The sequence below is a fragment of the Pelmatolapia mariae genome, linkage group LG5 (assembly GCF_036321145.2).
Source record: "Pelmatolapia mariae isolate MD_Pm_ZW linkage group LG5, Pm_UMD_F_2, whole genome shotgun sequence".
Classification (NCBI taxonomy): Eukaryota; Metazoa; Chordata; class Actinopteri; order Cichliformes; family Cichlidae; genus Pelmatolapia; species Pelmatolapia mariae.
Window position 1 is genome coordinate 33,130,048 of NC_086231.1, and position 288,358 is coordinate 33,418,405.

At 41.3% G+C, this 288,358-nt stretch overlaps 5 protein-coding genes and 1 non-coding gene across 14 annotated transcripts in view; 3 read left to right on the plus strand and 3 right to left on the minus strand.

The window, feature by feature from the left end:
• Positions 1 to 12,912, plus strand: part of LOC134628132 (transcription factor SOX-13-like) — a 45,979-nt gene extending 33,067 nt beyond the window's left edge. Inside the window, exons 5-14 of one of the 2 annotated variants that reach the window (XM_063474816.1) lie at positions 791 to 963; positions 1,359 to 1,427; positions 1,558 to 1,672; positions 4,062 to 4,138; positions 4,709 to 4,874; positions 5,384 to 5,508; positions 7,291 to 7,396; positions 8,746 to 8,916; positions 10,956 to 11,172; positions 12,595 to 12,912. In XM_063474816.1, coding sequence (XP_063330886.1) covers positions 791 to 963; positions 1,359 to 1,427; positions 1,558 to 1,672; positions 4,062 to 4,138; positions 4,709 to 4,874; positions 5,384 to 5,508; positions 7,291 to 7,396; positions 8,746 to 8,916; positions 10,956 to 11,172; positions 12,595 to 12,880 — 1,505 coding nt within the window. In that variant the 3' untranslated portion in view covers positions 12,881 to 12,912. The remainder of the gene's footprint in view (positions 1 to 790; positions 964 to 1,358; positions 1,428 to 1,557; positions 1,673 to 4,061; positions 4,139 to 4,708; positions 4,875 to 5,383; positions 5,509 to 7,290; positions 7,397 to 8,745; positions 8,917 to 10,955; positions 11,173 to 12,594) is intronic. The other variant, XM_063474817.1, reaches the window with a different exon arrangement.
• Positions 12,913 to 19,301: 6,389 nt separating this feature from the next.
• Positions 19,302 to 35,655, minus strand: etnk2 (ethanolamine kinase 2). The gene is made up of 9 exons (XM_063474818.1): positions 35,224 to 35,655; positions 28,890 to 29,027; positions 28,678 to 28,799; positions 28,072 to 28,212; positions 25,801 to 25,943; positions 23,926 to 24,009; positions 23,673 to 23,833; positions 23,502 to 23,575; positions 19,302 to 23,208 (listed from the first exon to the last, which is right to left on the minus strand). Exons 1-9 carry the CDS (start codon positions 35,368 to 35,370, stop codon positions 23,136 to 23,138), a joined length of 1,083 nt encoding a protein of 360 aa, XP_063330888.1. The 5' UTR covers positions 35,371 to 35,655; the 3' UTR covers positions 19,302 to 23,135.
• A 25,111-nt stretch (positions 35,656 to 60,766) lies between these two features.
• si:ch211-112f3.4 (EF-hand and coiled-coil domain-containing protein 1) lies at positions 60,767 to 67,320 on the plus strand. The gene is made up of 9 exons (XM_063475028.1): positions 60,767 to 61,373; positions 62,881 to 63,334; positions 63,438 to 63,572; positions 63,965 to 64,035; positions 64,332 to 64,473; positions 65,799 to 65,943; positions 66,391 to 66,504; positions 66,945 to 67,014; positions 67,128 to 67,320. Exons 1-9 carry the CDS (start codon positions 60,767 to 60,769, stop codon positions 67,142 to 67,144), a joined length of 1,755 nt encoding a protein of 584 aa, XP_063331098.1. The 3' UTR covers positions 67,145 to 67,320.
• Positions 67,321 to 68,919: 1,599 nt separating this feature from the next.
• On the minus strand, positions 68,920 to 96,433 carry slc41a1 (solute carrier family 41 member 1). 3 transcript variants are annotated; one of them, XM_063474820.1, is made up of 12 exons: positions 96,181 to 96,433; positions 95,696 to 96,004; positions 93,614 to 94,744; positions 86,791 to 86,898; positions 82,119 to 82,190; positions 79,449 to 79,593; positions 77,528 to 77,674; positions 76,234 to 76,381; positions 75,558 to 75,637; positions 75,127 to 75,261; positions 73,738 to 73,886; positions 68,920 to 73,590 (listed from the first exon to the last, which is right to left on the minus strand). In XM_063474820.1, the coding sequence occupies exons 3-12, from the start codon at positions 94,097 to 94,099 to the stop codon at positions 73,405 to 73,407; spliced, it is 1,656 nt and encodes a 551-aa protein (XP_063330890.1). In that variant the 5' UTR covers positions 94,100 to 94,744; positions 95,696 to 96,004; positions 96,181 to 96,433; the 3' UTR covers positions 68,920 to 73,404. The 3 variants fall into 3 exon arrangements, with proteins under 3 accessions (XP_063330890.1, XP_063330889.1, XP_063330891.1); XM_063474819.1 differs by lacking the exon at positions 95,696 to 96,004; XM_063474821.1 differs by lacking the exons at positions 95,696 to 96,004; positions 96,181 to 96,433 and adding an exon at positions 94,902 to 94,977.
• A 16,569-nt stretch (positions 96,434 to 113,002) lies between these two features.
• Positions 113,003 to 194,182, minus strand: klhdc8a (kelch domain containing 8A). Of its 6 annotated transcripts, XM_063473222.1 has the most exons (11): positions 169,690 to 170,044; positions 163,157 to 163,207; positions 149,430 to 149,474; positions 137,440 to 137,470; positions 137,147 to 137,345; positions 136,650 to 136,860; positions 132,401 to 132,565; positions 132,104 to 132,322; positions 119,435 to 119,536; positions 118,676 to 118,824; positions 113,003 to 114,585 (listed from the first exon to the last, which is right to left on the minus strand). In XM_063473222.1, the coding sequence occupies exons 3-11, from the start codon at positions 149,443 to 149,445 to the stop codon at positions 114,532 to 114,534; spliced, it is 1,146 nt and encodes a 381-aa protein (XP_063329292.1). In that variant the 5' UTR covers positions 149,446 to 149,474; positions 163,157 to 163,207; positions 169,690 to 170,044; the 3' UTR covers positions 113,003 to 114,531. The 6 variants fall into 6 exon arrangements, with proteins under 6 accessions (XP_063329292.1, XP_063329296.1, XP_063329295.1 ...); XM_063473226.1 differs by lacking the exons at positions 149,430 to 149,474; positions 163,157 to 163,207; positions 169,690 to 170,044 and adding exons at positions 177,630 to 177,765; positions 194,101 to 194,182; XM_063473225.1 differs by lacking the exon at positions 149,430 to 149,474.
• Positions 194,183 to 262,010: 67,828 nt separating this feature from the next.
• On the plus strand, positions 262,011 to 262,082 carry trnaq-cug (transfer RNA glutamine (anticodon CUG)). Its single transcript has one exon. It is a non-coding gene; the product is annotated as a tRNA-Gln (tRNA).
• Positions 262,083 to 288,358: the final 26,276 nt, after the last annotated feature.

The window sequence follows — 288,358 nt, forward strand, 5'->3', positions numbered from 1 at the left end:
CTAAGCAGTTTGGTATAACAGCTTGTTTCTGCCAAATGGGGAAAAAAGATGCTTATCAGTTTCAACCCTTTCAACATCCTTTTCTAGCAGTTATGAGATTACAAGATAGCAATTGATTTTGAAATATAGGAAACATAAAGCAACATGTTACGAAGAAGCGTCAGGTTTTTTTCTTTGAGATGTTGGTTTTTCTGAATGTGTGAAATTTGACCCACGGAGGGTGTGAGGAGATAAAAGACAAGATATTACATTTGAAAATGATCCTGTGAAAGTTAGAAAGGTTTTTGTGAGATTGAGAAGTTTGTTATTATAACAAGATTTTTTTAAAAGAGGGAAAGTTTAACATTAAAAACTTTGCTGAAAAATTGTTTTGTGGAGGAAAAAAGAATATTTTTAGGTAATTACAAGAAATTGTTCTCAGTCTCATAAAAATGACAAAAGTTTTGTATTTTGTGAAATTTTCTGATAAAACTTTCATCTACAAACGAGCAAAAATATTTATTTGTAAAACTGAGAAATATTATTCACCATAAAAATATGATTTTTTTTTTATAAAGAGAAGAAAAGCTTCTTGTTTTGAGAACTTTTGTGGGAAAAATGGGAAAACATGAGAGGTTATATAACAAAACTGTAAGAACAAGAAGAGAATAGTATTTTTTTTATCCCTCCGGTATAATAATGATGATAGTTGGAGACATTACTAAAGCAAAAACAGAATCAAAAGGAATAAAAAAAAAAACCACGGCCTTATCCCGCATAAAAACACAAAGCCTCCCACTCCTCCCACCAGGTACCCCCGAATCTCTGGCAGAGAAGGAGCTCCAGCTGTTGATGATGATCAACCAGCTGAGTGGTCTGAGGGAGCAGCTCCTGGGAGCCCACTCTGAGCAGAGAAACATGGCCGCCCTGTTGCTGGAGAAACAGCAGCAGCAGATGGAGCTGGCTCGGCAACAGCAAGAACAGGTATCTCTACCAGATCTTTGCATCTGTCACCCAGTTCAACAGAACATGCAAACATGTGGACATCTCAAAACAAATTTCTGTCTCTCTGCTGTGTATTATCTTGATGAAGAATATAAAGGGCCTTTCTGACCAAACAGACGAAAAGCCCCTGTGTGCACTGGTGCTCGTGTTCTCGCTCCATACAAACACTAGGCAAATTAGATGGCCAAAATTGAAAAAGATCTTTGTTTAATGTGCCTTTTTTCACACAAGTCCACAGAAGGAGAACACCGCATGCACTCGCCAGCTTTTTTCTGGGAATAAATGAACCGCCGCACGCGTGCGTCATGGTTGATCGTTAGAATTTAGACAGGCTAGCGCTCACTTGTTGTGTGTCTCGTTTTTCTGTGTCTCAGATCGCCAAGCAGCAGCAGCAGCTCATCCAGCAGCAGCACAAGATCAACCTGCTTCAGCAGCAGATCCAGGTCAGCTCCTCTCACGACCTTTTGCACATCTTCCTGAATCACTTCAAGGAGCAGAATGGGAGATTAATAAATGAATGTGTGAGACAGATGGGGCTTGTCTGTAACATGCACGTGTCCTGCTCTGTCCCAGCAGGTGAACATGCCCTATGTGATGATTCCAGCTTTCCACCCCACCACCCAACCCCTCCAGGTCAACTCTGACCCCCAGATGACCTTGCCACTGCAACCGATCCCCTGCAAGCCGAGTGAGTAATCAAGTGGAAAGGTTTCAGTTTTATTATTATTTATTTTTTCATATGCAGGCTGACAACAGTGCAGCATTAAAAGAAAGCTCGGAGCTGCTTTGTTGGGGCAGGGTTGTTGACTCAGGCTGTTGGATCTAGCAACACCGCTCTGATTAATGTATCCGTAATTTTAAGGAATATCAGGCAAACACTGCAGACATTTCTAGCAATGGCAGGCAGGCTTTTGCAACATTGGAACGTTATGACAGCAACAACAAGGTAATATTCTTCCTAACGTTATGTAATCTGTAATCCATCACTCATATTAAAACATGTTTGCAACCACATAAAGTAACTTTGAGAGAAGTGTCCTTTAACAACATCTCGACTGACCTGTGTGAAGGGCATTCTGCCGCCATAGAGTAATGCATTACTTTATTACTTTTAAAAAAAGTAATGAATCATGTGTAATACGTTACTTTTACTGAGTAATAAACACAACACTGACACTGATGGTCCATTTTAGGCAGAGAAACTCCCAGCAAATCAAAGTATTTCTGGAGGGCTCAATAAGGTCATGCTGTATACTACATTCTTCTTCAAATACTGCTGTGACCTGCTAATAATCCTCCAAGGTTTCCCTTGCTTTAGTGAACACTGTGTCTTGTCAATTCATTCAAAGCCTTTTCTTATGCACCCTGTTGTGTGGGAAGAATGAACACTCTACTTACCAATGACTGCAAGCTTTGAAGGCCATCAGTACAGCTCCATAAGTTGCCATCCCTGAGTGTTTTAAAGAAAAGCTTAAGTATGTTTATGTGCTTCAACTCAGGGACTATTTTATAGGAACTAGAAAGGCATCTGTGAGACTCCAGTGCAACAATGTGGTTGAATGTACCTTTCAAACACGTATGCTTGTACAGTTAGCAGGCTATAGAGGCCACGGCTTCGAACGCCACAGCTTTGTAGAGGCTTGCTTTCACCAGCCTTAAAAGCTGCGCTTGTGGGTCTTTTCAAACTTAAAGACACAAGGCCAGTCTTTAAAACAGTGTAGGCGGAATTTAAGGATAGCCATTATATCGAGAAGCGCACGTGTGCGTGAGCGGCTCTGATTGTTTTGACACATGAATGTAAAATGTGTCGGAGTGCTGGGCTGTGTAGAAGAGGTCAGCAGTAACCAGAGCATTTAAAAACAATATGCATGGAGTGAAACTTTGAGCCCTTTGCTTTCATTTTGTTCAGATCTTTCATTTGTTTGGACATTTGCATATAACCTCACGTATCAACTGGACATTGTATTTTGGGGACATTCCCTGCAACTCCCACTTGGCCATGCGCAAATTATGTTAATTCTCAAACTGTAACAAAACATCTTCTGTTTCAGAATGACTGTATCACTTACTCACGTCATTATTCAACCTTAGCTGAATAAATGCTATATCACAAATTTATCTTAGCAAATCTCAAACTATTGACATTGGAGAGGTGATATTGCCTTATCCGTTTGCTCTGCATTTGATATTCTGTATAAACAAACTGCCTCCATATTATGGTGGAATCATGGCTAATGATGCTGGAAGTGAACATTTAAATGCTAAAATGAATGTAAGGCTGTAGGACAGGGATGTCCAACAAAGACAAAGAAACCACTTTAATTACTTTGGTGTAGCGTGTGTGGCAGTGTTGGGATGGGGTGGGTCTTCTTCAATAGGAAAAGCTGTAAAACTTATGAAAATACAGTTAAAAGCCCAGAGTCTATGTCTTCCTTCACACTTTCAAAAGCCGTCCACTGGGCCAGATTTGCATTTCAGCCTAGATAGTCCTCAGTGAGTGCAAGTTAATGGAGGTGAATAGCTGAAATAAACACCGGCGCTACATAAAAAGGCCACATAACATTTTAGTTTTTACAAGTACGCTATTGATCATGTGTCTGAGCTGAACAAAATTAGGCTAATGTCCTTTTTTCTTAAGCTCTGGGTATACTCTCCACGTCTGCTGTGGTCCGCTTGGGTCTGATGGGTCCACGTGACATAAATTTGGTCATCAAGGGCGAGGGTCTGTGCATATGTTTTGATGACTGCGTGGATTTTACCACTAAGCCTTTACAGTGCAATACACCAGCTGAGCATGAGTCCCAGTCATGGAATGGCTGCTTGGCTGTTGTGGCTCCAGCTGTCCGTGTCTGCAACAGACTTTACAGTGAAGCTAATTTTACCCATAAAATGCTAGCATGTTGCTTGGTCCGTTAGGATGGTAACTAAACAATTTGTTTAACAGGCTAATGCTAATAGTAATGCTAATAGTTTTACTTTTAAACTTGGTTCTGTCTAAAACTGCTGTTCGTTCTTAACGCTTAAATCTATGCATTAAGAATTGTCATTTATTTATTTTTGTTTTTAACCTTTCACAGCTATGGACTACTCCATGCAGCTACTGTCAAACACTCACCCCACCCCCGTGAAGAGAAGCAGTGGTTCCCTCCGACAGGTACAGTATCACTTTATCGTGCATACCTTGTCCAACTCACTTCTTTATATGAGCACATTACTGAGACGTCAGGGAATTATGGCTCTGTTTGCTTGCTGTATGGTGTGCGTACCTTCTGCATGTGTGTGGTTTTAGGAAGCTTAAAGAAAGTGAAGTCTTCTGGAGCGAACAAATAATATCCTTTTCTGGTATTTGGGAGGCTGAAAAGCTTTAGGAATACACCACACCCTCTGCTGAAGGTTTAATGTGTGTGGCCATAGGTGTGTGTTTCCTCGACGTGCGTGTGTGCTTGTGTGTGTGTGTGTAAATGTAGTGCGAGTCGTGTTTGCACGGCAGGTTCTCAAGCAGGGATAGATCAACATAGCTTAAATAAACAAAAGGGAAGAGAGGATGAGGATAACTTGAAGACAAAAGACTAAAACAATACTACAAAGGTGTGACAGATCTGCTCCGACATGCCAAATGTGCCGTGCATAGCTGGAATACACGCACACCCTTGGCCTTTGCGGTTACACCTGAATATGTCGAAGTAGCCCCACCCCTGCTCATCTGCTCTTGCTGTGTGTTTAGGAAGCTAGTCAGCCCTTGAACCTGACCTCCAAGCCCAAGGGTCTGGAGCTGGGGAAGACACCCAGTCCACAGAGCCTGGAGCTGGGATCACTGGCGCTGCAGGGGGCATACAGACCCAGAGATCTCCAGAGAGAGATCTCCCACAGTCCACCTCGATCTGCGCTCAGTGAGTTGCACACAGTCACACTGCTTTGCATGGTAAAGCATTAAAGCATTTGACATAAACCTGCAGCACATCATATTTCCTGTAGATCTATTCACTGTTGATTTAAGGAGACTGAGCACTTGGCAACAACGAACATAACGTTTTTGACTTTAGTACGACAAACTAAGCATTAATAAAGGGCGCTCAGATACTCATAAACAGTTAATCTCTATTTTGTATAAAATACAGTAAATACAGAGCAAGTGGCTGAAATGAATTAAAACTTTGTGCAGTCGTCTTTTCCCACAAGAGAATGACTTCAACTTTCTGTCATTTCCAGCAGCAGGATATGAAACTAATCATCATCTGTAGGTGACTGTTCATAAGATCCGTGATGTGTTTCTAGAGGAGGTCTTCTGATGAGAACTGACACTTTACCTTCCTCTGTCTCATTTTCTTTTCCTTCATCATCATAATTATCTTGTTCCTCATTTTGCGCTCTCTTCTTCGTGCTTTGTTTTTGTCTGCAGGTTTCCTGGGAGACGGCGACGTGGTCACCCAGGCTATCCACGATGCCCAGCAGCTCCTGAGGAGCCACGGCAGTGCGGGGCGGGAGAGGGACAGGGACCGGGAGAGAGAAGTTGGTGGAAAGGCGGTGAGCTAATGTTTAAACTCCAGTTAGAGCGGTGTGTGTTCGAGCCACTTTAAGACACGGACTTCGTTCTGGAAATTGCCATTGTACATACTGTGCCATTTTTAGGTTAGGTTTCACTGTAGGCTATCTCTAGTAACACTGTGGCAAATAGCCTACAAATGCACAAAACATACACAAAGAAACTTAATACGTGTTTTGTGTCGTAGCATTATCTCAGTCTCTTACCTGAGAATTCTTCACATCACTTTACAGTGTTTCCCACACATAGACTTTACTTAGAAGGCCCACCCAGGTATCCTGAAGGCCACCCAAGTATATTTTGCAATTTGTTTTCATTTTTTCGTCTGTCCGAGGCCACATGAATTTGTACTGGGCAGCCGACTCAATATTATTTTTTAAATTCTGTCACTGCAAGCTGGCTACCAAAGTCCTTCCATCCCAGTGTTTTCCTATGGATGGGTTGCCTTTGTGCAGTCTAGATCAGCGGGCCCCAACCCCCGGGCCACGGACCAGTCCGTGAGTCGTTTGGTACCAGGCCGCGAGAGGTGTGAGGCTTGGGTGTGAAATTTATGGTTTTCAGGGATTTTAGCGGGGGGGGGGAATGTTGCTGAGTGGTTAGCTATATTGGATATTCTTTTTTTCTTTTAAATCCACACTTATAAGCCAGTCAGACTGAAGCGTTAGGAAACATTTTCCTTCTGAATTTGTGATTTCAGACCCTAGTTTTATTTATTAGATGTTTATTTTGTGTGCTTAATCACACCACTCAGTTTAGGTTAGCTGTATTAAAATAAATATATAGACTCCTGATGTAAACAGTGTATTGCTCTTTCTCTGGTCGACATCTAAAGGTTGATTTAGGGTTACATGGTGCTGCGCTCCTCCTGAGGATCCAACAGATCCGCACCCACATGCAGAAGCACATTATTACAGCTTAGTAAGTCAGCTGAGTAAACTGTAAACTGCTGTTCGTAAGTGCTACTAGACTATCTCAAAATTGCATATTTTGTTGGAGAACCTGCTATTTATTTTGTTTTGCTTCTTGTGAAAATGGTCTTCTATTGGGGTCTTAGGTTTTTGTTCTTTAAGGTGGCTAAAGCTTTGGTCTCTGCTTCGTCCTAAGCAACAGCTGTTGCAGCCTTACAATACCACAAAGGCCTCAGTGTGGCATTGACTGAGCCACCTGCCCTGTCTCTTTGTCCACAGTAATACTGTAATCTGTGGCTCTCCTCCTTCTCCTCCTCCTCCTCCTCCTCTCCTCCATTATCCTGCTCCATCTCGCCTTGGCGGCTGTGTTAACACCAATACTGTTGACTGACCTATTTTGGTATTGCACTTCACACCGCTGCATGTGGATGAATAGCGTTTTACAGCACGGGGAATGGTCGACAGATAATACGTTGATGGTGTGGTAGTTTTGCAAATTCAGAGTTGCCACATTCCCATCCCTGCCTTGTCTTCTTTACCTTTCCTCCCTCCAACAATAAACACCATTCTTCCTCCTCCATAGTGTTGTCATTTCCTGTCTTTGCATTTACAGCTCTGCATTTAAGCAGCAGCTGATATGGCGAGCGTGCCACGTCTTTACCTTAAATAGCACTCCAGTGTAACACGTGTGCCATGAACACTCCTCCTCGACATTAGGTCACCTTTTTTTTTTTTTTTTACTGCAGTGCAAATTTAAATCGTCTCTTTGTGCTGTTGTGTGAATATTTGTGTGACTTTAGACCATTTCTGAGTTCATATGTCTTTGTTTTTTTTTTGTTTTTTTAATGTCTGCAGGAGTTTAAGGTTTCTCCTCGCAATGAGAGGATGTCTCAGAGTGAGAGAGGTGAGGACAGACATGGCCTGCCGTCCACTGAGGACCACCTCAGCAGTGATTCTGAGGGTAGGCATCCCTGAAAAAGCCTGTTTAATGCCTATCTGTATTTTGCCAAGTTGTTGTTGTAATGAGACCAACATTTGTTAGGTTGCGCTGATAGCTTATCCTATTATTATGGTACCCATCCATTTATCTTTATCATTATATTCAAATATTTTATTTTAATTGATTGAATCATATAATTTTATTAAAATTAGCATTTTTTTCTCCATGGAAGTAGCATGCAGTATAACCTGTTTAGATTGACCTAGATTAGATTGGGGTGGCTTTAGCTCAGACGGTAAAACAGGTCATTTGCTAATCGGAAAGTTGGAGTTTTGCTCCAGTCTGCAAGACACTGGACCCTAAGTTGCTTTTTGATGCGTTCATCAGAGTGTGAAAGTGTGTGAATGCTATATAGAAGGTGTTTAGGTTGAAAAAGCATAGAAAAAAGTGCTTGTATAAATGTGTATGGATGTGTGAATGAGGTATGTTGTATGAAGTGGTTTGAGTGCTTAAGTAGAGTAGAAAAGTGTTATATAAGAACCAGTCCATTTACCATTTAACAGATTGCTAGCAGGCATGAGAAAGCTAGAGAAGCCACAAAGTGAACACTGAGGAAGTTTCTTTGAAGTCAATTCAGGTTTTTTACATAGCACCAAAACACCTCAAGGCACTTTGTGCTTATTTGCAAGGAGTCACCACAAGAGATATTAGATTTGGCAGATTTTTGCACCAATGTACCCCCTGACGCAAACTCTAAAAGATTAATGTCTCCTTCTGAACTTTAATCAGGAACCTTTCACATGTTAGGCAAATGCCTATATCATTACACTATAGAGCTAATCCACACAGCAAGCGCTAACTTTAATTTTAGCACTAAAAGGTGCTAATTACCTAGTGTGACTTTAACTTGAATTTCGGCTTCCTTTTGTCCAAGCTAATAGTCTGCAATACTGCCCATTAAATTACCTCATTTATCGCTCCCCTAAGCGCCACTGTCAAAATCTAGCTAGCTAAATGCTCATCTGCATTGCCTAGCAGCAACCAGGAAAGCTCACGTATGCAAGCTAATATTAGCTTACTTCCATATTGGAAAAATGCTAATCAAAGGCATTACTGTCACTCAGATGTTGGTCTCAGTAAAGCAACCACTTGGCTAAATCAGGAGAGCCTGTTTAATGTTGTTTGTTTCTGGGAAATAGCACAATCAGCAGAAATGTTTTCTTCCAAACATGCTTTATTAATGTGCCATCAGAATATGTTGCAAGAAAAAAAGGTTAATATTCAGACATGCACCACTTACAGCAAGAAACAAATAGCTATTCCTCTATATATTTGTAACATATTTAAAAGCCAGCCCTTATTTACTGTAGGTACCCTGAACGTTTCGGTCCCAGGCGGCTACGCTGAGGCACGGCCGCCTCCCTCCTCAGGCCACATAAAGAGACCCATGAATGCCTTTATGGTGTGGGCCAAGGACGAGCGCAGGAGGATCCTGCAAGCTTTCCCCGACATGCACAACTCCTCCATCAGCAAGATCCTGGGTGAGAGCAGCACTGGTTAGGGGTGGGTTTATGTCTCTATTCTGAGACCCTGCCTGGCACATGTGAGGCAGTAAAGACCCACCTGCTTCTTCAACCACACACACACACACACACACACACACACACACACACACACACACACACACACACACACGGGCATGAATCCCTTTCCCTCAAACAAACATTTACATTCCTTTGTATTGTAGAGAGTTTGTGTGTCTATCTCCTATCTTTCACACAGACACACATGTAAACCACTAATTTGCTTAAATACATAGTACTGATTACTTGCCTAATACTTATCTTTCAATGCAAAAAACATAGTTTTGACCACAACCCTAAACATGTTGCTTTTTGACCTTGAATTATTTCAAAGTGTTTGCTTTTGAATAACCTTTATAGAAGCATCAGGTAGTTTGTGGCACAGAACCATATGGAAAGCTAATAGGTAATTCTGCCTATCACCATGTACTATGAGCTAGCTTTAACCAGTCAGATCAGTGAATGTGAGAGAGCGTGATCAAGATAGTTAGTTAAAAATGAAAGGGGAAAGAAAACACGAAGAAATGAGGCTTTGCATATCATGAGATTTAGATGTGTGGATCTTTTTGTGGGCAGCATCAGTGCAGTCTCCATTCACTACAATTTGATTTATGTTCTCTGTAAAGAGAGACTCAGAGTATTTTAACGGGAACTTTCAGTGTTAAAAATTAGGGGCATGACTAAGTCAAGTCTGAACACAAACGCATATTTTTAGAAATGAAGTGAAAGAATGGTTAGAAAGGAAAGACGAGATTCTTTGAAACTTGCCGGGGAATCAGCAGCTTTTTAGGTTTTCTTCAGTCTTGAGGTAATCCTTTGAGAGTTACCAGTAAATGCAGTGATAAAGAAACTTTCCAAAATGTAAAGGAGCACGTGTATGACGTCTGAGTCTAGGTCATCAGCATAGACTAACCCTTTATTTTGGGTGATGGCCCAAAAATGTGAACGTGTCAGTTAGAGTAAATTTCTTTTTCACCTTATTGCCAATTATTGGGAGAATAAAGTAATAAAGGCAAAAATGACACATTCTGGTTGTCTGATGTTCGTGTTGGGCTCATCACCAGTGATGAATTAGACTGCAGAGGTACCAGAATTAACGGCCCGAATCTTTCGCCAATTTTACTTTTTCTTCTTAAGAAAGACTTAAAAATAGTGGCACGAATGTCCCCCGCTGTGACGAACCAAAAAAGAAAATTGCTGTATTTAGGTAGGACTGTAAAACCCCCGATAACTAAGCCTCATAATTAAGAGATATTTTTGCTAATATCCAGGAGGGCTACTGCAGCCTCTTTTTGGTTATATTTTGATGTTAACACCGTAGCAGCGTCCTTGGGAAGACTCAAATAGAAAACAGCTAGCATCTAAGATAAGTGAATGTTTATGTGAGTTTAAAGGGACATAAATAACGAATAAAATCTGCTTGAAACTTTTCATCGAAATCTGAATGAGTGAGAACAAAAATGAAACCACGTAGGCCCGACGAACATTTTAAGCTTCCTCTCTTGCATAACCATACTGTTAATGGATTAACAAAAGGAGGATCCGAATGCAGGACAATGCAAACAGGATACCAAACAAAAGGGCAAGCTTTCAGCAGCTTACTTAAACTTACAGCAGAGAACAATGAGGGGGAAAAAAACTCCAAGGTTGGGTTAATCGAGAAACGGGAATCCAGGAGAGTAAACAGATGGAAAAACTGAAAGAGTGACAAAAAGACTGAAGGAGAGACGGGATAAATAAACAGGGATCTAATTGGGAACAGGTGGGACAATGAGGGCAAAGGAGGGGAGACAAAAAGGAAGTAAAATAACAAAAGGTGTGCAAGGACAGATAATTACCAAAGTAAGACAACATGTAGATGCAGGCAGAGTAGCACATAAAACACGGGACAAATGCTTCAAAAACCCCACAAGAAATGAAACATGGCGAGCCATGACAGCTTCTGCTGCTGGAGAACATGAACTCACTCCTTTGTGTTGGTGCGTCTTTGTCTGTAGGCTCGCGGTGGAAAGCCATGTCTAACCAGGAGAAGCAGCCTTACTACGAAGAGCAGGCGAGGCTGAGCAGGCAGCATCTGGAGCGCTACCCCGACTACAAATACAAACCCCGACCCAAACGGACCTGCATAGTGGAGGGACGACGGCTGCGGGTGGGCGAGTACAAGGCCATGATGAAGAGCCGCCGGCAGGAACAGAGAGGGACCTACGGGCACAGGTAGAGTCTGAGCGGCTTTGAGAAACAACTTGCGAAAGAATTTGTCCCTGGCAGAAAAACACTGACAATTCAATCCCCTGACAAGAGTTAGTGCTGCACCTCCACACACTGGAGACAATGCTTGCAGCTCTCAAAGCCCCCCCCCCCTTTTTATCCTCCTTTATTCTTGAAGACACAAACAAAAGTGGAGTACTGAAACTGCAGCTGGGCTGTTCACTGTGTCCTCGACAATGAATAGAATCCCTCTCTATTGGTCCCTCTAACTCCTTCTAGTTAAGCTGGAGGAGTTGGAGGCTGGAAATGTTAACAGTGGTTGTTTTGGAGTGCTTTTCTGTTTCACTCTTGTTTGTCTTTGCTTTACCACATGTACCCTCTATCAGGCTCTTTATAGAAACAAAACATCAATATCAGGGTGTCACACTGGCCTAAAGCTTCAATCCTGTTTCTTTCATATTGAAGACACTGACAGACTGACTGGCTCGTATACTTATGAAGGAGAACAATATTAGCACCGGCCTAATGTGCCATTGGGTTTTACCATTGTAGCGTTAAAACAGCTCTAACCTGTTGAGGCCTGGGCTCCAACAGGACCTTTAAAGCTGCTCTGCGGTGTCACGCACCAAGATACCAGCAACAGATCCCTTAACTCCTGTAAACGGAGAGGTGGAGTTGCTGCGGATCAGACTTGTTCGAGCACTTACCCTTAGACTCGGTTGCCGGTTTAGGATCTGTTGACAAGTATTCGCCATGGCCGAACGGGAGCACTCCGGGAGCCTTGCCCGCTCGGAGATGATCCAAAACAATGATCTGGTATTTGTCAAACCATTAAAGGTGGTTTATTAAAACATAGATTATAAAAAACAACTTACCGCCATGAAGCGTGACTACAGACGCGTCACCCAATCAGCGCTTGTGATGTCGAAACAGATCAGCTGCCATGGCAGCAAAACATACACACGCATACAAACAGCACAGACGTGAAAATTTAAAGACCAGTTTTAAAATATACGTATTATTTTACACTCTGGTGTTACAGCTCTCATGATATTGTAATCTGTGTTTATATATGCTGCCTGCTTAGCACTACCTAAAAAACCAAAGCTAAGCTAACTCTTAGCTAAACAACACTAAACATATTTGGTTTAGAGGGGGATTAGCAAAAATATCTAGCTTTAGCTAAAAAATTAAACACTCTATTTTTTGATGTTTAGCTGGTTGGTGAATGGTTGCTGCCAATCACTATCTAATTGATTGCCAAGCCCCATTCAGACAGGACTAGAGACCTGCCACTAACACCAGTAGCCACCGTTTCCTAAGGGATACTGTGTCAACATCAGCATTTTAAAGCCTTTGATTAGCTTTTTCATTGACAATAAATGCCTCAGAATATCTGAATATACGTGTCACTTCCTGTCTTTGCAGTCAAACGGAGCCACAGCAGATCCATTACCCCCACAGCGATGGCCAGTACCCGGGGGGTAGCAGCTCGGTCTCTGTCGCTACCATGCCTTTTCACCCCGCGCTACTGGAGCATTACCTGCCGCAAGTCCCGCCTGTTCCTCGCAGAGCTGAGGGACAGGCCACGCCCACCTCTCTGCCTAGGGAGAGAGAGAGGGAACGCGAGAGGGAGCGACCGCCATACAGCGAAGGAGAGGAAAGTGATGGGGGAGAGAGGAGTGAGGGGGAACTGGTGCTCCTTACGGACTAAAAAAAGGCAACTGGGAGAGGACCCAGGAAAACGAAAATTAAAGATGAGGGATAGGACGAGAGGGGAGGGTAGCTGAGGTGGGCGGGTTGCTCTTTGATGAATGGCAGTCAGAGAGGAGGAATGGAGGATGAACTAAAGAAATGGTGAGGGAGTGTGTGAATGGGGGAATAAAAAAGGAAACGTCATACTCACCCCGTTGTAAATTAGCCTATTCTCCAGTAAAACCTCGCCTACACAAACGCATAAAGGCAAGCTTTTATCATTTCCCTTTACACGTATCATGTCATCACATGCTTTGTGTCAAAACTTTGGCGTTATATTTTTGAAGGTTTATCGTTTAATCCCTTCGGCTTCTTGTTTTCTCCCCATGTTGACTTATGTCAAACAAAATGCCCCCACAGGGACTGGAATTAAAGCAGATTGATTAAAAGTTCAGCAGAGTACCTGTTTCCTCCTGTCAGACAGCTGAGGAACAGCCGCTCTGGGGTTCAGTATGTCAGCTTTGCCACCTGCTGGAGAAGAGTGGTTATTACTACTGTTGCCACACATCATATTTAAGTTACACCACAAATCAAACTGGAGGGATAAAATAATTGGGTGATTAAAGGTGCATTTCAGCAGTTTTGGTACTGTGTGCTTTACTAGATTAAAAAATAATGGTCATATTCAGTAACAGTTGCCTCAGGCCATAGGATGGTTCAAGACGGAAAAAAATATATCCTATATGCACACTGCCACTTAAATGTGTGTGCGTTTGTAACTCAGGCTTTAAACAGCTCTACAAAGCCTGCAGGAGGCTGAAACAGCAGGTAGGGCAGCAGCAGTATTAACATGTCAGGGGGAGAGATTCAATCATCTGGCCAACAGACGCTGCTGCTACCTTCCCTGAGTCTGTGCAGTGAGCGTTGAGAGTACTAACTCTCTTTCTCTGACTTTGCTTAGTCTAGCTAACGACAAAAAGCACAGATTGTGTTTGGTACACTCTTATTCTGCATTTGCACCAGTTGGAGAGTTAGCATGAAAGGTTTATCTCAACAAACCTTCTCCCAAAATTTGCATGATCCATGTTCGATCTGAGCTATCAGCCTTTCTACACATCCAATTGGCAGTTGTTGCAGATCTGCAAGTCACTTTGCAACTCACCTTTCAACAGGATTCTCCTTATATACTGAATCTGAACTAATCCATTGTCATATCTGCCGCTCTGTTGTGCACAGGGCCCTCCCATTTCTGGCTTTCTATGTATGGAGTGGAAGGGCGTCCCAGAATAGTAACATGCCATATATAAATATATATACGACAGTCTTTTACGTGTATAGATTTATGTAGCAGCAGCCAAAGGCAAAGCTAGCTTTGAGCTGATAAAGCAGGACTTCATTCAGTGTAGTTCAGGATGTGCTTTTTTCAAATGTCTTTTTCTGGTCGGACAGGCCTTGTTGCCCAAAAGTAACATACAATTAATCAACATTGAAACCTCACCATCATCCTCCCACATCTCACTGTTAGTTTGAGCCATGCTGCTGTCATCGTGTGTCCATCAGTGCCCTCTCCACAGCATGGTGGGTTAACTTCAGCCTAGCCTATTTTTTTATACCTCTGTTTGCTTCTTTGCATGTTTACTGGATGTCGTGTTGAACACCTCGTATCTGTGTATCCAAATGTCTGCTGTGTTTTTCTTCTGAGATGCAGCCTCTCGCAGCACTGGAGAAGATATTCACATACAATATGTTTTTATTATTATTATTATCATTATTATCACTATGCTTTTTTTTATCTTTAAAAATGTTTGTCAATTTCATCTAAAAAGGCTAAAGTATTTCCTTTCATCGTCTTTTACGTTCCTGTTCCTGTAACAGAGAGGCAGATCATCCCCAAAACTGTGAGGCTGTGTCCCTAATCACTGCTTCTCTCCTGCCTTAGATCTGTTATACACAGCAGTCAGCAGCAGGTTTTTGGACAACTGACCTTCATTTTGCATTGTTGAGTAGTGCAATGCAATTTAACACACACTCATACACATATGTGTGTGTGAGTGTGTATGACGTAAACTGAGAGTGCAGTATAGAGTAATTAGGGAGTGGTTTTGGACACAGCCTGTGCCTCAGATTGGAGAGAGAGCTGTTGTTTATTGGTACAAAACCCCCATTTCCTTATGATGGGAACAAATGTTTAACTATAAAAATTTATATATAATATTACCCAAAGCAGAAGGAAGGTCGATTAGCAATGAGAACTCAAGACACCATAATCATCCCTGCGTCCTTAGTAACATTTACTCCTCATAAGCACTTACTAGTGTGTATTCTTTAACAAGTTTAACATGCTGAAAAAGCAAAACTAGGTTTTTTGCAGTTAGCCTGCATGTAAAAGATGGACTGGGACTTTACCCATTTGTTTTGCACTTGTGATTGATGCCATGTTATTTTTTTAAATTAGTAATTAGCTAATGCTGGCAAGCTTGGCTAGCAAGTTACAAATATGTACAGGTGTAACAGACTGCTTAACACTGCCAATTAGGTTTTTTTAGCCCCCCCCCCAAACAATGCCAATTCGTGCAGAAGACAAAAAAATACTAGAACACTCACCAAAATGGAAGGACAGACTTCCATATGTCAGGCTTTACCATAGATCACATCTATGGTATACCATTTGTTTTATACTTAAGTTAAAAGGATAAAAGAAACAAACATGGTGGCTCGAATTAAGTAGCGTTCCTAAGCAGCCATCAACTACAGCTTCGTGTCAGTCAGTGTGGCCACACCCCAAACTTATTTCCTTTGTAATGCTAGTAATCTGGGTCTTTTAATGTGAAAGCATGTGGACTGACTTGCTTTTGGAGAAATATGCTAACAGTAGCAGCTTTGCATACTCCCTCTATTCCTAAATCAACAGAATCAAATATAGTGAAGACAAATCTGTCTTTTTTTTAAATACCTTAAACCCTTTACTTTTTAAGTAGCAGTAGTAAAGGTTAGTAAATGATTTTTTAATAGATGCGTAGAATAGAATGCGTCACAAATGTAGCAGCTCTATTCTTTGATCCACTGAATAAACTAAAGCTTGAAATAGACTTGCTACTTCCTGGCATGTTGTGTTATCCTCTAAAAAGCTCAGGCTAACACTTTTAGACCCAAGGATAATTTTGGTGCCTTTGTTCTCATCACTCAGTGACCCTGTTGACTGAACATAAAGTTTGTGTGACTGGCTCAATCCTTCATTGGCTGACTGCAAAGTTGACAAATCAAAGTGGCAGACCTCCTTGGGGTTGGGGCTCGTTGTAAGGATGCTGGCTTTTGTGTACAGAGATGGATATCAATGACATGTTTAAAATGTTTATCCTATTTTAGTGAGACGTGATGAGGAGTCACCTGTCGTTAACCCCTGCTGATGTAAATATAGAAAGAGACTTTATTTTGTTTATAAGAGCTTGTGTAATTTAAAGGTGTACATTTCTCTATGTTTTCACAGTTTTGTGCTTTTTTGTTGTTGTTTTTTTCAAAAGATATTAAAATTGCTTGTGTTAATTGTGTCTGGTGTGACTTTTTTAAACATATGTATGTGTGTGTGTGTGTGTGTGTGTGTGTGTGTGTGTGTGTGTGTGTGTGTGTGTGTGTATAGATAGAAAGCTCGTCTGATTGTTGGGGTTCTGGGATTTACACTGCTTATCTCATCATCATCACATCTGTTAGTGAATTCCCGGTCTGCAGTGGTCCGTATCTATCAAAAGTACTCCAAAGAAGGAGCAGTGGTGAAACAGTGACAGGGTCACAGCTATATCACACTTCTTCAGAAACATTTTGCTCTTAGTCTGTCTGAAAGAAATTTCAACCAATCAAAAGTTATCACATGTATTTCTGGGGTTCTGAGTAAGCGAAGGTCAGGATGAGTGGCTGTCATATTTTAGTAGACTCCTGCTTGCTCCAGTCTGTGTGTAGGTGGACATATACACACACAGAAACAGACTGGCATGATTTTTTGTTTGTTTGTTTTTATTATCTTTGAGAGGACATTTACTGAATTAATACAAATTCCCAAACTTGTACCCCTTTAACCAGCTCCATCATATTCTGATGGATTCCAGTATAACCACGTGAAAGTCAACATAAATGCCAATTTATAGAAAATTATAACAGTTGAAGCCAATAATTAATGTTCGGTGGTGACTGCTCCTTTAGTGTGCCAGTGTCGCCATCTGCTGGACAGGACCAGTGTGGCTGCCAGCTAAATACAGTTGCAGCTTGTTATCAACTGCGCTTGCTGAGAACACAAGAAAGCCCCTTTTGGGCTCTCACATTGTTTCCTCTGATTTTCCTGTTGCTGTGTCTGTCTCTTTCTTGCCAGTGTCAATGCTCACTCATGAGTTCCAGCCTCAGTGTTCAGTCAGCCTGCATGCCTGACATTCATCCAGACACCAACAGCTATGAAATCAGTGTCTACTGTTCAGTATGTTGGAAAACAGCATCACTATTCCTGCAAGATCCTTCAGACGTCTCAAGTCTTCAATTCAATTCAGTTTTATTTATACAGCACCAAATCCCAACATCAGTTGCCTCAAGGCGCTTTATATTTTCAAAAAAGATTTTCTTTTCACAATGTCACAAATGGAAATCAGATTATTATTTTCCTTTCTTTAAAAAAAAAGTTAAATTGTTACTTAAAAAGTATAAGTTTTATATAAAAGCCGATCTGGGGGGATTTTTTTGTATACAAGTAAATTTGCAGGCTTAAACTGTAACTTTTCCTCTTTTAGTGGAAGTGGGCCAAAATTCCTTCATAACGAACGCCCTGTCTTTATAAATAAATAAAGACAGGTCTTTATAAATAAATAACCTGTCTTTATAAATAAATAAAGACAGGACATAATATATAATGAGTTGCTGTTGTTCACCTCAGACTGTGTTTACCGACTTTTATGACCTGGTACAGACTAGATCTTTTTTATTATGTCCTGATGACAAGCAAAACCTTTTAGGTGGTACAGGGTGTGCGCTCTTTTTACTCTGGCTGTATTTTAATGACAAAACTTGTGGACCTACTGTTGTTAAGCACGACTAGACTAAGCATCTTATATCATTTTCTATTTATATACAATCTTTTCGGTTAAATTAGGCCTGTGTGTCATCATACTATACTATTCAAAGTGTATCTATGTTCTTCATTTCGGCCTGGACGAGCAGATGAAACTTTGCATAAACATCGCGTAGAGTAGCGGTCCCAAACCTTTTTTGCGCCACGGACCGGTTTATGTCTGACAATAATTTCACGGACCGACATTTAAGGTGTCGCGGTAAAATACAACAAAATAAAACCAGTACCAAAAAAACCATCACACGGAAAAAGACCCAGGGAAACCGAGTTAACGCTAAAAACCGATAAAACCATACATTTCACACCCGAGCCGCCGTGGCCCGGGGGTTGGGGACCGCTGATCTGAAGGACACGTGAAGTTTGGAGATCTGTAGCGATTAACTCTGCAGAAAGTTAGTGACCTCTGCACTTTTACACCTCAACATCTGGTGACCCCGCTCTGTGATTTCACATGGCCTACTACTTTTTGGCTGAGTTGCTTTCATCCCCAGTCGCTTCCACTTTGTTTACAACAGTTGTCTGTGGAATATTTAGTAACGAGGAAATTTCACAATTGGAATCGTTGCACAGGTGGCATCCTATCACGTACCACACTGGAATTCACTGAGCTTCTGAGAGCGACCAGTTCTTTCACAAATGTTTGTTGAAGCAGTCCGAATGCCGAGCTGCTTGATTTTATCCTGCGGCCACAGAAATGACTGGAACGCCTGAATTCAGTGGTTTGGATGGCTGAGTGACTTTTGGCAGTTCCTCGGAGAATGGCACAGTCTGAATTTGGAGTTAAATTGCTGGGATGTCCAATTCTGGGAAGATTGTGGTTTTTCTTTGGCACAAAAACTGCCCTCAGTTAAGGTTTTACTAAGGTGATCACAGCAGGCTACTTCTTGGCCTCTTCATTCCCACAGAAGCAGTAAGGTTGAACTTTTCTCAAACACTACTCCTGGATTTTGGCTTGTTTTTTCTTAAATCACTAATAACAGTGTTAAATGTTATATATTATTCATCCAAAGTTGTTTACACTTATTTTTCAGACCCGCTAAGGACCATAAGATTTTTAATATGTCCTGATACATAAAACCTTAGGTGGATGCATTTTCTTTCTCATGTGGGTAAAATAAAAAAGGTGTGAAAGGCTCCACTCCTAGGGAAGTTAGGGATCATTAACATAGTCTGTGTGTTTTGGCAGGATGTCCCCCAGCACAAGTTTTGTAGTTCCTTCCTCCCATCAGGGCCAAATTCACAGGGTCAGCTGAGGCAACCGACAAATCAACAAGTCACATGCTAGTACATAACAGGACAAATCAAAAGCCAAACAAGGTCTTTTAATACCATTTCATTCTTTTTAATGGAAATATTTACTAACAACAGTTAAATAATCTTGCCACTCCTACAGAGGTGTGAAGGATCACTGTACAGTAAGCTTTTCACAGTATTTCTTACAATATTTACATCCCCCATCATCATCTCCTTTAGCAGTGGATGAGTACATTTACAAAGTCACATCTGCAAACCAAGCGCTGCGTCCTTTTACACAGCGCTCTACCTTTCAAGTTAAAGCACTTACAAAAAGTATATGTCAGCATACAAAGAAAAAAAAGTCCGTTTTCTGTACAGTATTTTGTATAATTAAGTTAGTACATTCACGCACACAAACATAGTTAATCTCAAATTAAATGCAATGCAAACTGAAGCTAACTGTTTTGGTATGACTGGACTGCAACAAACTAAGAAAGTGTGGAATGCAACCTTAGAATCAATAATAAACAAACTGATTTTAAAACAACCGTATAAAGTGACGACATGGTGACAGTGAACCGTTTCAATAGCCAGCGTGGAACAGCAAATTCAGACAGCCGGTCTCAGCAGTCGACACAAAAACACATGAAATGGATGCATTTGTCTGGAAATGGGGATCAGAGTCAAGCTCATTTTCTGTTTGCTGTCACCTTACCCAGCGCCCAGTCTAAAGAGAAAAAGTTGTTGCAGCATTGTGAATACGGATGCAATATTGTGTCAATATCATGGATCAAATATCAGGTTTCGCTTTCTTGTCACATTCGTTTTAACACTGGTTGGATGGATTTATCACAGTTGAGATGATGTGTTGACAGCTCAGTTAATGGTGTCTTATCTCACGTTAGCCATCTCTGTCTCCACTCCCTGTTTGAGGAAGTGCACTCACAGACAGAGCAGTGAAAGACTTGTGCAAATAAATAAAGTCAAACATTTTTTTATTTGGTCTATTTGTCCGGGCTAGTTGTTTTTTGTTTTTTTTTGTTTTGTTTTTTTTAAATTTGTTCTATTTGGCCACATGAAATCTGAACACTGCATCTTTAATGGATGATACTACAGTAGTGGGTAAGGTGACCAAAGATCCAAACAGCTGCTAAATAAATGCAAAGATTTGTTGGAATGTGTCTTCAGTTCATCTCCCACACACTGAGCTTCATCTTCTGTTAGCATATAAGATACAATGTTACAGGAACCTAAAATGCCTTCCCTTCAAAAAGCTGTCAGCAGCCTGTACCAGTGTCCTCTGAAGGGAATGGAGATATTCACTCGGTGCTCATGGAGAGCCAATGCCCTCTTTATCCCGGCTGATGTCCTACCTGGGTATTAGAATTGTGTGTTCAAGCAGCAAATTCACCAATTTGGCCTTTGCAAATGCACCAAGCTGATTACTTCACTGTTAGTGGCATAAAATAAGTCTTTTGATAACATTTAAATAATAAAATTCACTAAGTGAAGTAAAAGACTCCTGAATATGTGCCAGAGTATGCATCAATAACTTTTAAACCCAGTGAGTTTTGTACTGTTACAATCAGTTCTTATTCACACTGAGGAGAAGAGAATTATTTTACCTAAAGTTAAGAACGATTAAAGACTTCAGATATTAACAGCACCCCTCAGAAAATCCCTCTCGGGTTAACTGTTCTGAATGAAAGCCATTAACATGCTTTGGTCCCTCTCTCCTGCAGCTCAGCTGGTGAATTATTAAGCCTTCCAGTTACACGACACCAGCAGTGGAGGACAAAGGTCAGAGCTCCCTCTTTGGTGCCAAGGAGGAGTAACACCCCATGACTTCTTTAGAAAGCTGCCAGTTCTGCTCCGCTTTTAGCCAAGTTTGGCCAACGGTGATGGAAACGAGAGGTTCCACCCCACCAGCTCCACCCTCTAGTTTTGCACTGGGATGCCCTGCAGTGACTGGGATGTCCAGCGGGGAGGTCGCAAAAAGACATCCAACTGCTTAGAAGCCTCTGGAAAAACTTAGTTTGTGAACTCTGTAAACATATCATTGATGACTTTATTGTCTGAATAGTTACTAGTTTCAAGTCTTACACTTTCCAATATGTAATTTTTGTACGTTATTATTATTATATTAATTATTGACTAATTATTAGTTATTATTGAGTCAGAAGTTAACTACAGTACTGTATGATTTTGCATATGACTGACAAAAATCTGTGAGCCACATCTCAGAAAGAACTCGAGACTTCAAAATGAGACTCTGCTCACCAATGGCTGACATCACAGTGCATTACATCACATTACATCCATCGTTTCTATACAGTCTATGTTTCAAATTACACTCAATCTGCCTGAACCGGTCTTTTGAAAAAGGTGACAGCCTTGAACAGATACATTTCTGCTTGGTTTCGTGTTCAGTCAAAAGTTAAGCTGAAAAAAAATAATAAATAACAAACAGACTAGCTAGAATTCAAAGAAGCCTGCTTTCTAAGCTGTAAGTACTTTTGTGCGTTAATGATTTCTCCGTCTTTCAGAGTCAGATCTTTTTCCCAGGAAAATAGTAGCTGATCTCGTGACAGACACACACCCCCAGCTAACCCACTCCAGAATCTTTTTGAAAGCTCCACTTGATTTGACCCCAGATAAAACTTATGCAATATGTAATTATGTAAGAAGTTTTGACTCTGAATCTGAGATGAATAGAGTGGATTACAGCATGGGCCTGAGACTGGGCTATGATTTCAGGACGGTTTGAAAAACAGATGCATAAACCTCCGCAGAGTAAAGGGAGAAGCAACCAAAGACCAAAACTGGGAACTGGTGGGCAATCAAAGATAAAAGGGTATAAAGGGAGAGAAGGACATGGCACAGGGAGGGTGACAGAGGTGGTGACTTTCCAAAATGTCTGGAAACCTTAAATGGAAAATTTAACAGAGCGATGCGCTGTAACCATAAAAGTCAAAAAGGTGGAAATAATGCTCGAGGACAAGAACACACACAGAGGTCTCGTCTTTGTAGCCATCCCCTCCACCTCCTTCAGTACCACTTTCCAAAGAGTTGTTAACCTGAGATGTTAAATACAAATAAATAAATGCACATTTAGCTTTAACAGTGAGTCAACCTAAAGCTTTCCATTTGCTGTTCCAAACACGTGGCGTTTGGCATGAAACACCGACTAACACGCAGACAAGTCTTACAATTCTAGCAGCATAAGCAGCAGCAGTTTGCTGTGAATAACTGGAAGATGTGGTGAAAGAAGCTGAAAGTGCTTCAACAGGAAAAACAGGGGGCACAGGAAAGGACACCCCGAGGAAAGCTCAGTGCAGAAAGCTACGGGCACTTAGCACCAAAGATGATGGGAAAAAAAAAACATGAGAAAAGGTCACAATGTGTTAAAATATGTAGAGACAGAGGAAGGAACACACACGAGACACACACACATACAATGTGACTAACACCAGGCTGCACCTGTAGTCAGTTTCAGAAAACAAACCATCATCCTGACACTCCTCAACTCTCTCCTTCCTCTTGTGACATCATTACCAGCGTTGTGGAACATTTTGGTGTCCTATCCCAAACACAGACCTCTCTACGCCTGGTTCAGCTGCTCTAAGAGGAAAAGCGTGACGGTTTTTCAACATATATTAGAAACGCAGACGAATGCACTTGCACACATACACACGTGGAAGTTTTGTCTTTCTCGGGCTACAGCGGTGACGTACGTGGAGCTAAAGTTTGGAGGAATCAAAGAGTAATTGCGCTTGTTGCAGGAAAAGGATGCCAGGCTGACCGAGGAGTGGTCCATCAACAGTTGGCTCACAGAAGCGTCCTCATGGGAGAGGAAGTCGCAGCATTTAACCTTCAAACACACCTCCTTCTGGGCTCCTCTCCTCGTCCTTCTGGCTTCCTTCGCCTCCTCTCACTCTGGGATCTGCAGGGCCATCACTGCAGGTTTAGTCTTGAAGTACTGGTTGAAACGTAGCACGGCGTACCTGCAGACGGAGAGACAGAAAAGACTGATTTTTGACTTTGTCGCTTGCACAGAGATGTCTCTTCTCTAAGATTTCTTCTTGGAATGTTACATATTGTGTTCTGTAGATAAGATAAAAAAAGTTTGTGGACACAATTTTTGGCAGATTGGTGAACCTTTGCCACATTCCCAAACACATTCAACCATGACTTGCATAACTCATCTGCACGGATGTGGTGGTGTGTGCGCCTCTGTGTATGTGTGCGTGTACAGTCATGATGCTAAGTGCTAACCTTTTCACACACGCACACTTACCCCAGGAAGTCAAAATCGATGGAGGAGTATTTGGCTTGGATGAGAGCCCAGAAACCCCAAAAGAAGTGAGAAGCCTTGAGAAAAAACAAATGAGATATCAGATGTGTACCATGAAACAGCAGGGTTGAGCTTGCAAGAGATACTGTGTGCATCTGTCAACATCTGTCTCACCAGAGCAAACTTGTTGACCTGAACGTAGAGCGTCCCTAGCTCTCGCTGGCTGACCTCCTCTGTGTTCTTGGTGAAGAGTTTGTAAGCCTGCAGATACACCTTGAGCCACTCCATTTGCATCTCCCGACTAGGATAGAGTCCATAGTCCGGCTCAGTCATGCCTGAACAAACACATGGACGTGCAGTTGAAGGATAAGCTGTGCACCACCAACACATAACTAACTCATGTAAATCACACTGTGCTTTTGCTGACCTGCAAATTCATTGAAGTGGTTGCCGATGTCAAAGGCCTGGTAGTTGTAGCTGGAGTACTCATAGTCGATGAAGCGCACATGACCTTAAGGAGACCAGAGAGCGCATAACACGTACGGTACATTATTATGCACGTGGTCATTTACAGCAAAGCTGAAGGGAAGCAATATGGAGCACTCTTCAGGTACTGCTGCCACATGCAGTGCACGGTCACATGACAGACAAAGTCAGAGACAGTTAAAAAGCCTGCTAGCTCTGCTGCCTCTTCACTCAAGTGCTACTGACTGAACCTGAAGAGCCTCTTTACATGGAACCGCTGTGTGCTTCAGTTAATGTTCCTTTGTTGGGCCAGGGATTGTTTTTGATGGTCAGCTTGAGACAGCAGGAAGAAGAGGGATTATGTGACTATTAGACGCACTGGAGGAACTTGTTGGTCAAACTGTACACCAGTCATCTACACCTGGATGACCGGAACAAGAGCCAGTGAACAACGCCTGTGCAACATTCATGGAAATTTACATGAATGCACTGAAAAACTGCAAATCTTTGATCTTTGTCTATAGTAACAACAGTCTGTCGTTACTATAGACAAGGAGCAGATATACTAAAGCCAGATAGACAGCCTTAGCTGGGCAAATTAGCATGAATCCACAAAAACTGAATAATGCTTGTGGCTCCACAGGTGATTTAGTAACAATACACCCATGTATGACAGTAAATGCTGCCACCAATAACTTACTAACAACATATGCACAGCTTGTTGCTTATAATCTAGGCAAATGTTTTTTTATTTTTCAAACTGATGGGGACGAGTAGTCCTTTATATGAATCCTGAACTGAGTCTTTAGATAAAGTCTGTTTTATTACAAGCAGTTGCACGATATAAACCCAACATATATATCAGCAGACCTGACCAAGCAGCATTTTGGAGGATCCCGATGAATGCAATGTTAATGAAACCACTGAAACTGGTGCACAAGCATAAATACACAGATCACACTTATTCATTTTTTTCTGTTTTGCTTCTTGTTTCATGCCGCATGTGTTTCTTGATCCTACAATAGAGAACTTTTTGAATTGTAGTACAAGAGATGCTGTTGCAAAGATCATGTTTCTGTTTTCCTTAAAACCTAGTAACCGCCAGATGAATCCTAGTTATTGTGAATGCTAACATTATGGCTGAATTACAGGCAAATGCTTTTTCCCCCAGAAACCAAATTAACATATATAATATTTGTTTATGGGTGTTTCTTCTTCATTTGTAGAGCACACAAATCCTTTTCCAGTCATTGATGGTTATCAGCATGCTGCACTGTGCATCATGGCTAATGCTAACGTAGTCAGCTATTGTGGATTCATGCTAATTTGTCCAGCTGTTCGCATTAGCCAAGCTGTGGTACAAAATACTAGAATTCTTAGTATTTTGTACCACAGCTTGGCGAACGCATGTGACAACTATCTGTCTGTTTTGAAGCTCCTCAAAGCCCAAGGCCATTTCTATAAATGTTAGCACAGACTGCCTAAAGAATAAAAGGGAACGACTGTAAAAGTCAGCATATGATATTGGAGAGCTGTATGTGTGCATGCTGGTTGTTATAGATGCACAAACAGAAAGTTATACTAAAAGGGAAATATTTTGCAAATAAAGCATTACTTTAGTAACTCCCAGCCTTTGCATGTTAACACCAAAAGATGGTTTTGTGCTGGTGCAGGCAGTTAGTAAAACATGCCTCACTTCTAGTGATCCAGCTGTCAATGATGCACTGGAGTGGGGGCAGTGTGGGGAGTGAAGTTAGAAGTGCTGCTGATCATTCTGGTTGTAAAATAGAATCACAGCCGTGAGACGAGAAGCTCAGATTAAGGCTCAGACACTTACCCTCTTTGCTGTTGTGGATGATGTTCTTGCAGAGCAGGTCATTGTGACAGAGCACCACAGGTGAGCCCAGTGTGGAAAGATGCTCCTTCATCCAAACCATCTCCTGCTCCAGCACCACCTTGCTGGGAACTTCCTGCTGTATTCTGGACAGGGAAGGAAATGGAGAGAAGGTCAGTGTAGTCGCGCACATTGTTGTGTTGTGACAACCATTCAGAATAGCTGCACACACAACACTGTGTCCACCTGTTAAGTAAGTATGACAGGAATACTTTCACTGGCTGTTTTTCACCTAAATAAAACGCCTTTCATTGTTTTGGTATCATTGCCACGTGGGAACATATGTGAAATGAAAACAACTGAGGGCGACATGCACAGGCAGCACACGAGCTCAGTGGGGCTCTGGCCTGCTGACTCCTGGGAACACAGTTGCAGAGAAACAAGTTCTCAGTGGACCCTGCTGGTGCTGGAGTCACTGTTATTACGGCTACATTACACCTCATTTCCTGAGTTTTCAGACCCGACTACCAACATCTGATCTGCGATTTATTCCACACTGTACTTGAAATCAACATTCATGCATATCCTGCACCAGTATTTATATAAATCATTGCTCTTTTCATCTGTGTGCACATGACACAAACCTACTGAGGATTCACGCATCATAGAGGGTTCAGCCCAGCTAAGATTGTGTAGTCTGATCTAATCGGACGACCAGCAGATTTGGCTTGATGGTAGTCCAAAGGTGGTCTTACTAGATAGCAGAGAAAGAGCTAAGGTAGTCTCACCCAAGCAAAAGCTAAGAGTGCTGAGTAGAAACCCCTTTGTTAAATGTAATGGGCTTATGTGGATTACTCCAGTATCAGCCTGAAGACAGTCTGAGCTCAGAGAAAACCAGTGTGCACACAGGACACACCCTCTCCTCTCAGATTTCCATCTAGCTAGCTCTCTCTCTGAGACTCACTCAAACTGAACTCATCCAACATGTCATCCACAGAGGAAATGTTACTGAAATGATTCTGATTTAGACTAAATGCTACAAATAACACCGGCCTATTAAAATGAAGCGCAACATGAGGGCTTCTCAGATAGCAGTGCAACAAGTGTCTGCTGTCCAGGACCAGGGACTCTAGCTGTCTGTGTTACCAAGGACGGGATAAAGTGATCTGATAAACTGGGCTAAGCAAACATCTGCTGGCCCACTGAATGCCAAACACTCCCTAATCCAGTCTGCTATTATTGTTACAGTTATATAAGCCACATGCTGGACTTAATCTAACAGGGAAGAGAACAAAGATATTAGCTGGGACTGGGCAGCTGGCCAGGTTATAAAATGGTATACTTTATCTGCTCCACATGTCTCTGCCATGCTATCCTCCTTATTATACAGAGATGAATTTACATTTTCATTAAACACACTTCTAGGTAACGGTGGGAAATTACATCTCTATTACATCTCATCTTTTGGCTGACAAATATCTTGGTGTTTTCTATGCTGCAAGCCAAGTGTTCAGGTTTATGCTAAAGCTACAAGTCAACAATATTTCATTCATATAAAACACAAAGATAAGATTAAAAAGTTTACTGTCTCCATGCTGCTTTGACATATTTCAGTAGAAATATAAAGATTGCTCCATTGTTGTAATGAGCTAATTAGCATAGCAATAACATTACTGTGTCATTTGTTAATTCTGCCCAATGACCTTAGCACATGTTTACTTCTCTCTACAGACTTCTGATTTGGGCTATATCCCATATGCAGTCAAATCATGTGACTTTGCAGTATGTGTACTTGCAATGGAACAGGACACCTTGTATTTGCTAAGGTGTATTGCTTATTTAGTCCTACGTGCTTTTTAAACAAAACTGGAAAAAATAAAGAGAACTTGAGTCGGTGCCGAGTATTTCAGCTGCGTGACAATCTTAATTGCTAATGCATTCTCAAATGGACAGTGCTGTGCCAACAGGAACATCTGTTAGCCTTCAAACCCAGGAAATAATGTTAAAGTTTATATTTGGACATCAATACATGAACTGCACAGGATACAGTCGTACGCTTTTTGCAGTTATCGCTGTCATTTTTTATGCAAACAAAGCCCAACTACCCCACTGCTTCATCACAGAGAACTTGCAGAATATTTCAGGCTCTATGCAAACAGCTTATGTCCTCATTTAACAGGAAACTCATGCTGGGCTTTATGGACTATTTGCATCATTATCACGGCGATAATGATAACCTTAACTTTGAGCTATGAAAGCTAAGCAGGAGCTCACCTGATGTTGGAGGCTTGCTCTGTGAATTCTGTGGCTACAAGCGAGAAATATTTCCGCATCTTGATCCAGAGGTTGGGTTTGGGGATGCAGCCGTTGTGTGCATGGATGGCGTGGATACGAGCCATTTCCCTGGCTATCAGCCTGAGAGGAGACAGACAGAACAAGGTTACAGTCGTGGCAAGATTTCAACTACAGACCATTAGTATCTAGTTATACAGAATCCCCACAGTACAATGGCAGAGTGTCCTACTTCATTTATCTACAAGGACAAACTTTGGTTACAGAGTTCCTGGAGATAGTTGTATTAAAGCAAGCAAATACATAATGTCCACTACACAGAGCTGACTTCCACAATGGGAAGACTGTTTCACAGTCAAAACATTGTGTTACCAGATAAAGCATTCCCTCTAAATGTTGCGTTTCAGCTCAGAACCTTGTGGAATTGTCCGTTTTCTTCATTATACAGTTCTTTTTTGTGTGTCCTGTGCATTTCTCCATGTGTCTAATCTTTGTTGTTTGAGGCAGAAAAGCACTGATGTTAAAATTTTCACCATCTTTGAGTAAACTCAAAAAACCCATTCAAACATTGCTGTGACAAATTCACACCTGAGCAGAGTAGGATCTCTGACATCCTGCGTTCCAAGTGCATCTCCCTGCATGAACTCATAGCAGATGCCATTTAGAAAGGTGCAGTAGAGGCGAGGAGCACAACCATTAGCATGCAGCACCTAGGAGACACACAAACAGATGAGAATGAGGTAGGAGCAAACAACTGCTTACGTTAATTAATTTAGGACTCTGAAACGCGGCAACACTACCTGAAAGCTCTTAAGCTCATTGTCTCGGTCCACAATCAGCTCTGTTTTGTTTCCATATACTCGGACCAGGACTACGTCATCTGGACTGTCGTCCACGTAGCAGCCCACTAGCTTGTTGGTGGTTCCATCGGTGAAGAGCTGGAAAAAGATGAAACCACATCTCGTCTCACACAGAGCCTCTGATTGTACAGCGACATGGTGCTTCAGGACTGTTTTCCTTACAGCTATTAGTTACCTCTAAGTCAACATCAACACTGAAGACACCATACAGCTTTGACCTACATGAGATGAATGTGTCAGAACGCCGCAGCAGGGTTCACAGAAGACTTGAGCTAAATGCTGAAGCGGTTTTTAAGTCATCTTACTAAGATTTTGTTTGAATAATAGTTGTACAAGAACATGAGAACAGGACATGGTCAGTCTGTGTTAGCAAGAGCCGTGTATGGACAGTGACATGGAGAGGGATATTACAGTAGGGCATAAAACTCTCATCAAAAATGAATGCACACCACAGAGTGTAGTGGTTCAACAGCCCTCTGCAGCGGTCTACACAGATATAGTCCTCAGATAGAGTCATCCGCCACCATGTTCTCGACAAGTGGTTGTGTGTTTGTGTGGCATCCACCAAGCCCACTTGTCCCCTTACGCTGATGTCAATGATGACATATCAACATTATACTGAGTTACTCCCTTTAGTCTAAGAGGAAACATTTCTATCTTGATCATACCATCCTGGGCGGTACGGTGGTTCAGTAGTTATAACTGTCACGTCACAGCAAGAAGGTCCAGGGTTCAAATCCATCAACTGTGTGGATCTTGCATATTCTGCTAGTGCCTGCGTGGGTGCTCTCCATGTATTCTGACTTCCTCCCACAGTCCAAAGGTTAACTGGTGATTTTATCTATCTGGCTACAGGATGTTTTTTAAGTTCAAACTTGTAATGTACACCCGGTATTTGTTTCATATCGGCTCACGTTCACACTGTAAACGAACCTCTTTGGAATTCGTTTGGACTTTGGTCTGTTGGGTCTTGGTGTGGTTGTTTTGGTCCACATATGAGTGCAGTTACTATGTTCACATCTACACAAACAAACCGCACCAGTTGGGAAAACGAACCAGAGTTCAATTAAAACGGACTAAACAGCGTAGGTGTAAAAACACCTTGAGTGTTCCTTCACATCACTGGTTTCTCATGAAGACTTCTTGCACATCGCCTGATAAGTTTTAAAAGCTGTGTCCCAAAACGTCGGCTGCATCCTCCAGAGGCCACATTTGAAGGCCGATTACGTCACAGCCAGGCGACGAACGCTGTCCCAATTTGTCGACTCCTTCAAATGCGGCCGACAAATGCGTCCTTCATTTCCCCGAATTTGAAGGATGGGTCAGGTGTGTCCTTCATGGCCCACCATATCCCAGGATTCATAGCGCGGCCCAGCCAATTCCAGTTTCCAACAATGGCAGCCGCTACTAAGTTTTAATATTACTCTTATTAATCTTTCTGGGTCACAAAATAAACTTTTTACATATTTTCAGGAGAGAAAGTAGTCGTGTAAACTTTAAATATCTGCTTGGTTTATCAAGACATCGCATATTTGCACTGGTTATCTGCTACCCACCAGCTTGATAGCTAGCCGGGGGTTTCAATGGTCACTCGACCCGGCGAGAGCAACGGACTCCCAGCTTCATCGTTTTCAGACCCCTGCTGTCTTTCGCTACTCAGGTTAAACGTGATATATAAGTCACTCGGATAACTTAAAAATGTAACTGTTTGGCTTTTTTTTGGCGTTTTATTTGTTCCGGAGTAAATCGGTTTGGCTGAGATCAAAGTTATTAGATTAGATTAGACTAAATAAAGCTTTATTAATCCATCGGGTGGGTTCCTCCGGGATTTGAGTTTATTAAACTCCACCGAGACAGCGGTGACGCAAATCTGAAGGCTAGACTGTCCCATTTCACAGCCTCGCACTTCCGGCCTTCTCGGTCTTCGAAGGACCCGGCCCACATAGACCGTGAAGGCCGGGTCCTCCGAAGGATGCAGCCTACGTTTTGGGACACAGCTAAAGAGTGAAGCTGTCAACAAGCTGAGTCAAATGCTTTTTCTAAAATGAAGAGTTTTCTAAAATGAAAAGTTAGCAAAAAACCTTGTGTGTCTGAAACTTGGCCTTAAAAAAAAAATCGGAGTGACAGCGTGGCTCCAGTGGACAGTGGTGGGCCGGTCCCTCCCGCTGCAGCGGACACAATAACAACATACACACTGCCTGCATCTCCCCCCAAGGACCAGACGCTCACTCACGCATATCTGGCATTCCGCACGTGGCTCACCACAAAGATGGGCGACAGGCATCCCTGTTATGACCATTCATACACAAGCATACACGCCTTTGCCAAAACGTGACTGATCCCTTCTGCCCGCCACACAATACGCTGCTAAGACCTACAATCAATACATCGACAGACAGCGATAAGCTTGGACCCAGACAGAGGTAAACATTCTGCCATATACTGCTTGCATGGGACATTGATGGTGGCACCCCCACCCCCCAACCACCCCACTATCAATAACCAGGTCCCTGTAGGGTGACCTCACTGTACAGGCTGGAATAGGTTTCCTTTGACTGACATGAATCTTTGAGTCTTCATTATGTGAAACTTGTAAGAGGAGACCATTTCTCTGTCGCTGCCATTTTCAGGAGGTGTGGGGATGTTTGGCAATGGACAATAAAAATCTCCCTGTCCAGGTGGCAGGGCCGGTCAGGTCTTCCCGTCAGCAGTGCAGGTGTATAAATCTACTGTCAGAGTGGTAGTCGTTGAGAGAAGTTTTGGCAGTCTGGCCTGGAAAAGTCGAGGTAAACACGGTCACATCCTCAGCTGCAGGTGGCTGTTGTGCGAGGCCCAGGGAGAGGAGTAACCAGGATGTAAATACAGGGCTGAAGCAGCTGGGCTTAGACTGTGCCACTGGGGACTTTTAACAGTTCTGTAGTGCTCACTGCTCCAAAAACTTTGACCCAGCTATGACACATCAGTTACTAGATCCTTTTACCTGGAATCAATTATGCATTTTCCTTTCCCTGACGAGTCAAGTCTCTGTGGACTACCTAACACCACCACACTTCTAGGGAAGCCATTGTCTACATACCCAATTGTACAGTATGTCATGACGTTGTTATAGGGGTGAATGTTTAGCTCTTGGCCTGTATTATTAAAGCACATTGTTATTATCGTCCCACATCAAAGCATAAGCAAAAGCACAAACCTGAGGTAGGCCTATAACGATGAATTCCATATAAGAGTTTCCTTTAACTTTGTAAATCAACATCAAGGCTTTATTTCCAACCTTTTAATCCCCTGTTCAATGCAAAGTTAATTTGCAAATATTAGATATAGATTTTAATCCCACAGTAGGGAAATTCACTTGTTACAGGAGCATGAAGGTGCAAAAAAAAAAAAAAAAAAAAAAAAAAAGGTAAACCTGCTAAAAATTAAGATCAATACAATTCATACAATTTTTCTCCTGTTGACTCTAAGGCCTGATCACTCCATCAAGACAAAATGATTTCCACTGTTTGAAAATTCATTACAGCTACTCAATAAAAGTTCAGCTCTAACATAAGGAATGAATAAATCGTCCAGTATCTGATAGTGGGATGCAGGGGCACCAGGCTAAGCAGGGAGCCCAGATCTCCCTCTCACCAACCAGCGAGCCCTCTGGTTTATCCGGGGACTTATTGGGGTGTTTCCAGGCCAGCCGAGAGACAGAATCTCTCCAGCGTGTCCTTGGTCTGCCCCATGCCTCCTCCAGGTAGGACATACCCAACTGAAACACCTTACCCAGGAGGCAATGCCTCAACTGACTCCTTTCAATGTGGAGGAACAGCGGCTCTACTCTGAACCCCTCACAAATGACTCAATTCCTCTTCCTATGCTAATGGAGAGCTTATCACAGTTCGGAGAAAGCTCATTTGCAAAGCATGTATTAGGGCTGTTCGAAATAACGAGATATATATCGGATGACGATATAAAAACGTCTATCGTTTCCTATTACGCTATCGTTTGTTTCGTGGTGTCGTAAAATAAACTGTTGACAGCAATATTTTTTAATTGTTTTGATGGTCACTGTAGTGGATATATTAATTTCTTAAAGTTCTCTCTTTCTCTTATATTCAATATAACCACACTATGGACGGACAAGCGCATGTTTTTACGTGTTGTCGTTAACAGCAATGACGGTAAAACCATCGCGTGGCTCCGCTGTCCGCTTGTTTGTTTTCCATGCAAACTTTTCACAATAAAGCTCAAGATCCTGTTGAGACTTTTCAAAATAAACTGAATCACGGGAAAGAGTATGCAGAGAGTTTACGGATGAGAAGCAAAAAAGAGCCGTCAGGTGCTAAAAAATAAACCTTAGACTCAAACTTTGAAAGAAAACGGTGGCCGTTACAACTTATGTCTAAAAATGTATAGTTTCATGCATCGGTTAAAACACTCGACTCCCGGTAAAGGACGCCCAGCTGGAAACACTTCACGCAAGGTGAGTTGCCTGAGATTCACAGAATTTACAGAAAATGTTACATTTTTGTGATTTATATCGTTGTCAGGACGATAAATGTCTTATATCGGGATATAGCCGAGGATACAGTCCTAGCATGTATCTGCGATCTCATTCTTTCCCCTTTAAAAGAACCAACAATGTCCTATCTGCCTGCATCTGAATTTGTATTCTCAGATGGCTGGCATCACCATCAGCCCACATACCATAACAGTAGATGGCTTTTGTATGGATAAAAGGATAAAAGTTTTCAAGGGCCGACAGCTACATGTATTTTCGATCTGGATGAGTAAATATGCCGTCTTGTGAGAGATGGAGAACATGAAATTATTTATTGTCAAAGCAAAGGTAAGTGCTACATGGCTAACTTAAACTACCACATGTAAATCTTACAGTTTGCTGACTTAGACTTTTACAGTGCAGGGTTCCAGTGCTAATAATTCGTGACATTGATGTTATAACATAACAGTAAAGCTCACCAAGTATTTTTCCATTGTCAGGTAAATCATTCTTACAGTTTAAATGAGCTGCCACTAACAGCCTGGGCTGCTGGTGAGAAGCAAAGATTGGTGGGATTTGACCTGTAAGGCAGGGTTGGCAGAGGTGTGCTCACGTGTTGGTGCCCGATCTACAGCAGCTATAAATAAATGTTGATTAGTGCATCCAGTAGCACAGTAACTATTACGCTAAATTAAACTCAAAGAAGTTCAAATGATTGCTGGAGGCAAGCAGTACTGTTTTTGCCATTCAGGTGGGCGTGTCCCAGTGATCTGACATCACCTGAAAGCTAGAGAGACATGTTGGCTTGCTAATGCCCATCAGTGATAAGATACATATGACTGGGGCTGATGTTTAATCTCTGCTTTTGTAGCTGAGGAAATGTTCGAAGAAGAGATGAAAGACTTTAAAACACTTAAAAAAAAAAAAGTTTTTTATTTTACTTGTATGAAATGGGAACAACAACAATATTATCCTGAGACTCAGCCTATTTGCTATATCCTCTGTAGTGGACATAGTAAAACTGGAAGATGTTTTTTCCCAACGGTTCTTTGTTTATTAAAAACACACACACACACACACACACACACACACACACACTTCTTTAGTACTATTTTTTAAGAAAACATTTAAACGGTTTAAAAGAAGAGACTGTATATCTTGGCCTCCAACATGTACACTCCATTGAAGTCCAAGAGCAAGTGTGTCTAATATCATTAGGATTCACACACATGTATTTGGGAAGAAACGAGACACAACAATCAGCTGCAGGCTATAAATGAACACAAAGTTCAGGGACCTGCTGTAACACAGTCTGTCCCTTTGAACTAGTAATTATTACCAATCACCGTGTTCCTTTATCAAACTGACCATCGCGCCACCATCAGCTGCCCTCCGACACCAAGATGACAGCGCGACTTATACCAGCTTTCACACAGTCTTTAAGTGCCCTACGTGATGTGCACTTTGGGCATACACTACAGATAAGAACCGTACTAAGTTCTGGGACATCCTATGTTCTAGTGCAAGTTTGCTAATTAATTAGAACACCTTGATAGCTACGGTAACCTATAAAGTGTAAATTTTCTCTAAAGCAAAACAAATTTAAACGTCTTCGTTGGTAAAGAAAATAGAAATAGTCAACTATATGCGGTGCAATAAAATAAATTCAGCTAGGCGACATGTCAGGTTGCCACGGCCCTCCTACTAGCTTGCCGGTGATGCTGCAAAGCTGTCAATCCTTTCCTAGCCTAGCATAATCAGTACAGCTAGCTTTGCGGCTAACGTTACCTTGGTCTTGACGTTGCTCGAGTCCCACGCCGGTCTCAGCTCTTTAATGAGCTTCATCGCTCCCTCCGTTACGTTGCGCTCGTCCACGAAAACTGGGATTTTTCTAATTACCGGCGAGCCCACGGGTACATGTATTTGCGTCTCCATCCTGCAGCAATTTCTCTGAAACGTTAATCTCCAAGCCCTTGGCGTATATTTCTAAAAAATTGCACCATACAAGTGTCGCTTGGTTTAGAAGTAAGTGTTGGTGTGGTTTTTGTGAGTGACCTAAGACTGGCTCAAGAGATTTAACACGCTGCTGTAACGTTGAGTTGAAAGCGGTACAGATGTACGATGAAACTGCCGGGTACTGATGCTTGTCGCCGGTTTTCTTAGGAGGAGTCAGCCAACTGTACCATTTCCTCCTAATTGGCTCCGCCCGCCCGGGATCATCCGATTGTACCGCCGGTTGAGACGCACTGCATTCGAGCACGCCCATTACTTCCGAGGATGCTCGAGCAGTGCCGGGTTCAGCCGAATGATAGCTGATAAAATGGAAAAATTCATTTTGAAAGTGAAGCCTGGAATTAGTGATGGGACGCGCTGCGCCGAGGCTTCGGAGTGTCGAGAAATCCAGGAAGGCTTTTCTCAAGCGCGTGCCGAGGCTTACTTCTTTAAGGGCGAGTGACGTCACTAATGACGTCTGAAGCCTCGCTGTTTTAGCAGGTGGTTCGAGTGTTGGTGTGATTTATGATTTATAGATATTTATAAAGCGCAAAATTTGGTTGTCAGTGTTCCTGTTGGAGTTTCACATCTGACATAGACGAGCTTGTTACTTGGAGCATGCTGAAAGGAGAAGGGTTTCCTCCTATATGGCAACACTTTCTCCCAGTAAATGAGTACACATAAGTCGCAAGTCGTTTTTTTTGTTGTTTTGGGTTTTTTCCATTCCAAGGTGAAGCATTTGTTGTATGCCAAGCAACCGGGGTACAACAACAGCACCTGTTCTATAGTATCATCTAGGCTGAGATGCAAATATACAAACCGGGCTTGCTGTGGGATGCTTGTACACTTGGGATGCTTGTTGGAGAGGTTATTACCAAAAAGAGAAACTGGCTGAGTCAAGCACAGTGGAAAAACTATGATTTCTTAATAAAATTAAATAAAGTCACCCTCACTGCAGTATTCATATTCACACTACAAAGGTTTTAAAATAAACATCTCATCTGTTTAAACACTGACTGAAAGCATACTGGCAATTATTTGACATTGATATCCTTCTTTTACTATTGCCTCAACATTATTAAAAAAAAACAAATTAGATGAACAAAAGAATAAACCACAAAAATTCAGATTAAGGTGTTTTAATTTCTTGCTAGCTATTACTCCCACGCTGACACTGTTGTAAGGCAGCCAAGCGGAATGATAAATAGATGAAATGGCAATAAAGGTTTTGACCACCAGGGGGTGGTGAGGCTTCATCTGGCCAACACTACCTGCATTTTCTAATGAAAGAAAAATAAACTGTGAAGAAGTCGCCCACATTAAGACAGTAGCCAATGTAAACAGACTAGACTCTACTTCAGTTACTGATTTTGTTTTTTCAGAAATGATCAAATTTTTATAAATGTTCTAGATATTTCATCGACAGTCTAAAATGTATATACAGTTAAGTACTAGACCACAGGATAAGTGTATCCCTATATATAAGATTAATGCACGTGTGTAAAATAATAATAATAATAATAATAATACATTTTATTTGAAAGCGCCTTTAAGAACACTCAAGGACACTGTACACAGCAGAATAATAAAAACAACATAAAAGCAAGCAATTTACACAATCATAAAAGCATAAGACAAAACAAATTTAAAATAGCAGAGTGGAGAGATTATGTGGGATAAGCTGTTTTGAACAAATGATTTTTGAGTTGGGACTTAAAGAGAGAGAACGAGGTGATATTTCTTAAATCAGGAGGTTGGGAATTCCAGAGTCGAGGAACAGAGCAGCTGAAAGCCCTGCTCCCCATGGTGGAAGGACAGGGGGAGGGGACAGAGAGAGAAAGAGAAGAAGAAGATCTGAGACACCGAGATGGGATGGTGATCTGAGCCAGATCAGAGAGATATGGAGGGGAGAGATGATGAATAGCCTTAAATGTGTACAAGAATATTTTGAAATTGATGCGATATTTGACCGGGAGCCAATGAAGCTGCTGCAGGACAGGAGTGATGTGATGGATAGAAGGGGTCCTGGTGATAATACGGGCAGCAGAGTTCTGGACACGTTGAAGCTTGTGGATTGATTTGTGCCAACAGGACTATTGAAAATGGTCCTTTATAACTGGAATACAAAGAGCCGGAGTTCAGCGATGCTTGTATAATCATGTGCTTCCTGTCCAGTGCACCTACACAATTGGGAATTTCACTGTTCCTCAAAGCTCCTGGCAGTTTTCTGTCATGTCTCCTCTGTATTGCATGGCATATGACTGCCTTTCATGGTTTCCCTGATGCGGTTGCAAGTTCCTTTGACTATTTGGGCCACAGTGGAAATCCCAGGTGTAAACTGCTAACCGTGGTGGTGAAAGGATCACGAGTGCTATGAAATCTGCAAAAACATAAGATGATTTGAGTCCTAACAATTTTAAATGTGTAAAATACTGAAAACAAAAGATTTGACAGAAAATCTCAATTTTCAAACTGTATTTGCATGTTTTTATTTACTCAGTTCACCCATGTTTTTTATAGTAGTTTTTACATTTACAGTTTAAAATATTAACCTTAAAAATCCTATAGCAGTTTTTACTATATAAACAATATGATGCTAGGCACTGCATTAACAAGTGTGCTTGTAGCTCCAAACGCACACTCAATATACAATAATATGGAAATAGCAAAACAATACAGTTTTACGTCAGACACACAACTAGACGCTTCTCTGAGTCAGTCCGCTCTGTGAAATTATTACTCTGCCTCCTCAGATGTGGTCCCAACTGTCACAATAAGAGTTTAACCTGCCCCACTGACAGCCATGACACAGCTCCATGAAAAAAAGCCATGAAATACTCTCTGCTGCTGCCTTCTCTTGGAAATTGGACGAACCCAGAATTTCACAGTTTTGATGTCAGAATTGTCTCTAAACTGTCAAGAACTCAGTGACGGCTATAATAATGAAAGGGGTGTGAAACCACAAATAAAAAAAAAAAAAATAGAAATCCCAAAATTTTTAACAATCCAAACATTTATTACAGTTATGAATAACTTAATTTTCATGTCAATGGCGCTTTAAAAAAAATAAATAAATTGGTGACGTGTTCAATACGTTTTACCCACTGTACACCTGTAATATACCTATTTTTGCATTCTTACTATCATTTAAATGTGTCACTGAAATTTCTGAGTACCCCTGAATCTCTCATCTCATTTTCAATGTCTCACAGGTAGAAAGAAACAAAAAAACTAGACCCATCTTTTGGTAACTCACACTTGACTCTGCTTCATTTTTAACACTAAAATGACGGCTTGAGCTGAGACATCACTTTAAACTCAAATGGAAGTCACATAAAAGAAGGAGAGTAAACTATTTCCCTTTAAATCATACTAAAACCTGTAAGGTCACCTAAGAATAAGTATTAGCATAGCTGCTAATGCTCATTAGAGCCATGATAACAGTGGGAAAAAAAACTTCTATCGCAGGCAGAGAGGCATTATATAGAGCTAATGATAGTTTCTGGGTCAATTAAAAACAAATAATTTTTAAAACAAATTTAAGAAAATGTAAAGTAATTTCAGGTGTTGAACAGTAGGCTGTGTTTTAGAAAAATATTTCACATTCAAATGTATATTGCACCGAATAAATTGGATGCTCTGTGCTTTGTAGTTAGTCCTTATGTTGTTTTTGCCATCAGTCATCTGCTCTGCTGCGTCTCTCTGTGACCTGGATGTTGACAGTCTCTTATAATAATGTGATTAGACTTTTACCTAACAGCCATTTACCGGTATATATCCAGTTTTGTTTTTTCCTGTAAAGTATCTCACCTGTTTCTTCAGCACTCTGGACAGGAGGAACACAGAAGAGATGACATTCTGTGGGATTTTGCCATTACTAAGAGCCTAAGAGCCCTTTGAATATCTCAGAGGAAGAAGCAGATGACAACATAATGAACACTGGTGCTCCACAGGGGTGTGTACTGAGCCCTCTCCTGTACTCACTCTACACCTACGACTGCACGGCCACTAGCAACTCCAACATCATTGTGAAGTACGCGGACGACACTACAGTGGTGGGTCTCATCACCAAAGGTGATGAGACGGCTTACAGGGAGGAGGTCAGCGCCCTGACCCACTGGTGCTGAGACAACCATCTTACCCTCAACGTCACAAAGACAAAGGAGCTGATAGTGGACTTCCGGAGGTGCAGAGAAGCACAAACCCCCATCACCATCAACGGAGCTGCTGTGGCGAGAGTGAGCAGCTTCCATTTCCTTGGTGTACACCTGGCGGAGGATCTCACATGGTCAGTACACATAAACAAAACAGTGAAGAAGGCGCAGCAGCGCCTCTTCTTCCTCAGGAGACTGAGAAGATTCTGCATGAGCCCCCGCATCCTCAGGACCTTCTATCGCTGTGCCATTGAGAGCATCCTCACTGGTTGCATCACCACCTGGTATGGCAACAGCACCGCTTACAACCGCAAAGCTCTCCAGAGAGTGGTGCAGTGTGGATAATTGGAGGTGAGCTTCCCTTCCTCCAGGACATCTACAGGAAGCGGTGCCTGAGGAAAGTGGGGAGGATCATCAAAGACTCCAGTCTTTGATGAAACTGTTCATCAAAGACTGTTCAGACTACTTCCATCAGGCAGGAAGTACTGCAGTATCCGGTCCCGAACCAGCAGACTGAGAGACAGCTTTTTCCATCAGGCCATCAGACTGCTGAACACTTCATATACACCTCACCTTCACTTACCAGAACTTCAACATTATGCACTCCAGAAAGTACATAAATGCCACTTGTTTTGAACATTTCCAACTGCCGACCTCTGTATATTTTATTTTTATTTAATTTTATATATATGTATACACATGCACACAAGCACGCACACACACACACACACACGTAGATATACATATTTAGTATATATATTCAGTAATGCACATACACTCTTATATTTGTACATATATTTATTGTTATAATCCTCAGATTTACCCATTCTTATATTTTGCTTGTTCTTCTTTTATTGTATTTTGCACACCTCTGTTGCTTGTGAAGCTCGCACACAAGAATTTCACTCGCATGTACTGTACCAGTGTACCTGCACATGTGATTTGACAATAAAAGTGATTTGATTTAATTCATGGCTAGCAAGTCCACAGTTCCTAATGGTGAAACTAAAAGGAAGAAAAAGAAAAACTGCATTCCAAAAATGTTTAAAGCAATTTAAAAAAAAGTTAGCATCAGGGGTCCTTCTGATGTTCCTGCTTGCAAATGATGTGACGAAATGCATTGAAGAAAATAAGAACAACCCTAAGTTTTTCTTCAGCACTGTAGCCAGGCTGACAAAAAGTCTGAGCTCTGTTGAGCCAACTATTCCTTCAACATTAACTAGTAATGACTTCATGAATTTCTTTACAAATAAAATTTTAACCATTAGAGTAAAAATGACTCAAAATAATCTCACAGATGTAATATTATCTACAGCTACTTTCAGTATCATTGATATTCATTTAGACTCTTTTTCTCCAATTGATCTTTCTGAGTTAACTTCAATAGTTACTTCCTCCAAACCATCAGCGTGTTTTTTAGACCCCATTCCTACGAAACGGCTCAAAGAAGTCCTGCCATTAATTAATGCTTCGATCTTAAATCTGATCAACTCATCTCTAATAATCGGCTATGTACCACAGGTCTTCAAGCTGGCTGTAGTTAAACCTTTACTTAAAAAGCCATCTCTAGACCCAGCTGTCTTAGCTAATTACAGGCCAATCTCCAACCTTCCTTTCATATCAAAAATCCTTGAAAGAGTAGTTGTCAAACAGCTAACAGATCATCTGCAGAGGAATGGCTTATTTGAAGAGTTTCAGTCAGGTTTCAGAGCTCATCACAGCACAGAAACAGCTTTAGTGAAGGTTACAAATGATCTTCTTATGGCCTCTGACAGTGGACTCATCTCTGTGGTTGTCCTGCTAGACCTCAGTGCAGCGTTTGATACTGTTGACCATAATATTCTATTAGAGCGATTAGAGCACGCTGTAGGTATTACAGGTACTGCGCTGCAGTGGTTTGTATCATATCTATCTAATAGACTCCAATTTGTGCATGTAAATAGAGAGTCCTCTTCACACACTAAGGTCAATTATGGTGTTCCACAGGGTTCAGTGCTAGGACCAATTCTGTTTACATTATACATGCTTCCCTTAGGCAGTATCATTAGAAGACATAGCATACATTTTCACTGCTTTGCTGATGACACCCAGCTCTGTCTATCCATGAGCCAGATAACACACACCAATTAGTTAAACTGCAGGAATGTCTTAAAGACATAAAGACCTGGATGGCCGCTAACTTTCTGCTTCTTAATTCAAATCAAACTGAAGTTATTCTACTCGGCCCTGAAAATCTTAGAAATATGGTATCTAACCAGATTCTTACTCTGGATGGCATTACCTTGGCCTCCAGTAACGCTGTGAGGAACCTTGGAGTCATTTTTGACCAGGATATGTCCTTCAATGCACATATTAAACAAATATGTAGGACTGCTTTCTTCCATTTGCGCAACATCTCTAAAATTAGAAATATCCTGTCTCAGAGTGATGCTGAAAAACTAGTTCATGCATTTATTACTTCCAGGCTGGACTACTGTAATTCATTATTATCAGGATGTCCTAAAAACTCCCTGAAAAGCCTTCAGTTAATCCAAAATGCTGCAGCAAGAGTCCTGACTGGGACTAGAAAGAGAGAGCAGATTTCTCCTGTATTGGCTTCCCTTCATTGGCTTCCTGTTAAATCCAGAATTCAAAATCCTGCTCCTCACATCCAAGGTCTTAAATAATCGGGCCCCATCTTATCTTAATGACCTTGTAGTACCATATCACCCTATTAGAGCACTTCGCTCTCGCACTGCAGGCTTACTTGTTGTTCCTAGAGTATTTAAAAGTAGAATGGGAGGCAGAGCCTTCAGTTTTCAGGCCCCTCTTCTGTGGAACCAGCTTCCAGTTTGGATTCGGGAGACAGACACTATCTCTACTTTTAAGATTAGGCTTCAAACTTTCCTTTTTGCTAAAGCATATAGTTAGGGCTGGACCAGGGGACCTTGAATCCTCCCTTAGTTGTGCTGCAATAGTTGTGCTGGGGGATTCCCATGATGCATTGAGGATTTCCTTTTCAGTCACCTTTCTCACTCAACATGTGTTAATAGACCTCTCTGCTGAGTCACACTTGTTATTAATCTCTGTCTCTCTTCCACAGCATGTCTTTCATCCTGTCTTCCTTCTCTCACCCCAACCGGTCATAGCAGATGGCCCCACCCCTCCCCGAGCCTGGTTCTGCTGGAGGTTTCTTCCTGTTAAAAGGGAGTTTTTCCTTCCCACTGTCGCAAAAGTGCTTGCTCATAGGGGGTCATATGATTGTTGGGTTTTCTCTCTATGTATTATTGTAGGGTCTACCTTACAATATAAAGCACCTTGTTGTGATTTGGTGCTATTTAAATAAAATTGAATTGAATTAAATTGAAAATCAACTTAGTATTTCTCTGCAATTACAAACTGTAATTGGTGGATATCACAGCAACCTGTTGAGTATGTTCTGCCCTTCTACGCGAGCAATTTTTGTCTCTCCACATCACCTCTGTTGGCAAGAAAATGCATTTTTCCCCATTTACACTTTCTGGCTGATCTTTTGTATCAGTCCCTTAATTAAAATTAATTAATTATTAATTAGCAATTAAAATTTGGTGATCTTTATTTTTATTTTGTGTTAAAGGGACTGACCTTTTCATTACAGGTGTGTATGAAGTATTAATAAATAATGTACTACTGCACTACTACAGGACTACTTCATACTAATGAAGGATGCAAAGGTTGGCAATATTCCAAGATTCTTTTAGGGTTTTTGCAGAGCAATTCCTTGATTTATTTTGTGATCATTAGCCACAGGGCATCTCACAGATTATATCCGATGCAGTTGGTGCAGTTTCACATTTTAGGACACAAAATAAATATTAATAATTTTCTCTGTAGAGCTTCATTCATTATACCTTAGGACAAAATAATGATATGAAAATATCATTATTTTGTCATTATTTTAAATGTCTTACACTGTAGGCTATTTTCTTTGCCATCAGAATCAGAATGAGAATACTGAAACATGCAACCACACCTGAATTAAAAATGCACAATTCATTATCCAAACATTTATAATATAATCTTAGTAATGAAAATAATAAAACAATGCACCTTTGGGTCATATAGTCTGGAAAGGAAAGTGATACCAACCCATTTCTACAGTTTCTACATAACTTTAAAGAGAACTTTAATTCAAAAAACACCTCATTTACATTCAGATATTTGATGTAGGGATTATGTCAGTGTTGCCCTGTTTGCATTAGCAATGTTACAGAGTTGTTGCCAACTAATCTAATTAGTTGCCAAATGTTTCTCGATCTGTTTCTTTTTAGTACCACTTACTTTTTAGCCTTTTTTGCCAATGATCTTTTTTTTCCCTCCTGACAAAAACAAGATAATAACTAAATAAAAACAAAGGCATGTGTCAGGATATGTGCTGTGACAGGCAGGATGAAAGACCCAAATGCAGGATTCGTACACAGAATGAAAACTTAAAGCAGCAGCTTTATTGCTGGGAAGACTTTCCACAAAAATATCCCGAACCTCAAACATGAAAACTAGAACTAAACTGGAAACTAGAAATGGAAAAAAAAACAAAAAACAAAAAACAGGAACTGAGAACGAGAACCAGCCACAAACACAAAGGGAGAAACACAGCACGGTGAGGGTACGACATGGTAAAGGAAAACACAGGGTTTAAATGCACAGGCAAGACAACAAGAGGATGGGGAACAGCTGGGAGGACAGCTGGGATATATCAGGCATAACAAGACAAAAAAAGAAAATCAGAATACACTGACATAAGACAAGGACTTTCAAAATAAAACAGGAAGCATGACATCACGACTTGACATGGAAACATGACAGACTCTGGAACAGAAGAAATACAAAACCACTAGATGTGGCACACAGGGATAAAAAGAACAGGGAAAACACGGGAACAGAGACTAACTGCAGGCTGAGATAAACGGTAAGGAAGAGAGAACTAAGATCACTGAGAAATAAAGAAACTCAAAAACATGAACATCAGTAATGAAAGAATATAATTCCAGATGTTGAAACACAAATACTGGGTCACAGCATGAAGACAAAACCTGATGCTGAAATGGACCGACACTTTCATCAATACATAAAAATGGCTTGAAAATTTTCTGGAGAATGAGCTCCAGGTAGCATGTGTGATGGACCACTGTGCGGTAGGCAGAGAGTCGACCCAAATGCAGAAGTCAGGAGGCAGAAATAAATGGAAAAAAAGCTTTATCTGCAGTCACGGCGTATGGGAGGAGTAAACAGACTGAAACCTTGACTCCAGGAGAACACACAGCATCAAAATGAATAAGATGTCCTAACTTAACTATTGTAAGTAAGCTTTACTTTGTTTTTTTAGCCGATGAGTCTGTATAAGTTCTATCAGCTAATTTGATTTTACAGTGCATGAAAGAGGATCGGACAAGGAACACACGCAAACTGAGAGTTTAACGTGATACACAGACACACAAATGAACCTAATGCAGGTGACTAAACATGACGATAAACACTGAGTGAGGAATTAACTCTAAAGCAGAGAGAAACAAGGAATAGAACCAAATATGCTAAAATGTGAACCCTATAAACCAGAAACCAAATCAATAATTCAAATAAACAGAATTTAAAATTGAAAAAATTCAGAATACTGGGTCCAACACCAAGGACCATGGCAGTAAGACACGCCCAGGAAATTGTATCATTTTAGATTTAGTCAAAAATAATTTTATGATATTTAGTAATCACTTGAATTCAGATGTCTAAATTCTGACAACTAAATGACATTTCAGTCAAAAGATATGGCTAAAACTAAATTAAAATTTGCTCTCAAAACTAACACTTTTCACTCTCAGCCATAAAAGGCTGATGGGGTATTGTCAGGACCCTGCCGGACGGGCAGGCCAGCGACACCTGGGTTTCAAACTCTATCTACTAAAAATCTTGGATGACATCACATCTCAGTGACCTCGGCCTCAAGATCAAGGTCAGAGGTGAAGTGTTTTTAAAAATCTTCTGAATGCGATAAGTTGAAGAACAAGGTGATGTAGGATTTTGAAATTCATACCATTGCAGCATCTGTCTATTTTTAAAGATATCTTTCTGCATTCACATTCAAAATGAACTCACAGTTTTTAATGAAATAATAAAATGACTCTCTTTAAACATTTAATATATTTTCTGTATTATACTGTGAATAAAATACAGGTTTATGATACTTTGGTTTTGATGTGATTATTCTGCAGCTAAATTCAAAATACCACAACCACACTGAGAACATTATTTTTATTATTATTATATTAGGAGTAATAATTTGTACTAAATGTAAGACTGAAGAAGTGCATGTTAGACTGACATATCAAAACAGAACAGGGTGAACAACACAGTAAAAAATACATTAAATAAGTTCTATAAAGTGTAACTACATAAATGTGAAATATAAAAGCAGCCATGTATGAAAATCACACAAAAAATTTAATTTTGTTGGTGTAAAAATGTAATATTCTTGTTAAATATCCAGATAAGTCCAACAAAGTTGTTTAAAATGTATGCATAATAATTTTTAAATAACAAATTATTATCACTCAGTTACGTTTTCAAATCTACTTGTGCCTTACAAAACATGCAGAACTCTCAGATCAGCAGTGATAGGTGTTCTCTGTGTACCCAGAATTAAAACAAAGCAAAGTGAAGGTACTTTTATTTTACCATATAAACATGGACATCTGTGAGCACGAGAAACAGCTTGTCACTTCTTATGTCTGTGTTTATATTTCTATTATCTGTTTTAAATCGCTCCTTCTATCTCTCTGTAAAACACTGTGAATTTCCTTGTGCCTGAGTTGTACTGTACAGTTTGACTGAATAAATGCACAAACAGCGTCCCACCAAAATGAAGAGAGCACAAAAGCCTCCACTCTGACACTGCCATTTCTCAGCCACATGGTGGCAGTATAGTGATAAATATAAGCAGGGGAAACAGTATCCAAAGAATGAAAACTTTGATCTCCTGGGTACACTGCTGCATCAGAAGAGTTTCCAAAGCCCTTCATAAGGAGTGCAGATCCACTTCAGACCAAAGCTCCTCTTACTTGATGGATTATAGGTCTCAGTCTCCTTCTGTTACAAGCTTCGCTGTCAGGTAACATTGATCTTATGGTGAGACTTCTAAACAACTGTCTTAGCCATTCCTGTGTGCTTAGAGCAAAATAAAAAGAACTAAAAAAAAAAACCTTCCCCAGTGAAGACCACCACTTGTAATTTTGGAATTACAGAATTTCATCATTCTTTTTCTTGGTATGTAGTTAGTATGTCAAGTCTTTAGTATTCAGTATACCCCAGACTTACTGTATGCAGATCTCATTAACGTCCGTATACATCCAGTTTCATAAAGTGCCAACAAGAGCCACAGCACAGTGAGATAAACAGCCAGTGTTGGGAAGGTTACTTTTAAAATGTATTCCACTACAGATTACAGAATACATGCCCCAAAATGTATTTTGTAACGTATTCCGTTACGTTACTCAATGAGAGTAACGTATTCTGAATACTTTGGATTACTTAATATATTATCATGCTTTTTACAACTACATGAATGTATTGCTGTGTGATTTATTACTAATACAGAAGGTCCGCGGCTCCGAACAGTAGTAAAGGGACATCTGACTAATACGTCGGGTTCCGTGTTGGGCTCGTAGCCGAAAAATAGCTTTACTTTGTTGTCTGGGTCAAGTTTGAGACAGAGAGAGGCGTTGAAAGGCTGCTCCAACGGAACTTATTGTTTCGGAGGAAAACACGAACACAGTGTACAGTCGAGTCTTAATAGCTTACTTACAACTGGGCTTGTCAGGCACTCTTCTTGGCTGCAGTGGTTATTATTATATTTACATGCTTCCAGCTCCCGTTGACAACTCTACTTTTCCACTCTCCTTTTTCTCCCTCCTCGCGCTCACAGACATAACGGGTATGGCAGTCCATTCGCCCTGCAGCACGGACTACACTGCCCATGAGGCTACGTTCTTTAGAGCTATGCCTGTAGCATTCTGCCTTTATATTAAATAAAACTTAGCACAACAACAACAACAACAAAAAGGCGCTCTCTCACCCAGGAAACACACAGTCACAGAGAGAGAGCGTCACCCTGTAACCATGGCAACCGTAACGCTGCCGCCTGGAACAACAGAACGTAGCTGTCAAACAAAACCCAAACGGTCCTGACCCGCAATATGAAACAGGAAAGTACCGCCGTGTAATCCATTTATTTCAACAAAGTAACTGTATTCTAAATACCACCTTTTTAAACGGTAGCTGTAACGGAATACAGTTACTCATATTTTGTATTTGAAATACGTAACGGCGGTACATGTATTCCGTTACTCCCCAACACTGTAAACAGCCAAGATTAAATTTGCCAGACTTGCTACATACATAGCTGAAGTTTGGCCTCTTAGTTCTTTTAACCAGAAAGCATAAACAAGTCCACAGGAAGTTTGTGGATTCTCATTTGTATTATTTGATGTTTCGAGGCAGAATATGGACCAAGACGAAACATTTTTTAAAGCTTTTATTTACTTCACTAACCTTCAAGAGGTTTTTTGTGTGTCTGAGACAAAGATGCAAATGTAAGTTCTGTTTATTTTATGTTGATATTTGCTATGTAAAATTGTCCTGCCTACAGAACTATTTAATGTGCGTTTTCCCCTTATGTCTACTATTGTATTTATCTAGCTCTTTAGTGTCAAAGGTTCCTCAATAAAGACGCTGTTATGGGTTGTTTGAGATGTTTAAAGTTAACGTTACATCACAGGAGTATTAGGTATTAACAGATATAGTGCAGCGATGGGAACCTTAACAGAGAGTCACACTCCCTCTATTCGTAATCCAGCAGCAACCTCGGAGGCTGCTAAATGAAGCTAATACTGAAGTGCCAATGCAGTGCACTTCCTCTTTGCCACAATCCCATCAAATGGACCGAATCCAACGTGTTAATCCTTTTTGCTCCTACCTTGTGTTTCTGCCTAATAGAAACACCATTCAAACTCCCCAATAACTGACTCAGTTGTTTTTTTTGCTCTGGTCTATGTGCTGGTCATAACAAAACTGAATTTTATAAATCATTGTGGAAACTTTTATCATTTCAACCAGTCTCATAAAGCTTTCAGTACTTTAAACATTTTACAGTAAGAAACTGTAAACTGGATGATTCTATTCAAGGATTCATGGAAGCTTTACTGTCATTCGCATCACATGTTTACATGAGGTGGACAAAATACGTACACACGGTCCGGGAGCGAAAAGAACCAGAGTAAAAAACAAAAAAAACACCAAACAAAAATAACCAGAAAAACAGAATAACAAGTGATACAATAATACAAATAAATAGAGTGCAACAACCTGAGTACCAGTATGGGGTGTAGATATAGAAATGTAAGTATAAATACTTTAGTAGCAAAAGGGCATGATGACCAGCACTGATAAAGTGACGGTGTCAGCAAGTGTCAGTAGTGATTAAGGTGCTACAATAACAGTTCATGCCCATTGTGTATTGAGAAGTCTCACAGCTTCTGGAATGAAGCTGTTTCTCAGCTGGGGTGAGATATTGGGGTGACTGGTGATTAATAAGGAACACATCTGACAGTAGTATACTGTAAATCTTTTATTTTGTGGAGTACAGCCTTTTTTGCACCGTCGAACACTAGTTTGAAGAAGAATTATGGTGATCAGTTTGATGGTTGGTTCTGATGAAAACTGTGAAGTGAATGGGGTGGACGAGGAGTACACTGAAGTGACAGCTAACAGCCACACAGGAAACAACACTTCTATTATTTGATTTGCTCACAGTGGTAATTTTAACTCCAGGTCTGCTGTCCACAGTTTTCTGGTTTGAGCTTGGGTTTTAGAAACAGATTTTGACAAGATTAAAATTCTCAAGTTAAGGACTGACCTAGTTGACATCTCTGTCAAAAGCACTTTCTTAAATTTCATATACCTAAATAATGGTGAGTAAACCTGACTTAATTGGGAATGTCAGATCAAGCAAGAATGTGCAATCGAAAAGGAATGCATGTAAAAATGTGTTAACACCCACAATTATGAGCAAACTTTATGTTTACAAATGACTAAGCCTTAGAGTTGTACAAGACAGTGGGATGATTTGCAGTCACACCCAGACTGTGGGAATGTAGAAGCTCAGAGCAGCAGCTCTACCTGTAGCCACATGCCTTATCTGCTCCCTCTAAACTTCACCCAGACTCATCACGGGCACTTAGGAATGTGGTTGGTAAATTGTGTGCCTGAGTGTGTGTGTGTTCTATATCTGCCATGACCTTGCACACAGGTGGGACAGCTTAAAGGTATAGACCGCCACTCCTTTGATATCTCAAGAATGGGGAAATGTTTGCACACTGCTGTTTACAAAGTAACACAGAGACACAAGATAAATCCCATCATCGCTGAGAGAGTAAACTCCAGGCCTCCTTCTTGTCGAACCCAATTTCTCATGTCGAGGCTCTTGTTGACATTGTCCTCATCTATCACGGACTGCATGGTCACAATGAAAGGGGGCTGTTTGGGAAGAGGGGCCAGTCCACATGAGGGGTGTTTTAAAGCTAATCCACATCCTTCTACAATCATCTTCATAACCTTTGTTCACACCCACAAAGGAAGTGGATTGGCTTCAAAACTGACAGATGTCTTTGAATGGAAGAAAAATGCCAGCACTTTATGATCTGTGACAAATTATGTGCAAAGTTGTTCAAGGGTGTCTGACCATGTGGACAGTTTGACAGTTACTGGACTGAAAAAAAAGGATTTTTTTGTATCTCTCGATGTTCACTATAAATGTTTATATGAACAGTGACACTTTGGTGAGTATTGTGCTCATTTTAACTGTTAAAATAGCTTGTTTGCTTAAGGTTTAAAAACACTGTACACATATAAACACAACCGACTGCATTTAAAGCATGAATTTTATTTATAACTATTAATAACTGTTTACTATATTCTAAAAATGATGCTTGCTAGCTCAAAGGCAGAAAACTTACAACAATTCCAGGACACGTTACAGCATTTAAAGTTGCCACATGTTGGGTGTAACACATTCCAGCATAACATGTTACTGTAATCACATTCCATTTTTCAGTGATGCAGTAATGTAGCAGCATACTTGACTAAATTCAGTAATTACATTACAGTTACAATAATGTCATTACTTGCATTACAAATGGTCTTCAGTTATTTGTATGCTAGGTGGAGAGGAAAGAGGGAAAAAACATCAAACACGTGCTTTTTTCCTTCCTGTTCCACTTGTGCTGCAACCAGCTGATTTCACTTTGTGTGATGTTGGAGAAATGGTGGCGTTGTCTTCAGCTTTTGAGGACACTAAATTTATTCTAATTACACAAAAGCACAAGTGCATGATGATAAACTGCAGACTGCTTCCAGGACAGAAAGAACTGCACTATCCCGCTAACACAACTTTAGTTCTTTGCAAGCATCTGCACAGACAGTATGCTAACACAAAGCTAGCCAAGAACCCAGAGTGACGTTAAAATCAAATAGACACCAACCCCAACCTGATCTTCAACAGAGTCAGTGATGAGTAGTCAGGATTGCAGCCTCCACTTCTACCTGTTGATGTTTCCACAGTAGAGTCACTGTAGTGATCTCTTTGGTCTCTTTGGGCTGCTTTTCAACTTTGTTTTCACGTGCAAACACTAAGAAAGATCATGTGTGTCCTCATTAGGATGGGGATTTGTGTTAGTGTGTGTAGTAGCCTCAGGTTTATATTGTTAACTGGTAATTATGTGAAAATGTGTTTCAGGCCATTTATGGAGTAATGCAAAAGTAGAGTATAGAGCATGTTCCATGTGCTTTAATAGAAAACCAGCTAGCTTAAATAAGATAGGAAGCTCACATGTTTGTCTCTGTGAAAGACACTTCTTGCATTATTCCCACCTATTTATTTTAGTAAAAATCTGAAACTATTTTAAAACTTAGTTAAAAAAAACAACTTTTGTTGTCAGAGATTGAAGCCGTACAGCTGTTTGAATCAGTTCTTTTTGAGTCTCTTGTATTGATACACTATAAACTTTTCGCCCATTCTTTCTTTAGCCATTTTGTCCTTTTCTGTCTATACTTTTACCCATTTTGCTCATTCCTCCCTTTTAATCTCTTTGATCTCTGAAAATCATGTCAGCTGCCTCATATAAAGCCTCCTTGACTGTCTAGAGTTGATTATTTTGATTTAGGTCAGCAATTGTCCCACTCTGCATCCTTTAAATGGCCACACCTGAGCACACACAGTCGAGATCATCAAAGCATTCAGAGCCGACAAAAGCTTGTTTGTTCTGTCGTAAATTAAAGTTACCTGTTTTGTCTCACACAATATGGCTGTTCAAGTACACATGTACAAAGATTCAAATCCAGTGTAGTCATCGTTGATAGAAGATCATTGATCATATACAAGCAGTCAGACTGCATAGGCCGTATTTATTTTTAAAAGCATGTGGCTATCAAATTAACACCCACAGAGACATCGTGAGACTTTGCATACTGCAGAGAATACGTAAAAACTGTGCTGAGAAATCAAGCAGCTCATTTATCAAAGTGAGCTGAGTGAGTTCTGATCCTTCAGCTCTACTCGACATTTGGTTGTTTTCCATTACAGTTGAGTATCACCTCAGTGTGCGTGGGCTTTTTATAGCAAAGTGTCTCAAAGTCTGTGACATCGTATGCATGTGACACAAACACAACACAACACAACAATGGAGGACGACGAGGCGACGGTACACCTGCTGCTCGGTCTTGGTTTGGCAGATTTGAGTGGCAGTTTTGATTTTTGTGAAGGAGTCGTTCTCATGGCTCATCGACTGCCATCTTTATTTGGTCAACTTGTGTCATGTAGTCTGTTGACGTCACATTTTTGGATCTACTCAGCTCCTTTGGAACCCTGGATGAGTATGTACTAAAAAAGTACTCCAGGTAGTACCACCTAGTGAAAACTGTAAAAAGCTGAGCTGAGAAGGTACTAGTGGAGAAGAGGCAGATGTTATACGCCTGCGAAGCTAAGTCATGGACATGAAGTGAATAAGAGTGCCGTGTTTTGTTGAATAACTTCAGGTCCTTGGTTTTACACCTTAACATTGCTGGAGACCAAACACCCACCTTCCATGAAAAATGTTGCAGAATGGTTAAATTCTAATGAAGAACTCAAAATGTTTACATAATCCATTTGAGCATCCACGTGACATCCCCGATTCAGGTGGGCCTTACTCTCTAAACCACAGGATCGAAACTCAGCTTCATGATGTCAGAACAGAGGGGCGGGAATGCCAACACACAATATTAGGCACATCATTCTTATGTTGCTGATATCTTTTTCATGCATCTGTCAGGTTGATATTCTTTTATTATAAAAATGCCCGACAATGGAATCAGGAAGTTCAAACAACAGGAAAGCTAAATTCCAGATTCTTTTCAAAGGTTTTTTTTTGTTGCATTTTTCACTTACAAACTGAGAAAGGGATTTTCCCTCTTGTGTAGAGGTTTTGCTACAGGAGGTCTGCTTTGGATGGGTTAGGGTTTAGTCAGTTTTACGGTTGAAGTCTTTATTTGCTTTGCCACATTATCTATTTCCTTTATCCAGCATCTGAACCTGCACTTTTTACAGCCAAAGGTGACACTGTGGTAACATTGTGCGACCCACATTTTAGTCCCTGACATGTGTCACAGTCCTGAAACACAGAAGCTGTGCATCATCAGTAAAAAAGTGAGTGGACAAACAATAGCTCCCCCCGCATTCAGAGACCTCAGCACAACTGCAGGGCAAAACCAGGGCGAGTCCCTCAGTGAATCTGGCATAAAATATCTGTCAGTGTCACTACTTCAAAAAGGTGGTGTGTGTGTGTGTGTGTGTGAGAGAGAGAGTGTTAGGAGTCTGTGGTTCTATTTGGCTTTTAGTTGACCCTTGGGGGAACATATGGGAGTGCAACACTAAGCCTTAACCCAACTGCAATCAATACTGATAGTGCCTCACTCCTCCTCTCCAAGGTGAACAACAGGACACTTGGGTTTGCATGCATGAGCGCACGAGCACACACACACACACACACACACACACACACACACACACACACACACACACACACACACGCACACACACACACACACACACACACACACACACACACACACGCACACACGATTTTAGATCTCCACCTCCCCTTTATTTATAGCCTCTTGTTGTTTCTTCCCATCCTTTCATTTTCAGATCAGGTCCTTTCACCCCGAGCAGGCAGCAGCTGGAGGACTGTCTGTCAGAGGGGGGCAGGATGACAGCAGGACTCAAGGGGGGGTCCTGCTGTCTCATATTAACTACTAATTACCCCACACAAACACACATGTGGCATTTAGCTCTATCAAAACACCTATTATGCAATTTATTTAAGCTTCTTCTCATATTTTTTTTGAAGCATCTTTGATGGAGAAACACGAGATTTAATTAAACAAAAAAAAAATGCGTGAGTTTCTCACACAACACAAGTTGAGTTGTCTCTGTGAAAATCCTCATGACAAGTTGTCTTTTTTTTCTCGTTGGATGCGTGGCCACAGGTTTGAGCTGACAGCTAACAATTAAATGTAATACTAGCACCAAAGGACACTTTCACACTCTGTGTGTGGGCTTTTTGTTTGTAGCATAGTGCAATATGAGCTCACTTTAACATATACTTTTCATGAGAGAAGAGCATTCACGCATTTACATTTAAATAGTGTTTACTCAGGGTTAAGGCCCACCCTTAAAACCCCCCTTTTATGGTCCCCTTTAAGCTGATTATTAAACACCCATAAAAAGTCATTTCTGCATATAGTGTTCTTTTTTCCTTTCAGTTGAACAAAGTAGTGTAACTAGTGTAGCTAATAACCAGAATGGGTTATTAGCAACCAGGTTACTAATAACCAATTCATTTATTTCTATTCCATAAATAAAATCGGTGCTGTTTAACGTTTGCCTCAATTTGTTACCATTATGCATCGCATGTGCATCACTGTGCAAAATGAATTATAATGTGTTTCAAGTTTTGTGAAAAACAGGTTGACTGAGATCCACAAAGTTTGTTTGAGTCACTGAAAACTTTAAAAACTTCCATCAACGAGGCTTTTTGGCCCACAGATCTGGCACTTGGCGGATATTTTTTTTCTTTTTTATACAATTCGCAGCAAGCCCTAGAAAAGCATGTGTGGATAAAATGCCAGACTGCCTGGCATCAACAACCACTTCATGTTTAAAGCCCCTTTCTTACCCATCCTTAACTTAATTCCAGCAAGTTATCTTGACTATATCTACATCACCAAATGCAGTGAGCTGCCATGTGATTAGCTGACATTTGTTTTAATGAGCACTTGAAGACATGTTCCTAATAAAGTATCCTCTAAATCTGTGACACTTGATTTGAATGCAACATTGTCTAGTTTCTGAAAATCTGCTTATTTAGAATTATTATAACCCTAGACAGTTAGGTTATCAGAAAACAACAACTTTAGTTGTATTATTATTTATTGTTTCTAGCTTTTGATTAAACATATGACAAACTGTTACTATTTAGCAACAGCAATAAAATACATTATTTACAGTTTAATACATTTAACTCTGTGATGGAGGTCTGCCTGCCAACAAAAAGATTATAGCTGCCGGTCTGCTAAACCAGCTAAGGGCCTTTAGCTTGTTGTGAAAATTTCATAAACTTCACATTTTAGGTTTATAGATATAAAACTAGTGAAAAATAAGAAGATGAAGTTTTTTATTTTTGTTTTTTATTTTTTTATTTAGTCTTTGGCTCAGTAGGGGTATCTTGCTCCAGTGCTAACTTTAGTGACTAGTTGTTTTCTGTATCTGAAGCTGTGCTGTTAGTTACTATCAGTGATGGGAATAACAAGTAACGGCGTTACTAACGGCGTTACTTTTTTCAGTAATGAGTAATCTAACTAATTACTATTCCTATCGTTACAACGCCGTTACAGTTACTAACAAGAAAACGCGGTCCGTTACTATTTTTCAATAAACAGACGGTTGAAGCTGTGTTCAGCTTACCGCATCTTATATCAGTTGCACGGAAGTAGCTGACTATGTAAGTACAGCTTTAAGCAGCTGCGCGCTCCCGCGGACGGTAATCACGATCACTGTCTAGCACAACACCTGGAGCTAAGAGGGCAAAACAATCGCATGAGTGCTGCTGTTTGACTGAAGCAGAAGAATAAAGTAGTCGTGGTAAGCCAATCACATGACCACTTAAAGACAAAGCAACAAGGTGATATATACCAGTTTTTAAATTGTGTTGATAGGCCACGTAAAACCAGAGTCATGATAAACAATATATACGCGGCGTTTTTTCCTCAATAGTTTCGTCACGTTAGCGCTAGCACTGACACATCGATTGCAGCTCTCTCACTCTAGATCGTCTGTTAGGTCGATCTAGAGCAGGGGTGTCAAACTCAAATACACAGTGGGCCAAAATTCAAAACTGGAACAAAGTCGCGGGCTAACATTAATATTTATTGAAAAAAAAAATCTTCCTCCAGATATAAGAATGAATCTTTTCTTATGGACTCAAACAAGTTTTGCTGAAAAACTGAATATGGAACAAGCAAAGCTTAATACTAAACAATATATATATTAGCTGTATAATACCAGTAGGCCAGCTCTAATAGTAATTTGGTATGGCTTTGCGGGCCAAATGTAATTAGGCTGCGGGCCAAATTTGGCCCGCGGGCCAGAGTTTGACACCTATGATCTAGAGTGACCTAAAAAAAAACGGGAAGTTGAGAGAGAGCAGAAAAAGAGAGAGAGAGAGTTTTGAGATGTGGGAGATTTGTGACATTTAGCGTGTTTGGGGTGTGTAGTTAATGTGTTGTCTTGTGTAGTTAGTGTGTAGTGTTGTGGATAGTTTTGTGTTGTGTGTCAGAACAATGAGGCGACTGCTGGCAGAAACAGGAGTGATACACCTGCTGCTGTCAGACCTGCAGGTATCAGGCTGTGATGTTCTCCTTTATAGTGGACAGAAATTATTTTTTTGGAGTGGCACAAATAATTTGTGTGGCATCTTATTGAATGCAGAACAGCTGATTGTTCTGTAACTAGTTTGAAATGGTTATTTTAAAAAAGGGTAAAAGGTAAATGGCTGCAAAAAACATTTTTTGTTTGCAAAACTTGTGCATAGGATTTTAAAATTGACAATTTATATTTGCATTTAAAGTTATGAAATATGATTCATTAAACATGTTTGTGGTTGTTACAGTAAAAAAAATTAACTTTTTCTACTCTGATTTTATGGTTTTTGTCTGATTTTAGATCAATTGTGTTAATACAGTATGTCAAAATGAAAACATAACTGTAAATTCAGACACGTGAGGTTGTGCTGAAAAGGATGATACCAAACAAGGCAAAGTAAATAGTTTTTAAAGGTGAAATGTAGAGGCAACATCAAAAGTAGTAAAAAATTGCCAATAATACCCTGGGCCCCAGAGGGTTAAACGTTTTTTTTTAAAGTAACGCAATAGTTACTTTTCAAGTAATTAATTACTTTTAGAATATTGTAACTCAGTTACTAACTCAGTTACTTTTTTGAAGAAGTAACTAGTAACTATAATTGAATTAGTTTTTCAAAGTAACTTGCCCAACACTGGTTACTATCTACAGCAAAGCTTTGCATCTATAGTTCAGGCTTGGAGTTACAATTTGGGGTTTACCTAACGAGATATGGTATATAGTACCTTTAACTGACTTTGCTTTTTCCACTGTAAAAGTACGTGTGTGGTGTGTAAAAGTAATGTGCATTAAACTTGACATTCTTCTTTCAGCTGCTTTAGGGGTCACCACAGCAGATCATCTCACCTGTCTGTCACACCAACCCTCTTCATGTTGTCCTTCAGTCCTCTTACCCTTCAGTTTCTACCTGGCAACTCCATGTTCAGCATCCTTTGTCTAACATCACTATCCGTCATCTGTACGTGCCCAAACTATCTCAGCCTTGTTTCTCCAACTTTGTCTCCCAAATAAAAATAATATGTGCCTGTTTCCATATCAGTAGTGCGTGCCCCAACCTTGACTGCCTTGGAAGGAAAAACAATGTTTCTGGGACACAATCAGAGGACTTAAACTGGCTTCTATTATCCTGCATGCCTCCACATGTTTGTGCCTGTGGCCTCAGGGGATAATTGTCTTTTATATTTTCTGGACACTTTTTATTTCTGCCTTTAAGTAGCACTGACTGAAACAGAACACCTTTCTAGGGTAAAAGCCTCCGATGAGTCACTGCTGAGCGCTGTCAGTCAAGCATTTTCAGATTACAGCTGGAAACCAAAACAGACTAAACAATATCTGGGGTTTTCTTGTGTGAGCTTTTGTAAGTTCTATTAACACACAAACTAGCCCGTACGTTAGTGTGTGATTTGCAAATGAGAAAAAGTACTGGTCTTTATCTTAAATGGTCTAGGTGCAGTGTTGGGGAGTAACGGAATACATGTACCGCCGTTACGTATTTAAAATACAAAATATGAGTAACTGTATTCCATTACAGTTACCGTTTAAAAAGGTGGTATTCAGAATACAGTTACTTTGTTGAAATAAATGGATTACACGGCGGTATTTTCCTGTTTCATATTGTCGCGGGTCAGGACTTTTTGGGTTTTGTTTGACAGCTACGTTCTGTTATTCCAGGCGGCAGCGTTACGGTTGCCATGGTTACAGGGTGACGCTCTCTCTCTGCGACTGTGTTTCCTGGGTGAGAGAGCGCCTTTTTGTTGTTGTTGTTGTGCTAAGCTAAAAGGCAGAATGCTACAGGCATAGCCCTAAAGAACGTAGCCTCATGGGCAGTGTAGTCCGTGCTGCAGGGAGAATGGACTGCCATACCCGTTTTGTGTCTGTGAGCGCGAGGAGGGAGAAAAGGGAGAGTGGAAAAGTAGAGTTGTCATCGAGCAAAAACGGGAGCTGGAAGCATGTAAATATAATAATAACCACTGCAGCCAAGAAGAGTGCCTGACGAGCCCAGTTGTAAGTAAGCTATTAAGACTCGACTGTACGCTGTGTTCGTGTTTTCCTCCGAAACAATAAGTTCCGTTGGAGCAGCCTTTCAACGCCTCTCTCTGTCTCAAACTTGACCCAGACAACAGCCCGACACGGAACCCACCGTATTAGCCAGAGGTCCCTTTACTACGGTTCGGAGCCGCGGACCTTCAGTAATAGTAATAAATCACACAGCAATAGTACATTCATGTTGTAAAAAGCATGATAATATATTAAGTAATCCAAAGTATTCAGAATACGCTACTCTCATTGAGTAACGTAACGGAATACGTTACAAAATACATTTTGGGGCATGTATTCTGTAATCTGTAGTGGAATACATTTTAAAAGTAACCTTCCCAACACTGTCTAGGTGTGATGATTCATTTAGAAATATCCTTCTTTAAGTATCCGAGTATTCCTCGTTCCTGTTATGCATAAAAGGTATTTGCGTTCATGAATCTCAATCCTCTCCTGCAAAGTCAACAAAACTCATTTTTGTTGGTTTTGACTTTAACAGTATACTTATTTACTTTCTTGTTGAGAGTTAGAGAATAGATTAAAATCACTGTTATGTCTGAAAGCCAAAGGTAGAGATGAGGTGATAGCCAAAATGCAGGACGTATTTGCATCGCATTGCTAAGCGGCTGAAAACAGTTTCAGTTAAAAGCGGCTCATAATGTTCTCGTTTGGTCACATTGCCAGATTGTGTGTGAAACATGAAATGCACTCCAGTACAGCCCAACCTTTAGTGTTAAACCATAAGCAAAAATATCTGTTATAAAAGTACCACAACTTGGCATTATGAGTTTCCTAATGACAGATGCTATGGCAGGCCTGTTATGTTAGATTGCATAACATGGCAAATGTGTCTCTACACCAGTGACTCCTGAATATCTATGTAAGGATTAAATGTACTGAGAACATGACAACAGCTTCCATCCTGAATGGATCATATTGTAGTTTGAAGAGGTAAAAGGGGAAGGGCTTCTGTTCAGTCAATAAAATGTTCACAAACACAAAGTCGGCTCCATTGGAAGTCTTTTAACACAGCTTTATCGGTGTCTTTGTCGAACAGCAAAGAGTACTGAGTACAACGTATGTTGCAATAATGTCTGTCCGACTGTTCTTGCATGGAAACGCACTGCTTTTGTCTTTGCTTTAATTGTGTAAACAAAGGGCAACATTTATTGGGAAAAGCCTTCAGAGCCAAACAGGACATCTTTAGATGAGTCTTTGTGAGTAACTAACCAAACACAGAACTCAGTGACCACAGCTGAGAAGCTTTTTTGCTTTTCTGACTGATAAACTTCCTAAATGTCAAATGCATTAATGTTGGTTTACAAATTGTTTTGGCACTAGTTCTGAAGAACTGATTTCTTCTCTGTGTGCCATGTAAGTGCAGCAGAGGAGTGTGATTAATGTGGAATCCGCGCTTTGTGGTGTAGTCATGCCCAGGTAAGTAAACTCAAGAAGCCCTCTTTGTTTTGGCTGTCAGGTGGGTGATAAGTGGTGAGGTCAGGGTGTGGGAAGGTGTTTCCGGTTGATGTTGCTCAGCTTCCCAGAAACAAATTCACATTTGACTTCTAAAGGAAGGTATGTTTGTGAGATCAGTGGGCAGAAGATCCAAAAGGAGTCAGGTTACTCTTCTTCAACTGTTTCCATACAGGCAGCCCAGTGAGACGGATGCAGAAGAGAAACCCGCCATGACTCATTCTGGACGCGTTGTTGTCACAAAATACCCTGCAGATCACAATTTAACTGAAAACAGATTCATATGTGGAAATCTTTTGCTCTTTGTTGAGATTTCTTCTACCTGACATTTGATCCACTTTCACGACAGTCATCAAACACCCGGAATGCTTCGCCGTAAGCGGTTAAAAACACGTATTAATGCACTCACACGCACACTCATGCGGTCACAGTATGCACACAGAAGGGTGGAGCCCTCCCTTAGTACTTTTTTCCCCTTACCGGCGGGGATCAGATCTTGACTTGATGCGCCGCTGTGAGGAATGTAAAGTGAGGGTTTTCAGGGAAATCCGCAGGGGCACACCAACCCGTAAATCGTCTTAGCCTCACTCGTTTTTAGATCTCATCCAGTGCTAATTTCTCCAGTCTGCTTCCGTTTGATACTATCTTTTAATTTATGTGCACTTCACCGGCCATGCAGCGCGTACAGCCCTCACCGCGTGCAGCGCGTAAAAGCGAGTGGCTCCGGAGCGCCCTGGCACACCACCACTGCTCCGATCCTGGAGTGGAGAACGAAATCGTTGTCTTGGCCACTGGAATAGACCAATATCTGCAAGAAGTCTTCCACCACCTGGCCTTCCCTAGCCGGGACGATACTGTGTCGGCGAAAGATTTCACTGCGCTCTGTGCCGTTCTGGGACTGAACAGAGCTGAGGTGGGAAAGAGAACTGCGAACGTAACGGAAACAGCGGGAGCTGGAGAACGAGAAGAGGAAGATGAAGAGTTTAGAGATATATGCTCTGGGCTTCCCAGCCAGCTCTCTTTCAAAGAATTTCACTCACGGCTCTGTGGGTATTTCCGTGTGCGCAGTGCGCGTAGAGGTACCGGGGAGTGTGCCTTGCGTCTGCCCGTTAGCGAGGATACAGAGCTGGTAGAGAGGCAGATCCGGCTTCGGTGGCCGCGAGTTAGGCGGCGAAAGTGTGTCAGTTTTGATCTGACAAAGGACCAGAATGGACCAGTCAACACATCTGTGAAAGGTCGGACCTCAGAGCACCGTGAACCAGGTACTGGAGAAGGAGGTCTGTCTTATATGTGCATTTTAATACCCCCGTTGATCGATGATGGAAGCCAGAACATTTCAAATCCCTGTTTAGAGTGTGCTCTGCTGTCTCACCTTTATTAAATTGTGCAGGATGACCTTATAATTATATACAACCAAACACTATAATATCACTACTTCATATACCAATTGTTAGTGCTGCATAATCCCAGGCTAATACAAAATGTATTATTACACTATCAAAGACTCTTATTTAGAATTGACATCTAGAACAGCCCGGTAACAGCTGTCATGGCGGGGGGCAAACTGGGCTTTTGGGCACCAGCGTTAAAATTGTTATCTTTTTATATGTTTTCCTAAAGAAAGTTTAATTTGCAGCTTCATTCAGGGTTTCCTCCACTGATCTTAATTGTCACCTTGCACACAAAAACTCTGTAACATTATTACAATGTTCATATTATAAATCAGACTTTAGTTAGCAGTGGCTTAAGGAGACATGGTTTATAGTTTCATGTTCTGTAATAAGTAATCTGTTTTTAACCTGAGGTACTGGCTCCACAAGACAGAAGAATGTCATTACTGTTGTAGATAAGAAAAAAGTATTTATCCATTGTGATGGTTTTTTTTTTTCATTTTTCTCTTTATGTTTTTGATAAAGTTTTGGAACATTCGGCTTCTTTGTGTCTCAAACTGTTATAAAAATGAAATAATGAGAGAAGTTTAGATTAGATTAGATGAAACTTTATTAATCCCTCGGGTGGGTTTCTCCGGGAAATTCAGTAGTAGTTTACTGGAACTGTCATCCACTTATCGGCATATAAAACATGACAAGCAGCTCAAACTAGATGCTGAGTATCAAAAAGGATGAAGAGAATCTGCCTTAATAGTTATCATGTTTATATCTTTATTTAAAATCTTCTACATATTTAGCGTTTTTGCCAGACAGGTATAGTGGAGTAAAAAGTAAAATCATTTCCACTGAAATATAATGAAAAGAAATATGCAGCAGAATAAAATGAAAATACACACATTTCACTTTTAAAGTTCACCTATAAAGGTTATTAATATAAAAATATGGACATATTATTATGCACATATTAGTAAAAATGTTGCACTACATTAGCACTACATCATATGTGTTACCTCAGTGTAAAAAAAGTCCCACTTAGATTATCAGTAAAATGCTGGTAACAAGGATATTAGTGCGTTACTGTTTTTACGGTTCTCTTTTTCACATTGTGTTACTTCACATTGTGTTACCTGTCACACTACACTGTTGTATTGTCTTACAGTAGACTATTGGCAGAACAGTAAGGCTGCAGACTCTCATTTATCTTTTCCTTTCTGTCTTCTTTTTTAAATTAACAGTTTTCTACAGTTTTACATAAACAAAAAACTAAATGTAACATTAAGTAAGTACATTAGGTTCATTTTATGGAATCAGTGAAGAAATCAGTGATTGCACACTTAAGATGAGCAATGATCTGGTTTCACTTCACATGTTCCTCTTTCTTCTACTCCAGATGAGGTGGCAGCTCTAAGGGAGCTGGTGGAGGACCTCCGCTCAGCGCTGCAGGGGAGCGATGCCCGCTGCCTGGCTCTGGAGGTGGCGCTCCGACAGGAGAGGAGCAGCACCCTCCCTTCTGCATCCTGCTACAACCCTACGGTTTCAAAGCCTAAGACTTCCATCACATTTATCCAGGGAAAACTAGTTCCAACTCAAAGAATTAAAGGACAGCTAAGCAGTGCTGCAGGAGACTCAGCAAGGAGAGTGGCAAGGAAACGAGATATCAGAGACCCACTTCTAAGGGAGCTGAAGCTGATCCGCTCCTCACGTGATGGGCAGCTGGAGGAGGCCATCAGATTCAATAAGCATCTGGAGGAGGAGCTGCAGTGGGCGTACCAGGAGGTGCGCAAGTTGCAGGGGGTGGAGGCTGCACTGAGGAAGGAGAACACTCAGATCAGGTTGGAGTTACTTTTCATCAGTGGAAGGTTTTTAAAAGCTTGCTGGATGATATTTGAGTGGATGTAGGAGACTAGTGAGATGATCTTTGGTGATCTCCATCAGGAAGCGGGCAGAGGAGGCCAGGGAGGCTCTGAGCTCAGGGCTGCAGCAGGTTCGGCTGATCCAGGAACAGGCCCGGTCTGTGCCCCAACTCCAGTCCAGGATCACCCAGCTTGAGACTGAGCTGCACAGATACAGGTACCATGTGTGGTCATGAGCAGGTGAAGGAATTCAGTACATGGGTGTGTTTGTGCATCTATTTACACATCATTTGCTTGTGTACTCTGCTGATTTGAAACTTGATGCCACAGGATGCCCAGGTTAAGCTGCACACAAGTTTGTGTCTAGGAGACCTTACGCAACCCCTAGAAAATAACATTTAGTAAGCAACTTAACTTAGTTATGCAAAACCTGAGCATAGCAATAAAATGTACATTTCTGATTATTATGGTACATGCATCACTTAGTTAAGGTTTGGAGGAAGAGGATGCTATTAAATTTGAAATGTAATTGGTAAAAAAACAAAACAAAACAAACATTTACCTTAAAAATACATTTAAGGTATGGCCTCTGCCTTTTACCACCCTCAGAACCAGCTGCACGTGTGTCCCCAGCCCTGCAAGTCAACAGAACCACCCTGAAGACATTTGCAGCAAAACAGGTGAGTAACTGAAAAAAACAGATCAGTATGAGAGTGTTAGTGTGTTCTTACTGAGGCTCCAGTTACACAGGCCCAGAGACTACTCAGTAACTCTATGGAAATCACTGGTTGCTAAGGAAAAGTATGTATTCTGTAATTGTGGGAGGTTGTTTGCTGTCACTAGGTGAAACTGGTCACAAAGAAAACAAAACCTTATTCCTTTAACAGTTGCCACAGAAGAGAAATCGTCAGTATTCTGGAGTCTTGGACCCTAAGCTGTCTTTGATGACTGAAATATGCAGTTGCTCTGTCCGCAGATGCTGAGTGTCTACAGAGGGCAGTGGAGGGAAGAGCTGCATCTGATGAAGAGGAGGAGGACAGTAGGATGAGAGAGGAAGAACAGCGCTGCCTGATGGAGGTGAAGAGGCACATTGGACGAATGCATGGCTGTAGCAAAGGGTTAGCTAACATCTTGTGTTCATACTTGGCATTTTCTCTAATGTTAATCTGACAATTTGATAGCAAAAACAAAATACAGCTGGCTTTCTCACATCCGTTCTACTGTTGAAGAATTCAAAAAACAGTTTTCACGACACAAAAATGATTGGTTTATGTTTAGGGTTAGGCGACCTAAGTCACCAAAGATGTTTACTTCGCTCCAATAAGCTCAAACACATATCTTAACATTCACTCTCTACACAGACAACACTAATGGTAAATGGACTGGTTCACACAAGCACTTTTTTCTATGCAAGTGCTTTTTATCTAACATGCACACACATTCATGCTCTGATGCTCATCGGAGAGCAACCTGGGGGTAGTAACTTGCCAAAAGATAGTTAACATGCAGACTGGAGCAGATAGGGATTGAACCACGAACATTCCCATAAGTAGGTGAGCTGCTCCTTCACAGCCTGTTTCTTTGGCTGGATTAAACTTTGGATATCTCAGTGTGGCGTGCATTGGGTCCTTAAAAAACTGAGAAAACTGGAGAAGTAGAGGGCAAAAGAAGAGGTGGGAAGCCTACAAACCTACAGCAGATGAACAGTATCTGAACATATTCATGAGGAATAGGAAAAAATCCATCCATGTATGCAGCTGGTCCTTCAGCTCATCCATCTGCTTTTTGCTGAAGCATCTTCAGTGGTCTAAGTGGTAGGGTGGGTTTCAAGAAGCCATTCTTAAGGAGAGAAAGAGGGAGAAAAGGCTGAAGTATGCCAGGTTACACAAGAACTGGACTTAAAATTATTGTAAACAAGTCTTATTAAATGATGAATCAAAATTTGAAATTGTTTGGTGCAAATTTTAATAACATCAGTCGTCATTCAGAGCAGGTCTGGAGAGAAGTCCAATAGTGAGTGTTGATGGGCATCTGTAAAACGTAGTGGAAGCTCTGCTCTACGGGGGATCTTTTTAAAATTCATGGATAAATGAAAAATGAATGCAAAAAAGTACAGTCAGCTTCTGATTCAGCGCACAACACCATCTGGAAAGAGTTTGATTGACAACAAATTCATTCTTCAGCATGACGGTGAGCCCAAACTCACTGCCAATGCAGAAGACGCACACCTGAATATCCAAACAAAAGAATCGCACAATACAAATACAAGAATTGTACAAATACACATGATTGTATTTCCACCAGTGTTCGCACATTCCAATAAATCACCTGACCTTTTTCCCATTTTCTATGACAACTAGCGCCACCAAGTCCGCAGACACACAAACCATCACATGTAAAGAAGCATTAACTCTGCCGTTGTGTGTCGTGTGTCTTCCTTCAGATGTCAGGACCATGTGGTCCATCACCTTCTCTCTCAGAGTCAAATGTATGACAGAAACCTCAGCAGCACTTCTAAAGACAACAGGGGGCACTTCTGTCGGAAAGGACCAAACCAAGAGCAGCCGCAGGGAGGCTTTAAACAAACGGTGAGGAAAAGATGCTCTTGCTTTTTGTCAGTTTGACATACAAATTCTCAGAAATGTATTAACAAAAGATCATCTTTTCCATCATTTTTTCTTATAAATCATAATTTTTTACATTTGCATTTCTAGAAAAAAAATTGTTTTTTTTTGTTGCCATAAATACACTTTAATGTTGGAGAATATCTTCCTATCAATATAAGTCTTGAATCTCCAGAAACATCCTTTTCAGCTGGCTCATACTCATCTAGCTCCTCGAGCCTAGATGTCTCTTCCTCTTAAAAGGGAGTTTTTAATTCCCACTGTTGCCAAGTGCCGCTCATAGAGGATCCTCTGACTTTGAGGTCTTTACCTTAGAAAAAAATGTACCTGGAAGCACTGAGTTTTTTTTGTTTTTAAACCCACCCAGTTTGAACAGGATTGTAATGGGGGCTTGTATTTCGTGTTCACTAGAGTCCTGAGGAAGAGGAGGAAAGGACACAAGAGGAAAATGAGAAAACACGTCTGTCTTTGTTGGAGGGCAAACTCACTGATTCACTGGCATTGCTGCTGCAGCTACGTAACAAGGTATTCGTGCATTGTTACACCTCATCAGCGCCATCTAGTGGTTCCTCCATTTCATTTTCTGTTGCCTACCCAGATCATTTATATGTGTATTTTTGAGGCGTTAAAAAGCCTCTGCTGACAGAGGTGCTGCTCATAAAAATGTATTTTATATATAAATATTATATTCACTGTATAATTAAGTTCATTTGAAGTCGGATTTTGGACCTCATATATAACATTAATACGCTTCCAACAAAATGAGCCTGTCATTAACTCGTGTATTATTCTGTTTGAAATTACACTAAAAAAATCAGGAATCTATGATTACTTAATATTTAAGTGATTCAGACCAGGGTGTAATCAATGTCCCAGTATACTGTGCTAAGCACTGGTATGACATCATGCTGTTTTGGCTTAGCAGTAGTCTTACAATGAGTGAAAACGTCTGTTTTTTCTTCTAGAACATGTCCAGCAGGGGGCTGGGGAAGATGGTGATGGATACTTTGGATGTGTGCAGCAGGGGTGGAGCTGGTGCGTCTGCTCTGAGCTATCCAGTTTTATCCAAATGCTCTTATTTCATCATTTTTGTTCATTTCTTTACTTTTTCAATAGCTTTTATTCCCCTTTCTCCGGGACCGTCACAGATCCTGCAGGTCGCTGATTCTGTCTCCGTACACTGATCCTTAACTGCTCAAAGATGGAGGAGAAAGGATGACGGAGGAGGAGGAGAGAGCAGAGAGCAGAGAGCAGAGAGAAACTCCTGCTTCTACCCTCAGGATATCAAACTAGCAGTGTCAACCCACTGCTCATCTCCTGCTGAGTCAGCTGTAACACATGTGCTGTATTGCATGATTAGCTTGTTTGCACCATGTAATTTTTAAAGTATTTAATAATGAAATAATTTATGTAATTTAGTCTGCTAGTGTTTTATTTTGCATCTGTTTAGGTTGAATGGTTAGTTGTTTTTACTGGACTTTTCTTCCATTTCTGTGAAGATAGAAATTCCAAGGCCATCTAATCTGAAACACACTCAAGCTGAATAAGCAAAGCACATCCAAGGGACTCTCCAAAGAGACCAATTCATCCAGCTTTCATTTACTAGTATAGCAAACTTCTACTAGACACATGTTTGGTGGAGTATACTGTACTTCAGTGATTCTTGTGTAATTATTGTCTCATTAAGTTGTGTTAAAATATATCCAAATACCTTTATTTTTTGAAAAGCTAATGTTTTCCAGGTTTCATTCTAATCAGACAACACTGAAAATCCCCATTAAACTGCACTGCTATCCTTGTGTCTCTTCTAATGTATCCGCTTTGAGTCTAAGCTTTATTTGGATGATTTGAGGATAGTCAGAGAATATCAGGTCACGTCTCAGGTCGTGTCAGCACACACGAGGTGTTATTCAAAGAACATCCCTCTATTTGGCAGTATTCTTTCACCGTTTACATCTGATCAGCCTCCTTGTATGTGCTGCTAGGAAGTACCATCATCACGTGATGCCATGCGTCATTGTTCAGATGTTTTAGGCAGCGGCTGGACAGAAATAATGGTTGAAGTTATGGCTAAAGAGTTTATGCACCAACAGACTTTCAGATGTTTTAAACGCGTCTTGCCAAACTACCAGAGAGCTGTCAGGCAGCCTCTTACCTTACGGTAAAGGTCAAAGCAGTGTAGTGCAGCTGAGATGGCATGTTCTCCGGACACTGCAGAGAACTTCTAAATGCCTGTTAGAGTCATCTTAACTCTCTGTGGTCACTTCCCTACTTGCTTAGTTATGTTTCAGGCAAAGAGTGAGTACTGTTGGTTTAAACACAATTACTGTTCACAATTATTGATGAACTGTGCTTCCTGGGACGCTGAAAGCTTTAGAAACATTTTAGAGCCTGGTCTGATGATTTGTCACAGTTTTATGGATAGTACCTGCAGACATCATTGGCCTTTATAGCTTAGGTTTTGTAAATTCTTCTTCTTCTATATAAAAGAGCTCCTTTCTACACTCTCCAATCAGTCCAGTTCTAATAACAGATCAAGAGTAATTATAGCACCACAATTTAGAACACTGCAGCAAAGAGTCTAAATGTTTTTGTTAAGGAGAACTGTGTAACATTATCATTGTAGGTAGTGTAGTTTGGATTAATGTGGAAAAATGTCAGTTTTAGCCGTTTCAAATCAAATGTGTGCAAAAATTGGAGAGATGTAGGAGGTCTGAATACCTCCTGAAGCAAGTATAAAATAAATGCATGTTCCTTGATGGCTAAAAATGTAAAGATACACATCAGTGTGTAAAATAAAATTATGCAATTTAAATAGATCTTCGGCCAAGTTTAGCAACCATTATATTTACAGTGAATCGGGCAAAAACATGCACACACACACACACACACACACACACACACACACACACACACACACACACACACAAGACATAGGGATGGTATGAAATAATATAGTTTATTTATTTCCAGCAATTTACAAAGTCCTGCAGGAAGAAAGCCTTCCTCCTGCCTCATAGAGGGAGGCTTTTACAAAAGGAACACACAGAGAACACAAAGACCTCAGACTCAGTAAGACTGTACATGTGTTTAAAATAATTTTGACATTAAGAGTCAAAAGCTGATATTTAAAGTCAGTGATGGCAGTCTGGGGGTCAGCGTGGTTCCCTGTGAGTTCAGGGGTTCAACGATTCGAAGCACTGAGGTTAACAAGGCAGCAGGTGGGTGGGGGCTTTTAAAGGCTGGATATGTAAGATAGAGGGAAGGATACATCTGGATTCATAAGAAGAAAAAGAACCAGAGAACTCTGTGTTTTCTTTAGGTGTTGCCGGTGTGTTGGACTCTTTATTTCTAATCCCAGACTTCCCAGATGCCGTGTAAAGCAACTTGCTGGGGGGTCTACCAGCTTCCGAACTGAACAAGAACCGATCTCCACTGCAGCGTCATATAAAATCATTATTACATTACACATAATCAACATATTGTACAGTTGTTTTTTTGTTTTTGTTTTTTTAAATCAGAGCTAAATAAACAGACACTACTCTGTGGCGAACCTAGTTCCTGATTAGTTATTCTGAATAGAGCTTGGCTCTGATAGGTTAAGGCCATTCTATGTCTCATAAGTATGCTTTCCCTGTGCGAGATAGGGCGCGCGAGCGTGTGTGTGCGGTGTGTAAGGACAGGTATTAGGCACTGTGCTAGTCATTAGCCTCACTGCAATTCTATCGCAGAGAGTGCAAAAAAGCTCTACTGGCCTTCAGCAAAGAATAGAACGAAGACATGGTGACCATGATACTGAGCCAAAATTAAAAATAAACAACCTTATATATAGAATAAATATAGTATGTACAATTTGCTTTGTGTGCTTCTAAAAATAAATAAAGCATTACATGCCCCATTTTTGAAGTATTCACAACTTTCCATTGACGTCGAGGCAGAATGCTGGCACCTGGTCAGTAAGAGAGTGGAGGGTACAGACTGAGAGTGGAGGGGTGCAACTCTTACAAGTTAAACACTGTAGAAAAGCAGACAAAACCAATGACGTCACTCCAGCTGTGGATGTGAATCCAGAGGACACACACAGGAGATGTACAGTTAGGAGAATCCCTGCAGTGCCCTCTGGAGGCGGTTTTGCAAATTACAGTACAACGTTGCATTTGACCAGCCTGGAGACAGTGTTTACAGTGGTTGTTTGATCAAATTCATGACAAAAAACAATAATCGTGAAGCGTTAAGAAGAAAGGAGGCAAAGAATTAAAGGAAAACAAAGAAGAAAAAAAATCACAATTTTAACATAATTGACACTTTAAAAAACATCATGAGATCAAAGATTTTAAACAGATAAAATAATCAAGTTTTGCACATTCACACCATGTTCCCTGCACATGCATTCTGCTGGCCCCCTTTGGAAACAGTTAAGTCAAGCATCACATGCAGGTTTCTCCTGGACTGACATCGGCACTCGATACAGTCTGTCAACATGGCTCACCACTTCCCGTTTCATTCTCCTCCTCACCTGCGAGCCCTTGAATACAGAGTTAGCTGATGGCAGATCAGTTGTGTGGATGTGGGGCACACGCTACAGTTATCTCATTATGTCAATGACGATTAATATTTGGTTAAATAGTATTCAGTTACTCCTATGAAACACTTTCCTCCCTTATTATCAGACATCATTTCAAAAACAAAAGGGAAAATACACACTTTGGCATAACTGGGGAAAAGTAACAACTAATAATGAATTCTGCCTCAATGCTCAATCACACCAAGCAGTAGAATGGCAACATTAGTCTGTACTCGAGAAAAAAAAGGTGGAAGTGTTTGGCATCTTGCAAACCAATGCAGTCAAATCAAAAGAAACAGAGCTACTATGTTACAAAGGAGTTAGTCAGTGCAAATATACTGTTTACAAGGCTGGAGAAACCTGCAGTCAGCTGAGGCTGAAGAAGTCACCGTTGATCTGAAAACGCTACGTCCAGATCAACAGAATCAACCTTCTGGGATTTGTTAAAAAGCAGTTTCCTATCGGCAATGTGATTTTACACCCAAATCCTATATTTGTAGGAAAGCTACAAGCTATATTTAGTTTCATAAAACAGCTATCTGCTTTGTGATTCTGTCCTATATACCGTGCCTTGCACTGAGTAATAAACATAACTTCCGACAGTAAGTAAACAGGTTCTTGGAAGGGGTAAAAGTTCTCAGAGATGGGGTTAAGGTTAGTGTACATACATGCAGCCTTATGACCTCACATGTCATCCCACAGTCTCTTTCCATCATTTCCTGTCACTTATTACTGTCATAGGAAGCTTTTGAGAGTCTGAAAGAATCTGAATTTTCTTTCTTTTAAACTAAGCTAACAATTGCTAACTGACAGCTTAGATAGCTTAGTGAACTGTTAGCATCATGACAATAAGTTAATTAATTAACTTATTGTAGTGTTAAACTCTTTTTTTGTCTTGAATTACTCATTTTTTCTCGGGGGGTATTAACCTAACTTAGCATGTATTTCAATGGAAGGACAAAACCGGATCTCCTGTTGAAATTTGCCCAAGAACAAGGAGCAAAGGAAACTCCACAATGGCCGTATCCGTGCACAAAACCAGTTCTACTGTTACTATTCTATACTACAGAAATCTCCAAACCACATTTTTATTCAGCAATTTATAGTAGCAGAGGGCTTATTGCTGGTTAGTGAGCTATGACTCTATCTGGGTCAAGGGTTAGAACTAAAATTTGCTGCACCTGATTATTGCAATTCTGCAGGAGATTTAACTGCTACATGTGGGACTTCATTGTGCTAGTCTCACTGGGTTTTCCGGCAGAAGAATTTAGAATTACGAAGAATTTGGAAAATTATGTTGACATTTGCATGAATCTGAATTGACTAAAATTCTTCCCCATATCCTCCTATGACCTGACGCAGTTCCTTGAGCTGTCCCTTAATTCACTACTCTAACGTGGCCTAATTGCTCTGTGGGAACCAAACATTTAGTACGGCCAAATATCCACACAAAAGATCTGCCATCATTACCTTTCATCTGGTGCCAGACTGAATACGAGAAAGCATAACCTGGCGGCCTGGCTAAGACAACTTAACACACTTTCAGACTCTGTCCCAACTCTGCAGGCTTGTTCCAGTGCACTACAGCGTGTTGAGCCTCTTGTCACTTACTGAAAACCTGGCTTGGGAAACACAGCAACAAACGTTTTGTTTGTTCAGTAGAAAGTTGGCAGATGCTTACATACAGGGGCACTGGTGCTGTTCTCACCTGGAACCACTCAGGGTACAGTTCGACCTTTGCTGACTTCTTGGCACCACAAGTGGAGCTCCAGCTCAGAGGGAGTTGAGTTTTGATACACTCCTGACTGACAGTCACACAGCCATGACACACATATTTCTTTTTTCTAAAGTGTATTTGCTTGTTTTTTCTGTGAATAAGGATGTTTTATGAGCACAGTTGGCCAACAATGGAAGCAGTGTAACCTGTGAGGACAACACGGCTAAATAAACTAATTATGTGATTTCCAACTCATCATGTTAAAACCAAGAGACGAGTCCATTGTTATAGTGACTGTCTGAAGTGCTGGACTTCCCTCAGTTCTGGTAGTCCTTATTTGAAATGCCAGAAATGGGTGTGAACAGCTACGGAAAACAAAGCCTAACATCTTCATTTTCACACCCTGACTCAAATGAAGCCATCCACCCATGGAAACAATGTTAAAAAGGGATTTAGCTAGTTGGTGGTCTAGTCTCCTATAGTGAAACCCCCTAAAACAGTTCCCTACTATCACGAGGACAGTCCTATAGGTTCTAGTAAATCAGATTTTCCATTAGATCTCATATAATTATCATTCTATATACGTGAAGTAGCACTTGGTGATTATGCATTCTAGGCTTGTTTGGATGTTTTTTCTTTTTGCTGTCTTTTTCTGTCAAGGTTTTTAAAAACAAGACGGCGAATGTTCCCATTGAAAATAATGAGGACTGGCCGTGCACATAGAACAAATATCCATTCATATATCAGCTATCAAATGCATCTTTTTGAACAATAACAATCATTGTCAATGGTATGATAACAAAAGTGGCAGGACTTATTTATTAAGTAAAATAACGGTGGAGTAATGAGTCCATCACGGGTGGGGTTTTGTTGCGTGGTTGACGTGAAGACATTCCATTTTCTCTAAGGTGGATTTCTGGGCTGCTGCTGAGCAACAGTGTCCTGATATCCTGAAGATGAAATGCTACGTGCACTACGTGCACCGTCAGTCAGAGCCTGACAGGAGTTTAGCCCTTTCGTTGTAGATGTCCAGTTTCAGTGTTCAATGCGAGTGATGTTCGTCACTGCTCGAGCGTGCAAGGATACAGTAAGGATTTAAGTTGTTTTTATGTGTGTGTGTGAGCGCGTGTATCTGTGCATGCATTCAGTTGCCCACGTTAGTGTCTCTGTCTCCGATGAACCAGCGCAAGTGGAAGCACAGGGCTAGAAAGCCAGTCCCCAGCAGGTCACCCAGCGCGGTCAGGTACGGGATGGAAAAGTTGTCAGGGTCCATGCCCCGACCCCACATCCAGTGGACCATCCAGTCTGCCAGGTAGAGGAGGATCATGACCTGAAGAAAGCATAGCCAAATTTAGTGAACAATGATTTTTACATAATTTTTGTATGTCATAATCAAGACGCAAGTATCACAGTATTTCGTGATTCCTCAATGACAGCCTTACAATGTTGTAAAAATGATGTACAAACATATCTGTACCTGGAGTAGTGCAGCAAACAGGTAGAAGGTAATGAAGATGGGTGTGAGGGTGGTGTGCCCCCCCCTCAGGGAGTTGATGGTGTAGAGGAAGACGAGGTGCCCTGGGGCAACCAGGAGGAAAAGTACACGGGCTGAACGGGAGTTCACAGCTGGAATGGAGAGAGACGAACATGAGTTACATACGAGGAGATAGCATGACGGAAAACGCTGGACAACACTGGAAAAGACTCGCCCACTCCTGTGAAGCAGGAACAGGACATGCCAACAAGGCTGTGTCATTAAGGTTATTTTTGTATTTGTTTTCTTTGAAATTCTTTAAAATAGTTTTGTTTTTCATAGTTGGTTTGTCTTTTAATAGTTACAACTGCTGTTGTGGTTGTTTTGTCTCTGTTGTTGTTTTCTGTCTCTGTTGTCAATTTGTGACTTCGTGGTTGTTTTCCCTTTGTTGAGGCTTTGCCGTTTTCTTTGTTTGTTAAATGTTTGTAGTTATTTTGTCTCGCTGTCCGTGCTTTTTCACTTTGTCTGTTGTTGCTTTGTGGGTTTTTTCGACCTTTCCTCTGTTTTGCCTCTTTGTTGTCATTATTTTGACTTTAAGTTACTTACAATTTTTAAGTAAAATCTATGAAGAATATAAAAAATATAACACTGTGTCAAATAAGACAGGAAGTCATTGCTGCAGATAAATGTTAAACTGATGATTTAGTGCAAGTCAATTGTTTTATGGTTAACTGCACTGTCTGTGCTGCTGTTTATTTCTGAGAGGATAGACCTGTGAAACTTTTAGCTGGACCCATTTAAAAATAACTGTCCCACAGCCGAACAAAGGAAATCGCTTTAGTGTGTGAGCAGATGAAAGTGAAATAACGTTACTGATTGAGCAGGTATTCCTGGTGTGTGTTTTCTATTTTAGTAGCTGCAATTCCAGCGGTGTAAATAAGACTTAACCGCACATTAGAATAAAATATAAAAACATTTTATATATTTTCTCTATAACCAAATGAATACATGCACATTCCTGTGACAATGCAACAAACGGTTTGCACTTCATTCAGTGATTTTTACTAAGGCAGGGCTTAACAACTTCTACACTTCCCCAACAAAGAATCAGTATTGCTCTTAAAATATGCTGCAAATAAAAGAATCAGTGAAATTGCAGCACTTCCACCTGACTTTAAACTAAACTCTGCGTATAGCCTGCTCCTGCCCAGGTTACATTGTCAGCGTAATGTAAAAAAGAGCGACTTTTATCACACAGAAAACACTTTAAGCTCAATATAGCCAATAATCTCACTTGTAATACACCCTCTGTATGGAAAAAAACTGTTTGTATGAGATAAAGAGTGGACGGGGACAGTGGAACATTTATTCCACTGCTGCCTGATAACTTACTGGAACCAAAGAAGGAGGTGCAGGGTGTGGGACACTTCCTGGGGGCTGGGTTGGGATCCCCCATGGGTATACCGTTCATGTGTAGATAGGTGGAGATTCGACTTGCCTGAACTGCTACCAGATTACCTCCCACACCTGGCACATGAAAACATGACAAATCAACCTCAGTACTAACAAAAACATATTTCTCCAATCGAGTATTGTGGAGCTGGCATCGGTTAGTATTATCACAGTGCACATATGCTTCCTCTGGCAGGCATTAGTCAGTGTGTCACTGTTACGTGACACAGATGGGTGAGCACAGCAACAGCTCTAAATACACATTTTAATTGGTTTGAACAGATTTCTCTGCATTTGTTGTTTTACTAATTGGCATATTGAGGGTTGTTATTTCCACCTCTTTTGTACACTTTTGTTCTCTGACTGCTCACCGTTGATGACTGGAGTGAAGACAGCCATGCCAGCAAAGTTTGGGTTGGTGACAGTTTTGTCGAGGATCAGACCACCGACACTGAAAGACACACACAAGCAAAAAAAGTGAACAAAAAGTGCCATTTACCATACGAAAACATGGGTAAACTGAGAAGAGAGAACAACAATCAGACATGCATTTAAAACATTTAAGGACCCATCTGTAATCTCGTATACATTGTAATCTGTTATCCTGTGGAACACATTGGAGAGTCTTTACCTTACAATATAAAGCATTTTGAGGAAACCCTTGTTGTGATTTAGCACTGTATAAATAAAACTGAATTGAATTATATAGACTGTAAATGTACTCAAAAACATATTTAAAGTTTTATTTATTAATTTAATATATTCTGCCCGAGGATGGATTCAGCCCTGAGCCTGAAAAGAAAACCTAAGCACCCTAACCCTAGATTCTTCCTCATGGCCAGCAGGGGGAGACTACTGCGTGTGCAAAAAGATGGCTCGTGGGGTTTTCTCCTGTTCTGAGGATCGGGGTCTGGGATGGTGTGGAGCCTAGGTTGTTGGTAGGCTCTGTGACATCATCAGTGAATACAGCAATAGTAACCAAGAAAAACAAAGGCAGTACTGTGAGTTAAAAATCCACATAAGCAAGCAAATCCACATGAGTCCTACCTGCTGATGGCCATGGCGATGATGACTGGCTCCCAGCCGGAGTAAAGGACCTCTCTGGTGGATGGGATCTTCCTGGCTATCAGCACCCATAGTGGGCACATCGCCACAAATACTGCACACACTAGAGGGTTGGCATAATCATTGTACTCTGAATGGGGGGAAAAAAGATATTGATGCTTTAGTAGAAACATCTTTGTCATATTTTGACATAATAAATGTTTAATTTTTTAATTTTCTGAGAATTATATAAAAAACCACCTTGGACGTGACTGAAATGCAACATAAATCACAGGGTGATCGAAGGGTATATATGTATATATACACACACACACACATATATGCTGGTATATATATATATATATATATGTATATATACACACACACACACATATATGCTGGTATATATATATATATATATATATATATATATATATATATATATATATATATATATATATATATATATATATATATATATATATATATATATATATATATATATATGTGTACTGGTGGCTGAACAGGACTGTTTTCATCTGGATTGGCGTTAAATCATGGCCTTTCCTGCAGAAGGCAGTACTGCAGCTTGACTAACAGTGCAGGAGATTACAAAGCACCACAAACACCACATTTAAGTACACAGACTGCTTACAACACCCAGACACGAGCCATGTTTGTGAGCCAAAATATCCCAAATAAGCTCAACAAGCAGCAGTGAGTAAGACTATAAAGTCTGTAGATTCTCTGACAGAGGAAAGAGCTACAGGATTACTCCACACTCTGCGTGTCACTGTTTGTCACTGTCTGTGGTGTGCAAATGATGGAACAGCAGGGAGCTCGATGGAGCTGGGTGTGCTGCTGGTGAAGATGCTATCACAGCGCTAACAATACAGCCACACAGCTGTGGAGTTTCTTGCCCCGGAACACAGCGAGAGTAGGTGTGGGCGGCTTTCATCCTTATTTACCAAAAGCAGAGCAACATTTCATACATTCTACTCATGCCGCTCCCTTTTCTTTAATAACTTCAAAGGTAAAGAAGACTCTGGACGCTGTTTGATGGATCTACCAACTATCATAATAATGTTGAAATGATTCTGTCGGAATTTGGGAGTTACCTTCAGTTGCAAATCAGAGGCTCAGTTTAAGACTGACGCACATGCGAGAATTTGAGACGGCAAGTATCCACTATTCAAACCACCTAATTCAGCGCATTCAGGTAAAATAATGGACCGCACACCTGTTTTCAAATGGAAAAAGCAATTAGATCTGTGGGTATGCTCGTCATTTCCGTTACCTAGCTCTTTGTAGAGTCCTGTTGAGATGCCTGCCAGCAGGGACAGGGTGATCAGATCTCCTAGGCTAGCAGCTATGGGCGTGGCCACATTGTCAGGGTTGATGCCGACTTTTCTGGATGCAACAATCACGCCGATCATGATGATACCTGTGAGATTTTAGATCAGAGGCATCACAACACAGAAGACAAGCAATGCTCTTAACTGTCCAACAGTACTCCCTTAAAAAAACAAAAAGAGTTATTTTGATTCTTGATTGCTCAATTGGGATTCTTTTATTTTCCCTTAAAGGAACTGACTTTGGCAAATACAAAGCCTGGTTACAAACAGCATGTGGGAGTAAAAGCCAGCATAATGTTTCCGCATATCTAAAATGTTTAAGGTTCTTTCCTACAGCAACCACAGACAGCTCATGTTGGTTTATAGCAAAAACAAAACAGCAACAAAAAATGGTTTTGTCTGAAGAACAGTTTCGAAAACAGCTTCACTCAAACGTAGTTGTTGAGCTGATGAAAGCCAGTAAAAACATGACGACTGCACCTATAAAGCAATCTGATGTTGTCAGCGTGGTTCCAGGAATGTGTGATCAGTCCACCACTGTGGTTCAGACTGAAAGTTCTCAACAACAACTGACATCCGCTGTCCCCAGAGTAAGAAACCTACCGACTCTGCTCACCACCCAACTTTTCAGCTGGTGCTACTTTAAAGTTTGTGGGTTAACTGAATGGCTCTTATATTTACTAGATGGAGATTTGTGGTGCACACAGAATGAACCCTGATGACTTATGAGGTTGGACATATTAAAGGTTTTTGTTCAGATATAACAAATAAGCACCTGGATATGACTTCCATGTACCTGGGTATAGATACCTCAGGATGAACTGTCATGTTAGTCACTTAAATGTTGATCTGACCAAAATTTTCAAATATTTGCCATTTCACACTTTGTGTTTAGTACTAATCTGCATATAGCACGCTAACACACTGAGCTATGATAGCATGTTGGGACTATTATAGCAGCTACATCCAAATATTACACATTTAATCCTACATAGGCCAGCAAAACATTGACCAGTTCAATCTACTACAATCATCCAGATAACTAATACTTTAGTTTTATTTTAGTTTAAGGCATTTCATTGATAATTCTTATTTCTTCTGTGGATGCTGGTATGCTTATTTACACACAATTTATTTGCAAAGCATGTTTTCATTGCACTTTATTAATGCATGTACCATATTATACACCTTAGCCAAAGGCAATAATTTTTTGTGAACTTTTGGCACATCATATTAAAGAAAATAACATAAAAAGTACCATAAACTACTACTAAAGGGGCTACCACTAAAGATGTCTTATCTAACTGATAGCAAATGAGGTTAACTTATTTGTCAACTCTTTTTTGTGTAGATAACTATGGTATATGGACTGATTCTCATATAGTGCTTTTCTATTCTCCCGGAGTACTCAAAGCGCTGTATACAACATGCCACATTCACCCAATCACACCAGCACTGTCTTCTAAGTTTCTTAGTGCTTCCTAACCACCATTCATACTCCGATGAATGTGTATCGGAGAGCAATTTGGGGTTAGTATCGTGCCCAAAGATACTTAGCATGCAAACTGGAGGAGCCACGGATCAAACCGCCAACCTTCTGATCAGTAGATGACCTGCTCTACCTCCTGAGCTACAGCCACCCTATAGAGTGGTTCACACATTTGCCTATCAAATAAAGAGCTGAGGTTCAAGAAGGAGGCACATGTGCCTTACGGTAACTTGTAACTATCAAGAGCTTAAACAGCACTTGGGTGAAAAAGACTTGCTAATGATGGCAAATTAGCAGTGAGAGTTACATAAAAACCTGATGTGACTGATGAGTAGCACTGTGAACACCCCTCACTTCCCAACTGGTGACCATACCTAGCAGCAGAGAAGCGATGAAGGCGGTGGCCACACTAGATGCACACAACAGCACTGCATGGCCCAGCCTGAAGTGTCCCTCTGGGATCCAGCCAAAGATCACAGCAGCTATGGAGGCCAGGAACCCCACCACTGTGGCTTGGACCTGGGTGAAAACACACATATACAGATTTGCCATAAGATAGTTCCTGTTGTTATGACTTACAGCTAACATGTAAACTCCTTCTCACAGTCAAGGAGAGATTCTTAGCATCATCATCATCATCAAATACTGTTGAAGGGCTGGTCCATTATCTACCATCTTTCTAATTCTACCAAGGACTGAGTGGGAAGGAAGGTGTGTATTATTACTATTCTTACAGAATAATAAGTACAGTCGTGAAAAAAAGAAAGTTTTCACAGACTACACAGGACTGTGTAGTCCTGTGAAAATCTAAGATCACTCTTCCATAGGAATTAAGAGAGTAACCAAATACTGCCAATAGAATGGACTTGATTAACTGACCATCAGCAAATGTGAAATGTACCTCCATATAAACAGAATCTCTGGCTGTTTGCTGGCCTGGGGCATTCACATGTATGTTAACACAATGTTACAACCTTCCCAGGAGTGGACGTTCCTGCAAATTCATCCCAAGGTCAGACCGTGCAGGGCTCGAAGAAACCAGGAGAAGCTCTAGAAGCCCTCAGTTTGCATGTTTAATGTTACAGTTCATGACAGTACAATTGAAAAAAAACTAAATAAGTATGGCTTGTCTGGGAAAGTTGCCAGGACAAAGCATCTTCTCTCTAAAAAGAAAATGGCAGCATGGCTTAGAGTTGCAAAGTTGCATCCAAACAAACCACACAACTTCTGGAGCAATGTGCTTTGGACAGAGCAGACAAAGGACATATTTAGCAACAATACACATCGCTATATCTGGGAAATCTATCTGTCCGTCCACCAGATAAAACTTGGTCAAAAACCGGGTCTTGCAACAGGAAAATCATCCCAAGCAAGCCAACATATCTTCAAGAGAACGGCTGAAAAGAACCCAGTCAGAGCTCAACCTGACTGGATGCTGTGGTGGGACCTTAAGAGAAAGGTGACAAAGACTGTAAGGAAGAATGGTTTAAAATTCCTCCACAACAATGTGACAGACTGTTAAATTTACACAGAAAACAGTTACCTGAAGTTATTGCTGCTAAAGGTGGTATCTTCACCATAACACTAATGCTAGTAATAATGTTAGCGTAGCATGCCTCCCTCTTGTCTAAATATGGTCACTTCTGGCTCCAAAAAAAAAAAAAAAAAAAAAGATAGTGACTGCTATAAAGGTAAAGTGGAGGCTTGAGTGTGGAGTTCACAAATCAATGAGTAATGTCACCGCGGCTATGGTGCACACTCGCTATCTGTTTCAGTGTGAGTTCTCAGAATCATATGAAGCAGTTTCCAGTGTAACCGCCTTCGGAGAGCACCACTGTGACCCAATGTGAGTGCAAGATAACCCTAGATAGAAAGTTGTGACAGCACCGGCCAACACTGGCTTAGTGTTCCAGGAACTATGGACTCACCGGGTATTATATAACCATAAGCTCACATCAGTGCAAACTACTAGGGTCGGGGTCCGTTTCACGAGAGACCAAACAAAGACTTTAAGCAATAAAGAGAGTTTGTTCATGTCCTTGTTTGTGTGCAATAAATAAAACACACTGCAAACTAATATAAAGAACCGAGTACATGCTGCTTGGCTGCAGTGAGAGCAAGTAAATCAAGCACAAAATAGACCATACTCGACTGACATGTCTGTTCTGTCTCGATCCTTTTGAACGTGAGGTCAACCCCTAACTCTTTTACAAATGTTACTGTGCTCTGGAGTGACTGGTCAGTGTGTTTACTGTGTGCAATAACTCGTGCAACAAGCTTTTCCAGACATGGCGGTAACTGGCTTCCTGAAATGTGACATAAATGTGAAACAGAGTACATTCGGGTTAAAGGACAGACTGTATAATGGGGACCACAATTTACAAAATGATCATCTTGCTTTATACAGTAAGGCTTTAAATCAGTGATAGGGAACCATAAACACATCAGAAAAGGGTTTACTGAGGTAGCAGAGCAAAGTACCCAGGAGCCTTTTTCCTCTGAACTCCCAAATAATTTGACTTTCAAGCAGAGAAATCTACCCCCTGGTGGCCATCAGAAACACTGCAAGCTTAACCTGTTAACATCTACCAGTCACCTGTGACCTGTTCTCATCTAGACGCTTATATAGATTTTTTTTCCTGCATGGCATTAGTCAGTGGTAATCCTACAACCTAGTTTAGGTGCATGCAAGAGGGTTGATTTGAAAAGTTACAGCTAGTTTTGGTGCTTGTTTAGCATGTAGCTAAAAATGCAAGCTAATCCTAGTCCTACCGCTAAGTGGTTCAGCAGTGACCTGATGAATGTTAAGCTGTTAAGGCATTGCACTGACCTCGTTTTAAACCCATCTTTTATATTTAGTGTCAAAATATTTTGATTTCAGTTTGAGATTTTTTAAAACTGGGCTGCTGCTTTGAGTATTACTACATGATTCCTCTAGTACTATAATGCATTTCAGTGGTCTCATTATGTGACTGGTCTGTTTAATGGATGTAAACATGGTTGAAGATGCTCCGTGACAGCAGACTTCATTGTGTTTCCTGTACCTGGATGAGGGCCAAGTTCCCCATGATCATCTTCCACATGTCCTTGGCTGTGTCCATGTGCCCAATATTAGCCTGAAAAACACATAAGAACGAAAACGTTATCATGACCGTGTGTAAGTAGCTGTGTGTGTTTGTGGGCGCGTGGAGGGATACAGCGTGTTCACAGTCTGTTGCCTCTCGGTCCCATCAGAACAATAGGGCGTCAGTTCTCTGGACAAAGACACTCTGATCTGATCCCCCACCCTGCGGCCGACTCCACTTATCTCATCTCTCCTCTTTCACATACACACCCTTAAACACACACACACACACACACTGATGGTATTGAGCATCAAGTGGCTACAGTGGCTACAGTGGGCTACTGTGAACCCAGATCAATGATCCTAATGCCCATCCACAGTGAGAGGACACAAACAGACAATCTCCTCTTCCTCTTTGTCCTCGCTCGTTTGCATATGCAGAAGGAAGGGAGACAGCTGGATACATGAAAATCGCTTGTGAGGATATCACTTCATCCTTTGTTCTTCATTGAAAAGTGTATGAACTGCATGATCCCACTGCATGACTCAAGATACCTTCCAGAGCTTTAAATATTTTGTGTTACCTAATCTGTGAATTTAGTGTAATGCCACGTGAGATGTAGCTTTCACCTTTAATTTTGTCTCTAACATTTATCCTCTGCCAGAGTGTTTGTCAATCACTTGTAAAGCGATTTTCCCTGAACTTGTACTAACGTTTCTACATGAATAAAGTTTAAATGATTGGTGAAGATCCACAGCCGAACCCATAGAGATGCTTTCACCAGTAGGCGTGTGTGTGTGGTTGGTGTTGCGGTGGTTTGATTCAGACAACATAGCTTCACAAAGCGCCTGTGTATCCTCTTCTAACTGACTGATTAACTTTTAGGGTTGTTAGAGTTGTCAGGTATTTCCTTTATAAGTGCAATCTGTTCTACTTTCTTTGTGTCCCGAGTGCCAAGAATTGTGAGAACAAATCAGAGCTCAGAGATTTAAATAGACGCTAGCTGTAATAAATCTAAAAAAAGAACATTTGCGAAGAGCTACTCAAAATGGTTTAACAGAAAATAGCATTGTCCAGTGGCTGGTGGTGTTATTCTGGTGTTGCAGACAACAAAGCACTGTTTTATCAAAAGCATTTGCGCGATTCGTGTCTGTCTTTGGCTAATGATCCACAAAATCCTAAAGAACAGATACACCTCACAAGTTTTGGTTGAGATCAGACAACTAAAAGTTCCAAACACCGGAACAACTCATGTGTTTGTGGCTGCTAGCTTATTTGAGCTAACAATATACAGACTGGAATTCACCCACTCTGCCTATTAAAGGCAAACCCACATACCAAAGTATTTAAATAAAAAAAAACAAAAAACAGCATTGAGAAACAGCAGGATGGTCTCTATGACTCAGTGTGTACGTGTGAAGCATTACTCATCCTCTTACATTTCACGTAGTCTAGCAGCATCCAGTTAATCTGGCACTGTGACAACTGGACTTACATGACAATCAAGTGTGCAGCCATGTACGTCAATATAACTCGTGCATCTGCCAGATACACAGCATTAGAGTCACAAACACATGCACCATGCCCATCGGTGCCATGTAAGTATGTGCGTGCACGCCTGCTGCTACGACAGTCGTGCTGTCACTCAGAGTGGGAAGATGGCCACGAATGCTGATAAGAAGGTTTAAGGCAAACAGATAAAACTGAGCCAAACAGCTGTGCAACTCCACATATGACTTTCCTTAAACCCTTGGAGCATAATATAAGAGCCTCAGTTTCAAACAATATATCTCGATGCAATAAAAGCTGCGAGGCTTTTGAATTTCCTAACCACATTTCCCTTTAGAACAACATGTAAACTGACAGAGTACACAGACGACACACAGAAATTCTCAGAAACATAGCCTGGCGTTATGTGATGATGTGTGATAATGATGCCAAATCCTTAGCTTTGTGTGTGTGTGTGTGTACGTGTGTGTGTGTGTGTGTGTGTAGGAAGCTGGATTAATGGTGTTGGGATCATCAGAGAGATGTTGTTAAAGTGATTCATAGATGACATAACATGGATATCCTAAAATTCAAAAGCAGCACCATGTTTTTCAGCTGCTGGCATTCACTCTTATTTAATAAATACAGAGCAAGTCTGCAGTTTCCAGCTCTGAATCCTGAACATACATGAGTTGAGTATACAGGGAAACAGCGACTGTTGTTGCCATTGTAATCTCTGATAACACTTTGCAATTTTTCCCAACTTTCTTTGCAATGCAGGTGGTGCTGGCAATCCATCAACGATCATAAATAATCAATTAGGCCCAATTATATTCAACAGAACTGAGAAAACAGCTGCTTATTTCCTCATTCCTTAATCGCCTCAGTAAATAGGTTAAAAAAGTCCAAAGGGAAAAAAATCAAAAAGGAAACACAGTCATGTGAACTGAAAACTCCGACAGCCAGCCAGTACTGGGGATTACATGATTTTTTTCAGTTATAAGCGCATTAGGAAACTTACAGTGGTCTTAATCTGCTCATAATTAGCGGCGGCGTGGAAAGAAACGTGGTCCTGCTGAGGCCAGCCAGCAGAGAGCTAACAGTAATGTCTCAGGACAAGCACCAGGGTCGGACCTACTTTGTGAAGATGGATGTGAGAAAAGTGAAAACTTTGCAGACTAAAGAAAGAATCGATGCAAAAGTCTGTTTTATTTATTTCCATATTTCCACGTAGATGCATGTAACGTTATTATGACTAATGCATTTTGTGTTTTCATTACTTTGAATACAGCACAACGTTGGTTCAATCAGTGCTGAAGCTCTGACAAATCATTACTACTTCCACTTCCCAATCTCACAGTTATTAACCATTATACACTGGGCTCTGAATTAAAACAGAAATAAAATAGAAAGTAAAGCAAATCATTACAAAAATCTGTTGAAGTTTGAACCTTAAATCAGCATCAACGGTGTTTCCTCAAATATTCAACTTTTCCTGTTTGTTTTCCTCTATCGTTGGGCTCTTACTGAGAAAATATGGAAATTATAAATATATAAAACCTCTGCAAAGTGCAGTTTTAAGTAGTGCACCTGCAAATCATATTCAACATCCAATTCTGCATCTGAAACCTTTGCTGTAGCCACCAATTCACAGGTTAAACCAACTGGTATATTTAGGAGGTGATGACATAAACAAGATTTAAAGATTTAGGTTTAGCTTGGAGCAGAATGAGCTAGTACACTGGAGCAATTTTCCAGAACAAATTTGCAAACATATGACTTTTTTTTTGCAGCGTGGATGAGGAGTCACTGGTTTCACACAGGCTAGTGGAAAGAATGTGAGGATTGGTGCAATTAAGAGCACTACTGGACTAATTTAAAAAATGTAAGTTTTGTTGCTAACCCCTGGTTACCTGTGCTGTCAGGTCATCAAACCTGCTAGCTATGTACAATGTGAAATGGTATTGTTAGCTCACAGATAGCAAAGCAGTAAGAATTGCCTTTAGTATCAAACTGCAGTCATAGAATCACTGCACCTTCACAAACAAAAGCATGTAACTGTATACATTTGGCTATGAATGGCTAAATGGGTAACTAGCTGAAATTAGAGCTACTAAGAACTTTGGTATCTGTGAAACACTATAAGCAGCTAATAGTTAACCAAATGTTATATGACAATATGTTATTAAGGTTTCACGTTATGTGACTCCTAACCATGTGACGTTAACTTATTTTTATTGTGGGTGTGTGACAACGTAGGGTCGAGCAAATAAAGTAGCAGTCACACAGGCCTAGAGAGCAGCCCATCACCCTCCGGCAACTGCTGGTTACAAGGAGCAAATAAGTGTTCTGCAACCAGTTGGAAAGTGGTTGCAGAACAATCAGTGTGTATTCCTGACCGGTTGGTGAAAACTTCCTTGAGGTTGCTATCGATTTCCGTGGTACTGACTCTGTGAAAATTGCGACACAAACAGGAAATGAAGACCATTTGCCTTCAGCTTAATTTCACCTAGCGAAAGGCAGCAACCTCCAGCAATAACTCCTCAGACAATGGGAAATACTAATTTTTCCCTCACAACTGGTGGTTTTATGAAGTCCAATATGACAGAAAGTTCATGTCGCATTATGCAAGAAAGCTCTTAAATTATCTCCCAGCTCCAACAGTGATGTGACACTGGGTTGAGCTATACCAGCATATTCTGAGAATTCAATCAATTTTTAGCTACTAGATCAAAGGAAAACACTTTTAGTTCAAAGTACTTGATACTTGGAGTTCACATCTTCAGGCAGAGGTAAAAAACTTCCATTAACCTTTAAACAACCTGCTAACCCAGGTGAACAAGCTAGGTGGGGTCAGTGGAAATGTTTAGTGATGAATGCAGCTATCAGTTTGTCTGAAACCTATGTCACATAGGCAATATGACCTCTGAACCTACGCACAATCTGCTTTGAGGGGTCTGACAGTGACCATAGGTCTGGGAATAGATTGAACAACTATTAAAGAAAATGCAATGGAACTTAAAGTAAACAAATCCTAAATTTATACCTCAGTTACTCATCACTGCTAGGACAGCCTTTTAATATAAGATAAAAGGTCATGGAAGACGTGCAACCTGTAACAGGCTAGTAGTCTGAGGTGGAAACAAACAAACAAGTTTCTTACCGCTGTAGAAAGTCTGGAGGCCAGCGTCATCTCCAAGTTGCCTTTAAGCCCCAGCAGTGCAGGAACTAGGATGAACACCTCAGACACATCGGTGAACACCGTCCAGTGCTGCAATGACATAGCAAAACATTATTATCAGCACCACAACATTAACACAGCGCACACTCTGCCATACTGAAACAGGTTCACAGCCACACAAAATGCTGTCACCTGCATAGATAGAGGTTAGCTGCAGTTCGGAGCAGACTGTCTCTGGGTCTGTGCAACCTTTAATATTGATTTAGAGGTGAAACAACTCCTGCATTAAAGAGCAGAAAGTCTGCCTCTATAGACCTTTCACACTATGTATCATGCCAGCTCCCTCTTAACAAGAACAAGGGCAGTAAAACCTGAAGCTGAAATGATTGATCACTCTCCTACTTTAGCTTGCATTCTGTTTTCCTTACAATTCCTCTCTATCACCTTTACCCACCATCTCCTGCAGCATAAACACAGGGACTGTCTCATGTCTCTGTGTAATCATAATACTATACAAATTTATATTTATATCAAAATCTGTACTGTACAAGATATTCCAGAATAAAAGCAGACTGCAATCTCGGTATTCTTTCACCCCAACCGGTCGCAGCAGATGGCCCCGCCCCTCCCTGAGCCTGGTTCTGTCGGAGGTTTCTTCCTGTTAAAAGGGAGTTTTTCCTTCCCACTGTCGCCAAAGTGCTTACTCATAGGGGGTCATATAATTGTTGGGTTTTTCTCTGTATCTATTATTGTACGATCTACTGTGCAATATAAAGCCTTGAGGCAACTGTTGTTGTGATTTGGCGCTATATAAGTAAAATTGAATTGAACTGAATATTTTTTGATGGGTGGAACCAGATCTTGTTCTCCAGACAGCTGTTTCCCCATCCAGAGCAACACAAATGGAAACACGGCGCAGCTAAACAGCATCAGTAAGATAGATGGGACTGAATATTTAGAAGCCAAGTGAACTAGATGATTAGCAACTCTTAAAGGCAAAGCATTATGGGAATTTCCAGTTCAATCAATGTCTGAAACAAGTCGTTTTAGCTCCCTCACACCTAAGCCAACTCTCTTCTCATTGGTTAAAGATACCCAATCTCATTGATATCATCAAGCAAATGCTAAACCTGAACACTGTTATGGCTTATAGGATTACTTGTACATACGGTACTCTGATTATCTGAAACTTTGCCCATGTTTAATATGAGCATCCACCACTGTAATCTATTATATAGTATGCATAAGATAGAAAATAAGGAAAAGCAAAATATTTCTCAGTGCTCTGTCCTCCTCATGGGGACCCTCTGTGACACATAACACAGCATGAGTGTACAAAACATCCAACTGAATTAATAGAGTAAAGCCAAAGCCCAGTGCATCATGTACCATAGTAAAAATAGTTTGATATTACTCATGCCTACTTTAGTGCTTCAGCATCTGGTCATTCATTGCCAGGGGTGCGCTTGCTTGCTCAGCTCTTACCGCAGCATAAAAAAAGCTACATTTTGCTGTACACACTACTCCGAGAAAGTCAGCCAGCAGCTCATCCAGCTAAATCAGCTTTGAAGGTAGTGGACTAGCTGGACAGAGCCACAAATAAGGGAACGAGTAAGGGAACAAGACTGCTCAGCTGTGTATCCAGTAGATGGTCTGAAATTACATTTACAGCTAGTATTATTAGGCCTGACCTTCGATAACCTGCTCCCTGGCTGCTGGCCAGTCCTCGAGAGGTGGGTTCCCTGTAACTCCCTCTGTGAACTTCTCCCTCCATTAGACTTCATGCAGCGATAGCAGATTTGCGGTCTACTGTGGCCAGAAACAAAGCTATTGCTGAAGCTAAGGCCATCGATTTATCTCCAGTCAAAGTGCTTATCATAGGTGCCGGTCCCACTGGCCCCCAGCACTTACAGTCCAGTCTAACCCGAGCGGAATCAATATTCACTGAGGCTGACACCGAGCAGAAAAGAAAGAGAAGGGAAAACAGATGCTGAAGCTACAAGACAACACTGCTGGCCTGCATTTCTCACACAGAGGTCTAATGTGTGTGCTCGCTAGGTTGCTCCCACCAGATGTACAGCACTGATAAGGAGTGTCGCCTACACTCGTACGCTCGTGTTGTCTTTTGAGGTGGTGGTTGAACTCCTTCTGCCTATCCCTTTAGCTGTCGTTAAGCCAAGCAGAGCTCGTTTCCAACAGCCAGCCTCTCAGCTTGGCTCACTGCCCTCTGCCAACCCGACAGCCTTGTGAGCACTTCTCTCTTCTTTCATAGCTGTATGTTTTCAAGCTTTCCTTCTGTCTCACTGGCCTATCTTCGTCTTTGCCTCCCCTGTGGTGATATATGTTGTTGTCTCCATGGAACGCTGGCTCGGAGCCAAACAAACCCTCCCTCCTCGCTTCTAAGAACTCGACTGGAGAACTGCAGTACCTCTGTGTACAGACCTATAGGAGCTCTGGTATGCAAGCCCCGCAAGGGTCAGGATGCCCAGTTGAGAAACGTGACCTTTTATTTTATTTGTGATAATTGTACTTGCTGTGTTGAGCGGGACGCCGAACCCCGATGGCATGCAATGTCAATGCAACTCCAGCAGCGTCACAGACACTACAGCAGGTGGTGTCTGTTTCATTTTTCTGTTGCTGCAGCATGGATGGTACAGTCAGGGTCTAGTTTATCTGTATAAACTAATATCTGCATTTAGATAAGAAGAATATGTAGGGCAAGCTACCAGAAGAATCTGTAGTCTATATGTAGTTTTACCGAGCAGGTTTTGGCTGCATGAATAAAAAGAGTCCAAGTGGGGAGCAAAAGAAAGTCAAAACTCCATCTCAAAACCATCAGCTATCATCACATGGTAATTTACCTCTTTTTAGATTTCTATGAATTTTGAAAGGAAAATCAAACACTGTCCCCACAGTTCAAGTCGGCAACCTAGATAATGCTTTCGGACTTTTGTGCAAACGCATATCATTCAGGGTCAAGTAGCACGCCTGTGGTTTAAACTAAGGTGTGCACTGGAGATAAATGGTAGCAGAAAACCTTATTTCTTCAGGTAAAAGGATTAACACAGGATTAACATAAAAACCACTTGTGTACATAAAAATAGTGACCAAGTTTTAAGAAACCAGGCCTAGGCTTCCCATGGTGCACTTTGTGTTTCTTTATGACTCATCTCTTTATACAACACTCTGCATTTAATCATTAGTTAATATTAATCTCTGGCTTTCTTCCACTGCATGCCTTTATCCTGTCTTCCTCCCCTCACCCCCAACCTGTCTAAGCAGATAGCTTCCCCTTCACCTCCAGCAGAACCAGGCTCAGGCCTGGTTCTGCTGGAGGTTTCTTCCTGTTATGAAGGGAGTTTGCTGCTCATACAGGCTTGTATGATTGCTGGGGTTTTCTATCTATTATTGTGGAGTCTTTGCGGCTGCTAATGTTGGGATATGGTGCCATATCAATAAAACTGAACTGAACTGAATTGTTTGGGACCAGATAAGAAGGGCTGGGGTGGAAAGCCTGAACTTTGTGATGAGGGGGGGAGCAAATAAGCAGCCTAGGATCAAAGGTTCCTCAGGATCTTTCACACTGTGAAAAATTAATCAGAGCATGGGGCAACACAAAAGCACTCTAACCCACTAATCCTCTCCATCCCTATCACTCACATCCTAACCAAGCAGCTGTCTGGGATATGGTCACGTTTTAAGAGCTGCGAGGTGATAACATTGTTAATGACCGTCACGGCATCAACGTGACAAGCAGAAGTCACCAAAATAAAACAACTACTCATAACAAGCAGTCAGTCACTGCAATAGGGAGGGCAGAAGTTTAGAAACATATGCTTACATGGGGTTATTAAATTGTGATTTTTAAGATTTTGGTGATTTTGTTCAGACAAATTCTGGAAAAAATAGAAAAATAGCATACTGTGGTGTGAATTTAAGTAGTGTCTGATTAAGCTATGTAAACCAAAGTCTGGGTATGAAGCTAGAAGCTGAAGAGACGATTCAGTTTGAGGGAATTAAGCCCACGTTCTGGTTTGAAAGTGACTCCTGTGTGAAAACCAAGCAAGTGGATGTGGTTGGACCAAAATGGTATCTGGTGGGTAGTGAAGGCTTGGCCAGAGTTAAACCTTTGTGTGGACTATGATTTCCTGTTTACTGGTTGCTGTATTTTTAGACTGTGTGTCTTTGAGGCTGAAGCTGTGTTCTATTCTTTTTCCTCTTTTTTGGTGTTTCAGTCTACAGACACCGCACACCAGGCCAGACGGCTAACTCTGAGGCAGACAAACACACGCGGATGATTATCATAACATACAACACCGGACACGCATATTTGCTTTTGTCTTTTTTCAGCTTTTTGTTTGTAGATTGATTGCTCAAATGATGAAATCTTATGTGACTGTGAGTATGTGTGCGTGTGTTTCAAAATAACAAAAACCACCCATTTGGCCTTGGACTCCGACATCCCCAAGAAAACTAGCACTGCGTGACCTTTACAAACCGCACGTAACCTTCAGTCCAACTGAGCAGGTCAGTCCTGGGTTCCCGGCCCTGCCAATGAGAGACTGACAGTTTTAGGTCATTTGCCTGCCAAGTCACTAAGCACAACTATGCAGACGTCTCACTCCTCTATACCAGTTGGACAATCCTTTCTGGGCCAACCTTGTGAGGGAAAAAGGCCAGAAAACTCTGTGCGTGTGTGGTAGATGGTCAAAGTGACCAGGATTTAAGAGGTCAAAGAGCCAATATAGAAAGTGACGCAGAAAGTCGAGTATACAAGTGTCCAAACCACAGCTTTTAAACTAAGGCCAGGCAGACACATTAACTAAAGGTTCAGGCATCCCAGAAGAAAAGCTTGCTACTGGCTATAGTGTTTTCTTTGTCTCATAACCAATATATCATCTTTGGAACTGGAGATTACTGAGTCCTGACCTTTTTATTCTAACCTTCAGGAGAAATAAGGGGTAAACAAATGAACCAAAAGAACAAACAAATAATACTGTCTAATTTGAGAACAATCCAAGAAACACAAGAACAGCAAGACCCAAATGACTTTGAATTTTATCCATAGAGGTTTCTCTTCTGAACTCAGGCGAGCTAGTTAAGTTCTCCTGGATCACTTTATCTCATCTGATAATTAAATAAAGATCTGTGCTTTACTTGTCTGCATAAATTAGCTCCTTATTTAGCGAGACAAATAAAGATCAGTGCAGCAAGAAAACAGACCTGCCTCGTGTTTTAGCATCAAGTTAAAACTTGTTCTATTCATGTTTTGGCAATCAGGAGACAAAAAAAAAGAGTTTTCTAACACGAGAAACTACATCTACTTTTTCATCAGCTTCATATACATTAGGGATTGGAGCTCGACCTAACCCTAAGCATGTGACCTCAGAAAGTTATGCTCACTTATAGCCGAGGATCAACTGCAGTCCCAACGAGAGAGAGAGAGAGAGAGAGAGTGAGATAGAGTTAGACAACTACCTTCCTGCAAGGACAGGGGGGATTAGCTGAGTTAGCGTTTCATGGTGTCATGGGGGGAATTAGGCAGCCAGACGACCTGCTGGATGCTCAGCCGACCTCAATGGAACTGCAGTAAGAAGCCTCGCATCTTACTGCAGCCATTTCTTTCAGCTATTTATTCTCAGGTACAAGAGTGCTAGACCAGCAGGGAGGGATACGGCCCTCTACCTTCTGTGTGAGCTTGTTTCCAGTCACACCTCTGAAAGAATGGTGCACTGAGTGTTTTGGAAATTAAAGAGAACGCAGCAGCATGGTGCCTAAGTTGAGGCAGCATGAAAACTTTTTTGACCTCAAACCTCTGCATTCCTGGTTTAGCGAGGATACCTAACCACATGGTAATAGAGGCCTTGGCGCTGAATTGTATTTTGTTTTTACTCCGACTCTAGCTCAGCTGTAGTACGCTGCCATTTCAGGTGCTCAAAGAAAGTAAACTTATTCCCCCGCCTCCCCCCTCCTGTCTGTTCTGAGTTTCTGGGGTCCACCATGTTGGCATCAGCGTGTGTGCACACAGTTTGCCCAGACCTGGCAGACTGACACGGCCGGCTTTATCTGCATTCCAAGCTGACTTCAAATAAATATATGACCTGTCAAAATGACTTGCATTTTTACAGAGCACACTTGGATCCTCTCAGAGCAAAGGCAGTGACTCATCAGGAAATCAAGTCCTATTCTCCTTTAAAGGCCAAGTGGATCATATAGCTCCCTGGTTATGCACTGCTATGCAAATGCCGTCTATTGTTTCTTGTACTTTATGTGAGATTTTGAAAAGAGGTGTGTGTGTGTGTGATGACTCGTTAGAAGACACACCAGTGTGTACCAGTATGCGCCAGCCACAGGGACAGTCAGCCCAGCCGCTGAGGAGAAAATGTTATGTAAATACCCCCATGGTGTCTGATAACTGCCCCATACACACATCCCCAAAGACAGGCAACCAGATAGGCCACCAGCACGATGACTGACACACGCCAAGGCAAACCGGCCTCGGTGCACTAGTTCATTCAAATGTTTCACGGGCGAGCCTATCCCATAAGTGTGACTACACATGGCCTGCCGGGTGCAGTGGATCTGCTTAGAAAAACAGCTGTGAAATGAAATGTAAATGCCTGCGAGGAAAAGTTGGGGTTGTGCATTGACACCAGACTTTTTGCAAGTTCCAACAGCCAAACCTCTGTCAATGCAAAAAACAAAACAAAACAAAAACTTTTTAAAGAGTAGACAACACAGGATTAACCAGCCTGGGTTCTTTATTCTGAGTTGCCAATTACGTTGTGTAAGAAATCTCACTCACCTGGACGATGTCTAGCACCATCCCTGCTGCCACCGTCCCGAACCCGGCCAGCAAGAAGGGGAAGACCACCTGCAGTCCGATGGAAAAGGAGGTCTCCTTGAGGGGTGCTGTTGGTTCGGGGCTCTGATCGGTGCTGGTGTCATCACTCTCGTTGCTCTGGCTTGCATTCTCCAGGAGAGCATCCTCCTCTCGCTGACCTTTGGCATTGGCCCGACAGTCCATGGCCACCACAATCTCCGACCTCTCGTCGTTCTCCCCAGTCTCATTCACTCGCTCGGGGAAAGATGTGACCTCGGTGAGCTCAAACTCATCTCCGGTCACCGGGCTCACTTCTTCAGGGCCCTTGGTCAGGATCACCGGGTGGACGGTGGAGTTGGAGTTGAGGAAGGCCGAAGTGAGGGGGCCTCCCTCCTTCTTCATCTCAATGGCCCCAGAGGACATGTCGATGTCGGGGAGCTTTTCTTGTTCTTTCGACCAAAGTACCATGCGGAAGCCTTTGAAGACAGTGGGCTTGATAAGAAAAGGTCAGCGTGCCTCAGCCTAACGGTTTTGTGGGAAAGTCAGAATTGACCACCGGATCTGGTTTTGAACCTGATCAGTCCAACTGATTTATCCCATTAAAGAGGCCGACAAGGTGTGGAGGTCGGTCATAAAGACTGGGAGAAAAACACTCTGCCAGAAAAAACCTGCAGCGAGGCACATGCAGCCGTGCGTCTGCAAAGCCTGTGTTCCTGTCGGTGCTTCGGGAGCAGAACCAGTATGTTCTCCATTCACTGCAAGGTGCTCAGGTTAGGCCGGCAAAAAACAGAAGGCATACTGGTTCAACACAGAAAAGGATAGAAAACAACAGGGAGGGGACTCACCACAGAAATCCCCTGCAGTCAGCTGCAAAAAGTCCTTTGCAGTTCAGTACAAGCTGGACAAATATGTAAATCAGAGACCTGCAGTGGCACCGGTCATGCTGTCAGTCTGCTGTCCATGTGAGACTGGTCGCTGCACAGGGCTCCAAACGTCTCACCTTACAACACGTGGCCGCTGGACAGTTTTCAAATGTGATATTTAAAGGTCTCAGTATGAGGATTGAATTACCAACTGTGAAAAAGTATCTCTCCAACCAGAGTGGACCGTCACCTGGGGAAAGAATGAATATCATTAATTATTCAGTCTTAAATAAAATCATTTTCCAGCAGTACTCCACGTCTATTTCCAAAAATCTCTAAGTAGCAGGGCAGCTTTTACTGCTCTGATCAAAATATTCATAAATCAAAAATTCCAAAAAGTTACAAACCAACATTCAGATCTAACTGGTGAGAGGACAGAGACACTGTGCGGTGGTGTTTAGGCTTGGATGTTGCAGCTCGTCATATTCAGATGTTAAAATAAATAAAGAGGGCAGAACAAATGCCCCGTCAGCCCTACTAATAGATTAGTATAGCCCCAAACAATTGTTTGCTCTCCCCTCCATTACAGCAGTGCTGAGCAGAGCCCAACAGTGAGTTTAAAAACAGTTTCATCCAGCGCCAAATTTCCTCCCGGTGGCTAAAAATATTCCACCATTAACAGAGGCGCTGCGCACATCCTCTGCAAGCACAGCTTCCAACCACAGCAGCGCAACAACAACCACTGTCACGATTTTCAAAGTAAAAAACACCCCTCACTTTACCCGTGAGCCCAGAGTGCCGTCAGCTTAAACCCCCCAACCCTTAAATTCACTGCAGCAGACAGGAGTGTAACAAACAGTAACACAACAGAGATCCCCTTCACACATCAGAAACACAACCTCACTGCAGTCAAGTACCGAGCGTGAACACACATGGTAAGTCATTCAGACCGACATGAACTACTTGTATCAACAGAAGTAAGCAGCAGATAAAGCAAAGCATCCAGTGCTGCTTTAATTAAAACAATAATGTCAGCTAGTGACATAAACTGCTGTATTATTCAACTCAGTGTGGTGATGAAGCCTGTTGAAAAAATACCATCACCAATCTATGACGCGATCCTTACTGCGATCAGGTCACGGTCCAACCGTTTTTACTTCATATAATAAAGCAGCTTTTACTCTGAAGGCCTTTCTTTTACCTTCCAGTGTTGCTGCTGCTGACTTGAAGCAGCTTTCCTCTGACTGCAAGTTGCGACATCCGCACGGACTTTCCCGGCTCAAACAATCCTCTGCTTAGTAGTCAGGACCAACACCACCCGAACCCAACATGGCAAAGGCGTAAATTAGTGCTCCCCTGGTCAGGGCTGAATAGACGAGCCCTGCTATTCTGTTCTGCTGCTCATTTAAACGAGGGCAGAGGGCTCTCTGTTCCATCGCCGGGCTGGAGCCCATGTCACTGCCACTGTAACCACGAGTGTTAAACTCGTGAAAAATTGTGTCCCCCCCCCCTAAAAAAGAGAAAAAAGTAATCATTCTTCACCATCACCATAGCTGAGGTACAAGTTGCGGCTTTGCAGTTTGAGTCTCGAATGACACATTCCGGTAGATAACCGGTAGAAATGTGCACATTAAAATAAGTAATGTAAAAATAAATACATACATAAAAAAGCTCACGGGTGCTTACCTCTGAGTGCCAGCGGTCCTCGGTGTGAGGGGCGGACAGACCGGAGTGATGATCTGTATGAGTACCGGGACTCCGTGTGCCCGGCTGAATTTATCCTCCACCTCTTGTTAACGCGCTCAGGCTTGTGAGGCGTGGAAGACGGTACGCACGCCTTATGTGCGGTACCGGCTCTGCACAGCTGATTTAATGGTTAATGTTAGTTAATGGTTAAGCCCTGCCCTCTGTGCGGCTCCAGTCTGCCCGTTACATTGTACCCATGCAGTGCCCCACGCCGCCCGGCTGCCTGGATGCGCATCTATAATACACCCGCACGGTGCAGGGGGCCAGGAAGCCACTAGGCGGGCCCACCCTCCACAATCTGGATAGTCGATATAGACCCCCGCCCCACCTTTACCTCCCTCCCCTCCATTAATGACCTTCCACCCCTCTGGTTTCCATTGCGCACAAGCCCCCCCACAACCTCTACCCCGTGTGTGCCCATGCCGTGCCAGTCTCTTCCACAAGCCACTAATTTACTACCACCGCGCGGAGACTGCAGTTTTAGTTTAACAGTAGAGCTTGATTTCTCAATGAATGGGCTGGCAGGGGTATGAGTACGGTCTGTATGAGTCTGACCAGTCTGGGGCAAATTTAGTCACTGATCCACCACCATGGAAAGGACAGCTTGCATAAGTGAAAGTTTTGAAATGTCACCAATGTGACCTAAAGCAGGAACGGTTAGAACTGATATGGTTGTAAAATGTGTAAAGATGACACAAAACCCCACATTATTTTAAAATATATAGAGTACTGCATCATTATTATGATACTACTACAATATTTATTTTAAAACCTGTAATGAGTAAAAAAAAAAAAAAAAAAAAAAAAAGGTAGACAACTCATTTTATTTGTGGGCCAATTTCATTTCAAGTGGGCTTCATTTCAGTTATATTAATGTATCACTTCACAACAACAGTGTAACATTAGAGAGAGAACCCCAATAATTTCACTGTTATCAGCAAGCACTTGGTGATGGTGAGGAGGATGAATGTACATTCTGAAAAGATTCACATGTAATGAACTATCTACATACATGACTGATAGCCTAATAAAAAAAAAAAATCAAGATCTTAGGTCTCAAGAAAAACAAGTGTCCTTTCAAGATTTATGCCTTTGGTCCACAGCCCTGAAACAGAGATGTGTTGAACAAAGTTTCTAAGCTCACCTGCGGAGTTCCGCAAGGCTCCATCTTTGGGCCTCTTTTATGTAACACTAATCCCCATTAGAAGAAGCCAACCTGCTCTAATAGGCTATTATAAGTGATCTGAAATGTAAATTTATATCAGATAACCTTTTTGGTCTCTTGTCATTACACAGACCTGTCAGTTCAACAAAGTTAACATGTTAAGAAAGAATGTTTAATGGTTCTGCTTTCCTCCTGTGATTCAGCAGGTAGTGTACAGCAGGCTTGTTGTTGAAGGCAGCAGCTGCTGTTTATAAGTGTTGCAACACAGAAAGGAAACATAAAGCTGTAGCTCCTCAACACCAAAACAATAAACTGAAAGCTGCTATTGTACTAACAGGATTACACTAGTCTACAAGTTTAAACTACACTCACTTTGGAGGCATTTTTGTCTACTTATAAGGGTTAATTGCACTGTTTTGCTACTGTTATTAGTTTTTGTTAGTTTTTGAAATGCTACGTACTACAGAAATACCAATACTCTTTAAGAAAAAAACAAAAAACAAAACAAGTGCTTGTACAGTATGTGTGCATGTGTGTTTATGTTATCTGCCTCCTCCTGATGTTCCTGTAGAACAACATCTCTAATAACGTCCCCGGAGAAGCAGCAGCTTTGTTGTGCTGTTTGCCTGTTGCTTTACAGCAGGAGTTCAGCTCAGCAGCACCAGGATCACCCAGCAGGCAAAAGCTGCAATCCATCCACACCCTGCCCCTCTGAGCTGAGCCTGTTTGCACACAGCAGAAACATCCAGTGAAGGCAGGTGAACAGGAAGCTGCACTTTCACTCTGTGGTCAGATTACTCATGCTACAATTTGGCATTTACAATTTTATTCATTCATACGTACTGAATGCATATTGTTTTCCATGAGCGTCAGGATGTGTGATTAGTTTTGGACTTAGTGCACAAATACATGAGCGACATTAGTCTTACAGGAATTCTTTCTTAAACTTAAAGATGATATTAAGATTTTATTAAGTCATTTGTTGTTGCTTTGTTTTATTTTTGTTCTGGATATGAAAGATAAAAAACTGACTGAAATTACTGAGCATTTTTTATCTTTAGATGTCTAAAGGCGGGGGGGGGGGGGGGGGGTTTCCAGAAAGCAAGTCAGTGCTACCAGGAACAGTTCTGTGATCTAGATATGAGGGGTTTTCAGATAACTTGGCAGAGCGGCTTCCTGGAACAGATCACTTTTTACAGTTTGCACCACAATATTGTGCCAGTGTAAATAAGGCAGCTGCAGAAATTGCATTTAAGCACAATTCACATTACTATTTTCTGCATTTTTCATCTATTCATTGCTAGTGCTTTAATGTGTACATGCAACATACACACTGACATTTTTTGATGTCTCTGCTATGACTGGTGCACGTGTTGCAATCTGTGTTGTAGGTGGACCCCCTCCTCTGTTGTTGTTACTGAGTTTTTCCAGCATTTATGTTTTTATCTGAAATTAACTTAAACTTAAAGGCGTTAGTTTCAGTTTACATGAATTCCATGGAGAATACAGTTTATTTTAGAGAAGCACATTAATGCAGATTCCACAGGTCACCTGCACTTCTGTGTAGGCACCATTAATGCTGACTGGTTTCGGAGCGATGTACGCTGCCATCCTGAGGAGGTTGGGTTTTTTTTAAGGGAAGGCCAGTCCATGAAAATACTGCAGTTACTCAGTAGATTTCATAAAACTGGAAGGTCCTTCACGATCATTTCCCTCGATTACCAGTATTATATACCATCGCCATTGTCCACAATCTGGTGATGAAAACAGGATGACAGAATGATGAAAATTAGTATATCAAACAATTCTTTTGACATACAGGACCTTTCGTATGCTTCTGGTCACGGTTTCACAAAAATGCTCCTTTTTTTCTCCTCAGAATCATCAGAAAACAGATAAGACAACCAGTGTCCCAGTTCTTGTTTCTGTTATATTAACCTAGCGCAGTTTTACTGAGGCTGATGCTCAGTGTTTGTCATAGGGAAAAAAAAATCCTTCTCAATAAAACCAGCATTTTAGCTTAAAAGTGATTCTGTTGCACTTTTTTACCAGAGTTCAATTTCATCTTTCAGCCCTGAAAACCTCCTGTGGAGTTGTCCTGTTCTTAAGAACTTATGAAAGATACTGCAAACAACAAATAAGGTGAATTAAAAGGTGCCAAAATTCTGACCCACACCTATGTAGGCTACATAGAAGGCCTATAACAGAAAAAAAACCCAGCTGATTCTGAAGGCACCTGAACCTTTTTGTTCAGATTCAACTGAACTTGTATGGAATGACCCAGCAGGACGGGCCAGTAGTACAAAAGTCCAGATGTTAAACTGGCCTGCCTGCAGTCCAAAACATTTGGCATCGATTCATCCTCTTATCCAGTTCAGGGTTGCAGGGGTGCTGTGGAACCTGTTCCAAGAGGCAGGATATAACTGGTCACCAGACTAACACAGACAGCCACCCATAGTTACATTCATACCTACGGGCAATTTAGAATCACCTGGTTCTGCCGCAGGTTTCTTCCAGTTAAAAGGGAGTTTTTCCTTCCCACTGTCACCAAAGTGCTTGCTCATAGGGGGTCATATGATTGTTGGGTTTTTCTCTGTATGTATTATTGTAGGGTCTACCTTACAATATAAAGCACCTTGAGGCAACTGATGTTGTGATTTGGTGCTGTTTAAATTGAATTGAACTGAACCTAATCCCAGTACCCAGGGAGAACACCCAAACTCCAGACAGATTCAAACCCAGGACCTTCTTTCTGTGAGGCAACAGTGCTAACCACAACATAACCATACCGACCAAGATTTGGAACAAACTAACAATGCAACAAAAGACAGTTCAAAAAAGCAAACAAGAATATGGAAATGTCTGATTTCTAAAATACAGAAATTGGTCTCTGTAAGCCCCAAACAGGAGATACTGTTGATAGAAGTCATAGCTTCTATATTTAAAGAAGCTCTAAACCTCCCATCACTAATTGAACTGCTGTTATATACATACATGTAGTTTATATGCATATAGTATGCTATACAATCTATCACAAAAAGGTAGCTAGACTATGGTTTTTGTACTTAACTGTTTCTAAAAAGTGGCAAACATCAACATGATGAAGTTGCTGCTGAACAGATTATAAGCATTAAAAGCATTAATGCTGCTATTAAAAGCATTAATACCAGCACAGACACACACACACACACACACACACACACACACACACACACACACACACACACACACACACACACACACACGTATATATATATATATGTGTGTGTGTGTGTGTGTGTGTGTGCGTGTGTGTGTGCGTGTGTGTGTATACATATAGATATGTATATATAGATATGGATAGATAGATAGATAGATAGATAGATAGATAGATAGATAGATAAGTCCATGTCTTCATACTGCTGCATCATCACCATCTCTGTTGCAGTGAAATTTATCTGTCCCTGCTTAAAAGCTGAATGATAATAGGTACTAAAGAGTCCTTGACCATCAGTAGTGATTCATACACAGTTAATGGGATACAGCAGAAACAGCTGCACCCATAATGATACAGAGATGCTAAGGATGGCTCTGCAGAAAATGCTTATTCACTGCTTACTCCACATGCACACACACACGCATCGTGATTAGATTTTGAAGATCAAATTCTGCTCACACACAAACATAGATACACACAATTTAGACATGATCCAGTCTAAAATTGGCACATTGTACTAAAATGAGACTTGCTGCTTGTTTGGAACAGTCATTCCTCTCTGTGCTTTTTCAACATTAGCTCAGTCAAAGCGATTGCTCTGGCAAAGCAGCAGAGACACATCGATTGGTAGTTATTAGGCTGAAATAGTGCCTCAGGTACAGGGAGGAATAACAGTACACGACATGCACGACATAGATTAAAAGAAGAATCACTCAACTTTGAAGCAGTGGCAGCAGAGAAAGGTGAACATAGACTATTTTAATAAATCTGTGCTTACAGTCAGTTTCTGTCATTAGCACTGTTATTTGAGCTGATACATGTGAACGAAAACATTTCATGCTATTTAATAAAAACCACCATCATTAGCTAGTAAGTGTTATTCCTTGTTATGTTTGTACAAGTCTGGCCACCAGTTGATGGCTTTGTGTCTATTTTTTGTATTTTCTGTTTCTGCAGATCCTCTTCAGTCACCCCGACCATGTAAACATTTCTATACTGCAGCAATAAATTGCAACAGCTCTGTGGGGTGACCCTCTAGTCTGTGGGTCATATTTGATGTGAGCAAAAGGTTTCCAGACCTGTTGCATAATTTATGGAAACAACTTTATTTGCGCAGTACAGAAAAGTCCCTGTTGTGGGTATATGTGTGTGTGTGTGTATATATGTGTGTGTGAGTGTGTGTGTGTGTTTCTCAGAAGATGGTAGTGGGCATGAGAGCAGTGAAGTCAAGTGCAAGCTGAATGAGGTTATGTTAATTGTCATTACCCTCGCATAACTTTATACATCTACTGCTATTAGAATACAGACCTTAGCTACACATGTTTTGTACTTTGGCACTTTAACTATGACACACATTAAGTGTGAAAACTGAGCTTTAATTTCCAACAGTGTAAAGAGAACGAACATGGAAGCTGTAACCCTCTTACCACACAGTGTACTAAAAGCCAAACAGATGCATTTGCCATCCTGTATAACGCTACATTCTTTCTTTTATCAGCAGTGAAATCTTTATTAATTTCCACTGTGTCATTTTCAGTGCTGTCGTTTTTGGGACTTCAGCGGCAGCTTAGTTTGCCACTTGGTATTCTGGTCCTGCAAACCATACAACACCTTATCAGCTAGCAAGTGATAATTAGCTAGGTTAGCAAGCTTCTTGGTTAGCAAGTGCATGTGTCAGTCAGTGTAATGTTATTAGGAATGTAAAATCCCCCCTCAAAACAAAATTTTAAAACAGGAATAATCATCCGGAGCAGGTACAAACATGACAATGACTAATGCTGTCCTCCAGCCTTTCATCAACTGCTGTTACGTTTGTAGATATTTACAATGTCATTTTGTTGAATTAATAAATGCTAAACATAAAAACTGCCAATCAAATTAGTCTTATGTAAAAAAAAATGCAGAAGCTTTAAATCTCTGCAATGCGATGAAAAAACTGGCATAAGAAGAGGAAGGACTCGCGTTCTACAGATCTTTTGATCTGACATGAACTATTTTTGTCAGCGATTTCCAGTTTTCTGTCTCTCCATGATGTGATTTCTGTTTTCTTTAATGTTAACCAAGTGCTGCCTGCAGGAGGTTACTCTTTACACACCCATAAGTCCACACATGTTCACAGGACAAGACAGTTAATGGGTATGGCTGTTTGTTACTGTTTGTTCTTCCACTTATAGCAAGTCTTGTTGTTGTTCAGATTTTGTCTGTCTAACTTTTTAATCATTACACTGCTTCTTTTAACACTGGTTTCATCCTGCACTTCTCTGTTGGATCAATCATTTGAATGTTCGGAACTCATTTAGTACAAGAGTTGGTGATCATACATCAAGACACACGCTTTCCCTTTACACTTTGATCCCAAATTAATCCAAGAAAAGTCAAATCAAGCCTTTACATTCAGCCGAATGACAACAGCTTTGTTGATCCCAATAAATTTGTGTGTGATGTTTCAGTGGGCCATACCTTTTTCAGTTTTATCATTGTGTTGATAAGTTTTCTCTCATGTGATGAACAGGATCACATAGCTAAACATCAGTCCTTATCCAGAGGAAGGTTCAAAGATGAACCTGGTATAGTTCACCTAAGCGATATACCATGAAGCAAGTTCAGCATAGCCAGGCTTTCTTTGCATTAATTTCCCTGACAAACCCTAAAACCCCAGTTGGAGATACTGATTTATTACTGATTTATTACTTATTATGACAGTCGTTATAGACTTTCCTAACTCAAGATTTCTGCTCCAGGCTCTGTGTGCATATGCATGAAAGGGGTTATTTGACATGCCTTTTGACTCTTCTTCTACACAAAATGGATTAACTGAGTACTGCCTACTCCAGTCAGAGACTTTGTTAGTAGAACAGGTGACAGAGATCCATAAAGAATACAAAAAATATAACCATAAATCGCAAAACTCTTGCTGCAAATATAAGTCAATATTTCTCCAAATGATCGCTAATTTGGTAACTTCATCACCACAAGCACACAGAGCAGTAAAAGAAAAATCATATATTTCTTTTACTGCTCAGCACACTCTCCATCCTTCTGTTTATATCCAAAGTGAGAACTGTGTCTAAGAGTTGTGACTTTATAGATTTAAAGCTGGTCTCCTCCCCAGTTGGACCAATAGTGACACACTTAGCTACATGTTCTCCTTAAACTGCTGTCTTTCCGAGTGTCCAATAATGGGCTTGACAGATAACTGGAATATTTTATGGGAAAAACCAGATGGCATCCATCTCCCTTTAAGTAGAAGATCTTAGAACATCTCACATTTCCAAAACCTGCCCACATTTATTAAAAACCACAAAGTGGTGGCCTCAGAATCACATCTCTCCCTTTTGCAGATGATTTGACTTCATCAGATGGTGGCTTCCAGCACGCACTGGAGAGGTTTGCAGCTGACTGTGAAGCTGTGGGAATGAGAATTAGCACCTCAAAATCTGAGGCCATGGTCCTCATCCAGAAAAGGCTGGATCAGGGATGAGTTGCTGCCCCTACAGGAGGAGTTTAAATATCTCAGGTTCTTGTCCATGAGTAAGGGGAGAAGGGTGGGAAGATTGACAGACAGTTTGGGGTGGCATCTGCAGTGATTCGGGGACTATATTGGTCTGTCATGGTGAAAAGAGAGCTGATCACAAAAGCGAAGCTCTCGATTTTCTGGTTGATCTACGTCCCTACCCTCACCTATGGTCGTAGACTCGGGGTAGTGACCAAAAAGGGACAGAACGACTAAGCGACTATAGAACGTCTGGGAGTCTGTTCTTAGGCTGCTGCCGCTGAGACCTAGACCCAGATAAGCAAAAGAAAATCAATGGAAGGATGGGTCTTACTTGGGTTGGCTGTAACTCAGGAGGTAGCATAGCTCATCTATTAGGTGGAAGGTTGGTGTTTAAATTCCTGGTTGTTCCGGTCTGCGTACCAAGCTTCCTTGGGCAAAATATTAACTCCAAGTTGCTCTGATGCATCCATTGGATAGAAAGTACCCAAGCCCACTAATCCTGTGAAGTAATTTGTATTGGCAATATTTATTTTACAAATATAAGAGATCAGTTTTATAACTAATCCAGATTTGTGTGATGATAACCTAAATATGTGCATTTCTCACACGTTCTGTCATCTTTTAGGGCATCTAGTTTTACTCCAGATGCCAGAAATGAACTTTCTGAGTGCAGTGTTACTATTACAAAGAGGAATAATGATGAAAACCTAAAAATGAGTCACAAGTAGTGACTGTGTCCTTCAGGAGAAATACTTTGATGGAATGAAATGATTGGATGATGGTAGTGATAGAGCCCTCACCATTGGATGTAGTGAGGAGAAGAAGGCAGCACTCCAACTGAAGCCTGCCACAGTTTTCTGCTTCTCCCCTCAGAGTAGAGGAGGAAGGTTGAAGGGGATGGGAGAGAATGTGGGGGACAGCCATTCATCCTGAACTGAGGGAAGCTTTCCAAATCTCCCCCCTGACATTCTTCTGGGCTCAAAGAAGCCCAGGGACAGAAGTGGGCTAAAACTGGCACAGACCGCCTTGGTGTTGCCAAGGGCAGCCACTTTGCCGAGACGTTGCTGGGGCCCAGTGCTGTTTTGTCTTCCCTTCTCACCTCACTTCCTGGTTTGGAAGTAGGCTGGAGGATCATTAACCGCCAGAGGCACCACATACTATACTGTATGTCCAGACCAACACAACTTCATTCTGTTAGCTCTTTTATTCTTCACTGGCAAACAGCGGTGTGGCTTTTCTTATTTCACTAGAGACAATATCTATTCAGGTTTGTTCTCAGGTTGTAACCTGAAGCAAAGAATGTTCATAGCTGATGTAGTTACACACACCCGTCAGTTAATAAACAGGGTCACACTGTTCCATGTGTGCTCTCCATCGCTACAGTTTGCAGAATACCTTTGCGATTAAAATTGTTACATTTTATCTAGTCACTGAATCAGTGGTGTGTTTTTATGTATGAAAGGTGCAAAGTGCAAAAAGTGTTACCCATCAGATTTTATATACAGTTATTGGGAGACCTGTGTAAAAATCAAAAAATTTATTACCGTAAAATCAAAGTTTTACCGTAATCCTCGGTCTATCTCTGCATCATGCTTCCAAGATCAAGTAAACTAACACCTTTTAAGACTTTTTGACTTTTTTAGTTATCGTCAACTGTCTATACCATGAGTAGGCATTTGCAGAATGAATTATTTAATTATACTGATATCTGAAACTTTTTAGAGTACAGGGTATGAAGGATCAACAGAGCTGGAAGAAAAGAATCAGACACTATCACAGCCAACTGTCTAACATACCACTGGGATCAGTTTGTCAAAGACTATTGGCTCAAATGTGTTGCTAATTGAGTCTGATACTGAGATTATAAAGCTAGTGTCTGCGTGGCTGTTTAAAATCTGAGCCTAGATCTTATTCATTCATACAAAGTCTTCACAGTTGACCACCATGCACCATTCATTTTACACTTACACATTACACAAAGGTATCTTATTCATAGTATAGCTCTAAGTTATATATTTACACGGTTCTTACACAGCATTTAAACACTTGCCAGATATTGTGTAGGTCTGCCTTACAGTTTCAGTTGCTTTCCTGAGAACATGGATATAGCACATCTAAACACGTGCTGTGGTTTCCTGTATTGGGACTTTAGCAGAGGTGCCTTTGGGTCCTCTCTTCAGGTTCCCGTCACAGTGTAGTAAGGTTGGTACCAAAACTACAGGGTATGGTTCAAGAAAAGTTTATCCTCCATTCTACAACATTAACCATATCTCAGTACGTGTCTTTGATTGATGAGAGATAGATCAATAAAGTCATCTACAACTAAACTAAGAACTACAGGAAAAATGAAAAGAAGGCAGTAACAAGCGTCAGAAAATAACAAAACTCACAAGCACAAAGATACAAAATAACACCCCAAAGAAACCTATAAATAATACAGAACATGAATCTTAATTACTTCTCAAAACCTAAAAAGAATTGATGAGCTAAGAGAAAACCAGAAATCCAAGGGCCCCAGACTCAGGGACCATGACAGTTGCTCTGTGTAAATCTATGCATATTTTAGGTGGAGATAATCAGTGACGGTCAACACAAGTTTCTGAAATCTGCTTTTCCCTCACAGAAACATCTGAAGCTGCTGCACCAACACAAATGAACTTTAATGCCTTTCATCATTTTGTTCTTAGACTGCACTATGGCAACACTGACAATATAAAGTACACAGTTACTACAGTTTAACAGATAATAGGCTGCATAGCACGTTCTATTAGGATACATTTATGTTTGTTTTTTATTTTTCAGATTTGTAGACATTTGTTCTGACAAATCTCTGTCTGAGCAGTTTCAGGTGTTGAATAACTGTTGTTACATGATTCTTTGTCAGTTTCTCTTCAAATACCAAGGCAGAGTCATCGAACATGACTCAGTGTGTTGGCCTACACATCTTCACTGTAATCATATCACTGTAGTCACATAAATATACAGTCTGCCATTCTTTAGAACACATCTTTAGAGTCACTGTATGAACTCAATGCACTGAATTCACAAGTTTTTTTGCAACGTTAATGATGACTGCAATAAGATTCACGTCTAGTGAATACTGCATCATGTGAACTAAATCTAAGAATGAATCCTCTTAGCTCTAGAATCCTCTTAAGAAGTTTCCATTCTCTCTGCCTGCCTGAGCAGCACCAGACCATTGCAGTGTCAACTCCACTATAAGCGATAAGAGTTCAGTATCAATTTCAGAAACCTTCAGTAGGTTAATAGGAAAGGAATTAAGGAATCAATTTGACAGAAAACCAAATTTACATTTAAGAAACATTTCCCAGTACCACAGTCTGAACTGTCAGTCCTACAAGAATAACTGCCTTCTGTATGGATCCAACTTGAATTGGTTTGTTTCTAGTATGAAATTATTTTTCAGATTGTTGCTGTGTTAAAATGCCTGTGATAATGCATTCTGAAGTCTCCTATAGTCCAATTCTATTTTATTTATATAGTGCCAAATCACAAGAACAGTTGCCTAGAGGTGTTTTACATTGTAAGGTAATAACACAGAGAAAACCTTAACATTCAAATGATGCCCTGTGAGCAAGCTCTTGGTGAAGTGAAGGGATTTAAACAGGGAGAAATGTCTATAAGTCATCAGAGCATTTTGTAAAAGGAAACAAACGAAGCCTAAACTCTGATTATCAACTCTCACGAGTTTTCTGCTTTGGAGAAAATTTCTACTGTTTCTCTGGCAGTTTGACGTGCTGAATCAAAACTGAATTCTAATAGAAAATAACTGATTTTCTACTTTTTGTTGGGCACTGAACACAAAGGTTACATGTATTTCACTAGTGTTACTTCAATGAGACACATTCGTTCAACAACTTATTGTGTCAGAAAAGAAAAAATATCACTTTCTTTAATCACGAACTGGAATATTTTAATACGCCTCTTTAAAATAAAAAAAAGTGTCACTTTCCTTTGCTGCATCAGTATAGAGTTTGAAAATGTAAAAAAAGTGCTGGGATAGGCTCCAGCCCGCCTGTGACCCTGACTGATGGAGTGATAGAATTTAAAACACAGCAATGAAGCATGACATTGAACCACTAAAGGTAAAATTTCTGTAATTTGAAATAAAATAACTGTAATTGTAAGATTCTTGGTTTTAGTAATTATCAATGCTGTGCACTAAACCTTATATTAAGCAGCGGTCTAATACATTTTTTAAGCACTCTAATGTGCCACTTTTTAAAATGCAATACTCGTGAGTGCAAAAAGCTGACTGACTTTATTAAACTCTAAGTGCAACTGCAGTGCTGAGTGATAATTCTGTGAGGTCTGATTATTGTTAAATTTAAAAAAAATTATGCAAGAAATGTGTCAGACAGTAGTTAGACAGAGCCTGTCTGTTTTAGTGTTATATTAATTTAACAGTGTGTTAAAAAAAAACGGAAATGTAGTTAAACTTTAAATCACTTTTTTGTAAAACAACAAATTTTCATTGGTAGCCTGCCACCACAACATCCTGTTAGATCAATGAATAGATAGATGCTCAACAAAAACTTGGCTTGACAGAGAGAACGTGTGTGTGTGTGTGTGTGTGTGTGTGTATCCAGTCTTGAAATGGTAAATCTGGTGATTTGTATTGTTTTCACTATAAATAACGTAGTTGCCAGAATCAGATACAGATTATTCTATAGAGCGCTGCTGTTGTCTGACTATTAAAAGCACACTAGTGAGTTACACAGTTGTACAGAGTAACATGTACATTCATTAAAAGTGTAAGTGCATTCCCAGGCCTGAGCCTGATTCCACCCACTGCAAAGTCCTGTGAAACGAGCACCAGTGTGGTGGTGGGCCATGGTGGAGGACTGGTAGAAGCATGGATTTCAGCTGTTTGCTCCATTTTATTGGCTAAAAAGGATGGGAACATTAAAGCAGCATTAGTTAAAAGGTTCATGTTAGTGTGTTCAAACTACCTTTTATTATTAAAGTATTAGATATTAAATTCATGACATAGTTCCAGTAAATCCCAAGGAGACCAGGTGAACCGATAGTAGGAAGTAGCTTAGGCTTCATGGTGTAAACTGCTGAGTAGCTGTAGCTTAGGAGGTGGAGCAAGTCATCTACTGATTGGAAGGTTGGTGATCCAATTACTGGGTGCTCCCGTCTCCATTCAAGATACTAACCCCATATTGGTCTCAGATGCATCTGTTGCAATGTGAATGTTACATAAAAAATACTCATGTACAAAAAGTATAGAAAAGATATCCTTTGAGTTCTTAAATAGAATATAAAAGTCCTATTTACTGTTATTTTATGATATTCTATTGGAAAACCACATGTAATACCCACATAAAATGTTACAGACCAAAAACATGGTAAGGACACCCCCCAACAGCAGTGGTCTCCCCAAGCAGGATAATACTGCTCATGACAGTGTACGAAGGCAACTGCTCAAGAACATCTTGGACGCACAACAAAGAAGCTAAGGCACTATGCTGACATTCAGACTTGTAATATTCTGCTGTGACTTTGCATCTGCTGAATAGGAACATGTCTGATTCACAGAGGCCCGGCCCCAAACCTAAACAAACAAAAGGTTCCACAAAGTCATGGTGTTGAATAACACCGGATACCTATCAAATCTTTTTCCATGCCCCTATGGGTCTGAGCTGCTGACATGTATATAAAGCAAGGGTGTGATTTAATAGTGTGGCTAAACAGTGTGTCTTTATACTGCATAACTATACTATAAGTAATATATCATTTGTTAAAGAGCTGTCTACAACATGTTTAACAGTGTAAATCAGTAAAATGACTCTTTTGAACTATTAGTCTGCATCCTTAATAGTTACTCACCCTCACTCAAGCTTCTATTATGACATCATATTGTTTTTAACACAAATTCAACTCAACCAAATGATGCGTGAGCATTTGAAGGTAATGGCTACAATAAAAAATTGTGTCCCTCATGGGTTAAATGCTATAAACCAACAGCTGCTTCATGAAAATGGAAATTAAATGTATGCATCATTGCTGACAGAGGGACAAACACAGGGTTGTGATTTCATTTTTCAGATTTTTTAACATCTGAAAAATGAAATCAGATCTGAGTTCTGGACTTTTGGTAGAGGAAAATTGTCCCATTTATGTTTTGATCCAGGCTACAGTTTAACACTTCTGCGTCTTGTTTGTCATATTTTTCTTTTCATGAGGCTCCAAATGTTTTCAGTTGGTGAAAGGCGTGAACTACAGGCAGGCCAGTTCAGAACCTCAACTCTTTTACCTACAAAGCCACACTGTTGTAACAGATGCAGTATGCAGTTTAGGATTGTCTTGCTGGAATATACAAGGCCTTACCTGAAAAAGCATCATCTGGATGGATCATATGTTGCTCTAAAAACCTGTCAGCAGTGATCCTGTCAATTCTATAGACATTAATGGATTCTTATACTATCAGAGATAGAAGATTTAGAACTGAGCGCTGATAACAAGCTGGATGATCTCTCTGGTCTCTATCATATTGACACTATCTCTGCAGTCTGTTACATTTTCATATGTATGGGGAATGACCCCCCCCCCAAGGTCATGTCGCGTGGATATTTCTCCTCCTAGGACATGGCGTCCACATATGGGGACATCACATTTTGGGTTGTCAAGATAACAATACTCAGTTTTGCTCTTTCAAATATCTTTCAATTGAGCCATATTGCTCAAAGGGACACAACTGTTGTTTCTCATTTTGTTTTTGTACTCAGGAAAAATGCTGCTGTGTTCAGACACCACATAAAAGGTTTTGCACATGATTACTCAACCGAAATAGCAAAGAGAAATTAAAAATGCATGCCATGAAAGAGTTTGGGTCTTAGGAGGCTAAGACACTTGATCTCCACTTGTTCCAGTGTGTGTTTGTGTACTTTGTGCGGTACAGGGTTTGGTACAGTATAAGGTTTAGTGTGTGGTGACAGTGTGTGTGGTTGGGAGCCTGTTTCAACAGTCTCGCAGGATTTCTTTTACCCCTGGCAGGTTCTGGAGACCCCAGCAATATAGGCAATCTGCAGCCGCCTCCACTCACCTGGCTTCCCTCACGAAGGAGCCTGCTATCGCTACAAGTAGCGCCTTGGCCTCTTTGTGGGTGTTGTGGCGCCATCTTTGGCTCTCAGTCCCAGCTCCAGCTGGACGACCAGGACTTTCTGATGAGACTGCCTGTCGACTCTGCAGTCATGTTTGGCCCAGGCACAGCCCAACTCCTGCAACAGGCTCGAGACAGCCACGGTGTTGCACAAGAGATAACAAGTGGGCTGCTCAGGCGCTCTGCAATTAGAAGGGAGCCCTGGTCTTCCACGCACCAGGTGGCTTCTAAGGTTCCAGCATAGGGCCCTGGGGACCTCAAAGGTGGAGACCTTTTATAGACATACCACCTGCATGCACCAGAAATGGGGAGGCATGTGCAGCTGAGGCTCGGCTTTCCTCTGGCCGTTCCCTCTCGGCCGGGCAGCACAGGGTGGCTTGGTCTGCTCTGGGGGTGTACCTCGCGTCGTGCTCATGACCCAGGGCATCCACCTGCAGTTTCCCTCTGCTGGGAGGCCAGGCCTATCCTCCAGCGGCCCCTACCTTGCCCCTGACCTTGGGCAGGAGACAGTAGGGTGGATATCAGGAGGAGGATGCTGACTCTGGTCTCCACTTCCCTGACATGCCTAGGGCAAAAACGGGAAAAGTGGGTGCCTCACAGGCAATGGTGGATCAGCAGGATGGCTGTAGGACCCTATCTATTCAGTGGCCCCCCTCTGGCTCCACATACTCTGCTGCTTTTGGCCGGGACATTGTGGGAGCTCCCAGTTCGGAAGGACATATTTGTCCCAGGTGAGCGGATCTCTGTCCTATCCCTTCCCCACAGGGCTCTGGCAGCTGCGTAGCCCCTGAGAGGGTGAAATTCCATACCCAGGGCTGCCAGCCCATGTGCTAAAGCTGCAGGAGCCCCATGCAGATCCACCAGGGCTGCCTACTCCCTCGCTCAGGACTGTTATATTCAGGTGCGCGGCCCACAAGTGGACCCCCAAGAGACTACAGCGGATGCCATCCTGCAGTTCCTGCAGTCCCAGCCAGAGGTGGGCCGTGGCCTCGGTTTCCCCGTGGGACCTAGGCTAGGTCCTTGACGCCCTTCAGCACCCTCCTTTGAGCTGCTGGGGGGCACTGACCTGAAGTCGCTGTCCCTGGTAACAACCTTCTGCTGGCCATACTGTCTACCAGATGGATTAGGATTGCTGCAGGTGGTTTCCAGGCACCTGGTCTCCCAGCTCATATTCCACCTGTCCCAGTCAGTGAGCTTTGCTCGGCTCCCTTCACCAGGGCACAGCTCGGTGCTAGGCTTATGTCAGGCACCATACAGTGTTTATTTAGTCACATTGTCCCCACACTAAGATAAGGGTTTTTTGTTGTTTTTTTGTTTCCTGTGAAAACAGTCAAGATATAAGGTTTACCTTTTACTTTAACCTGAGTTCTAAATCTAAAACCTAACTGTATTTGAAGACAGGCAAAACAGACTCAACCAGACTTAATCTTGTTTGTCTGTGAGTTTTTAATTACTGATTATTTCCTTTGTTCCCTGATTACCAAGACTTGGGAGAAATATTGGCAATCAACCAAAATGACATCCTCTGATTGGTCGGGGATAAAGCTAGGGTCGACACCTTACACTTCATATGCTAAAGATCTTGTTCACCATGAATCACCGTATCAGACTGTCTACTTCTTGACTGCTGCTGTCATTGTTAGTCCAATGGTGCAAAAAACTTGACCTGAGTCTTATTAAATATAGTAAACAATATAATATATAACTGTATTTCATTATTTTAGTTACATAATCACAATTACCTATTTTATTACTTTTCACACAAACACATGGAAATATTCAAAGAGGCTCAACAGTAATTGGAATCATCATACAATAATAATAATAATAAAAAAAACGCAGCTCCACCAAAACACAATGAATTTCAAGGCATTTCAATAAGGGTTAAGGATATCTGCACTGTGGCTGTGCAGCAAACATATGCATGTCCACGTTATCAACAGTGTTTCTGGTCATTTTAACTGAAATAAAGTGAAATAGATTTCTTAACAGCAATTAAATATTTTTTTAAATGTCAAGAGGCTATTAACGTGTCTCTATGAACAAATGGACCTCGACCGCCTGTGATGCAGCTGTAATGTGTTGTGTAGGCAGAGTGAAAAAGCGTAACGACTCAGAATGATGTGTCACCGCTGCCATCTTGTGGGGAAAAAAGTGTAATACAAACTTTTATTTCACTGAATATAACAATATGACATGTTTACACTATGGTGTGGCATGATCGGGTGTAGGAACGATGACTGATCATAATCACGGTGCAGACTGAGATAACATTTTGCAAAGGCTGAACTGTCATCACAATTAATATAAAACTCCATAGATTAATCATCTGTCACAGAACATAAACCAAAGAGATGATTTTGTTGTTAGCTACAAGAACAGAAAAACAAAAGTCAACCTAGAACATAACCTGAGTGAGACGACTACAATATCACTGCACTACACAACATTATAAAACGCAGAGAAAGTGTATTGCTGCAGGAATAAAACGTCTACAATCAGCCTGTAAGTCCCACAGGATTCCTTCTTTTGCTTAGAACAGCAATTCAGTAACTAGTTTAACCACAAAAAACACGGTTATTTAACACAAGTCTCATTTCATGGATGCAAAGTGTTACATTTGGCCACAAATGTGCACTATTACAGCACAGAGGAGTTTTATTACAGCATTCTAAGTGTAATTACTACAACACATTACACTAGAAATAATTGAAGGCAAAGCTCCCACTCAGTGTTGACTGATTCAGTGCAAATGTTGTTACTGAATATTTTATTAACCAAACACTCAACTGTTTCTAGATCATATTAAATTAGAGATAAGGATTGCAGTTGTGTCATTTAGCTAAATTAAAATCTACCCTTGCTCAATAGTCGGCAAGCTACACGTAAATAAAATGAATGCAGATATGAAACCGCTATATATGCAATATAAATACATCTTCCACGTATCTTCTGTCCACAGGAATAGACACGATAGCTACAAAATAGTTCCTTCCTCAAGTATGCACTACAGTGTACAATGTAGAAGTGTTGCATACATAAAGGTATCAAGGATCAGCTCGGTAAAAAGAAAGAGCCAGCTCCTCCATTGTGCATCTATGTGCTGACATGTGGGGCTCAGTGCCAGTTACGCCCAGCAGGGGGCAGTCTTATCCGATACATTACATCAGGCAGCCAGACTTGCACTCATTTCTCAGTGTTTGTGATGCTTCTTAAATATTGCACTACAGTCACAACGGGTGTTCGGGAAGGAGGAAGTGGAATCACGGATCATCTGCGATCATCTGGGCGTCAGTCACTACAGGCTACAGATACTCTTCTTCTTTAATGTAGAGGATCTCGTGTGCCGAGCTGGGAACCTGAAAGAAAAGACCGGCCGTCAAAGGCTGAAGAGATGTCTCCATAGAAACTAAATCCAGATATATGAAATAAATTAAAATACACATTTGGTCCCTGACTTAAATGTAATAATTTACTTTTCTTCCCATTCTTAGTAAATATGTACAGCATTTTAATGTAATATGATCTTTTTGGATGTGTCACAATTTCTAAAATGTCCAATATTGTCTGTCACATGGATGAACCATTTGCACTTTCAGGTAATTGGTAGCTAAACAGAAACAATGTTTAGCTAAGGCTCAGCTTGCACTTACAAAACTGGTAAAGAGACATTTTATACAAAAAACCTCTCCTACAGTTTTACACAGTGCTCCATTTTTCTATGTACAGGCTGACTTTCTTAAACCACTCGAATCTGTCATCAATGACTGACAGCATCTGGAAATGTGTGAATGAATTCATCTCTAGACTGGTCCAAAATTTCAACACAGCAATAAAACCCTCAGTTTTTAGTGCTAGTAGCTAAAAAAACACATAAAATGAAGAAAAATAAATAAAAACTAGCTAAGATATGTGCTGCTGCTTTAGTTTTAGTGAGTTGAGTCAGCCAGTCTAAGGAGTATTTATTGCTTATTTCTGTGACTGTGCATGAAGCACTTGTGCTGTTGTGTTGTTTCATTGTCAATCTCTTCATCTATTAACTGAATTGGAAGCATACATTTCAATCTAAACCTTCAGTACGTAGAAGCGGGCAGGACTTTACATTGCCCCTTGGGGATAAATAAAGTCTCTTTGACTTTGACTGAAGCTCCTCATCAGATTTGGTGATACATGGACTGTTGAAACAGTTGAAAGCATATATGATGCTGGCTTGAACTTTGTCTATGTGCTGCAACTGAAGCACCGCTCGTTCTGGCCAGCAGATGGTGCAGCTTGGACTGCAGGTATGAAACTGCTGATGATGTGGCTCTGCTGTTGTCGGCCTGCCTTCACTGACATAATGTGCCGCTTTTTCCATTTAGTGATGCTATGTTTATTAAATGTACTCTTTCCAGATCCTATCTCCTCAATCCAGGATTTAACCAAATGGTCAAAACTGATCAATGTCTGTAACTACCATGCCATTCTGAGTTTAACCTTTTCCAAGCATAACCTGGAAACTGGGCATACTTACCGTCATAGAAATAGATACGACTGTGTTGACTATAAATTTGTTATTGACTGCTACCTGACCCTCCTCCTCCCTCACCTGAAATAAACTTACTACCTTCAGCTAGCCTGCTGGTAGCACGGTCCACTTCAGTGTTGACAGGCTATCACTCGTGAATTGGAGGTGCTTTTACAGAGCAGGTTACTGCTCAGGACCACAGACTAGTGACAAAGCAAGAGATGGATTTATTTTAAAGGTAAATAGTTAGAAGTAATACTCTGGCCTTTTTCCAGATCGGACTCAGCCTTCCGATGGGGCTGGCGGGAGCGTGACTGCACATGCAAATCAGTCATTTTGCGTCGATCAGTGAGTGTATTACTTTATTTAACAGTTATCTATGTGTCTCGCTGTCTTTTATACTTGAATACATCAAAAATACGATTAAAAAAACTGGTTATCAAAAAGACAGTGTTGGTGGTTTTTGTTCTGCTAAAACATCTTTTAGGTCTTTCTCTACGCAGGAAAAACACTGCACTGCTGTTTAATTGGAAATAATTGCAAAAATGCTGAATACTGAATCTCACAGTCTGCTCCACTGACAAATGGTTCCCATTAATGTGCAGTGTACATTTGCTTATTATCAGCTAATACTGTTTTCTTACTCATATTAACAGAGGTTGACTGATTTGGAGTCTACATATATTCTCAGAGAGATAATTTAAAAGTCAAATAAATACTAGTGGAGTACGTGATGTAATATAACACCACTAAACTACATTCAAATGCATGCTGCGCTTAATAGATTTGTGGTGTTTGCAAACTAAACCTTTTCCTTGTTAAATACAGAGTTAGGCCCCGGTCACACAGGCCTAGAGGTGGGTCAGCCTTTTCACTACCGAGGATCCCAACCCCAAATGTGGATGACAAATCCTCCAATACCTCTGAGATGGTGACATCAGAGAAGAGGGGGAGGGAGGATGGAGCAGTGAAACAAAAATAAATGGACATTAATTAATAGATGCATCATTTGAAGTAGAGTGTTTGGAGTGCAGCCCAGCTCCTGAAATTCAGATAAATGATCTGCAGTGAAAAATGTCGGTTTTGCTTTGTTACTTTTACAGTGAAGTTCTACATGCTCTGTTTCTGTCATGTGTCAAACATCTTCAAGTTCCAATACAGCTTGAAGAGTAAAAGGTGAGTCCGGTCTGCATCTTTCATGCAAACTACAAGTTAACACCGTAGTCTTATAACAACCAAAGCAATCAGATGAGGGATTTTATTTCACCTTGTCACAGCCAGCAACCACTTAACAAAAGGTTGCCAGGGGGATGCTGGCTGGTCTCTAGGCCTCTAAGGCAGTGAGCTCATTCACTATGAACCTGATATTAAATAGTGAAATTCTGCTTTCACTATTTAAGCAGTGGAGCTCCTGCCAGGGGAGCTTTTGCTGCTGTTTGTGGATTTGAATTCAGAACCTGACACACAACAGAGATCTGCTTGTTTTTCTGTTCACATTACTTCAAAAAAGGCTTTTTATAAAGTGCGCTCGAAGGGAAACTCCAGAGCTTTTACACATCAAAGTCTGTTTACAGGTAACAAGGAGTACTACTGCATGTGTGGAAAAACTTTGTAAAAAGTCATTTGAGGTCCCAGAGGGAGTTGCGTGAAGTCTGACAAATGTCCTCAGGTGATGCCACTGGAGAAGGAAAAGCAAAAAAATATGGCTGCATTGTGGGTAATGTAGTCACCAAGTTTTGACAAGAAGAAGAATGCATGGAAATGCAAATAAAGATCTTTTTAACTGGATAGGGAATCTGCTAATAATACCAGTGTGAGCGGGGATGTTATTTTCAGCCCACTTACAGCTATTGTGTGTAAAGCAGGCTCAGATCAGCAGAGGCTCGATCTCAATGGGACAGATGTGCAGTGAGCAGGTAGTCAGACTGTTAAGGTCCTTTTCAGAACGTATTACTCCTCACAAGTCCTTCACCACAGAGTGCCGCTCGGCATGAAATCACAGCTGCTCGCTGAGGTTTAGAAACAAATAAACAGGTGAACTGTGGGTTGCTTATGAGAGACAGCATCTGTCACCATGGATACCAACAGCTGTCCTGATTGTTCAGCGGTGAGGTAATGCAACTATTCTCTGGTTTACTCTACAGACTATACATAACCCTTCCACTTATACTAAGTCCATGGCCGTTTCTCAATTCTCAAGTACGCGAGTACGTACTCGCGTTCTCGGCGAGTATGTACTGGCCGAGAACGCACGGGAGTACGGACTCGCCGAGAACGCGAGCACGGACTCGCGATTTGTACAATTGGAACACCAGCGTACGTGATGATGTCACAGGTCCGGAGTTTCTACTGCCGTCCCCTCTTAATTTAACTGTGAGTAACATGTTATGAAGCTCAACTTTAATCACAGCCAAACCGGTTTACTCAGGGACAAATAAAACACTGAAATAAACCAAACATTAACATTTAGAAGTGATCTAAGTGACTTATATATCATTTTTAACCTCAGTAGTGAAACCTCTATTAATAAAAATAGTGTACATGTACATACGTGTACATACCTTAATAAAAACAAGCAGGTGAGATGTTAGAAGGCTTTTATTTTTATTTTAGTGGACATTTAATACAATAGACAGCTGCTGGGGTTTCTTTAACCTGAGTAGCGAAAAGACCGCGGGCGGGGGGGGGTTTGAAAACGATGTGCCGGGAGTCCGCTGTTCTGGACGAAATGCATTCTGGGATATTTAGCTGTACCAAGTCCACACCGATGCATGCTCGATAAAACGGGCAGAGCGAGAACACATCCGGGACTTTTTCGCGTTCTCGGCTTGATGTGTACTTCGAATTGGAACAGTACTTGGTCTCCGACTGATGACGTATCACGAGTACACGAGAACGCAAGTACGCACAAGTACGCATATTGAGAAACGCCCAGTGTGTACCTGGTTGACTCCTCCCACTACCAGGAGGCGGTCTCTGATGACGATAGAAGAAGCGGAACATCTGGGGAAGTTCATTGGAGCTAACCTTTCCCACTTCTTCTTCTGAGGATGAAAGGCCTCCACAGTGTCTAGTGCTGAAGGCTCATGACCTAAAGAATGGAGAAGAACAGCTCAGCTAATAATCTCTATGCTTTATTCTAGTCCTCTATACATCCAGTTTACAAACCTAAGACTAAAATGTATTTAGTCTGCAACCCACGTCTATCCCAACATGTCCTTTCATTGTGTTTCTGACTGAATGTCTTATCTGTGTCACTGATGGCTGCTCTGTACTGTGTTGGGATCTTCTTACTGCTGTCCTGGTATTTGGCTTTTCATGTATGCATGTGGAAGGGCATGGAGGTCCCACAAGAGAGCCATGCCAGTATAAATTACAGTATACATTACTGCAAATGGAGATAATAATCTTCTCTTGATTGTTACAATAAAAAGTATCAAATGTTTGAACTTGCTTGTGAGACCTTGTTATATTTGTTGGTGTGCAGGAGATTTCTCAGGGGGAAGCTCATGTTTACAGAGAAGTTTCAGGATTTTGCTTAGTTAACAAAACTGCCACTGATAATTTATTCAGACTATCTAAAGCCCAGCAATCCAAAGTGTTCAGGCAGTAAAAAGTGATTACAAATCATCAAGTCCTTGTGTGTAGGTTTTTCAATCAAGCTGATCAGCAGAAATTAGTTTGCAGTTCATCTCTCTTACCAAGTCCTCCTGCGACCACCATCCTTCCACGCAGGAAGGCAGCAGCAAAGTCAGCTCTCTTTGTTTTCATCGCCACTGTCTCCTCTGACTTCAGCCAGGTGCCTGAAAAAAGGGAAAGGATAACAAGCGACAGCTGGGGTGAGCATGTTTGTGTGTGTGCACAAGCTCATAAAGTAGATGAGGTGAAGTCTGGTGGCACCGTAATCCACCTTCAGCGAGATAGGATGCTGCTGAGTTTTCAGAGGATGACCTACCCAAACAGGTCACCCACAAGGCAGCTGCAGCCAGGACAAGGATCGCACACACACAGGCAACAAGGACAGAAAAAGGTTATAACGAATTCAAAGTACAGGGAGGGAGAAAAGGAGGGTCAAAATAATGTTGGGAGGGAATCTAGTTGAATGTGTGTTAGGACACTGAAAAAGTCAAAAAGAAAAAACATTTATCATTTGGGCTGACGCTGCCGGAGACATTGTCTCAGATTTTGAGAATACTCCTTTAGGGAACCACATGCAGTAATTCAAAGCTCCAACATCCACTCGACAGCAACCTGGCAAACCAGCAGGTATCATCATATTTCAGAGTTGGTAAGGTACTTTGCCAAGCTTTCAAGTTGCTGGGAGACTTTGTTCTGCTTCAGTCCTCAATGCATCTAGGAGGCCTTATCAGGCTGTAGCTCAGGAGGTTGGTGGAGCAGGTCATCTGCTGATTGGAACATTGGTGGGTCCATCCCTAGCTCCCTGCCTGTATGCCAAATATCCTTGGGCAAGATACTAACCCCAAGTTGCTCTCCAATGCTTCCATTGGAGTATGAATGTTAGTTGGAAAGCACTGAAAACAGTGATATGGCATGCAGTATAAAACGCTTTGAGTGCTCCAGGAGAGTAGAAAAGCGCTATATAAGAATCAGTCCATTTACCATCTACACATATATTTTTAATTGTGGTTGGTATGGTCTGAATGTATACCAACCATTTCGACCATTTAACCAGATCCTTTTTAAATTTAACACTTATTACTTATGTAACAAAATTACATGTAATCAAATGACTTAAAGTCAGCATTTTGGACAGACACATTTTTTTGATTGTGTCAATAACACCACTGCATTCAAAACTGAAGCCTCACTGCTGGGAATTGAACGCAGGTGCAGGGTTAATTGAGCGCTAATTCTTATCCACCATCAAACAGCTATTGGCAGCTTTAATCCTAAAATATTGGTAACAACATTAAAATCATCAGACAGGTCACAGGTGGGAAAGACTTTATAATTTAATCTCCTTAATCACCAAAACTTAAGACGGACAGTGTTTTCTTCAGTGCTGCCCGATGTGGTTGGCACGTGGAAGTGACTTCTGAGGCACTCACGATGATAAAATGTGTAGTTGATAGTAACAGGAAATGGAAATTCAGCCATGAAAACAATGTTTCTCTTTCCCCGACAGATTCTGCAAAAACTTCTCATTTTACTTTCAGGCTTTGTTGCTGCCAAGCTTTGTTTATCTGAAGAAAACCCAGACAGGAGAAAACAGTGACAGAGGAAGACAGATAACTTCATTAGGGAGTGAAGGAAAGCGAGGGAGAATTAAAAAGATAGAGACAGAACAGGAGAGAAAAGGAATGTCTTACACTTTATCTTTGTCTATCTCACCTTTCTTCTCTCTCTGCTTTTTCTTTGCACTTGTTTTTTCCCATTCTCCTTCTTTACCTTCTCTTCCGCATTGCCTTGTTCCTACCATTTTTCTTTCTCCTTTCTCTCTCTCTCCCTTTCTTCCTACTCAATCTTTTTAAGAGGTAGAGACAAGGTCGAGAGCGACAAACAGAGGTAGAGAATGAAAACGAGATAAGAAGCCAGATGGTGAGTCTTGCTGTGTGTTGCAGCAGTGTGTAATGAAGAGCCGTGCTTCTCTTTCCAGCCTGGTTAAGTTAAACTAAAGGGAACAGAGCAGAGATCACAGCTGGCCGTCCACTCTGTTCTGTTTTCTCCACAGCAAAAAAATCATGTCTTGGTGTTGAACATCATCTGTGCAATTCAAAAAATCCCAGAAGTTATTTATAGTCAGGAATCAGGTTAGACCACCAAAACATGGTTGTAATGTTGAATAATGTGATGCATAATAAGCAGACAAGCAATGTTACTTTAGCTTCTTTATGTCGCTTATTATCAAATTGCTTGTTAAAAAATGTTCAGACACAATCACAGCTTTAAGGCTGTATGTGAGTCATTTCATAACACAAATGTCCAACAGACTTGGATCAGATGTTAATGGAGCTTTAGTGTTCCAGCTCTACAGTACAAAGTCAGTGCAAATTTCAATAGTGTAACTGTGCTTTCTTGCTGAAACCATTGATACTCAGGTACTAATCACGACTAAAAACAGCTACTGGATTAAATACTTATTTGCAACAGTATTGATATCAAGAGTGGCGCCTCTGCCTCCTCCAGCTGACATACAAACACATAAACAGTAGCCAGCAATTACTGACAGTCACACTAGCAATCTATTATCAAAGTAGTACGATTAATAGACAGTGCTCATTAAACAGGATAATACAGTTATATGTGTCTACAGTGTTATGTTTCTCTTTAAGTACCAGATTGAGGCAGGAAAAACTCTCCCAGCCACTAACGACAGCCTTACCAACTCTATTTGATCAGCAATGAGACATGATGAGCACGGGACAACCTCTGACAACCTCACAATATTGTTTTTTCAGGTTGTTGTTATTTTATTTTATTCTTTTGGGCTGTACTTATGTTACTGTATTTTTTGGCACTATGTCAGACAACTTAAGTACAGTCCTGTGACTGACATTCTTGTTATTGGTGGTTTGGCTGTATTCAGGAGGTCGAGCAGGTCATCCAGTGATTGGAAAGTTGGTGGTTTGATTCCTGGCTGCTCTGTGGCTGCATGCCAGAGAATCCTCAGGCAAGAAACTAACCCAAAGTTGCTCTTCGATCATTGAAGTGTGAACGTTAGATCGACAACACTTAGGCATAAAAAAAGTGCTTGTATGAACGGATGAACGAGGCATGGTGTAAAAAGTGCTTTGAGTCCTCCATGAAAGTAGAAAAATGCCATATAATATCCAGACCAGTTACTATTTTTATCTTTGTATTAAGAAAAAAACATTCTTCCCCTGTGGTGTCAAAATGGCATCAAGTAGTCTTCTAAGTGTCGGTACTGGGTTTGATATTCTAGTACTGTACCAACCCTACCAGTGCAAAGACATCTGAAGCAGATTATTTCCTGCTGTTTGCTGCATGTGAGAAAGGACAGTTGTGGAAAATATCCTGACCTGATTCACCAGAAATAGTCCAAAGCAATATCTAAAAACTGCTTGATTTTTGCATTGTGAAAGATACTGGATGTATGCTCTGAATCATCAACATTTAAGCTGCAGCAACAGAATCTTTTGATTAAACTAAACCTTAAGAAGTCCAGTAATACTGGGTCATTTTTGTAGGATGTATTTTGAAATATTATATAACAAAAGTGCTGTATGACAGCAAAACAATCTCATGTAGTGATATGTAAATCTTCTTTACAAAACTTGGGCTCATTTCAATTAATGGCCAAATGAAAAGAAAACGAGCCACTACAGAGCACAGTGCATTTCCCGTGTCTGCTTTTTATTTTTAGCGGTTGGATTAAAATATCTCTCGTCACTGCACTACATCGTCTGTTAAAGACTTCATTACAAAAGGGCAGTTCTATAACCTCGTCTTTGATGTTTTCTTCTATATTTGTATTCATAAAAACAGGCATCAATCTAGAAAGAATTCAGACAGTAATAGCTGATTTTCAAAGAGTGCTTACAGTGGTGCAGGCTGGGTTTTTGTCTTTAAATTACAGCTGTGTCAACACATCCGTCTACAGACTTGTGGTTCGATCCTTTGAGACTGAGCTGCAACTGCAGGCCTCGTTCCTATTTGCTTTGGAGGGATTACACAAGTCTTCACGCCAAGATTTTCTTTGTAGGATGTGGGGAAAACACCAGCATGCATTATTCTCCTCTGGTGGGAGACTGCAGAGGAGAATAAAGAGGCGAGAACGAGAGAGAAAACACAGAGAGAGGATTTCAGATAGAGAGAGAGCGAGACAATGGAATGAAGGAGATGAAGCGATTCTCTGAAGACTGGGCTTTGTAGTCTGTGTGGTGGTAATTTCGTCTGTGGCTCTCCTCTGTAATTGTCCCTCATGATTAAAACTAGAAAGGGATGGTGATTGGTTCTCGCCTTTGATAGATTGCGTGTGTCACGTGTGAAATCTTACAGACTGCTGACCGCAGAGATGATCCTTTTGGACAGAATGTATCTCACTATGATGTTCTGTCATTTCTAATAATTACAAGCTGGTCTAAGAAGGCAGTCCACTTTTGCTCTATTCTCATTTCTGCTTCATTCCATCTGCTTTGTTATGTTTTAGTCCCTTCTTTTTTTAAATTATCTCAAGCGGGACATAAATCACATTCACAACATGGGAGTTCGTTTGTTATAAGTAGGTCTCGGGGGGACTGCATCATTTGTGGTTATTGTTCATGTTGCCTGAGCTGTACGAGCTTTAGCAGAACAAAGGAAAGTGCTGCTTTGTTAGATGCAGTAAAAGCAGCAGAATTCATTATTCCAGCTGAAGGTTTGTAACAGAAAAGCAACTGAATTTGAAATTTTCAATCACACTGAAACACCAGCTGAGGTTTATCTGTAGCTCACAGCTTTTGTGCTTACTGAAGATTTAAACTTTTACCATTGGTGAAGACTCAAGCACAAATCTCGACTTATTATTTGGTTAATTTAGGAAGAATCAAGAGGTTTATTGTCATGTACGCCGCACAGCAGTGGTGCTTAGCAATGACATTTTTACTTTATGAGTTCCCCACACACAAATAAATGAAAATAAATAACTAAACTAAACAAAAAATAAAATTCAATACAAAGTACACACAAGCCTAGAGTGTAGTCAGAATATAAATTGCAATTAGTATGCAAACTACTTTAATTCAAAGACATTCAGAATGTTTTAGCGTTGTTATATAAACTGTATTATTTAATAACATTTTATAAGTGACAGTAGGAATCAAACAAACATAGAAAAAGGTGTAGGCCACACCTACTACTACTAGAAATATTAATCTCATTTCAGTGCTCTTTTTATGTCCTCTTTTCTGTCTCCTTCCACCGTCTCTCCTCACCGTTCTTCTGGCCCATGGCAGATGGCTGAGCCTCCCTGACCTTGGTTCAGTTCCTTTTAAATGAGAGTTCTTCCTCCCCACCATTGCCAAGTGAACAGTCACCTTACAAAGTTGTTGTCAACTGATGTGATATAAATAAAGCTGAAGCTGAAAAGCTGATTGGATGGTTCATATGCAGGCTGAGAAGCCCACAGATGTTGTTTTTCCACCCAAAGTAACTCTTTCCCTTCAGGTTTTTGTATGTCTGCATTTCTACTGCAGTGAAGATCCGTAAAGATTAGACAAATTAGTCAACTGACGTAGTGACAGCTGTGTTTACTAGCAGGATTATAAAAACATAACAACCACATTAAATCTCGGCTGTCTGCATCTCTCTTTCTGTTCTCCGATTTCATCACTTTGTTTTTGTTAACATCACTCTCTCTCTCTGTTCACTTTCTAGCTTGCTTAACCACTGCCACTCATCTCTCTCTTTTATTTTCACTCACTCGCTTTCTCTAAAGCTAAATCTCTCGGGATTTCACCAAAGTCACATTAAGCAAAAAAACAAAAAAGATGACTTGAGTCATCCAGCACAACAACACTATTGATTTACCACCGGGCAACAAACTGTTTTGAAAGCTCAGTCGCTGCTAACCAGCTAGTTCTACATTGTCCAAAGTAGGGAGACATGAGATTCAGGTTGGTACTGTTAATGTTCCTTGTGTTGAACTGATGTCATTCTTTTCCTTTGGAGAGCCACTGTTAATAGGGGACCAACGCTGGTGCTCAATGGGAATGCACAGCAGGAGAAGCACTACTACAACCTGCTGCAGTTCTAGATTGTAACGTTGGGGTCCATCTATAGTATGGAGAATGTACTGGAGAGGCATCTGCTCATCATTCTGTTACATACTGTAAAAATGTATTGCTTATTAATAGGTTTTAAAAAGCATGTTAGCCTCACTGGGTTGCACAGTGGTTAAGACTGTTGCCTGACAGCAAGAGACCCTAAAGGCAAAATGGGGTCCAGGTTTGTATTAGAAGTGTGTAGCTGATGACAGGAGGGTGGCTGGAATTCTTTGGGAAATTGTTGTGTTTCTGTAAGGTATCTGGAGTTTTTTTAATTGCATCTTGGAATGGATGTTTAACCAATCATCCTCAAGAGTTAGTCTCAGAGTTTGTCACCTTTAGTTTAGCGTATCTTTGCACAAATCATTTATTTGAACAATTCTGTTTCATAGAGCTGCTGTTAAACGATCTCCGATACCTCGCCATCATCAGCTGCACCTCACCTCAGCGCATCTCTGCTGAAGTTCAAACACCAGCAGTTCTGCAGCCAAGTATGACCTCACAAGCAGGGATTGTAAGAATGCTACATAAACTTAAGTTAGAGGATATTTTTCAAGTTGAATTCCATGAAAAATTGCTCCAGTAGCTCCAGGACCCTTACAAAATATTTAAACAGCTTTTTGTCCAGTTTCTAAGACATGAGCCTGGGCCTTTAACCTTAACAACACTGTTAAAGTGAGATGAATGGAATTTTCTTTGTGTGGTGCACGGCACTGAAATCAACTACTTTGGAAACTAAACAAAAAAACATGAAAAAACCTAAACTTCGAAAAATAAACTGTCCATATCAGGAGTTACCACTTGAAGAAAGTGGGAAAAATATTTCCTGAGTAATTTGGGTGCAAAATTACTCAGGCAGCATGGTTGCCTCACAGCAAGAAGGTCCTGAGTTCAACTCCACCATCAGGATGGGGTCTTTCTGTGTGGAGTTTGCATGTTCTCCCCATATTTGCATGGATTCTCTCCGGGTGTTCCGGCTTCCTCCCACAGTCCAAAGACATGCAGTTAGTGGGGTTAGGTTAATTGGAAACTCTAAATTGCCCATAGGTGTGAATGTGAGTGCAAATGGTTGTCTGTGTCTATGTGTCAGACTGGTGACCTGTCCAGGGTGTACCCTCCCTCTCGCCCCAAGACAGCTGGGATAGGCTCCAGCCACCCCCGCGACCCTGAAAAGGATAAGCGGAAGAGAATGCATGGGTGGAATTTGGGTGAACTGACACCTTAAATATTTTTTCTAAGACCAAAATGTGTCATTTTCAGGCAATTTTCTTGCCACAGCTTCGTTCTTTGCATTTCCTTTGTACTTGTTGCGTCTTGCCCACATTGCGACATCCGCTAACAGGCGTGTGTCTTAATACCGGCAATATGAAATGGAACAGTAATACAATATCACTGTGTGACAGCAGATTGCATGGTGTGTGTGCATGTGTGGAGAGATACTGCTGCAGATGGATAATAAAGCAATCTGTTTCTGGATCTTGTAATTTAAAGTGCTTCTCATCCCCAACCCTCCCTCAGCAGCTCATCTCCCATCTCATCTCCACCAAAATTAGATTGGAGAAACGGGGTATGGCTGTATGTGTGTGTGTGTGTGTGTGTGTGTGCGCGTGCACGCATGTCTGCCTGTATCAGTATCAAGCGTTTGTGTGTGTTGGAAGTTATTTTATTTTCATCTTTCCTCCTCTATCTGTCACACATAAGGCAAACTTTCTCCCCATTATCATACATTAACATTATCAAGCCCATGTTCTGCTTTATTTGGCTTTCATTCGACCGATCCCAAAGTGTGACCACTTTTCCAGCTGTCTAAAATGACTTATTGATTTTTCTTCTCCCTTTTCTCCTTCCGGTCTCTTCTCAATTTGTTCACCAGTTACTCTGGGGTGCCTTTGCTGGATAGAGGGATAAGTCATGTCACTGTGTTTAGGGACACGGAGTGTGCACAGAATTAAGCAAGGAAAGAAACCAGCTATCTGCACGGTGAGGTTGATGTTAATCACTGCTTTGTAAGAGAGCAGGGTCTAATTGAAGAGGGACGCAATTGTAAAAACGAGATAATGATTTTTATTTTTGGGTAGAAGACTTGATGAAACCTCTGAGTGCTATGAAAACATCCCTCATGTATCAAGGTGAAGTCAAGCGGTGCTCAGTCCTCCAGTCTTCATTCTGCTCTGTAGGAATTAGCATTTCTTTCTTTTTTGAAAAGTAAAATAAAGACAGGAAATGAGAGTAGAAGGATGGATGGAAGGTAATGTTTGAACGCATTACTTTAATCCCATTACATTTTTCAGTAATGCAGTAATGTAACAAGTTACCGTATTGAAGTAACTGAATTACATTACAGCTACCATTATTTTAATTGTGACACAGAGGTCCTCCAGAAATTAGCTGCAATCAGCTGATTTCAGTTTGTGTGCAGGGAGGACAAACAGCATGATAACACAAAGCTAACAAAGATCCCAGAAGAATGTTAAAGCTGAGCGTATACTAAATTGAGCCTAGGAGCCGGAACCTTCAAAGTCTGTGTGTTCTGCCTTCAACGGCTTTCAATGGCTTTCTGTAGACACTATAAAATATCCTATGTGTCCTCATTAGGATAGGGATTTGTGCTAGCTTTTGGGACTGTAGCGTTGGGTTTATATTATTAACTCTTCATTATATGAGACTGCATTGCAGAGCATGTTATGGAGTAATGTGGAAATAATGTAAAGTGAGTAGTGTAATGAATTACTTTAATAGACAGGTACAGCCAATCAGAGGTCAGCCGCCTGACTGTTAGTTGTCAGCTAGCAGTCAGCCACTGGGAGTCTGTCCTCTTATCTACTTTCCACTTTAAATACGTCATTTCACTCAGTTGCAGAGTGTCACCAAGAGATGGCGCTTTCTTCTTCAAAAAGATTTTGACTAGAATAGTTAGCTATAGATGATTTACTCAGTATAATTCTAGAATCTTTACCTAATATATATATAAAGCGCATTAAGGCCACTGTTTTGATTTGGAGCGATATAAATAAAACTGAATTGAATTTCATATTCTTTTGCTAGGTTTTGTTGTAAACCTCTTCACCGATTAAAATATAAAAACTTTGATTCAAGTTTTGAAAATGTAAAATAAATGGATAAAATCATCATTTGCAGATCATCAAAACTATTTCCAGTAAACAGTTCTTCATTCATCCATTTCAATCTAATCTAATAAACAGGTTAATAAATTCTGAGACGGGCTTTATGAAGGTGTTTCTTTGGACATTGGCTGCTTTGTAAAGGATTTTCAGTCCCGTCCTTGTATCTTAAATGTTTTTTTCAAGCTCTGTTTTAACCAACCATACAAATTAAAGTGTATTCAACCAGCGTTATCGTGATAGATATGCATAGGACAGCTTTTTGGGCAGAGTTTGAGTGAGCAAATAGAAACAACCTCATGGTGCCTTTGCGAAAACAGGACTACCAAAAAATGCCATCCATACTACTATGTGAATTCTATAAATTTATGGTTTTCCTACTTGATATTCAGTTTTTGTTGTTTCAGCTGAAACCGTCAATTTCTTTCAAGGAGGAGATTACACGCTCTCACAGTTACCACAAGATAAAAGAAAAAGAATGATATTCTTTTCAGCTGTGCGCTGAAAAAGGTTTCTCTGACTGAGCGACCTAAATAAACTAACCAGGCATGCTCTGGTTTGTCAGATCATTGCACCAAGTAAAAATTACTTCTATATATTTTTAAGTTACACTCTGTTAGAAATTCAAAATGATGTCACAAAGTTTGCAGATGTATTACCACAGTTTTAGTACATACTCCGGACTGTATACTTTTAAAAACAGGATTTTAACAAAAATGTGAAAATCAAAAATCTTTTGTGATTAATTTTATTAAAGGACAAAACACATCAATGGCATTCACTAAGAAAGTTTCACAGACAGGCAGAGATGGGTCTTGCTGCTTGTCTGTAGAAGGCTATTTGATCATTAAGAGGTGCCAATAATTCCAGTGCAAGAAGAGCGGCAGCTGAACAACAAGCAGTATAATAAGAAAAACAACAATCTCTCATTTAAAGTTTGTATAAAAAGTTTGTGAACATAGACTGAAAACGATGTAACTTTCTGTCAGTGATTCCTGGAATACCGCTTACATGTGTTAAAATCACGGCTGGCACAGAGAGGGTTATTTGGTCTGGAGGTTGTTGTCCTTCTGTGGGGAGAGCTGTTTGACTGATCACCTAACGTGTGACAAAGGAATCCACTGTGACGCTAACGATGGTCTGCACTCTCTTACCTGTCTGTAAAAGTTGGTTTGGGCATTAAAATCACTGCAGCGACTTATGAGAGATGTGCAGAGCACGAAAGGAGAGTTAAGAAAAAATCCAAAGAAATTATATAGAAACTGTATATAAAAGGATCAGCTGTGGAGTTTTTCCACCTATAACTAAATAAATAAATAAATACTGCAGGTTGGATCTATTTGCTGGACATATACTCGTTGTTGGATTTGAAGTGTCCCTTTCACAGCGCAGTATTTTTGAACCAGAGCATGCAGGCATTACTGCATGCGTTTAAATTTCGATTTCGCATTTTATATAAGTACATTTGCAGTGCAATGAAATCATTGTTTTATGCTTTCATGTTCAAAAACACAAGCCATCAATAATCACAGAATGCAAGAAACGACAGTGTGAAGATGAGAGTGCACGCAGGGTCATGTAAATAGAGACGAGTGTGGTCAAAAATATGAATTATGACACGTTTATATTTTCCAAGAGGAGAGGGACCGTCCGGCTTTTCCGGCTCTGTTCAAAAGTCCAGCAGATACTCTCCTCAGGTCACTGACATTCACAGACTGATGTTACTTTTGTGTGTGATATATATAAGTCTGGTGACAGTTTGGCAGTCAGAGTAACTGACGGAATAATTTATAGCATTGGGATAAAACAAAGCAAAAATGCCTGATTGACAGAACTTTATTTCTATACTTTGTGTTTTAATAGAACCACCACAATTTGTTAAGCTAAAAAAACGAAACTACAGTTTCAGCTCTAAAACAGTTGTGTTTTAGAGCTGTCCATGGTGCTGAAATTCAAATAGTTTGAGTGCAATAAAAGTTTATGAAGGAAAAATGTGTTATTTCACGCTCCTGCCTGGACTTTTACGTGCCTTGAAATTGATGTATGTCTGTGTGTGTGCGTGCGTGTGTGTGTTTGGGTCTTTTTTAGAACCAGAAATTGGAATGGCACTATACTTAGGGGGCCCAACAGTCACTTGTGGGGATCAAATACCAGTTCTCATGAATTTGAAGGCACTTTTGAGGCCTAAAATATGGTTTTAGGGTTAGGTTACAAATAGGTTAGGGTTAGGGTTAGGCATTCATTTCTGATGGTTAGGGTTAGGGTTAGGCTATGGAGCTGAGGAAAGCATTTTGTCAATTCTTTGTCCTCACTAAGACATGAAAATCTCTGCTGCATGTGGGGAGGACAGTAAAGAGTGGAGCAGATAAAGAGGAGATATTTTAAACACACACGAAAAGACTGGATGAGTTAGTAGAACTGTAGGTGTGAGCTAAAAGGGTAAAGACCGAAAATGTGTGACTTAACACTGTTTCAACTGTTCAGCTGATATCCATCCACTTATGCTAACTAATTACAGTTAAGGTAAATCATTAATTTTTTTGTGTGTTGCTCCTTCACCTGCACACTACTGAGTCTTTTAGCTTTTGAGCCCAATTGTGTGCAGTATGGAGGGTTGATAGCACTACCCTGGTGGGCGTACATTAACCTCTGGAGCCCTGGTGGCAATTCTATCAGTCAGTCAAAATAGCAGGATGACTGGACTATAGTGCAAATCGCCCAATCCTACTGTGTGTGTGTGTGTCTGTGTGTGTGTGTTTGTCTGAGACGCCAGATGCAGCTGACAGAACAGTAGTAAATGATGCTCTGGGATGACAACATATTGGTTTAAACATGACTATAGGAAGTAGCATGCTGGAAGTATTTCTTGGCAAACATTAGCCCGACACAGTGACTGCATGCAGGAGTCTTGCTGTCAAGCTGGAGTTAACAGATTTCTGATATAATGTTGTTCATTAAGAAATATTTCCCCCAGTCATAGTCATTTTGACATTAGGTTCAATCAAACGTGAGATTTCACACATTAAGCTGTCAAATGTTTTTAGGTTAGAATATTCTTTTATCCTTTCTATGCACGCATAAGGGAAATGATAACGGAGGGAATGAAGGGACTTGAGGACAGATTGGAATTGCTATTTCAACACTGAACTTTTCATCAGGCTCTCAGAAGGAAAGCAAATATGTATAATTTGCAGAATGTTGAATTATTCTTTCACAACCTGATAAGTTTTGGATACAGAGCTGCATGTAAAAGAGTATGACGCATACTTGCCTTTGAACGCCTCAGATCTGTTTCATGTTTTGCTCTCTGTTCAGCTCCTAACTGAAGTTGAGCCCCGCTTAAGTTTAGTGAAAGATTCAAACTTGAGCTGGTGTGTTCTGGATGTGCAGTTCGAACAGGATTATCTGTCCTGATATGCAATGAATCCTGATATGCATATGGCAAGAATTCTTTCTGCTTTTACTACATGTGAAAAACCAAATTAAAAACTAGCATACAGGTTAAAATCATTAAGCGCTGTACCTTGGTTGGTGTCAAAAATATTGACGTTCTTGGTGAACTTGGAGCTTTGGTGTCCCCCGCCCTGCCGCAGTCCTCCTAACAGGCACAGCCTACCAGCTGGGTCCCATATCACACCCCCATAGGAACGTTTGCATGGCATCATGGGTAGCGTAGTCCAAGATCGCGTCTCTGTGTCGTACACCTCAAAGGCCTTTAACGGTCGCTTACACTGACGGCCACCTTAAGAGTAAAAAAAAAGTTGTCTACTAGAGTGACAAATAAAGTGCAGACATACTAGCTATGCTTGTCTGTTAGTACCTGCCACATAGAGCTTATTGCCAAGCAGATGTGTGTTAGCATCGTAGCGTGGGGTCGGCATCGGAGGAAGTAGCGCCCACACGTCTTTTCGAAGGTCATACTGCTGCAGGATACTACGGGGAAGCAGGTCTGCACACATTCCCCCTAGAGCCAGAGCACGGCCATCTAGACACATGCACAGAGACAGGACATTTCAGACATTATATCACGATGATTACAAAAGTGAAGCTACACTTCTCCTCCGCATCCTAGCTGATGGAAACAACTTGTGGGCACTTCATGAAGTGCTAAAAAATCTGCTCATCCACAGGCAGACACGGATGAGAAGTTAGCTTGTGACAAGGCAAGAAAATCTGACAGACGAAGGACAGAAAGTACAGCAGTAGAATAAAAATGCAAGAGTCCACGTCTGGCACTTTGGCATGACACCCCAAGCATAAGAATCAAAAGCGAAGGCGAGTGTCGAAGCGTGAGAGAAAGCAGCATTAATCGTCAAAATGAAGAGGAAAAGCGCTGCAGGGAAGCAATCTGCATTTTTATTGTGTGTTTACTTTAGTCAAGTGTTTCTATAAAAAGCCACTTGACTTCAGATTCTAACCTCAATGCATCTACATTAGTGATAAGAGGGGAAGAAAGTTTGCAAAAACACTTTATATTCATTTGGGGAAAAGAATGTCTCATTACCACAAGTTCATTATTAAATATCCAGAAAATAACGATCCCACAAACGTCAATAAAAATGGCATCATTTAGTCAATGTGGTGGCTGACGCTCCATTCAGAAATACCAGATTTGTTTTAATTTGCTATTATTGATTATTTTGTCAGACGATCTGTCTCTTTTTCAGCTGCTCGGGATGAGCTGGGGGATGAAAGTGCGAGCAAAGGGCAGAGGATCGAAAAGTGGTCAGGGAGATAGAGGGAGCAGCACAATGGAGCCCATACACAGCCAATAAGTCTATGTGTATACAGCATCTATCTGCGTTCCCTCGGACACTGACAGATGCACCGGAGTCATAGAGAAGCTCCCTGAGAAGACCGCTCATACTAGCTGCAAAATGTAGGAATAAATCAGAGCCCCCCAAATATCGCTCCAATGACTTCAGACAGCAAAACAGAGTCGACTTTTTGGTAAAAATTAAAGTGTACCCAAGTGTTGATCTGAAGTTCACAGTGGAGAGCAGCTACTCTGATTATCTTCTTCACACTTTGCACACAGTTAATTCTTGATGGATGCATCTTGTTTGTTTTTATTGCTCTCATTTTTAGGCACATAAAATTAGCCAAAACTCTTTTATATCCTATGAAATTTCAGAGTTTGAACTACACATGGGCACAGAAAATGTTTGGTTTTAATTTTAATTAAAGTTATTCTCCACTGATGACAATAGATAACGTGAAAATTGGGAGATTAACAAGGTGACAGATAGCTATCGTTTAACTGAGCTCAGGGTGGCAATCATACATATGGACCTGGCATATGTGTGACTCACTCAACACCAGAAATAATACCAAGCAAGCACCACACATTGATGGAAATAGTTTTTCTGTCCTTTATTTACCCCAAATTACTCATTGAAAACTGGGTTGTTTAGTCTGAATAACGCTATAAATAACGGCCTACATTAGACATCAGTTTAGACCATACGTAACCCAAATACAGCCATAAAACAATCACCTCCAGCCAAAACCTATTCAAAAGATAACTTCCCAAAACTGTGACTGATTCCCATTCATGCACTTAGCAACTTTGATATGTTTCCTTGATTAGAGGCTGATGATGACCAGTGCACATTACAAAGGCTAAAATTGGGTTAAATTTGTCTTAAATGGAACGTTGAGTGGTTATTTTAGCCATTGTTTCAAAAATATAACTGTATCTTTCTTTGTTTTATTTAACATGATTAATTTTTTGCCCACATGCTAATGCATTCATATTTTCTGTGACTGTGAAACAGCTGTGATCAGACAGCCACATGTGAGTGATGTTTCTCACGGGTTTGTGTTTCACTATATGTTTCAGGGAGAGCGTATTTGTACTGAGCTGAGCCTCTGGACATCCATCATCCAAACACTGATGATATTCATTCAGACCTGCAGTCGACTTAAAATTACCAGTTAACCTAACGTGCATATCTTTGGACATGCATGTGCGAGGAAGCCATAGTACCCGCAGAGAACTCGTGCAAACTGTGAAGCCCCAGCAGGCTTTGCTGTTAAGCAAAAGTTCTAATTACTGTGGTGTCCAGCCTGTGGGTAATAAAACTGTACCCACGTGCTACCGGAGTCAGATTTGAGTAGTCTGCAGAGTTTCTGGAGGTGTCAATGTGAGTGTGAATGGTTATCTGTCTCCCTCTGTGTACACTCTGAAGGAACAGTCTCATGTCCCCCTGGGATTAGCTGGGCTGAAACCCTCCAGCTATCACGAATGTCTTAAACAAACACAGCTGAAAGCAAGACAAATGAGCAGCCCGCTGATCAATGAGGTCCATCAGCAATTTGACCTATTAATGTATGTTTATATACAAGCTGTCAGAAAAAGTTTTAAATGGCTCTTTGGCACACACACACTTATATACCCCAACTAAGGATGAGGAGTATGTCTATGTCTGTAACAGATCTTATTAATGTTCCCTACTTCACTGTTAATGCTCACTACTTGTTTTTTTCTTTATTTCTTTTACAGTGTAGGGATATACTAAGAAGATCAAAAGAGAATACAGAACAGTGAAAGCAGAGAGAAGAGTAAACAAACCTAAAAGCTATTTTATATATTTCAGATTCTTCAAAGCAGACGACTTTTGCTTTGAAAACATCTTTGCACACTCTTCAGTCTCATGAGGTCATCATGTGGAGCCTTTCCAACAGTCTCCAAGTTTTCTACATATGCTGAGCACTTACTGGTTGCTTTTCCTTCACTCTGGACTCATTAAACATTCTGAAATGTGTCGTTAGGGTTTCGAACACTTGTTTGTGGCAGCCAGGTGAGCTAAAGCTGCTGTTCATCACTATCCTACCTGTCCAAATGGCCCTGAGAGTATTTTGGTGATGATGTTTTGGTTATTGAAATGTTAAACCACATTGCAACCTGGAATGCTGAATAAATCACCAGATGTGTCACCAGTAAAGGGCTATTTGCTGTACAATAACACTACCTAAGCAGAACACAACACATGAACACAGAAACATTAAGAAGCTTCCAGGAGTTACTGTTAGCTTATCTGTCTAATGGTAGATCCGTAAGATAGCTTACCTGTTAACTGAAAACTATTAGGTGATAACCTGATGAAACTGGTAAACATAAGGCCAGCTAGGGCTAAACTGTCATCAAAGCTAACAGTGGCCACTTTGAAAAACAGCAGCTAATCAAAAATATAATGTACGCTTTTACTTTCAGTATTTGGTTTGACTCTTTGTGCAGCAAAAGTTACAACTAAATTTTTCCAAGAACGCAGTGTGGCCTGGCAGCTTGGAGGAAATTTAAATGTGTTAAATGTGTTCTGAATTCTGTGTTCAGAACACATTTAACTCCAGGATGGTGTTTGGTGGTATTCTTCACATGTCTGCTCTGCAGCTGAAATCAACAACACTTACAGATTTTCTGAGTGGGATGGTTTAGTATTCAAATGGCATCATTGTGTTATTACAGTTCTACAATATCAACAATTTCCATGGAGTGTACATATTCTCACAAAGAGATATAACAGTACAATCCCAACGTATGAATCTTGATTTTTTTTTAATTGTTTGTTGTTTTTCCCTCAAAACTGCTGATTTCATTTCATTTCACAATCAGTCCTGATCAATAATACAACCTCTACTGCCAGTATGTAGTCACAACGTAGCTATGAGATGTTTACCAGCCACCATTAAACAGAATACACAGAAGAACATGTTGGGTACTACGACACAAAATGACAAACAAGCAAAGCCAAAGACCTTTACAGAAGTCAAAATCTCTTAAAAGTATATGAAACTGAGGCCAAGTGCAAACTCTGGAGTAAAAGCTAGCATGTTGCAAGTCTACCATAACTATGAATAGTTGTTTGGAAGGGGGCAATTAAGGAGGAATATTCTAATTATTTTCAGTAACCATTACAAAGTAATTTTGCTTAAAATGCATAATAATAATAATGTTTTGATCAGTCACCTATTTTTAATCTCATTATTGTCCCCTTGCTATAGAAACAGAAACAGATGCATATTTGTAATAGTATTAGTGGTGCATACAGTTTATGTATAATCCATACCTTTCACTGTAATGGATACACCCATCAGTGCCTCCCGTAGAGCACTTCTCTTCCTCCACCTCCCCTCCTCTGTGTTATACATCTCCACCACCTTCAGAGGGCTCTGGTCCTCTCCCACCCCTCCCACCACCAGGATCTGCTTTCCCATAACTGCCACAGCTGCCCCAGCACGAGGAGTGGGCATATGGGGCAAGCTTATCCATCGGTCCCCCTGAAAATTGCGAGGAGGAAGACATGTCAGCTGTCAAAGAACTGGGTTGTATTTAACTATTTAAATTAGAGTTCTGTGTTCAGATAAAGTCCATGGCTCCTTTAGTTCAGGGTACATACACATCAAACAGATTCAATGCTTGCATGTTTCTTATAAATTCATATCTGTTTTATTTCTAGCTTAAAAAAGTGTATTTGTGTCTCTAACGGACTGAAAGATTTTTTATGTTTATTAATTCCTGCTCAGAAAAAAGTAAACTATCAGCTCCGCTGTCCACATTGTTTACCTCTGGGGAGTAGAGCTCCAGGGATGGACATGGCCTTCCTGCAGCGTCACAGCCCCCCAGCATGTACATCTGCCCCCCCACTTCAGACAGAGTGTGATAGACACGGCCGCTGGGCAGTCGAGCCAGGCTCTGCCAGTGAAACTCTTGGGCACTGGGCACCGCCATGACATCGGCACCCTGTCGGAGACTCTCTGGGGAGCTGGGGAACAGGTAGGTGGAGTACAGATCCAGAGAAGAGTTAAGGGCAGGATTATTCAGGGAACGCTGAGAAGATGAAAGGTGTGTTTCCTCACCTCTGGATGGTCTTCCACCTCACACTGGGCCCTGGAGCGGAGACAGCATCAAGCAAAAATGGATTTAGTAATGCAACATAGCACAGCATAAAGATGGGAATCAGTGGCAGTGTTTAATGGTAGTGTACATGTAGCTTTCAGTTGAGTTACCAGAATGAATGTTTACAACAACATGTTAATTTTAGTGTCTAACATGTTAGACGCTATCTAAAATAAGTTAAGACTTTCATGCAGATTGTCACCAAATCAGAGTCAGATGTCATTGATCTGTCATTGATGAACTGTACTTATCGTGTTTTCATTTTTCTCACCCCAGTGGGGGAGTATGTAATCGATTCAGTTTGTTTGTCTCTCTGTCTCTGTTAGTGTCAGCAGTGCAGTCGTCCACAGTTTTCAAGATAAAATTTTTAAATTTTGTGAGAAAATAGATGCCAATAACAGCTTGAGTTTATTTAATTTTGCTAAAAAACGGGTCAGGTTCAAGGTCACACCAACTGTGAAAATCAGTAAAACTTTATATTACTCACAGTTCGTTATGGACCGTCATCAAACTTCACAGCAATACACAAGACCTTGGGGGACATGAATACCTCTGTTGGCTAAGCATCTGATCTTGTAATATATTATATGAAAGGGCATTGACAAAGATGTACAACACACTTAATATTTTTTTTAAATGACAACCTATGATGTCATACGATGTCACAACGACACCATAAAGTTTTTTTATTTGATAAAACAAAGTTTAGTGAATGGAAAAAGAAAAAGATTGTTGTTTACATTAGATTAGTGACAAGAAGTTAAAGTCAAGACACACAATTTAAGCTAATGTCATGAGTTAAATTCATTCAGGGATATTTCTTGCAATAGAATTTTGACATTTTTCATAGATTTATTCTTCCTTCTGCGCCTCGGTTTGTGTGCACTGTGTTATACTTAGGCTGCAACAAAGAACGAAGTCACACTGCCAACTGAATAAAGATTTACAAAGATTTATTAAACGTTAATTATGATGTGAGGAAAAATGGATCACTTGCGCAAAGAAGTCCATGGATAAATTGGCAAATGTATTGCATGTGACATATGTGCAAAAATCAAATTAAGATAATTAGATCAGGAAGAACAAAACAGTCGTGCTATCATGTAGAGACGCTGCAAGCACCTTCACAAGGAGGAGTAGACTTGCAGCAGGAGAGGAGATGGGGCCACGGCCTTAAAAGGAAGAATTTAAATAGCCATGCATCACCTGCATCACACATGAAACTCTTGTAAGACAAAGCGCACACACATAGAAAACCCTGCATTAAGGTCTGAAGCCGTAATAACTGACATAGTTTAGAGCAGGGGTGTCAAACTCAAGTCCTTGAGGGCCGGTGTCCTGAAACTTTTCCATGTGTCCCTGCTGCAAGACACCTGAATAAAAGTAGGTCAATTCCAAGTCTCTACAGAACTTGACTGCATGCTGAGGTGGCAACCCCTAACCCTGCTCAAGTACATTTAAATAAATGTAAGTGTTTGAAAAATGTACTTTTATTGCACCATGTTCATTCACTCATGAGCTGCTGTAACATGAATCAAATGGCTGAATCTTGCTAATGACCTAATAATTTTATTCAGCTGTGTTGCAGCAGGGACTCACGTAAAAGTTTCAGGACACCGACTCTCGAGGACTGGAGTTTGACACCCATGCACTAAAGAAAGTCCGTTGATGGGAAGCAGAATTTGTGACCTGGAGTCACTTTAATGTGTCTTGTTTTTGTTTCAGTGTACTTTTGTCATTTGCCTTTCAATTATCCTTTCCACTGAGATGGACCCAGCAGTAGGTGGAAGAGTTTGGTTCACCTCAGATGGACTCTAATGGATATAGGCGGTATGCCACGAATCCCTCCGTTTAATGTTGTGGTCAATATTCAAATAGGAAGATTGTAACCTTCATTTAACTTTCTTTTTTAACCTATTGATGCTTTTTAAGGTTTTGCTGTTTTCACTGATACTTCCAAGTGCTTCCAAACACGTTATGATAAATACCTAAAAAGCACACTTTGCTGATAATATGCTCATCATAGGCTATTGTGAATAGAATTTTGAGTTGAAAAATTAATTTAATCCATTTTGCAACAAGGTTTAACATGACTAAATGTGGAACAAGCTGTAAATACCTTCCATATGCACTATAACAAGGTGATGATAATCAACTTAACTTGATTAATTAATGATGACCTCTGAGAGCCTATATAAAAGCACAAGTTTTAATAGTTTGCTGATGTCTTTCCTTCTTGGCACTGTGCTCACACAGGCCTGAATGCTATGGACTAACAATGAGAAGCAATTGCTGCTGCTCATTAATCTAGGAAGGGTTACAGGGCCATGACCAAACTATCTGAAGTCCATGATTGTATAGTGAAAAGGATTATTATCTGAGGAAAACAACATTCCAAATAGTTGCCAGTCTGCCCTGGAGCCAATGTCCCAACAAATTCATCCTAAGGTCAGACCACTGAATGCTCAGAGAAACTGTCAAAAACTGGAAGATTGTCAGGTAGTGGTCAGGTGACCACGGGGTTTGCATTTAATAGGGAGACTGACCCACCTGTTCTCCACTCAGACATTGGTTCCCTCATGTCAGGAGCTCTAGAACCCTTGCCACTGTCAGCCAGCGCACGCCTCAGGTGCCATAAGTGTTATCCAGCTTTGTTCATTCTTCCATCCTGGTTCCACCACTTCCAAAGCCATGATCAGCGCACCAGGAGTTAGCCTTTGCCGCGGTTGAGTATAGCCAGTATGCTACACGGGCGCGCCGATTTATTAAGAATAATCCGTACGCGTCCTCCTGATTGTGACAGGTGTGTGAGCCTCATATAGACCCAGCCGAATTCAAACAATTAAAGGCCAAAGTGTCGTATCTTTGCGGTGTGAAAGATCGGCAGAGCAGTAAGCTGGAATCCCTCGCTGAGGTGATCTTCCAGCTTTCTCCTTCTGTCACTACGTTGAAGCATCAGTCCACAGCAGTGAAAAAGGAACCCCAGATCGGACTTCCAGATAAGTAGTATGGAGTCAACGGCCGGCCCGATGTGTGACTTGCCACTCTGGATATGCTGTTCGAATGTCAGCCTTTTAAATATGCCACCTCCCGCACTAAGGTCACAAAACTAACTTCCCTCTTGTCTGCCTGTGCCCAGGAATGGGCAGCGGCCCTTTACAATGCCAAGTCCCCAGCCTGCAATGATTATGCCCTGTTTGCGGAGGAGTTAAAGAAGACCTTCGATCCCCCTTGTAGTGAAGTGGAGGTGGAGTCGCAACTATATCATTTACGTCAGGGTAAGCAATCCATGTGTCACTTTTTCTCAGAGTTCCATATTCTGGCCACTACGTTAAACTGGGGCAATGCTGCTCTCCTTTCAATATTTATGGAGAGTTTGACCGATGACATCTTGGATAAGATGGCAGGACATGAGGCTTACAAGACTCTTGATGAGCTTTGAAGATAGACCAAACGAGTTATGTCACGACCTCGTACTTCTCTGGAACTCTTCCAGTTCCAGAGAGGTACAGCTCAGCCGGTTCACGTCTGGTTGACCATTTCATTCTGGCCACTTCAGTAGACGGCCATCTTCTCCAGCCCTACCCTATCCAGTTCCAGACCCAGCCAATTCGCATGTCCATCAGGGACCACCAGGAGGAGTCAGATCCTGGGCTGGGGTACTCAGTGTCTACAGCAAAATGGATTCCACAGAACTCCCGCTTCCGGAGTCCATTGATTTTTCTACCACAATCTCTCTGAGGTCGGGTGTAAAAAGGGACCCTCTAATCTACCCCCACATCACTCCTACAACATGCCCATCGAGCTCCTCCCTGGAGCGGTGAATCTCCACGTCTCTCTGCTCTTCATTCTCCGTGTCATCTTCGCTCATCATCCCTTGTGTAGCCCTCTTGTGTTTTTCTCTGCGTGTCATTCTGTGAGTATTGGTTTCAGGTTTTGTTTGTTACTAGTTTTCCCAGTTTAGGTCTATGTTTAGTTCTGTCCTCGCCACTCTCACATTTGTTTGTTATCCTCCACTGTAAATAAATGCTCACTCATACCATCAGCCTTTGCCTGCATTTTGGGTCTTCCTTCACTAACACAACACGGCTTGCCCCGCAAACCGTGACACACATTGGACCAGGAACTAATCCTACGCGCCCCCATTGGTTTTCAGCACCCTTTCGCTGGCCCCTGGTGAAATCCATTTGTGCTGCCCTGTCTGCCGAACCAGCACCTCCACACACCTCTGCAGGTTGGCTTTACATTCCCTCCAAGTGTCGTCAGGAGGGCATGGTCTCGGCACACTCCTCCCTGCTTTTGGGCCATCTGGAACCCAACACGACCCTCCAACTTCTTTGATATGCCTTCTGGTGGATCTCTATGGGTTGGGCCGTCCGTGAGTTCGTTTCTGCTTGTGACATCTGCGCCTGGGTCAGATCCTCCACCCGACATTTTGCTGGTGACCTTCAGCACCTCCCTGTTCCCAGACATCCGTGGTCCCACGTTAATGATTTTGTCACTTCTATCTGTCTGTTAACCATCTCAACACTATCCTTACCCTTGTGGATTGATTCTCCAAGGCGGTACATCTGGTCGCGTTATCCGCTCTCCCTTCTACGAAATGGATGGTCAAACTCTTTCTAGAACACGTCGTCTGGCTACATGGGTTCCCCAAGGACATCATCTCCGATACGGGGCCCCAATTCACCGCCAGGTTCTGGAAGGCCTCTTCCAGTCTCACATCTGGCTATCACCCTCAGAATAACGGACAGGCAGAATGGGCCAACCAACAATTGGGACGCTTTTGTGATGCTTCATCTCCACCTAATTGTCTCTTTGGCCCAGCGGAACCGGCTGTTCAAACCCCCACAAGGCTGCCCGCTGGGATTGAAACGATGGGACGAGGCGTGAGTTCTCAAAATGGGCTCATTGAGTGCAGCACGGATAAGATCTTGGAGAAGCTTGCGACTGCCGTGAACACTCAAAATAAGACCTCTGAGCGCAAATTGGATTACATCTTGGAGAAGCTCACTGCGGTCGTGAGCTCTCAGAATCTGCTCTTTGAACACAAGAATGACAACATCACGGAGCGTAAGGTTGATAACATCATGGAGAAGCTCAAGGCTCTCCAACGGGAGATTGAGAGACCAGTGTCGGACTGTTAGAACAGCTTTGAAATTCTCATGAGTTGTTCGCACTAAAGTAAAAATCACCATCACTTCATGCGGCTATCCCTTCTGCGCCAGCTGTGGTTTCAAGGCTGGAGCTGAACAAAAACACCCTGATAACAGACTGTGCTTAGACTGTTCTTCCCATTCTATGCAAGGCCACCTGGGTTGGCTGGAAGACTGTTTACTTAGCCTGGCAGGGCGAAGGACATTGTCTCAGCTGAACTCTGGACACGCACACACATACACATACACTGATACGCACTCACTCATCCCTCCTCCCTTTCCAAACGCCTTCAACGCTTATTCCCTTCCGATGCTGACGGTGGATCAAGGAGACCAGCGCATAGGCTGCAGGCCCGGATGTACTGTCTACATCGGCTGTCTCTCACCCTTTACCCACTCCTGTTGCTTGTCATGTGTTCCTTTGGTGTATGAAGAGTTTTTTCATGTGCTATGTGCAGAGGTGTTTTTTTTCTGTTCTCAAACTGATCTCCCTATTGGAGCTCAGTCTGGGGGGAGTTATTTTTTTCTCCTTATCTTTCCTCATGTGGTGTATTTTCCATTGTTATGCCTCTCTGACCTGTCTTCCCCATGTGATGTTTTTGTGTAATGTATGTATGGTCGGAGGGTAAGATGGCGCCGCCATTGCGTGCAATAGGTCGGCAGCCTTAACATGAAATTTCTCACTCGTGGGACTAATAAAGGTATCTTATTATTATTATATTATTATATACTTTCAGTGCTCACTATACCAAACAACATCATTGTCAACATCTCCTGGACCATTCATTTCAACCACAGGACCGGGTCTGGCTCTCCACAAGACACCTGAATAGACATACCGAATCCAAGAAGCTCAATCCAATGTTTATTGGCCCATACGAGATCGCAGCCAGAATCAGTCCGGTCATTTATCGGTTACATTTTTTATGAAGGTCCACCCTGTTTTCCACGTGTCACAGCTTAAAGAACACATTATGTCCCTGCTGGCACTACGGTCTCCAGTCCCCACCCATCCAGAATCATCAATTGGGGTTAAACTGTCCGTGGAATTCTGGACTCTTGTCGCCGGGGCCGGGTGGTACAGTACTTGGATACTGAACCACCCGGATTGGGCTGGCTATGGCCAGGAGAAATCCTTGTCTGATGCCTGAACCCTCAACTGGCTCCTTTTGATGTGAAGGAGCAGCAGATATACTATGAGCCTCTCCCGGATGGCTGAACTCCTCACCCTATCTAAGGGAAAAGCCAGCCACCCTTCGGAGGAAGCCCATTTCCGCCTCTTGAATCCACGATCTCGTTCTTTGGGTCACTACACACAGTTTGTGACCATAGGTGTGGGTAAGGATGTAAATTGAGAGCTTCGCTTTTACACTCAGCTGTCTCTTCACCACAACGGACCGGTACAGCATCCACTTCACTGCAGCCACAGCGCCAATCCGTCTATCAATCTCCTGTCACTCGTGAACAATACTCCAAGATACTTAAACTCCTCCACTTGTTCCTAACCCAGAGTGCCCACTACCCTTTTCCACCCTTTTCATCTTAAGTTGTATTTATTAAAAAGAACCATCCCCCTGTTCTTATCTTCTTACATAGTAAAAAATATTAATTGCTTGCTTGAGTCATCTTGTCATATAATGTACAAGCCAATGACAAAAAATACCTTGCTTCCCATGACAGACTTTTGCAGAACGGGGATAACTGACTACAAGTCACACACCTTTCCCTGCATCACTTTGCTCGTGTGTAACTGTGAATTTAAATATCCGCATCTTACAGGTATCCTCAGATGAGCAGCAGCTGTAGTCTGGACTGAAGTGAGTCAGCATCTCTCATGTTTAACTTTCCTTCCTTGTCGTTGTGAAGCCAGGCGCTGCTGTTGTTTTTTCCTGTGTCATCCCTCAGGAGCTTTCTCTTTCCTGCGTGTAACCCACTTCTCCTGCCTACACACAGTTTCCAGCGAGGAAAGGGGGAGGAAGTCTGTGACAGACGTGGGAGGAAGCTTTCCAGAATAAGCCCACGATGCACTGCAAGGCTAATTTTGACTACATCACAGAGTACATCACCTTAAATGCACTCTGTCTCACAGACCACAGATGGTTATTGCTCCCAAACTCAGGTGTTTTGAGGTCACACAAAGGCAACTTAAGTTGTGACTGCTGTTAAATTATCCAGCTGTGATTAAACACACTCTCTAAGCAGTTTATCCTTTAAAGCTTTACATCTCCTTTTAAAAACATGCCCCCTCACCTTGGAAAGGTACACTCTCCTCCTCTCTGTCCATTTTACTGGCAAGCTTTATCTACCTGTCACACCTTTGATCACCCCACAGACAGAGACGATAAAGGACAAAGGGTGAAAATAAAGAGGACCATCCTTCAAAATAAAATCTCCCACATTTTATTGTGCAGGGATATGTTGCCATAGCAACAGTTAGGCTTTTCTCAAGAGGTGCTGCTTTTGTTTTTTTGGGTTTGTTTTTTTAACGTCGTTTGCCTGTGATTGCTTATCGCTTGGTTTGCTGTTAATAATAGCTTATGAAAACGGATGAAAAACAAATAAAAGCAGTTGCGTTCCTATAGTCTGACCCCAGCGGGGGGGGGGGATTTGCTAACAAGGCTGGGTAGTTTTCATCCAGCCCAGCTCACAGAGTGCATTAATTGCAATCTGTAACCAATTTGGTTTGCCATATCGGTTTTTTTTTTCTTTCTTTTTTTTTCAATTAACTGCTTGAACAGCTTGAGATCAACAGTAAGCCTACCAGCATCATCTGAAGTCATTTACAATCAGCATGCCTCCAACTTGAAACTTTTAATTAGGTTGCCTTCCTACTCTCCCTCTGCTGTCACTGTGCAGGGACTCTAATCTGAATGTAAAGCTAGTGAAACCTTCATTCGTTAAATGAAACATACTGAAACGCATTTTAATGAATAATTGTGTCTTACGAGTCATTATTGTCTTATCAACCATCCATCCAAGTTTGAATGACAATGAACATAATTTGTGGCAAACAGGTTGTCATGAAGGAGAAACATCTGAAGTCTCTCCGCTGGTCGTTCTGCTCATAGACCTCAGAAAAATGAATATGCAAATACTGAGATTGCAAAAGCTAACCTGAAGCCAAGGCATGGATCCAACCGCTAATAACATTTGATACAACAAATTAGAATACTTGAGATGACTAAACTGGATCCAACTGTGCCGCTATGTGAGTTAATCCCTTCTTAATCAAACTTGCAAGGAAGAAATCCAGCATTACTTTTCTTCAGGGACTCTACTCACTTTACTTACACATTTATTTTCACATTATTTATTTATTTCATTTTTGCTTTAAAAGATTATGTAAATCATTGATTTAATTATGTCCTGTCATTGAACACTGGGGCGAGCTCTTTATTCTCTTGAGGACAACCAAGGCTACGTGGGACCCTGCCCAAACATGTTCACATGTGTTTTGTAGACTTGGAGAGAGCATTCATGTCCTGTGGGTAAAGTTATCTTGTGAGGGGTATTGACAGGATATGCGGTATCAGGCCTGTTCATGAAGGCTATTTTTTCACTGTAAAACTGTAGCAAGAGCTTGGTTTGTATTGCAGGCAGTAAGTTAGATTCATTCAGTATCCAGGGCTTCCCTTTTTGACAGATGATGTTTTAACTTTTATGGACAGCTGGTGTCCATTTTGGTGGTCTCAGGATATTTGCAGATGATGTGGTTCTGTTAGCTTCATCAAATGTTGACCTCCAGCCTGCACTGGGGTAGACTGCAGCTGAGTTTGAAATGGCTGGAGTGAGAATCAGCACCTCTGATTCAAGAGTGGCAGCTTGGAGTTGCTGGAATACAAGTGGCAGAAATGAACTTCCTCTGAAAGGTAACACAGCATAGTATGTCTTGAAATTGCCTTGTAAATTCCCCGTGCAGAGTGTCTAGGATGGATGAGAACCTGTGGAGGTGGTCAGAAGGTTGAATGTGTGGCTTCCTTCACCTTCACCAAGCTGTACATTTCAAGCACAAAAAGGCTCCTGCACTGCAGTTTAGTTGATTCATTAGACCACTCACATCAACAGAAAAACTAAGGTCTGACAACATGGTTAACTTTTTGCACTGACTTACACACTTTTGGATGTATAATACAGTGCAAGAATACCAGTTTCTGTTCAGGACCTATTTTATAACTATATCCTACATTTTCTTCAAAAGTTAATATTTTTCCCCATTTGGACAACCATCTGTTGTCACACCTGCAAGCTTGTCCCATGTGAGTTCCAAGTTGTCCAAACATGCATGGCATGGCTGTGATTTCCCCCATAATTCTGAAGTCACATACAAAACGCATACAAACATAAGTAGCTGAGCAGTGTCACAGCTCAGTGACAGCTCTCATCCAAAACTAAGAAAAAAAAGTTGACCACTTTGGTGCAGCTGAAGTTTCCCGCAATGTCCTCAATTCTTCTTGTTATAGTGAGGTGGGAGAGAGGAACGTTCTTACGTGAGTGACTGAATGCAGGCTGGACAGGAAGGGTCAAGGGGCCAGATGTGGCCCGCGGGCTGTAAAATGCCCAAGTTTGATGTAGAAGGTGATTTAGCAGGAGGCTATCCACTGTCAGGGGTGTGCAACACTAATGTGATCCCTTACATCTCTGAATAGCAATCTAATTTGGAAGACAATAGAGAAGATTCACATATGTAATAAAGGAAGGGATGTGTAGGGCAGCGGTCCCCAACCCCCGGGCCACAGACCGGTACCGGTCCATGAGTCGTTTGGCACTGCGCCGCTAGAGTTGAGGCTCGGGTGTGAAATGTATTGTTTTCAGGGTTTTCATCATTAACTCGGTCTTTTCCTGTGTTGCAGTTGTGTGTCTTATTTTGAAAGAAATATTTACGTGTTACCGTAGCAACCAGAGAGCATTAAGGGGCAGAGAGGAGGATGTTATGCTCAATGTTGTTGGCGCATTTCCGGAGGACACTGCTAATAAAGTTACACAATTACACAGTGAATTCGCCTTTATTATTATATTTACAACATAGCACAGTTTTTGTCTTGGTCGTATCATTTTATTTTGTTGGATTTATCCGCAACACCCTAAAGGCTGGTCTGTGAAAATATTGTCTGACATTAAACCGGTACGTGGCGCAAAAAAGGCTGGGGACAGCTGGTGTCTCTCTCTTCATCGCTCTCGCTCTCTAAACTCTCACAGTTTTCAGCTATTTTAGGGCCAATACATCAGGACAGTCATTGGGAGTTTATAGAAGTGTACCTACTTACTTACTTATGTAACACTCTCATTTTAACATTTATACAGACTGTTCAGAGCTTACACTTCACAAACCATTTTTCCTTTAAAGCTTTTAATATTCACTTCTCATGAATCTTCACAGTAAAGACAGTAGTTCATGCAGAACTGATAGAGGGAGTGAAAGAACAGTGTATATGAATGAATGTCAAAAAATAAGGTTTAAATATGTTACAAGCACAACTCTTAGTGATGGAGGAGGTAGTCAGTTGTAGAAGTAGTAATAAAGGAGTCAAGTTTCAAAGATGAAAGCGCCTACTGAGCAGCAAATGTTTCCTAGGGGAATTTTACTTTTATGTTTTTGGATTACTGTAACTACTGCATTAATATGTGTACTGCATTTGACTGCTGCAGTTGTTAAAGGTTCAGTTCAATTTTTTATTCCTCTCACATATCTGTTACGTAACATTTTTAAAAACTGTCTTATCTGTCAAATTACACCTATTAGTATGACTTAGGCAGATGTGAAACATCTGGGTCTAAATCTTACAATGACACGTTTCAGGCATCAGTAAAGTTTTTTTTAGGATTTTGCATTAGACGGACTGATTTCCTCTTATTACTTATGGTGAGTAGTGTGTCAGCTTCTTTAGACTACATATTTGCAGCAGCATCCAGCAAGCAGGAAAAGTGACAGTGGAACAGCAGAAGTAACTACATAAATGTTGTATTTGTCAGGATGGAAAATAATGTTCAAAGTTCTTTTACACATTTGACACAGGCTTCACATTTATATGGTGGACTTACTCGTAGTAAAGCAGCCCTCCATTGGATGAATCCTGTGCTCCATCTTCGCTGTCAGGATTCATCCACGCTGCCCTCACACACTGACGGGAAACAGGTAGGATAAAAATTTCATCTCAGTGTCTGACTGAAGTTTTTGCTCGTGTATCAGAACATATCAGTTCTTTTTGGCTGCCCTCTTCGTCTGAGTGGGAAAACAAAATACCCTTAGTCTGTATGATGTTTGCCAGATTAAGCAACAAGCTCTGTCTGTGTTTGTCGATTATTCGCACTCTGCTTGTTTGCAGCCCACATATTTGTACTGTCTTGGTGGACGGTGTTGGTGATTTCTGATCTAGCTCTGTCTATGTTCATATACTGGTGACCACACACAAAGTCTTTCACACATACACATATTAGTGCTTGGTCTTTTTCTTAGGCTAAACTAACCACATGAGTTTCAAGCTTTGACGGTCTCTCTACTCATTCACTTGATTTGGTGTGACACTTGCTGCCAACCTGAAATCTGCATGTAAAAGGCTTAACCTTTCAATCACCACCACAGGCACCAGCTGATACAATCCACATCAGATCATTCAAATACTCCAGCTTGGTCGCTTGATGAACAAAACATTCTCTAAGAGAGAGGGTTGCTTCTGTAAGCTGTCATTTGACATCAAAACAAATAACAAGTTGATCAAAAGAGTGATCAGCCTGCTTCATATGGTCAAGGACAGCTACATTAATGTTAGCCACTAATTGAAGCTTTGTTAGCTTACCTCTGACTCTCCACATGTTGCTGCCATTGTCTGTATCTCCAGCACCTGTGGTACCGTTAAAAAAACAAACAAGCGCTGTCACACTTTCAGAACTTCGTCATCAGCTTGGTACCAAAGAAGCAGTTCCCTTATCTCTTATCCGTGTTATCAAAAAATCCCGTGTTCGACCATATGTCTTTCACCCAACAATCAAACCACACATTTTAACTGAACCTAATGGTTGTAAACACACCCATGGAAACGCTGGCATCCAGAATCCAATAAGCTCAGAATAACAACTGCCTAAACACAGCTGAATTCAACACGTCTGTCACAGAGACACTCCTTCACCATGACAAGGTGCCGCTAGGACAGACTGACAGGACACATTATCACTATAGACAGCGGCATGTTGTTTCATGCTGTGCTGGGAAATCACAGCAGTTAGCATGCACACATACTATCTAGGTTGTTACCACAGTAACCAATGAAAATAGTTACACGATGCCTGAACAATTGAATCTGACGTGATCGCACGCTGTAATGTGGCACGGCAGCTCCTTTACGTCACCACCACTCGATCAAACTATGCTCATGCGCAATCACATACAGTACATTCACAGCTAAATGTATGTGGGTGTGACATGCAAATTAGATTAGAAACTGGTGTTGGGGAGTTTGTGTTTACCAGGGAGAAAGGGTCTAATAAAAGAAATGCATTGAAGGAAATACAGGATGCAACAATCTGGTGTCTAAAAGTCAGGGATCTTGTGGATCCTGACGTTACATAAATGCCATGCTGAATTACTGGAGTACCATGTTAAATGTATGTGAAAATGTATGTGAAAAAGCCAAATGGATGCCAAAACAAATGCCAACATCAAGCAGCTCCTGTGCCTGATCTGCATCAATATGTTTGCTTCAGCTTGTTTTTACAGGATAATCTGCTGGGAAGAAATCCTGCAAATAGACTAAAACATCTATATTCATCACCATCATGGTCCTGCAGATTACAAATGGGTTGTACATTTAGAATGAAAGAGACTGTCATCTTGGCTACTGCACCAACAACATTACAAGTGAAATGCAGCAGCAATCTTTGAATGTTCTGAAAAAACACATCATGTGATTTCTGCTTTAATCCTCCTTTCAAGTCTGTCTTAGAGGTTGGGCTAAAATCTGGGAAAAGGCTTCAGTAACCTCCTACACCAGGTTGTTTTTCAGTGGAGTAACCTATTTTTCATTATTTAGAGGTGAGATCAAACACATGGTGTGTTTATTCTGCTCTACAACTGACCCTGTGTGTACCCTCCCTCTCTCTCTGTGGGTGCACATAGGCATTTAAGCAAGGCATTGTTTATTGGCCAACAGCTCTCCCAGCACAGTCTGAATCAATCACTATCAGGGTTTGGCTCAAACAAGCCTTATCTGGTAAAATCCTCTTCTATTGATATGCATGTTTGAGTTCAGAGAAGAAAAGACAAAGAAAAAAGAGACCTTCTCAGGAGAGTACCAGCTATTAGCAGGAGAGCTAACTTAACCTGGAGGAAGCTAACAGCAAATAGTCAGCAGTTTATAAGTATTTCACCCGCTGCATAAACAGCTTTTTCTTCTATCCTCTCAATACTTTTTGAAGGATGCACAAACTGGACTCAAGTGAGATGATGCAGCTGAAAAGGGTGGATTCAGTCGCTGCCCTCTGGAATGCCCTCATGCTAATGTTAAGTCTAATACTTTCATTACACTTATAGTGCCTTAATTTGCTGTCAACTCAATTAATATTATTTCATTTCATCTCTCTTGTTAGCTCCGCTGAGTACGAGGACTACACTCACAGTGAGACTGAGAACAGGGAAAAAGTGTGGCTATGCTCTGAAACCCATTCTTCTATATAACTCGGGCCACACAATAACAGTTTAGTGCAGCGTTGAGCGCAATGCAGTGCAAGCACGCTTTTGAGGAGCACTCATACATACTGTGAACTTAATGACACCAGTTCACATGCTTATAGGGACAGCAGTACTGGCGAAACATTTTCCAGTAAATTGTGCGGGTTTGTTTAAACAGAGATGTAGCGTGTTGTATCGTAGGCTAGTATGTGTAGTTTAGGTTTGTGAACTCAACTGACACTTAAATACTTTGGTTGATATTTGAAATAATATAAATGTTACAATGTTATAATGAACACACTTTTTTCAGCTATAATAATATGATTTTAACATACAACATTTTATTATTACAAAAGACACTTATTTAGAGGATGAGCATAAAAGACAATGGGAAATCTCAGGGGCAGCAACATTAAGGAGAAAGAAGGTAGAAGAAGCGTGGTGCAGAAGACAGCAAAGAGATGTAGTAGTTCTTCAAAGCCTCCCACACAGCAATGTTCTCTTGAGTGGAGTTGTTGGTTCCCACTCCACTTGCATGCTGAAGCAGTGGTTTGTCCTCAGGAGGTTCTACTGAAGAGTTCCATCTCTGAAAGTTGGGCAGAGCTACTGCTGCCTGAACAACAGCATCAGCGTGTTCAGGGCTGGCTCACAGCATCCCAGCATCTCTCCTGGCACTGGGTGAGGCCACGACAGGGTCAAAGCACGTTCTTTGTTGTAATGAAATGATAAGAAAAAGGACATATACAGATTAAAACTGCAATAACACAATAAAGTAAATGAAATGAAAAAGTTTTGTGAAAGTGCTGTGAAAAATATTACAAAAAATTACATATTTGCATTTTTTATGTGGTACAGGAAAAAAAAAAGTAGTATTCTTATTTACAGTAAAAGTTTGAGAACCAATTCTAACACTTACCTCAGAGGAAAAGTCTCATCCCGCAAAAAGACATGTCAAGAAGGCCCCAGACATTCAGCATCATTCAGTGGTTCCAAATTCCACCACCAGGAAAAGGTAGCTTGAATTCATAACAGCCAGAAGCACTATCGAGTATATTGCCTTGTAATTAAAATACTGGGAAACCTGGGTTATGTGGTGCTTGGATCACTGCATGTTTCATATCTATTGCCCCATCACAGTTGGGGAGATTCCACTTCTCTCAAAGCCCCGTGCAATCTCCTTCCAATCAGGAGCTTTTGGCACAGGCAGACATTTGTCCGCCAGTGTCACAATGTTTGAAACAGACTCAGGCGCAGACCAGAAATCCTTGGCAAAAGAGAGTGCGTTTATTTACAGTGAGACACCAGGTGCAAATATATATACAGTGTGGCAGGGAAAGGGATCCGGGGCTCCAGGGTCCAGGGGAAACAGGGATTAATCTTATACAAGCTCCTCTCCTCGGCAGATTCCAAAAACACACACGCTCTCTCGGGTCCAGGGCAGATCTATACATACACACACACACACACACAGAAAGACGTCCAGGTTAGATACTATCTCAAACTCACAGATTCAGATTTACCAGATTCAGAGAGACTGACGCTGATGGCTCAACGATCCAGAGAAGAATGACACAGGTCCGCCATCATAAATAGTGCTTCAATCAGCTGGGATTGGCTGCAGGTGTGCCGGTGAGCACAGGTGCGTGGGCCAGGGGCGGGAGCCCGTAATGAGCACCGCCCCGGGCTCCCGCCCCTGGCAGAGGAGAGAGAGAGAGAGCAAAACAAACAAACAAAACATGTTGCCTATCACAGAGTCAGCCAGCGAGGCACGGGGACCATGACAGCCAGGCTTTCCCATATCGCCTTGGTGACATCTGGCACAATGTATATCACAGTGGAGATGCCCACCCCGTAACTGGAGCCAATCATGTTGAAGGAGTCACCAGACTAACAACATCATTCAAGTTCAAGTTTAAAAGCTTAGAAAATTGTTACTTTGTTATACCTGGAATCACCAGTATTATTACCTTAATAGTATCAATGAATCTGACTCCTACTAACCAAAGTCATTTAGTAGTGTTTTTATATGGGCTATTTTATTTCAGTCTATAAAAAAAATAAAATCACAAACAAGTGTAACTGCTATTAAAACAGAGCCAAAAAGTCTTGGTAAACAATTTCAATTCATGAATAGCTTCTCAGTCACCTAATGCTAAATGCATTGCTTTATGCTAAACAGACTTAACAGGAGTGTTCGCTTTTCACATTTTATTTTTACATAAATTACCCACCTCAGACAAATTGCTGAACGTTTCTTTGGAGAAATTGCCTCTCAGAAATTTGACCGATCCCGACAAATCCCAGTCCAACTCTCACCAGCAGAGTGTTTACTGAATTGCTCATTGCTAAGTCGAGAGTACACTCGGAACCTGTCGGAGCTCCTGAGTGGCTCATGCAGGAGCTGCAACCTGTTTCTTGTAATTCACCTTCTTCTTTATAGATGACAGGTTCGTGTTGAAAGTAGTGGAGTAGGTGCAAGTCTGTGAGCAATGGAAAAAAACACAGTCAAAGTGCTTTAGGAGGTCCTGCTGCTGAACTTAGTGGCTCACTGGGATACCTCGCTTAATGCAACTGAGCCATTGCTCAGGTCATTAATTCTACTCGCCTCATTCTTTATGCAAACATCAGCCAAAATTGCACTTCACAAATAAAAAAAAGTTCTCTTCAATACTTCAAACTTCCACTTTATGTCCTGGTAACAGATGTTTTTTTGACTGTACTTAAAAACCATCAGTTTATTGCTTTAAGCTTCAAACTGTCGTCCCTCACCGTGAGTGTCAGCATCACAGCTGCTCTCTGTTTCTTTTACCTGATGTTGTCATGACTATTATTTCACATTTAGCTCAGCAGCTTGGTATGCCTGCTGATCAACATGCCAGGTATAAGTAACAATCAAACTTCTATTTTTTGTCTATCATCTGACAACCGAAACGGTAAAATATGTTATGAGAGCAACATCACCGTGAATCGGACTCCATTAAATGATTGCGTAAATGATCACAGAGCTTTGGGACATCTTTCTCCTTCACTTTTCTGTTCGTTCTTATTTATTCTGCTGTGTATGTACAAAGACATAGTCCCACACTAATGAGTAGAATCATTAAGATCCAAATATTTCCTCAACCATACTTTAATTTTAAATCCAATGCCTACAAAAGGGAGACAGTCGTCATGGCCCAGGTTGGCACACACTGGCTAGAATGGCAGTGCTTATTTCCTGTAGTGCTGATTGAGTCTGCAGATATACACAGTATCCAAGATGTAAATACAGCTGAGCATTTTGCCATATCCATCTTGGTGTTTTGAAACTGGATATCAACAGACAAGGTCTGACAAACCCACAGACACTGCACACTCAAATGCAAGCAAGTAGATAGAGTCACCCCAAAGCACAGCCTGCTTCAGCCTCCTTTTTGACTCTAATGGGACCATCAAAACATTGTGCTGTATTAAATAAGCCTTGCGATTGATACCATTAACTCATCAGAAAAGGCTTCACGTACATAAGGGTTGTGCTCTCACACACTTCTTGACAAAGACTAAAAATAAATAAATACATTCAATGTTTAATTTCAATATCCAGCTAATATTCATTCACTGTTCCTTGATTATGCTAGGCTAATCATTAACCACTCTCCCTCTCTACATGCAGTAAGAGCTGCACAGGTGGATACAGGTGGATGGTGCTACGTTAGCCTTACAGCAGTGCTGGCTACTACAACTTTTCTGGTGGGAATCCAGCTGATTACAGCTGAACAGTTTTTAAAATATTCAACTTTACAATTGAATTTTGAGTATCAGTTGAAAGCACTATTCACCACACCTAAAGAATAATCTGTGCATAAATTATTTGCTACTGTAGTTTATACATAAGATTCCTTCTTTTCTTGCATTGTACAAATGAATAGCACCTTCCTTAAAATTTCACTAAAATAGTTGTATCAGTAAGTAAAAGTCAAATATCTCACATGCAAATCCTGAATAATAAAGAGTTCAACTAAAATTGTAGTTAGTCTCTGCTGCCTTTACAAAGCAAGCAGCACAAACTGTGACAAGATGGATAACTAACCTGTGATTGGGTTTGAAAAGCAAGAAGTGTACCTAATAATGGTTAACAAACTCTTTCTATCCATTCATAATGCAGCTGGTGACATCCTTCCTGTCTTCTTACACCTATCGTCTAACTCAAAAGCACTCTGTGTGCTCACTGGATGAAACTGAACATTTAAACGCAGCAACACACAGTTCTCACTGTGACATTTTAATAAAACCAGTGCTGTTCCATATTCAACTGCTAAACTTGAGCAGCACACTACCTAAAAGCCTCTTTTAGCACTTTAAGCAATATTCTGAGGATCTGGTTTCAGAAGCTGATAATGGGTTTTATGTTTGTGGCTCCTTGTGGGATGATTAGAAGGACTGGCAGTAAGAGCTGCCATAGCTGAACTGACACTGACAAAGAAAGCCAAAGAAGCTCAGACTTCACATGAAGAAAACGCTAACACAAAATGTGAAACACACTGACAGGTAATGTCTGGGGAGAGCCATGCAAAACTGCCATAATGAAGAGAGGTGCGCACTTTGGAAGGAGTTAGTTAAAGAAAGTTAAAGAGGAACTTCCTTTGGATAGGAGTTTCCGGACAGCAGGGCCTTTGTCTGCTTTACTTCAAGCCAGCCACAGTATACTCTACCTGACATTTACACAGCCTCTTAGCTGTAATAGCTTGAGGTGCAATAGCTCTTCTCAAGAGAACATGTGGCAAATTCCAGTCTTACTATATTCAGCCTCTCCGGCTGACAGATCCACAGCTCAGCTCCTCGCAGCCGGCTGAATCACCTTGTTGTTCCCAGCCGAAACCCTGCCACTGATCAGCCTGAAGATTAGATGAGGCTCTGGCATTCCTGGCTGCCCAGCTCCATCTGATTTAGTGCTCCAGACAATAACAGGCAAATGTGCTTCTGCACAAAGCAGGGAAAAATGAACATGTCTGATGGTTTATGGGTTGCACTCTTTTGTGTGAATCTGAGCTGACCTCTAGATCAATAGGCCAGGAGGAGGAGAGACTACATCCCTCAGCCTCCAGAGATGCAAAGGCTGCTCTCTTCACTAATCTTATCTCCGCTGTATGCAAACAAACACACCATGAGCTATCATTATTAAAATGCTTTCAGCAGACAGAGACTCTGTGGTATGAAATCACAATGAGGTGTAATTATCTTGCTGCTGTCACCAGAGCTTCTTTAAACTATGCTGCTGCTTGCCATCATGCTATGCTATATTAGCATTTACATATTTTACACAAGACTGAAATTACAAAATGCTCCAGCCCAGCTGTTCCTGTGTCTGTGCTCGCACCCATGAAGTCAACTGGCAGCCTAAATCTGCCAGCACAGGGTCCAGGTCCTGTAATGAGCGAGCAGAGACTAAATCAGTTGTGGCTGATTGTTGGCCGAGGCTGTTGGGGAGCAGTTGGCGTCTCTCTTATCTGTATTTAAAAGGCAAACAGATCGCTGTGTTCCCCTCCCTCTGGCTGTCCTTATGGTTTTTGTGTGTCATTTATTCGAGTGTGTTTGGGCGTGTCTGTGTGTTCAGCTGGCAGATGCAGTAAAAGTGAGAACACTGCCGCTTTTAAGGAGGAGAAAATAGAGCACCTATTTCTTTCTCCTGCTCTGGCTTTCACAACACTCCACCGGTCCATTAAAACCCAAACACTGACCACCTATCAAGCAGGAAAAAGCTGCTCCATTGTGATGAAGGGAGAAGTCACCTAACGTCAGGTTGCCTGCCAATTTAACCTGTTTAACGACAAAACTAATCCTTAGTGTCAAAGCTGACGTAAATCCTTATGTGTGGTCGACAACATGACAAGATGCTCTTATATCAGGATGCAGCCATTCACAGCATTTTCCAGTATAGTATAACAGCTGGTTATAGCCAGTATAGTCACAGGATTGCATGAATTTTGTCATTTCTTCTTATTTTGTGGTCTGCTTCCTTAAGAATTCTACTAGGTGGTGTCCAAAAGGTGGTGGATTTTCTGTTAAGCTGTGTTGAGCAACAGTCAGAGCTGAACACAACCATCTGGACACTGCTCTGACACAGAGCATCATATATGACTAGCAAGTGTAGCGTCATGTAGATGTAGTATCACAGAAAAAGGACATTCCTGTGTTGGACAAAAGGTTGAGCTAACTTAGCTAGCTGACTGTGTTTGCTAGCTCTTTACCAACACCAATACCATCACTTAAACTGACACATTACAGAATGGAAACCGTGCTTATTAGCATATTTTACCCTCACTTTTTGTTCAATTTAAAACAAAACGGACTGTTGGACTGACAGTGGCTGGTTCAAAACTGTGAACATAGTCTCCAGTTTCCAGTCTCATTGCTACAGGTATATAAAATTAAGCACCTAGTGATGCAACAGGTTCTCATCCCAACACGTAAAATAGCTACGATTGTGACAAATCGTCACTATTTCACGGGTTGGGAATGAGAGTAGGTGGGAATGAATCTATACATGAGAAATAAAAATAATAATAATAACAAAGCACTATTACCTTAATCTGTTCACTTTCAGATCCTGAATCAGCTTGGAATACACTTTGTAACGGCCACAACATGAAGCTATTTTATTGTTGATTTATCAGTGATGCTTTCATGTGTTTGTGTTGGAATGGACGGCTTGAGCCTCTGCTATATTGGAGTATAGTGAGAACCCAGAGCGCTTTATAAGGACGTGGAAGGATACCTTTTGCGTTACTATGAGACGCCTTGGGTGTGACAAATCGTCGGTATGTTACACATTGGGAATGATAATGCCCTGAGTCATGAAGTCTAAAAACTGTGAAAGAATGAAACTGCTTATGAAATGATTGAGGGTGAAAGACTACTGAATATCAGTAAGTTGCAGTGAAGTAGAAATTCAGGGATAATTAAAATGTAAAAAAATCCAAATGAAAACAAAAAAACAAAACAAATGAAAACAAAAAAACAAAACAAATGAAAACAAACACAACCCTAGAAATCGGTACACATTTCCTGCTTTTTCCATTTTTAGGGTGGTTTTTTCCAGTTACAGAGATACAGCTACACAGTCCTTAGAAAAGAATACTTTTCATCATCATCATAGGTCAACTAATAAAGGTGTTCGTTTTTAACCGAGCTATCAAGACTCAAATACAACAAGGAACTGTTCAAAAGCCACCAATAAGGAAACAGCGGACTATGGAGCCAACAAAGAACAGGACACAGATCCCAGGGGACGTTCATCACACACAGTTGTGCCTTGATGCTCAGATGCACAAACGTCTTAATGTGTTTTCAGCTGAGAGCTGGAGTACGCTGAAGCTGTGGATCAGCTCATCTGAAGATGCAACTGCATTTTGTATGTGGCTGCGACAGGAGCCATGGAGACGAGACGGAAATAGACGCAGGCACTTAGGAAACAGCAAACATGATCAGAGCTGAGAAAATGAAGCACGATGTATGCTTGGACATGATGTGCCTGCACCGAGAAACGTGGCTGATTACGTAAGGCCAATGCATATTGAATTATCTCTGTACTGTATTGTGTCAGTGAAGACGCACCTCCCACCCCGAACCCCCACTCCCCCAGCTCAAACACGGGTATATTCAGGGCATTGTGGTTCTGCTTCCTTTCACTGCTGTGTAGGAGTAGAATTAGACCAAGCTGATGCAGTGTGGCAGTGGTGTGAAGGCTTGAGTGAAGAAAAGAGCAGGAGGGAGAAGCACAAAAACAAGACAGGAAAGCTGAAGGAGAAGCGAGAGGGGGGAGGGGTTAGTAATGGTGAGGAGTGGGTGAAGTGGGCTAAGTTAATGGTTGGAGGATATTACATACAGCGATAATGAGAGGGAGGGACAGCTTAATTAGGGGGATGATAGACACTGGGAAGCAAAGCTAAAGGGTTATATGGAGCAAGAGCTCTATTACAGAGGGGAGTTGGGGACATCATAATCCCTGTGGCCTTATAAGTAATTACTATGTGATAGTGAGAGAGAATGGTAAAACCTATCTACTGTCAGCAGAATTGGAATTAACTCCCTAACGGTTCCTTTACTGCAGCATGGTTTAATATGTGTGTGAGTGTGTGTATGTGTGTGTCCGTGCGCGTGTGTTAGCTGCACTTCTAGCCTTTAAAGATTTAAGTGGGTGACTTTCAGAGTGAGCGCATTTGTGCATATTGAGGGCATTTTTTTTCACGCTGCACTTTTATAAAGAGTGAAACGGTTTAGGTGTAGGAGATGCGTTTAAGGGTGCAGGACTGTGTAACACCCCTCCTCTGGGTGTATGGATATAAAATCAGCAGGAGGTAAGGTTAGTGTACTTGAAAATTTTAACCCAGCAAGCAGGCTGGCATGTTTTTTCCCCCTGTCCCACACACAGATGCGCAGTAACACGCCGCTCACCTGCTGTGGTACAGCAACATTCACCTTGTTAGGCAGAAGAAGACTTAGACTAACATTACAGGTCCCTGAGGATCACTAGCTCCAGTGCTGCACACAGTAATTTAGCAAGCTGTGTACTGTGAGTTCAAGCAGACCATTTTTACTCACCAAAGTAAGTCTCTGACCTGACCTGAAGAAATTCAAATTTCTTCCACTTCGTGTTGCTGTGGCTGAACCAGGTCAGATGTAATTACAGACCTGCTGAGCGGCAAAAGATTTATCAGCCACCAACTTTCAGTGCAACACCCTCCACTGAAACGCTCGGAAAAGAAGTGAGCAACACAAAAATAACGTGAGACTGTGTGTGTGTGTAACCGCTTTATCAGGTGTGTTGGGTGTGGCACTGTACAAAGTGTTGCATTTAGAGTACTATATCCTTTCTCAATGAGCTGTCACGCTGAGAGTATGGGTTTCACACCATAGGGTGAAAGACTCTGAACAAACTACACTACAAAGTACTCTAACAAGTTACCTGTGGTAAAGTAACTACCACTGCTGTGGTTGAATAAATATCAATTTTTGAAAGCAGTAACACAAGCTGAGCACACCAAGCTTAGAACTACTGGCATCAGCTGCAGTCCACAACTGCTGATTATTGCTCTGTAAGTAATCTAAATATCTATTATTTTACTTCATAATTCATTAAAGAAAGTACGCGGTGTACTTCAAGGGTTATTCCTGGCTTACTACCACGCTCAGTCACCACCGAAACACTCAGAATTACAATCCAACAGCAATGAGTCTATGTTGAGTAAATAGACAGAAATTTGCATCGTTCTGCTATTTGTGACTATTACTGAATAGAATAGATTATACACAAACTGCACATCATCAAACACAGGAAGCTGTGGTACAACTTTGGTAACGATAAAAAAGCATCATTGTCAGTCGAATAAACAGCTGTGAAAATGTATTTATAACTAGAAAAGTTACATTTTAGAGTTTTGAACACACTTGTGTCTTTATACTGTACATTGCTGCAGGACCTTCGTTCAGCCTCTGTCTGAAACTCTCCATTTTAAACTGTTACTCAGACAGTTCATGACCGATGTAGAAACCTAAAGAACTGTTGACTACAAATCGTCAGTACAGCCGCTAACAAGAAGTTTTATCCTGATAGGACTTCACACTGTGTCTCTGAGTGAAGATTCAACATGTGAATACTGCTGAAATCACAGAATCACCAAGACTTTAAAGTGTGGCCGGAGATTTTGTCAGTGAACCTCTTTTTGTTATAAAATCAGGATTTAGCAGTGAAAAAAAGAAGCCTGGAAAACGGTGTGAAACTAGAGTCTGGTTTACATTACTCTTCAGTTCAACATTTACGATGTTACGCTGGTGCTGAAACATGAAGTTTGACATGAGTGAGTGTTGGCCACCTTGTAATATAATACTGCTAAACCCACTGGGAGAAGCTGGGCTCTAGTGTTTCTAATGAAGCACTCAGGTCACTATCAGTGTAAAAGTGGGACCCTGTCAAAACCAGATCACTACATCTTTGCTTGCTGATCCACCAGCTGTGGGATAAAGAAGAGCTGGCCTCTAAGAAGACCAACACACCAAGTATGTGCTGCTTGTTGAATGATGTAATTAAACACATCCACACACCGCTTGATTTTTGTTTGTTTTTTTCATTCTAAAACGTTATCACTTTGCTGCTTGTGAGTTTTCTTTGGTGCTGGTTAAAATGCCTTTGGCAAGCAAAATTATTTCTCTACAAAGAAAAAACCTTGACCTCTTTTTGGGCACACACACTCCACACTCCACGCATGGACATGCACCACAACAAAACCACCAACAGAGCCTAACTGTGGGAAATATAGACTCAACTGTGACCCCAAGACATTATTTTAAGTGAATACAATACTGTTTCCAGCCATGTATTCAACAAACTAGATAACTACCATAGGTGGAGACACTACTTGTTTCCATATCACAGCTAACTCAGCTGCCATGCTACTCAGTATGAAGACAGTGCTGAGAGTACAGTAATCAGATATACTGACTTGTATACTGGCTGACGGGTATACAGTTCGGCTTGAAATGTACTCGGGCACAGATAATGAGGACAGCAACAATGAGCCAAAAACAGAAGCAGCGCAGGTGCATGTGAGGCTGCAGCAGAAAAACAGAGTCATGTAAGCCAGGCTACACTCTGGTTTCAGTAAACTGCATACATAACAGAGCAGAACGAGGCTACAGGCCAATATTACAAAAAGAAAAAAGCAAAAACTCAAAAAAAGCAACCAATTTGTGTCATCAGCAGGAAAGATCTAACCTGGGGACTTTCGTGCAAACACACACACACACACACACACACACACACACACACACACACACACACACACACACACACACACACACACACACAGTTCATTACCTAGTGTTCGCTAATCCTGCTCCCAATGCTTCAACTGTTTAGTTAAGATAAGAACCTTTTGTTAAAACATGTGCAACCCTGCAGTTTTTCCCCTGCTTATTTTCTGATTTACTAAAGAGATTTGAAAGAATCCTGCAGTTTCACTTTATATTTCAGAAAATCATTCACAAGATGAGTGAACGCGACATGAAAATGTTTCTCCCAGACACAGTTTGTGAGGCATTCAAGGCACTACAGGACTACAGTGTCTTTACTGTTACTATCAAGTTAAAGAAATGTTACCTGCAAATGAATTTTTGTTTACTTCACAGCAAAAATGACAAAAAAGACTGACTCTGTGCTGAAGTGCATAAAAAAATAAACTATTGTGACTATTCACTGTTACATTGATTTTAGGCAAAATGTTATTATCAGTTGTTTATTTGGTGAGTTTCTTCATACAGCTGGTGAACAATGTAAAATAGTTCACTCTGCATAGACATACATTTTTTTGTTTACTGTGTGTTCTGTAACACAACCATATCACCCAAAGCATGTGCTACCAGCTGTCAAACAAAACTGTGACTTTGGAGACCTACTGCCAGACTGATATTTTTAAGTGCCATTTGCCTTGTCAGGAGATGGCTCATCATCCCAACAGCACTCACTGACTGACACACACACTGACGCACACATGTGTGCACACACAGTATTATCAGTTGTAAATTTCTTGCTAACATCAATAGGAAGGAGCTCTGTCCTTAGTTTGTCTTACGAATAATGGGTGTGCTGGTGTTACAGCGAGGCAGGCATTGATTTAACATAATGCACCACTGCGAGCTATGCACAACAATTGGCTGAAATGCTATTTATGTGTGTGTCTGAGCATGTGGGTGTGCGCACACAAGGAACCAATCAATGCATGTGTAGACAGGATAAGATGCGAGCAGGAAGAAGAGGTGTAGTGAAAGAAAAGCAGAGGTGTTGGAGGGGAGGCCTTCCAACTAGAAGAAAACTAATGGCACTACCTTCAGTTTGGAATCCCACAGAGGAAGCTCTGGGTAATCTCTCAGCCTCACCTGTGAAGTCAAGAAGTTGGCACTTTAAAACTCTGCACCTCACTGTCTTATACATGTGTAGAATCCTCAGATTTCATGACCTGTTCAAAGATTGCACCAACTCAAACTCGTTTGTCTGTTTAGTAGGGACAATGGTAGGGCTGCTCGATTATGGCAAAAATGATAATCACGATTATTTTCACTGAAATTGAGATCTCGATTATTTGACGATATTTATTTAACAATAACAATGTATTGAATAATGGCTTTAAAGATGTCAAAAAATAATATAAAATAGTGTGCAAATACTGATAACAGTGCAAATGTTTGCAATATAAAAAATAAATGAAAAATGTAAACATCTATGTTTAGTGAACTTCAAAATACTGCATAATACTGGTTGTTCACTGTGTTAATTGAGCAGTGGTCTTTGGCGAGGAAAACGTTACCGCGTTTGTTATCTCCTTGTGTCTCTGGGAGCTGGTGGGATATTTAGTCGCGTTGTACAGGGTAACGTGAATGGAAGTCTGTGAGGATGAAGCAGGTGTTGTCAAGAGTTTTTTCTCTATGTTCCTTCATTGTTTGATTGTATGTCACTTTGTGAGCGGTCTTCAAATGATTGAATAAATTTGTAGTGTTGCTCTGTGGTGCAGCTACGACACCGTAGCAAAGTTTCCACACTATGTCTACTTGATCCACGTCTGACTCCGCGAACCCATAATGTTTCCACACCACTGAAGTCGTTTTACCTCTCTTTTCAACCAACGGCATTCTTTCTTCAGCAGCCATTATCCTCTCCTCACCAAATAACTTCTGCTTAGCTTTCCTAGCTTTCCGAGCTTCCCTCGGGTCCTCTTAATTGTTGTGACGCGTGTTCGAAATGCAGAGAGGTGCGCTCGATTTGCCACACGGAGCAGCGCGAGAGGAGGAGCTAATAATCGGCTCAGTCATTTTTAATGATCGTTGGAAGCCCAGATCGTAATCACGATTAAAATTCGATTAATTGAGCAGCCCTAGACCATGGGACCATTAAAATAGCATGTTAGGCAAGTGGACTGACCATTTGCAGGCCATTTGGGCATGTAATGGGCTTTCCATTGATTAAGTTCACTGGCCCCTGGCTGGCTACAATGGACACTTACAGATGAGTTGTCAAAAAAATCTATGCTCAAATGTGAATCAATGCTAAAATTAATATCAAATTACTATTTTCATTTGCAACAATATTGATGCTATCAGTGCCATCTTTGCCTCCTCCAGCTGACACATAACTTTACAGCACTGCTGCACACAGACAGACACAGAGTAGTTAACATTCATAACACTGAACAACACAGTAGCATTAATTTAAAGAGGTCAGTAAAGCTCCGGTTTCAACAACATTGAAGTATTAAACAGTAATCAGAAATGTTAACCTGGCTGATGCACACATTTAAGTTAGTTTTTTAACTATTAGCAATTATCCGATAGTAAAATTAGCCATCAGTTATCACTAACGTAGTAGCTAGTGGACTGCAGGTCACAGATGGAACATTGAGCCGTGACAGAGCAGATTAAAGACACACGAAGGACCGGGTGTGTTTCTGGCTCTGTGGAGCAGCAAGGAAAACATAGCTGAGTGTGGAGAATTGATCTGAGCAAATAAAGAGTAAAATGCAGAGCAGAAATCAGATGGGTTTCAGGCCTGAAGAGCAGAGCTGAGGAAGGGAAGAGCTGCAGATTCAGGGAGACGCATGACAGATGGATAAGAAAGAGGCTGCAGGCAGATGTTAATAAGATGATAAACCTTAAATTTTCAGTTTTACAATGCAGTAAACTTGTTTATTTTAGTGTAACTAAAACTCAATTTTAGTCAAGTTTTTCCATAATGTTCTTCTTCGACAGTATCTTGATGCATGCTCTATCATCCAGGTGAGTTAATCCCAAAAGGTTTATTCTGTTCATGTGGATGTAGCGTTTTCAGTGGGAGAAACGTTTCATCACTCATCCAAGTGACTTCTTCAGTCTCAGCTGACTGCAGGTTTCCCCAACCTTATAGACAGTACAAGGCTCGCAAAATCGCTAGCCCGACGTCCCGGGGCTAGCGATTTTTCCAGTCGGGCTACCAAAATCCATTTCCGCCCTGCCCGTCGGGCTATCATAGGAAGGAAAGATATGTCAATGCTTTTGCATTCTTTCGCAAATGTAGCTGAGTAATTATGTCATCGGCATCGATGAGCCACTGTCAATATGTGACACATTGAAATCGCGTTTGAATTTGCGCTTGTTTTTTGCTTTCACTTTCACTTTGCGATCGCGCGAACTGTGTATAGAGAGCAGCAGCACTGATTGGTAAGTCACAGATTAATTGCGCACCAATTCCTCTGGCATCGTCTTATCAATCGTTAGCTTACTATCAAACATGACAAGTGAAATCTCCTGCAGCAAGCTTAAACATGTGATAGAGGTTGATTGCGCAGAGAATTGCTGATCGTTATGTAAGTACGTGTGTAAAAGCAGATGGATTTACGCAGGTATTTTAGTTCTGCAGAGTCAAACAAGACAGGTCAGGGTGAAGAAGGGGCAGCCAAAGAAAAGCCTACCACAAAACGGAAAAGTTATGACAAATCAGACTATGAGGCAAAAGGAAAGCGCAGCTTTTTTGGTTTCATGGACAAAAGAATTTATGTGGCTGGAATATGACGAGCTAAATAACATAATGTTCTGCCGGGTGTGTTGTGAGTTTCCCTCAATTTCTGAGTCGACAAGCGCCTTTGTTACTGGGACCAGTAATTTTAAGAAAGACCCCATCAGAACCCATGAGAAATGCAAGAAATGCATTATTGCTCAGTCTGCAGTATCTTTCCCAGAACAAACACCAATTGCAAAAAACATACTAAAAATAAACCAAGCATAACAAGAAGTCCTGAAAAAGCTGTTTAGAACAGCGTGCTATGTTGCAAAGAGTGAACTACCATTGGCAAAATTTAGCAGTCTTTGCAAACTTTAAAAAGCAAATGTCCTAGATCTTGGTTCCACTTGCCTCTTACCCGTGATTTCAGTGGAAATTTCAAATTCAGGATCTGACACAGACTGATTCATGTTCTACACAGTTCTTGCAAGCTCATAGAAATTTCTGTTCAATTAGAACCAAGTATTTGAGTTGATGATTGTAATTTGTTGTTGTAATTTGTGTTTTAAATATTTTTAGACTGATGTTTTGTTTCCTTTACAACATTATACATTAAAGTATAATATTGTAAAGGAAACAAAACATCAATCAAAAAATTGTCCTCTTTTTTTTAATTCGGGCTACTTAAATTTATTTTGGGCTACCAAAAACTGACGAGTGCCTGCCCGAAGGGCTACCAGGGATTTTGAAATTTTGCGAGCCCTGCAGTACATTTGCACAATGACTAAAACCAGCCCCCTGAATCAACAATGGGTTGTCATGACCACTGACCAACAAACACTGATCAAAGATCACTGATCATTTCCATGGGGAAATCAGGTTTCCCCAAACTGTTTATAAGGTTGATGAAACCTGCAGTCAGCTGAGACTGAAGAAGTCACTTGGATGAGTGATGAAACGTTTCTCCCACTGAAAACGCTACGTCTAGATGAACAGAATCAACCTTTTGGGGTTCTTCTACAATAATTAAATATTTAAATGTATTGTGTTGTTTGCTATACCCTTAGTTTATTAGTAGATTCTAAAATATATTTTACCTTAAGGATGTGTAATGAAACGTTCTATTTTCTTTCTTATTTTTTTAAATCTAACTTATAATTGGAAAAATTAGTTGAAAATTATGTTAATTTTGCAAGAAATTATCTCTTTACTATAGTTTCTCTTGTTACAGGATGGGGTCAAAGTCTTACTGTGGGATTGAAAATGATATTGTAACAAAATAATGGCCTAACCTTTAATAAGCTGTAGCTAAGTGAAGGGCAACTGGTTGGCAAGTGGTTGCAGGATGTTGCTGGCAGTTGATAGCTGAAATTGGTCATGAAAAGGTATAAGGTCCTGCAACAAAAACCACCTTGCAATTGCTTTGGTCATTGACTGGAGTGGTTGCGCAAACCGGAAACTGAGAATGCTTCCCTTCAAACTAAAAGCTGTAAGTTGAAATGTGCTGATTTCTTTAGTAAGGCATATTTGTACTGTGACGAGGAACAGTCTCTGTTTCAGGTTTGCAATACAATACACAATACAAGATTCACTACACCTCTGTGGTTAGTTTTTGAGTGTTTGCAGACAAGTTGGCATCTTCTACGCAAACTATGGGCAACCACTGTAATCTGCTCGCAACCAAAGCAATTACAAGACGGTCTTTGGTGCAGCACCTTTCTTGCAACAGATTTTACCTGGCAGCAACCAGTAACCTCCAGCAACTACTTCCCAACCAGTCGAGGAACACACATTTTTCCCTAGTGTCTGGGTTGGCAGGGTTAGTCAGCTAGTCTCTGGGCCCATGTGACCTGCGTGACCAAGCCTAAACTTGCAGTCTCTTCAATGGCCACCAAGGGTTGATCACTCTTTAAATAAATTGTCTTCTACCAATTGACATGGTAGTTGTTAGACTTGAAACAGTAGTTAACACTGAGCAAAGGGACCAATGTTTCTCCTGGGGTTTTTCGACATATTTTATGTAAGTGTAAGTTGAGCTGAGAATTTCCAACTTTGGAGCAAAGAGTGAAAGCAGAAGAGTGACAATCTCCCTGGGGGAGAAGGGAAGAGAAAGAAATGTCATTCTTCCTCCTTTACATCTGTGCTGAGCCTGAACCTAGACAGACTGAAGACAGACAAGTGTGGTGAATATTGAGTAAGTGACCTTTTGAGATAAGGCCTGGAAGGTCTTTATATTCACTGTCATCACTGTCATGAGGACTGTAACAATGGATCCATCATCATCAATCATTATTTCGCAGACTGTGGAAAAAGTTTTGGAAAAGAGAACTAGTGAACTTTGAAAAAACAGGTAAACAGTCCAAGTCACTTACAACTTTATGGGAACCTAATAATACCTCAACATTAACCATACCTTGATGGAGGTTTGAGTGTACAGCTTTAGGTTAAAACTAATTAGAGAAGTGCAAGAGAAGTGTGCTACTAGTATAGTAACATTTCATCCACTAGTTATAGCCATCTATAAGAATCCCCAGTCCATACCTTCATAACCTTTAGCTTGGCAGGCCTGTGTGTGTACGGCACACTGAGTAGGTATTTGTCTATGGAGAGGGGTTTTCAAATGATGCAAACCTGCTCCTGTACAGTTCTTCAAAATCCCCAAATAACTCCCAGTTTTTTATCTAGCGTGTTTATCTTGTACTTGATGTTACTTCATGCATTATGCATATTATTATGTGTCATATGAGAACTGTTTGTTATGTTTACATGTGTTTATTTATTTTACTGCAGCAAATAGGAGCAGAAGTTCAAATTTCATTGTACTCCTAAATACAGGGACAGTAAGGGCTTTCTGATTTTTGCACTTTGCTAAACATGGATGATGCTGTGCAGCTGTCGAACCCTGACTGGTTGACAAGTGGGCCACAACAGGGAAGGGAACAGCAGAGTTCACCAGGAATGGGAGAAGCACACAAAACAACACATCAAAGATTTAAAAAATACAGTTCGAACACACTGTGACTTTTCATTGTTTTTAACACTTTGTTTCTCTTCACCCCTTTGTAGGTTATAACTTTGCTCTTCTCTCCGACTGGCTGATGGGTCAACAGCAGCACAAGCAACAGTAGCCCACAGACTGCTTGTACCACATATTTTTGACACTGGCCCCATTTGACAACAAGTAAACAGGCTGTTCATAAATGCTAAAGGAATCCCAACAGACGGCCCAGGCACCACCACCTCTGAACCACCGCTTCTTCTTTAGCCGGCATCAGTTCTACCCAAGTTTATCCAATAAATTGGCAACTTGGGGTATATTGTTTTATGAATGTGCACCTTACAGCACAGGTTTGCTGCTGCCCATGGCTTCACTACATTACTTTTTAAATAATATTGGACTCTCATTCACTGTTACTCTGTGCTATTCTTTAGTGCTATATCACCAATATCTCCCCTTTCTTCAAATCTCTGAACAACCATTAGACAAGTGCTGTTTTTTAGCTTAAGGATGTACAAGAAACTATATTTCAATGTGTAAAGTCAGGGTTTGGAAGAAGTAATAAGTTTGGTATAAGACATAAAAGCACTTCAGTTAACACAACAGTTACTCTCAAGGGACAATGAATGTGTGAGGTTCTCTTAAAATAGTTTTTATGTTAGCCTACCGAACACTATGGAGCCGCTAGCCTACTTATAACCAAGTCACAGCCACTAGCTGAAGTTAAGAGCAGGTAACTTTCTCGAGGTTTCCATCGTGTCGCCTGAATAATGGAACGAGTCCTGAAACGGCGCTAGCTAAAGTACCAGCATTACTTCCCAACTGAGCCGGGAGTCACGTCTATCAGGGAGAGCGATAACGTTTCCATTCATTTCCCCCTCCGGAGCTACTTACTTTTCCCGTTTCCGTCGCCCCTTTTCCCGGCGTGTGTCGCCTCAGTGTTTCCCTCCTCTCCTCCCTCTGGTACCGAGATGGAAAGAGGGAGAGAGGAAGAGAGGATGGAAGAGGAGAGTCAGGTCCAGGCGGAGGAAGATGAGAGACGAGGCGCGCCGCTAAAAGCTCCCACCGCACCGGGAGCTCACAGCGGAGGAGCAGGCGGTAACACGGCTCAGATCCGTTTACCCAGCCTGATATATCGCCATTATGTGGGTCAGAGATGAAGCATTCATCTCCAGTTTTCATCGCACAAGTTCATATTCATTCCGTGTGACGGTATAATCCGAAAGGGGGGGCATGTGTGTTAACCTATATTTGGTACAGGAGAGCCCACTGACACACTTGAAGTGTTTGAAGTGGAAGAGACAGACATTGCGTCTCTTAGAGAGGAGCAGAAGATTACTGGTCTTTGAGCTGAGATGAGGAGATGGTCTGAATACTTTATGGATGTGGCGCTGTTATGAATTAGGTAATGCAGTTTCCAGTTTCACTGATATCTATTTGATCTCCTTAAAACATGCTTAGATCTTATTTTGGCGCTCTAGAGCAGACATAGCCCTGCACAGACGGACTAACATTAGCTGATCTTTTTTCTTATTATATTTTACATCAAAGCAGGAAATGCAGAGCTGGAATCAAAATAATGAATGATGGCTGCATTCTGTTTAGGTGTACTGGGCTTCTGCTCAACTCAGATAGGCTTAGAAGCAACGCGCTACACTTTTGTGTTGCTTATTGATGTTATAATAAAAGAAATGCAACACAAGATTGTAGGTTAGGTCACAATATCTTATTGCGCCAAATGTATTGACATTGATCACACTAATACTTAGCTCATACTGAGTTAGTGTCAGTTTTCACACCTGTAGTTCGTTTAGTCAGGTCTGATTCGGTTTTTACTGTGATTTGGTTTCTTTTCACAGCGAGAACTCCAAGCAAACCAAAATGCATCACTTAAAACTACATTAGAAATTCAGTCTGGTTTTTGGGACAGATGTGTCTGGGGCAGGAGGAGTAAAAGTGAAAACAGGAAAAAGGTGTTGTGTTCTGAACTATCAGAGAACATGGAGAGTTTAAGTTCATTTCATGGCTTTTTGCTAGCCCAACAGATCTTTTCATGTATATAGTACTTTGCTGCATCCCAGAATACAAAGCATGCACATGGGAGTTTGAGGTCTGCAACTGTTTGAATCAGTTGCCAACTTCAAAGTAACCTTGCTGCATCGAGATGGCGAAAGAACAGCAATACAAATGACTCAGTCGCCTTTCGGTCTGCGATCAGTTTGTGATTGAATGGGGTCAAGTTGGCAGTTACATTAAATCTGTTTGTGATATTACAGTGATTAACCAATATATATACAAAAATCACAAATCTGTTACACAGACATTCACGTTAACTGCTTACATTCAGAGTCCAGCCAGAACCTCAGAGATCTGAAATATAAATTCCTTTTTACAAACAGTACAGTCAAAGACCTGATGCTGTGACAAACACTGTGGTTGCAAAAGCTTTTTGTTTTTCCTGTAGTTGAATAGAAAAAACAGTTTCTGTCTCTATCTCTATAAAAACACTTTCCTGATGAATTTATGGGCTCCGTAATTTGTTTTGGGTCAAGTTGAATAAAAAATAAATAAATAAATGTTTAAATCTTGGTCATATTATGTTTCAAGAATTGTCTGAGAATTGTCTGTGGTATGAAACCACATGCTCTTTGACTGATGACTTGCCAATCACAAGTCATTAGTCAATAAATATGCAATTTCACAGTTAGACCCACTCCTCATCGTCACGTCTGTGTTATCTGCTACTAAGATGGGGACAGCACATCCGGAGAATTTAATACTGTCTATGGTTGCCTCCTACCAGAGGGTTGACAGTGTTGCATGCTCAACATCTGGTCTCTGTAAATGCTTGTAATTAGTGAAAAAAATCAAAGCAGTCACCAGGCAACCACCAATTTTTCCTAGTCACAAGCAGGTTACCATTCTATTTTTACTCTAGTGTCACAGGAACTAGTGAAGCCCTGTTGAGAAGCCTTGAGCTGAGAGTTTTCACTGTTGCCATCTTGCATCTTGGTCAAATGGATATTACAGGTGACGTGTTTAGTTGGATGTCCAGGATGTGGTGCAGGGGTTGGTCAGCATCAGTTAGCTATCCACAGATTTCACTTAGAGCTACAGACAAAACCTTTTCATCAGATGATGGAGGAATCTGAGAGAGTGCAAAAATGAATTTTTTTAAATTAAAAACGGTGACTCTCCAGTCACCATACCCTGATTTAGCCTTCTCCTTGACTATAAACAAGATTTTATATAAAAGAACATCATATTGTGCTTAATAAGACTTAAAACTACTGACTGAAATCCGTAAGAAAAGTGTTTCTTCAGATTAACTATCCAGGGTGTCGAGGGTCATGTTCTCATAAATTTCTGTACACCCGCAGGTCTTTTATAAAATGAAGAAGTCGTGTGTTGCTGGTGTAATCCGATTACTTTTTTCAAGTAACGAGTAAAGTGAGGTATTACTATTGCAAAACAAGTAATTAGATTACTGTTACTTTCCCGTAAGCGTGCTGCGTTACTGTGTTACTAAACCATAATTTTGTTTGTGAGAGTGTCTCGTGACAATGATGTACGAGCGTGCGACGTCCGTGGTAACAGACGTGTGCAGATCAACAATGGATAATATGGTGTGCAGGAGAGAGTATGACCATGCAGCGTTCAAAGCTTGGAAGTACTGACATTACTTTGAGTTTGACTCTGTAAAAAGTGACAAAAACATCAGCGTCCGCTGTTCACTCAGGGTGGGAAGAAAACTTTTTTCTACAGCGAAAAATTAAACTTCAAATCTGAGCGAGCACCGAGCACGCTGCCACGGGAATGTGACATTCACAGAGAAACCCCCGGATCCTCCCACTGACATGACCACTGTGGCACCGGGCAAACCTCCACCCGCCCCACTCCTGCTAAACAGGTGACAATAGATTTAAGAGACAGGACTTAGTGCTGCTAAATCTTTGATTTTATTTATTTTTTGCTGTATTTTACTTGCATCTATTTGAAAGAGTGAGCATAAACATAAAACATAATTTTAGTTTATAATCTGGAATATGCAGAAAATAAGTTTAACAATGTTCAACAATTTCTTCAAGTCAGAGAATGTTGCATAAAATTAAATTTTTACTTAATGCAATGTGCATAAAGTTAAAAGATTCAAACTAATAAAAACAATTTCATATGATGGATTATGCAGAAAAATAGAATTGGGCTGAAAGGTCTGTTGCTTTATTATGTATTCAGGTTATGTATCATGTTTTAAAAAGTAATAAAGTAAGTAACTAATTACTTTTGAAAATAAGAAATCAGTAAAGTAATGGGATTACTTTCTTTGAGAGTTAATCAGTAATTAGTAACTAATTACTTTTTTCAAGTAACTTGACCAACACTGGTCATCACACAGAATGAAAGTTTAAGGTTTTGTGGCTTCACTCTCTGGACCCGGATGCTACATGCATCTTTTATATACAGTCTATTCTGTGAGAGTGTGTTTGTACAGTTGGAGCCAGTGCACACATACCTGCTGATGCTCCCAGGAAAATAAATTATTAAAGTTGTTTGTTTTGATCTGTTGTACAAATATGTACAGTAGCCCTGACCAAACTCATTTCCCTGTAGACATGTGCCAATTTTTGTGATTTTCAACAATATACCTTTTTAAGGTATGTTACAGGAAATCAAATTTAAAATGAGATGAATTACGAATGTTTGAACTTCCTGTTTTTTCTATAATTAATATAGTGTCTTCAAAAATTATGTTATCACTAAAAATTGCAGACATGTAACTAGAAAACATTTGGAAAAAGCAGTGAGCATGCAGCAGTGTTATCCTTTGTGAACAGACCTCCTGTCCTGATGCATTATGATCAGCAGCTTCACCAAAACAATATGGAGGCTGTGTACATGTGGGCTCACTAAAAATACTTTCACGGAAGAGCGCTATCGTTAATGCTTTATTTATGCTGTGGTACAGCCTAATGTCTAATAAAAAAGGTCTGTTTCTAACTTTGCCTTCTATTTCTTGCTTTTCCTTTTTTCATGCTCCTGTTTTAATTTATGTTTGTTTTATAAGATAAGATAAGATAAGATGACCTTTATTAGTCCCACACGTGGGAAATTTGTTTTGTCACAGCAGGAAGTGGACAGTGCAAAAGTTATGAAGGACAATTAGAATAAAATAAAATAAGAATAAATACAGTACACAACTGTACAGAATAGAATAAAAATAGAATACTATATACAGTAGAATAAAATAGAATAAAATATACAATAGGATAAAAATAGAATACAAATGCTATATACAACAGAGTGAAAAATACATACATTCATATCCATGTGACATAGAAACCTGCTTAGTCCCTTTGATTCATGCCCAGCTGCGTGAGCAAATGAACCAAGACCACAATGGATCAAAAGATAGGTGAGCAGCCAGCAGTTTCATTTATATGACAATGAGCAGTAGCCCTTAGTACAGAGTGGCCTCACGGGGCCTGTCAGGGGGACTCCTCACAGCATCAGCTGCACTGTCCAGTACAAGCTGCGGATTTGAAATTGGTCCACACTGTGAAAGACATTTCAAGTAGACAGGAGACTTAAAACTGATTACAAAAACCATCACTGCTTGCTGCTCCTCCACCTGGTGGCCTCTTAAAGGCAGCTGCATAGCTTTCATGGGCTGAAACGCTAAACAACAGCAAGAGCACGATCAGAACATGGAGAAAAAGTTTGAAATGTGCTGTTAGCAAGCAGTTTTATCTAAAACACAATAAGTACACAGCATGCATTCACAACAGCCAGAGGAATTAAAGGTTACTGTCTACACTGCTAGAAGTCAAACTAATTATGTGATGGCAGTATACCTTTTTGAAAGCTAAAAAGTGTGTATGCATTCCCAAGTGGTAAAAGGGAGATAAATGGACACATTTCTGGTAGTCCGTGTTCAAAGAAATGAGTCTGTAATGAAAATAAATAGCTTTTAATGTATTTTGTCTTGTGTGAGCCACAGTGGTGCAAAGGTTAGCACTGACAGACAAAGATGGTACAAACAAAAAGGAGCCAAGGAAGGAAGGAGGGAAAAAGATAAGACAAAGACCAAAAACGTCACAGTTTATACGAAACAGCTTTCCTGTCTGATTTTAAGATAGAGCCACATCCACCACAGTGTTTAAAAAGAATTCTGAAACCTTTTCAAACAACCTCGTTTGTCCTTCAAAACATGTTGTTCTTTGTTTGACATCATGTGCTCTATGCAGTGGCTTATTCAGTGCAAAAACATAAAAAAATTTACTGCTGCTTGTTCTTTACAAACCACACTGAGCAGAAGCAGCTCTGGTTCTGGCTTTTATACATAATCTTCTCACATAGTGTTTGAATGTTTCTAGGCTATAATTCAATTCAATTCAAATCGATTCAATTCAATTTTATTTATATAGAGCCAAATCACAACAACAGTCGCCTCAGGGCGCTTTATATTGTAAGGTAGACCCTACAATAATACATATAGAGAAAAAAAACCCAACAATCATGATCCCCTATGAGCAAGCACTTTGGCGACAGTGGGAAGGAAAAACTCCCTTTTAACAGGAAGAAACCTCCAGCAGAACCAGGCTCAGGGAGGGGCGGGGCCATCTGCTGCGACCGGTTGGGGTGAGAGAAGGAAGACAGGATAAAAGACATGCTGTGGAATAACAAGTGTGATTCAGTAGAGAGGTCTATTAACACATGTTGAGTGAGAAAGGTGACTGAAAAGGAAATACTCAATGCATCATGGGAGTCCCCCAGCAGTCTACACCTATTGCAGCATAACTAAGGGAGGATTCATGGTCACCTGATCCAGCCCTAACTATATGCTTTATCAAAAACGAAAGTTTTAAGCCCAATCTTAAAAGTAGAGATAGTGTCTGTCTCCTGAATCCAAACTGGAAGCTGGTTCCACAGAAGAGGGGCCTGAAAACTGAAGGCTCTGCCTCCCATTCTATTTTTAAATACTCTAGGAACAACAAGTAAGCCTGCAGTGCGAGAGCGAAGTGCTCTAATAGGTGAGCACTAACCCTATAACACAATTAAACAGTAATCCTTTAGCCTCTGTGCCTTTAGCAGATTCCCTATATGTACTAAAACACTGGGCTGCACACACAGCACTTCACAGCTGCCATGAAGCTCCTGGTGTGCAGTTTTTCTGCTGATGTTAATCCCAGAGGACGATTGAAACTGTGCATTTACTGCATTTACAACTTATATCTGACACTATATGTTATCTCATATTGTTTCCTCACCTGCCATAACCATGTTACTACAAATATGTCCAACAGTTGACAGATGTTATAAAAGCCTTTCATGTGTCCAGAGGCAGAGCTTCTGGTCTAAGTCATCATACTGTAGGTGGTAACACTAAAAGTCATCCTATATTTTGGGAAGCACCAAAATAGATTTTAGGTTTAGGGTTGGTGGTATTCACTAATCATGTATCACTAATGATTCACTAATGATGACTTAAAACTTGGAGGGTTAAATGAAAGCTTCCACGAGATGATGATGAGATGATGCCTCGTCTGTCTGCCCACACGTGACTACAGAAGCGTGTGTGACTGGTGATTACTGTTTGGTTTGTGGTTTTGTAGTTGCAGCGTGACAGGGTTGCAACCTGATGTGCATATTAGTCTGCGCTGAGTTATTAATAAATGTAATTAAAACTTGTGTTTGCATTTTTTTATATCCATGTGTGACCACTGTTTTAAATACTGTGCTCTAAAAAGGCAACAGGCAGCATGCTTGTAGTATGTGTGGCATAATCACTGGGATATCATCGTTTCAGACAAACTGCCCATGCGTTGATAATTAACTTAAAAGGTACGACTCTTCCAACTCTTTTTGTGTTACAGTATTTCTTTAGTTGCTGCTCTCTGGGCAGTGAAGGCCACAATTATCTTCATTCATCAGTCTACAATCTACATTCTGTCCGTCAGGCTGTGACAGAAAGATGGACAGTCCGGCTTTTGTTACTGTCAGTGCCTCTTGAAAATGAAGCACCGCTTATTTTATCTCCTCTCCACCACCCCCCCCCCCCCCCCCCCCCCCCCACCCTTTAAAAAAAAAAAAAAGGCCAGACAGAAAGACCATGCCCCAGAAATTCAGCATTGAAGATGGGTACCAATTCGCTGTCAGCACTGCTGCCTGTCCTCCAGGGACCTAGCCTGAATACAGCACCATCATTTTCTTTCTTTTAGGTCTGGACACACACACACACACACACACACACACACACACACACACACACACACACACACACACACTATACATACATACACACACACACAGTTGCGGCTGTGTAGTTTGCAGCTCATTTACCATGCCTTTTCAACTGCATTATTATTGTCTAAGAGCCTTGGATTTGTGTGGTCCTCTGTCAGTGCGCTGCATTTTCAGGCTCTCTGAAGCCTCAGTGAGTGAGACAGAGATGACTTTGGAGATGCTGTTGCTGATGACAGCTGGCCAGTCACATAATTGGCTTGTCGACATGTCACTCCCCATCACTGATGTTTCCATTGGAGCAGAACACTGGTCTTGGGGAAAGGAATCCGCTGCTACATCTATAATTCAACTGGGAGTCAAACTGTCTACAGCCAGCAGTTTTTACTTGGCAAAACTTGCAGCTTATAGTATTTGGCACATGTATGAGTTATACTGTTGCTGCGGGGTTTGTTTCATACCAGGTCAGCAGGAGCAGTAATTGGGGGGCTAAATTGCTTTTTTTTCAGACTGTGAAAAACAATTGTGTACTTATAAAAGAAAACTCTGTTTTGTAGCAGAATCTCTACTGCACAGTGTAGTGCTCAACTTACTGCTCAGAAGATGAAGCCTCAGTCAGCAAAATGATCCATCTGTCCATTACTGTCAGTGCCTGTCTGCATCACAATTTTCCAGTTTCATCCTATTACTGGATTAAATCTCTTCCCATGAACAAACTGATGGGTTCACCTGGACAGGAGAAAAAGAATTCAAATGATATGTTTAGAATAACTTGCTAACACAGGATCCACCAGTATACCTATAGGTAAAAGCTCAGTCAGAAGTGACGTATGCACATGCAACAACATGTACAGCTGTGGTCAGAAATGTATATCATCATGGCAATGAATATCATAATAATTTTGGGCTAAGTGATTTCTTTGAACTTTTCCTTTTTCCAGAGTGGAATGACTGTACAGCATGCATTGTTAACAAAAAAGTATACATACAAGCTCAAATATATCAAACCACTCACTAAGTTGTTTAAATAATTGCTGCTCAAAGTTCTACAGTCTCTTTTAACTTGACAGCACAAAGGCCTGTTTCACTTGGTGACCATGACCGACTACATCTGGCATCACTCCTTGGATTGACCAATGCTCAGAATAATAGGAAAGTCCAAGAAACTCAGTGATGATCTAAGAAGCAGATCTGTAGATGGGGGTTGATTAGAGAAGGTCAACACACACTTTGGGCAACACACTCCTCTGAACACCTTGGTGCCAGATATCACAGCACACCTTCAGGGATGGAGTGAAGTAAGTGGTCCATTGGGTCAGGACTATTTTGCTCTCAACAAGGGCAGGTGGTCATAATGTTATACCTGATTGGTGTATATGTCTGGAACACAGGTGTCGAACTCTAGGCCTCGAGGGCCGGTGTCCTGCAGGTTTTAGATGTGTCCTTGATCCAGCACAGCTGATTCAAATGGCTAAATTACCTCCTCAACATGTCTTGAAGTTCTCCAGAAGCCAGAAGTCAAACTAATCATTTGATTCAGGTGTGTTGACCCAGGGTGAGATCTAAAACCCGCAGGACACCGGCCCTTTAGGCCTGGAGTTCCACACCCCTGGTCTAGAACCTACAGCATGTTAACATGTCAAAATAATGAATTAAAGATGTAGATTATAAGCTTTTCTGTGTTATTTTATACCCAAACATGTGTTTCTTATCATTCATATTGTTTTTGTTTTGTTTTGTTTTGTTTCTTTAATTTAGTGCTTTATATATTTGCCTAGCAAGTGATGCGGAGATGCTGAACTTCATACTGATGCAACCATCAAACTACAAGAGAATATGATTTCATCACTGGTTCAAATAAACACACACTACCAAAGTCACTGATCCACAGCACAGTGTTTCACCAGAAATCCCATTTGTTAATTCTCACAGTGGTTAAGCACACCCTGCTGGTAATACATTGTTATACCACCTGTTGAATCATTAAAAATAATTTTAAAAGAAATTTTTAACAAAACGAAAACATCTTAGTAATGAATTCAGAAAGAGATCAAGTGCCAAAAGCTCAGGCTCAGACTGTCCAGTAAGGACCAGTGGCATAAAAATATGGATTATTTGGAATTTTGAATGTAGGCAACTCTGTCAGAAAACCGAACAGAAAAAGAAACAGAGACCTGGAAGTGAGAGAAAATGTGTGCTGTGAGCTTTACAATATGATGTAGTTAACATAATATTGCTTTGAACACTCCTGAATAGAAACACGTTGGCGTGCAGAGTGTGCAAAACCAACTGATGGAGTCTGGATAATTAGGCTGATGCTGCAACAAGAGTGCAGACCACTGGTTGCTTAGAACCAGTTTTATCATCTGTCAGGTCCACATTTCTAAAATTGACCAGATCAAACACATGAGGTACAAGGTGTTGTTGATTACTGTAGCACAACTTTGAAGAGGGCAAAAGTGCTTTCTGTTTTTATACTTACAAAGGCTTATCAGTACAGACATGAGTAATGCTTATGAGAGTAAGTTAACAGGTGTATTTTGCAATACTAGCAAAACCCCTTGCTTTGTTTGAGAGATAGGGACCATACAAACATACACTACCATCATTATGATATGCTATCATTTGTTGTATTGTACACACCATTCTAATCTGACACTGCATTCAGTGCTCAATTGAACTGCCAAATGTACAGTTATATATAGATGTGGCATTTATATAAAATATTTGTGTATGCCATATAGATGTTGGCCCTTGACCGTGTTTGTGCAAAGTTGGTCAGATGAAGATTGGTCCACAGCGAACATACATACATACATATAGTCATTATGGATGATACTCTTAATTGTCTCTTATGTCCTAATTCAAGTACTTTAGCATGCAAATTGTAGAAATGTGATGAACTGTGTGTCAGAAGTTTTGGGAAAGTCTCTCTTCTAATTCAACATGATGATACACACATATACAACACCAGGTCATATTGGTGTAGAAGAAGACGACTGGTTGGCTCAGAGACTTTGGGTTAACTCTAGCCAAACCCTGTGTGAGAAGCTAACACCAAAAGCAAGCCAGGCCTTATTGTACAACACCAGCACTGAACATTATGACTTAAGTCCCGACAGCCCGCTTCCAAAAGGTAACAGGCTTTTTGCATGCCTTTTACAGTAATACAGCTACATCGCTTAGTTGGAGTCTAGTGGAGTGTAGTGTAAGAAAGAAAAGTTTGTAAAGGTTTTGCACTGCTTTAAATAAAAGGCTAAAATGATGTAAAAAGTTACAGAAGCCTTTATCAGGCTATAAAATGCTAAAAGACATTACAGTTATATTTTATGTTTCAGATGGGATCACAGTTGAACTCTTACGACTACTACTTCCTACATTATTCATTGACATTTATTAAATTTATAGAAACATACACCACATAAGATTAAAATGCTAATAAAAGTTTGGCTGTGCTTAAAACTCCAACTAGTAAAAGTAAGTGGAGAATCCTAAGCCCTGCATGAGCTAGACAATGCTTATTCTGCAGAGCAGACGGTACGAGGCAGAGAACTGTTTCTCCATGCAAAGACCAGAGTGAGCCCCAGGCAGAGCTTCACTTCTGGGGCCGTCTTGCTAACCGCCTGCCTTCATCCACTTTGATCACGGAAGCGAGCTGAGGAAATTCAGGGGAGCTCGACTTCAATCATCCAGCGGAGCTCTGTCTGTGAAGAGAGTCAGTGTAGTGTAGCATCATGTGCTGGGAGACTTTTGTATGGTAATTTGTTATGGAGGTGGTTGGGGAGGAAGAGGAAGGGTGTTTTTCAAAGAAACCCTTTGAAGTTTGCCAGAAGTGTACATGGATGCATAGCGAGATTAGAATATACAGGAGTAATTGCTCTGGCCCAGGCAGAGATGAAACAATGAATAAATTCCTCAGTTATGACCTTCAAGTTTGAGTCAAACTGCTTTTGTTCCAATCTGACTTGAAAAAGTAATTTGACAGTTGAGACTCTTTTGCCTTTCCCTGTGAGGACTGATAGACAGCAGCCTGGGATCTGACGTCCTCCATTGCACAGCAGCTGCCTGATTGTAGACACTTAGTCCTGACTTTGTGTGGAAAGATTCCTTACAAAGCAGCATGAGACCCTGACAGCAACTGTAGAATTACATATAAACACGTAGTTTGTAGTGTATGTTCAAATACTAAATGCTGCAACCGATTTTTGTGGCCACTTGTGGAAATTTTGTTAGCTCACATTTACTTACTTACAGATCCAGCGGACACTGAGCCAAGCTGTCATTCATGTCAGTTGTGCTTATAAGGTGATAAGTCGTGTTTTTTTTTTTTATCTTTATAGAAATCCCTGAGTGATGCATACACGTCTTTAGCAGAAAAACGTTCCACTCTGCACAACAGTTCGCTGCTAACTTTGTTGATCAAAAACCATCATGATCATGTGTTCAGAGTACATCATAACTGGGTAATAGTAAAACAATATGGGCTACATCCTGAACTGGTCAGAACCAGTAAGCTAGAGCAAATGCAGAGACCGACATTCACTCGGTTATGACTATCTTGGTTGTATCGTAGCACATCCAGCTCAGCAGCACACATGTATTCTCTTGGATGTAGAGTGAGCCAAACATCAAAAAGCTGAGCGCTTACTTCCTCCCTTTTGCATTTCCTTTTAGTAGTAGCTCTTAATCATATGGTTACACAATATATCAATCCTGTGAATCATGTGGTGACCACATGAATGTAGCGGATAACTTACAACAGAAAGGGATGTTACAGAAGAGGGACATACATCAGAACACAGACAACATAAAATATGAAAGGCACCGTTTGTTCTTCCACTTTTTTACAGTAAGCATTATATTTTTTGAGCCACTTGATGTAGATCTAATGGAAAAAGAAATCGTTTAGAAGCTTAAAAGCTAATAGTCACAATAACTTTGTTGGCTGTGCACCAGAACGATTTAGCATGCCATAGAGAAAACACTTGAGAGTGTGGGGAGAACACCCCAACTCCCCAGAGAAAAGCCCGGCCAGCTGCTGGATTCAAACCCAGAAGCTTCTGTGTACCACCTTATCCACTAAATATAGAAGAGCAACAAAATAGCAACAGTGGAATGATCTGTTATATAATGGCTATATCGTTTATTCTGGATTGTACTATTTTTATTACTTATCATACTGCTGTAACACATCTATCTATCTATCTTATAGGATATGCATTTTCTAGCAAGTTATGGTATTGTATTATGTATGTATGTAACTTTACTGTAATTTGACAGTACAGTTACACAGGTTATGTAATTCACGCCTCTCTATTGGGGGCTCTGGTGTTATTGTCTATTGTCATTATAAAATTCAATTCAATTTTATTTTATATTGCAGCATAACTAAGGGAGGACTTAGCGTCACCTGAGCCAACCATATCAAAAAGAAGAGTTAAGTTTAGCGAGAGTTTGTCTCCAAAATCCAAACTGGGAGCTGGTTCCATAGAAGAGGGACCTGAAAGCTGAAGCCTCTGCCTCCCATTCTTATTTTACATATCCTGAGAACCAGCAGTAGTAAAGACGTAAACCAGCAGTCTGAGAGTGAAGTGCTCTATTAAAGTGACATGGTACTATGAGGTCGTTAAGATAAGATGGGGGCTGATTACTCAAGACCTTTAGACTTTGGTGGTAACATAGAGTCGTAGTCATAGTTGAGTATTTAAAAGCTGAACGGCCACATGTCTTCTTATCGATACTGGATGTGACCCAAGTGGCCTAAAAACAGGTATTTTACTTATTTTTAAAAAAATAAATAAAAATCTTGCCCTAAATGGACAGTTGAATCCATTCAGCAGATAATACACAGCAATAATCTCACTTGGCGTGTATACCAGTGTCAATCAGAAGTATCTCTGAAAAGCTCACATATGTTCCCAGCATGCAGAAATGATCACGGGTACCGTAAAATAACCAAGATGCTTCATCAGGCATCCTAATCAGCCCTGCAGCCATCTGTAAGTACACTCCACACTGGAATAGCTTGATGATGTGTTGTGTTGATGATTGCTTAGCATCTCTTGTTGTGTCCTGGTCTCTGTTTCCTAGAAATTGACAGTGGTAGTCAATATTCTACATTTCATGGTTTCATTTAATATGCATGGTGTAATCACATTCTCTGCTAATGCTGGGAAAGACAGGATAATTATGTAAAATATATTGGCCCGCTTCTGAAAGAGGTCCTCCAGCAGAGAAGAGTACCTCACTGCAGCTGAATGAGATGCTATAAATTCACTGTGGTTGCCCAATTCAAATTTTAGGTCCCCTATCTGCCCACAAGAAGCGATGAATCACAAGTAAATCGCAAAATAGAAAGTGAACAGTGAAGTATCAGTGAGTGCTCTGCAGACTGGACACGGTGTACAGCTTGTCAACATTTTCTAGCCTGAAAACATTTTTTAACTGACATGTTTTTGTGGCAAGAGCTCTGAAGTGAAGTATGCTGAAAGTTTGGTGCTTTGTCTCGATTCTACCAAGATCAGACCTTTTGTAACATTTCTGAAAAACTGTGAAATTAAATAAGAATAAATGATTTGTTGTATTGAATACCAACAAAAAAAAACACAGTTGTCCCATAGCCTGAAGTATAATAGACCTTTTTCACATCAAATAGTTTCACATGAGGTGGCATTAAAGGCACAGCCATCATTACTGATGTCAATATTGAAGGCAGCATTCCAGTTAGATGAGCCCTTTCCAGTCTTCTGTTGTATATTGTGCATGCTCGGTGACTGACACAGATTAATGGGACACTTAATGGAAGCCAGTCACTGTTAAGGTGATCCATTACACCTGAGCCTTTCCTGCTGTGACAAGTTCTATTGAGTGGAACTTGAGTCAGGATTATGCTGTCAGACTGTATTTCTGTTGTTTCAGTACAAATTTGCCCTGCAGCGTTCACAATTGAAACTGCTACGCTCTCCGTTCTTCCACATATGCATTTAATAAAACTAGGGGCAGGTTGGCAGAGTAGAAATCCTTCAACATGCTCTAATACTAACCTGAGGATAAAGTAATTTCTTGCCTGATTATGATCCACGTTTATTGACAGGGTAGTGCAAGAAGCTTTGCTTCATGGCTCAGTTACCAGAACAAAAACAGGCAGTGACAGTGACCTTGCAGCAAGGAAAAAGATCACTGGTCATCAGGTGTAGGCATTGTATTTTTTTGCATTCAGCAAACAACTGCAAATAGTTAAGGTCTAACTGATTACCCAGAAGTTGAGCATGGAACAATCGTGCAAGGCGATTGCAGAAGTTGTCTAGGCTATTTGGAGGTAATCTGTCCCCCAAACAGTTACGATCTGACTTGCACTGACTGTAATCCCTCTCAGACAGACTGGTGAAGGTTTGCAAGTTGGCTGCCAAGCGCCAATGTCATTTTGCAATTAAATTGCTGACATGCAGCAACTACATCACTATTGTGGAGTAATTCATAACTGTATGAAACAACATGTATCTGTTTCAGAGTCATGAGATTCTGGTTGAATTGTGAATGTAAATACTTAATATGAATTTCTGTGTAACAAACAACAGATGGCAACATGTTTGCAATTTTCACTAAGTTGTCACAGTTAATTGTTGCATTATCACTAGCAGATTGCATTTAATTGCCAACCTGACCCCATTCAATCATAGTCTGATAGCAGACTGATAGCAGATTGAATCTGTCCTATTGCCTTTTTACCTCTGTGTAGATGCACCAAAGTTGCTTTGAACACAACTAAAAACGATCTCCAGGCAGTCCTTCATTTCTGTCATGGAGTTTTTCCTTAGTAATATTGGTAGTCCTGCTAATATTCTTTGTTACCTCTTCAGTGGCCCTTGTATATATTTAAGTTGACTGAGGGGGTAGGGACAAATAAGTATATACTTCTGCCTACTCCTTTTCAAACAAATAATGGAATGATATTTTGTAATGATTGTGAAGGCACATGTTTGAAATGTTTGGAATAAAAATGAACTGAACTGAACTGAAAGTTTGCCACTTTTGCTTTGCTTTTAAGGTATCTTTTGTATTGAGTTAGTCCTTAGTTTTCTATTGGTGGAGTTGTTGCTTTAATTTAAAAGTACAGAAACTTTGTTTATTTTGTTATGATTTATTTCCTAGTTTTGTTTGTCAGATTTCCTTCTGTATTGATTTTTATCCAGTCCGTAGTTTTCTGATGACTTTGAGGTTTTATCTCATTAGTTCCCTTTGCATTTTCATTTTGTTCCTTCAGTCTCGTCTCTGTGTTTATCTCTCGTCTTTGCCGACCTCTGTCCTCCCCGGGTTAAGCCAATCTTGTTTATTCCTTCGTATTTCCTGTTATATTTTATTTGTTTGTTCTGTATCTTGACTTCCCCCTGCTCCTTATCTAGATTGTTTTTAGCTGCGTGTAGTCCCCCAACTGTTTCTTCTCTCTCATCAACTCATATGCAGATATACTGTCTCAGTCTTCTGTTCCCTAGTTCTGTTTTCCCTGTGATTCCTGGACATGTATTCCTAGTCTTCTCTTGATATTTGCATTCCCTAATATTCCTGGACATCTCAGCAATAAATGCTCGCCTTGAGTTTGACTTTGTTCTTCTGTGTCCTCTTGGATATGCAAAATAAAAATCTCCACTTTTCTCCAACTGTCTTTGAAACAACTGTTTCTAAGACAATGACTGCATGTTGTATGAGGTTCCAATAATTTTGGTTGTGCCATGGTCTTCAAGCTACATTTTTCCTAGCATGATTGTAACATAAATGTCAACATAAAACTGCCCTGGTCCTTTCATTTGATTACTAACATTCTTTTGAAACACCTTATCCCTGAGACAAATCAAGGACTGCAAGCTAGCCTTTGTTAAAACAGCCAGATGATTGAGCAAAAACCAACTGAGGCCATGAGGAAGCTAACCAAATGCGGACCCCTCTCAGATTTAACCATGATCTTTATAATTAGGAAAAAACCCCAATTAATCTGCTTAACATGAGGAAGAAGAGACGTCTGAATGGGTTAAAGTGATCGGGACCTTCAGTTAATGAGTATTTAAAACTGACTGACAGATTATTACTTAATAGGGCGTGAGTAAATCCTCCATGAGCTGCAACCTGACATCACTTCTAGCGATAGCATGGAGATACCTCATCTGAAATAAAAAAAATTACATCCCATACCTCGCTCACATGCTCAACTCATTTATTTTTGTCTTCTCATTTCTTGAGCCATTCATGGTTCATGTGTTGCATTCATTGAACTTCAGCATTGAGCTAGCAATACTAAAGAGGAGCAAGCATAAACAGTGTAAAACAGAGACATGGGCCGTAAGTTCAAATGCAACTTTTCAATCAGCTCATCAAATATCACCAAACACAAAGAGTTACTGTGGTTTGTGTCTTAGCAGCTAAATGTACAGCTGCTGTGTTTCTCAGAGACACAAAAACTGTTAGAGTGTGATACCCTTGGAGATGGAGAAAGATGTAGAGATTACAGGAGAGGAAGATGAGATATTATTTTCAAAGGTAAGAACTTCGTGGAAAGTGAAATCTTCTGAACTGGAAATGTTTATTTTATCTTCAAATTAGATATTGGATGCTGATTACATTCACTCACTGAGTGTTAGATTATAAATTAGCTGAATAAGTCATGTAACATTTGTTTATATCTTGTTGAATTCAGTTGATTTGGTCCACAAATATCAGTGAATCTCAGAGCAGAGCTCTGACATAAGCCAGAGGATTATAGTTTGTATAGAAAAGTCTGCTGGATTTATTTCTGAGTGAGTCCTTTGCCCTTTTTTCAACATTATATATGATCTTGAGATCCCCCACTTCCCAAATCCTACTTTAACTTACTTTAACCAGGCTACATGTATCTATAAAGGCATGAGTGAAACAAGTGATGACCTTGCTTGGTATTTTTTTGTATTTCTTTTGAAATTTCCTCCATTGTGGAGCTAATAAAGGATTACCTTTTCTCTTGTTAGTTTGCAATGTTAGAGTAGTTGTAATGAGGTGGACTGCTTGCCAATACATTTGTTGATCAACAAAGATACATAGGGTCATGGATACAAAAAAAATACATTAAATTAAAAAACAAAAAATGGCATGTCGTCTATCATTCACACACGTCCATAATCAGGATGAACATATGCTTTGGAGAGCGACTTGGGGTTACTATCTCGCTGAAGGACTTTTGGCACACCAACGATTGAACCACCAACCTTCCTGTTTAGCAGATGACCTGCTCTACCTCCACAGCCACCCCCCAGACCCAGTGACATACCTGACAAACCACTACATAATCAATGGCATGTGTTCAAAAGCAGAAGTGTACCACAACAGAATCAGCCATGTCAATGGAGTGTAAACCTTCCTGAATCAATTACTGAGCTGGACAATGATTAATTCATCTAAACCTATAGTAACACCACGAAAAAGGTTGTCATGTAACTGAAAGAAATGCTGGGTAAACTTCCAAATGAAGGTAGTTTGGCACTAAGCTATGGCTGGACAATTTCTTTTTTAGAGGTTTTCTTTAGGGGCATCGAGTCAATGCATATTGGCTACCATAATGTTTTAATTATTTGTTTTGTTCTGGTGGATGTGTCTGAATACGACATTAGCCATGACCTGTAAATCAGGAGAAGAAGCTGTCAGAGGAAATCAGTATAACACCCATGCTGCCATGGCTGCTTCATTCTTTCAAACTTGATGCAAAAACAGAAGTGACTGAAGCTATAGAAGGTGATTAGAGTTTTAACAACAGCTAACCTTGACTGTGTTTTCAAGTGCTTCTCAGATTGTCCCCTTTGAGAAATTTGAAGTCAGTCTTTCAACTCTGTTGTGTTCATGCACTGTTGAGTTAAAATTGTAAATGGATGGATGGTAGCTTTTCTACTTAAGCATTCAGACTGCTTTGATGTGGAAATGTGGAAACAAAAAGGATTCTACAGAGAAGATGTATCCTAATTTATTGCTCAGAGGCTTTAAATTGTTGAGAGCAGAATGCATTAAAGATTGGCATCACCCGGGGTTTATCAGGGTTACCTTTCTGGTTGTCTCTGTAGACAACAATGAGTAGGTTCAACCCAATACCATTACAAATTAAAGGCTGGCAAAATGCAAAATGCTGGCAAATCAGTGTTCATTTGCATCATTAATCAACAATAAAGCAAAACATTTTTTTGGTATAATGTGTTCTTATGTCCACAACATGGCAAATTTGACAGACTTTCTAAGATTTTTTTTAATCCACTGTCAATGTTTGTGTTTCTCATGACAGAATTGACACTGTTTTATTGGATTTAACTACACAAGCTGTGAATATCCAAATTACATTAAAAATGGCAGCTTTTCGCAAAACAGATGTTAAACATCTAGAGTGAGGTTTTAACTCGCAGATTTCTTTAGTTGGATATAAAAGTGCTTCAATATTGACTTCTTGATGGAAGAAATCATTTTGAGATTTTTAGGTTTTACAATAAGAATGAGGGCATCCATGTTCACAACTCTCAATTTAAAATCATCCATCCATCCATTCGCTTATCCTTTTCAGGGTCGTGGGGGGTGCTGGAGCCTATCCCAGCTGTCATAGGGCGAGAGGCAGGGTACACCCTGGACAGGTCGCCAGTCTGTTGCAGGGCTAACACACAGAGACAGACAACCATTCGCGCTCACATTCACACCTATGGGCAATTTAGATTAATCAGTTAACCTATCCCCACAAACTGCATGTCTTTGGACGGTGGGAGGAAGCCGGAGTACCCGGAGAGAACTCACGCAAACACGGGGAGAACATGCGAACTCCACACAGAAAGACCCCTGTGGCCTGATGGTGGAATTGAACTCAGGACCTTCTTGCTGTGCGGCAACAGTGCTAACCACCGTGCAACCGTGCTGCCAATTTAAAATCAATGTAAAACAAAACCCTTCTAAAACATTCAAAATGTCAGATTTAGATGCATCACATTAGCCCAGTTATGGCCTGACACAGACAATGCGGGATATCACTTTGAGTCACGTTCACCTCAATCCACAATCAAGGCAGATGGCTGCTCCTTGAGCCTGGACCTGCATCCTGTTAAAGAGGAGTTTTTTCTTCCCACTGTTACCAAATGCTTGCTAATAGGGTTTTGTGTCATTATCAGGGTTCTCTCTCTATTATTGTAGGGTCTTTAGTTTACAATATAAAGTGCCTTGAGGTAACTGTTGTTGTGGTGCTATATAAATAGAAATCGAATTGAGCTGAATTATCTTGCATAGTGGACAAAAACCAACCAATGCCTCAACATATCTCGACAGAAAAACTCAAATGTTCGATTTTTGGAGGGAATTCTACTTCACTCCCTTCTGTGAAGTTGACCGATGTGAGGACAGGTCACTTTACTGACTGCTCGGCTTCATATAACTGAGGGAGCAAAATTAATATTAATTATATATGAAATACGCACTGACTGTTTAATGTCTTTTTGTCAAAATCGCTAAATAGTGCTCACCCTTGTTTTGAAAAAACTGCAAATATGACTGATCAGAGAATTTGTCATGTCTCTAAATCATGAAAAGGCAAGACACAGTGACTATCACAACAGACAAAAGTAATGGGATGTCTAAACCCAGCATAAAATATGCAATGATTATGCTATTTTCTGTCATTTTGGTACCATTTTTCACTCTTATATCTTTTTTCATTTGATCTCTTTTGTGAAATAAATCCAACATAACCTTTGTTTACTTTCATGCCATAATCATCTTATAAAAAGAACTTCTGTTTTCTTTCCACTGCTGGATATTTCATTTTGAAATATCCGGTGTGTAGATCAGGAATGCTGCCTTACCCTGCACTGGTGGATGCTGCTGTAATCCTCAGGATGCTGAGCAGAGCCCATCATGGGATTTCACGCCTCCTTCCCTCAGCTCCTCATTTCCTCACCTTCTCCTTCACTCACCCCCTCTCTCTATTCACGACTCCCCCGACCTTCCTACCCAGAGTGCTTCTTCCTCCCCATTTCCATTGGAAAGTAGCTGTGATGAGCTTTAGCTTGTTGAGGGTCAGGCTAATCACTAAAACAAGTAAACAAGTGGAAAGGTGAACAGAGAGCAGCGCAATCAATAGTGGGTCCTTGGTTGATTGGTGTGGTCATAGCGAGTGCACGCACGCACAAACACACGTACACAAGGAGGTGATAGAGGTCAATGTGAACCAGACAATGAGGAGCTGGGATCAGCGTTAAATGGCGATTGCTTGACACTAACAAACGAACCGGAATCTCTCAAAGTAGGTCTGCACCTCCTGTGACCTCAATTTTTCATTTCCCCAGCCGGCACACACATGCATGAGCACCGACCTGACTGCACACAGATGAGCATTTGTTACTCTTGCTGTTTTCCAGACACCCAACTTGAGCACACCTACACACACGCACAGTTATTAGCAGTTTCTCTCCATTAGGGAATACAGATGCTACTGCAGTGCATTTTGGCTACTTTACTTGATCAGTTAATGGCACTAATTTCCTAGAAAGAGTCTCCACCTGGCTTCCATGACACTCCATCAGCGTCTGATTAAAAGCTGAGTGTCAACACCAGCGCTTTGGTGATCTGCAGCTCTCGTGTGTAAAACTCTGAATATTTGAAGAAGCATCTGAAACAGAAGGTTTGGCTCATTGCAGCAGCTTTTTAACACCAGACTACTGGCAACCATCTACAGTTATGGTTGGGGTACATGTAATGCTGCCCTACATCCAAATGGATGGATGGTTGGATGAAAACAAGTGAGCAAGAAACTCTGATTCATTGTTCTTGGCCATTGATCAGCAACCTGTCATGGGCTAGGTTTAGGATTTGGCCACATGCTAAGTAAATATTGAAGATATTACTTTCAAAATAAAGTGATGCTGCCACCTGTTGCCCTCCATTCAAATGGATGGATGGATGGCTGGATGGATGGATGGATGGATCACGTGTTCATTCAAAAGGAAGCATTGGGGTACAAGTGATGCTGCCACCTGCTGCCCTCCATCCAAACCGATGGGTGGATTGATGGATAGATGGCTCACCCGTTCATTCAACAGAAACCTGTCAAGTGTTAGGGATGGGTTTTGGTTTACAGTTTGTTAAATTAAAAACCATACCCCTAACCCTAGATGGGTTATTGAGAGAGTCAACAAGTTCAGAGATGTAAAACGGCTGAAAGGAGGACCGTGAGAGATTCTTGTCACAGAGCGTTGCAGAGATGGGTGGGGGTGGCTCAGAGCCATAACTTCACCCTTTTTTAAATAAAGCCTCTGGTGTGTCACACCTGCAGACGAGGCTGCTTTTTCAAGGTCACCTCGCAACAAATCGGAGCATCATCATTACTTTTGTCGGCCCTCTGCCGTTCCCATAGCAACCCTGCTGAGCTGACAGATGAGAGGCGCGGGAGTGGGCCTCCCACATAGTTGGAAAAAGACACACAAACATGCACATGAAGGCATTAAGACAAATGCACATACGCAAGCCCACATGCCCGCATAATTACGTCTGGGGAAACATACGCTGCATTGTTTAAAATAAACCAGGCATCAGAGGCGAGGTGTTGGAGTGAGATTGTCGTACACAAATAGGCCATTACGGCAAAAGTGGAACACAAGGAGTCTCCTATGAAAAACAGAGCGTTCTCTCTCAGCTCCACTCTCTCCACCGCTCTCTCTGTGGGCAGGCCGTGTGCGCCTCGATGCTCGTTATCAGAACAAACAGAGATGAGGGTGGAAGAATGGGGGACACGCCATGTACCAGAGAGGGAGGATGAAAGAGTGAAAAAACGAGCCAAAGTCAACACCAGGCATGAGGGAAACGCCGGGGAGTAGTTTCTATCGGCACCCACCTACTTCCAGAGGGAGCTTTACCATTTTAACGCATGAAAGGCATCGCCACAACACGCCAAACAGTCGGCCTATGAGAAAAAAAATTAATTTAACTTGATATCAGATGTACATTACCCTGAGGGGACTAAGAAATAAAAAGGAATGAGAGACCATCCGACAGCTGCAATAGGCTTGTAATGAATAAGGCATTGCATCAGAACTGGAAAGAGGGTGAAATCTCCTTCTTGTCAGCTTGCTGCAAGACAAGGGATGTATCATTACCAACTCTGTCTTTTTATGTCCTTGGAAGTGTGAATCCACAGTGTAACGAGTGGTGAAACATCCCAATAAATCTAGCAGGCACAGAGCTGAGAGAATCAGCACAATAAAATCCAAATATCAGCTTTGTCCCCGGGCTGAGGGCTTAGGGAGGTTTTGGTGTTTAGAAAAGGCAATCACGATCGGATTTCTGCACACATGTACGTGTATTCAAAAAAGAATGTGTCTTTAAAGAATCAGAGTTTGGGCTTGCAACAAAGCAGAACAATGAATGCCATTTTAATGCAAAACTGATATTATTTTCAGTTCTGAATGTGACACCATTGCAGAAGCTTCTTAAAACTGTGTTCAGATTTAAATAGAGCCCTAAAATGTTAGTGTTTAGTAGGTTAGTTTCCTACTTCACCATTTTAGCTTAGTGTTTAATGCCCTGTTAAACAGCACTAGTATAATGAAGCTTCTGACTAAGTTCAATAAGGAGGATCTATAATAACTCCTCAGCCCCCTTTCCTGGTTGTTCAGCTGCTAGTCTGTTCCTTGCAATCACTTCCACTTTCCCACGCTGTCGACCTCAGTGCTGACATCATTGCTCTACTCCAATCATCATCTTGCTTATCTTCTTTGAGCCAATCAGCCTCAATCCTGTGTACTTTAAATCTCACTGGTCTTCTCTCATTCGCATTCATGCAACCCCCCTCCTCAACATCTCTGCTACACCCTGGTCACTTGGAGCTCCATCCAAGCCTCCATCTTCATCAGCACCAGCACCAGCCTCTAGACTTCCAGGGGTTCCATCCCAAATCCCGTCACTGTTGAGATTCTGTTCTGCCATGATTGGTCATCGGAGTCTAATCACCAAACAGTTCAGCTCTATTCTGTGTGTTAATAAGTTATGTTCAGTTCTTCCAAGAAGTGTCCTGCATCATTATTTATGTCGACTGTATTTGGTTATAGAGGCTTATAAAGTTCAAGTTTTGTAATTGCGCTAGATAAAAAGTGTTCACCAATTTTATGTATTCTGAAAGCAACATGAGAACAGGAGACAGGAGATCCTGACTCTGATGACACCCTGACTTTGTCTAAGCACCAGGAGTGTCGGCTAAATCGTGTTCAGTTGCTGCTAAAGTATTTTAGTCTGGATCACCAGCTGGCAATGCTGGTCCTGCTAGAAATAGATGGAATTAAGTGCAACGTTTTCCAATTAATTCTCTGCTTTATGAAGCTCATATTACTCCTCACATTCAAAACTTTGCATCATGCAAATGAGAAAAGCAATCACCAAGTCATTTTATGCTGTGCTAATTCAATTCAATTCAGTTCAATTTTCTTTATATAGCGCCAAACCACAACAGTCGCCTCAATGAGGTGGTATTCTAATAAATATCTATGTAAATATATACAGTATGTGCTATATATGTTAAGATATAACATGAACACAAATACAATCAGTGTGTCTTTGTTTTGTCAAAGAAGAGGGTGTGGAGCAGTGCGCACCAACAGCCTTCAATTTGTGCATTTCAGTCACGTTTTGATTAAATCTCCCTCCATGACTCCAGACAACTTTAGTTTTTGACCTTCAGCTTCACAGATGAAGAACGATTTGCAGCCCAACGTCTTATCCTCGGCTGGAAACGGGCCCCTGCCATGCTGTGATACAGTCACCCATCGAGCTCCCTTATCTCCCAGGGGGAAACACCCTCTGCCCTGATGTCTGGATATCTACGTAGCAACACTGTCTGCTCCAAATCCCAAGTGGCTGACAAAGCCTGCAGAGAACTGAGACGGCGGGACTGGAATCAAAATTCTGATAACGGTCAAAGAGCCTCAGGATTTGATAGACACACACAAACACGTACAGTTGATCAGAGGCTGGATAAAGGCAAGTTAATTACATCAATACAGAAGAGACATGGTTGTTTTTGTATTTGTTTACCTGAGTCACCACAACTTCAACTTCAACCCAGCGGATCTGTGTCAAAGTGACGATCTGATGTCTGAGGCAGTCGCAGTACTGCAAGCTGCCATTGGGTGTCTCTGCTCCACCAGTAACACCATCAGAATGTCAGTGCTGCTGAGGTTTTCTACTCCCCGGTCCTAATACGCCTGAGGAACAGGTGAATGGACTGCAAGTCCAATTTAGAACGAGCAGCTCTTGCTTTGATTTATTCTTCTTTTCTCTGTTTGTGTCTAGTCAGGTGCAAAAGTGTAAAAAGCAAAAGATCCCCAGTTTGATCGTAGGAGGAGACGTAAATCCCTTGGTGGTCGTGTCAGGAAGGGCATCTGCTGCAAAAAATTTGCCAAATCAAATGGAGCTACCTGCTGTGGTGATCCCTTTTGACAAAGTAGCATGCTTCCCTATCTTCAAGGCTCCTGATTGGTCCTTAATTCATTTCTCTATAAGCCCCAAACACTTTTGCAACCTACTGTATGTGTTTTTGTACTTCTGTGTTCATCTTACTTGGCTTATCTATTGCTAGGATGATGATATATGTTAGTAGATGTGGTTACTTTAAGTGAAAGATGTTGCATGTCATAGCAAAAGCTACATAGAACTGTTACATGATTGTACAGTAATTCTTTAAGCATCTTACAGCTAACTGCTCCACTTTTTTTGCCCTACATCAGTGTCTTGGTTCACGCACAGTGCTCTCACGAAAGATGCTCCAGGTTTTATAGAAAAACATCATGCCCTTTGCCAACCAACGACCGCCAACCAGGGTATAGGTAGCCTGGGCTGGTACTGGAGGATGTAGCAGCTCTATTTTCTTTAAGGTTAGTGATGACTGAAACACATCTATGGAGTTCATTGACTACCACACTGCAAGGCTACAAGATGAAGAAAACACAGAAGCGCCAGTGATCTGCAGTTCCTCTAATGGCCACTTGAGGCTGGCCGTACATGTGAGTCAGTTCTCTTAGATGCTCATGTCAAAATACCCAAATAAACAGCAGTTATAATGCACTGGATTTAAAAAAAACGTTTCCGGGCATAAATTTAGCTGACCTGGTTGAGGAGGCAATCATATGCTGCAAGGCTTAATATAGCAACCTGGGTTTGATTCAAACCCAGGGGCCTTTGCTGTGTGTCTTCCATCACTTTCCTGTCTGAAAAATCTTTACTGTCCATCAAATAAAAGTAAAAACTCATTCATGTGCATGCTGGTTTCACAGCCTAGGGGAAACTAGAGCGCGACACAAAAGTGACTCCCCTGCTCCAAGCTTCAGGTTTTCAGTTCCAAACAGAATAGTTTATTTCTCTTTAGAGGCAGAAAACATCAGAGTGGGCACAGCCAAACAACAAACAAAAGACTGTGGAAGGGAAACACAACTTACCTTAACTACCCTACCTTACCAAACTTATCCAGGTTAGAAGTTAGGAATATGGATGTGTAAAATGACAACTGTGCCAACACGGCAGCCATAACCTTCCCTTTGCTAATTCACCAAACTGAACATCAACATGTCTAGAGTCCAGAAGACAACAACCCATCATTACTTTTCAGTTTCCAGTGACTTTTACTTTTGTACTTTTTGACCACCGACCTGTGTGGTCAAAATAAATAACCAGAGTGAGGAAAACTTTTTCCTCACTCTTTGCTTCTGCCCCATTAAAACTGTAAACAGTAAAAAAAAAAAAAAAAAATCAAAAAACAAACAAACCCCAAAGCCTCTCACTGCACCGTACTTCATGTTTTCACCAGTGTCAGTTATTCAACCACCTGCTACTGTAAATTCCTGCACTACATGGCAGATTCTTTCACATTTGTAAAAGTTCCCAAACCTGCTGTTTTTCTTGTGAGGACAGTCATAAAAAAAGAACAAAGATATCATCTATAAGTGAGCATTGTCAGTTCCACATTTTGTTAAGCAGCAGACATCATCAGGTTCTTTATGGAGGTCCATTAAAGGCAGTTGGTGAATAAAATACCCAAATACTTTGAAGCCAAACACTCTGCAGCCAAATGACTGCGCTGTGGGTCCATAACTCCAATATTTACTTCATTATCCTCTATGCAGTCCTCATTTGTGATTCTCATGTTGCCTTAAAGTGATTTAGAGGAAGAATTTTGTAGCACCCCAGTGTGTAAGTTCTGTGTGCAACTTGTGGCACATTCACGTATATTTGGGTTAAAAATATCTCTGCAGTTCATGAACTCTATTTGTTAGTTATTTGGAAAGTGAGAGAAGACAAATGGAAAAGAGAACAGATTTGGTCATAAGCAGCTCCAGAGATCTCCTAAAGCTTCATAGTTGTCTCTAGTAGCTTGTGTAAAGTTTAGTTTTACTAAAACACGATCCAGTCCTTGATCTGTACTCAGAAATGGACCTGGGGCTACAGCATTTACTATCAGGATGTGATTTTAAATTAAAGTTTGTGTGTGTGTGCGTGTGTGTGTTGGGGGGGCGTTGCTGCACCTAGGTCAAATATACCTACTTGGCCTAGCTTACGGTGTCTGACTACTTATACGTGGACTAGCTTTGTGTTCTGTTTAACTGACAAATCACTCAGATTTGTAGGAGGTGATGATACCTGAAGAACTAACAACATCACTATTCTGTACGATATTTTTTCTGTGGTGCATGTTGTATTATGTTATCATGTCATAGTGTTCCATGATTATTAGGAGGTGGTGGCATTAAGACAAATATCTAATAGTGCTCCTACTAATGAATCAGTCACATTAGGACATCAACCTCCTTGTAATTAACAGAAATACGTGGTTGCCCGGTGATAGCACTGAACTTTTTTAGCTGTCAGAGACTGACTGCAAGTAGTTGCAGTGAGCAGCTGATTGGCCAGAGGTTGAGCGTGCAACGCCCTGTTGCAAAAAACACACTGCAATCAGATCAATCTGTGCTGATCAACGCATCTTTTCTTAGACACATCTCTTTATCGCAGGGAACCAACTCATCTTGATGCACAAAAGTCACTTTGACAACAACTGACTGCGAGTGGTTGCAGACCTGGTCCACATTTTAAGAGCAACTATTTTAACCACTGTAAGGTTGCAAGGTTACTGCACACAGACACAAAATCCTTGATCATGCCAGGACCTTCTATCACTGATTTCCCCAGTGTGATGGTAATATAAGGTGTCAGTAAATTACTGGAGAAGGTGAGAAGACTGATAGTAAAAGAGCAGTTGTCTGAAACAAAGGAACCCCAGTGGGAAAGGCTGATTGATCTACAACATATCTATTTGGTTCATGCATTGATTGGAGGAAGTTACTGCATACACATCTGTGGCCATTATTCTCTTTGGTGACTAATGCCATTTAAGTCATGTAACTTGTACAGCATCATTTATTTGGTCATTTTGTTTTATTACACCCGAGTGGTCCGAGTGTGCTAAGTGTCACAACATCAGCACTGAAACAGCTGGGCCTGCAAAGTAATAATAATAATAATGGATTGCATTTATATAGCGCTTTTCGAGGCCCTCAAAGCGCTTTACAATTCCACTATTCATTCACTCTCACATTCACACACTGGTGGAGGCAAGCTAGTTGTAACCACAGCTGCCCTGGGGCAGACTGACAGAAGCGAGGCTGCCATATCGCGCTATCGGCCCCTCTGGCCAACACCAGTAGGCAGCAGGTGAAGTGTCTTGCCCAAAGACACAACGACCAAGACAGACAGAGCAGGGGATCGAACCGGCAACCTTCCGGTTACAAGATGAGCTTCCCAATAGGGGTGTGTTTTGATTATCGATTTATCGATTAAAATCGATTCTAGCTTGGATAACGTAAAATCGATTCATTAAAATCCTGAATCGATTTTTTAATATAAATTTATTTTGCCCAAAACGCCAGAATCTCAAATTAAACCTCACAAAATTTCAACAACCACCAAACAGCTAAAACAGTAAATGAGAGCAGGTACACGGATTCTGCACAAAGACGTAAACACAAAGCGCGGACCTGCCGACAGATCAGGATCAGTGAGATGTGGCTTTCTCCCCCGACGGCACGGACACGGTCGGGGCTGAAAGCCGACAGCTCACTGATTCTGATGTTTCGGCGGGTCTGCGCTTTGTGTTCACGCCCTTTTTGCGCTGATTCTGAAGCTGCAGGTTTTTATCTCTCTCCAAACAATATTGACCGAACCAGCAGCAAAAGAAGATCCAAACTATGCTTCACATAAACATCGTCATGAATTCACTCTTACTTTTGCTGTTTTGCTTCCACCACGATGAAATCACGCTTCATGCACAGCTCTCTCTCTCTCTCTCTCTCTCTTTCTCTCTCTCTCTGTACTTCAAGAACAGTTTCCCATCTAAAAATCTGTTTTCTGCATTATTCGCTTGCTTGTTACGCACAAGTCTACCGTTGTTTACAGCACTGTCGGCCGTTGTTTTTTTCCTTTTACTTACTTCCGAAAAGAAAGCCTAATTTCTGTTGTTCATTAGGCTACTGAACAAATTTAAACTTTTTAAAATTATGCAAAACTGCAAAAGCTGTGTCTCTAATAAAACCCCTGTAACTTTGCTCTGCTTCACTTCAGCAGCATCAGGTAATGTTCATATGTTGATTAATGGTTTTCTTTCGTTTTGATCTACTGCAGAATATTTTTAAGGTTATCTGCTATAAAATCCCAGGCCAGGAAAATCACCTTCATGTTTTTCTGTGTTTTATCCTCAGCTACTTTGACACAAAGGCATCTGCTGTGATGCTTACACCTTTGATAAAGTCTCGCAAGTGTCAGCTTTCTTTTTATAGATATAAAAACATGGAAATGTACTGATACTTGATCAGAATTATAATATTTCTGACTGAGGCAAAATTTCCCCGATTCAAATCGAATCGAATTGATTCGATTCGGGACCTTGTGAATCGGAATCGAATCGATTCTAGAAATCAGTGACGATACCCAGCCCTACTTCCCAACCCCCTGAACCATGGTCACCCTATATAAGTATAGAGCATCTATACCAAAGAAGAACACGGGGGAGAATAATTGACCATTTCTTATTGATCATTTTCTCCTCTATAGTGAGTCATAGTTTCCGACTGACTTGATATGTTTTAAAAGCAATTCGGTAAAATATAAAAGGGATATACTGAGGTTTATACAGGACTTCATACAAAAGTAAAGCAAAATCACAATAAATGATCAAAAAGTAAACTTAATTTAAAAAGCCATTCAATACATTCCAAAAGAGTAATACAACAAAAAGGTGAAATGCCTGCGGAGAGGTAGGCATTCGAGAAAAAGGTCAGAAACACAATGCAGTAAATCCAACTAAGACAGAGATGAGACAGGACTCGATGTACACTGAGGTGGAAACAGTGAGGACGAGATAGGCAAGTCATCTCAGAAGGTAACCACAAGAGAGTTAACTAATACTGGAAACTGGAAAACAAACAATGATCCATTACCCTGCTGAACTCAGCCATCAGAAGGTGTGTGTACCAAATGGACCTGGTCAGCAACAATACTCAGGTCGGCCATGGTATTTAAATGATGCTTAGCTGGAACTAACAAGTGTACCAACAACAAAAAACCCCACATTATTACACCGACACCACCAGTCTGAACAGTTGATGCAAGTCAGGATGGATCGACACTTTCATGCAACACGTTCTCATCCCAGAACGTAACGTACCGACACTATATGACAAATCATTGGTATGTTATGCTTTCGGCCACCCAACCCGTCTGTATGTTACGCCTTTGGAAACATTGGAACCATTTGGAATGATTAGGGCTGGAATACGCGGCTGGAGTGTGTGTTACCGCCCGGAGCGTCATTCTATTGGATTCCTTTCACAATCCGAAGCGTATCATAGGGACACGGAAGGTTATCTTTCGCGTTACTATGAGATGCCTCGGGACATGGCAAATTGTTGGCATGTTACGTGTTGGGAATGAGAATGCTCTGTTTCATGTTGTTTACAGCAAATTCTGACCGTACCATCTGAATAATGGGTAACACTTTATAATATGACCCATGACTAAGGGCATAATACCCTCTAATTAAATGGAATTTCAATGTTTTTTATTTGAAATTATAATGTAATTATACTTACAAGTACTTAAAGGTAGGTACACCAGAATTACAGGGTAACAAGTCAGGTTTTTACAGGAAACAAAGGAATAATTAAACTGTAAGTACAGTTAAGTATTGTGTAATATTACAGTAATTTTTCCAGGAAAACAAAGAATATTTCCATATTTTACATCCTAAAAGTGCTGTACTCTTCAGGGCCTTATTATCAAGTAGCTTAAACTTGACTTTTAACATCTTTATTTAATATTAAATATATTAAATTTAACTTAAGTATTTATCTGTAAAGATAATTACATTATAATTTTAAATATAATGCATTGCAATTTATGCACTTAGTCATGGGCTGTATTATAAAGTGTTACTGCAGAAATCAACACTAATCAGAACAGGCCACTTTTTTCCACTTTATTGAGCCTGTGTGAGCTGTATCCTCAGTTTCCTGTTCTTTGCTGACACCACGAGTGTCTTCTGCTGCTGTGTTCATGGCTCAAGCTGTTGGGCATAATATGTACACCACTGATGTAAAAAAAAAAACCCAACCCAAACTGAAATACATAAACATAACGTTAAGCTTTTACCTTCACATACAATAAAAATGATTGTCATAGATGCATTATTCAAATGTGTTTGCCTGAATATGTGTGAATTATTTAATATGGTTAAACCTTAGGCAATAAATATAAATATGGGGAGTTACAACAGCAAAGCATACAAATAGAGATAATATGTGTGCGACAGACATGTAGACCTACAGACAGAGACGCAGACTGACAGACAAAGAGGGAATAAATTCCCCACCACTCTTGTATCTCCCTTTCAACTCTGACGTTTGCTCTGTTGACGAAGAAAGCTACTTTTTTTGTTGCTCCGTTTTCGGGCTTCTGAAATGTCAAAGCATTTGCTGTGGCTGGTGCAGAGCTGCACAGTGTCTTTACTACTGGAGAAAGAGGGGGAGTGTCACTGTAATTGTTCTATGAAGACAACCGTTTCTCTCTCTCTCTTCATCCCTGACTTTGCAGAGACTTCGGGTTGCCGAGGAGAGAATTTTCCTCCTCATTAAAAACTCTGTAAGAACTGTGGAGTGTGGCAGGTGCACGTAAACACACAGATATGGGCTCACATGAACACACAAACATAAACCAGGAGCTACACTGAAGGTTCAATCACGCTAACAGAACCTGACAGAGCCATCACAGTCACATACAAGCTCTCTCTCTCATCGCTGCTTCATCTTCTTCACACCTACGTCCTCACATTTCTTCTACTCCACTCTCTCTTCTTGCTTCTTTCCTGCACTTTTCCTGTTTAGTTTAATTTACTTATTCAGTTTTCTCCATGTTTTTTTTTCTTTGAGTAAACTGGACAAAAATAAATAAATTATTGAAAAGTTTTCAGTTTTCATTCAGAAACAAAGAAACTACAGTCATGTTGTTTTGGCTAAATCACTACAAAGTAACTCATTAGAATAATTTTAGTTTATTGTTGTAACAAGTAATGCAAATACTTATACAATGCAAGCAGTTATTTTGTTACTTATTTCATGCTTTTCCTTATTTTTTTCTGTCACATACATTCTGTTACAGTAGTGGACACCCACCCACCCACCCACCCATCCATCCATCCATCCATCCATCCATCCATTTTCTGCTGTTTGTCCAGTCTGGGTTTAAGGGGCAGCAGTGTAAGGAGAGATGCCCAGGACTTCCTTCCCTCATGTAGCTCCTTCTGGACACCAGGACATCCCCAAATAATCCAGTTGAACATGCCTGAAACACCTCACCTGGGACATGTCCAAGAGGCATCTAGGACAAATGCCTGAGTAACTTCAACAGGCTTCTTCTGATGTGGAAGAACAGCAGCTCTACTCTGATAGAGTTCTTTACCCTGTCTCTAAGGGTGAACCCCAACTCCTTTTCTGGGGGAAGCTAATTTCTGCCACTTGTATCTGCAGTGTAATTTTTTTGGTCACTACCCACAGCTTGTGGTGAGGGTAGGAACCCTTTATATTCCTCACTGTAGCTAACGCCTCCCTTCATTTTTCCTCACAAGAGCCCAAGATTCTTGAACCCCTCCACTTGAGCCAACAACTCATTCCCAACCCAGAGTGGGCATAGCAGCCTTGTGCGCCCAAGAACTGGGGCCTCGTATTTGGAGGTTCTTATTCTCGTCATCTGCAGCTTCACACTCAACTGTAAAATGATGAAGTTGATTGAAGAATGAAATAAAGTAGAGCACATAGATCAAAGGTGGATGTGCAGAATGATACCTGTCCCCTGGACAATATAACAAACATGCACAAGCTAATTGAAAAGAGTTGTTGTAGTAATTTTAGTAATCACCAGCATCATTGAGTCTTATTTCTACTTGGTCTTTTTCTATGAGTGGTGCTGATTGAGTCTGGTGACTCACATGACTCACAAAGAACCAAATCTAAATCTCGTGATGAGATAGTTGCACATGACATGTAAAGAAAACCTTATTCATCCACACACATTAGGTATATGCTGTTTTGCGTGCCTCCCAGAATCTCTGGAAGGTGGTGGAGATAGTGGATAACTTCTTCATTGCGCGTTATCTGGTTGTTTTTCTGAACACAGCAAAATAACACAGAATAATGGAGTTACCCTGCAAGTTCAGGCTTAAATAGAGGGCAGTAATAATTGCTGTGTGGGCCAGTGCAACAACATTATGGTTATTGCTAAAGTATGTCTGTCATATGGCCATCGTCGTCATCGACTCTAAAAGCCAACATGCAATTCCTGTGGAAAGCTGTGGACCTTGCAAACTCAGAACAGTGGACCTGCATGCTGCCGGTGTGGGTAAGGAGACACATTCCACACTGGAAGAAAGAGGGCTGTTTTTGGCCGGTACAAAGATGTGGCACAAAATACAAACATCACATAAACACAATAAAAATAAGCACTGCAGTTGAACATGCATGTTTGTTTTTTTCTGTGTAGATAATGTGAAAAATTACTTTCCAACATTGTCAGTTAACCAGCTCTGTAGCATTTTAGGGTTGTGCATATGCTCTGTAACATCAGCGCTACAGAGCATATGCACTCAATATCTATTAAACATTATCTACAAGTGTTCCTTGTCCTATCTTGTCACTAATTTTACTAGCAGAGTTACCAGTGCAAACAAGCATGTAATCTTCAGATGTTTTCTGCGGCCGAGCAAGCTGTCTGGCTGGCTGAGAGGAATTGATTTTGTGAGGAAATGTCACTGCAGAGCGTCACTTGAAAGAACTCGGGTCGCATACAAAGTGGAACCGGATGTTCCGCTGACATAGCATATTATTATCACTTACATAGTGTTTGTTAAAGTGCAGCCCCACACCCAGGAGACACAGGGATGGATGTTAACAACAGAGCCACCTCCCCCAAACTGCACAGTATTGACTGTTCTCCCTCGAGTCAACAAAGAACTCATATCCCAGCAATTTAAGTTGCTCTCACAGGCTGTCTTTGATGTTTTTTTTCTTCTTGTTTTTGTTTGTAATGTTTTTCTTTCCCTCCCGTTCTCTCTGTGCTGCTGGGTGGGTGGAGGTGGAGAAGTAATGTGATGCAGAGAAGCGACCGGAGCGAGACGGCGCTCCGAGAGAAAGCCCAGGTTCACACCAGGGTGGCTTACACTGCTGCTTTGCTCACACACATGAACACACCAACACCTGCACATGTGCACACACACACACACACACACGCATGCATATTCACTGATGCACATGCAATACGAGGAGCATACACACACACACACATTCAGAGCAGTTTACGAGTTGTGCACCTCAATACCGGCTGCGGTACAGCCCATCTGTGAAAAGGTAAATTGAATTTTACAGGCACAAAGCTGACTCCCCTGCGGTCTTTAGAAAAAAAGCCCCACTTTGTGAGTCTAAAGCTTTTCTAAAGCTTTCGTCTCTTCATCGCTTTCTCCTCCCCCCTTCCCCCTCCCCTTGTATCCTTTTCTCCTCCTTCCTTTCTCTGTGGGGAAAATGAAGGTGTGAGAAACACTGATCAATATGCTCATTAAAGAGTTGTGTCTTTGGGAGGCCTGCGAAGGGTCTGCACACAAAGAGCAAGGAGGCAAATGTGGTGCTGAAAAGTCTTGTATACCACCACAGCGGCATCCAGAAACTGAACAGCATTGCTTTTTCATGATCACAAAGAACGAACAGAGAGTGGAAAACAAACCCTTTTTCTCCCTCGTCTTCGTTTTTCTCAACTTTTCCCTCCTCCTCCTCCTGCTCTCCTCCCGCTGCCTCTTTGCTTACTCTGAGATGTAGTTAAAGCACTTTTCTTCTTCCTGGGCAGAGGATTTTCCAATCTGTCCATGTCTCTATTATTAGATACTCCCATACATAGCCTGTGTTTCTGTGTTGAATTAACACAAACAGCTATGCAGCTAGTCACTCTGCCCACACAATTAACCCCCCACACACACGGAGGTACTGAGAAAATGCAGTTTGATATGTTACATTCTAATTAACTACAGCACTACCACCTCCGCTGTTCTCCCACATGTGTGTGCGTGACTGTGCGCCTGTACATGTCAGGCACGAGGGATAGACACTGACAGGTGGAATGAAATTGCCAGCGTGAGGTATCCATCTGTGCAGGTTCCATCATATGCATTTAAAAAAACTCTGCAAGGTTTTCATGCCAAATGATAGTGAGAGATTGACACAGTTCCACCTGGCAGCACGGTCTACAATTGAGGTGGGAAAGGTACGAACAGGGGTGGAGAGCTTGTTACAATGTCTCACTCAATGTGAAGAGCTGTTTGGCTGAAATGTCTCCTGAGAACAGAGTAAAAATAGCACGTGAGTCAAATGTTTGTTAGAGAGAAGTAGCTCATCCCAAATAGAAACATAAAAAAAGCCACTTTAAAACAAAAATCGTGCACTGCAGAGGACTTTGAATGAATAGTTTGGCTCATTCATATTTGTGCAAGGAGTAAAACCAGACTGCCTTTCTATTTTCTGTCAGTGTGTTTATGTTCGGTGTTACTGCCAGAAAGAAACCAGTTTAGCTTAGCCTAGCATAAACAATGCTTGCCGAGCCTAGTCGCCAAAAAACACCGCAAAACTACCACAAAACTGCTTAATAAAAATACATTATTACTGTGCTTTAAGGAGATTTTTCAGGTGTCAATACTTCATTTGAGTATTTATTTTTCTGACAACTTTTTACTATATTTTAACATGAATATATCTGTATGTTCTAATCCTTATATTTTTAAAGCACACCTGTCATTTTAAGTTTAACACATTTGCTGGTTGTGTTTGCTTCACATCGCTGCGCTCCTTCAAACATCAGATTGATTTCAGCAACATGGAGCAAAAGTTACCCATAAAAGTCGGTCCTATCGGCGTATTCATCACCCAGCTTATTGCATAAAAAACGATGAAAAAGGCATCATTATGCATCATTTATAGTCCTATACACAGGGGTTAAAGTAGGCTGGAATGATCCGGAATGGCATTTTTGTCCCTAAGTTGTGGTTGTGATACTTTAGCATTTAGCTAGTGTCTGAGAAGAGGAGCTAACCTAAAGGGAGTAACGTTTTTTATGTGCCAAGTAATTTAAATACAACATTTCTAACTGCCCAACAAATAACCGCAAACACTCAATCTGTTTGCAGATTGGTGCACAGTGCTAGATGGAGAAAGATGTAAGAAAGACAGATACAATAAGCAAATCCTGATAAAGCAGCAACAGAGCGTGGCAGGAACTAGACCTGAAATTACAAATGAGTTAGCATTTTGCTCTTTGGTTTCTCTCTTCTAAAAATCTCAAAATCTGTGGGTTGAATTGGGTTTTGGGTTTTTTTGTTGTTGTTTTTTAAGATACCAGGATATCTTTTGGGTTGACTTGCAAAAAATCATCATCCCAAACCATTAAGCCTGGACACCATCCATTAAGTTGTTCTGAATGATTGTTTTTAATGTGTTTCAATGTGATTTTATTGTTTTAGCTTCTAACAAGGCTTTTAGCCTTTAAAACAGGAAAGCGTTATTTCTAGCCTGATGTCACTGGTATCTTTCAGAAGAACCACTTTTTACAAGCCACCATGTGCTCTAATCCAAGTTAAACACATGGAAGGTTTTTGGAATGATGTGTTTGACGGTGCTCTATACAGCTGCCGTCATCAATACAAAACAAAAAAAAAATATATCTTCAAGAAGAAGGTTTGTCCTGTAGTGTTGCAGAGACTTGGAGAATTTTTTTTTTTTAAACCTGTCCCGTTTGGTTCTTTTGCCATCAGAATTATTGTCTAAAGGCGAAGAAAGATGCCCAACGGATTTACTTTACCAAATGGACCATCCCAGCCTTGCCGTAATGGTCCATTTGATTTACCTTTTATTGTTTATTTTATTTTATTTTATTTTATTTACTTGCTAGATACGGGACAGGGGAAAAGAAAAGGGAGAAAGAAAGAGGGGGAAAAAAAAACAGCGGAGAAGAGGGACGGGGATAAAGGGCAAAAAACAAAAACCAACAAAATAAGCAGACAAAAAATACATATATCGATCACCTGGATCACCTGTTGAGAAAGAAAAAAGAAAACAAGCAGAAGAAAATGAGAGTAATAGAATAAACAACATCACAATGATATATGGGAATATAACACTAAATACTTAATATTAAACATTATTGTGCAGCACGTAAGATCGACAGCGCACAGTGTGCTTTGAGGTAGGAGCCAAAAAGGGTGTAGTTTGTGTGTGTGATCACCTGTGTGTACACCTGTGAGCATGAGCGCGCTTGTATTTAAAAGGTTCCTTCATGTAATAATCTGCTAGAGGGTGTGGGGGGCCACAGTCCCATCGTCCAGGGCATGAAGCAGGTATGGAGGAGATCAAAACTCCAGACATCCAGAGGCCCCCAGAACACAAGAGACCAAGGAAGACCAACAGAGGGGCAGCCGCGCCACTGTCCCAGAAAGAGCTGAGGAGAGTCCCAGATGAGGGATCACTCAGCAGCCGCGGAGCAGAAGCCAGGGGGGGTTGCAGTGACGTGCCCGTGAGCTCCGCCGGCAGCCAGCTGTGCCTGAGTGACCGAGCCCCAGGCCGAGAGGCCGAGGGCACCCCACCCCCGAAGTGGCCCGAGCGAGCCCCAGGTTCCAGGCCCCGATAAGCAGCCACCAAGGAGTGAGCCGGTGTGTACCCGGACGCCCACCCCCGGACACAAAGAACCACCAACGCATCGATGTCTGAGGGCGTCTGCCACCGGCAGGGGAAGTGGTGGGGGGAGATAAGCCTCCAAACCTTGGAGGGCCTGAGATGTCCCCAGAGAGGTGGCGTCTGATACCCAACCTGACATATAGACACAGACATACAGGCACACTCAAATACAAACATCCATTCCCACCCTCATGCTCTCATAGGCAATTACTCCACACTCAACCAACGTGGAGACAGACATAAAGAGACGCTGTACACACAATCACACTCCCCAAGCGTACTCTAAGAACCGGGTCTAGGTACCCTTGCCCCTGGAGGGGGAAACTGCACCCAGACCCAGGTGGTGTTACCCTTTTCCCTGCAGTGGGGAGAAGCAGACTGCCCCGACTCCGCAGCAGCAGGGAGGCCCCACACACCAGACCCCAGTCGGACGGCCAGCTCCTCCTCCTAGCCCCCCCGCTCCAGCAGGCCGCAGAGAACGGGGGTGTGAGAAGACTCCAAACCTCCCTCCACCCGCTCATATGTAGTGTTGATGTATATGTGTTCTAAGGTGCAATTAAAACCCAGGAGGGCATGGAGCTACCTGCCAGAGAGCAGCAGGTAAGCGCATAGCCCCTCCTGATACTTGGAGAATTAATGTCAGGGGTGACTGAAGATGCCCTGGCTGCATGTGATGGTTAAAATCTTTATTACTTACCTTGTGAGCATGCAGTGTCCCTCGCTTTCTCAGTCAGATCTGCCACCCTCTGGGACAACACAGTCTAACAGGTGATGTCACAGCGCTCCGTCTTTTACATACAGTTCATGCCAGCATGTACCTTGGTAGACACTGTAGGTGTCGGGGTGCTGAAGAAGTATCATCCACTCCATGCCACAATTAAAAATCGTGTTTTATTAACCATAACCGCAGACTTCATGTGCTCTTAGTCACTTGGGGCTAAGAGAAAACAGGAACTCAAAAAAAGATTGGCACGGGTCGTGAGAAAGGCGGCTGATGGAAATTCAGTGTTTTGCAGAATTGTGCAATATGGTGATAAGGTTGCATTAGCATAAGACATTTTTGTGGCTTTTAAGGACAAAGGGTTATGTGCAAACTTTCGATGGCTGGCAGTTGATGTCGGATACATTTTGGCTGGCATTAAAAGCGCTACTGAGTTTCATTACTGAAAAAAAAAGTGAAGAGCATCTACACAGCGCTGTTTTTTTTTCACCTTTTCCTCTTCAATCACATGCAAATTTATAACTTTCTGTTTCCTTGAGAAGAGGCTGAAAATACTTAACGCTATTCAAAATTCACCAAAGTCACCCATGTGATTCAGGAAACAAAAAATGACTACAAGTACACATCAATGTATTTCTCACTTATGGTAAAAACTGCAAACCATTGCTACACCCTTGGGGCGCAAATGCGTTTGCTCAGAGCCGTGAGTACTGAAGCATTACTGTGAGGACTGGGAGGAGAGCTCTGTTCGTGCCTCTGGTTCCCATAGTTGGACCGGCCAGCTCTGGTTGCCTGGGTTACTGTATCCCTTGCGGATGGTCATCTTGCTGTTGCTATGCTAATGAGAGAATATCAAAGCCACAAGCAGCAGCGGCTGCCTGTCGAGTTTACGTGAGAGAGTTTGTGCGTGTGTGTGGTTTATTTACAGTCTGACACCTCAGAGGTCGCTGAGAGGCCAGAGCCTTTAACTTAAAATGTCATACCAATTAAGAATTTGTGAAATTAAGCAGGCAATATCAAACTTTGCATTTTATTCATTAGACATGGAGCTGCTCCTAATGGGGTTGCTCTCTCTGGCTCGTCTCTGCTCTCACCTCCCCTACTGACTCTTCCTTTTACTCGCTGCTGTTTCATTATTTACATCCCCATCTCTGGCTCTTTTTTGGCACAGTTTATCAGTTTAATCAGCTTGCGTGGGGATAGCAGGAGGAGGAGGAGGTGGGGGAGGATGTGAAGATGGGAGGTGGGTAATGCATCTTTATTAGGCTCCCAACATCAGCCCAGGAGACGAGTCTGTGCTATCACTGTCAATTAGCAGTGGGAGACGCTCGGGGGGGGGGGGGGGGGGGGGGGGGGGGGTGTGGAGGACTGCAAATGGCAGGCTTCTCTTTATTAATATCTGGAAACAAGCACACAGCATTCAGACGTATAGAAAGAAGCTTCGTCTTTATTAAAACACACTTTGCAGCAGTGCAAACCATACAGCAGAATGTCATCAGGCAGTGTAAGGTGCAGTTACAGAGCTTCAGGTTTCATTTACTGAGAGAATTAAGGAAAAAAAAGAGGGGGTGGGGGGATGGCTTGACTTTATTCGGCACAGGGACAGATATTACATTATCATTTCATCATGGCTTCCTGGCAATATGGCTTTTTCAATCAGCGAATACAGACATTATTTATTCATCGATGCATTTTTAAAAAGGCACACAAGATACAGCATAGCCAATCTCCACAGAGTTGACACAATCAAATATACATGAATATAATATTAGTGTGAGATTGTTGGCTGGGTGGGGGGTGTTAAATGAAACTTTATTCAAATGGAGAACAAGGAGAGGAAATGGGGAAAGGGATTAGAGCGCCGCATTTGCCCGTCTACATTTATCTCTGCACTCGGGTTCGATTTTGTCCGGAGCTGCTCCTGCGTGTGTGTCCCTTTCTGTTAGCCTGAGTGAGTCTGCCTGCGTGTGTGTGTGTGTGTGTGTGTGTGTGTGTGTGTGTGTGTGTGTGTGGTCTGGCAGTATATCCTTGCTTTAAGGCAAGTGTCTCTTTAATGAGGCTTTGCTGCAAAAGGAGCTCCCTAGGACTCTTGACGTGTTCTGCATTTCAAACCAGTAGCACACTCTCTCCTCCATCACACACACACACCCTTCATCACAGGTTAATGTGTGTGTTGTGCCAAAGCATTGATTGGTGGATTTCCTGAGCAGGGTGAGAGCTCGTCAATGACGGACAACCTTTCTGAAGCTGTGCGCTGCCTCTCAGCTGCTTTTCCCTTGTACTCGTTCGTTCTCTCGGCTTTTTTCCTCCCTCCTCCGTCTCTCGCCGCAGCACTCTCTGACCTCATGTTTATGTATCTCACTATGTCGCGCTCTTCATCAGAGCTGCTCTGTCAAAGGTCCCTTCTCCATCTTTTCTCTCCTCTCTCTGCCTTGCTTGTTTCCCCGCTGCAAAGGCACTGGGATATGAATAATATAAGAAAGAAGCAGATAGCATTGCTCACCCTCAGACAAACAGGCTGCTCCGCGTGTTGTTAGGTGACAGAGGGCAAAGAAATCTGACGGGGGTGAAAGAATTTGCAAGGTGCTACAAACGAATTCCTGTCAAAGAGAACTGAGGCTCCCGCGGGCAAAGAAGCGGCTGACGGACGGATTCTGCGATTGCTCTGGCCGCGTACTGGACTGAAGGCACAGGCTTTGTGTCAGTTTAGACAAACTGTATCGCCAGATTAGTAAATGAATAGGCTCCAACGGGTGGATTTGAAGTCAGGAGCTAAAAGCTAGAGCTTCCCAAGCAAAGAATCAACCGGCTATTCGTCACTGATTTGGAGCTGTGATGAACTCTGGTTTTCCAGTCAGGGCAAGTTTCTCTCGCGCTTGATTGTTTTTCAAGGAGGATGAAGTGTTCAAGAGCAGATCAGCTCATTAGCGGCCATGCTGAATTGCTCTTAATGAATGCTATCAGCCGCTAATGAAAAGTATTGTTCTCGAGCGCAGCTAAATCAAAAGGTGTTTAAAGCGCACGCTCGCTGCTCTCACACGCACTTCATCAACGAGCGTTTGGCGAAGAGGTCCCCGATGGGGACTCAACACCATGGTTACAGGGGCTAACACCCCCCACGAGAAATCAAACTCTCATTTGGACCACAGCCACTGCTCAATACCCGCTCCGGTATCGATCGACCTCGGTGGGAGTGCTTATGTGCGCGAAGGAGAGAGGGAGTTTGAGAGAGAATGGGAGGCGGGGCGGGATGAAGAGGAAAAAGCAGCGAGGGATTGATTTATCTCCCATTGATGATGGTGATTTGGCATCAGATATGTGGGATGCCTGACCTTATTTACAGCCCCCCCACCTCCTCCGCCTGCCAATTAGAAAAGTTTTCCTCTGTACACTTGAAAACACAGCTCAATAACACAAAAGTATAAAACACGGGATGTGTGGAAAATGGCGCGTGTAAGAGAGCAGACAGCCTGAAGCGACTGAATCCATTGTGGAGACTTATGGAAGAGTCCGTTAAAGGTGACGGTGGGAAAAAGCGACCATCTCGCTGTGCATCTCCTTTAACCTTCAGCCCACTAAAACTGAAGGCCCCGGGGTATTTCCAGCATCTCAAATAGACATCAATTTGATATTTTGTTGGCAGGGCTGCTGCTGAGGCTGCTCTTTAAAGAAAATTTCTCATTACCCTTACTAAATCCTGACACTTAAAGACCATTAAGCTAAACTGCTCCGAAGCCTAAATTGTGCCAGTGAACCAGGTTATATTCTGCAAAGTGAGTTCCCCAGTGAAGCTCCTGGTGCAGTGAAGTATACGAAATAATCTCACATCTCGAGCGTTAGCAGCAAATGTTCCAATAAACGGAGCCTCCCGCCACCCTCACTCCCACCCGGTCGAAAAATAAGGCAACTGAAGTGGCGGAGTATCTCGCTAATTTGTGAGGAAGAGTAAATACACCGAAAGCCTCCGCTTGAAGATATTTTTTCATTTCTCCAGTTAGCGGTGAAGGCTGAGGAGATACACAAGGGAGAAGAGTCCAAAGAGTTCATTTTCCTGACGCTTTGATGCTGTATTTGTACTTGCAAAACATAGCAAGCGGACCTTGAGGATTTTACTCCAGCTTACAATCAACAAACTAAAAAAGTTAGTACAAAAAAATCAGGCTGTTGGTAGAAGGAGTTTGGTTTGTGTTTAAGGCAAATCACGCAGCACAAAGGGATAATTATGGGGTTTGTGTAGATGAGCACCAGGGCCGTAGCCAGAAACTCTAATGTCAGGAGTCAAAGCCCTCCCATTTTACCCACCCCGCATTTCTTAAATTTTACATCTATTCTTTTTCGTAATTACTTATCACATCTCTCAATGTATGAACTCAGCTATATTTACTGGGGCTCTTTAGGGACTTTTATCTGCTATTTCTCTTGAGTTGCATGATGGGAATTGTAGGCCTTAATATTTTCTGCTTCTTTTCTTTACTCTGCCTTTTGTCAGTTACCCTTTAGCTCAAATTCACATCTATTATCTGTGAATAGTATTAACAAATGTTAACATCTATGTGTGCTGAAAGCCATATTTCTGTTTTCATGATTTAAAAAAAACAATTTTCATTGTTGTGATTTTTGAACGATTCTTTGTGGTGTCAATTTATCCAACACAACATTTTCTCCAAACCATCAATATTTATGGAAAATTTTCAGCAACTGTGAACAAACTATAACACCGCTGGGAAATGAATGAATTTCTAATTTGAGGATTTGAAAAAACAAGTACATTTGCAAATACTACATTTTAAAAACAGTGCAGCACATCTATTAATAAGCCACTCAGGAGTTACAGGAACCTGGTGGAAGGTTACATTCTATCTAATAACAAACAGGTTGTCACTTCAGACTCTTACAGAAGACTACGTTTCACTTAATTTCTGTTCTTAGACATTTTAAATGCAGACAGCCAAAGGTCAAGATTCACACTTCTCTGAGCACTAGGTTTGAGACAGTTTTTTCTGCTCTTGGCTCTGTATGATGTCACTGAGAGCCGATATCTCTGCCTGAGGCACCAGGCATAGTCTCCACCTTTCACTTCAAATGTGGCATGCAGCGTCAAAATGTTTGCTAGTACAAAAAATGTTGAAAAAAAAATTGAAAAAGCAAATCCATAAACAGCAGCAGCGAGGACTTTATCCCCAGGATGATGGATCTCGTCCTCTACAGCACCTCCACTACCCTGGCCCACGAGTCAGGCAGTCACTGGCGCCACCTTAACAGAATTTTTCTGTAAAGTCTTACATTTTCAGTTATGCAGTGCAGCCATTTGGGTCTGGCAGCATGCTAAATTGCCAGGTGCAGCTTTAGTAGTGATTTATAAATACATTTTTACTCAACTTAATTTCATAACTCCTCAGGCATCGACCTCAGCTCTCGAGGGTGTCAGAATTGCTCTTCTATCACGAGGAGCACATGTGTGGTTGGCAACTCAAGGACTGGTTGGGCCTGGTGGAGTTGGGGGGGCTGGTAATGACCAAGGCGCAGACCTGAGGTTGGCACAGCAGGCTGCAATCTAATCAGCGCCGCGCCTTATTTTCATGGAGACGTGGGGGAGAATTAGATATTTAATGGCGACAGTTTTATCTTTCAATCACACGCCTGGGTCTGCACCGTGGACACCTTGTTAAGAGGCTAGATGTGCCCAATCAACAGGCGTAGGTGGGCTGTCAGTGTGAGTTCGCGCGCATGTGTGTGATTGAGTGTGCATGGGTGCTTTTAGCTGGTTACCACTCTCCAATCAGAGGTGTTTGTGTGTCTCTCTGTGGCTCATATTGTGTTTGATGCCTGAAGACTGGCACAAATTGGCAATCAGGTGAGGTTGGCATGGACGAGGGCCTCTCCTCACCAGGATCCTGACTCCAATTGGCCCCTTCTCCGCTCTCCCATCCTCTCATCCCTCTCTTCCTCTCTCACCGAAGCCATTTTAACTTGACCCTGACAGGTGCTCCTGACAAAACCCATTACAGTCTCAATTACGCTATATATCTCTCCCTCCTTCTCCTTCCACTGCTTGTTTTTATCCCCTCTCTCTGCATTTTTCCCGCTCCGCTCCTCTGATACTCCAGGGCCGGTGGGAGCTCTAAGCGGCCGGCGTTAGCACTTCCCTCTTGACTATCACCAGTCTATCATCACTGCGCATCTCATTTCTCCTAATTAGCCTTAGTGGGACCATCACTTTTCTCTTCATTAGGAACAACACAACAGATGTGGGTGAGAGAAGCAGAAGCAATGGTGGGACAACAGTGTGATGAATGGTAGGGTGTATGTGCGTATGTGATGTGTGTGTCTATCTGCATGTGAGGATGTTTGCACAGAGAGATCGGGATCTGCCACCTAAGTGTATGTGCACGCTTATTGCCTATTTTTTATTGAGATTATTCTTTTGGAATTTTGCCTTTTATTTGACAGTGACACATAGGCTGGTGGCCAGAATCAAATTGTGGCTTATTGCAGGTATAATGCATTCATCTACAATACCAGGCTACTAGAACACCCATCTGACTGAACAGCTTGCAACTGTGGTGTAACCATGCGAGCTAGCTTCACTGGTTTTCCCTGAATACCACACAACTTTATGTTAGTGCCAGCAATACTGTCATTTTTCTGGGGTCTACAAAGGTCTTCTTTGATTTATACATCACTTGCAAATAGATTTGATCCATCAGCTCGTGTTGATCATGACTTGTCTGAACCAGAATAAGAACTTCTACCCTTTTCGAAAAAGTAAAGCACAACGGTCAACCTGTGGTGCAGAAATTGCCACTTGAGGGTAAGTCAGTAACTACAGACATATTTAGATGGCCAATTTTTGCCATGAAATTAGTACATTAGTACAGCCTGGGATAGTGAAAAGAATGTTTTGGTCTCTATGAATAATTTAATCTGAGGTTTCAAATACAGAGTCAAATTGGTGATATCCATCTTTTATATAAAGTCTGTGGTTGAGTTTGCTAACCCTGCTATAATAATCATGCTGTACAGCTAACCAAACCACAAACCCCTGTAACATCTGCAACATCATGTCATTTCCTTAAGCTGCTGGAAATGCGGACACATATATTTGGACTATTTCTGCAATTTATATATACAGTATATACGTGACACTGCAACTACTCATGATTTGTAAGTAGTCGCAAACCAACTAAGACAAATCTTGGGTTGTATCCAAATGCCCAACAATGAAAATATCTTTGGAGCGGTCGATTTTTGGTGATTCATGTTTTCAAATGGAACTTAAATAATGTGGTTCAGAAGTCTCATTTTAAATTCACAGGGAACTATCGTTGGGTTACACGGGGTTATGTAGAGACTAACTCTCTCCCCTTCAGAATAAAGCAGAAGTCCGACATTTTGGAAATGACACTTTCTTGTAAAGACTTCAGTCTGCCCTTTTCCTTTTGCTAACAATTAAACGTGCAGACAGAAGATTAGCCATTTTGACACAGGAGCAAATAAGCCTACTGTGTGAAGCTTCTCCTTTAAGCTGGGGGAACAGAGCTTCTGATGCAATTCAGAAGTAAGTCCCTTTCATTAGAGTTCATTCCCTACTAGTATCATCCACCATTTGAATTTATGTATGACCTCATTATGCAGCAAAGGGCCTTTGAATCGGATGACATATATTAATATTATATTATATCTAACCTAACTGAAGTTCACTCTCTTCTTTTTTGCCACATTTCAAATTTGCCTTTTCTGCCCTGATATTACGTCTTTGTCTTTCCGGTGGTTTACCGTCTTTTCTCACCAATTTCTCACCCTTTCTCTGGGCGTCCTTGTTCCCGGCGCCCTCCCCTCTCCATCTCCTGCAGGTGTGCGCATGATGTGTGGGAGCAGAGAGGAGGGGCAGCAAGGTGTTGAAGGAGACGCGTGAGACGTACAGGGAGCAGCAAGTGATGAATCTTCCAGCCGTCTGTAACACTCTCCGCTTCGCCGGCTCTTCCCTCGTTTCTGACCCAAATCTAATGCGACAGGACTCGTTTTCGCCGTCCCCGCGCGCTCACCTCCTCCCACACCCCACCCTCCCCCTCGCCGCTCTCACAGGAGTCATGCACCACCCCTCTATTTTTAGCTGTTTGTCCTTGAGTTACAATCCCCGAAAATTGCCATGATCCATAAAGGGGTTGTGGTGCTTGAGGGAGAACATGCTCGCACACACACACACACACACACACACACACACACCCTTGCCAGTGCCAATTCACCCTCCAGTCCTACCCCCACCCCATCCTCACTTGCCCCACCACCACATCGTACCACCTCTGTGCATGCGTGTGTGTGTGTGTGTGAGCAACAAATCGTTACCAATTTAAAGTCTTTCTCCATTACTGGAGCGAATATTCCTCTCATTAAAGAGGTGAAATGGAGGGAGCGTTAAACGAGTGCAACGCCGACAGATCAGGCTGTTCTTTTCGCTGCCTCCCCCCCACACGCACACACTCTCATCCCCCACCTCAGAAAGTTATCCACTGTAGCCAATTAGCATGACTGCTCTGTCTAGCATTAGCCCCCCCCCCCGCACACACACATCCAGCTCGTGCTCTCATTACCGTCTTTCTCTCTCTTCCTCCGCTATCGTCCCTCCTCTCATTCTCTCTCTTTCTCATTAGGGCTGCATCGTAACACAGTGAATCATAATAGGTGCTCTACACTGTGAAATGGCTTTAGCTTTGTCTCATTTCGCCGCTTGTAGCAGGAGAATGAGTAAACAGACAATCTATTCCATGCAGGCGTAGACACACACTAACAGACACAATCAGGGCCGTCCATTAATCTGTCGTAAAGCAGCTTTTTGCCCGCCTGAAGGAATCCCTGATATTCGCAGACAGAGAAAGAGAGAGGGGTGGGGGCTAATCTATGGGAGCTGCCATGCAAGGCCATGTACTATCCACCGATAATAAACAGATGAATCCGAGCAAGGAGAGAGTTTCGGGACACGACGAGTGAAAGATGGAGCAGAGGGAGAGATAGCAGGAGGACTTCGGGCGAATGAGGTGGAAGGCCCGAAGGTAGATTGGAGAGGGGAGAGAGGATGGCAGCGAAGAAGTTGGGGAGGGGGGCGAAACGGCGTGCAGCAGGGGGTGGAGACGGCGGCACCGAGGCGTATTCTAAGCCCTGAATGTAAATATGCGTGAGGGGATTATCACAGAGTGCCAGGCGGCGCTTTTGGGGCTTTGTTTCCGTGACACCATGACGTTGGCTTTGTTTCCCTGACAGCAGACGTGTGTGTGTGTCAGTGTGTGTGTATGTGTGCCATCGCATGTGTGTTTGTGTGTGACATCCAGGCATCTGTTTCCTGCTGGAAAAGGTTAATTACATCTCCACTGCCTGACTGGACGTGCCATGCATAATCACACATGCTAATGAGACCTGTGTGTGTGTGTGTCTCTTTTGTCTTTGTGTCTCCATGTGCATTCTGGAAAGGCTGTACTGTAGTGGCTGAGCAGATATCTTAACCACTTGTTTCAGCTTTGAAAAGCTATTGTTGCAGCCAAGAAGAAGCACAGACACACACACACACACAACACTCGCAGAGTCCTACACTCAAACAGGTGACAGCTGGAAGAGCACCGCAATGGCATTTACGGACAGACACTCCTCTCCCAATGGGGGACATTAATTGATGGGTCTGCATCCATGTGTGCGTGTGTTTGTAATTACTCGTCTGCCTGTTAATGAGACAGAGATGCTACGCCGTAAGCGGAAGGACTTCTCCCAAACTCCGCTGCTCACTCTGACCCCTGACTCCTATCTTCACACTCCAGCTAAGCTGCTGATTGGACAGCTGCTTGGCTTTAGATGGAGCCCAGCGCAGCGTGAAAAGCCGAGATGGGCTCCGGCCCTCCATGGGTGACTCTGGAAATTACTGCACACTTTCTCAATCGGCTGAAGTTTTCACTAAGTTGATCTGACATAAGCAGGTAGGTGAGGAGGTGCAGAGCTCCGTCGAGCTTTGGTTCTAATTCAGCCCCCGCGGAGGAGCGGTGAGGAGTGCGACTCAGAAAAATAATGGATTTCTGGAGTCCATCGCCTCTTCGCACCTTGTACGGAACGCCAGCTATGGCAAGAAATTAATCAAACAGATACGATTTTTTTTTTTCTTTTTTGGAATCACATCAGCAAAAGCAAAGTTCTCAGTCAGCTGCCAAGGGAGAAATGAGAGTGCTGCAGGGATGTGTAATGGGCATGAGCGAGGAGTTCGCAGGCTTTTATTTTCAACTTGAAGAGCGTGGCTCAAGACAGCCTTGTGCTTGTTGAGTTTAGCCAGGTTAAAAAGTACAAAAGAAGAAGAGTGTTACTCACCGATACTCTGGGAAAAATACAGTACCTGATTCAAAAGCACCTTTTCTTTCTTTTTTTTTAACTTTAAATAAAAGCCTGTGCTCGTTGAACCCCCTTTACCATCTCTGTTATAATGTCTCCAGGCAGCATATCAGACAGTGGAGTCTGTACTGAGCAGTGATAACCCAGGCCACACATTTCAGTCCATAAGGGATAAATCCCACAGAAAAGGTGAAGACAGCTGGGCTGACAGCAATGCTGTCACACCTGTGTCTCCTGATCCCTCCATTGCTCTACCTCTTCACACTCCTCGTCCTCCACTTGATCACTTTTCTTCTTCCTCCGTCTGCGGCAGAAGCCATTAAGGCCACAGAAGCAGGCGCAGGTGAAGGGCATGTCCTATCTGATGCACCGCATCTACGTGAACCTGTGAATGGACACAGAGGGAAGAGGGGGAGAGAGAGGAGAATAGGTAGAGCATTAAAACAGTCCTCTTTCATCTAGTGCTCATGATAAGGACTTTTGCTTGGAACACACATGGATATCTGCAATAGAAGAAGAAGCTTCCCTTAGTCTTTCATGCACGTTCCAGGCAAAGCCAGTTTTCTGGATGGAACTTAGCAAAGATTAAGATAGTGGCCATTTCTTTCTGTGCAGTGGACTCTTTAAGCAGAGGTACCATCTAAAACGTTAAATGCTACAGTGATTAGCATCCTTTTTATGCTTGGAACACAAATGGGGAGAGCCTCCCCAACTAAATTAAATTTCACTGTAATCAACATGAATCTAAAGGCTCTGCACAGACCTATAAGCTCTTAACCCTCAGAGGTCAAAGTTATCATCGGAAACGATCCCAACTCTAGCTTTGAACCTGACCCTAATCAAAAAGCATTTTCACTCGCTGGGCCCACATCCTCATTTTAGGTTTGACAGCATTTTAGTAGATAAAGGTGAATGGCTTGGATGTGAATTGAGCTGCGGTTTGGGGAAGGCCTCGAAGGGGGCGGGCCTGGCAGATCCCCATGCACTAAACAGAAGTGAAGAAGTTAAAGAACTGAAAAGTGGAGGGAGGGTGGGACACGTAAATGAGAAGGGACAGCTTGTAGAACTGGGGAACATATATAGATGAGAACCGTAAGTAGCGTGTTTGGAGGCGTGGTCCCATTTCAGATACTTTATCTCCAATTAAAAAACACGAGTTTTACAGTTCTTAGTTCTCTGCCTGTTAACTTTTGGAAGAACATTTTTTAAAATGTATAAAATTAGGTGCTCCTATAAAATATTGATATGATGGCATAAAGGTTCATCACTGACAATCTTTCTATTTCAATACATGAAATCTCTACAGTGAAAATACTTACCAACATTAACGTACAGTTAATTTTAAATAGAAGTCGCTACAGCTACCACATTACTGAGCAGAATAAGATGCTAGTCCCAAAAGTATTTTTCCACTACTAAATCAGGCCGTGTGTGGTCCAGGGCGTCACCATCACTGGTGACACTAACCCTACACATGTAGTTTGTGTTCTTTTAATTGTTCTCTGAAGTCTTGGCAATCAGGGGATATAGAAAGAGTGCTTTTCTGCTTCTCTCTAAGACATTGGAGTCAGGACTGAGCTACTGTTGGGGTGTTCACCAATGACGACTTAGACCTCTGAGGGTTAAATGGGAAAAAGACAACTTTTTTGGTATAATATACCATTAAGAAGTAAATACTGGTTATAAGTTTCCGTTTCACTATGACATTCTGTCTGCCACCAGGTACCAAACCTCCCAGACAACAGTACTTTTGTTTTGCCATGTAGCCACTGGTGGCTTTACTCGCGTAGCTAAAAATTCAGTAAATCTGAAAAATGTTGAAAAAAATAGACCCAATGTCAAAAGAGTCGATTTTAAAGGGAAAAGTGACAGATATTGAATGTAAAACAAGTGTGAACCTTGGACAGGCTTTTAGTGGAGAGATCGCAACATTCAGTTGGCATCCACTATATCAGTAAGTTAAAAAAAAAAAACTGGCAACTCATTACCCTCATACAACTGAGTGAAAAGGAAGGCGATCTCAGTCTGGTCTTCTGTTTTCAGGAGACTGTGTTTTGCCATTAATAAAGAAACCGTTGGGAAGATGATGCTGGTCAGTGTCATGAGTCTAAAGTTGGCTGAGTTAGAATAATTTTTTTTTCTTTTGACAAGCAAACACTTTAAAAAAATGACATATGATGGCAAACAGTAAGGATTAGGGTTAGTGTCAGGTTCATAACTGATGATAACTTAGATCTAGATCAGGACAAAGAATGGGCATTTGAGAGGTCACGCTCACATGGAGAAGATGTGTTACACTGGCCTATATTTACTGTTTAACTCCCACAGAAATGCTGTTTTCATACTGTGTGCATTCACACTGGAATAGAAAAGTAGAAGATTGTTGTTGATGTTCTCCCTGTCCTTGAACCGGGACCAGGAACAGCTGATATATTTCAAAAACTCCTGCCAAGCACTGCATATTCACCAAAGGCCATCACTTACTCAGTAATTATGGCTGTTGCATCAAATTTGCTGCAACTGTACTTGACAATTTCTGAACCATGTCCATTAAAGTTGTTTTCACTGACACTGTTCAGGTTAGCTGTTTCAACCAAAATTTACAGTTTTGATCATATTATATGTTTTTACACCTTCCTTGAAGCCAGTAATAAACACGGGGATAATTATTGTAATTTAAAGTTCTTCAAGGTGTCTTTTATGCATAGAAACTTGGGTTATTTTTTCAAATTGCGTTATTTTTTTGTATGTATGTGTTTATTGATCTATTTGGCAGCTCTTGCTGACTACGTTTGGTGGGTTTTTTCTGGTGGAAGTCTAGAACTTCACCTTTTTTCGTTGAGGCTGCCAAAAATCAATCAGCAATAGCTAGGCTACTATGGGGGCAAGGTGCCCAACCCTAGAGTATTTTAAAACACAGCAAGTCTATGTCCCAATAAGCAGGTGCGTTGATTCATAAACACTGATGTTAGTGAATCTGTTTCAAAACCACCTGATACAAACTGACACATATCTTTGCGTGTGCGGATGGACTGCTGATTTGTTGAGGGTGCACGCCGCCTCTTAGCGAGTGTCAGCTGGTGTAAGCTTTAAGCCCGAATGTTCAAATGAGGGTTTCACAAGATAATGTACACTTTAACACTTTCAGTGTTTGTAATGTGCCATTTATGTCTTTATACACTACTCTGTATTTATCATTAGTTATTATGGAATGTATATGTATGTTCTGACTCGGTTTTTCTCTCCTCAACTGGTCGTGGCAGATGGGCGTCCCTCCCTATGCCTGGTTACTTCCTGTTATATGGGATTTTTTCCTTCCCACTGTCGCCAAGGTGCTTGTTCATAGAGGGTCTTCTGATTGTTGGGGTTTTCTTTGTATTATTGTAGGTTCTTTACCTTACAATATAAAGCACCTTGAGTTGACCGTAGAATATCAAAGTGATCATTTATGTTTGTGTTATTTTTTTGTAGTCACATTTTTGTTGAGGTTACATTTAAAACCTGTAGTATTTGTCAATGTTTGTGTTGTAAATGTGTTGTGTTTATGTGGAAAATCTGTCTTTAAAAAACAACAACAAAAAAAAAATGCAGTGTAAAAAAAAATTAAGACGGCATCAAGAGATGATGAGATGGTCCCAATGTTTCCAAATAAGATGAGGAAGAAACAGATTCCTAACCCATCCCATTCTTGAGACAAGGGAGCAACAGGGAGAGTTTCATGGATTGATCCAGGAGATGAAGCTGTATCACGAACACTTTCATACATATTTCAGGATATCAGTGGGGCAGGTTGAACTCTTGTTGGCAGAGTTGGGACCCCATCTGAGGAGGCAGGGAAATAATATCAGAGAGCTGATTGACCCGGAGCAGCTCTAGCTGTGTGTCTCAGGTAATATTTGATCTAAAAGATATTTAACCATTTCCATATCATTTTATATTCACGACTGGTTTATTTTAAGCTACGAGTGCACTTGTTGCTAAATGCAGTGGTCTGACTGGTCAGATCTGTTCATTTGAATCCAAACAAAAATCGAGCTTGGTTCGAAAAAATAAATGTCGTAAATTTGTCCAGCAAAATGGCCGCTGTGTACCAGCCATGACTCTGATATTATAGCTGAAAGACGAGAGATTAACAAAAATCACACTCTTTTTCTAAGCATACAAGAGCCTTTTTTTCTTGTCAAGGGTTAGGGTTGGGGTTAGGGGTCGGCACTGGCTGTAGTCTGAGAACACTCACTCTACAAAACGAAAGAGTTAGAGCCAATGGACTGATGGAAGTTCCTGTGTGACCAAAACTAAATGATCTTACCTGCAAAAACACTGATTAACTTCTTAATCTTTTGAGATTTATCGTCATTTATATGGTAAAGGTGTACAGATGTGCAAGTGATGTTAATTCAGTAAATCACAATAGGCAGCTGTCAGTATGATCCTCAAGGCAGCGTGTGTGACTGTGTAGATATCTGCATATGGTTGTCTCCACATATTTGCAGTGCCTTATACTTGTTTTATGCTGCTGCTGTATATTTCCATAGGTATTTGCCTACAGAGAGAGATTTTCAGTCTACACAAACGTGCTCTCATGCATGGAATTCATCAGGAATGAGATCAAAACCAGAGTTTGAAAAGCACAGACAGCGGTTGCAGACGAATTCAGTTTTTTGTATGTTAGGACTTTGCTCTTCTCCACGGCTGGCTGAGCGATCAACAGCAGCACATGCAACAGTAGCCCAGAGACCGGTCTAACACATACTTGGGACATTGCCTCCATCTGGTAACAGACACTCCCTGCAGGTAGACGGTCCAAAGCTCCCTACGGTCTGCCAGCACACCGCCAACGGAGAACCATGTTCAGCCCATTAAGCAAGAAAAAACTCCATGTAGATAAAGTTACAGGGGTTCAGTCAGTAGTTCATTACACACACACACACACACACAGACACACACACACAGAGTCTATTGAGCGCTGTCACTCAGCAAGAAGAAAAACTCATTTTACTGCTACACTTCTCATATTTTTCTACATTTCTCCATGTCTGCGCTTCAGTTACTCTCTCCCTGCGCAACTCTGTCTCCTTCTCTGGCTCCCTCTCACGCAAACAGATGGACAGACAGACGCGCACACACACATACACACGCACGTCTTAAGGCTCACTAAACTCCAAGCGTTAACATTTTTCGCCAGTGTTCGAGCAGCCAATCACAAATGAGCTCTGAGATTAGGAGACGCGAGGTGAAACTAAGAGCTTCATTAAATACCAACCTGAGTCAGCAGCACCAGCAGGCCTGGCTGGGGAGTGTGTGTGTGTGTGTGTGTGCGCGCAGTGCAAGAGGCAGTGAGTGGGTGACAAAAACACAAGCACAGACGAAACATGAAGTGTCTGCATTCACGCGTGTGCTTGAGTGTGTGTGTGGTTTAAGGATTGATTCAACCTGTCTCATATGGGGGCAATTAGCTGAGCTGGGCTCTGGGCTGCCTGAGAGCAGAGACAAAAATGCCTCGGGCCATATGCAGTGTGTGTGTGTGTGTGTGTGTGTGCGCGCGCATGCATTTGTGTGTACTATATACTATTAAACCTCCATGAGCTCTTCTTTTATCCCTTTACTGCCATCCCATATATCCATCTAATCCTTGTCTGCAGATCTCCCACTCTGTACCCAATGGCTTTAGACCCTATGTGACATGCCAGAGAAAATCACATAGGAATAGAAAGCCATAAAACACAGCAGCGAGCCATCACGCTGGTAGCAAGAGTAAACTTTTCTTTCCACACAATGATGCACGCGCAGTGTGTGTGTGTCTGTGTGTGCAGCTCTCTCACTACATGCCTTTAACACCCTCAGCTTGTCTGACAGCTTACAAGGCCCTGCAGAGGATTTACAGCAGTGCTGAGACACCCATCTCCACTGCGTATCCTTCTTGTCTCCCATGTATCCTCCAATCCCCCACTCCTGGCCTTCTCCACTCACTCTCCCCTGTTTTCCTTTTGCTTCTTCTTCTTCTCCCACTCATCCGGCTCGCCGTCTCTCTCTATCTCCAGCCATGCTGCCAGCCATCGGAGTCACCGTCTTGTTTGGCGATGCGTAATTTCTAGAGGTTCTTTCACAGGCAAGTGTAGAGATGAGATAGATGAAAATACAGCCTGCAGACCCTCTGAATTATTAACCGGCTGAAAATGGATGAGTCAACGTTAACAGAGAGCAAGGGAGAGGGAGGGTGGCATAAAAAAATAGCCCACGTGCGTCCACAAATATGCACATAAAGTACAGCGTGGCACTGTGCATGAACCAGCCGTCGTGGGAAACAAACAAGGGTTAGAGCGTAAGTTTTTGTTAGTGAAAAAAGTAGATCGGCGATGAATTTGAATTATTTAATGCTCTGATAAGAATTATTTCACTCCTAAATTATTGATTACAAGGCGGTAATATGCCCAAGTATCCCTACCACTAAATAGTTCGTTGGCTTAGTCAGCTCTAACTAGAAGTAACTTTTGAAGTTAACAGAGATATTTAGTGTTGCTTGTAAAGGCTGACCAGGAACAATACCAGATGCTGGGAGAACAAGTCAGGGTCTGGCTTACAGCAGATGATGAGAAGGTTAGCAAGAAGGTTTCATATATTAGTATTTTTGGATGTCATGAGGTGTCCCAGGCGCTGAAATGTTTGTCTTCTGCAATTTATTTATTAATCCTCACTCTGAAAATATATTATTCTTTGTTTCTCACAATCTGATTCAGGCGAATGTTTTAAATTCAGATTTAATAGTCGTCCTATATGGTAAATAGACTGCTTCTTATATAGTGCTTTTCTACTCTACTTGAGCACTTACAGCACTTCAAACAAACCGCCTCATTCATTCATTCATACAAGAATACTGCTTTCTATATAACATTCACACTTGGATGTGTGAGCAACTTGGGGTTCAGTATCATCTTGCTCAAGGACACGTTGGCATGCAGATTGGAGCAGCCAGGGGTCGAACCACCAGGTCGTCTGATAATTGATCTAACTCAGCGGTCCCCAACCCCCGGGCGACCGGTACCGGTCCGTGAGTCGTTTGGTACCAGGCCGCGAGAGTTGAGGCTCGGGTGTGAAACTTTTCAGGGTTTTTATCGTTAACTCGGTTTCCCTGGGTCTTTTCCCGTGTTGTAGTTGTGCGTCTTATTTTGAAAGAAATATTTATGCGTTACCATAGTGACCAGAGAGCATTAAGGGGCAGAGAGGAGGATGTTACTCTCAATGTTGTTGCCGCATTTTAGGCGGACGCTGCTAATAAAGTTACACAATGTGTTACACAGCGAAAATATTGTCTGACATTAAATCGGCTTGTGGCGCAAAAAAGGTTGGGGGCCGCTGATCTAACTGGTATGTGGCCTGCTCTACCGCCAGCATCACGAGCTGTGGCACAAACGTCACGAGCACAGCCTTTATAGCTGAAACTCTCTCTCACCTTCAGTTCTGCATACAGCTCGGTCTGTCTTTGAGCAGCTTTGGTAAGTTGACTGTTATTTTTTTATGAATTCTTCCAGATTATCCAACTCAACTGCATAATTTCTCTATTCATGACTTTTAGTGTGTGCAACCATTTTTTATGGCGCTGTTTCCAACTAGTGCCTGTTCCCACAGTTCTTATGATACCTGCTGTACGGCAGAAATACAGCTGAAGCCGATCTATCGAGCCAGGCCTTGGCTGCAGTTTAGTCAGGGGATGCAGAAGAAGGTACTTATGAGATGGGCCTCACTGAACAGGAATAAGTGAGGATACCTGAATACATAATAGAATAATTATTTACACCTGCCTTGAGATAAAAGGACAAAAAAGGATTGCATTAAATCTTTGGAACCCTTCAGAGTTTCAGAGGTATCAGTTTTTGTGATGTATGTTTTTTTATGCTAAGCCATGCTAACTTGCTGTTAGCTGTAGTCTTGTATATGTGAAAAAGTAGCTAATGTGCCAAAAAAAAGTGCTTGGAAAAGATCAGTGTCAGATTATTTCTCTGATATTTACTACTGTGATCAGCAGAATAGTATATACTCATTCAGCTAATAACCTCAATCACATCTAAAATATGTGGTACCTCGTTTGGTGAACAAAGAGCTACTTTTCAGACTGAAGGGGAATCCCCTCTTTTTTCAGAAGCCTGCTGTATCAACAGGCATGGGAATAGGAAAGTCAGAGGGCTGCAAAGACGTGCCGGAAAGATAAGAAGAAATGAGAGATAAAGGTATCAGGGCTTGAAAATGGAGCAAAAGGGTCACTCAGAAAGAGTTAGAAACAGGTGGGATTAATGTCAAAGTCATTCATCCTTTTTTTAACCCGTTTTTTTTCCCCACCGTCATTCCCTGTGAAAACTCGCACCGCTTCCTTGTGTGCGCTGTTTGTAGATATTTACGTGTGTGTCCGTTTGCCCGTGTGCGTAAGCTGATTTGTGTCTTATCGAGATCCTCTGTGGAAACAGACAATGTGGTTTATTTGTTATCTTCTTGTTTGGACAATGAGATAAGGCGATCAGTGTTTGCGAGCGCGTACGCAGACGTGTGGGAGTGTTGGCGTGGACGTGTGTGTGCATTTGTGTGCGTAGAACACAGATAAGCCGAGTGTTGTGCCACAGTTTGAGTGACGGAATCCTAATGCTGATCCCAATGGTCAACAGCCCAGAGACATAACACAGAAAACTTATTAGACCTTTATCCATTATTTATATCGGGCCTGCCTTCGGACACATACACACATACATACAAAGCAGGAACCTTGTGTGTGAGCGTGATTCGTGCTGACATGTGCCTGACTTCTTCTCATGGAAAATAAGTAGCCACCGAGAAACCTCCCATCCAGAACATTTCCCATCAAGCGCTTTACCTGCTCTCACTGCTGCAAGAACCAGAAGTTCTACTCGGCAATGGCCAAAAAAAACCCTGAATTCCACAGCACTCGTTTCATGGAAAGTTTTACACATTATTAACCTCTTGGGGTTCACCGGGTCACAGGCAACCCATCTAAGGTTAAGTGTAATTAGATCAATGTCATCCCCTTTTCATAAAAACCAAATAGTTATAACAGAAAAAAACTGTAATGCCAAACTGAATGCATGAGACTTCATTTAAAAGGAAACATCTTCTTGTTTCTGAATATTTGCCCGAAACAAACCCTGAATGAGTCGCAGTTGCACAACTAGGAAGAAACACAATATAGCTCCCGAAAGTCACAAGTTCCTCTTTTACCAGCTCAAGAGATAACACAAACTTAGAGAAATACCTGAAGATTTTTGTATACTTACAATTATGCACTTTTCCAGGTCACCGTGACGCCACAGAAGAACCAATTCCTGCCATTTTGTGCGACTGACTCCAACATACAGAGCGCCTCCTGCTCTCTTTTCCATCTGAATTCACGTATTCGGTTCTGGTACCTGCACAAAGCTTTTACCTGTACCTGCAGCCCTGCCCCCTTCTCTGTTTCCCAACCCTCTTTCTCTTGTTCTCACACAAAATGTCCTCTGTCCAGTTTTTGTTTAAAGAAAAAGAAAAACCCACTGACCCCTCCCCGCATCCCCCCTCCCAGATAAGTGAAAGAAAAAGTCAAGGTAATGGTTTTCTCTGTTGTTTCAACATAAAGACACCAAAGCTGAGGGCTGAGCGATAAAGGGTGGCATATGTATGTAGACAGATTAAAAGCTGGAAAGCAGCTACTTTGAAAATGGAGGAATGCCCTTTCGGGCTTAGGTATTTAAATTGCATGTGTGTGTCCGCAGGTACATTATGGTGTGTATGAAGTGTCAGTGTGTCTCATGGCTAACTGTGTCCCAGGATCAGTGAACAAAGAGCCTATTGACTTCTAAACACAGAGGAGCTCTCTTTCTTCTCCACAGGCCACTGCTTTGTGTTTCTCCCCCGTCACCCTCAATCCCTCCACACACACATCTTTGCCTCCTGATACACACCAAAACCCATCCTACTGCTTCACCTGCTCCTCCACCTATCCATCATTTCTACAGGATAAGTTTACACTTCTGAATTGAGAATCATAAAATATCTGTTTTTACAAGTCACACGGAATAACCTCTGCAAACTATGCCGACAGTTCGAGGGTGGACTCACTGACACACTGTATGTTCATACAGTAGTAACTTTTCTAGCTATGAGGCCTAAAGTGTGTCTTACTTCATCGTCCATTTTGACAAACAGGGGACTACAATTTAAAAAATGAGAACCATGATGCAGCGATTCCCAGAGTGTGGGCCGGGGCCCCTTGGTAGCCCTTGAAGCTACTGCACGTGGGCCGCAGTAACAACAGAAATTCACTTACATATTTATATTAGTGCTGTTAGCGTTAATCTCGTTAAAATGATGTTAACACCATAATCGCATTAACGTGGCAAATCTCTGTTAGCGAGTTATCGCGGATCGCCCCGTGCGTGGGGCTGTACCGCATCAACGCATTAGCGCGGTTAGCTCGTTAACGCATTAGTGACGTCCAGCCCCACACACAGGGCGATCCGCGATAACTCGCTAACAGAGATTTGCTGCGTTAATGCGATTATGGTGTTAATGTCATTTCAACGAGATTAATGCTAACAGCACTAATTTATATAAATGTATTTATTCATTAAAAAGTGAATAAAAGCTAATAATTTTTTGCTTTTGTATTGAAGTTTGTGTCCCAGTGGCAGGTGGGTCACAGACTGGCCTTGACACTTTGCAATATGACTGTGTAGCATTAGCGATTAATGTTTTTAAAATAAAATCTTCATCACTTTCTCTTGTATTTTGATTACAGTGAAGCTCGGGTGGGCCCTGTGGGACTTTTAAGTGGGCCACAGCACTCTTGACTTTGGGAATTGCTGCCATAATGCATTCGGTAACCTGGTAAGACTTGAAACTACCAACCAAGACAATAAACTCAGGAAAGTGTTTACTGAGGTCATGGAGCAAGGCAGCTCAAGATTTGTTTTCTACACAACAGGTTTAGTTCCTTTTCAACCATCTTGTTGGACACAAGAAAGAAAGCAGGTTTAAGGAATTTCTACATTGGAAGTGCCTTAAGTCTATGTTTGAATCAAGAGATCAAAAACGATCCAAAAACAGTAAAACACGCCAACGTTTCATACTAACCAGGTTATATATTCTGGCCCGTAAAGGATCGCTTACTTCAACCTGCCGTCTTTTCCATTATTGCGGCTACCTTCCGCTACGTCATGCCAACTTTGCATTGCACCACCATTGTAGAGGTCTGGGGAAATGACGAGTTTCAAAAATACTTTGCAAACAGTACATCATGGTGGTTAGCCCAAAAAATGTTTTATACAGGAGTCATTTTAAACATTTGTTTTAAAGTTTGATGAAAAGGAAACAGCTAACAGCTATTTGGGGACATCTGACTCAACTATCCTATCTGATAAAGGATAGGGTGATTGTTATTGAAACTAAAAAGGTAAAATGTAATGCCAGATTACTTTGAGGATAATTGCAAGTGATTTCAGTCTGTCAGTTTGCCATGATTCTAGAAAGCAGGCTTCTCAAATGGAAGAGGTGGCTAGAGGTAGAGGCTGACCGACATTAGGGTCTTATCTAGACGCGACATACCCGGGGAAACTGGTGTTGTTCCTGTACTCATTGCTTTGGTGTTCAAGAAGGGAATTTGTTTCTCCCAGGAGTGGGACCTGCTGATGGTAAACAGAGAAAATCTCCATGTGTCCGTGCGTGGGAGTAATCCCATCTGCAGAACTACAACACATGAATTTGTGGTTCTAATAAACACTGTTATTCGGGCGATAGCGTGTTAGCTCCCCAAAACAACTGGAGAGACCAAGAGAACAACTGAGCTTAAGAAAATCAAACAAAAGAAAGAAGACGTTTTTTGGGTATATTTATACAGTTTTCACGCTGCTTTGTTCAACTCCTCGATTCCCAAAAAGTGGAGAGTACATATTTAGCATGACCCATGGAGCAACAAAACATTAATAGAAAATACGCCTACTGTCAAAGCTAAGTGTGGTCGGACGTGTCCTGTTGTTCTTGTAAGAGATGGTGTCGAAACAGCACTCACCAACAGCACATTCATTTACCTGGAAAATTTAGAGCTTAGCGTCCCCAGTGCTGGTGCTTCTGTGCTATCACTTGCCTTCTGTAGAAGTCTCTGTTGCCTTTTTCTTGGAGTGACACTACAGAGAGCCACCGAGGTGCTCCCGGACCGCTCAAGGTAGGATAATTATAACCTCCAGGTTCCCAGTGGAGAATAAGGCTTAACAAGGCCCGCGCAGAGAGCAGAGAGATTACGAGGTCTTGGTAGCACTACAACTGTCTGGCCGACCACAGGGCTCCTCGGTAAAGTTATGAACATGGTGAATAATAACGCCGTGAGCATTGGCAGGAGCTTTAGATGAGCTGTGAACTGTGAGAGAGAGAGCGAGAGGCAGAGAGAGCAACAGGGACAGAGAGAGACTGTTTGTGTGCGCTGTAGTCAAGAGATTTCTCGCCTCAGCTGGTTGGACAGATTACCTGAAACTGAGAGCGAGGAGAAAGATAGCGAGTGAGAGAGAAAGCAAGAAAAAAAGAGGACAGAAAGGTCACAGTGATCTCAGGATAAGGAAAATGAATGGAGAGAAATGAAAGAGGGCGCTTTTATTTTGCCAGGCCAAAACTGTGTTAAAACTGTCCTTTCAGTACTCACAGTTCATATATATTGGTTAAAAACTTAATTCACCATTTATCCAAAAAGGTATCTCTTCTTAGAGCAATGACCTGAAAGGAAACAGAGGACAAAATCCAGTCCTCTCTTTAGTTTTCTATAGAGCAAAAAATGCTAAACTTAAGGTCTTAGCAAATTAGCTTATGACGTTAGCTTACAGCACAGTAACTAAAATATGTAGTTTTGCTCAAAAAATTATTAAGATGTGTGGCCTGACCTGAGAAAATGCAATTTTTACTCCATACTCAACAGTGGCATTTTTGCAGTCTTTCTATTGATCTCAGACATCGAATGTGTTCGCTCATATTTGTAGCACATAGCAAGCTAATCTTGTACGCACCAAACCTGTTCGCCTGTATTTGCATGTCTCGTTTTAACCTTTCAGTAGTGATAATATTACTAAAGTTCCCAGAGCCCAGGCACACTAATTTTCTCATTTCATAATACTTCTAAGGGCTAATTGTGTAGCTGTTAACCCTGCAGTGCACTGTGTTTCTGTTGTTATTTGAACATTTCCTGTATTTTTCTTCTTCTTCTTCTTGTACTTTTATATTATTCCATCAGTTTGTATTGGTTAAAATAATTTTCATACTTATTTCCACAGATTTTTGTAGAATAGGCCAAACAGATAAAAATACTCACACTAAGCTAGCAAAATGTGCTTCACATTAACACTCACACACATTTTTGGTGCACTTGATTTTCCATTGAAACACCTGCTCTGCGCTGCACTTTATGCTCAGAGGTGTGCTAGGAAAAGCATTGCACCATACCCAGCAAGCACAGGAGGAATGATGCCGTGGACCAGAAACTCTAAATAAACAGAATGTATTGTGTTTTGAGAAGAAAAGAAAGGAGTGCATCTTTAACGCTTGAGAAATCAGAGAATAGTAAAGCAGCGGTGAAGGGAAAAAGGAGAACTACCCTGAGTCAGAAACAGACAGAGAGAGGGCACCCTGTCCTAGATATCCGCCTGTAAGCTGCTCACAATGCAGACATGGCAACGGGCCGTGCGAGGCGAGCGCGGGAGAGGAGATGAGAGGAGAGCGGAGAGATGGGCAGAGGAAAAAAAGAACGAGGGACAGAAAGTCAGGCCAGAGAAAGGATTAGTGATCAAAGAAAGCTAGCGGCCATCCTGAAAGCCCTTTATACATGTACGCACGCACACACACACACACACACACACACACACACACACACACACACACACACACACACACACACACACACATTCATAGAGAGAGGGAGAGAATAAGTGAGATTAGAGGGTTTTTTCCATGGGGTTTATCATTTACCTTCCTCCATCCCAGCAGCACATTAGCTGTGAGAATGAGCACGTTATGCATAAATCCATTTGTATTAGCCCCAGAGTAAATGTTAGGAGGGCAAACATATACATGCACATGCACGCTCATATATCACGGTGCTCTAATGAAAATATATGTGAGTCTGACTTTCTCTCTAACTAGTTAGGCTTTCCCCTGGAGCTTGAAGACACAATATGACATCAGCTTCTCCCTCCAGCAGAAATTCAGAGGTGCAAACAAGATTTTTGAAACGCTTTTAAATTCCTCCTCAATCGCTGTCTCCTTCACTGCACCGAGTCACCATGAAGAGATAAACAACCGGCCGCAGATACCAATTAGGCCGTCAAATTACAGTGCAACAATCTTCAGCAACGCTCAACTTTCCCAGAGCAGTGCTGGTGGGGAGAGGGAGGGTTGGGGGAGACAGTAACAGAGGAAGGAAGGGGAAGTTTGAGCAGTAAAAAGCAGGAGGAGAAGAAAACTTTGCTCACATCTAATCAGGGAATCCTCCTTCTCACTTTCACCATGCAGCAGACACACACATAAATACACACATCCCTCCTGTCAGAGGCTTGACCTCCACTAGCTGATCTCGTTTCTCGGTATTCCATCGCCCTCCCACCGGCTGACCTGATTGGCTAATGACGGCTCATTTATCTTGATGCAGCACCTGCAGTGCCTACAAGGTGTGTGTGTGCGCGCGTGCAAAAAACGACATGTTTCCAAGCGCATCCCCACCACAATAGCTCTATCTACACCCGTACTGCTCCTGCTGCAACAGCTTGCACACATTGGTTCATCTCTGGGGAATGCTAGAGAGGAGAGGCTGGAGTCTGACGGGAGGAGGCGAAGAGTAAGAGGAGGGAGACTATGATAAAGGAGGAAATGAGGGCAGAAAAGAGCAAGAGCAGGAACAAGGAAGGAGATGAGGAAAGCAGCGCAATAATAGTGGGTGGGGGGGCAGATGAACTGGAGGAAAGGAAGATGCCGGAGAATTACATCAGGGTGGGGGAAAGAGAAAGGAACAGACAGTGAAAAAAAAAGATGGAGGAGGGGGTTCGAATGAAGGGAAGAGGGATTGATGCATGTTTTATTCACTCACTGCTAACGCTTCTTTAATTACCGCAGCTGAAATCGCTGGCCGGGTGTGATCACTGCATGTGTGTGTGTGGAGTCTCTATTATGTGTAATAATCAGCAACCATTAATTATCTGGTGTAAGTAAGGCAAAGGGAAAACCAGTGCAATCCTGTTGATGTTATACAATCCACAAATTAGCCAGTTAAATCTGTATGTAAGCGTAATTACTTTTGCTTTCTTAACCTCCTAGGACCTGGCGTCCACATATGTGGACATCACATTTTGGGTTGCCTAGACCAAAATACTATTTTTGCTCTACAAGGGCCTGATATCTACTTACGAGGACATTATAGTGCCACTGATCTATCAAAATTTAAAATGAATGTCCTCATATGTGGATCTCATTTTTCTCAGAAACAAAATCAGGTTAAAAAAAAATCTGGTAACTCTTTGTTTTTACATTCATCAGGTCCCAATCAGCCCAAATAGCAAAGAGAAATTAAAAATGCATGCCATGAAAGAATTCAGAAGGTTAAGTCATTCCTCTTTATATCTGCAGCATGACTCCTGCAGGTTAGATTTTTAACAAGCATCTGTGTAATAATGGGGTGAACATCCAGACAGGTCACCTGTCTATCACTTAGAGAGAGACCATATCAACCTGTTAACCTGAGACGCATGTCTATGGACTGTGGGAGGAACCCGGAGAACATGCAAACTCCACGTCCAGTCTCGAACAAGGAAGTTTTGTGCTAACCACTGCACCTCTGTGTCAACATCATTCAAACCAAATGAGCTGAAAAAAAAAAAGACTGTCTATGTGAATGAACTGCATGGCTGGTAACATTAATAGTGTTGTGTGTGAACATACTTGCTAAGAAATAAGTTGGCTCAAACAATCTGGCTAACCTTTGGGGTTCCTCTGACTACTTCAACAGTTTTTGTCCAGTCTGTTCTTTCCAGTGTCTGAACTCTTTGCCGCTAGCCTGCTTTCAGACAATAATAGCCAAATGGGAAGCACAGGACAACCCTCTGCTGAGCAAACTTTTCAGCGTACAAAATACAAATATGAAACCACTAAAGCTACAACTGTTTTAGCTAAAAACAGCTCAAACTGGAGCATTAGCCTCACATTTGTACCAGTTTGTTAACCAGGGAAATACACTGCAGCACTCACTGTATGAGTGATGATGTTGGAGTTTATACAGCTGAAGATGAAGCAGCGGAGGGAGCGGGTAACTCGCTGTCGTTCTGGGTTTCAGACCCAGAATGACATCACAGTGAACAGTCCAAAGAATTTATATCCCAAAGAGAATCAAGAACAAAATAAAAGTAATAATTCTGGTCGACTGAAACCACCTAAGCGAGCTCCTATTGAAAGATGCGACAAATTAGCATATGTGGCTGTGTTGTTTATTTTTAATTCAATTCAATTCAATTTCATTTATACAGCTCCAAATCACAACAACGGTCGCCTCAAGGCGCTTTATATTGTAAGGTAGACCCTACAGTAATACATACAGAAAAAAACCTAAGAATCATATGACCCCCTATGAGCAAGCACTTTGGTGACAGTGGCAAGGAAAAACTCCCTTTTAACAGGAAGAAACCTCCGGCAGAACCAGGCTCAGGTTTACTTAACTTTACTTAAAAGTTCATTAAGTAAAGAACTAACCTTTAATCTAATATCTCACTATATGAACTTAAAATGACTTCTACTTAGATGTAGCTGCTACTGGTTAAAGTAGCGGTTTGCCAACATCTCTACTGTTTGGGTTTTTTATAAAAAGTAGAAGAGATATTACTGGAAACAGCACACTTTAGATTCTGAAGTGATCGGTCGGTGCTCTTGGTTCCAACTAATTATGGTCCAAACATACGTTACGAGTGCATTTCCAGGTCGCTGCGTCCAGATTAAAGACAACAGAGAGAGTCTGGAAACAGGACGGCTCAACAGTTGTTGGTAAGAGATGAAGCACAGAGTCACCTGAGGGTTTTTGTTTTCAATGTCACCTTGTCTTATTAGTGCAGAAAGTCAGTAAGACAACAACAGCAGAAGGCTTGTTTGTCTGCACATTTTGAAAACTTTGGTCTGTGATCATGAATAAAACTCTTTTTTTTTCATACCATTTCCCATCCAGGAACTCACCCACTGATTCACCTTCCTTTCATAAGTTTGACATTTCTGGAGCAACCACACAGCTTATTTTTATTTATTCCTTTTTTATTTTATATAATTTGATTACGACAATTGCCTTGCATGTTGCGCCTTACTCATACCTCTCTCCTCTTTCCTGTCTCCTCCTCCTCCTCCTCTCCTTCCTGACTGCAGAGAGAGGAGGGCTTGCATGTATTATGCCTTCTTTTGTTCTTTGCTGTCGGCTCATTGTCAAAAAAGAGAAGAGAGGAGAGAGTGAAGAGGAAGAGGGCGGTTAGCGAGGGAGACTGCGGGCGAGGAGTAGTAGGAGACAGTAGGTAGATATCGGAGGCTTAACACACACATACACACACACTCCTGCGACCTGCCACCTCCCCTTTTCCCCACATCTCTCTTTGTGTGTTCTTATCTTTTATTTTCTCTCTCAAACCAGGTGCAGCTTATCCAGCCTTCAGCACATCTTATCCCCACCCCCCCCATTCTGCCTTATCTCACACACCGTCATCACAAACACACAACCTGACACATGAACACACACACATCCTCTCCTTCAACCTGCTCCCCCTGCCGTCCTCCTCTTTTCCATATCTCTGTCTTTTCCTCCTTCTCTCTCTCTCCTGCGCTGCTGGAGGCAGCCAGCAGGCCGTGACCTATCCTATCACCGCTCTGGAATCAGGCCCGACTCACACAGACACGGCATCACAGACAGACAGGTAGGCGGACAGACAGGCAGCTAGAAACTCATCAACTCCAGATCTGTATCTTAACTCCAGTTTTAATCCGCCCGCAGCCAGCTACTGTAGCAGCCAAGAGGCAGAACGGGAAAATCCATAAAGCTTAAAACTGTCCAAAATCTTTTTAAAGTCAAGTTTCTGTGAAGCAAATGAACCGTTTTTTAAAATCTGCTTTTTATTAATGTTATTGCTTCAAAATAAAACTGAAAAAGAAAAATAAAGGAAGTCTGATTATCAGCATCTTTGAAACTAAGAAGCTCTTTTTGTCTCCCCGTGTTCAGCATTGAGGCTGATGTGGAAGAAGAGCGCAGGGTTTGGCGAGGGAAAGCCTTCAGAGTTGCTCTTCTCACGCTGTCGCAGTATATTTCACTGGTAAAACTCACAGCAATTCTTTGAACTTTCTTTTTTTCTTCTTCTTCTTTTGGAGTGCAAGTGTTGTAGCTGCTGGCTGTAGCAGAGGGAGAGAGGGAGGGGGGGTGGCGTGGCTGCCTGAGCCGAGCTCTAGTCCTGATTTAGAATTAGATCTATTTCTGTTCACCCTCCAACCCCGCCGGGAAATATTTAAATCTGCCGTGGAATGTGTGTGTGTGTGTGTGACAGAGGGAGTGACAGAGGAGATTATTTCAACATATAAACTGGTTGTGTGAGAATATGCATTGAGCGCACAGCTTTGGCGGTGCGGTTGCCTACGAGCAGGTATGCCAATTAAGACGCCCAACTCAAATGAGACGGAATGAGAAAAGAGAGAGACACAGAGGAAGAGACGGAGTGATGTGAAAGTGTGAGAAAAGAAAAGAGAAAGAAAAAAGCACAGAGGATCTGCAGGCTCCTTGTGATCTAGCAGGGAGCAGAACTCAAGCCGTGGTCAGTAATTCATAAGCAGAGCACGTACAGACTGAGCCGAGCTCACCCTCTGGCAACGCACACGCACGGATCCACGTACACACACACACACACACACACGCTCATAACACTCACAGTCACACCAGCAGCCTGAGACACAATCTCAGCTCCATATCCAACCCTGCTGCCATCCAAATGTCACCGGCAGAACCTCTGACCCCTGTTAACGCAAACACTCACTCACACACACAAACACACTCATTCACACACACACTTCCACTGGTTCTACAGTTCAAATAATATGACATACACACACTTTACAAACTTCAATACACACAAAAACTGTGTTTTAAAAGAAAAAAGGTGAGTTTGTGAGATACGGAGACGGCGCACAAACACTCACCTCAGAGTGAAAGCTGGCGCCGGGCTGCGCTGCTGCGTAGAAAGACCGGCCGCACACACACCCCCGTCCTCATGCACGCACGTGTACGCAACACTCTCAGTGGCGAGGTGTGTGCGCGTTTGAGAGGACAATGAGCTTGGATGGAGCTGAGCAGCAGCAGGAGGAGGAGGAGAAAAGGGAGGCGGGAGATGTGTGGTTGGGCGGGAAGGTAAAAAGGAGAGAGAGAGAGAGAGAGAGAGAGAGTGAATAATGAAATACAACACAATAAAAAAAAGAAGAAGAAATGTGAAAAAGGTCGTCCCGAAGCAAAGTCCCTCTTGTTCCATTTGTGACTGCGAGTGTGTAAAATGTGTTAAGGTAACTAACTGTGTGTGTGTGTGTTTGTGTGTGTATGAGAGAGAGAGTGAGTGTAACGGCTGAGAGGTCTCCTATCCATCCCTGGAGACTTGGCGCCCTGCCTCAGAGCAGAGAGTGTGCTGAAAGGAGCTTCACATCTCTTCTAAGTGTTGATGTGTGTGTGTGTGTGTGTGTGTCCTCCACTCAGCCAGCTAGCCTGTAACTTCGCCAGCATCACAACACCTCTCATGTCTTCTTGTCTCAGAAGCCTCCTCTTCATCTTCTTCATCTCTGTCTCTCTCTCCCTCTCTGCAGGGAAATACCTCTGCCACTAACTCTTCAAAGGTCTCTCAGCCGCTCGCGCTCACTCTCTCTCTCTCTCTCTTAGTTTCTGCACTGTAAAAAAATACTTTTGATAAAATATTATTTCAATAAATACTTTTCCCCCAAAGAAATTAGCTCACATCCATAACTTGAAGAGAAGAAATATATGTATGTGTATATGTGTGTATATATATATATATATATATATATCTTTTCCTTATCCAAAAAAACCTCAGCAGAGGATGAGATATTCATCCACAGCTAAAAGTAGTACACCCCCCCCCACCCCCCCCAAAGAAAAAGCACAGAGTCATTTAGGCACATTACTTTCCCTTTTCTTGAACTCTTAGTCTATACTTGGCTTTGAGAGCACATTCAGAAGTTGGTAAATTCTTTAAAAAAAAAGAAAGAAACGATGAAAACTAGTCTTTTTAAAAAACGAGGGAGATCATATTCAAACTCATACACACACACACACACACAGCCTGAGCTGCAGGTGTATGTGTGTGTGTGTGTAATTGTGTTTTCATGTGTGTGTGTCTGTGTGTGAAGTGCTGTGCAGCCTCAATCCTCTGGCTCAGCCACAGAGAAGCCAATCTCCACATCCAATTATTTGCTTCTCAAAGGCAGACAGATGGAGAGAGCGAGGGAAAAAAACAGTGAGTGAGGTAGAGAGAGGCAGAGCTGGAGTTGTGGAGAGTGCAAGAGAGAGAGATGGGCTCTTTGAGGGTCTGCACAGGGGGGGATTAATTAGAATGAAAAAGAAATGAGGGGTATAGAAAGTCTCGTCTTTGCCTGAGTCCGGAGAATAGTTTCACAATTAGCCAAAGTCCCAAACAGAGCCTGTGGACACAACTCAGCAGAGAGAAGGGAATAAAGAGAGAGAGGGAGAGAGCGAGAGAGATCAAAACCCAAAATGAAAAACGCCAAAAGGGACAGAAGAGCTGAAGTTGTTAGAGAAATGATTGGCAAAAGCATGTCATACATGGGTTGTTTTTTTTGTTCTTTTCATTTCGTGTTGCCGTACCCTCCTGAGGCGAGCGCTGGCCGTCCCGTCTTCTCAGTCCTGTTATTCTTCTTCTTCTCCTTCTTTTTCTTCTCCCTCCTTCTGCCCTCCGCTGTCCGGGATATTCCATCAAAGAAGAGTGTGGCTCATAGCGGATGGAGGCATCGCTGTGCTCTGAGCACACTCCAGTCTTCACCGTCTTCTCCCTTTGACTCTTTTCACCGTTTTCTCCTTTCGCTCTCGTGTGCCGGAGCATTTTTCTTCCTTCCCGGCAGTGGTGACACACAGCGTGGGGGGGAGTTGAGAACAGTGGGGGGGTGGAGAGCAAGACTAAGAGAGAACTAAAAAAAATAATAATAATAAAGACAAACTGAGGGATAGAGGGTGGGAAAGAGCAAGTGTAGGTAGATGGAACGGTGAGCGGAGAATGACGAGAAGAGGCAGGTGGAATGGGTAGTGACACATCGCGGAGGTGTGCGTCTGCATGTGTGTGTGTCAGAGCATGGGGGCCGTCCTTCTAGCCGACACACCGCCAACGAGGAGGAGGAGGTGGTGGAGGAGGAGGAATAGCTGGATGGCTAGATAGATAGGTGGATGGAGGGATGGATAGAGGGAGTGATTCAGCAAGCATGCCACCTCCTCTCCTCCTCCTCTCCACACACACACACACACACACACACACACACACACACACACACACACACACACACACACAGTTAGTTCATTATCATTCACTGGATTTCACCATGACACACATGGCTAACCTACTCCCAGAGACAGAGCCGAGCCCTGAACTGAATCCTAATGGATGGGAGGGAGGATGGGGGGGTGTATATCAGGCAAGCAGGTGTCCCCTCCACATCTATTGTTTCCAGTCAATGCTCTTCTCAGTGTGTGTGTGTGTCTATGTACGTACAACTACAAGCACTTTTTCTTGTCGAGAAGTAGCCGAAACAACGCACATGTGCATCTGTTTCAGCTAAGTGCTCCACGTCTATTTCGGGTTTCAAACTGCCGTCAGCCAAAACTTTTCAAGTTGAGATGAAGCAAAAAGTGTGACAAGAACTCTCTGTTTCCACCAAGAATTTCCCCTTACAGGATGTTAAGCGTCTCTGTGTTTGACAGCTCGCATCAGTTTTTCTCATATATCTAACAGGGTAGTTTTGTGAGGCTGAAATGACACAATTCAACGTGGAGTACATTATCTTGTCACACTGGATTCTTGCACTTTGGGAAGCAGTGACAAAACCATTTTGGGGAAATGTTGCACATGCTACATGTATTGTGATGATAAATTTAGAAATTGCCTAAATGTTCCAAACCAATAATTTCCACACAAGAGCGAGAGGTGAATAAAAAAGCAAAAGTGCAAAAACTGCCGTTCCTCTAATAGACATCCAACTTTACAGCATTAGCATGCAATCTTAATTAAACCATCACCAGTACTTGTTTATGATCTGCTAAAACAACTACTGATGATAATTAGTTACTTGCTAATTATCATCACTAAACTTCACCTCTCCACCAAGTTTGGTGCAATTTGAAGCATGCTAATAAAAACTGTCTCACCAAGAACATGGCTTGATGTGTGATACAAATTACGCAGTGGAACTCTGTAATTTTATGAGTCTGTTAGTTAGCACTATTTAGCTTACATGTATTTTATGACTTCAGCTCGCTAATCAAACTAGCTAACATAATTTAATAAAAAAACAAAAAACATCACAGCTGCCAAAGCTTGCTGCATCCATGTGGTATATGTTATCCATTGCTTTAACATGCCCAAATTGCAGCATTTAATCACTTAAGTTGAAAGTAAATACTTACATACCATAAACCAGTAGCATGTACAGAAAATTAGCGGATGTACTGCCCCTTCATGTCTCTGCACTCTATAGAACTGTAAGCAATGCTTTAGCAAAACAAACAAAAGAATACTATAAAAAATACTTGACTACACATGCCATACTCTACATATACATACTTCTATACATACTTCAGAACTGTATTATTGGCAAACATTATATAAGATAACGAAATGAAAGTACTTGTCCTGCAGAAAAACGTTCCAGATTGGTGTTATATGGATTACTGTGTTACTGCATTCCTACAGTATTACTAGCATTACTATTGCTGAGCATTGAGCTTGTTTTAAATAATTCATATTCTGTTCAGTGCACAATAATGCATCGCATTCTATAAAATCATATTTTAGTGGCTTTTAGTGTTTTTTAGTTGTTGTATTGTGAGGATGACATATCTCTGAAAAACTGTTAATGCTGTTAATGAGCTCTGAAAAACAGACCTACATCTTGATTGAAAATATATATATATATATGATTTTTTTTTTTTAAACAGCTGAATTAAAAGGCTTGAGCACTATGTGACATAGCTGTCGATATCTATAGTGGGGAAAAAACTGAATGAAAAACGAAGGTGGTGTATTAGCAAACCAGCTGAACTTTGTAAATTTGGTAAACCAAGTGATTCCTCAGAGAAGTTAATCTGAAATTCTACATAAAGTAATGAAATGCTGGGGGAACCTGCACCTATTCACCTGGTGGTGTTTTATTAAGCCAAACAGAGCATTAGTTCCCCTCGCCATCATCATAGTTTTCATTATAATGTTCTGAATGATTGATTCAAACTTTCTTACATGTTGGATATGTTGACCAAAGTGGTTAGTAAGAGAAAGCTCATCTTTTATCATGATAATAGAGTTTTCATCTACTTGCCAATTCCAGCTCTGTTTTGTCACTAAACACAGCTCAGATCAGTAGATGCAAAGCCAGCAGCAGTTGGCCCTGCATGCTAATCATCAGACCAGAGGTTTATCCCCAGTGCACAAGCCCAAACAACGAACTGTAAGCTGCTGGCTCTCAGCTTGAGAAATTCCAGCCATCGTCAACCAGCCATGGACACTTTCATGAGAACGCCTACTCCATACTCTTACCACGCAGAAATAATTCTGTTTCTAGTAACAATAACCATCTGTGGTCACAAGATGGCAGTAATGCATGGATGCAAACAGCCATGAGAGAAATTTAATGACAGAATGCTATGTGTAGTGAAACAAGATTGTTTAATTTGGTATGCTTTAATTAATGTCTGCTTTTGATTTCACTAGACAAGCACTGCTTGCCTTGCATGCCCTGAAAGAACGCCACTGCCATAAACTAGTAGAGTGCGGATCAATACTAAATATAAATATAATAGAAAATATCAATTACTCCGATACCAGATATTTATGTTTTAGAATCAATTCTCATAAAAAAATATATATTTTGGTAATTTGTGGTAAGTTTGTACTTTATGAGTAACAGGAACACAGTAGCTGTATTACAGGGATTGTCTAAATGATTGGTAAGGACTACTTCTTCTTCCGCCTGTCATAGTGATCTGCGAAATACAGCTGTATAAATGCGTCACAGGTCACTTGTGCTCGCTCACTCAGTTGATGAGTGGAGTCATGTGTGGAGCTATTTCAGCTCCACTAACAGCCAAGACGCGGTTTGTGACAAATGTGGCAAGACCGCAAACCTTGTCAAACAGAAACAAAAGTAAATTATAACACAGAATATGATGATGAGTTTATGATGAGGCAAACTGAAGAGGAGGAGAGGGACAGGTGCTGCTGGGGCGAGACAAACATAGCTCGCAGAGTCCTTTGGTGCTGCAGGCAGGCACTATCCAGGTACAAATGAAATGTGGAGCTGTTGGCGACGTGTAGCACTGGTGCTGAATTTTGGAAAGTGACTTATGTCTAGGTTTTTGTGTCTGTGTTTAAATGACCGGAATTCTTCGCATCCTTAAAAAGACAAAGTCTCATTTGTTCAAATTGTAGTGCATACTGATACAAAGTATCACTATCAGATCAGTATTGCCAATACCTGCCTGAATGTTACTTGGTATTATACATCACTACTGTTCCATAAACCATACTGAACTGAAGAAATCTGGGAAAGTACAGGAAATGATAGAATTTCGTCACAATATCATGTCTAATCTCTCTCTTTAAAATGCTAAAATGGTTAGTCTGTAAAAAAACAAACTTGTTGTTCAGTTGTCTAAACCGAATCCCTAGAAATCGAGCTATCCTGTAACAGACCTCACCTGATTATAAAACTACTTGATGTAACAACTGCAATAATTAATGCAATAATTTTGTCGAACCTCTTCACTCTAAGCTTTACAATCCATACCTTGGCTGTTTGATTTAAAATCCGCTGTGTTTGTGTGCAGAGGCCAGATTAAGAAACGAAGAAGAAAGCAGATTATAAACAGAGCCAGCGGGAACAAAGAGAAACATGGACAAACCAGCAAGTTTAATTATGAATGAGGGTTTCTGTGTAACTGCACCGTGACATTACTAAAGTTCAGAATAAGCTAAAAATGGTGTTCAGTTGTTGAAACACAGGGAAAGAGGACTAATACTGTTTTCACACTACCAAACTGTGGTTGGTATTACTCTTCACTTATTTATGTTTGAAGCTCATGTTACATCGCTGTGAACAGTCAATTTACTGCATGGCTCTACTTTAATGACATTACATAGCTAGCAGGCAAGCACTAAATGAGTGGAATTAATTAATGTAGGTGTTAAATGTACACTAAAAGCATTTGTTAAGCGCCTATTAAATGTTGTAAGAATGATTAAGCTGCCATTAGTGACCACCTTGTGCCCAACAGCTCCAATGTCAGCCGACAGAAGCCGTGCTTTAGTTAACAGAAGAGCACGTCGGCCCAGTGCTGAAGATGTAGTCTACAGGTTTATAGGCAGTTGAAGTGTAGGGCAAGTCGTATTACGTGGGCTGTAGCAAAAGCCTATATGCCTAACCTTGAATTTATTGTTTATCAAGTAAGCTTGCTGTGTTTTTCATGTGGAGCCACACCAAATCCTGTGTGTTTGTGGTTTAATAGTCTCAGAGGGAGGCAGCTGCTGGGAACAACAAAGAAAAATGGAGTTCCTATTGAAGGTAGGCATTTTAACTTCGGTGATAAAAATTCTTTACTCTGCAGTAATCAGTAGGGGGAAATTTTGAATACTGGAGGGAATTCATCCCCAGTGCTGTCAATGGACAGCTCTACTGAAACATTCAGTAGAAAGAACCTGAACTGCATTTTGTTCTAGCCGGCACGTTCTCATACCACATCAAGATATGATGCTGTTTTATCATATGCTGCCTTCACCTCTTCGTTTATTGACCAGCTGCAGCTATACTGGCCATCCAGAAATAATGGTCCTATTTTAGAGACAAAAAAAAAGTCTGCCTTAGGAGGCTGGATGGGATGTAATGGCAATCTGGTCTTTAAGTGATGACATATGAACCCTGCTTCTGGGTCCAAACTACTATGCGTTTATAAAGGCTGTTGTGTTTTTAACATGTTTTAATGCTTTGTATTTTGTTCTATTTAATCTCAACAAGCCCCTAAAAAAATCAGTGATCACTGTCAGCCTCTCTCGGTTTTTATTACCACTATTCATTTCAAAGCTCAGTTTTTAAAACCTTACGATGTAACTACAGCCCAGCCCATGCAGCAGTATATTAATGACTAACCTCTTATTGTGGATGGATTATCTCAGTTGTTCTCCTTTCATCAAGTGGAAAAAAGTTAGCGTTCATCCTCCAGCTTCACTGTGCTAATGTTTTTATATTATGCTAACATAGCTGTGTCACTAGCTAACACGTAGCACATCATTATATACCAGCTAGCCAAACTTCAGTAACCTTACAAACGTCACTGCTGTTTAGTTTTCTGTCTTCATTTATGTGGGAAGTGATAGCAGAGCTGAATGTTTTAATTTTTTCAGAAATCCCTCAGTCAGAACATGATATATTATGTTTAGGTGGAAACTAGCGAGTTAACTTCCTGCTAACTTCTAACTCCGTTAAATTGAATAAATTCTGTTTTCATGAATGCCTGGATGTTAAACTTAATTGTTACACCTGGTAAAGCAGCAACACTGATCATTTTATTAAAGATGAAACAGTTTAGATAGTTTGTAACTCTCAGTGATGCCGCAGTGTTCGTTTGACTTTGGGACCTGAAGCGGAGTTTGGACCCGGAAATGTCTAATGACGTCAGACTTAAAGACCGGATAGACACAGGTTTGTCGTGGTCTGTCTTCTTGACATCTTTGTGTTTTGCACTTACTTTTGTTTGGTTATGTTAAGTGACTGAAAACTATTTGGTACTGAGCAGTAAAGGGTTGGTACTGACAAATCCATCTCACTGATGCCTTAATGTAGTGGGTTAGGATGCAGGCAACAAGCAAAAATGAACCAGACCAGAGGCTTTGACAAAACCCCACCGACTGGCACACGGCGACTGAGACTGGACTGGTTCCAGCATGCAGCACAGTGAAAACACAGAAACACAGTCTTAAATCATCTTGACAGATTTGTGTCTCTCTTCTTTGTCCACGTATGGCAAATGAAAATGAAGTAGAAGAGTAACTGTTTCTACATGCATCATTTCAAGAAGATGCATGCTATGCAGACGCACAAGTGTAGGTGCCAGAACAGGATGATCTAGAAATGGCAGCAGTGCTGAATCACACATGCTCTAAAACACGACCTTGGAAGGGAGATAAGCCAAAGTTAAGTCACGGAAAAATTTGGTTTTGTGTTTCCGAGAATACAAAACGGTGGTGCGGTGATTAGCACTGTTGCCTCACAGCACAGAGGTCCTGAGTTTGATTCCACCACCTGGCTTGTTTGCATGTTCTCCCCATATTTGCGTGGGTTCTCTCCGGGTACTCCGGCTCCCTCCCACAGTCCAAAGACATGCAGTTAGTGGGGTTAGGTTAAGTGGTAATTCTAAATTGCCCATAGACATTACATAGGTGCAAATGTGGGCGCCAATGGTCGTTTGTCTATGTGTTCACCCTGCGACAGACTGGCGGCCTGTCCAGGGTGTACCCTGCCTCTCGCCCTGTGATGGCTGGGATAGACTCCAGCCCCCTGCGACCCTGACAAGGATAAGTGGAATAGAATGGGTGGATGGTAAATGGACCCAGTTTATAAAAGCTCTACCACTTTAAATTAATAGCCAACAAGTAAAGTTGCTTCTACTGAGTGAAATACCCAAAGCATAAATGTTGTGATTACAATAACAAACACTGTTCTGAACAAATTGCAAATGAAGCTACCACTTTAAAATAATGGCTTTGATTAATAATGATAATCAGTGATGATAATGATAATTCACTTGGTGCTTTGGGAAATGTTTTAATTTTGTTAGTGGGGTGATTAATCACATTCAGTTTTATCAGCGAGTCATTACTGGACCCATTGCCATGGAATCTATTCCTTTGTTGATCACACCAGGGATTAATGAGTTGGGAAAAGACTAGTTAAAGATCCCAGATTCCTTTGTGAAGGCTTAATAGACTGGACACCTGCTTCATACAGGCTGACCCATGTTTTGAAGTCCATCCATTGGAAAAAATGTTAAAGGAAACAAAAATAGGTTCCCTTTCTCCCTCAGCATCTGTGCTAGAGCTACGATTTTCTTATTAAACTGTCAGAAAGTGTGCAATGTATACACAATATATGTATTTTGCTTTTTTTGTTTTTACCATTTATCAGAGAAAAATGTAGAAGACAAAACATTGCACTGAAATATTCCCTGTATATTTTACAGCTTTTAGTCCATTAATGAGTGATGAGCTTGAATATGTTAAGCCACAGCCGTAGGTGTAGTCTTACATTAAGGGCTAAAGCTGAAATATCTCAACTCAGGACTAGCACACAAAAGGCTTTATATGAGCCGTCTGAAAAAACAACAACAAAAAAACCTGTTTGCACTTGTGTTCGTGGTAAGAGGTGCAATTTCATAACAAATACAAAAGTAAAACCACAGCTGCGCCACTCCAAGCAACTCAGCGCAAGCAGGATTGTTTTGAAGCCTCGAAATTACCGAACAGGTGCAAGAGTAAATAATCAGACTCCAACCAACAAATATGGCAGTAGTTCTAGTGCCACACTCTCTTTACCCAAGAGGAAAAAGCACCGTGGCATATAGGAAGGGATTTAATTTGTTTGTGGGAGCAGTGGCTGTGTTTAGAATGAATATGAGATGCGCTTGGTGAGTGACAGTATCCAGTATTAACAGAAACCCAAAGACCAAACATCAAAAAACATCAAAACATTCCTGACCCCATCATACGTACACCTAATCATATACAAGACTAACTGAAAAATCACAGGGAAATGCATATGTAGACATATAAATAGTATATGGACTGGTTTTTAAATCGTGTGTACTGTGAATTACTGGTTCAAAGCTTCCTTTGTCTTGCGACCCCTCAGCCAATAAGAGCCTCCAGTAGTTACAAAAATACTGCATGAATGATTCTGAAGTGATTTCTTTGCAATAGTTGAAATGCACTTTGCATTTGTACACCTGCACTCGGAAAGGAAACGCTCAACATTGGAACCTCTCATCCATTCCTTTCACCCGACTTATTTACTTGATTACTTTTGCCTAAATATGGACTCAACAACATCCACTGAAACTGACCAAGGCAGAGCACCAGACAGGTGATTAGATATTTACTGAAGATTAGTGTCAAGTCCATTTCTAATCCCATTCAGCTGTTTGTTTTCAGAACCCATTTAAACCCATTTAAAACTGCTCTTAGTTACTTAAAGCAGAATATGGAGTCTTTGTAAGCCATTCATCTTTCAGATGCAGTCCATAGTAGAGTCAGGCAACTGTTCTGAGGCATGTCTATCTAAGGAGTGTAATACAACTTTTGCCTTACTTTTTTTTTTTCAATATTTACAATAATTATTTACTATAAGGTAGAGACCATACAATAATTTTCTATAATTATAAGAAGTAAAGTAGTAGTACAGTAAAGAAGGCTCTTGCTGCAAATAAAACTGAATGCAATTATTTCTACAGAAATGTACATTAGCAGAAATATATACAAACAAACTGTTTGGACAAGTAACCAGTGCAAATCTGTAACTCTCAATTTTTAAAGAAATAATCAGAAAAGTTTTAATAGAATAAAATACATCCATCTTTCTTTTCAGCGTGAGAGCTACAATAACTGCCTTTAAACATAATAGAATCGTGTCCAACAAGCTAACCTTCTGAATGGCACATTCTCTTCTAACATTTATTGTTACAGGTGTTAGAGTGTGAAAGTGTTAACATTTAATGATTATAAAAGTATTCCCAGTATGCCTTCAACCATTTTACATGAAAATGCTAATTACTACTACCATTGTTGGAGCAGTGCACTGTGCTCTGTTCCCACTGAACAGAATACAGACCATAATTTAGCAGCTCTAAAGACTGAAGCTAAAACCCTGCACAGTGTGAAGAGTGCCATGGGTGACAGTAGAGACAGACATCGAGTTCATCCTCTTTGGAGCATGAATCTGGTTTTACGCCATTATATTATGTAATTATTTTCACCCTCTGTCTTTTATAGGAATCGTCCACTGATGCTCTCTCTGTTGGGATGGGAGAAAAGTGTGGTATGAATACCTGCCTTATTTAATATCCTAAAGCGTTGCTGTAGAAAATCATCTCATATTTGTCTCCACAGAGGCTGATCAACACTGCATCATATTCTGTGATCAAAGAACAATATGTGCCCAGTGTTTTTAAACTTGGACTCACTCTCTGTGAAATGCTGCCCTGGAAGCTTCTCTTTCTTCTTTTCTTAATAAGGCGTGGTGGGTGGTTTACTTTGTTCTCGCGCTGGGTTCAAGACTATGGGATGCCATTTTCAGTTAGTCATTTATAACGTAGGCTTTATCAAACCCCCCTGAGATTATAGCAGTTAGTAGGAGCTTCACAAATATGCCTCAGTTTTTCATGTAATACATTTCTGAAGCTTTTAGTTTTTTGGCAGATCATAGTGGAAGGCCTTTGAAAAGCACTTTTAATAAGTTTATCGCCTGTTTACTGAAACATGACACAAGAAGCAAGGCAAGCTTTTTTTCTTCTTTATAATCATTTTCTCTGCTCACTATTTGTCTTACAGTTATCTTCTCTGCGTCCTCTCCTGACACGTCGAGCTGATATTCCCCACCGGGGTCGTTTGAGTCTGAACTCGTCTGACCTAACAGAATCTGCAGCCCAGCTAAGGAAACAAGTCAGTCGCCTGCCTTAACTGCTGTCATCTTTCCTCATCTCGTGACACCTCAGTGACACCCAGAGTGGCACTCGGAGTCGCCTCCACCAACATCCACCTTTCAATCACACTTTCAATTGCAATTGCCTAATTCTGTGCTGGGATTTCAGTCCACGGCGAGGATATGAGATTTGTCAAGCACGAGCCCGGGGGAGAACCTGCATCGCATAACGCGTAGACGTGCGCCATTTCCTCAGCATGTGAACTGCAATTCATTTTATAAATGTCAGATGAAGCCTGGCAAGCCATCCACCCACACACACACACACACACACACACACAAATAGCATGATGGGTAATATTCTTATTAGAGATCATTTTGATTGGCTTCCGCTGCCCTTTTCATTGTGTGAGCGACAGTGAAGGGAGAGATGATGAAGTGTGTGCCTAATGTCTGTGTGTGTGCACTATGCATATATGTATATATATATATATGTGTGTGTGTGTGTGTGTGTGTGTGCATGTGTGTGTGTGTGTGTGCGTGCGCGTGTCCGTGTGTCGGATGTTGAGGGTTTATGTAAGCAGAGATTAAAAATGCAATAAACCTGCCACATGGAGAATGCTGCTGTCATGTCGTCAAAACCTGAGTTTGCTGTCATTCGTATCTACCTATTTCACACACACACACACACACACACACACACACACACACACACACACACACACACACACACACACACACACACACACACACACACACACTTTTGATAAGAAAGGGGAGAGGATTACAGCTGGATATTGAGCATCTTAAGCCATCCTGACTCTCATGTCATTCTGTACCAGTGTGTGTGTGTGTGTGTGTGTCTGTGTGAGACAGACGAAGTAGAGTCACAGGGGCTCTTGAACAGGCAGCTTGCTTTCCCATTTCTTGCGGTGCCATAGCTTATTTCACGGCTCTTCGTCTGCTGTTTATATGAGAGCGTGTATGAGAGGCCTCCCAGTAAGAGTCATTTACCATGCTTTTGGTACCTGATTGTGTGTCTGTGTCTATATGTGTATCTCTGTGTGCATGCATGTGTTTGCACCATGGCCGAGGCCCTGATGGGTCCCTAGACACAGAGGATGAGTTAGCCTCTGCCCTGGTTTCCATGGCAGCTGCTAGCTTTATTAGACTCTCGCTTCAGCCCCCACAAACACACACCCACTTTCTCTCTCACACACACACACTTCATTGTACACTGACGGGGCTACACGGCCTCCCCGCCCTGAGGCGCTCACATTTTGGAGCAGTTAAGAAACTTGTCAGGAATGAGAGATGGGCGATGTGTGGCTAAATGAAGCGCAATGGAGAAAACGTCACGCGATTTCACACTTGAGTAGCCTCCGGCACTGCTGCTGCCCCACACACACACACACATACATACATACATACGCACACGCCCTCACACAAACACAGAGGCAGGGTGAGATGAGCCTGAAATGAGAGCCATAGTGAACATCAATACAGGCCCCCATATCTACGCTCGGCAAGAACCATTCGAGATCAATATTCTCCAAACCAAACCAGTGTCACATTCTGTATGCTGCAAGCCAGACAGCATTAGAGCCGGTCCGGCCAGCATCAATCAGCTGCGAGCGCAGCTCCGTCCAACCACTTACGTGGCTCATAACATGCTCCATAGAGGCTGTAACCATGATGACACGCACACCACACTGACATTCAGATCTGATATAGTGGTAAATACTGCAGTTATGTGGTTCATCCTAAGCCATTACTGCGACAGATATAAGCAAATGCCTTTAATGCTCCTCCTGACTTTGGCCACCTTACCTCAGAGGTGCTGCTAGACCCGTGGTCCCCATATTTTTGCAGTACATAACTGATAAGTGCACAACAAGTTATCAGTGAACTGTCGGTTTACTATATTGAACCTTAGTTTGTATGCACTCATAGACAGGCGAGTTTTATGCCACATAAAATCCTTTAAAAATGTTTTAATGTTGCATTGTCGGGTGGTGGGGAAGAATGACAGCATAAGACATCAAATACCCTCACCAGTTTGCATCTTCCACAGTGAAACCTATAGCTAACAACCACTGCAGATGGCCAGTGACCACATGGAGCGTTGAAAAATGAAATCAGCTCTGAAATGCCCTCTATCTAACCTCTGCTGATATCTCAGCCTCCTTTCATCTAAATGCAGTTACTTCTGCCTCCACAAGAACAACAGAGCCAAAGTTGAGGTGCCAGTGCCTAAATCCATCTTTTACATACAGTCATTGCAGATGGCCCACCACCTAAATGGTAAATGTAGTTTTTCTTATATAGTGCTTTTCTACTCAAGGACAGCCAAGTTTAAACCACCAACTTTCTGATTACCTGGATGACCTGCTCTAACTCCTGAGCCACAGGCAACCTAAAACAGGTCCAGATGGTAGGGATGGACTGTCAAAATTACTTTCATTTGACAATACAATTAAAAGAGGTCGAATTACATATTTTGCACAGATATTAACAAAGTAGACATTGATTACATTCTCCTTTTTTGTACTCCAAGAAATTAGCTCCCTCAGTTCCCCAGATAAACTCTGTGCTATGTGCTGCAGATACTGTAAATGTAATTTTTGCATTTACAGTAGGATTAGTAAATGCTGATATGTGGGACCAGGCAATGGCAAATAACTTCCATTAACTTTAGTTTAGTCAAAGCTTACTTGCTGTGTGGAGAGCTGTCCTTTGTATGAGCATGTTGAGAGATTGGAGACTTTATTATCCTAATCCACAGGGGAGTGACTTCAGAGTTCTTATAGCCAGTTGTTAGCACTGCATATTAGTATAAATGTGCTTCCACATCTGTAGCTTGGGTCATTAATAATTAATTTGGCTTCCACAACACTGTAACAAAAGTAATGCAACTGTGTTTTATGTTGTAAACATTAAAACAGGAGCAAATTTCTTTGATGACGTGCACAAGATGAACTCAACCACATACTGTATGAACATTTCTCTGCATAGATATGGACTTATAAGTAGCTTGTTTATTGTCAGCATTTTACTGATATACTCAGACTCACATCATATTCTAATTTTGACACCATGACACTGCAGATTAAAATTACTTATGCCTCAGTCACCAAGGCCTAGAGCCCAGTCAGTGACCTATCTGAAAAAATGTGCATTTATAGCTTATGTTGTATGAATGGGGGTTTATAGATTCCCCAGCGACTGCCAGCAATCACTTGCAACTGTTTGGTGAATATACATGTGTTTGCAACATGGAGTCTGACTTGTCTCTAGGCCTGTGTGAAGCTTTAGTCTGCATATGTACTCACACCATGAGAATGTTTCTTTTAGTTTCGCCACCATAAATAATACGACAGTCAGCCTGGAATTGGCTGGATACACTATATTGCCAAAAGTATTCACTCATCAAAGTCATTGAATTCTGGTGTTCTAATCACATCCATGCCCACAGATCTATAAAATCAAGCAGCTAGTCATGCAGACTTCTTCTACAAACATGTGTGAAAGAACTGGTCGCTCTCAGGAGCTCAGTGAATTCCAGCGTGGTACTGCGATAGGATGCCACCCGTGCAACTGTTGTTACATTTCCTCACTACTAAATATTCCACAAAGATTCCACTGTTAGTGGCATTATTACAAAGTTGAAGTAACTGGGCATGACAGCAACTCTGCCACAAAGTGGTAGACCACGTAAAATTTCACACACTTCCACTATGAAGTGACAGATCAGGCTTCTCTGTCTGGCAATCTGACAGACAAGTCTGGGTTTGGCAGTTGCCAGGAGAACGGTACTTTTCTGAACGCACTGTGCCAAGTTTAAAGTTTGGTGGATGTAGGGATTATGGTGTGTGGTTGTTTTCAGAAGTTGGTCTTGGCCTCTTAGTTCAAATGAAAAGAACTCTTAATGCTCCAGCATACTAAGACATTTTGGACAATTTCATGTTGCAAACATGGACGAGCGAGTTTAGTGTGGAAGAACTTGACTGGCCTGCACAGAGTCCTGACATCAACTTGACAAAGCAGCCTTGGGATGAATTACAGCGAAGACTACAACCCACGCCTTCTCATCCAACATCACTGTCTGACCTCACAGATACTCTTCTGGAAGAATGAAAATTCCAATAAACACACTTCCAAACCTTGTGGAGCCTCCTCAGAGTTGAAGCTGTTATAGCTCCAAAGGGTGGGCTGAGATCATATTAAATCCTATGGATTAAGAATGGGATGTTACTCAAGTTCATGTATGTGTGAAGGTAGATGGGTGAATACTTTTGTCAGTATAGTGTATATAGTCAATACCAGGATTTGATTTACAGCTTCACACCAGTTCAAAGGTACCAGGTGAATGTTAACAAAGAAAACAAATAATAACTTGTTGGTCTTGCAAAGCAAAGTTATTGAAAATAAACAATCATTTCAAATGCTTTTAACTCTTTTAACGATTTCCAACTTGTAAGACAAAAAGAGCAGACTGTAATTGATGTTGGGCTCTGACAAAGCAAAATATAAAAAACGAGTTCTTTAAACTATCATGAACAAATGCCACCGATATTTGTGGTTCTTGCACAAGAATTCTTTCTGTGTGAGCAGTCTGCCTTGGAATTATGTTTGTATTGAGTGTCTCTGCAAGACATGATTTACATCCAGTGGTCCAAGAAGCAGTTTACGGTTCGTGCAGTGTGGTGAAGTAATGGTGTAATAATCCGCTCTGGTGTTGACCTTGTTATAACAAACTATAACTGTATTTTATGCATACTGCTGTTATAATGCACAGATATTTGTGTTTTAAGAACAGACTTTCGAGTTTTAGCTGATCTCCAGAGTCTTTTTCATCTGTCAGTTACAGATTAATTAGATCTAAAATCTCTTTTTCTAAATTCTAAATTTGCACATAGACTTAAAATTTAACTAGATGTTCCTACCTATTATTGAAACTGCCTTTATTTTCTTTTATTACTTTTTGCCCTCTCTTCCAATCCCCTCAAAATTAAGTCTGCAAAAATTATACCATAGGAATGTTTTCCCACTTGGAAATTGCAGCTGTCACTTGGCATTAGCGGTACTTCATTTCTTCTCAGCAAGCGATGTAATTGCAAAACACCTATGCAACCATATAATTATTTTTGATTCTTTGTATGTGATGGCCATTTCTCATGTTTTATTCATATTTCTATCCACTTAAACAGTTCTTAAGGTCAAGTATCCTCCATGATTGCAGAAACCTGGGCACAGGGCTTTTTTTCTCATGCCTGTAATTTGTGCGTCTAATGAAATGTAATTTGGCACACTCAAAATTTCACACAAAAACTGTCAAATTGAATATGTGCACTGTTTGAGCTTCATAATGAAAACTGACTGACAGCTCAGTGAGGAAGATTACTTCTCTAAGCCAATTTGATGTCACAATATCTTCTGTGCTGGGTGATATCTTTGCACAGGGCTCAAGTGTTTGAATGCTGCTAAATATCGTTCCAATCCTGTCATTCTGTCTGTTGAAACTACCAGCTTCCTTTCACTATGTCAGCAATGAGACTAAACAGAATTTTTACATATAATGCATACATATATATTTTACATAGCCATTGTGATGCCACTCATTGGTTTTGGCAATTTGACTGGTACCATGTTGGTTTTGTTTGGAGCCAGAAGTTATATCTGGATTTGCTAGCAAGCTTAGTTAGCAAGCTTTCTAGCATTAGCTCATCCATATTTGGACGAGAGAACATAGTGCTAAGTTATCAGCTAATGCTATAATATAACCTATAACTATGCCAATGTGCCTGTGCAGCGCTTGTGATAAGTGTTGAATCCAACAACCTCAACTGGCCAGCGTAAAGTGGAAAGGACACTTGTGGCCTCAAGTTTTGCTTCTTTTGGTACTAGCAGACATCAGCTTTAATCTACTGTATCAGAGCTGTGCTAAGTTAGAGCTGATGCAAAGCCAACATAATTTACATTATGTTTACACTGGCATACCAGCAAATAAACACAAAAGCATGTTGTGATTCAAATTATGATTTATTTTTGTAAAAGATTCATAGTAAACTAATAGGATGTTCATTTTTCATTAAGCTAGTTATTGAATACAGTGTTAGATGGTTATGATGTCAAGCACCGATTCTGTATTGGTTTAGTATTATGCATGCTTTGGACTAACTTCTGTAAAGTACTTTTAAAGTACGTTTTTGTTATTGACAGCTCAAAGTTATATCTATCCCCACACCTACAGTCACCATGCATGTGGGAGGAAACCAGAGCAACTCAGCAGAAACAAGGAAAATAAAGATAAAACCTTAAAATTGAATAATAATAATAATATTTTAGATAATATGTATATAGCTAGTAAACAAATTGTCTCCTGATATTGCTCCTTAAAATTTAGACCAGACAATGCAAATATATATATTTTTGACCCTTGAGAAAGATATACAGTTATCCTGAGATCCAAAATTAGCCTTTGCTGATCAACTTGTTTATATTTTAGTTACAGGGATAGAACATTTGCAGTATCTGTTTCTGAGAGTATAGCTGACCTGTAGTTACCACAAGCTGTTCAATGAAAAAAATAATAATCTAAAAGTAAGCACACTGCACGTTATGTTTATCACATGTTGTCAGATTATGATTGTAAATGTCTTTGTTAGCTAAAAAGTACCTGGTATGAGCAAATGATCCGTACCACCAGTAACAATGGTGAGTCAGTTTAATCAGCCCAACTGTAGAGATTCATTGCTAACCATTGCTTTAGATATTTACTTGCCACGTCTTTCTTTGGGATGTTATTATTGTGAGAACCTTAAAGGAAATGTAATGAATTTAGTGTATGCTTATTCACCCAGGTGAAATCTATATTAGAATAATCAAATTAGACCTGTGTAATGCAATAGCACAAACAGATACAGCACACCTCTGTTACTTAATCAACGATATCTTGCATTGTAGTGGAAAAACACTTAAAATGTGTCAGTGTGGCTCAAGTGCTAGCAGCTATTCACAACATAGCTTGGGGCAACCAGCGTCCCTACTGTGGAAAAACCCAGTGAGAATTTTCTTTCTAATAGTTTTACTGCTACTAATACCTCCACTAGATTATGGAAATGCAGTTCTCCCCTCCCCCCCCCCACCTCAATTGTATAGGCGCTTACCCTTTATTTAAGTAGCACTGGTCCATTCTTTGAGAAACAATATATAGTTTCAACACAAGTCAACAACAGTAAAGAACATTAAGACACCAATGCTGAAAATAATCGGTCATACGCAGGTGTCTGGTCAATTTAGGATAATTTGGAACATGAGGAAACTACCAAAAAATACAAAAGAAAATAGAGAGAAAATGCTTTTAAAGAAAGCACCAAGAAAATGTGCTTAACAAATTCATTAGACCACCTGTCATAAAAACAAGAAAATACAAATATTCTTGAAGTTTGTCAAACACACGAGTCTCCATCTATGGCCAGGCAGTTTGTGCCAGGAGAACATGTTTGTTGTAGGGAGGTCAACTTTGCCTCCCTACAACTTTGTGTAGTTCTCAAAAGTGAAAATCAAGTTGACGAATCACTGCTTTGACTTCCAAAAGACAAAAGGCTTTTTTATTTTTGGCCTGTGATCAGAACTTTTGCAGCATTCCTTTATAAAGGTACTGCACATGAATGCAATGCATATGTTTCGTCGGGAAACATATGCATTGCAAACTGTTTCCCAACGAGTTCCACTGAGTCCAGACCTCTAGCCGTTTTTCCCTCCACTAATTATTTCAGTCTCTACCACTTCTGGTTATCACATCTGTTGCACAATCTTCTTGACCAATTGCTGCAATAGTTTCAAGTACAGCTGCCTACAAAGTTACATGAAGGAATTTGGTCTGAACATTTTGTTTTACTAGTTTTCCTAAAACTCCTGTCTGTACTTTTTGCTTTGAGGACGTTGTAAGGCATGTCTGCTCCCACCACGACATGCAAGCCTCACCATCTGGCGTGGACACATTTCGGCAGCAGCCTGAGAAGACGCCAAATTAGATTTTGTTTGGAGTAAACTGCTGTTCGTGCTGCTACAAGCTTCCATTTTCTCTCTGTTGGGATATAGCTAATCACCTGTGATTACTAAGCACGCCGCAGGCTAAAGGCGTGTGTATGTGTGACACAAGTATGGATTATATAACTTGTCTCAATATACTGTGATATTAGGTAGACCTGAGCATTAAAGGGGGTTATATTCAGCTGTGTCTTATTAAAGGTGGATAAACTGAGTGCAGGTGGATGTACCTTGCACTCCATCTCTCTGTTTAACACGTTTACTGTGTATCGACACTCAGCGGATAATGTCCTGTTCAGCATTAGCAATGCTTTAACTGTCTGTTATAAAGAAAGCAAGGTATAGCGCCAAGGTTACATCAGTCACGCTGTGTAAACTTTATCCACCTGCATTTTGTTGCTCATACCTCCATCTCCATCTTCCCCCTTTCCCCCCCAACCCTCTTTCTTTCCACTCTCCATCAGCCATTGGGAGTCTCATCTGAGAGAGGAGAACAGAGACGGAAAAAATAAGAGTGGGGATGCAAGGACGCGTGGCGGAGAGAATACTAAGCACCTATGGGTGTTTAACACAAAGCCCTGTACAGACACCCGTGTGCATACACACACAGAGGTGTATATAGGCACACATTTCTCACTTAAGCATGCACACGTATACACAAACACACTCTGCTGGGTATTATCAGCCCCCTTGGTGCAGGTTGAATAGAATGTATTTGTACCTCAGGCTTAAACAGTGAGGATTATGGGGGATATGAGGGGAATGCTAAAGCCGGGAGGGAGGCCGACGACCTTGGTATGGACTTGGAAGGCAGGAGGAGGGGTTGGTTGTGGGTGGCGTATCATTCAAAACTGCGGTAAACACGAGGGCTGAAAACAATGATGGTCTTGTGTGATGTGCGCGTCCATTTAAGTAGAAATCACAGCATTAGGGCTGTGAAGAGTTTCATTAGCCCAGTGCGAAGCAACATGTTGGTGAAGAACGAGCTAGCGCTTGTCTGATATTTCCATCAATAACACATTCATGCTTTTGTTTTCGCTACATTTTGTGTTTGCGTGTTTACATGAGCATGTCCGTTCCCATTTTGCACGTGTTTTTGTGTGCCCAATTGTGTGGAAATGGGGGATGCATCATATACTTGTTACAAGTGGCAGGACAGAATGCATAATTCATTTTCATTTGGACTGCTGTAATAGGGTGAGTTTGTGTCTGTGTAGCGGCCGCAGGGAATGTGCTTTTTCTTTCACTAAGTGTGTGTGTGTGTGTGTGTGTGTGTGTTTGAGAGAGAGAGAGATTTGGCACATCTGTGTAATAACCTGGGATTGGATGTGTCAGGTCATTTCTACAAGTGTTAAAGAAAGCAAGGAGGAGAGACAGGCAATCTGATGAGTAGAGCTGCATCTCAGCTCATCAGTGTGGGGAAAAAAGGGGGGGAATGTAGGAAAATTGGAAAGAGATGGGTGTGGAGAGGTAACATGGGTGAACAAACAGCCCGTGGACAGGGGCGGGGATGGAGAGATGGACGATGGAGGAATGAGCTGAAAAGAGGCAGAAGTAGGAGAGAAAGGTAATGCAGGAGCGATGGAGATAAATCAATAGGAGAATGGTGAGGAAAATAACAGAGAGGAACAAGTGAAGAGCTAGGTGAGGGTGGAGAGGAGAGAGAGTAAAGGAACGGGGGGATGGAGGGATGGTTGATAGAGAAAGGGTTGCGGTTAGAAAAGTTGCAAAAAGGAGAAAGAAGACAGGAATATAATATTTATGTAAATGTGTATTAGCAGTGTTTCAAGAAATATCAACAGGATTTATACAGTCTGTTGGCATACATCTGCAGCCTGTGCTTAAAGTCATCTGGCCTTTGCTGTGCTCATGTGTATGGCCTCTCACCACATTTTTACTAGAACTAAGTTAAACTGTTTACCCATCCATCTTCGACAACTTATCCACTTATCCAGGTCCAGGCTGCAGGGGTTGCCTACTATTGTCTAAGTGATTTCAGTTCATTACATTACAATATAATACATTTATTTAGCACCAATTCACCACAGCAGTTGTCTCAAAGACCTTTAAATTGTAAGCTAAGATCCTACAAGCCCCAGTCATCTATGAGAAAACATGTGGTGGCTGTGGGAAGGAAGAACTCACTTTAAACAGGAAAAGACCTCCCACAGAATGAGAGAGGAGCAGCCATCTGCTGTGACGTACAAGGGCAGGATTACAAAGACAGAAACGCATAGAAAAAAGTGCTTGTATGAATGGGTGAATGAGGCATGTTGTATAAAGTGCTTTGAGTGCTCCAGGACAGTAGATAAGTGCTATATAAGTCCAGTCCGTATAATCCAGGCAGCTGATATAGCAACACAAATAAGGGATGGTTTTGGGTCACCTGATCTAGTCCTAACTCTAAACCTTATCCAAAAGCACCAGCCCTTCTCCATTTACCAGATCACCAGCAAGGGTGGAGGGTTTGAGCTGTGTTTTTGTATGGCCACATGCTAAACAGAAGATGCTACATTTCAAAGAAAGTCTCATACATTTGGCTATTTTTGACAGTTTTTCAATTGAAAGCTTATAAACACGGGTATTCCAACCTGGGAAAAGGAAAGGGGTGGACTTTAGGGGAAAAACTCTAACAGATGGGTTGCCAGTGGCATGGTGGTTGTTAAGAGGTTAAGCCCAGTCTTAAAAGTAGATAGGGTGTCTGTCACATGACCCAAACTGGCAGCTGGTTCCACAAAACAGTGGCCTGACAGTTGAAAGTAAGGCTGTACTGTGAGAGCAAAGTGGTCTATTAATATAATATATAGTGCTGTCTTTGGTGGGAAACACAGGTATTTGCCAAAAAAGCTGAGAGTATAATCCTTCCTGCATATTCTGGGTCTGCCCTGGGGTCTTCTTCTAGTAAGACTTGTCCAAAACACCTTTCCTCAGAGGCATGTCGGAGGCATCGTGGCCAAATGCCCAGACCACCTTTCATTAAGGAGCTTCTCATCCTAAAGGCAGCATCTGGACAACCTTCAGAGAAAGCTTATTCCTACAATCTCAGAAAGCTGATGCGGTTCATCTGGACATTACGTTTTCAGTGGGAGAAAGGTTTGAAATAGGTGAAACTTTTCTCCCACTGAAAAAACTTTGGCCAGATGAACAGACAAAGCTTTCTGCGATTTCTGGGATTGAGCATGCAATAAGACCTTATTTTACAACCATATTCGTTCTGCCAAAACCAGCAGTTTGAGGCCATAGAGAGTAAGTTAAGTTGTTCACCAAACAAACCAAACTGAAAAATAACGGATCTATCATATACCTAAATAAATCAAAGCATGTTTTGTATGTGAGCCCCCTGAATAAAAGGTCTACATTTTGGTGTTAGAAATGAATAGTGTTGAAAAAAAAATGACAGTCTCAAAAGAAACCTTTGTTTTTCTCTAAAAGTGTCAGGCTGTACTTCTAATAGAAAAAGGTCCAGATAAAGTCACCCATGATAAAACAAACAAACAAAAAGCAACCATAAAGCTATTGACAAATCACAGGCTGTAAAAGCTGATTGAACCACACTGCATTTGAAAAACTAGTGGCTGTGCATTCATGCTAGGTAGGAGGTCCACGTAAAAATAAAGTTGAAGTGCTGCTGACAAAAATCTGAAAAGCTCTCTTTGCCATTTTGCATGCACTTTTTAGATGGTATCGAACTCCAGCTCAGCAGTCTATCATTCCCCCGTCTACTTTCAAGTTGTGCACAGTGTCAGGCTTCAGTCTTGGATCATGTGGTAAAAATAACATCTGTGGAGTTTAGTTTAGTTTTAGTTAGCTTTTATACAGCTCTGAATAAAAAACTGATAAACTTACACTTCAGGACAACTCTGCCAAATGCCTACTTTATTAGGTTATTAATCACCAGAATTATCTATTTTCAGAATTATCTATTTTAAAGAATATTTGTTCTCAATATATAGCTGGGATTATGTAAAGGTGGAGTTGTGCTAGTCAAAGTGCAGTCAGTTCATATTCTTAATGACAATCGAGGATCTTAATCTTTAAAATTCAATTCAATTCCACTTATTTATACAGCGCCAAATCACAACAACAGTCCCCTCAAGGTGCTTTATATTGTAAGGTAGACCCTACAATAATACATACAGAGAAAAACCCAACAATCAGATGAGTCCCTATGAGCAAGCACTTTGGCGACAGTGAGAAGGAAAAACTCCCTTTTAACAGGAAGAAACCTCCAGCAGAACCAGACTCAGGGAGGGGCGGGGCCATCTGCTGCGACTGGTTGGGGAGAGAGAAGAAAGACAGGAAACAAATAGGGAGGGGATAAGCACCATGAAAGTCAATAGATCTATAACAGCAAATCTGAGCAAGACCATGGACTTTCTTTTTTCTCAAGTCCACGTTTTTGTTTTGTTTTTTTCTAAAACTTAATGCCAAATAAAAATATGAGCTATCCTGGATGCTTGGTATACAAATATAGTCAATAAAATAGCGATACACGATTGTATCCCTATGCCAAGACTGAAAGCGGTGGTTCCATGGTGTAATGGTTAGCACTCTGGACTCTGAATCCAGCAATCCGAGTTCAAATCTCGGTGGAACCTGTATTTCGGACAGGGGTAGCTCCCCACTGCTTCTTTAAGTGAACGGGTTAAATGCAGAGAACTACAACATTTCCCATGTGTGGGATTATAAGGGTTAAAAAATAAAGTTGCAATTAAAAATTTTCTCTCAACCAGAATCCTGAAAGTTGTGAGAAAGACTCAACTCTGGTAAAAAAAAAAAAAGAAAAAAAAGAATTAACTTTTGAGTATTTTTTCAAAAAACAAAAAAAAAAAAAGAGATGATTTCCTTGACAGTAGATGGAATTATCATAAATAATTTATGACCATTTTAAATCTTTTGCCAAACTCACAGGTACTCACAGAACTTTTTTTCCTGGATGTCTTAGCGACTCCTTTAGATATCAGCAGGATGACACCATGAAAGCAAAGAGAACACAACTGCAGATGTCAGAGGTTCAAATAACACAAGTTCCACCAGTCGTTTCTACTCATTAGTGCCTAACCTGGAACTGAGAGTCTATTTTTATCCGTTTGATGATGTGATGAACTTTTTCCCCACGACTGAACAATTAAATTGTTCAACAAGTATTTCACTTTTTTATTGGGCACTGCTTTAAACACCTTAGCACCCAACAGGTTACTGGGAAAAAACCCTATAACTTAGCTATAGGGTCAGGTTTTACCTGGATACTAAAAAAGCCTGTTTTCAATAAACAGAAGATAATAACTCTTTTTTACTATGAGATATCAATTTGGGTGTGTCAATTAATTAAAGGGGTAGATGTAAAAATGAACCTAGACCTAGGCCTAAACCAGTAAACTGGACACCTGATGGATGTCAAGACGGCCAAACCAAACCTGAAGCAGAGACAAGGAGGAGTTGGGGAATGTAGAAGGATAAAATGAGGAATAAAAACTATGACAGAGTCAAGTTTGAATAAATCTGAATGGAGTCAGATGGCGAATAAGCAAAGAGGATATGAGAACAGAAGACAGCTTTAATGAGGTGTGATAGATAACTGGAAAGGGGGCTGTTGGGTATTATACCTCACTCAACAATGTGGTATATGATTGTGTGTGTGCACATGTGTGTGCGTGCGTTTGTGTGTTTATGTGGTGTGTTTGATGTTAAGGTGAGCTGATCGGTCACTGGAAACTCCCCCGTATGTCCCTCACTACGAGCTGTTTAAGGTCAGTTCGTCCCCGTGGCAACATGGAACGTCAGTGAACTCCCCTACCATCACCGCCACTGCTCCCAGAAACCACAACACGACTCTGGCCAAATGCCACTGTCTGTGTGTGTGTGTGTGTGTGTGTGAGCGAGTGAGCGTGGATGTACACGCATTTGTGTGTTTCCTGAACTCTGACAAATGCCACTGACCGGTGACACTATCAAGCCAAACAACAGGGTCTTGGTAGGGTTTTCAGATCGTGTTAGGAGCGCTGGCTTTACAAAGTCGAGGCCACGCTCACACACAAACATACACTAACAGCAGCCAGCTTTTTCTTTTACCCTTCTTTGCTACTGCTATTTTATTTTTTTCCAAAAGTTTATACTAGTGTGTGTGTACCTGATATTTATGTACAATATGTGTGTTGTCCTAGATAGACACACACATACACAATCTGCCAACTGCACAGGTAGTAAACTAATTGGACTTTAGGCCATGCATTTACTTCATATGCATTAATGTGACTGTGCATATAACCGTGGCCCTTCTCATTTGCCTCCAGTGACAGGCTCGCCTCTCCTCGCTAATACTAACACGATGCTGCTTAGCTTCTAATTAAGATGTATGAGTCACCATGTCCGCTTGTGTGCGTGTGTGTGTGAGAGAGAGAGAGAAAGAGACAGAGACTGTGTGTGTCTCATCATCATAGTCTGCCACACATGAATGGTGCTGTCCGCGTTGTGTTTGGCAGGGTTGAATGGTTTTGCGGCCAGGAACGTTGTCTAATTTAAGATGTCACACATGCTTGGTAGCTCATTTACGCAAGCCGCGCACGCACTCACTACACTGTAGTAGCAGGCGACAAGCGCCCATCCAAAGGCCATACACACACATGCACAAACTTGTGCCACGGAACATCTTGATGGACAGACAGTTGGGCGAGGGGGTGTTGATGAGACATACACACAAATGTCATCTGTTTGCGAACCCACACACACGAAAATGTACCACTTTTTAAAAACAGCAGCCACTGTGCCTTCAGTTCCCTGGCAGGGTGATTACTACTTTTATCACTATGCTCATCATCAATCATCAGCCCACAGACACATGCATGGTGACATAAAAGTGCTCCAGCTCCTTAACACACATGTAACATTCCTGTTAATGGCTGTGTCTTACGTACACAGATACACATACAAGTGGATGGAGTGAAAATCAAAAATTCTGATGAGTTTCTTTTTTTACAAATCACGTAAGTAAAAATGGGAATATTTTCATTACCGAGAACTAAAAATGTTTGGCTGTACTTTTAGTTACAGTCAGTGTCAGGTGCAACTCCACAGCAATATAATATGTGTAAAATGGTCACCATCCTGCATTACTGTTCTAAATGCAGTAACAACATAGCAGTTACTAATCAACCAATACTGACATTTAAACTGAGTTTATGTGGAAAGAGAAAATGTATGGTGACCTAAAACCTTTCAAGAATTAAAATTACTTCTGATTAATTCCATGAAGGATAAAGAATGAGACGGCACAGGTCAAACTGCTCAGACCAGAAACAACAATCCATCAGTGTGAACACAGCACTAACTTGTCACTGATCAGAGGTGGGAAGTAACGACATACAAAGCAAACATCCTGCAAACCAAACCAAGCTATACTAACTTTGTGTTATTCAAATGTGCACTGTGTTGGACTGGTGCAGAGTGGTTGTGGTGCTCATGGTCAGAGTAAGTTTGCATCAAGTGTAGCAGAGATGAATTTACCTTTAAGATGATGATGATGCTTCACTGAATTTTGTATAAAGACAGTATAAACAGTGTAGTGTCAGTGTAGGGCCAAGACAGCTCGTGAAACTGGTGACATCTGGTTGAATTGTGTAAATCCACATAGACACTGTTAGGATGCCTGGGTCATTGACCCAGGGTTTTGAGTTTATTATATTATTTATCATTTCTAGTCTTTGGTTTCTTTGTTAGAGTTCTGTCTTATGGTTTATGTCTCTGTGTAATCCTTAGTTGCTGTCTCCCCTGTCTGCTATATCCCCAGGTCCAGTCAGTGTCTGCCCTGGTCCCACGTCTCTGTTCCCTCTGTTGTAGTGCCTGCCTGTGAGTCTGTGTCTTTAAGTTCAGTCTGTGTTATGTTTCCTGTTTTACTTTGGAGGTGCATGTCTTATGTTATTGTATCTGGTTTTGCTTCCCCTGTTTCGTTAGGCCTGTTTTGCCCCAGCTGTGTTTCCCTCCTGTTACCCGTTCCCTGATTGCTCCCTCTGTGTATTTAAGCCCTGTGTTTCTCTGTGTCCGTGTCGCGATCTACTCTTATCTACCCTCACTCATGCTGTGTGGTTTGTTTTCCTGCCTACATTAATGTTTGTACTTTGGAGGTTTGTTACTTTGAGTTTAGCATTAAAGCTGTTTTTTGAGTTCACGTCTGTCTCCGGAGTCTGCACTTTGGGTCCTTTTCCTGCCTGCACACAGCTGTTTCATAATAGACACTAAACACTACCCTGAAGAACCCAGTGGATCTCACATTAGAAATGATTGTGATTACTGAGTTGTGATTCTTTTCCCTGTGCTGAGCCTCTACATAGTTCTTCCCCCACCTGCTAAATCCCACTTTAACCCGTGACTGTACTCATTTTACTGTTTAGGTGTGGAGGTAAAATCACCCTCTACAATGTAGGCAACAGAAAATGTTTCATTTTTAAAATGAACTTTCACTGCTTTTGTCCTACATAAAAGATTCAAACGGAGTACATTCTTCTGAAATAGAATTCAGATTGCATTGTCATGTAACAATGTTATTTTATACAAAAATAGTTAGTAGGATTGTCCTTCGAGGAACTACTGTTTACTTTATCAATTTCTTACTAAAGCTTAATTTTTAAAAAGTATCAGTTCCTGCCCCAAGTGGAGGAGTTCAAGTATCTCGGGGTCTTGTTTGCAAGTGATGGGAGAAGGGAGCCGGAGATAGACAGACGGATTGGTGCTGCGGCTGCAGTGATGCGGACGCTGCACCGGTCCGTCGTGGTGAAGCGAGAGCTGAGTGTAAAAGCGAAGCTCTCAATTTACCGGTCGATCTACGTCCCAACCCTCACCTATGGCCACGAGCTGTGTGTAGTGACCGAAAGAATGAGATCGCGGATACAAGCGGCGGAAATGAGCTTCCTCCGAAGGGTGACTGGCCTCTCCCTTAGAGATAGGGTGAGAAGTTCAGCCATCTGGGAGGGGCTCAGAGTAGAGCCGCTGCTCTTCCACATTGAAAGGAGCCAGCTGAGGTGGTTCGGGCATCTGACAAGGATGCCTCCTGGGCGCCTCCTGGGTGAGGTGTTCCGGGCATGTCCCACCGGGAGGAGGCCCGGGGCAGACCAGGACACCCTGGGGAGATTATATGTCTCAGCTGGCCTGGGAACACCTTGGTGTTTTCCTGGACAAGCTAGAGGAGGTGGCTGGGGAGAGGGAGGTCTGGGCTTCTCTGCTTAGGCTGCTGCCCCCGCAACCCGGCACCGGATAAAGCGGAAGAAGATGGATGGATGGTATCAGTGTCATATATTTGGTAGAAGAACCACCTTTTTAGTGAAGTGCTCTATGTGCTCTATTTTTCACTGAGTTTGGTATCAACCTTGTGGTATAACCTAACCAGTCCTATTAGGGTTTGTTAATACTGATGACTAATATTTTTCTTGTTTTATTCTCTGGACATAAGAAAGACGACATTGATGTACTAACTCAGTGGTTCCCAAACTTTTTTTGTTAGGCCCCACTTTGTTTTACAAGAAAAATCTTCGTGCCCCCCCGCACAAACACATCCTCCAGCCACACACACCCATATTTTATATTCAAACTCTATTGCGGTTTATTTCACACCTCAAAGATTTAGTAAACAATTAAACAAATAAAAGTAAACTGCAATAAATTACAGGTAGCAATGAAATAAACTACTAATTCTTTTACACTACGTCCACACCTACACGGGTATTTTTGAAAACGCTGCTGTTTCTATGCGTTTGGGTCTTTCGTCCACACGTAAAGGCAAAAACGTAGTTTTTCAGTAATTTTAAATGCCGTTTACCTGTGGACGAGTAATACGGAGTTCGTCACGCAACGTCAAAGGTATGTGCCTTTTTTCACGTCACGCTGTGCGCCACGTTATTGTTTACATGAAATGAATTTCTACAATGGCAGATAGAGACAAAATACTGTTACTGTTAATTTGACTATCTTCAGTTTTTACAGGCTTACATATACACACGCAGTTACTGTCGCTCCATTTAGAAAGTCAGAGGCGTCATGGTGTGATTATTTTACGTGTAGTTGTTTTTTTCCTGTGTAATAATATTCAACATCGCTATCAATACATTTTTCATAAATGGGTTTAAAAACATAAACAACTGTGGGATACTGTTTGTACGTGGTTTGGACAGGGGGAACAAACTGTGGCAGGATCAGCCTGATATTATTTGTAACTTTACTGTATAAAGAGCTAGCATCTCCAAAATGTCAGGAGTAGTTAGTCATTACAACAAGTGTTTGTGAACTAAAAATCAAAAATGTGGGATACTGTTTGTCTGTGATTTGGAGAGCCCAGAGCGTGCTCCCGACGCAGGGAAAACTAATTCTGTCGCAGAGACCTACCTTGGCACTTGTGCAGGTGAAGCCAAAGGCAAGATAGGCTTCATCATATTTTCTAGTCTTTGGTTTGGAGACATATTTGGCGATGCTTAATCCCCTGCTTTGCGTTTGTGTGGGAGCCCTGTCAAAAACCTGTCCATTATGCTAGCAGTGTCCAAGCATTCTTTTTTTTTTTCCTTTTCATGCCGCGCCCCCCCTGCAATGGCTCTGCGTCCCCCCTAGGGGGTGGGCCCCACACTTTGGGAACCTCTGTACTAACTAGTGAAGACAGTGTGTTGAAAAGATGGAAAAAGTAGATTGAGGAGCCAATGAATTTAGAAAATGAGAGTGAGAGGAGGATGGATGGAGGATAGTTAGTGGAAGTGCAGACGATTTGTAAGGAGGAAGTGAGAGAATCTATGAAGAGGATTTAGAGTGGAAAGGGTTGGTTCAGATGACATACTAGTACAGGTAGGAGATATCCTTTTTAACCGGATTGTTTAACATAATCTTGGGGAGTGACAGGATGCCTGAAAAAGGCGAAAAAATGTATTATACCAATTTCCAACAACAAGGTTGATGTGTAGAGCTGAGTAACTACAGAGGGATAAAGCTGGTGAGCCACAACATGAAGATATGGGAACGAGTTGCTGAAGTAGAAGTGACACATTGGTCAAAGGTGGGGGTGGGATTACATCAGAGATCAGCTCTGATACACTTCGTGTTTGCAGTGGTGATGGACAGGTTGACTCATGACGTCAGGCAGGAGTCTCTGTGGACTTTGACATTTGCAGATGACACTGTGATCTGTAGTGAGAGATCACAGGTGAAAGAGAGCAGCAGCTATGCTCTGGAGAGAAAAGGGACAAAACTCAGTAAACTCAGCAAGCCAGAATACATCTGCGTGAATGTGTGGGAGACAGGTGTACCAGTAAAGCTGCAAACAGCAGAGGTATTGGAGGTAAGATGACTTTAAATACATGGGATGAACCACCCGAATCAATGTACACTCCACAAGAGAAGCGAAGAAGCGAGTGCAGGCAGGGTAGAGTGGGTGGAGAGGAGTGTCAGGGGTGATTTGTGAAAGGGAAGCTTTACAAGATGGTAGCGAGACCTGCTATGATGTATAGTTTGGAGATGGTTGCACTGACAAAAACACAGGAGGAGGAGCTGGTGGTGGCGGAGTTGAACATTTTAAGGTTAAGGTGGGAGTCAGCAGGATAAACAAGATTAGAAATTAATATGTCAGAGGGACAACACAGTTTGAGCAGCTTTGAGATGAAAAAGGAGCAGACAAAAGAAGAAGTGTTTAATATTTTTCCTGAAATCAGCCCATTTTAATTCCAGGAACTGAAGCCAGTTTTTATAGGAATACCAGCGAATAAACATGTTTCTTTCTAATAAAAACTTAAGGTAAGCCTTAGGCTTTTAAAGTAGCACTAAATACAACAAGAAGAAGTATCTAGACGTGTTCACAACATGACATGTTAATTATTCAGGTCATGATTAAGGCCAAAAAATCCAGAATTTATGTTCAATAGTATTAGTAAAATATGAGCTACTTTCACATCCAGCATGCAGCCTCTCTGCTGGTGTGAGGCTGTGAACACAATGTATTCAATCTACTGTAATAACAAAGCAATAAATTATAGCCTTTGCTATGGCCCTTTCCTCAGAAATGTTGCCATGCTGAGCCTCTAAATATCACACAGTCTGCTTGTTGACACTCCTGAAGATCTTCTTACCTGGTCACACAATCCGCATTTAGCACCACCGTCCTCCGTGCTGCAAGCCAAAGCTGGTAACAGACATTGGGTTTAGCTTGATTGACAAAATAGCCTGCTAGCTACCTGTAACCTGTACTAGCTACCTGTATGAGGCTAACTGCAGTAATGATGCAGGCAGCCTGAGGCGCTGAATGAGGCATTACCATACAAACATAGTTCCTCAAGATCATTCTAGGAAGTTGGAGAATGTTTCTACTAATTAGCCACAAGGTTTTGTATTCATTAATAGACATTTTTGGAATGTGTTGCACCCAATTTTTTTTTTCCTGTTTCCTGTCATTACATTTTCTGGGAATTGGGAAAAGGTCTTGACTGGTATTTCTGGGAATTCCCTGGATTAAACTGTAGTACAGATATGTGTGTTGCTGGCTAATACTACAAGTAATGAGTAGCGTTAAAAAATTAGTTTGAACTAGGGCTGTCAACATTAACGCGTTAACGCCTCATCATGATTAACACGATTAAAAAATTTTAACGCATTTAACAAATCTGAAGCGCAGAATGGACAAGCTTTAGACAAACTGCCCGAGATGCGCTGACAGAGACATTTCAGGGACTTTGAGTCATTCTGCGCTTCTGCAGAATGACTCAAATTAATTCGATTTTAATCGAATTAATCGTGATGATGGATTAATCCACTTTAACGCATTAACGTTGACAGCCCTACTTTGAACAGATAAAGTAATAGATTACTTTTTTTTAAAGTGCTGTGCGACGTTTAATAGATTACTGTTGTAAGTAGCATTTTATAAGAAGCACCACTCGAGGAAAAGAGTTCTGAGTAAAATCTGAGAAAAGGAATGTTGCATTGCTGCTTTTAGGTATTTCATGTGCCTTGTAATCACGATACTATAATCTACTATAAGTACAGTGTGACAGCCTTTATGCTTTTGAAGTTTATAACAATCAAAAGCAGCTATATTGTATGTGGGCATGGTAACATGCTCATAATGGCAGCGTGTAGTAGTCATAGGGTCTGTATAATGTTTACTACCAATTCTATTTTAGTTTAACACCACCAGCACACTGCAGTAGGCTGATGAGAAAGTCAGAACAGTGGCATTTGACAATGAAATGTTATGTTCAGGGTCTAGTATCTGGAAAATAATCCCCCCAGAGTATTCTGGATCTACTTTGGGATCTGGAGGTGGGGGTGGAGGGGCATCCTTATCAGACGTCTGAATCACCTGAACTGGCTCTTGCAAAGGATCAGGGGTTCTAGTGTGAAGCCCCCATGAATGGTGAGCCCAAACCACACAAAAGAACTTTCAGTGAATTCTCAAAGCTTATAACCATGTGTGAGGGTTGTAACTGGTAAATCGCTCAAAGCGCTTTTATACAACATGCCTCATTCACCCAGTCACAAGCACGTTTTTCTACACCTAAGTGGTTTTGACCAAACAGTCACACTCTGATATTCGCATCAGAGAGCAACTTGGGACTTTGCTATTTTCCCAAGAATACTCAGACATGCAGCCAGGAATCAAACCACCAACCCTCTGATTCGTGGATGACCTACTCCACCTCCTGAGCTACAGATGATAATAGGAGCTACCAAAGTCAGTTATCATCCACCTGTGCTGACTTACTTTTTCTGTCTGTCGATCCTGCTTGTGCTCCCTCTTTCTCCGGTCAGTGTGAGTAATTTTTACTCTGTTACTTGGTTTCAGAGTTGGGTGCACCTCTGTGCCTTTCAGCCCTCCTGGCAAGCATACTTGAAAATGGTTTGCTGATTAACTCACTGGTTTTGCAAGCGGTCATCACCTGCTGCCTTCTTAAGGCTGACGAGATTTTTCAGTTGTTACCAGACCACTGAGTCTACTGTAGAGGTGGAGTTCGGCTCCATGCTCTGTCGGAAACTTCTTTTCTGTGCCAAACCCATTGTCATTGTGAAGTGCGTGCGTGTGCGTACCTTTGGACTTACCTATGGATCAAGCTTCAGCTAAAACCCAGCCAGCCCTCCCACCTGCTCCCCTCTGTTGTTATTGTCTGAGTCAAACATTCTGCTGTCTGCATTAAACCTGTTAAACTTTGATGCTTCTGTGCTACGTGTGAGTTCAGGTCAAGTCCAATTCCATGAGAGAACAATCTGGTGATTATGGACTCGACGGACATGTACCTAATCCAGAGAGCCATTACCTTTCATGGAGCTCTGCTGGGAGAACATGAGTGAGTCCTCTGTCATCTCGCCTCTACACGAGACGTCTTCTGTCAACGTTATTTATTATTCATAAATTAAGGGGCAGAACACTCAAATGGACTTAGTATAAGCAAGAGCTTCATTAGCATTTCTTACTGCCTGAGTTCATTATTAAATTTCAATGTGTATTTGATAAAGGTTCAAGTTCAGATGCTGCTGCTCCCAAAATATTTAGTCTGTGACAGGAAGAAGTGTGGAGGGTTACTCCATGGATTTGTTTGGATTTTGGCTGAGGGCAGTAGTTGGGAGGACAAAGCTTCCCATTGGGCTTTTCTCGTTGATTAAATAATTACACGAGGAGTGAATTAGCTGCTCAAGTATTGCCTGATTACCTTCACTCACTTGATTCTATGGGTATTGGGATGGACAACCACATTCATAAGCACTGCCTCACTTAAGCTTATAGTTCCTGTGAGGCTTCATTGTGGATAGCTTCCACTTTCACTGAACATGGAAAGAGAGCGAGTATGATGAATTAGGTGCTGAACCAATGCAATTCTAAGGTCTCACCTATCTCTGGAGGAAAGTAGCAGAAGAACTGTGACTGGGACGTGTTTATACTGTGGCGAGAAAGAAGATTTCATTGAATCCTGCCCCCAGTGACCAAAAGACCTCCCTATTTCATTTAATGGTTTCAGCCAAGATTTGATGTGAAAATGATTCCGTGTCTCACCAAACTTTAAATTATTCCAGGGAGGAACAAAGTTTTTTGGACATAAAAAACTAACTAAACAACTTGACATTCCGTTAGAACGCCCACTCCGGGTCTCCACTCTAAGTGGCAACAATCTTGTCCATATTACCCCCCACCAGTCTCTTGTGCTCTCTGGAAATCACAGTTAAAATATCTACCTTTACATTTTTGATATGACACGCACGCCACTTGTTCTGGAACGCCCCTGGCTTAAGACTCACAGCCCCACTATAGTGTTCTCTAAACAAGACAACTGACTAGAGCCTCTTTTGCTATGAATGTTGTTTGCAGTCTGCTTTCCCCGCCTAATCCTCATTCCATGCTTCCCCATTCTGAAACTTAAGACCTGTTTCCCCTGTGTATTTCCCATCAGTTGACTCCCAAGCCACCATGAGGCACAATATTGAGCTATATGTCACATGCATTTTGTCTACACTAAGATCTAATAATTATGCACATAACATTAAAAAACAGATATAAAGGTAAAATATAAAAATATAAAATCTTTAAACCTACATAAAACTGCCCAACTTGGGTTTTGTCTGTCCAGTCAAACATGAGTCAAACATCTGAAAAATGGCATCGGGTGTATTATGACATGATGTGTCTACCAAATTTCATGGCACACAACAGTTGTTAAGTCATTTGAATGTGTGAACTTGTTGGCGCTATTAAAGAGAAAAAAAGAAAGGAAATCTATTTCTGTCTTGACCGATGTGTCTGACAATTGTTGATGTGACAGACTGACAGAGTAGCATTTCCTAGAGACATGCTGTTAACAGTCAGCAGCAGGTTTATTGTCTATATGTAGAACTATTCTGATGTTAAAATGAATGAAACCTATTCTAATGAAGGCTAAAATGCTTTTGTTCACTTTGTCAAATTCATTCACTAGTCAGGCTAAATCAGATAATACAAATCAGAAATGTTTCCTCTCCCAAGCAAGACATCCAATCCACACAAAATTTTCACACAGTATGTTGACCGATTTCACTGTTGATTTGCACAATGCTTACTAGCCAGACTGTTTATCATCCACTGAGGGTCTTTTTGTTGTATTGCTGTTTCACACCACCAAGGCATGCTGGCAGGCTGCTGCCAGGAGGCCGATTCCACCCAGCCAGTACGTCACAGCTCAGCTAGGAGACTTTAAACACGGTTCCCACACACAAACAAACACGCCTCCTCCCTGTTGTTCCATCGTCATAAATTTCTGCAGATTGTAGCCCTGCTTATCCTTGTTACAGTTTTGATTCTAAACATCCAAAGTGATTGCGTGCAAATCAGTGTTTCAGACTTGTTTTTCTTTCTTCACATTGTTCTCAATGAGCCATTTCACTTTGTCTGCTGAGTTACAATGTTTAATCAAAGGCCCTGCTGTTTTTCAGCAGGCTCATAAAGACAATTTATCTAGTAGAGGGAAAAGTGTAATGCGAGCAGCCAAAGCACTGAAACATTTCACTGAATGAATGTAACAGCATTTCTTAGTGAACCTTTCAAAAGTTCTCAAGCCTTTTTAACAGATAAACTCAACTAAAAACTGAAATTCTGTCAAGAATTAAAACTGTACTTGTTCTTTGGCTACGAAGAGAAATATGCATTGGTTATACACACAGATGTTCCAACATAGAAATGTTACTTAGAAACTGATTTCTACAGCCAGCCTGTAAAAATCGCAATTAAAAAACAATTTAAAAAAACACAGTTTCCAAGTTCTGTTAAACAGACCAAGAGATTTTTAACACAGCTTTTCCAAATGTCCCAATTGTATCTTGGATGCCTACATTATTTTAATTTACACACAGAAACATTATTTCACAAAAAAAGAAAAACTACCTAGGTCAGAATTATCAGCTAATAGTCAGTTGTGTATCCCTTTTGATAGTTAACAGCCTGCAGTCGTTTGCTGGAAAATCTCCCAAACTCGTCAGGATTTGATGATCTTTTGGCATGAACCTTGGTCTTCAGTTTATCCTACAAATTTTAGTGGGATTCAAGTCAGGGCTTTGTGTAGGCCTGTCATTAATGCTCCCCTTTTCTTCTGGAGGTCATTCTTCGCCAGGAGCATGTATGTTTTGGGTCGTTGTTGTGCTGGGGGACAAAGTCACAGTTTTGCTGCTGACTGCTTGAAGTTTTCTTTCACAATCTTCACACATCCTTCTTTCTTCATGATTCCTTCTACCTGGACAATATTCCCAGTTCCAGACACAAGCATTGGGTCTGGAACACAAGCATCCCCACAGCATAATACTCTCACCAGTGTGTTTCACTCTGTGGACATTGTTCTGTGGGTTGTTCGCGTCTCCCTACTTTCTTTAAACAATAGCAGCATCTCTTTAAAGAGATGGAGTTTCATCTCATCTGACCAAAGGATGTTCATCCAGTATAAATAATCTTTCTTCAGGTCATCTTTACATACTTCAGTCTGGTTTGAAGGTGGTTCCTTTGCAGAAGTGGAGTTTTTCTTGGTCTGAAACCTCAGTCTTTCCTGTGCAGAGTTCTAGTGATTGTCGCTTTGTGTATCCATCTCCTGCTTCGATCAACAGTTCTTTTTCCAGTCTAAAGGGACTCCGTTGGAAATAGAAATAATTTATGCGTATAAAGAAAACTAATATAGTTAGAAATAGGTTGGAAAATCACTTGGAATTATTTTGACAAAAATTTCAAACTTTAATAATCTTGTCATCATCCTTTTTCCTTTTAAAAGGAAAAATAACCACCCGAATGTAGAGGTAATGTCAACCATATTGATAAATCACTGGATATTTTTACATTATCTCAGTTTACTCAGTAAGTACCTGGTTTTATGTATCCATTTAAAAATATAGTCAGTCTAAAGAGAGAAAAACTTTGCAGTAAAATATCAAAGCTGTAACTACGTGTTACACGCAGCTAATAGGTAATGTTACTTCTATATTAACTAGTTAGCTACTCACTGTAGTTAATGCTGGTCCATGTTGTCTTGTACTGGGACTGGTACAATGACATCCCCATTATAAACTCAGTATTACTCAATGCATGCTGGGTACTGCCACCCATCAGAGGTGGCCCCTTCCTCAGCCTGGTTCTGCTGGAGGTTTCTTCCTGTTAAATGGAGTTTTTCCTTCCCACTGTCGCCAAAGTGCTTGTTCATAGGGGGTCATATGATTGTTGGTTTTTCTCTGTATGGATTATTGTAGGGTCTACCTTACAATATAAAGCACCTTGAGGCGACTGTTGTTGTGATTTGGTGCTGTATAAATATAATTAAATTGAAAATTGAACTGAAGTCTGTGTTGACAAGTAGTTACATTCGTGGAAAGATACATGTCAGATTACAGCAGTGGGTTTAGGCCGTAGATACAGCTTAGATTTGACCTCATCAATCAAGCATTATCTGCCACATACTTTATCATTCAAGGTTCTATATTTGCCATTTGTGCATAAAACCAGCAGTTAAGGCACATCGGAATACTTTTGGAGAGCTCTCTCAGTCATAGTAAGCATGTTAGAAAAATCAACAACAATAAACAAGACAATACAATGCTAATACAAATTGTTAATTATAAATTTTCCCCCTTTACAAGAGGGGTGGCACTATATACACACGAGTCTAATGATATTGCAGATTTTGCAGTTAGGATATGCACATTCCTCACTTGTCATTTATATGACAAGTGAAGTGAGGTAGTGTGGAGTTATTATTGCACATTGTTCAGTGGTTTTTGCTTTGCCATCAGTCCAACTCTGGTTCAGAAGAAACTATTGAAAAACCTTGTTCTGTGAGTGATGATGGTGTGTGCCCTGCTGTGTCTTAGGTTGATCGCTTTATATTTGGTACATACCTGCAGTATCAACAATTTGATGGTCACCAGTTACAGTAAAGTACCTTACTGGTGTTTGAGAGTTAACATAATCTCTGATAGAAAAAGGCTCACAACCAGTAGGTTCCAGTTCCAACTTAAGATCAGAAAGTTGGACAATGAAGTGGACCAAACTGCAAGAATGCATCAGATAGAGCTTGAGTTCCAAGAAAGGAGTAAATTATCTATTACCCTTTCTTCTAGTTCAATTGATCTAACTAAATGCGTTGCTTGTGTACCAAATTTCTGCACACCAACTGTGGAGAGTGCTGACAAAGTGTTTAATAAAGTTTCTTATTCTTAACAAGAATAAATGATTTGAACATGTATGCCGTTTGTTCTGACCTCTGCCCTGACATATCTTCTTTAGCACATGAAAGTCAACAATTAGAACATTTAAATGTAAGAGACTTTTTTGGCCAGGCTTAAAAATGTTTGTTAGATGATGTTCAGGCTATCCTGTCATATGAGAGCAATATGAAAATACTTACAGCATACCTGCTCTTCTACAGCACATACTGGTTGTTTCCACATGCTCTTGGCCAGTTATTTTGTTTTTTTCTTTACGGTACTCTGTTCTTTGACAAACCCCTTTTGTTCCCTAACCTGTTTTTAAACTTACCTTTGTTTTAAAATTTTGCCTCAGCACATTCCTTTGTACTTAGTTTGCCTATTTGCATTGTTATTTCCTTGTTATTGAAGAAGATGCTTTTTTTTTTTTTTTTTTTTTTAAAAAGAGTTGTCCCCTTGAATGTATTTTCTGAAAGCCACAACACTTTTTAATATCTAGGAAACATATTGCCTCACAGAAACAAGGTTGTTTGTTCAAAACTGCCAATCATAGAGATGGGTGCTCCTCTGTGATATGTGGTGCTGTTATGGTGACCGGTCCAGGAAGTACTCTGCCTTTTGCATGATGCTGATAAATGTCTATATATATATATGTATATACATATATAAGTTAGGCCTTACAGAAAATCATGTAGCCTCAGTATAAAATAAATAAACTTTTGTAATCTTTTCCTCTAGTGCCATCATCAGGTTGAAATATGACCTGATCTCCATTTATTTGTTGCTTTTAACCAGATAACTACAAACTCTGTGTCTAGCACTACTTAGCAAATATTAGCATGCTAACACAATAAACTAAAGAACAAGATGACTGTGGTAAGATATAAATACTAAAACACTGGCATGTTAACATTGTAAGCATGTGAGCATGCACTGATCACTTGCTCCTTGTATTGCACCTTATAGCATATATAACTTGTATACAACTGTATACATCTGTGTATCTTTTATCTTTAATTTTAAAGTAATTTTAATATAAAAATCTGCATACTGCTAATGGAGAGATGCCAAACTGCCTTTCATTGTTCTTGTAACAGTGATGATAAAGCTCTATCTTATCTCATGCTTGCATGCTGACAGTATTTAGCCTCGCAGCTGTATTCAGTACAGTGTAGCTGTAGACTGTAGTCATGTTTGATCTTGGTCTTGGGAACCATCACCCATATGGGCATCTACCTGTGCATTACAGGTCTTTTAAGTGGCACAGACTGAAAGCAAAGTTCTTTAGTTTCTATGAGAAGCTCAGCCCAAGACAGCAAATACACTTTTGTGCAAAGTAAAATGTGGTGTACAGACCATCTGTACAGATACTCCTCTCGCATATACGGAGGTATGGCCCCGCTCCTGAAATTTAGATAAATTATCTCCAAGTAATAATTCTGCTACCCTGTGAAAAAAGTATGTCACTGTAATCCTGGTTTTAATTAAAGTCACATCCATCTATATATTTTACTTCGCTTCCTATACTGTGTGGGGCTGGAACCTATCCAGGCTTGTACTAGTTAAAAGGCAAGCCAGAAGGCGTCTTTGAGCCCTTTAGAATATTCACCCTCTGAAGTGGATGTCATCATCAGTAATGACCTTAACCCTAACCACATGCCATTATTCTCCTGTAAAACCTTGGGTCCTGGCAATTGTGGATTTTAAATGCAACTATGTTAAGGTGGTTGCAGCCTATTGTGCCACACTGCTCAATGGCAAAGACTGTCAGTGTCGCAGAGTTAGACTCTTGCAGATATGGCACACTGGCATTTTATATGATGTTTAATCGAAGCAAATAAGAGGGACTGAGTTTGTAGTATGCAAGACTGAAAGCGCGTCAGTCAATGTGACGTAAAGAAAAACTGTTGCAAACACAGTGTCAGTGCCCACTGAAACCTGTTGTTATGAAACCATTACATAAAACAGCTTTGAATCAGAGTTTGAGACCTGCTCATCCAAATAACTTCACACATTTTCCAACCACACAACCTTTGTTCCCAATACAACAAGCTCCATGTAAAGTGTACTTTTTTGGGAATAGCACTCAGGAGTCGTTGGACGATTCACCGACAGTTTTACTTTGTTGATACTGTTGGTAGATCATGAGAAATTATTGAGATGAAAAGTATGTTTCACCCTTTTTTAAAAATTTTTATTTTAGCAAACTGTAAAATGACATGATAAACTCAAGCCAACCGTACACATTTTTTTACTTACTGAATTCCAGACTTAATGCTTGAGTATTTACATCTATGTCTTCCTTATATATATCCTTATATTTGTAATTCTTAATATGTACTGTTGCACTTAGGCCTCTGAAAATTGGTGGTACTCATTTTTTACATCTGCTGTCATTTTAGATGGTGGTATACAGATACCAGAATTATTTAAGTGTCCAGATACTCATGGGCCCATCAAGATAAATGTGTAGTGGTGAAACCTTCCAATAAATGAAGTAGTTTTTTTTAAATAGTTAACTTATAGCTGATTGTGATCCTTTTAATGGGAGAAATGACATAAAATCCAAATTTCTGTCATGATTCTGTCACAGTAGCCTTATCTGAATGTTAACACGCAGCATATTTAAATCTTGACATGGTCACGAAGACAAATGGTTTAGGTTTTCAGATTAATTTTCTACCTGCAAGTCATGACCAAGAGAGATGTGCAGCATGAATAGTTTGACAGAACTGCAATTACCTCTGATTACTTTCCTAATCATAATCAGACAGGCTCCATGTTGTCCGTGACGGGGTTGAACTCAAACAGTGTCCTTGTCAGAGAGCAGTGCCTGATAATGATTGCGGTTTATGCCTCAGGTGGGAGAGGATGTGTTTTATGTTTGAAGCTGTGTTTACTTCCCACAGCAAACACAGCTTATATCAGAGGAAGTGATCAGAAATTAAATCATGGACTTGTCTTTGTGTCTAACACGATAAGGCCTGAATGACACTCATTTGTGCGAATCACCTACATGTTAATTACCTCCGGCTACTTAAACCGACATAAATTTGAGTTTGTGGTTAATTTACCATTTAGCACTTGGTAACATGTTCCATCTTCATCTCATTGCAGTTAACCTGATCGATTCTTCTGGACACCGATACATCTGCCAACTCGTCATCCTTAGGAGTCAACTATAGTACCCTGAGGATGAGATGATGGTTAGAGGCGATCAGCTTGGGCACAAATGAGAGGAGAATAAAACCTAATGGCTGATGTGCATCCATTCCATTCTGCTCCAGTAGTAATGTTGTACTCTGCACAAAGGCTACCCATTCATGTGGTCCTTCATCTGTTACTCCTCATCTATGAGAAAAAGGCACTACCCCAAGCCTTGTTTTTGAAGTGTTACATTAACCTCATGATAGGCAGTGCCCCTCACACCATTATGATTTTCACTTACTGCATCATATCATCATAAAGATTTAACCCTTTGGGGTATAAGCCATCATGGGTGGTAACCCATAACCCTGACCTCACCCTAGATTTTAGAAAAAGGTCAAGTAGACTTCTTTGGGACAGAAGTCTTAATAGGTTTTAATGTGTGTCAGAAAAATAATTTTCTTTGTTCCCTTTCTGGCTAGATCTGGGAGAATAATTTATTAAAACAAAGATACTCTTAGCCCAGGATATCAGAATGTAACGGTAATTTATAATGTAGAGTTGAAGCAAGCTGTTGTTTTCAGTAATTCAAATAGATAATTAAAACCACTCTTAAGGGGGGAAAATGGGGAAGATTTATCAGAACTCCTTAATATCCAATAGTTCCCTAACATCTTGCCACAATGTATTAGACTCTATTAGAAAACAGTCCAAACCCTGGATGAAAGATGTTAAGAGACTTACTTAAGAGGATTCTATCAAATTACTGTGGTTGTTGTGTTACTCCCTTCTTCCAACCAGGGGTCGTAACAGTTACAAAGAAGAGGCAGTGACTGATAAAGTCATACAATAAACACAGTTAGCAATCAAAAAACAAAAAAACAAAAACTAACAGCCATTGTCTTTTCTCCTTGCACTCCATCATTACACAAGTTAACTGCTGGCTATAGCTCTGCATTTACCAGAATGATAGGAATTCTCTGAATGTATTATTGTAGGTTCTACGTTACAATATAAAGCGCCTTGAGGCAACTGTTGTGATTTGGCACTATATAAATAAAACTGAACTGAATTGAACTGAAAAGAAAAATGTGTATATCCCACAATATCAAACTAACCCAAACCAGAATAGAGGACCCAAATGCAGAACATGACACAATTAAAAAGGCAAATCTGGTGAAAAAAATACAATTAAAAAATACGACAAGGCCAACATGTGAAAGTCTGAGTAACTCTTCCACGTAAATTGGCAAAACAATTTAGGAATAATCGGGAAGGAGGACCAGAGCTTTTTTTGTATTAGATGAGTTATTGCCAATGGGTGCCAGGTGAGAGATGTGCAGGAACAGAACAATGCTGTGGTCTGTGGAACAAACAAGGCCCAGCACATATGCAAACACACAGAAGGAATAGATAAAAAGTGACAGGTCAGCACTGGAGGACAGGTCGGACCATGACAGGTTACATTTGTAAGCACCTACTTAACGTTTAGAGAGAGTGTTTAAAGAAAACTACAATAAAAACTACAAAGAAACAAAAAGCAAACATTTGTGTTTTGTGCCCATCCCAGTCACTTACCTTTGTGGACTTTCTTTGCTCTTTGCAAGCGAAGAGTCAATTCTTGAGTAATTCCTTTGACACTGTGTCATTTCTCTCAGGAGGACATTTCTGGTCTAATAAGTTTAAAGCCTTTTTTGCATAATTTGGTATTGATGTACCCTAACAGGTTTGTCATTGGTAGTTACTGCATTGCCTGCAGAAGAACATCTGTTCTGTATAAATCAACTCATATGCCTCATGAGATATAAATCTAATAATCACTCGAACAGCTTCCAGATTCCACATTTTTTCATACAGCACTTTAAATTACCAGAAGTAAAAAGTAAATCATCTAGCAGATGAATATGTATCACTAAATATAATAAATAAAACCAATTACTCAGTGCCGTGAGAGATGATAATTCCTCTCCATTCCTCCCCTCAGAGAGACAGCAGGAGGTGAGGAGCCAGCTCAGCCGTCAGATGAGCTGCAAAGAAACAAACATGTTGTTGTTGTAAGCTGTTGATGGACTCTTACCATGTACATAAACGGGCATATTTCTTGGTATTAGAACTGCAGTTCCTATCTCTCTGTGTGTGGGAGTTTACACAGTTAGTCAACATGTGATTGACATGGTCATATGTAATGAATACAAAGAGAGGACATATGAACGCATCAGTCTTATCCCCTTCCCCCACCCAGCCACCACCCACCACCATCCCAAATGTAGCAAAAGCTTGGTTTGCATTGCCATCAGTAGGTTTAGGCGTATCCAAGGGGCTGAAGGTTTCCAGTTCAGTGGTCTCAGGATCAAGTCTTTACTTTTTGGGGATGGTGTCGCCATGCTCACCTCAACGTACAGTAATCTCCAGTTTGTGCTGGGGCGTGTGCTGGGATTGCAAAGCAGCACTGGACAGGTGATTGGAAAGACTGGCACAATGTCTAAAGTGACTGGAAAGTCATACTGGTCTGTTTTGGTAAAAAGAGAGAGCTGAGAATAAAGGCAAAGCTGTGAATTGACTGGTTGACCTACCTAATTACCCTCACATAGGCCACAAAGTCATATACAAAGAAAGACAGAATCAAGCTGCCTCTGAAGGGTGTCTGGGCTCAGCCTTAGAGATGGGCCTTAGAGAAGGTGGTACAGACATTTAACTAGGATGCCCCTTGGTTGGCTCAAAGGCTATATGTTTCTGACACATTCTACTTGGTGAAGACCCCACAGCAGCAAATGGCATTCAGTGTCCTTGCTGCTGTGGGGTGCTTTGCTGCTTTAGTCTGCCAGTGTGACCCGACCCTGATAAATGGTAGAAAATGGATGGACTGATGGATAGATTAAACTTCTGCTACCACACAATAGATTCTTCTCACTGAAAATGCACAAAAAACATCGGTAGAAAATTATTCTGTCAAGTTCAAGAAATTTAATGCTCATTTTATCTTTATTTACTCTGGAATTATGCAGTAGAGAGACTCCAGCCCCCCTGCTACCCTGAATTGGATAAGAAGAAAATGGATGGATGGGTAATGCAGCAGATATTTAGTTTTCTTCAGTTTCACTGTCTCACTGTGTAATCCTGTGCTTTCTTTAAACCGGGTGTTAATGTGTTTGTTCTTCTGTTAGTACAAGCTTCCATAAATAACTTTTAGCATCAACTGAAGCATTTACACAAAAGCCTGTGCAACTGGGTGGAAAGTCTGAGAGAAGATAACTATCTTACCAGACGAAATCATAAAGCCAGAGTTCTTACAATTAGTGTTGCACTTAAACTGATTTCATATGGCATGTTGGAAATGAAGTTAGATCTTATTTTTAAGGCCCTGGAAGGTAACATCAGTACATGAAGCAATTTACAGGAAATAAGCCCATAAACTTTAATGATTAGAAAGGTGCCTTGCCACTTAGGATAACAGCTTCAGATTCCTGTGAATATTTAATGACTTTTCTTTAGTATAAAGAAAAGAAAAAGTGTAAATTTGTGGACTGCAGGGATCCAACTTATTGCCCTTGGCAGCAAAGAGGAGGGATGGATGCAGTTGTGTTACTGATGATTTTGTGTCATGCTGTGATGCATTCTTCTATCGTTTAACATTTTTAATAGTGAGGCCAAACCAATATGTTGTACTGTATTTTACCACCCATGATAATTGAAGGTGAGGAAATTGCTCTTGTATGTTTCTCGAGTCATTGTTTGCTACCTGCGGTGGATATTTATAGCTGCTTACTAACTCCGTCTGCGCAGGTGTTACAGCAGAGCTCTTTTTTTCCTGCAGGAAATGATCTCTGGTAATATGGGTGATAAAAGATGACCTTGCTTTGTCAGAGTTTTGTTCAATATGTTTTGACATTTTGTAACCGGTGCAAAACTGATGTGCTGACAATGTATACATCAGACTGAGAAGAAATACATTTAAGAAAGGTTAACTATGTAATGGGGCAAAAGCAGTGACATCTACTGGATCCTTATCATATGTCATTGTCAGCTCTTTAGATATAGCAAAAGCAGCAATAGTTGTACTAGTAGCTTGGAAATTGCAGTAGCTTCTTTATGATAAACATGCTAACATACTTTAAAAGCCGAATGTGTGATTTCATTCCAATCAATTACCATAAAAAAACAAAACAAAACACATTTTATCAGAATATGATATTTGCAGTATTTGTTTTTAGCTTTCTGTAGATGTTCAGATAACTAATGCAGGTTTATCTTCAAATACCAAACATCAGAGGTCTTCTACACCTATTATTGGACACAGTGTCCATTGTTTTCACCCAGTGTCACATCATTATAGAAATGCCCATCTGAAAGGCAAATTGGCTGCTGTTATGGATCACGAGGACCCAAATCTTGTGTTCTGTTTATTTGTGGCCTATGGAATATTGACATGCTTGTGTTGTGATTCAGTTGAGTGCCAATTATTCTGCCCTCCAGAAATCCACACCATCCACTTGACTGAAAACCATGAATGTATCATGCTACAGTTGCACTAGGGAAATCCATGGTTGGAGACTGTAGCACTACCAGAATTATTGCGACCATGTGCAAGGAACTCAAGAGCTTGTTGCCTCTGAAACGGCTGCTTCGTTTGAACGAAGCACGTGTCATCTTTAAAGTGACTTTGGTGGAACAAGACTGTAATAAAATGTCAAAAAAGTCAGTCTGCTATCAATTTGGGTCAAGTTTGTAATTACATGCAATCTGTTTGTGATAACGTGGCAAAAATCTCAAATCTGTTGCTGCTGGTTGGAAATCTGTTTCCATCTACACGCACAGAAACTTACATTAACGGCTCGCATTCCAGCTGGAAACTCACGGGCTTGAAACAGAAAATAAGAAATTCCACCTCAAACAGTGATGGAGTTGCTGCAGGATGGAGATTTGACTACAAAATGACACAAGTGCTAGTGTTAGTCTGAACTGGGACAAAATAAAAATCAGCCCTGGCATTTTTGGTTCAGGCGGCGTACCATGATCGGACATGTTAGTGTCACAATTAAAAGCTACACTTTAGCTTTTAGCAGTGGCTTACGCTCAAAGTAGCCATTCATTTTACTTGAATCTCTCTCTTCCTCATTATGTCCCTCCATCTACTTTCTTACCACAGTAATTATATCTAAATTGGTCTCCCGCCCAGTCTGTTGTTGGGAGTGCTGTCCCTGCACTTCTCCACAGTTACACAGTTAGTGGTATCAACAGCAGCCTCCTGTGACTGTGAGAGCTTTTTATTAAATTAGTTGTTGCTGGTGCTACTGTTGATGGTGCAGCAGCTGCACCGACAGCTAACATGTTGGTTAATTTAACACATTGCTTTTTCTATTTCTCTCTTAGCTTTCAGCTCCACTGTTTCGCTTTTGTTTACCCATCTTTATCACCAACACTAAAGTCTGCTCTGAGCACTGCAAAGGTGAGGGAGGGGTTGGCTGTGTTAAGAGATTTGATTGGGCAATCCAGTGTCAGTAGCAAAAAAGAATGAATGGGCTGACTTCGGTGCTTGAAGGGCTGCTGAGCAGCGACCTTTCAAGCCGGCCCATAGCCTGCATAATAATATCAACACAGGAAAAAAATTACATTGATCCCGGTGCTTCACCCCAACAGGCAGATTACCAGTACAGGCCTGGTGCTCGGCGACCTTACCTCCATATAAGAATAAAGTCAGAAAACAAGCAGCTGGAAACCAGTTGAGTTGAACCCCCTGCTGCAAAGAGACACATCACAGACGAGTTGGTCTCCTCAGCACAGACTGACCCTGATTAAATGGAACGTTTTGACAATATGTTGTATGCATTTATAAACTAGACATCAATTATTTACAGTGCTTTACTAAGCTGACTCAGACTGACTGCTGTCAGTGCAGAGTCAGACCATGGTGACTTAGAGACAGGTTGCTCAACCTCTGTACAAGAAGTTGGTAACAAGGAGTTTACCTATTTTTTCTCTAGTGTGACTGAGGTATTAACTGTTACCTTACCACATAATCCCCCCATTTAATGGAACTAGCTCCAGCTTTCTGTTATTTCCATCCTGTCAGCTCACACTGCTTCCATCAGCCATGATACGCCAGCCCACTGCTATTTTTGCCAGATGCTAGCACTCAACTATAAACAGTGATACATTGCTGTTTTGCTAAAAACCTGTATGTGCTGTTCCAGTTTGTCGCAAGGGGCCAGGATCATACACCAGCTGTCACTGAGTGTGAGGCAGTATACAACATGGACAGGTCACTGGTCTATTAGAGGGCTCGCACAGACAGATAACCACACAGGGTCACCTCAACACCTACTGCCGATTTTGAATCGCCAGTTAACCTAATAATAATGTGTTTGGATTGGCCAGAAGAAGCCAATGCAGACAAAGCGAGAACATGTTAATTTCCTACAGGAAGGTGATGCCCCTAATAAATTTTTTAAAAAGTGCAAGTGAAATTTCAGTCAGCACCGAGATTCTGAACAGTTTCAGGAAGCATAAATATCTTCCACTGGCAGTTTATCCAACATTACACAATAATTGTAACTACAAAAACTGAGATTTTAAACTTAAAATGCCCACATTTACGGTATTTACCATTGCTAACCGGAGGTGTAATCTAAAGAAAATTTGAGGCAAAGTCATTGCATTGTAAAACGTGCTGTGAAATACGTACTAATATAATATTTTAGAGTATATTCACTATTCCCTCTGTTTAAATTGTGCCAATACGCTGCCAGCGGTGATAAGGGCTGAATGAAACTACATTAGGCCAGGTTCCCGTGCAGCAACACCATCTGTCTGTCTCTATCGCTCTCACACACATTTCTTTCTCCTCCTCTTTGCTGCACCGAGATGCTGTCGTCTCTTCCGTTTTCCACTAACTTCCCCTTTGCTGAAAGGCAGATGCCCAAAATCAATTGCATTCACTCAATTTATATCAGCTCAAGTAAACACGGCTGAATGAAACGGGGGGACGTTCCCCGCTCACACCAGTCTGAACAGCTGCTGCTGTTCTGCTAATCAATAACGCCACTGATAGACATCAAGTACAAAGAAAGGGCACAGAAAATAAACATTGCTGATAACGGTATACTCCATTCTCCTGAATAGCACTGGAGCAATTCAGATCAGACTATTAGACATGCAGTCACTTCGACTAGCAGCAGCTGCTGTCTCATAACTAAACCTGCCCGTGGCCATGAGCAGCGCTTTAAAATTGAAATTTATTTTTACCCAGAGAATCAAAGATTGGACAGAAAAAACACTTATCAAACACATGCACGTTTTTACATTTTAATGAGACTTCTGGGAGATTCTTTACAGTATTTTCTTCTCTTTTTTTGCATTAATGTGTAACAGCACAAAGTTTTACACACACAAAAACTGTTTCAGTTTTAGCTGATTTCTGCTGATGTGGAGATTTCAGAGGCTCACAGAGAAGGAAGAAAGAGAAAAAATGTATCCATTACTTGGCTGCGCATGTAACTTTGAATTATCTGACACGAGCTGTATAATTCTGCACTGCTAAATGAAATGCATGTGAATTAATTCAGAACAGTGGTTCCTCCTCAGAGTGACTGCAGATACACAACTCCATTTTGCCTTTAAAATATTCATAGTCATAATGTATTGGCAAACACAAACAGCTGACGCAAGTGTTTGCTCAGGGATATTGGGATGGAAAGAGAGCAGCGTCTTCCCCTCACGGAAAGAAAAATTCAATTGAAGGATTTTGTAGAAAATCCTGTCGGGCAAGCTGTGTGTGCTCCAGTTACAAAAGCAGCGTTCTTCAGCATCTCATTGTTTTTGCTCTGGGCTGTTCAGTAGTGTGTGTGTGTGTGTGTGTTCATAAGACACTGTGAGGGGTGTGTTAGAAAGAAAGCTGCAGGTTCCCAAGTTGTCAGAAGTGTAAAAACTCAGTGTCACAAAATCAACAAGCGTACATGTCCTGTTTCCTCCACTGCTGTACCAAAGTGAGAATACTGATGATCGCAATGTGTTTTGTTTTTGCAATTTTAAAACAAACAACAGCAAAAATCTTTAAAAACACAAGAATCAGACAGTGCTGTGCAAAAATCTTGAGCTATCTGCTATTTATTTTGCTAGGGAAATGGGAAATGGAGGGAGAGACTTATTGGAATGTAAAAAGATAAATGGAAACGGTACATAAGGCAAAGGCAGAGTACAAGTCCATATTTGGTATGACCACCATTATTCTTCAAGAGAGCCTGAACTCACTGGTTCATCCCCAGGTGCCTCATATAGCTTGGATGAGTCATAGGTCAGTGCTAAGTGGCTTATCAAAAAACAAACAAACAAACAAAAAAAACAAAAACAAAGTTCCCTCTCCGTCCCTCTGATATACTCTAATCTTGTCCATCCTGGTCCCTCCCAGTGAGAATCTCAACATCTTAAACTCTGGCACCTCCAGTTCGGTCTCCTGTTTTCATGTCAATGCCATTGTCTCCGAACCACACATCAGAGCAGGTCTCACTACCATCTTATAAATTTCCCTTTCACTCTTACTGATATTTCTCCACCCTCTTCACGCTGCACG

What these genes read in the sequence shown, in the direction of transcription:
- si:ch211-112f3.4 (XM_063475028.1), top strand. Translation starts at nt 60,767, where the DNA reads ATGTGCACTTCACCGGCCATGCAGCGCGTACAGCCCTCACCGCGTGCA. An exon ending in CTCAGAGCACCGTGAACCAG is followed by an intron (nt 61,374 to 62,880) that starts GTACTGGAGAAG and finishes ATGTTCCTCTTT; the next exon opens with CTTCTACTCCAGATGAGGTG. An exon ending in AGGGAGGCTTTAAACAAACG is followed by an intron (nt 65,944 to 66,390) that starts GTGAGGAAAAGA and finishes CGTGTTCACTAG; the next exon opens with AGTCCTGAGGAAGAGGAGGA.
- etnk2 (XM_063474818.1), bottom strand. Translation starts at nt 35,370, where the DNA reads ATGGAGACGCAAATACATGTACCCGTGGGCTCGCCGGTAATTAGAAAA. An exon ending in CGAGCAACGTCAAGACCAAG is followed by an intron (nt 29,028 to 35,223) that starts GTAACGTTAGCC and finishes ATCTTTTTCCAG; the next exon opens with CTCTTCACCGATGGAACCAC. An exon ending in ATCGATTTTGACTTCCTGGG is followed by an intron (nt 23,209 to 23,501) that starts GTAAGTGTGCGT and finishes CTCCGTCTGCAG; the next exon opens with GTACGCCGTGCTACGTTTCA.
- slc41a1 (XM_063474819.1), bottom strand. Translation starts at nt 94,099, where the DNA reads ATGGTACTTTGGTCGAAAGAACAAGAAAAGCTCCCCGACATCGACATG. An exon ending in CCTCCAGACTTTCTACAGCG is followed by an intron (nt 82,191 to 86,790) that starts GTAAGAAACTTG and finishes TGTGTTTTTCAG; the next exon opens with GCTAATATTGGGCACATGGA. An exon ending in ATCGCCATGGCCATCAGCAG is followed by an intron (nt 75,638 to 76,233) that starts GTAGGACTCATG and finishes TGTGTCTTTCAG; the next exon opens with TGTCGGTGGTCTGATCCTCG.
- klhdc8a (XM_063473221.1), bottom strand. Translation starts at nt 144,464, where the DNA reads ATGCTGACTCACTTCAGTCCAGACTACAGCTGCTGCTCATCTGAGGAT. An exon ending in AGGTGGAAGACCATCCAGAG is followed by an intron (nt 137,346 to 137,439) that starts GTGAGGAAACAC and finishes CCTGTTCCCCAG; the next exon opens with CTCCCCAGAGAGTCTCCGAC. An exon ending in TATTTTTGACACCAACCAAG is followed by an intron (nt 119,537 to 132,103) that starts GTACAGCGCTTA and finishes CCCTTTTTTCAG; the next exon opens with GCACCTGGCTGAAGTCAGAG.